The 288,358-nt window shown below is 42.7% G+C and overlaps 3 protein-coding genes across 4 annotated transcripts in view; 1 reads left to right on the top strand and 2 right to left on the bottom strand.

Annotated features, from left to right (window-relative positions):
* The window catches only part of AP3B1 (adaptor related protein complex 3 subunit beta 1), a 276,090-nt gene extending 208,392 nt beyond the window's left edge, over positions 1-67,698 (bottom strand). For both annotated transcript variants that reach the window (XM_065406916.1, XM_065406915.1), the window contains exons 1-5: positions 67,464-67,698; positions 30,661-30,736; positions 24,822-24,896; positions 12,349-12,444; positions 6,949-7,109 (exon numbers count right to left, since the gene is read on the bottom strand). In XM_065406916.1, the coding sequence (XP_065262988.1) occupies positions 6,949-7,109; positions 12,349-12,444; positions 24,822-24,896; positions 30,661-30,736; positions 67,464-67,594 (539 nt within the window). In that variant the 5' untranslated portion in view covers positions 67,595-67,698. The remainder of the gene's footprint in view (positions 1-6,948; positions 7,110-12,348; positions 12,445-24,821; positions 24,897-30,660; positions 30,737-67,463) is intronic.
* Positions 67,699-130,649: 62,951 nt separating this feature from the next.
* On the top strand, positions 130,650-205,411 carry SCAMP1 (secretory carrier membrane protein 1). Its single transcript, XM_065406004.1, has 9 exons — positions 130,650-130,810; positions 158,532-158,609; positions 165,869-165,973; positions 166,274-166,385; positions 178,562-178,690; positions 184,854-185,013; positions 191,886-191,987; positions 201,736-201,853; positions 203,923-205,411. Exons 1-9 carry the CDS (start codon positions 130,754-130,756, stop codon positions 204,085-204,087), a joined length of 1,026 nt encoding a protein of 341 aa, XP_065262076.1. The 5' UTR covers positions 130,650-130,753; the 3' UTR covers positions 204,088-205,411.
* Positions 205,412-218,875: 13,464 nt separating this feature from the next.
* LHFPL2 (LHFPL tetraspan subfamily member 2) lies at positions 218,876-252,708 on the bottom strand. The gene is made up of 2 exons (XM_065407064.1): positions 252,279-252,708; positions 218,876-219,132 (listed from the first exon to the last, which is right to left on the bottom strand). The coding sequence occupies exons 1-2, from the start codon at positions 252,706-252,708 to the stop codon at positions 218,876-218,878; spliced, it is 687 nt and encodes a 228-aa protein (XP_065263136.1).
* Positions 252,709-288,358: the final 35,650 nt, after the last annotated feature.

Raw genomic sequence — 288,358 nt, 5'->3', positions numbered from 1 at the left:
AGTTGCCCTCTTCTTTTTCTTTTCCTGGGGGACTTTTAACCCTTTACAGGTAAAGCAAGCAGAGAGCAGCTACCAAGAGGGATTTTACAGCTAACTGGCTGGTTGGGTGTCCATAAAAGAGCCTCCCCACCCCACCCCATTTATCACAGAGGGTTATTACTGAAGCAAGAGATCTTGATGTGCAGTTACTGAAAACTCTCAAGGGGAAAATGGAGGCAGGTGTGTCTGTCATGCCATGGCCTGTCACAGGAGGGCACCCCAGAAAGTCGTTGCCTTGTGACAATATCCAACAACTTATGCTCCTTCTCCTGAAGGACTTCTGGCAGTATATCAAGAATTTCCACAATTCTCCTTAATAGGTCTTTGAGCTTGTCATGTGAGGCCAAGATAGGTGGATTAACTGCCCAGAAGAGCATAGTCACATGGGTGCTCCTGGTGTAGGAAATGATGATCGTCCTCCCCACACCGTTGATTTCTTCACCCTCCAGTAGTTGAAGGTGAGTATGTTGAGAGCTGGAAACAGTTGATTTGCTTCAGCCAGTACCATGAAACGCTTTGGTCCCAGGATGTCCAATGCCACAATGTTACTCATAACTGTGAAGGTTGTGATCAGTACTAGGGGCGACGTGGTAAATGCTGAAAATGTCAGTGCTGAAGTCTGTACCGACAAGGACACTCCCAAGGTGGTGGTACCAGGGCAGTGCAGTCCTTGTGTTCTAAAGGAACCATTGTTGCCAATTTACCCTTCAGTAGTGGCATACCACAATGCTAGTCCAAACTGTGATCCTTAGAGGATGAGGCCTGAGGAGAGAAGTCTCTTACTCATCGTCAGTGAGCACGAACTTCACCTGGATCCTCCACTAGAGCCATGCTCTTTTCTTTCTCTCTCAAAAGTTATTGAGGCAGTAGAGGAATAGGTCTGTAGGAGGAGGCAGCTCGGGAGCAAGGATTCAAGCTATAGCTCACTGGGGTGGAGAATGTCCTGCTGCATGTTTCTCTGAAATAGCACAAGTGGAAGGCAGCAAGGATTTTTTGAGCAGAAACAGTTTGTCTCACCTCCCTGCTCTTAGAGTTCTTTTAAAAAATAAATGAGATTCAGACCAATGTTCTGTTATCTCGCCATTTGTAGAGCGGCATGTAAGACAGAGAGAACACAATGTTTAAGGGCATGACAGAGCTGCAGGACAGACAGTTCTTGAAGCTGGTGACTGTTTCTGCCATGTTAAGGGCTGTAACCCCGGGGAATTGGGGGGAGAAAGTGAGAGGACTAGGGGAAGAAAAGCTAATTATAAAGGTTGGCAACAGGCAAAGGAAAAACTAATTCTAGCTACAATAATACTGAAGGAGAACTAAGCTAAAACTTTGTCAAAGTGTAAGGACATGCACTCTACAGGTGTTCTGTCTCGCAACCATCATTAGTAAAAAGGAAGCAAGTGGCAGTTGGGCCACCTCACCCTTCATAGTCTCATCTACAGTGGGCATGAAATCATGTATGATGCAGGCACTATCCCAATGGACACATTCAAAACGAACACAATCTCACAAACATGGGGCTCATGAACATCTAGATGGAATCTGTGCAGACACATGCGTCTGACGAAGTGGGTATTCACTCATGAAAGCTTATGCTCCAATACTTCTGTTAGTCTTAAAGGTGCCACAGGACTCTCTGTTGCTCTGTGCAGACAGTCACCCAAAAAACAACCTCCATTACTTACTGCAAAACAGAACATATCAGACTATGAAGTTTTCAAAGCTTGTAAAGTCTGACTAGCTACAACCCAGTGTTGTCACTAATGGTCCTGCCTTCCCCACTTCCTTTCCCTCATCCACCTCAGGGTAAACAAGTACAACATTTCTAAAGTGGTCCAGTGGGTGGTGTCAAGCACAAGTAGCAATACCGTACCTATTTGCTCTGAGGAAGAGGAAGCAGGAGAGGTTGGGAGAACTACAGAGGATACCAGTCTTCCTCATTCCTTTTTATTGGACTGTTTAGCACCAGCAGGTTTTAGATGCACAGCAACAATTAGCATATGTTGATATGGTAGGCAGTCACAACCTGGTACAGGCAACCTCAGTAGCATGCAGCATAGCATTGAAAATTGACATATACTGGCATAGGCCACTGTGCCAGGGAATCAGCAGGTGCTTTCATGACATAGTAGCTATATTAGTGTAATGACACCTCTAATCAGGTCGCTTTCAAGTATTGAACCCAGCATCTCTGAATCTCAAAGCATGAGCCCTCTACTAATGGGAGCTAAAGGACCAAGTCCATCAGCTATGAGGCAATAACAGACTCAAACCTCTTTGGTATAACCATTGGAGGCACCCAAAGAGCCACTACTCAACAGTTTATTACACCGATTGGTTCTATCCCAGATACATACAGAAGCAAGATCCTTACATAATGCCATATTACCACAGTAGCTGGGTGGTTGGGAAGCTGCCTCATCCTACTGCCTGCTGACTAGGCAAATACTTTGGTGAGCACTGCCAGGCCTGAGGACTGCTTCAGAACATTCATAGCCCTTGTTTAGTTTAAAATGTTTATACTTTTATTTATGTCTCTCCCTCATTTCAGTGTAGAATCCAGAGATGGAAGTGTTCTGTGACAGAAGGCAATGCAACTCTGGGGAGTGGATGGGTTGTTTTAAACCAGTCTTTTTTGCCACTCCTGCCCCTTTCATGTGGTAGCAGATCCTGAGGAGGCTGAGAGTTCTAGGGATTTATTTGGGAGGAAAGGGGCTGAGAAACAGTGTTGTCTGGAGCACCATGGAAAGTTAAATAGCAGTTTTTACTCAATCATTCAAAAGAGAGGGAGAACTGGCCATAGTGAGCCATTGCTTAGCACTAACATTCTGTCTGGCACTGTATAGTATACTAAAAGATTGTAAACTTTTCAGAGCAGTCTAAATGCATCTGTTTATATGTCTTTAATGTAACTTTAGAAAATGTATTCTCTTGTTTTGTTTTTCATAACTCCAGTATCTGGGAAATTATCCTGAGGCAACAATCTTAGGCCTTTCTACAGTGCTTAGCACTGCAGTACGTAAGTGTTACTGTGATGGGGTGAACTCACCCTGTATTGGACAGGAAAGGGTTAACCCCTCCTTGTGGGCTGCGGAAGACCTGTCCCCACAGCCCTACTGGGCATGCCCCAAGTGCAGTACCAGTATAAGAGTGAGCAACTCAGCTTAGTCTGGGCAGACCACCGGAGAGAAAAGACATCCGTTGCAGCTCCAGCCTCAGAGCCACAGCAGACCCCAAATGCGGAAGCCGGAGGCACCGATACACCGGCAGATTCCCCGGTACGTGTAGACACTCCAGGGACTTCGGAGCCACCGGGAATAGCCCAGGCAGAGGAAACCAGGAACCCCGAAGCTGCCCAGACCATGAACGCAGGAGTCATGATAGGAAGTAGCCATAGGGAGGGACTAACCATAGTTCCAACCATAGTCTGCGTGTTGCGGCTGGATCCCCACTCAGTGGTGAGTGCCCGGGTCCCCCTGCCTTGACTGCCACCCGCCTCCAAGTGACGGCCCGCCACCCACTTCCAGGTGGCAACCTGCCACCCTATTGACTCTGGCCATTAGGCCTTACTGCCCTGCAGACCAGGGTAACCCTATCAACTCTAGTCCTTAGGTCTCACTGCCTTGAGGTAAAGGACAGCTTGAGGGATGGTGTGAACTCACCCCACACTGGATGGGGAACCCCACCCCATCACAGTTACTACCAGGTCACTGAAAACTCTGAGCTATACTAATTTAAGTACAACAGTCTGTTGGTCTTAGCTTAACGTTGAATGTTTACTAGTGGTAAAGTGATTCACCACTATTTTTTTTTCCCCAGCAGCAGAAGCAAGCAACTTAACTTTATTAAATGGTATTAACTATGTTTGTACAGCATCCAGCAAAATGGGTCCCAGAATGTGGTTGGAGCCTCTAGATGCTACAGTCAGACGCACAATTTTTCGTCAGAACTCCCTACAGCCATTTCCCACAGCCCTTTTTAAAAATGTACTCCAAAGTTCTGGTAGATCTGAATTTCAAGTGAGGAATTTATCATTTTCTGTGAGACCTCTTTTGGGAATTTAAAATATGCTCAGTTTCTCTTGGCTAAATCAAGATGCTCCATTTATTAATTTGAACACCTTTAGCATAAAAGATAAATGTAACAGTAGATAATTTTAAAAAATGGAAGGCAGATAAATCTAATGTTTGCCAAGTGGGCGAGGCCCCAATTCCTGAGGGACAGTATTTTATTTTTAAGCTGTTATGGATACACTGACAAATAGGGAGCAATGATAAGGGGAGATTACTTACTGTAATGGGAGGTTCTTCAAGATGTGTTGTCCCTATGTGTATTCCACACATGGGTATGCATGCACGCCATGTGCTCAAGTCGAATTCTTTAAAACAAACAGTGTCCATTCACCGATACATGCGCAATAGCTCTTCTTGTGCTCCCAACCAAGGGCGTAAGGGGCAGGTTGACACTTCTCCAGTTCCCTCTCATCACAAGATAACAGGATCCAAAGCAGAGGGGAAGGAGGGCAGGTAGTGGAATACAGATAGGGACCACACACCTCAAAAACCTACAGTTACAATAAGTAGCCTCCCTTTCTTCTTCAAGTCCTGGTCCCTGTGTGTATTCTACATATGGGTGACTAGCAAGCAGTGCTCAGAGTAGAGAAGGGTGCAAGGATGTTTGTAGCAGAGATGCCTGTACTACTGCTGTTCATATGGCCACATCCACAGCTGTGGCTTGAATGTGTAGTGCAAGGCAAATGTGTGGACAGAGCTCCAAGGTGCTGTTCTGCAGATGACTGCAGCAGAAGGTCCAATAAGGAGGCTGTGGAGGCTGCTTGTGCTCACGTGGAATGAGTAGTAATATTTCCCAAAAGGGGGAGGGGGAAGTTTAGCTAGTACCCCTCTAGTATAAATCCCAAAACACACTTAGAAATCCTCTGTGAGGCCTGTTCATGTGACCTTTCTACTATGGTGACAAAGGGTCTCCAAGTTTTTCTAATGGGTTTAGTTCTCTGTAGGTAGAATGCCAGGACTCACCTGATGTCAATGGAGTGAAGTCTCTTGTCTCAGAAAGAAACGTGGTTTTGGAAGAAATACAGGTAAGTGGATCGATTAGTTAACATGGAACTCAACCAATCATGGGGAGGAATTTGGGGTATAACCTAAGGGAAACATTCTCTTTGTAGTATACTCTGTACAGGTGGTCTGCCATCATGGCTCCGAGCTCACTGACCTGCATAGCCAAAGTGACTGCCACTAAGAAAACCACCTTCAGAGAGAGGTAGGTCACAGCAATGTTGCCGTAGGTTCGAAGGACAAACCTGTGAATATCGACAGGACACGGTTAAGGTCCCATTGAGGCATAGGTTTAATAACCAGTGGGAAGGTCCTGATAAGCCTTTCATAAATTGCACGGTAGTCAGGTGTATAAAGACAGAATGTCTCTCCACCAGAGGGAGGAAGGCACTGATAGCTGCTAGGTGTATCCTAACAAGGACTGAAGTCTAAGCAGAGGAGGTAGTCTAGGATGATCAGAATGTCCACAGTATCAGGCATATGGTGGTGGTGATGTATCCAGGCCGGAAAAAACTGCGTTTCAGTCCAGTAGCAGGCTCTAGTAGAATCCATTCTACTTTGGCTAAGGATTTCCTGGACAGAGAGAGAGCATGAGTGTTCTATTTCCAATGCCCACCCAAAATTCAGGCTGTGAGGTAGAGTGAGCCCAGGTTGTGGTGCTTGATTTCCCCCACATGAGCAGATTCGGATAGGTGGGCGCATGAACATCATTAGAAGTTCTGAGAACCAGAACTGTCTGTGCCAGTAGGGTGCCAGGAGGATGATGGTGGCCCTTTTGTGACACATCTTCAGTAGAAATTGTGGTAGCAGGAGGAAGGGAAGAAAGGCATATTTGAGGCCATCTGTCCAGGGGAATAGGAGAACAACACCCTGGGAATCATGGCCTATAGTTCTCCTGGAGTAATACATGCGGAGCTTCCTGTTCATCTGAGATGCAAAGAAGTCCCATACAGGAGTACCCCACTGTACAAATATGTTGGTTAGAACTGTGTCGTATATCTCCCATTCATGTCTGTGGAGAAACTTCTGCTTAGCTTGTCTGCCAAGGAGTTGTGAATGCCCAGAAGGTAGGCAGCCTGTATCGTAATGTGGTTTCCAAAACACCAGTTTTAAAAGTCTGACAGGACAGGGGGGTAAAGAAGATGATGAGGGAATTTATCCTACACCAACGATAACCTTAGGCAAACTAAAACTACAAAACTAGATATCAAAACTATTTAGAACGAGTTTACTTTGCAGGTTACACACTGAAGGTGGACGCAATTTCAACTCAGACCACGCAGCAGTAAAAAGGACCTGCACCACCCCTTATACCCTTGGTCAGGAGCATGAGCGGTCAACGGACACTGCTTTGAAGAATTTCCACGGGGCTCCTGATGCAGAGGGGGTGGTAGAGGGATCCCTGTACAGGGAGCTGCTTCCCTTGTCCGCCCAACTCCTGTGTATCCACCCACCCCCTCCCCCCGAACTTCGTGTAGCCAGGGGAAGTTTCTGGGACTTGATCTGACCCAGGCCCAGCTGCTCCATGCAGGAAAGGAGGAGGGGGAGGAAGAACTCAGTTACAACTGGGTGGGGGAGTGGGGGGAGGATGGAGACTAACGTCCTGTGCAGCTGGGGCATTCCCAGACCTCCCCTCCCCCCAGTGAGTTACCTCGCCCCCCAGCTGCCCAAACAGATGTGTCTGTGCTGCCAAGCAGGGGTGATGAGTATGGGTGCAGCTTCTCTTTGCTTCCGCACAGAAACCATTTTCTTCAAGGAAGCGGAATTTTTACGTTGCACCACAGTGGCGCAGAATTTCCCTAGGATAGCTTTTCAATGTTTATGGTAAAAGACTACTTACCTATACAGTTTTTGGATTGCATGGGCTGCATTTTTTCTAACATAAGGAGATAAATCAGCAGAAGCTTCTTTAATAGCAAGCATCATAATAGGAACAATAATTGGCACACGAATACTAGATAAAACTCTCAAAGCACTTGCACGGATTAACTGATTAGGATCCTAAAAAGAATGGAAACAAAACAATATAAGTAATACTGCAGAAATTTATCATTATTAAAACATGCAGTGAATACTGCAATGACGGAGGACATATTAAGCCACGTGAATGCCATTTTTTTCTTTTACTGTTATTAGTCTGGCTTTAATTTCAAGTTCACATTGCTATCGTGCAAATTTATGTGAAACTTGCCACAAGAAAAAGTTTCAACAATCTGAAGAATACTGCATATATTATGAGGAGCTGCGAGACATAACACCACATTAACAAGTTTTATTTATGCTAATGAAAACAGGAAAAATGAAGGCAAAGGAAGATGAGGGAGAGAGAATTGTTACAAAATATAATACATTTTTCTATTTATAATTGTAAAGTCTTTCACAAATTCAGGCATTTTTTAAGTTGTACAACCCAGATCAATCTTAATATTACGTACAGCTTCCCCATACGTTAAGATTGTCAAATAGAAAAAATAAATTAAACATGAATGCTGCAACAAAAAAGATGCCTTTTCTAACATCTTTGCCTTTTCAGCAATAAATCCTTTTTAATCATTCTATTTAAAAAAAAAATGAAATGCCCTTCTCCTACAGTCAGCGGGGATGGATCTTGAACAGACTACAGGGGATGTACGTAGTACCCTGGTGCAGAGTGGGAAGAGATGGACGTGAAAGCATATGCATAGCAGGAGGGGTTGCTGCTGTTGCTCCAGACCTTCCCACTGGCTGGCGATAGGGGAACAGGCTAGCCAGATGGCTATTGCCCCCTCTCGCATATTTAAATTCACCTTGGAATTTCAAAAGTCTCTTGTTCCACTAGTTACTGCTCCAGCAAGCATCACCCGTCAAGGCATACCAGGTGCTACTACACACAGGCAGTACCAGGAGAGGATGGGAATGACAGATGCACAGGAAAAGCAAGTAGCAGTGGAGCAGGAGAGGCATTTACATACTGGGACCCCATCATTCCCACCTCCCACTTCCCTGGGAGGCTCTCAAGTATCAGGACCCCATCCTCCTTGGGAGCTGCACAGGAGTCAGGATGCTGCAGTGGGGACTACATCCTGTTTCTCCCCACTCCTGCCCATGTGGCCCCCCTGCCAGTGGCAAGCTCTGGGAGCCATGCTGGAGGCACCATGGGGCAGTGGAGGCTGCTGTTGCTCCACCTGAAGCTGCCAGGTACAAATGAACGACTGGGAAGTGTGGGAAACATTGCTCACTCAATTTAACAGGGTATCTGGGGGATCCAATTGGACACTGGGAACAAAGATTCAGCTACAGTCCGATGCAAAAAACTCCATTGCCTCCAGACCTTTCAGGGTTTAAGAGGCCAGTTTAGTGGAATTTGCAGAATTTAGAGTTAAGAAAAGATTCCAGCATGTTCAGCCCATCCTTGAGTACCAAATGATAAGATATGCAGTATATCTCTGGTACACCCTGGATTGGCTTCATCCACAATCCCAGGGCACCTCACGTGCCTGACTTTATGTTGCAGGCTAACTGGACTTGCTGACCCCTGTATGAGGTTCTTATTAAGGAAGCTCTTGGAGGGTTGGTTCAGACACAAACACAACAGATGTAGGGGAGACAGGCACACTATAACTGTACTGGGTTTACTGATCACATATTTCAGAATATGCAGTTCTGGGGGGTGGGCAGGCAGCTTTATGCAAAACAGCATTTGTTGTGCCTTTTCTGGCTTTCAGAATTAGCAAGCTGGTGCCACAGGCAGCAAAGAACTGCTCTAGGTGTGCACTGAATGTACAATTTAAGAAAGGATCAATGTCTTTAAAATGCAGGAATTCAAAAAGTGAATAAGTAGGAAAAGGGATTATGGCTGAATTAAGGGAATTCACAGATTAACAATTATGTCTTGAGAAGGCAGTCAAATGATTTTGGAGCCAGGCCCACTATTCTTGCATAGGAATGGCAGCTGCCTCACCCAGTATAAATTCACAGCAGTCATGAGAAAGCTGTCATAGGTCTCAATCCTAAAAATTTTGGTACATGTTCCTTTAGGATTGGGGTAGTGTTGTCCGCAGCTCCAGATTTGACTTTCAGCAGGTCCAGGCAATTGGGCACTGGAAATCAGAACGCTACAGGGCCTATGTTCATCGTAATGTTCGGTTGCTGGGACATGCTGGGGTACCACACTAACCCTGTCAGCCATTTGTGGTTGCAGGAGACAATATCTGGATCTGTGGGCACACTATCATGCATTAGACCAACAAGAAGGCTGCCAGATTAGCAGCTGATTTTCCAAGGCTGAAGCCATATGGCTTCAATGGTATGGCGAAAGGGGCATGTTATGGGATCAGATCATGCCCTTTCTGCACTCACTGATGCCTGAGCTGCAGCCATCAAATGTCATGATTACTCACCTTGGTGTAGCCCATAGAGCTAGCTTAGCATTTTAATTTTACTTAGCAGTAACGTAAGGAATCTAAAGACCTGTATTCTCTGAGACATTGGTTTAAGCATAAGTGAAGCATAGGTCTATGACCCTTAGCATAGACAAAATGGCCCGACAGTTAACTTAGATTTTGGGGAACTGGTAATAGCTTCCTTGAGAGGGGATTTGGTACATAACCGTAGGAATACTGAATTGATACTAGGCTTTCAAGAAAGTCATTGATAGATGTTTAACCAAAAATTTGCTTTTGCAATAGCTGACATATATGATAACGAGCTAAGAGGCATTCATATGTTAACCTATAGGATACAGGCACCAAATATTAGGGTGAGGAAGTTAGATATGGACATGGGAGGCTGGGCATCTGAATTATTATTCATGACAGTCCCCAAGGCCCTCTAATAGGTCAGGCCACCAGGTAGGAGAGGGCAAGCTTTTCATCAGTGACCCTTAAGCTCTTCACTGTCATTATCCTTCACTGACCTTCGGGCTTTGGGGTCTGGACCATCAGACTCATTTGGCATGCAAGGGAAAGGGCTGGTCCTTTGTCTCTTACCACCAGATCCCCAAGGAAAGGTGAGAGTATAAGTGTATATGAGCATATGCAAGGAATGACACCGAAAATAACCCTAATATTATATTACTGCTATTTGTTTGGGTGGTTTGACGTTTGCTTGTCTTTACAGATTAAGTTAACAAAATTGGCTAAGGCTTTGCTTTGCCCTCAGTATAAGTGTCTTTGCTATACACAAAGGGGTTCCCCACGAGACACTGAACTTCTCCAATTTAATTCTGTTGTATCCGATTCTGGTACTAGAACCTCCCCCCCCCCCCCTTATTAAATTAGTATTAATTGGAAGCCAATGCAATTATTAACCATTGAAAAAATCAAGCCATATAAGAGAAAATTACTTCTGGGCTTGTAACAAATTGAATTTAAATATTCAGATCCAGAGGGATGTGGAGTTGATTAGGCAGTTGTGGCCACACACATTATCGTTTGGTCAGAGATGCTCACAAGGCAAGTTTGGCAGGGAGCCATTGAGCCAGCCCACGTCACCAGGGCCCCCAAAAAATTTGAACATGAGGTGACCAGGGTAATTTTTGGGGTTAGTGGTTCAGTAATCACACAGAGGGACAGCCAATTCACTAGGCCCAACATCTTTTTTTAGGGACAACTGAATCCATCTGTTGGATGCAGGGCCCAAACATTTGGCTCTATGACCTTAGGGAATGGATCAGGCAGGAAATAGCTACAGGGCAGCATGGGGGGGCGGGGGTGCAAATATACTAAATGTGGCATCCCCAGTGGCCACTGTACAGTGTGGGTAAGACTAAACAGTGACCAGCTCCCAGAGGTAAATGAGACCTGGGATTTCGCTGGAAGTCCTTTTGCCTAAGGGAAAAAGAAGAGACCTGAAATCCTTCCTTAGTGGCCTCTACCCCTACATGCCCACACACAGTGGGAGGTGGAGGGATTCATGAGTGAGCTGAGTCCAAGGAGTCAACCCTGAGTAATTTGCTGCATGGTGGGAATTCTGAACACTGCACTGGACCCAGTTAAATGCCAATTAAATACAGGGAACATAATACCCCTCCCAGCATTAAGGTTGCAACCTGCTGTTTAAAATCCATCCTCAATGTTTGTTGATCAGTTGCCTGAGTCCCCTGATCAATGGGATTTGATAAGAATGTACGTGAAGTTTTAGAACTAATTTTTTTGAGATTGGTTTTGTTTTGCTTGGGGGCGGGGGGGGGGGCGCTGTACTGGGGGAGGGAGGCTAGCTTGATTGTCCAGCAGTAGCATGGACTATTTGCATTTGGGAGCACCAATATTAATTTGTTCCTTCACTCCGGATTTCGGAACATTGGGAAAGCAATGTTTAGCCCTGATGAATGACACTTTGCCTGTAATAAACCTTCTAACAACAATAATATAGACTGGATCCATAAGGAGTCATATGCTGCCCTTCTTGGCCAGATGCACAGGTAAGCAAAATGTCAAATCTGTCAGTGAGTGAGCAAAAAAATCATCAGGCCCCCAAAATAGGCTTCTGTGAAGGAAGAAAAGTAATTCTCTCTAACATGTACGCCACATGCCAAGGCCTCTGCACTAAAGTATCTTTTTAAATCTTTGCCACCACAATTCAGAGGTGGTGCTTAGTTTTGGTTATTTGATCCCATTTTCCTATTTCCCCCCCACACCCATGATTTTGAATTAGAGTTGAGCAAGTATAACAATACTAGTCCCACTGGCTCTTACTACTAGGACTAATGTGGGTGACAGCCCAGAATTTTCTTTAGGGGATTTACTTTATTTAATCTACTTTAGGGTTTTATGCTGCTACCCCTCAAAGCAATCCGAACGCCTTCCACGTAAAACCAGTTAGCAGAAGTTTACTTAAGGGAGACTCTGGCTCTCCTCATTTTTCAGGGTATCAGGTGTCAGTACAGACCCTGTGACACTGCTGGAAGATAGGAGGAGCAGGCAAGGGTATGTATTTTAGGTATGTAGGTTTGAAAAAAACGTTAACATTTTTAAGTGAAGTATTTTTCTTCATGTTTCTATCCACTTCTTTAAAAAATTTTAAATCTTGTTTTTGCTACTTCCCACCTTGCAATTTAGTTGCTAGTTACTGTATTTAACACCTTTAAAAAAAAAAACACACATAAAAGTCTGGTGGAAGTCGCATGGAATCAATCTAAACTCAGATATTTATGAAGTGCAGCATACAGTGTTTTCTATAACTGGAGAACAATTGAAAATACCTATATTTTTGACGGCACATCAGCTCTTTACATACATGGCAATTAACTATATTTACTCACCTTCAGAGCTCGCTGAAAAGTGCTGATGGACAACAATGCCAGGTCCTGCTGCTCCTCTGCATAGCGCATCAGATAAACATATACTAGTTTTTTTATCTAAAAAAACAGAATATAGCATCAGAGAATTTAAGAATTCTACAAGACCACGTAGAAATCTAAACTACATTTCAGAGTGGTAGCCGTGTTAGTCTGTATCAGCAAAAACGAGGAGTCCTTGTGGCACCTTAGAGACTAACACATTTATTTGGGCATAAGCTTTCGTGGACTAAAACCCCCTTCATCAGATGCATGAAGTGAAAAATACAGTAAGCAGAATATATATTATAGCACATGAAAACAAGGGAGTTGCCTTACCAAGTGGGGGGTCAGTGCTAACGAGCCAATTCAATTAAGGCGGAAGTGGCCTATTCTCAACAGTTGACAAGAAGGGATGAATACCAAGGGAGGGGAAATTACTTTTGTAGTGCTAACAAGGCCAATGCAATCAAGGTGGACGTCGCCCATTTCCAACAGTTGACAAGAAAGTGTGAGTATCGGCAGAGGGAAGGATGGGGGCAGACAGATCCCATTACTGGTAAGGAATGACACAAAATAAAAAGTTTGGGGACCACACTGCCTTAGAATTAATAATTTCCTTAGTACTCAATTTAATTCAGACCGACAATTGTCCCACTTTCAGTTTGAAGAAGTTACATTACAACATACCCCAAGGCAAAGCCTCTGTATGTCTTGTAAGCACAAAATACATTTTTTTATGTTTGAGTTATAAAATGACTATAGGGGTTTATAATGGAAACTCTGAAAGACCCTTTACTACAGCTGTGCTATAATTACTGTCACTATCAGAAAAAAGATTTGTGTCAGTTCTGGCAAAAAGCATAATATTAAATCACAGAAGGTACAAAACACTAAGTTATTTGTTGTTTTGCTACAGACAAGCAGCAATCAACATTGACCACAAGAGGCCTATGCAACGAATGCCTGCAGGTGTGCAGAGAAAACCTCCTTTCTTTGAAACCACTCTGTGACTAGAAATGGGAGTTCTTAGTGCTTCGTGTCTACACTATTCTTTCATCATTTACCTTCATTCAATGTTACAACACTCCTTTCTGTAAAACTAATAACAGGGCCACATTAGGCTTGAGGAACACAGACAGATCTGTTTAATTAGTTTATCCATACAAGTACAGCAAACTCCATGAGTTATTGACTAAGCCTTTGATTATTTTTGTTCTATACCACCAGTTAGGTCACTTTTTGTATCTTTTGACATCTAATGCCATGACGCATGTAACAGGGCAGCATGTACTTGTAAAAATGAAATTTACAAGACACTTTTGTAACAAAGTGCCCTTCAATTCTCTTAAGAGAAATAAACATGCTCTAATGCTTTTACCTCATATTAGAGTGTGAAGTATGGATCAAAAATTTAGGAGCATGTTTAGACAGGAAAGACATCTATGAAATAAGAAAACATTTTATAAAACCAACTAAAACATTTATGGTTTCATGACCAGTACAGCTACATATATTTTTTCCCCCTGTATAAAATGCTTACAGATTAACAAAATTTGGTTATTGCTTTATGGAATCAAACAAAATCAATATGCTAAAAGTTCCTATTTCAAATAGATACCAACAGAGTCAAAAATAATTTTGAGAATTCAGTTAATATAAAGATAGAAGACAACCAAAAGAGAGGGTTATTCACCTTGTGCAGTAACTGAGGTTCTTTGAGATGTGTCCCCCTGTGGCTGCTCCACTTTACATGTTTGAGCGCCCCGTGCTTGTAATTGGAGATTTGTGGTAGCAGTACATTTAGATGCTTCCAATAAGGGAATCTTAAACCAATGTCAGGAGGATAAACTAAATGATATCAGTTATGGGTCAAGAACACTAACTGCAGCTGAGAAAAATTACCTTCACTCAGGAAAACTGGAATTTCTGATCTTGAAATGGACTGTAACTAACAAACCATGACTACCTGTACTATGCACAATCCTTCACGGTTTGCAGAGATAGTAACCAGTTAACTTACATATTCACCTTTACCAGGCTGAATATCACAGCACACCGGTAGATTGCAGAATTAGCTGACTAACTTCAAAGTTAGCGATCATCCATGGAAATCTAATGTGGAGGCAGATGCTCTATCCAGAATGCCTCCTGATATGGGAAAAAAAAATATTTGCCAAAATGTTCAGAAGATGCAAATAAAGATGATGTTTAGGCTGTCCTTGTATATCCAAAGAGACAGCAAGGTATCTTGGTTAGCAGCTGTTACTACCAATTCTTTGGCAGTAGAAGACTTCGCCATGGGTGTTATATCACCCATAAAGTCTATTCCATGAGAAGACATTTTGGCAACTCAGAAGGAAGATTTAGCAGTTGCTAAAATTCTTCATTATAAGTCCTTGGGACACAAACCGAATAACCAAGAAGACACAAGAAGATGTGGTGAGGTCCCCTCCCTGATGCATGAACGGTATTGGTTGCATTTGGATACAAATGGAATACTTTATTAGAAAACCAAGTTATGAAATCAACTGGTATTACCTGAAAAATACAAATGGCACATTTATCAAGGACTACAGGAAGAGATGGAACTCTTAGCAGCAAAGTGAGTAATCAGTCGTGCAAGAGGTATTGGTTTTATTGGCCAGAGATGGAGGAGGACACTGAACATTACGCAACTAGAGTCTGCACATGTGTCAAGCAAAACAAATCTCACCAGCCTACCAGAGCTCCATTTAACTGAACATAATGATAATACAGTCAATAGATTTTGTGCACAGAGACAGAAGGAGGATATAAATACATCTTAGTCATAGTGGATCACTTCAATAGGTTTGTCCAACCCTCCGTACCACCAAGTCAGAAAAGACTGTGGCAGACAAGATCTTCAATTACTGTACTTAGTTTTACAATTTGGTTTCCTCAAAAGGATTCATCATGATCAAAGGGCAGAGTTTGAAAATAATCTATTCAGAAGGTTACAGCACTACTGTAAAACTGTGCCATCTCACACAATCAGGGCAATTGGCAAGTAAAAAATTCTAAACCAAATTCTGCTGGCTATGCTGACAACCTTGCCAGAAGAACAAATGTAAACTAAAAGGACTCCCTCAGAAAGGTAATTTATGCCTACAACTGTACTTAGATTGAGGCACCAGGGATCTCACCCTTCTATTTATTATATTAAGGATCAGCACATATGCCCGTTGACATTGCATGTGGCCTACCTATAAACTCTGAATCTCCACCTGGGAACCATAAAGATTACATTGAGAATGGAATCAGCAGATGAAAGAAGCTTATGTTCTCAAAAAATAAGCCGCCCACGGAAAGAATCATTATGATCAGAGTGCACAATGCTGGTGACAGAGTGACACGTGACAGAGTACCCATCTGGAATCTTTCAGAGAGAAAGGGACTAGGCAAATTAAGATCCTATTGGGAAGACAGAATTCATGTAGTAATTCAAAGGAAAGGAGAATAGTCCTATCTATGAAATAAAAGCAGAAGATGGAAAAGGAGGTGACTGGAGTTCAGTGCAATCTTCTAGTTCCCTGTGACTTCTTACCTTTGGATATACCACTGCCCTCCAAACCACCATAGCAGAATACATGAGAACAAGGCAAACTAGCATAACAGGAAATCAAAATGAGGCCAGGAATTCAGACTCCAGCGATACTGATAGTGAAAACGAACCTCATTACGTGATGGGACATGGAACAGAGACTCTGAATCATTTGATCCACAACTGGGAAATACAGAGGATGTGAACTGGGAACAGCTCAGACTGATGTGATATTCACACCAGCCACTGAAAGACATGACTATCAAACCAAGATCATGGCTCCTGAAACCAGTACTGCACAACAGGAGAGATCACCAGAATAACCCATTGACATGCAAGGTTATCCAGCTAGAGAGAAGAGTCCCACAGACAATGATGTATGAACAGTCAGGGGCACCAGAGACTTATCAGTGTCTAAATCCAGCTACTGAACTGGTGAATGCACCACAGAGTTATTCATGAGACAAATATAAGCCATACCCAGTACTTACTCTTGTACCTTATCCTGCATTCTATCCAAAACTGATATTAGTGATATTGAATTAAAGTATGGATGTTGATCTACATCAAGTGTTTTATAGTTCTGGATAATTTGTTATGTTCATTTAGTACAGGAGTTCTCAAACTGGGGGTTGTGACCCCTCAGTGGGTTGCAAGGTTATTACATGGGGTGTCGCGAGCTGTCAGCCTCCACCCCCAAACCCTGCTTTGCCTCCAGCATTTATAATAGTGTTAAATATTTTTAAAGTGTTTTTAATTTATGGGGGGGGGGGGGTGTCACACTCATAGGTTTGCTGTGTGAAAGGGGTCACCAGGGCCAGCGGTCGCCTAGGGCGCTACAATTTGGGGGGCGGCGCGGCGACCGCGGCGGCGGGACCTTCCGCCACCTCTGTGGGGGGTGGTATTTCGGGGCGGGACCTTCCGCCGCCTAGGGCAGAAGAAAAGCTGGCGGCGCTCCTGGGGGTCACCAATACAAAAGTTTGAGAACCACTGATTTAGTAGGTATTTTGTCATGCCACATGACAGTTACATTGTTAAACCTTTGGTCATATGGGGAAACATGTATTTCATAACTATGAGCATCTTTGGGAATTTAAATAATCAGAAATGGCTATTTTGTTGGATACTAGAACTACACTTGCCACACAATCGGTGTTAGGCAACAACTTTATGAGTATGTGGAACTCACAGGATATTACTAATAAATCAAATTGATGGACTGAACATTATATATATTGTTAATAGAAATGTCAGAACAACATTACATTTATGAGGGGGAAATATAGAACACTAAAGGGGAGGGATAGCTCAGTGGTTTGAGCATTGGCCTGCTAAACCCAGGGTTGTGAGTTCAATACTTGAAGGGGCCATTTAGGGAACTGGGGTAAAAAAATCTGTCTGGGGATTGGTCCTGCCTTGAGCAGGAGGTTGGACTAGATGACCTCCTGAGGTCTCTTCCAACCCTGATATTCTATGAACACATAAGGGAATGGCAGGGGTTAATTGTCCTGTGCCTTTAAGGGTTATAGCACTGCTGAAGAGGAAAAAGGGAACACAGTAGGGAAGAAAAATGTCAGCCCAGGAGGTTGGTGGTGGTTGTGCTCAGTGAGACCGAGTTGTTGTGGGGCTTATGCAGGATGCATTTAACTTTTTTTATATAAAGTTTTATAAAATCTTAGTTTTAAAACTATCCCTGGACTGTGTGTGTAATAAGTAGCAGGAGTGTAACAGTTAACAGAACTCAAAATTATCAACTTTATAGCCATTCTTATCAGTAACACTTCCCAATAGACAGCTGGGTCTCAGTTTGAAGCCAGATTTACAATGCATTCTCATCACACTGGTTGAGAAAAATACACATAGAAAGGTTTAACACTAGCCAAATCACTCAACCTGAATATATAGTTGTATAGTTCATCTCTTAGATTTTATGTTTTTGATATCTCTAACCACATTGTGCTTTGATGATCTGGAAGACAAGGTAAAACACTCTAAATATTTAATTAATTATATTTTAAAATCTCAACGCAATTCACACTTTTTTTACACAAAGAGATCCAGGTTAATGCGACTATTCACATATTTAAGATTTTGGCATGCAAGTAAATATCTTGCCTAAATCGTTCTATAATTAGGTCAGCAAAGCTGATTTATTTGGTAAATAATGTGCTGGCTGCAGGCAAACAAGTAAAAAATATCTCAGCTTTTCACCATAATTCCTGGCTCACACAGACACATAACTTTTCTTCACCACCACCAGCTGAGATTGACAGTTTTGAATTTGCCTCTAATCATACATCTGCTCTCAGTTGTTTTGAACTGGCAGCCCTGCCTGTTGCTAGAAGAGAGTTCTCCTTCACCTGCCCTGAGTGACCACAACAGCACAGCTGCAACTGCTATCACAGCCATCAAATACTCTTCATCTGGAGGGGGCAGGGAAAGTAAGAGACATGCCTAGTCAAGATGACAGCGGATGAGGGAGTGTAGTGTTGAAAAGTCACCCCCCTTCATGCCAACTACTGTCATTTCCCTTTATACTTCAACTCCTAGCCACGTGAAAACATCTGCTCCCTAAAAATGTGAAAAATCTAGCCAGCAGTCAAACCTGTAGCATTCATTATTACATTGATGCCTGACAATTAAATTCCCCAATTTTACAGCATTCCTTCCAAATTTGCCCTTCCACTGGACAAATGGGAGTGGCTGGCGCTCCCCTCTTCACAACCACGCTGTTACTTTCATGAGGAGAGACTAAGGTCTCAGAGACTGCACAGTGTAGAAGTTTCAAACAAGGTTCAAAGTCCCCTCACTCACGAAATAAACACTCATTATTGCTCCTCAATTCAAAGCAGCTTAACCAGAAGAGAGAAAATAATCCCACATAAGAAAGAGGCAGGGAGGGAGTATTCCATATACCTATTTAATATGAGATCCTTCATACCGAGGTCTGAGTAATCCTTTTTTGTACTGTATGGGACTTTTCCCTGTTCTGATTTGTCCTTCTATGCTTTTTTACTTTTAATCTTTGGCAGATAAGCTTAATTTGTAGTGTTTCTAGTGTTTTAATTCACACTATCCACAGAAGTTCCTTTCGGGTACGGGAAAGAGTCCTAATAGTTCATTTATGCCTTATGTGGACAATACTTAAGTGTTTTGCTCACATGACTAGCTGGTGAGACATGCAGAGATGTTGATAGTCAGAGTCTCTACAACCCTTTAATGCCATGGACAAGGCTGATGAGACACACTATATCTCTAGAGGGAGGAGCAACAGTTGGAGGTGTGGAAATCAGAGCTGGATGTCTGTACTGGAGGAAGCCTTGGCACTGGTAACTTGGCAGAAATAGATAAAAGGAGATTCTGGCTTCTGTGATATCACCACGTATCCTAGATATCAATTTGCCATGGAAAAACATGGAATTTGCATTTTCACAGAGTATGTAGCTGCATAGGGGTTCGTGGTTTAAGGCATCTCAGATTTCACTTCAGCCTCCAGACAAGAGTAATTAAAGTTATGAAAAAATGCCGAAAACTTTAAAAATCACCTCTAAAGACCATGTCACAGTTTGGCAAGGACAAATTTAACATTTATGGTAATGTGCTGTTCTGTACCGTATGCACCATGGGTGCAGATTACATTTGAAGGCAGACAATTGTAGAACACGTGGAAAACCCTAAACTGCATCAAAAGAAACTAAAACAAGAGGCTGAAACAGCAGGGCCATCAACAACAATAAAGGAACAATGCACCATGACTGGATCATTCTATTAATTTTATTATAATGATTAATGGCACTGGTAGGCTTTGAACTTGCTTAAAAATGGTAAATATATCAATAAAACATTGTGTTCAACTGATACCTATATATCAGAAAAACACCGATTTTTATGTTTATCAGAGAATTTGGGTTTGGGTTTTTTTTTAAAATCACAGAAAACTAGGAACCCTGGATATCACTAAGTACACCAGTAATGTGAACCTCAAGGGTGTCAATTAGTGCAGTAGCATGGCTAGTCCCAATGGTGGTGGGTCTTCTCTTGCTGGAGCTGACGTAGCCAGGAGAGTTAAGAACCTTAGAGAGCGTGGTACCACAAGCTATGGTGCCAGGAATCTCTAGGATGCCAGTGCAGGAGTGAGGAGCGCCAGCGGAAATCAGCCATTTTTGGTCCCATGCTCTTAAAAGGAGATGCCAACCTAAATATTCCTGGTATCCAGCACTTCAGTGCCAGCATGAAACTGAACATCAGTGGGAACCACTCAGGGTCACAAAGCCTCAGAGGACAATCAGTGTCAAGTGGAATACTTACACCTAGGGGAGACCTTGGTGGGGAGCTCTCTATTGGGTTTCTCGCTCCCTCAGCTTTTCTACAGAGTGTTTTTGCAGTTTTTGTCTAAGCCAGTGACTGGACTAATGATGATGAGGCCCTGTGGGTTAGTGCCCCATGCTCACTCTCTAGTTCCAAGGGACCACAAATGGTGGCGAGATAGGTGAGAGAAGTCCTACAGATCCTGAGCCAAACTGGTCTCACAGCCTTGCTCATGAGGAATATTTGTTTCCCTGTCCTTCCTGGTTTTTAAACTGAAAGATTTGAAGACAGCATATTTTCCAGAAACATGCAATTCCCCGAAGCAATAAAGACACCTTAGTATCCATCTTTCACAGGCATTGCTCCCTGACGTGAGAGGCAATATTTAATTCCAGGAGATTTAGACACCATCCCCTTGACCAGGGCCTAATTCAGAAAAAATAAGAAATTAAGAAGTAAAGGAGTGTCACTGAGCAATAAAAACTAACTAATTTCCTTATAAAAGTATCTCATCTTTAATCTAGTGCAGTTTAAGGATTAGAAGGGGGTTGCCAGCAGTCAGTCAACAAGGACGGTGAGCTGCTCATCTCAAAGCAAAGAGACTGGCTTTGAGAACCGAACGGCAGTTGGTGCACTCTGCCCTTATATATATATTAGTGAAATGTAAATATGGACAATTACTTGAAGGAGAACTTGAAATTGCAGGTAAAACTTGAGTACTCAAGTTCATAGAGAGAGTGTCCCACTTTCTTTTTTGGAAAAGGAAAGCAACAGGAACGGAATCCTCTTGCCTTGTTTTGCTGACAAAACATTTACTGCCTCAAGCCATAAAAGACTTCACCCCCTAGTAGTTCCATGTGAGATGGATCCCTGAGAAGGGTATATTTTTGTGGCACAGAGTGAATTTATATCTAGAATCCACTTATGAGAGGAGCTTCCAATTCATGCCACTAAAGAGGAAGAACGAAGGAATATCTCCAAAAAGGGGTGGGGATGATGATGATGGTTTGGGGAGTCAACTAATAAATTCTGGTTAACAAGTTACTTTGCAAATGGCTGTATTATGAATGAAGCCCTTTGTTTCCATTTTATATTTTTAACTTCCCAGGAATTTATCAATGTTTATTTCAAAAGTTTTAAAAATAGGTGAAAAAAAATCAGTACACAAAAGAAACTTCCCAGTTTTTTGGGTAAATGTCAGGATTAATATTGGGGGATGGGAGGACAGGAAAAACAAACAGAAAATAATGTATTGTTTATGAAACTTATCTCTAATCCCCATTATAAAAACAAAATTTTTTAAAACAAAAAACAATTTACTGTTAGTGACTTATGTAGTTACACTTGATAGAATCCACACTGAAGCCCCTTTAAGTCCTGCAGTTTTGGACATGTCCCCATAGAGGGGATACTATGGGGTGGAAGCGGGGGAAGAGAGATGGTACCTGATGGGGATATGGGGTGCCCAATACTCTCAGATCCCAAAATTATCTTTCCCATCAGAGGTGGGACAGAGATCTCGGACCCAGGAAAGAGCAGATCCTAGTTACCTTGACACAGATCCTCCAGCAGCAGGGAGCTGCCACTACCCTCCTCCCTGCACCATGTGCTCCTTAACTCATCTTCCCAGAGCCAAAAGGGGATTGGAGCGACCTGTTCCTGGACCGGGGCAAGAGGGGATTCTGTCTGGCTGGTGAAGCGGATAGGGCTCTGTGCCCTGGGGCTCCTCTCCTGGCAGTGACATGTCACTACTCACAGGGGTTATCACTGGGGGAGGGGGAAGGAAGAAGGCAGGGGCAGGGGTTGCCCAGCACTCATGGGGAGAGGGGGCCAGTCCTCACGGGGTACAGGCGTCCAGTCCCCCAGCCAGTCACTGCGGCAACTGGCAGTTTCAGCAGGTTCCCTGCACATCCTGCTCCCCATACTACACAGCTGCAGCAGCCACCAACTCCCCAGCGCATGTGGTACCTGGCCCGCAAATATCACAGGTATAATCCATGAATCCTTGGCAGAGTCCATGAGGCCTTCTTTAGTAACCACTGCCACCGAGCTCGGATGTAGCTTCAAGAAGTCAAACAGCCTCAGAAACGTCCTCTGGACAATAGAGAGCTCAAGATGCAGTACATCCAATTTTGGAGAAGTGATTTTGAAAGGATTTGAAAGTTTTCCAGAAAGTCATCTCTGGTGTAAGTCATGACATCCTTTGGCAAAGATGAGAAATTATTTAGATACACTTATGTTGATATGCCTCCTTTTCCATAGGGAAATTTTCCTCCTCAATCATGGACTCTGATTTATCTGTAGGAGAAGTAGATGGTACTAGCAGTTTGATGATCCAGATCACAGACTTTACAGGTGTCAGAATCATACAGTGCTGAGAAACTATAGCAAGTAATTCAGCTCCACTTGTCTCCTGTATGGCAAAAATCTACAGCTGAAATGCCCGAAATAGCCATGGGACTCACAGACAGTTTCCATAAGCATCAGGTGGAACTAGTTATCCCCAGGAACAGACCTAGGACAAATACACCTCTACCTCGATATAACGCTGTCCTCGGGAGCCAAAAAATCTTACCGCGTTGTAGGTGAAACCGCGTTATATCGAACTTGCTTTGATCCACCGGAGTGCGCAGCCCCGCCCCCCTGGAGCACTTTACTGCGTTGTATCAGAATTTGTGTTATATTGGGTCGCGTTATATCAGGGTAGAGGTGTATAACTGAAAATCCAGAGAGGGTGGCTACACAGTACTCAGCATTGACTGTGGAACCAATGAAGCCTGGAAGACAAATGACACCAAGGCTGACTATACAGCTCCCTGGATCTAAATATTTGGCTCCAGAGGAATCCTATGCCCCAACACAGATGTTGGGGTGACTGGCAAGAGATTTCTTCCTTGCTGAATTGAGAAAGGTACCCATGGATAGGAAAGAGTGTACTAATTTCTGCCTTTCAATTTGATCAATATTGGGCACAGAACACTATACAAGATCAGTGGTAGCACTGAAGTGTTGGTCTCAGTACCCAGGAACAAGCACCAGAGCCAGGAGCTTAATCTTTGGCACCAAGAATATGGATTTTCCCCTCTACACTGAAGAGTCCTGGAGCATAAAGTACTTGCTCTCGCACAAAGGTTTGGCACTGGTTCCTTACTAGAGTCAGTGCTTCTAAAAATTCATCCAAGGAAATTATTGTGTTGTCTTCTCTTTTTCTTCTCACAGTCTTTTAATCCCAGGAAGTAATAGTGCAGAACAAAGTCAGAGCTCCTTTTACACCTAGACCATACAGACCTTCTCAGCACCAAACATACATTCTGAGGCTGGTACTTCAAAGGAACCTGAAAATGCTTCCAACTCACAGTATTGACCAGACCTGAGACTTTGGATCACTGCAGGCCAACAAATACATTTAAAATAGATATGGTACAAACAGGTTAACTGACCTTCACCCAAGTATCATTATGAGGACCAGAGATTAAAACTTGGATGATGCAAGACAGGCATTCTTTAAACCGAGTCTTTTTTGCCTAACCTGCCATCCTCGGAAGGACGCCAGTTCTTGGCATCAGAACTTTTAAATATAAATAGAGCTCTCCTGAAATAAATTTTACAATTTTTAACTATGTACAATTGTATGAACTGTAGCTAGAAGAGATAAAGAAACAGCAGATAAAAGTTGGTCGCCTAGTGGAAGTTCTTATTTACTTTTCAGATATTAAAAGGAAGAGAGGGTTACCTAGGAGGAACCATGACTAGAACATTTGTTGCCTCAAGGAGACACCTATGTGGCCCCACAACAATTATACCTTTCCAAGGGATTCCTGGCCAGGCGTAGACTACAAACGTACATGCCCAAGTATGGGAATCTGCACTGATGCTCAAAGAAGAAGGATTAATTCTAGCTTTTTAATAATTAACAACAAACTTTTTGCAGACCAAAAATTGTTAGTGTAACAATGCATTTCAACACCAAATTTGGATTGGTCAGCAATTTCGGAGAGACTTATTTAATGACGTTAAAAATAGTTTTTGTGAAGTAAATGTAAAGGTTATTGAAGATACTATTTTGATAACCCTGCACACTGAAGCTCTCTATTTACAGAACATATTTAGTACGCCACTGGCAAAGGGCAAGTTTCTCTCCCATGTCTCACCCCTGCTCTACAAGAACCACTTTTTGTGTGAGAAAGTAGATCAGTCTATGTTCACTCTATCCTGGGCCTTTTTGCAGAGACTGTTACCAAAGGCTAGTTATGTCATTTACGAAGCACTCTTAGGAACATATACCACAAACTACAAAACTTCTTGAATTTGCTCTCTTAAGGACTATTTTCACAGTTACAAAAATTCACTCCCCCACCAAATCACTACAAGAAAACTAGGCTCAATGCTGTACATTTCCTTATCTCAGATATCAGATTATACTATTTCTACAAGGCTCTCACTAAGATTAAGCCTTGGTGAATTCTAGTAAAATACAATTTAAAGGTACTTTGTGATTTAAACTAAAGTGAAAACTGAAGTGGTACTTTTATAACAAAAATATCCTCCATAATAGTACATTTTTGTGTGTTCTTTTTAAGAGTACCTCAATATTTTTACTGGCCACATTCTTCACAACAGCTGGAAACAACTCGGATGCATTCTTCCCCTTAGCAATCATCTGAAAGAGAAGTACAATATTGTTAATAGTTAAAAAAATATTTTGGCCCAATATTTCCAACCTGTCTTAATAAGTCTCCTTTAATTGATTGCCAGCCAGTTGCTTTGCGCCAGTAAAGGGAACACCATCATCTGGAGCAGGGCAGGAATTTCAGCCCCTTGCCCTGTGTTAAGAAATACAAAAACTGGATTTTGAAATTCAAAAGTTGCCATTTTTTTTAATTCACTTAAGCATTGACAGCTTTGTCAGGCTCGCAATTTCAAGGTCTATTTCCCCCCCCCAAAAAAAGAAGCCAAAACTAAACCAGAGTATATTATGAACAAGTTTTGAAAAGGTTTCCCATAAGAGTTAGATTTTAGTGCACAAATGAGTAAAAATGCTGTGACGTAGATGTCACATTCAGAGTTTACACAAGAATAAATAAGATTGTCTGGCACAATGCACCTAAATGAAAAAATCCTCAAGAAAGGGTTTGCACAGAAGGAAAATGAACAAAGGAAAAAAGTATGACTTATGAGTAGTGAAGTACATTAATACCAAACAAATGGTTGTATTATTTTGTTGGGTAAGAGCATATAGGTTTTGATGCACAGCACCACTGCCAATGTGTGAAGGGGGAGTGCGAACATCTCATGAAACTCAAATATCTTTCCAGTAAAGAATTAACAATGATTCAAATTTACTTTCTATATTTATTTTAGTTGCCTTCTCACTTGATATTGTAATTACAGATTAATCGTGACACTGAAGTACAGTTTAGTTTCATCCCTCACTTCCGTTACTCTTTTTTTTAAGGAGCTATTTATGAAGCTAAATATTTTCACATGGAAATAAGTTGTAAAATTTCCATCTCTACTGGATCAGCAAATTCCAGGAGAATCATTCTTAACATTGTGATATATAGGTATTAAACTCCAGTAATTCATAGTCAAGTAGAAATAATGTGAAAGTTAAAAACATTTGAGCTCTGTTTTTACGTTCAGATGCAAGGTAGACAGGGAAATGGACCAAGGTTAAATACCTTCAGCCAGGGACAAGAGACAATTAAACCAGGATCCAGTCACCCTGACCCCTCAGATTGACTAAAGGTGGACAAAATATCAAATGGACACTCAAAAATGTCAGATTCTGGAGACAGGAAATCCAAAGTTATACAGTGGAATATTGGCAGAAGACAGACAATAGCTATCATATACCCCCTCCTCACCCTGACTATAGACAAAAAAAAATCAAGAGGTCTGTAAAATCATGAATGGTGTGTGGGGGGGGGAAGTGTTATTTATCCCTTCACATAACACAAGAACTACAGGTCACCCAATGAATTTAATAGGAAGCAGGTTTAAAACAAATATAAGGAAGTACTTCTTCACACAATGTACAGTCAACCTGTGGAACTCATTGCTAAGGAATGTTGTGAAGGCCAAAAATATAATTGGGTTAAAAAAAAGAATTAGATAAATTCATGGAGGATAGATCTACCAATGACTATTAGCCAAGATAGTCAGGGATGCAACCCAATACTCTGGGAGTCCCCAAGCCTCTGACTGCCAGATGCTGGGACTGGACAACAGGACAGATCACTTGATAATTGCCCTGTTCTGCTCATTCCCGCTGAAGCATGTGGCACTGGCCACCGTTAGAAGACAGGATACTGGGCTAGATGGGCCATTGGTCTGACCCAGTATGGCCATTCTTATGTTCTTATCTGATCAAACATTACACATTGTTGAAATGTTGATGTAACTTAGACCCACATGCTTTATAAGATGACTAGAATGCCTAAAAAAAAAAGGGGGGGGAGGAGTGTCAGACTGTAAAGGGAGGAGGACAAGAGCTATGTCTCAAATATGCAGCATATTACAAAGGGGTCAGGGGAAAAAGAACAAGCTGGAGAGGAAAGGATAATGTTAGAGAATTTAAGATATAGCTAGGGCCCTACCAAATTCATGGTCCATTTTGGTCAATTTCACAGTCATAGTATTTTAAAAATCATAAAGTTCATGATTTCAGCTATTTAAATCTGAAATTTCATGGTGTTGTAACTGTAGGGGTCCTGACCCAAAAAGGAGTTGGGGGGATGGGGGGAGGGGGAGTTTTGCGATACCATTACCCTTACTTCTGCGCTGCTGCTGGGGGCGGCTCTGCCTAGAGCTGGGCTTCTGGCCAGCAGCCTCTGCTCTCTGGCCACCCAGTTCTGAAGGCAGTGCTGCCACTTGCAGCAGCGCAGAAGTAAGGATGGCATGGTATGATATTGCCATCCTTACTTCTGCACTGCTGCCTGCAGAGCTGGGCCTTCAGTCAGCAGCCGCCTAGCTCTGAAGGCAGCAGTGCAGAAATAAGATGGTATGGTATGACATTGCCACCCTTACTTCTGCGCTGCTGCTGGCTGGGTGCTGCCTTCAGAGCTGGATGCCCAGCCAACAGCCGCCTCTCTCTAGCCACCCAGCTCGGAAGGCAGCACAGAAGTAAGGATGACAATACCACGATCCCCCCTAAAAGAACCTTGTGACTCCCGCTGCAACTCCCTTTTGGGTCGAGACCCCCAATTTGAGAAACTCTGGTCTCCTCCATAAAATTAGTATAGTATAAGGTAAAAGCACACAAAAGACCAGATTTCACGGGCAGAGATCGGATTTCACCATCTGTGATGTGTTTTTCATGGCTGTGAATTTGGTATAGCCCTAGATATAGCCAACTTTTGCAGAGTTGAACGCTAGATGCCAAGCATACCATTTTATTTTAATCCAATTCTCTCTCGTCTTAAATTTTATTTTACTACAACCCTGTTGTTTAAGACTAGGAATTTAAAACAGAACATCCCGGAGAGGTTAAATCATGTTCAGTTGCTAAGAGACAGTGAAGGGTGGGTTTCTGGAACCTCCTTTGTCCTGTTTCTTAGCTAGAAGAGCCCATGTAAAGGGGTCCTCCTCACAAGGTGAGTAGGCTGTCAGGGCTGTGGTTCTAATGACAAATGACCAGACAAGAAATAAATTCTGTTCCCATCTGGTCATTAAAGAGGCAAGATCTACTGATGAAAAGCACTATACAAGAGCTAAGTATTAGTACTACTATGACATCAAACAACTTGCTATGACAGGAGTTTTCAAAAGATGGTTGATTATCTAGTTTTGAATGGTTACCACATAGTTACAGCCTATCAAGAAAATATATATGTAACTTGCATTATTTAACTGACCAGCCATAGTAGCTCCAGTGTACCATGTAGATATGCATTTAGTCTCTTTTAAAAGAATGTATTTTGACTCATTAAATCATAATGATGAGTGTAAATCCTCTTTAGTTCATGGATCATTAGCTCAAAAGAATATAATAGGGCTTTCCAGGACTAAAGTCTAATCACACCAATTTAGCTGCTATGCATAGCCATTAGGAGCTCAAATCCTGTATGCCTTGTATATCCAAAGCTCCTACTGAAGGCACCAGGAGTTGAATATGTTGCAAGGAATGCAGGCTGGAGCTCCATGCCTGTATGTTGTCCTGTGCAAGTTTCTGCTCAAGACAAATGCTGTACATGTGATGCAGCAGGTTTGGGGATTTTTTTTTTTTTTTTAATTTTCTGTTTAAAATGGTAGTAAGGGGGCAGGTAGTAGAAGTTTCTCCAAGAGGGGTACTAGGCACTTGAACTTGTTTGCTAGCTCCAAATCTTTCCAACTCTAGGCTCAGGCCACTTTCAGGACACTGCAAGCTTCAACTGTTCTCCAAAAGTTTTTCCTTGGGTTGACAAATATAAGGATAGCAGGAAGATTATGATTGAAGCTGCAAGGGAGTTACATTGATTGTCATGGGGTTCAGACAGATTTTTAAAAGAAATATTAAGATGTGTTTTTACAGAACGCATTTATAGATATTAGTTGCCATATACATCTAAATTTTCCTAAATAGCAATTCTTTGTAATCTTGTAAACCTCTATGATTCTCAAAGTTATTTTTACTGCATTAATGTTTATTAGGAAGATAAAAAACCATCACTTGTGATATGAACACCCTATTTAATCAAATTTCTATTTTCTTTTTTTTTTCTTTTTTTTTTTTTTAACTAATTGAAAGTAAACTTAGTTTTACTACTCTCTTTCTGAAGTGCCAACAAAGTCAGAACAAGACTGTTCCTGGGTTCAGAGTGCCTTTGACAACATAATTTTAACATCCACTGTCACCTACACCTCCGCCAACTCTTGCCTCCAGTTTAGACCTTAAAGCTTATGTTCACCTATCTAAAGCTCTTTGCAACTTCCCTTAATGGAAAAGGGCGGATATTCCGAGCCTCTGAGGCCTGGTCTACACTGGGGGGGACGGGTGGAAATCGATCTAAGTTACGCAACTTCAACTACGTGACTAATGTAGCTGAAGTCGACGTACTTAGATCTACTCACCACGGTGTCTTCACTGCGGTGAGTCGACTGCTGACGCTCCCCCGCTGACTCCGCCTGCGCCTCTTGCTCCAGTGGAGTACCGGAGTCGACGGGAGAGTGCTCGGCGGTCGATTTATCTAGATGCGATAAAATCTAGATGCAATAAATCGACCCCCGCTGGATCGATCGCTGCCTGCCGATCCGGCGGGTAGTACAGACCAGCCCTGAGGGCTGAGGCTTCAGAAACTCTAGCACCTTTAATCACCATTTTTGGGGGGAGTAGAGATTCACTCTTTTGAGGTGGATTGCAGGAAGTTACTGATTGAAACAGTAGTTCTCTTTTAAAAAGAGCAAGTGGTAGTAAAACAAAAGAAACTAGCAGTTTTGTATAATATACTGCATCTGAATATTTGTGAAGCCTAGCAAGATAGACTTCCTTTGGCTCAGATACAGATAAAAAGAAAAAACTTTACATCCTAGAAATTGGTCTCTTCTCTAACTACTCCCTAGGCAGCTTGACAACCACCTTAGCTGTTCCAAGATTTTTTTTTTTGTTTGGACTCCCAGAGATCTCTGCCAGAGCTGGTTATCTAGTTCCATGATTCAGATCAGATGTTATAGTTCATCACCTTATCAAGGTGAGGGTACATCTGCATTTTCACAATACAGTGTTTGATCAAACGCTCCATCAGGAGGAAATGCAGAAGTCCGGGCCCTTGTCTAGACTAGGAACAAGTGATTCCCCCCTCTCCTCCAATTGAGCAATCTTACCCTCAACTGTAAATACCAATGCAGACCTTTAGAAAGCATTGTAAAAGGTCTAACCTCTTTACACTCAGCGGTTTTGGGAATCTTATGTACAGGTTTTCTCATGTACAGACGAGTTTTTAAACTTTTGTAATTCAGGTTTAACACTCAAAAAATTCAAATGTCAATTTAAAAAAGTATTTATATTTTAAGAAAAAATTACATCATGGATTGATAATCATTTACAAAAATAAAGTTAAAAACATTTCAAATATTTCTCAGTTTACTCCAAGTAAGAAACACCTACAGCTTTTCAGACTGCTGGTCTGAGAAAAATAACTGGAGTGTTTCTTTGACATAAATAGGAGTTGTGCGACATTAACACAGTAGGGAGAATACAGTCAATACCTGCATTTTTATATCATAGCTCTACAAATTTATAGAAACATTACACACATCTGTCATTGAAATATTTGTGTACTTGTATCCATTTTAAATTTTCCATCTTGATATTTAAAGAAAATAGTACTTCACCCTAGCTTTTCAAACTATTTACATATTAAAATACTGTAGTGAAGGAGTCACACAGAGAAACCAGCATCAACATGTATTGGCCACACACACAAAAAATTTTGAATTTCACATACCCCAACAATCCTTTTCATAGCATCCAACTTAGCAGAATCTTTATTACTTTCCAACATTTGCTTTAGGTCTTCATTCCTACAGTGGAAGGGAAGAAACAAAAAGGATTAGAAAATTCAATACTGTAAATCAAAAGCATCGTTTTATGTTCTTATAAAACTGGTTTGCAGGAAGAAATAGTTAAGTCAGTACATGGGACAAATCTGTTGCTCAAACTATTAATTCTGAGATGAGCTGCCACTTATACAAAGCAAAAGATGATGCTAGAAGTAACAATCAAAATCAAGATCCGAAAGAAGATTAGTATGTTACCATCACATCCAATTTTGGAAAGAGTTGTTAGTTACATGTTATTACTGCATTTTAGTAATACGGGATGCAAAGTGTTCCCCAGCCCTTTTAAATTGTACCAGCCATTACTCTGAAAGATGACAGATTCATTCTTCATAGCTATCAAACCTTCTTTAGCCAAAGTATTTGTTGAACTCTAGCAAAAGCACAGGATTCCTCATCACTAATCGGCCAGCGGGCCTCACCCTTGACTAATAGGCCCAACTCAAGATGATAGGATAGCTCAAATTAGTCACCAGCCTCTTTGCAAAAATTGCCAGTGAGGATGTTAATTAGCACCACATCTGATTGTCTGATGTTGATACCTCCTCTTCTAGGATCTATAATGACCACCTAATTTAAAATACTGTAGAAACGCCAGACTAATTTTCCCTCTAGTCTGAATTTCAACTGGAGACCAGCTCCCTACTCCATTACCAAGTATTCGCCACCCTTCCAGACTCCATTGATTTGCAGTCTCCCTCCATCACCACACACGCCCATTTTCCCTTCAGAAAATATGACAAACATGAGAAGTTTTTATGAAAATGTGTGACTCAATTAACTCCTTGATATCAAGTAAGTAACATCGAGTGAGTAAACCTCTTTCCAGAGAAACTCCTTGTACTAAGGAGACACACAGAGGTGCCCAAGCGTCAACTTCTGAATGAATGGGCCACTCAAATACCCCTAGAGAATCAGCTTCAATACAGAAACAAAATGCCCTTTGACCACACACACTCTTAGTTGTCACCTAGCACCCCATAACAGAACCCATACAGGGCATCAAACAACTACAACCCATACTTGATAGGGTCCATATCCTGAAAGAAATCTTTCCTAAACACCCACTTCTGGCCTTCAAACAGGCTCCCCACAGACCAGGATACACCAACTCAAAGTGGCACCACACCCTGCCAGAACAGGTGCAAAACATGCAGACATATCTCCACTGCTACAATGATCGACATCCCCCACAAAACCCCTTTCAAGATCCATGTATCCTACACAAGCCTATCACAACATGTGGTACACCTCATCCAGTGCATTAAATGCCACCAACAACAACTATGGGATGAAACCAGACAACCACTATGCTCTTGAATGAAATCCCACAGGAAAATGATGAAACACAAAAACATCCTATCATGTGTAGGTGAACACTTTTCACAAAGGAAACCTGCACAAAGCTTTCAAAAGACGAGCCTGGGCGCTTAAATTCATTACTCTGCTAGACACCAAAAATCATGGACTGAACAGAGATGCTGGATTTCTGACTTATTACAACAATCTGTAACCCACTGACCCCCATTTCTGTCCTGACTGCAGAGGTGTTAACAGGCCACTCTACCTTGAATGGTCCCTAATGGTGCTAACTATTTATGCTAATCTATCTGTTCCAGCATGCATTTTGTTGTGAGGCAGGGAGTACTTCTCTCCTTGAAGAAGAGCTCCCTGTGGCTCAAAAGCTGGTCTCTCTCACCAACAGAAATTGGTCTAATAAAAAAAAAAATATTACCTCACCCATCTTGTCTCGTTAATATCCTGGCACCAACATGGCTACAACTACACTGCATGTCTCTGAATGAGACCGTTACTAAGGATTATCAAGAAGTGAATACGTCAGGCCCTGGCAGAACAAAGGCGTAGCTACAACCGAGGTGAAAGCAGCTCTCTCCTTTCTCTTCTAGAGACGTGGAGTAGAAAATTCACAAAAGAGGAACAAAGAAACAGAAGTATAAGTACAGCCCTTTAAAACCACATAAACTGAGAGGTTCGACAAAGGGGAACACAAAGTGGCACGTTTCAGAAGGAGAGGGAGCTTTCTGATTGTTGGCTGAAGAAAGGTAGCTGCAGGGATCAGGGAGGAGACTCCACGATTTGAAGGAGCAGCCATAACTGGTGGATTGCAGACCAGAAAAGGGGACTTGGAGCCCTGAAAAGACATTGACCCAAATCCCAAAAAACACTGAAGAGCGATTAGGAAACTGAGGCAGGGAATTATGCGCAGGTGTTTCTTATTTTGCACACATCTATCTTTTGTGCAGTCTCAAGTAAACTGATTGTTTCAGAAATCTTTCTACAGAGTCTGTATTTGTTTCAACTATCATGCTTCCCCCTGCAGGGATAAATTATAAACCAGAGTGCCCACAAAGATGGAGCTCTGGGAAAGGGTGTTCTTAGATTACTGAGGCTCAGCACTTGTCTTGTGTAGTTGAACCGTGGGGTTCCACTTCAGAGAAGGGCATAGACCAGGGGTCTCAAGCCCGAGGGCCGCACTACTGACACCTCCCCCTCCCCCCGCTGCCCTAGGCCCCGCCCCCACTGCACCCCTTCCATGCGGCCCCGCCCCTGCCCTGCCCCCATTCCAACCCCTTCCCTGAAATCCCCACCCCAACTCCGCCCCCTCCCTGCCCCCAGGCGGTGCAGGAGGGCTGTGGGGTGTGGCGGGGGCTCAGGGCAGGGAGTTTGGGTGTGGGGTGCAGGAGAGGTGAGGGGTGCGGCAGGGGGGCAGGGGGCAGGGGGTCGGGGTGCAGGAAGGGTGCGGCGTGCAGCAGGGAGGTATGTCCTGGCCTGCATCAAGACCAGCTCCACCCTTATAAATTCTATCCATTGAACCGGGGACACTGAACCGGGGACAGCATTGATTTCCCCACGTTCAGGAAAAGGTTCAGTTAACCAAAAATCGTTCTTATGAAGTCGACTTGTTCTTCCACTTGAGCCCTGGAGCAGCCCTTGATCAGCCAGTCGTCAAGATACAGAAACACCTGTGCCTGCCACCTGTGCAGAAAGGCGGTCATGACTGCCATATGCTTGGTAAACACACGCGGCACTGCTGAGAGGCCAAACAGGAGGACTATGAACTGGTAATGGCTGTGGCTGATCACAAGCCTGAGGTACCTTCTGTGGGACTGTGATTGCTATATGAAAGTATGCGGCCTTCAAGTCGAGGGAGGTGTACCAGTCCCCTGGATCCAAGGAAGGGATGATGGAGCCCAAAGAGACCAGACGGAACTTGAGTTTCTTCATGAAGTTGTCGAGCTTTCGCAGGTCTAGGATGGGCCTGAGCACACCTTTGGCTTTCAGTATTAGGAAATACCGGGAATAAAAGCCCTTGCCTTTCTGCTCCTGAGGAACCTCTTCCACTGCCCCAGCGATAGGAGTGAGTGTACCTCCTGTATAAGGAGTTGCTTGTGAAAAGGGTCCCTGAAGAGGGACGAAGAAGGGGGGTGGTAGGGCGGGAGGGCAGAGAATTGGAGTGAATATCCCCTCTCTACCGTGCAGAGCACCCAACAGTCCGATGTGATATGGGCCCATGCAGAATAGAAAGGGGATAGATGGGACGAAAAGGTAAGGTGGGACGGATCCAGTCTTTGCACTGGTGCGCCATCCTCATGTGCACCTTCAAAAGGCCGGTTTTTGGCCTGAGGATGGTTTAGACTGGCCAGAGACCAGGCCAAAGGAAGGATGAGGTCTCTTTCTAGCGTCTCCTGCATGAACTCTCCTGCCTATTCCGAGGCTGGTAACTCCTTGGCGGGGGCTGTGGTCTAAAATGCCTCCGCTGGTTGACAGGGGTATGAAGGCCAAGGGACTTTAGAGTGGCCCTAGAGTCCTTGAGGCTGTGGAGACAAGAGTCAGTCTTTTCTGAAAATAAAGTCTGACCCTCAAAGAGGAGGTCCTGGATGGTCTGCTGGACCTCATATGGGAGGGCCAAAGACTTGCAGTCAGGAACTCCCCCTCATGGCCACCCCAGTCACCATGGTGCAGGAAGCCGCATCTGCTGTGTCAAAGCTGCTTGCAGACACACACAGGAAATTAGTTTACCCTCCTCTACTAGCACGGAAAATTCTGTGCGAGAGTCCAGGGGCAGGAGTTCAGTAAGCTTTGCCAAGGCCCCACATGTATACCGAGTTGCAACCCCCCTGTCGAGTAAACCTTTCTCGCAAAAAGGTCCAACTTTTTGGCCTCTCGACTTTTCAGGAAGAACCCCTGGGGCTCACGCTGGTTGGCCACATCCACTACCAGGGAGTCCAGCAGGGGGCGCATATATAGGTGTTCATACCCCCTTGAGGGGGACAAAGTATCTCCACTCAGATAAGATAAGAGATTGCCTTCATGTTGAGAAAAATGATGCAAGTCTCTCATTGGGGTGAATGTATTAGTCACCAAAACCGGGCATTTTTTCCAACAAAAGTCACATCACAGTGTACACACACACGCAGTTTGGTCAACAAAAGGCAGTTTTTGGCGACAAAACTTGGTAGTGTAGACAAGGCCTTAGATATCGTTTTACCCACTTCTGGCAAGGGAGATTCACTTTAACGCTTTAACTCAACAACAGTAGTTACTATGACCCATTTAGTCAGAGAAATGCCTTTTGCAAGTTTGTTCTTAAAACCAAAAACAGTACACTAGTGAGAAAAACTCCACAGAAATAAGAGCCTGGTTCTTTAAGGAGCCAGGAGACAAAAACAGTACTAGCAGGAGATTAATTTTTGTCAGCTTCCACATGAAGTCATTACTTTTCAGAGAATTTAAGTCAGGGGTTCTCAAACTGGGGGTTGCAAAGTTATTACATGGGGGGGTCGCGAGCGGTCAGCCTCCAACCCAGACTCCAGCATTTACAATAGTGTTAAATATTTTTTAAAAGTGTTTTTAAATTATAAGGGGGGGGTCGCATTCAGAGACTTGCTGTGTGAAAGGGGTCACCAATACAAAAGTTTGAGAACCCCTGATTTAAGTGTTTCATGAAAAATGATTTACTATGAAAAATCAACAAGCCTAATACAGATTTAACCACTCACCACAACTTTGAACAAACTGGAGTCTCTCGCATTTACCAACATGCTTATTCTAATGAAAAAGAAAACATACTGTAAAAAAAGTTTTTCTGCTATTTAGCTGTATTTTCCAGTTGTCTGACTCACTGCAGCACCATTAAATGTACCCCAAAATTAAGTGGCTATATTCATACTTGTGCATTTGATGCACCAATAACAAGCCCCAGAATTCTTTTTAGGATGCATCAAAATTATTACGCAACAAGCAAAGAAAGTGGGACTGCAAGTTCTGGGGACACAAATGTGAGATTTGGGCTTGGAGAGTCCAGATATAGTAGACAGGAATGGCTCGGTCAAACCTAGGGATGATAGCATGAACAGTATTTGTAGGGGGGCTACATCATTCACAATTTAGCTCATCAGAGTCTGGTAGTATTCTCATGCACTGCTGCCTCCACTGCAAACTTCTGTATTGCTGTGTAACATAACAGTATCCTCTAGAAGTAGAAGTGCTCTGGACACACACCAAAATGAAAATATTCTAGCATGCAAACAGAAAGAAGATGCAAGCCAATTCATAAATTCCATAGAAACTAAAGATGAAGACTTCCTACTCCCCAAGTTTCTTTTTTCAATGTGGTGCTGCTTCATTCTTCAGAAACTTCAAAACATACATGGTATTTGATTAGTTTATCTGGAAATGGTGTTTCTCTATTAACTGTTAAAATTAAGAAAAAACAAGTAAGCCAATGTAAGTTTGAAACTGCTTATCTAGTTAGACTGCATTTTACGTTTGCATTGAAATTGAGAGTGGAAGGAAAAGATTAGCAAGCATTAGATACTTACACAGTGAGATTTTGCTCATATTGATCAGCAGCTGCCTTGGCAAGCTCTCTTTCCTCTACACTAGGCTCTGGTTTCAGAGTAACTTGGAGGCTCCCTGCCATTTCAAGAACAGATCTAATATTGCAGGAAGCCTCACTAATTTTAGCCAGTAATGAGCCTTGCTCCATTCTCTCAAGTTTAGAAAAGAAATCAGCACTCAGCTAACTTAGCCTACATACACCAACCAATAATGAAGTCTAATTAAAAAAAAATTCTTGTGATGTAACAAGATACCCACGCCCTTCACTGTTTTAATTTTTAAAAGATTCTATATAAATCTCAAAGGTCATTTCTCTCCAAGAATGTGTCTTATCAGCTGACTTCAACAAACAATGATACATGGCAATTACTTTACAGCCTTCCATTTTATCAGTTGGTGTGCAATGCAGTGGTATTTGCACCACCTCAGAAATTAGAAAATTCAGATACTTCAGTTCCTTAATCAAACCCCCTAAAAAAGCCTAACACAAGTTCATTAATTATTTTGAAGCAATGCTTTCTTCAGTTCATGAAGTTTGACAAATAACATTCATATGATTCATGTCCACTTCCCAGTATCAAAGGAACATACAGATGACTGCACAGCTGTGTCAACTCAAGGTAACTTTTAGCCTAGTACCCCAAAAAGTTAGAGACACACATTCCTCATTACTGGAAACTAAGCTGCATTAGTAACTCCCTGTGCACCACACTTAAACTTTACCTCAGTCAACTTGCTGTTATACCGGTGCTACCCCATTGGAGACCCCAAACGGGAATATCCCCCCCCCCCCAACACACACCCCTACCTCTTACTAATAATTAATAGGGGGCCCTCTGGAGCTGCTCGGGGCCCTAAGCAATTGCTTAGTCTGCTTATGCCTAGTGCCGGCTTTCTGTTACACCACAAGTAGGAAGAATATGGAACACAAACTGATTTGACTTTTGTCTAAGAAAAGAGAAATTCAAAAGTTTTAAAATCCACATAAGAAACTACACACAAAAATATTCTAGAACTACAGTATAACTTTTTTGACACTGCTTTAATTCAATACACGAGTATACCTTAGCATTTCCAGTGATTTCTAACTATGTACCAGAAGGGCTAAGTTACCTTTAAAACTCTAAATACTATTTTCATTTTTGACCAAGTCTCAGTCCTTTCCCTACCCCCTCATCCCTTTTATGCTTTTTGGTTCTTGGCATTCCTAGCATAATAGGATGCAGAGGCTGATTGGGGCAACTAGATGTTACCAGAATTATTATTATTTTTTAAATCAAAAGTAGAAAGTCCCTTCTCTGAAGGATATAGCCCAGGGGTAGGCAACCTATGGCACGTGTGCCGAAGGCGGCATGCGAGCTGATTTTCAGTGGCACTCACACTGCCCAGGTCCTGGCCACCAGTCCAGGGGCTCTGCCTTTTAATTTAATTTTAAATGAAGCTTCTTAAAGATTTTAAAAACCCTTATTTACTTTACATACAATAGTTTAGTTATATATTATAGACTGATAGAAAGAGACCTTCTAAAAACGTTAAAATGTATTACTGGCACGCGAAACCTTAAATTAGAGTGAATAAATGAAGACTCGGCACACAACTTCTGAAAGGTTGCCGACCCCTGATATAGCCTTTCTATGTTGATCCCAAAGCATGCCCTCCTCCCCACTGCACAGACTATGCTGACTTATGGTAATCAATCTGTAAATATATTTCAGAAAAATCTAAACCCTGTTCCTGATACATCTGCCCCTCACATTTGCCCATGTTCTTTCCTCAACATTGTCTAGTCGCTGAAAGTTTAGTACCCGGAATTCCAGACTATTCTGCAGTTATCCAGGGGAAGTTGGTCTCCAGTCGGTTCAGTTCAACTAGGCTTTAAAGATGGTCAGACCTGCTAGTTTCATGGATGAAAAGGATTAACCTAAGCAAGATAGTAGCAGTCCTAAATTTACATTAGATTGACAGTCTCCTGTCCCTATCACTACAAAATTGTTTTTTGACTTACACTGAATGATTTTTGGTATGTTTGTATAGATAGACCATAACTCAGAATATGGACCCTTCCCTCTGGTGTTGCTGTGTCTCCTATCAAAATGGCATTTAAGTGCTAAACTAAGCATTAACTTTATATCATCATAATATGGAAAATAGGGCCCTAAGACCTTCCCAAATCTTTATTGCTTATGGGCTTAGAGGTTTGGTTTTATAGCTAGGTGGTTAAAAGAGGAGTAAGGGTGGCTTAGGTTAAATTGAAAGAAACCAGTTCACCCTGAGGTGCCTCTGTTTTCACTCCCTTTCATGACACACTTATCTCTTCAGTAGAAATGTGTTTCGGCACACCCTCTTTTAGCATACTTACAGGTAAGGCAGCATGTCTTTCACAGAGGTCACGGATTCCGTAATTTTCCGTGACTTCTGCAGCAGCCGGTGTGGGTGGCTCCGGGGTTGCCCGAGCAAATCAGGCAGCCCCTGGTCCAGTTGCACCAGCCACTGCTGGGGCAGTCTCAGGCCATCGCACCCCCACACCCTAGCAGCAGTTTGAGTGGGGGGGCTCAGGGCGGAGGCAGGGGTGCCGGGCGGTGCTTACCTCGGGGGGCTCCCCAAAAGCAGCCAGCATATCCCTGCAGCTCCTAGGCAGAGGGGCAAGGGGGCTCTGCGCGCTACCCCTGCCTGCAGGCACCACCCCCACAGCTCCCATTGGCTGTGGTTCCTGGCCAATGGGGACTGCAAAGCCAGAGCTTGTGGCGGGGGCCCCCGACCTTCCTTCCCCCTAGGAGCTGCAGGGACATGCCGGCTGCTTCCGGGGCACTGCGCAGAGCCAGGTAGGGAGCCTGCCAGCCCCGCCAACCCTCCCCAGCACCAGCGGGGGTACTGGGCCCCACGCTGCCCCCCACCCCGCCCCCCAGCACCAGCGGAGATCCTGGGCTGCGCCCCACACACACACCAGCGGGGGTCCCGGGCCACCCTGCCCCAGCACCTGTGGCACTCCCCCAGAGCACCAGCAGCCCCCCGGCCCAAGTTTTTGTTACGGGTATACAATATAGTAAAAGTCATGGACAGGTCACAGGCCATGAATTTTTGTTTACTGCCCGTGACCTGTCCATGACTTTTACTAAAAATACCCATGACTAAAACGTAGTCATAGGACATTTGATCTGAAGTTCAAAAATTTCTCAAAGTGGAGGGGCCGCGATTCCTCCTCACTTTCTTGTACAATTGTCTATCTTTGTGAGCTGCAGCTTTTAAGCACATGCTTTTTAAGATTTGTCTCCTTCAGAAACAGACTTATGTGTTTGTATGACGTATGATACAATGAGGCCAAGACCCCAACTGGTCCTCTGGGTGCTATTGTAATATAAACAAGAATAAGAACAACCATCTAGACGTTTCCAGGACCCTGTTCATGAAGGCAATCTCTTATCTTATTCCCCATCAGTGCTTAACAGAAATGGAACCTACAGCTTGATGCCGAAATGAGGAGTGAGACTGATCTAGAATCAGTCTTGATAATCACAAATCGATTGTTTTCCTTCTGAAAGACTTCTAGATACTGTATATTTCAAAAGAAATGCAATCGAAGTTACCAAGGATTTATGCAGAGGCCACCTGAAATCAAATTCCAAGGATAACTAAATACCTAACATGGCCTTTTAGTTATGCTCAAGAAGTTTGACTTTCGGTGCGGCGTCCCAAAACAGAACTAAGCAGAACTCAGTATTAACACATTGCCAGACAAAACTACTGCTCTGTCTGAAATTTTAAGCCAGAAGATAACAGGTACATCAAGTGTTACTAGATACATCAAGTCATACAAAAGTTGACTGTCAAACTCCTAAAAGCCTAGTTACTCCTAATGCTTTCTTCCATACAGCCAGAATTAGAAGTTAACTTCTGTGAACCACATCAAAACTGCAATTTGAAAAAAATTATTGATAGCAAACATATGTAACTCAAGTGTTCTTTAATGACCGTTTTGTTGTTTTTTAGGGAATTATGTTGACACTTAGTGAATCATCACAACATTTAAGGGCAAAAACCCTTTGTTTTGAAGTGGAAATCTGCATTAGTACTGTGATTCAGTTATGTACTACGTATACACACTATTGAAGTCATAACTTGTTCCCAAAATAATTTGCTCATGTTTTAAAATGTATATTATTTCAGACTAATTTAGCCAGCTGTATATCTGAAAACAAGGTTTATTTTTATAATTTTAAAAGAAATTGTAAACTCATTTTAGTGTCATCTACTATGAAACATATGGTACAGTGTACATTAGGAATTTGTTCATTTTACTGTTAATTTGGGTTCTCATAAGAAATTACAAATTGTGTTTTGTCCACTTCATTTTATTACACAACTGTTTGAGTGACATCCTGTGGTGCTATTCAGTATTACTTTCCCCTTCCATTAGAGGTATACTTATATTTATATACATTATTGGTTTGCGGGGCTGAAAATTCAACTAAAATATCTTAAACAAACACATGCACTTAAAGCAGTGCACTTTGGGTGTGATCTAAACACTTCCTCCTACTTATTATCAGAGGAGAAAACAGCTGGTTGCTCTTTCAGCAAGACCCAAATTTCCATTCAGTTTGAAAAAACCATGATGTAGCATCCAAAAGCAAATATTTTCCAGACTGGGGAAAAGAAGTGAAGGGGGAAATATACTTTATCTATAGTATAAACAAAAGTGTAAAAAAAGATTCGTTTTCCAAAATAAGCAGGGATAGAGGGAGCGAAAATGGGGACAGATTATCTACTGATTACCAGGACAGTAGAAATCAAAATTCAATTTCACAGCAACTCTTCTCAAAGCATTCCTCATGTGGATTGTTGTTTCTCAGTTTCGAGTCAGATGAAAAATGAAATTTCATCCCGTTGACAAAGAAAAATACACATGGAAAGGATTTAAAGCTAGTCAAATCTTTCAGCCTGAACATGTAACTTTATAGTTTATTTGCTGAGAAACAGGGTAAGACATACTATTTCAAACTCCCACACCCTAATTCAATTCACACCACTTTTAAATAAAAGATTTAAACTCAAAGGGATTACTCGTATGTTTAAATGTTGGCACATACCTTGCTGACTAGGGGCCCAAATCATTCTGTAAAGTATATTTTGGTATTTGTGATCAGGTATCCAGGTGACCAGTTGGATACTGTTCCTGGAAGGAAGAAGCTGTGGCAGGGAAGTCTTCAGAAGGAAGACTCCTATTGATTAAGATATAAATACTAGATTTTTTTATAATGCAATTGAAAAAATTATCTTAAATTTTGATCTGCATGCCGAGATGCTTCAACTTGGCATTTCCATTAAGACAACATGAATAATTTTTGATCCATTTACATTTTTTCCCCCGGGGAGCAATATTTTTTACTGTGTGATAAAAGCAGCTATGGTCAATTACAGTACTATATGCTAGTAAATACAAAAATTAAGTTATTTATGTATTGCTTTATAAAAATGAGATAAAGCAAAGGTGGTGTATAGCTACCTCAGACATTTCCCAACACAATCTTTTAAAAAGCCACATACTGAAGTTTTAGTTTTTTCCCTGCCCAAGAAAATACAAAAAGCACACAAAGTGAACAAGGTATTTAAATTAATACACCAATCGTTATTTCTCACTTCATGTATGCAAACATGAAAGCATAAAGCAGTAAAATTGTATCTTTGGACCCTGAATGACTGGAGACTCAGTTTTTTTAATCTTTTCAACTATCTACCACTAACTGCATCTGATTACCTCCTAGTTTATTACCATCTTTGAATTGGATTAATGTACAATTTACTTCCTCTAGATATCTTTAGTACGTGGTACTGTCCTAAAAGTGACATTTGTGGAGCCCCAGCTGAGACTTCCAATCTGATGTTATCCCTATTCCCACTTACCCAGGCTATTCCTGTTTATTTCAGTTTGTAGACCCAATAGTCCGATGTGCATCCACACTACAGAATTCTACGCAAACACTGTGTCCTGCTCTCAAATTCTCATGAGATTCCATATCAAAAACACTATTAAAATACAGATGCAGTCTCACCTCTGCATTATGTTTTTTCCTGTCAGCATGTAATTCTATTAAGGAAACTATCTTGGTTATCAAGCAAATTTTTCTTAGGCCTTGGCTACACTTGCGAGTTACAGCACTGCAAAGGCTCCCCCAGTGCTGTCACTCACTCCCCGTCCACTGGCAAGGCATTTGCAGCGCTGCATCTCGGTGGTTGCAGCGCTGCAAGTAATCCACCTCTCCGAGAGGAACAGCAAGTGCAGCGCTGCCGCGCCAGTGTGGCCGCCCAATGCGCTGTGAATGGCCTCCAGAATTATTCAGCAGTATCCCACAATGCCTGTTCTAGCCACTCTGGTCATCAGTTCAAACTCTACTGCCCTGGCCTCAGGTAACCAACCATGTGACCCACCCTTTACATTCCCCGGGAATTTTAAAAATCCCCTTCCTGTTTGCTCAGCCTGGCGTGGCGTGGAGTGCTATCAGCGAATCTTTCCAGGTGACCATGCCTCCACGCGCCAAGCGAGCCGCAGCATGGAGCAATGGCGAGTTGCTGGACCTCATCAGTGTTTGGGAGGAGGAAGCTGTACAGTCCCAGCTGCGCTCCAGCCGTAGGAATTACGATACCTTCGGGAAGGTATCAAAGGACATGATGGAAAGGGGCCATGACCGGGACGCCCTGCAGTGCAGGATTAAAGTAAAGGAGCTGCGGAGTGCCTACCGCAAAGCCCGCGAGGCAAACGGCCGCTCGGGTGCTCCCCCCGCGACCTGCCAATTCTACAAAGAGCTGGATGCAATACTTGGGGTTAACCCCACTTCCACTCCGAGCACCACCATGGACACTTCAGAGCCGGGGGGGGGGAGGAGGAGGAGGAGGAGGAGGAGGAGGAAAACGGGAGTGATGGTGGTGGGCCAGATGGAGACACCCCGGAATCCCTGGAGCCATGCAGCCAGGAGCTCTTCTCGAGCCAGGAGGAAGGTAGCCAGTCGCAGTGGCCAGTACTTGGTGGAGGACAAACAGAAGAGCACGTTCCCGGTAAGCGGTTTTTTTTTTCGGGAAGGAATTTTTTCGGTGCGGGCTCTTTGGGAGAGGAGGGTTAGGCATGCATGCCTAGATGCGGAATAGTGCATTGAGGTGGTTTATCACATCGCGGTATAATCGGCCTCGGTAATCTCCTCGAATGTCTCATCCAGAACGTGTGCAATGCGCTTGCGCAGGTTTATCAGGAGAGCCACCATGGTCCTTGTCCCAGCCAGGCTAACGTGTCCACGCCACTGTGCCGCTAGGGGCGGGGGGACCATTGCTGCACACAGGCAAGCTGCATATGGGCCAGGGCGGAAGCCGCATTGCAGTAGAAGACCCTCCCTTGCTTCCCAGGTCACCCTCAGCAGCGAGATATCGTCCAGGATGAACTCCTGTGGAAAATGTTGGGACAGTGTTCAGTGTAGGTGCCCCCTGAAGCTGTTGGCTCTCCCCAAGGCACAGAAACCCAGAGGACAGTGCAGCCCTGAAACAATCAGTCCCCCTTACTCACCATTTTGAGGCTCCCGTGGGATGTGTGTGCTCTGTTTCGGACGGGAAAATTATGCTATTGTGTAGACCCTGTGTGTTTTCTACTCCTTAAGTGCGGGGGGAATCATTACTCTGTCTGGTATAAACAATGCTGCCTCTGTTAAATGTTGCGTTTTGCCTATACAGCTGCATCAACCTTGAAACCTCAGCCGTCCCTCTTATCACCTGCTCAGAGACTGCAAAGACTCAGGAAGAGACTGCGAAAAAGCAAAGATGACATGCTGCAAGAAGTGATGCGGCAATCTATTAAAGAGAATGAGAAAGCACAGGACTGGAGGGAGAGAGAAAGCAGGATCCGCCAGGAAAACGCAGTGCACCGGCGGCAAAGCACCACGCACCGGCAGCAAAGCACTGATAGGCTCATAGGCATCCTGGAGCACCAAGCAGACGCTATCCAGGAGCTGGTAGCCATGCAGAAAGAGGAGCAGTACCGCAAACGCAAACGCCACCCCCCCACACACAGCCCTTGTCCCAAAACTCTTTCCGTTGTGCCCCACTGTCACCTCCAACCCACTTTCCCCAACATCCGTGTTCTTCACGCCACCCGCTGCCTCCAACACCAGTATCTTCACCACCCAGCCCTGAAAACTACGACCCTTACCCTCTGCACTCAACCCCCATCACCATGCAGTATAGCTGTCCTGAAGTGCAGCACTCACTGCACAGCACACCAGACAGGACATACGCGAATCTGTGATTTTACTGTTCCCCACTCCACCCCCTTGTTTCTTTTCAATAAATGGATTCTCTGGCTTTGAAAACATTCTTTATTATTGCATAAAGTAAAAGACTCCTTAGCCCAGGAAATAAACAGGCACTGCAAGTCTGCTTGTCTGCTTAGCAAACACTGATTCCTAAAGATTGGAACTACTGCACTTCACTCCCGTGCAGGGCACCAGATATCACTGCTGGTTTTCAGCCTCAAATTGCTCCCTCAAGGCATCCCTAATCCTTGCAGCCCCGCGCTGGGCCCCTGTAATAGCCCCGCTCTCTGGCTGTGCAAATTCAGCCTCCAGGTGTTGAACCTCGGAGGTCCACGCTTAAATGAAGCTTTCACCCTTCCCTTCACAAATATTATGGAGGGCACAGCACGTGGATATAACCGCGGGGGTGCTGTTTTCGGCCAAGTCCAGCTTCCCATACAGAGATCGCCAGCGGCCCTTTAAACGGCCAAAGGCACACTCCACAGTCATTCGGCACCGGCTCAGCCTGTAGTTGAACCGTTCCTTGCTGCTGTCAAGGCTCCCTGTGTAGGGTTTCATGAGCCACGGCATTAACGGGTAAGCGGGATCTCCAAGGATCCCAGTGGGCATTTCAACTTCCCCTACCGTGATCTTCCGCTCTGGGAAAAAAGTCCCGGCCTGCATCTTCCTGAACAGCCAAGTGTTCCGAAAGATGGGTGCGTCATGCACCTTTCCGGGCCAGCCTGTGTTAATGTCAATGAAATGCCCACGGTGATCCACAAGCGCCTGGAGAACCATAGAGAAATACCCCTTCCAATTAACGTACTCTGATCCTAGGTGGGGTGGTGCCAGAATAGGAATGTGCGTCCCATCTATCGCCCCTCCACAGTTAGGGAACCCATTTGTGCAAAGCCATCCACTATTTCTTGCACGTTACCAAGAGTCACGGTTCTTCTGAGTAGGATGCGATTAATGGCCTTGCAAACTTGCATCAACACGATTCCAACGGTCGACTTTCCCACTCCAAACTGGTTTGCGACCGACCGGTAGCTGTCTGGAGTTGCCAGCTTCCAGATTGCAATAGCCACCCGTTTCTCCACTGGCAGGGCAGCTCTCAATCTCGTGTCCTTGCGCCGCAGGGTGGGGGCAAGCTCCTCACACAGTCCCATGAAAGTGGCTTTTCTCATCCGAAAGTTCTGCAGCCACTGCTCGTCATCCCAGACTTCCATGACGATGTGATCCCACCACTCGGTGCTTGTTTCCCGAGCCCAAAAGCGGCGTTCCACGGTGCTGAGCATGTCCGTGAATGCCACAAGCAATTTCGTGTCGAACGCGTTACACGGCTCGATAGCATCGTCGGACTCCTCACCCTCACTCTCACTGTCACTTTGGATCTTAAGGAATAGTTCGACAGCCAAACGTGACGTGCTGGCGAGACTCATCAGCATACGCCTCAGCAGTTTGGACTCCATTTCCCGCAGACAGATCGCGCTGCACAGAAACCGTTGAAAGATGGCGCCAAAGGTGGACGGAAACAAAGGGATTTCTGGGATGCGAAGCGATGCATCACGGGGCATTGGGACAGGACCCAGAATCCCCTGCACCCACGCCCCCTTCCCACAACCCACGGCGCCAGAATGGGAAAAGGTGCTCTGTGGGATAGCTGCCCATAATGCACTGCTCTCAATAGCGCTGCAATTGCCGCAAATGTGGCCACGACAGTGCGCTGGGCAGCTGTCAGTGTGGACAGGCTGCAGCGCTTTCCCTACTCAGCTGCACGAAGTCAGGTTTAACTCACAGCGCTGTACATCTGCAAGTGTAGCCAAGGCCTTAGTGAATCTATGGTGACTACAGCTCATCCATTTGTCTTGCAAGTGTCCATTATATGTATCCTCTTAGTCATATTTTAAACTATATTGAGATTCATTAGTTCAGGGATAGGAACCTTTAAGGAAACTAGGAAAAGCTCATCAAATCTGATGCAAGGATGCATATTGAGCTGTGATCTTCTAGGTCAGTGGTTTTCAAACTGCGGGTTGCGACCCAGTACTGGGTCGCGGCAGCTCAAGTCAGCATGTCAACCGGGCCGTTAAAAGTCCTGCTGTCAGTGCTGCCCAGCTAAGGCAGGCTAGTTCCTACCTGTTCTGACACCACGCTGCGCCCCGAAGCGGCCAGCAACCAGTCTGGCTCCTGGGGGGTGGGGAAAAGGGAGGGTGGGGCTCCGCACGCTGCTCCCACCCCATGCACTAGCTCCGCACTCCCATTGGAGCTTGGGTGGCGGTATCTGCGGACGAGAACCACGCGCCTCCGCCTAGGAGCCAGACCTGCTGCTGGCCGCTTCTGGGGCGCAGTGCGGTCCATGGTGCCAGGACAGCCAGGAAGCCTGCCTTAGCACGCTCGCTGCGCTGCCTGTGGTAAGTGCGTGCACCAACCCTGTGCCCCAATTCCATGCCCTGAGCACCCCAATCCAGAGCCCCTTCCTGCACCCCAAACCCCTCATCCCTGGCCCCACCCCAGAGCCTGCATCCCCAGCCCAGAGCCCTGACCCCCTCCCGCAACCCAACCCCCCTCCACAGCCCAGAGCCCCCTCCCAAACCCTGAACCCCTCATTCCCGGCACCACCCCACAGCCCTCACCCCCGCATACCAATCCTCTGCCCCAGCCCCGAGCCTCTCCCACACCCCAAACCCCTCATCCCCAGCTCCGTTGGGTCATGGGCATCAACAATTTTCTTCAACTGGGTCGCCAGAAAAAAAGTTTGAAAACCACTGTTCTATGTTAACTGCATCTCCCCCAACTTCACAAAATATCAACACCATGGTTCCACCATACAAATGCTCTCTAGATATACTTAGTTGTTGCTGGCCCTCTTTAGCCACCATATGAACTCTGCCAAGAGGCAGCATCTCAATCTCTGCTCCCATTGACAGTTTGTTTCTTGAAACTGCCTCTCCTTAATCCCCCCCTCTTTGCCTACTCTTCCATCAGTTTGTCACCACAGTATTGCATTTGTTGCTCCTACCACATTACACATCCTGCCCCCACTGCCTTGACCTGCACATAGCACATTTAAGTGCTACAGGAAGGAGAATCAGTTTTAGCTGTAGTTTTTATTTCTTATAATCCATTGGTCTGAACATCTCTACTGGGTCAGACCTGCCCATTCTACAACAGACCGCTCAGGCTCTCTCCCACCACTACCTTTCAGTTCAGATTTCTGTGCCAGAGCACCACACCATCACACTGACTTCAAATGACTTTCAAAGCTAAAAAAAAAAGCTTTGCAGAAATATTTTAAAATATTAGTTTAGACTAATTATGTCTTTCAGTGTGAGAATACATCAAAGGCCAAGTGTTCACACAGTAAAACTCATACAAAATTCTATGCTTCTCAGCCCAGGACATGTAAGAGACCATTGCATAATGTGTTTTGAAGATCCTAAGAAAGGTTGTTTTATAAATTACTTTCTGCGCTTGTATGTATCCAGTTTGATCCGTGAAGATACAAGGACTGTCTAGTTATGATGAAGCTGATCAGCTGCATTAAAATACTACCCTTTTTCCTTTGAAGGGTACATTTTACCAGTTGGGTAAATGTGGGCATTTGGAGGTTTTCAAACACATTCGTCTGTTAGCAGGTGATTGATGCTGGTATTGTACAGTCTCTTCATCACTGAATGAGAAATATCCTAACAGTCCGCATTTCTCACTTTTGCCAAGCAGATATCTAGCTTTAGTGGATTATATAGTTCCTATGTACACTTGCATACAGCGTAGGAACTATACAGTTAGATGGCATGTGGATAAACCATCATTAATGGGACTCTCTTCGTTCCCATGTTTCTTATTCTGATTTCAGTGTAACATGGCCACGGAGGTTCTACATCCTTTTTCCAACTTTCCTTCAGAGGAATGGCTCCCCTGACAGTGTATTCCTCAGGTGCTTTTGAAAATGCTGCTCATGCCATTATTTTACTAGTATAACACACTGGGAAGAATGCCAGCCTGCTTATACCTTGGTAATGTGAACTCATTTCTTGTATTGTGTGAACACTGAAGGATTCCCATTTGTTCAACTACTGTCTAGCACCTTTGCTTGAGAGGATCTGTCCCTCCCATCATCAAATATCTATTTTTAAATTCCTAGAAATATGACACTAGGTGATGGGAGTATTTGAAGCCTTCCTCAAATCCACTGGGAGGTTAATCATTCCAGAAACTTATGATAAATCAGGTGAACTTCCCCTTTCCTAGCTCACTCAACACTTAAGACTTCTTGTGGGGCCCACCTGCCCAAACAACAGTTGTCATTACAAGCCATCCCATTCTGCTTATGAATATACTGGGCGTGTAAATTGATCATATGCACCCATCACAGTATTCAGTTACATAGCAAGACCCTGGGGCCTATCCTTAACTGGTTAGAGCTGTAGACTTGTCATGGCAGCATCTCTAGGGCCACATTGAAACCTTGGAGAGAATCTTTCTTCCCAAATGGAACATGCTGTCTGCTACGGTGCTGCTATATGCCTAACAAGCTGAAACATGTCAATTAAATGGTCCTCTACTGCAGCCAAAAAAGGTTCACAATAGTGTCTAAACAGACCCTCCGCACAGCTCTGAAGTTTTAAAGTTAACATAGCTACCCCTGTGTAAGTCCTCAGGGCATTCTGCCCATTAGGTATCAAAAGACTCAAGATCTTGATTCCAGTTTTTGCATAGCAAGGTTTTCCATCTTAAGAGGAACAGACACCACCAGTACCAATAAAGAGTCCAGATGCACTTACTTAGTACCAAGTATCAGAGGGGTAGCCGTGTTAGTCTGGATCTGTAAAAAGCAACAGAGTCCTGTGGCACCTTATAGACTAACAGATGTATTGGAGCATAAGTGGGTGAATACCCACTTCTTCAGACGCATGTGGTACATGTTTGACAGTCACTGATGTATTAAGTAATGGAACTGAATTTAAATCCACATTCATCCACTTTAGAATTTATCCTGTGTGAGGAAGTCCATCCTCTGAACCAGTCTGACGATGAGGTTTTTGAAGTCCATAAAGCTAGCCCTTTTCCAAGTTACCTTGCATCTACCTGGTTCAAACACTTGAATTTGTGCCAATGCAAAGAATTACGTTTTTTCTGTGTATCTGCCTTTCAGATAAAATATTATGATTGCTGTATATTAAGTTCCTCAAGTTAAGGACAACATATGGCCCTACCCCTGAATATTTGCCACCTGTTCAATACTTCCCTTAGCTTTCCCCATCTCCTGTTTTGGATGGAAATCTCCATATTTTTCTAGGTTTACAAAAAAAAAGAAAAAAAAAACCCTTGCCTTGTATAGTTTCTCTGTTCCTCTACAATCCAATCTGAGTCTGCAGACACTACCCTTGAGCTGTTAGCCTCCAAAAGTAAACATCCACTCAATTCTTTCTTTTCTAAAGATACATTAAGTAAATAGTTTCCTCTTGAAGATAACATATGACTGGATTCTTACCCATCCACTCACCTCCCCCGAGAACTGGATTTAGAGAAGTTAGCATTTTAAAGTTAGGACTTGTCCAAACATTATCTGTATATCTATTATTACTATTACACTTCAAATTTGGGGAGATCTCCATTTCTGGCTTACCCAGGCAACAAAGTGGCATGTTCTAGAGCACTGAGGTACTGGCAGTTCATTTCAGAATGGAGATGAATTACTGGTGCCTCAAAGAGCCAAAAATCTTTGAATGCCAAGGGAGTTCTGCCATGTCTCACACTAAAGAGATGAGACCCTAAAACAGTAATACATTCAAAGGATATCTTCAGAGAAGCAGAATTACAAGTACTTATTCCTTCACCTCTGCAAACTTTGTTGCAATAGCATGTTATGGAAAGACATTTTAGTGCCTCCCAAATGTCCATAAGACTGAGTTCTCACTGACAACTGTAGTAAAAAGAGCCTGAGATATGAGGCCTGGTACAAGGGGCCTGGTATTAGGCCTCAGGCCTGAACTAAAAAGGCCTTGCTGATATAAAGCAAAGTTAGCAAAAGTAAGGCTATAAGCAAAAGTCAGGCCCTGTTAAAAAGCAGATGCTTGCCAGCAAGTTTACTGTCCAGTATATGAACTCTGAACTAGTATTGCTAGCATTGCTAAAACACACTGAATATGTAAACACATTCCAGCAGACTAGCACAAGAACACCCCAAGCTAGCACAAAATAAGATGGTTTGATTGAAGAGATGAATAGTGATATTTTGTCTGAAACATGAGGAGAAAGGTGCAAGGGGAGGTAACAAACATCATGAAACATGTAAGGTGATACGCAAGTTGTTTATCTCAAATTCTTTGTCTCAATCTATAAATGTTGGGATGCCTCGTCTAAACCCTTTGTCGGGCTGGGGGGAAGGGAGGAGGGGAGGGGAGGGCGGGGACGAAGTCCCAACATTCACTGGGTTGGTCCATTGTAATGGGCATACATGTCTTAGTATCCCTAGAGAGTCTATGGGGTGCTATTACCATGCTTTGTTGACAATAAACCTGGCCGAGCGCCTTTGCTGGTGAACTGAATCTGTGGTCTTCTTGGGCAGTTCAATCCAGGTCCACGGCGTCAGTTACCTGCACAGAGCTGGTACAACATACACGCAGCCAATTGACAACAGGTAATAATAATAAACAGCCAGAAATATATTGTAAACTAAACAAAGGACCTTTTTGGAGAAACTACTAAAAGGGTTGCATTAGAGAGGATCACATCAATAGATGATGGCCTTCACACTGACACATGAAAGTTAAGAAAGAAAAGAAAGATGATGCATCCACTGTACCTTTCTTGATATCAAGTTATTATTTTCAGTTGTGATAGATCAAACCTTGCAACAATTGCCACTCATTTTTGTATGTTACTTTTAGTTAATATTGAGGTACCTAGTATGTGGTTCACAGTACAGACTGTGTACCAGTGGTCACCAACCGGTCGATCACGATTGACTGATCGATCCTGGAGACTTTCCCAGTTGATCATGATCTCTGGTGGTGTAGTGGGGGCTGCCTGCCTGTCTGGGCCCCACGCCACTCATGGAAATGGCCAACACGCCCCCGTGGCCCGAGGGGAGGGGCAGGAGTCTCCGCGCGCTGCTCCTGCCTACAAGCACCACCCCCGTAGTTCCCATTGGCCTGGAATGGGGAACTGTGGCCAAAGGGAGCTGCGGGGGCGATGCCTGCAGAGAGGGGCAGCGCACGGAGCCATGTGCCCCCTCCACGGGCTGCAGGGGTACGATGGCCCCTTCCGGAAGCGGTGTTGGGCCGGAGCAAGCAGGAAGCCTGCCTTAGCTCTGCTGAGCCACCGACAGGGAGCCGCCCAAGGTAAGCGCCCACGGGAGCCCATGCCCCAATCCCCCTCCCTCCCGAAGCCAGTACCCCATACCCCCTCGTGCACCCTGAACCTCTACCCCAGCTCTGAGCCCCTCCCAGAGCCAGCACCCCATGCCCCCGCCTGTACCCCAACACTCTGCCCATCCCAGTCCATACCCCATCACTCTGCCCCAGCCCGGAGCCCCCTCCTGCACCCAAACTCTCTCCCAGAGCTTGCACCCCTCACCCTCTCCTGAATCCCAACTCCCTGTCCCAAGCTCAGCCCAGAGCCCCCACCCACACTGCGAACCCCTCAGTCCCAGCCCAGAGCCTGCATCCCCTCCCAAACACCAAACCCCTGCCCCTGAAAGTGAGTGAGGGTGGGGGAGAGCAAGCGATTGAGAGAGGGGGTGATGGAATGAGCAGGGCGGGGCTTCGGGGAAGGGTAGATCCTGGATTGCCCTTAAATTCAAAAAGTGATCTTGGGCATAAAAAGTTTGGAGACCACTGCTGTAGACTCAGCTTAGGATTCAGTACCTATATTATAGGATACATTCCAGCCAAACCATTTATCTTTGCTGGCTCACAGACCCAATAGAAACTGGCATACCACCATATTAGTGGGCATCGTGCCACTCTAACAGATGGGCATGAATCTAGATTTGCTAGTGAACCAGTATATGCATCAAGTTTGAATATTAGGGGTGTACTCCCCCTTAAAGAATTCCATAAATGGCAGTCTCTACAAGCTTTCCATGACTGGTTAAAAGATGTCAAACCAAAACTCAAATAATTTAAAAACTCCAAAAACACCTTTGGCAGCTGTTGAAAGCAAGTTTTTAGATTTGATGAATTTGGATTAATCTTCTGCATAGAGAAATAAGAATCTTAATGAAATCCCCATGTTAGATCAGCCCTCTGCACAAGGCTATGGCAAATTTCAGGGGGGGAGGGGGAGGAGAAAACAGTTTTGCAGTCCAGCCAACTTTCCTTATGAATAGCTCAGCAGCATACATAAGCCAGAACCGCAGGAAAAGGACCCTAATAAATTACAAGTGCATTTTGTCTGGCAATTCTAGTTTAAAGATGCAAATCACTAAAGTTGAAAATGCTTGTTATAAATTTTGCCATCTGTTGAAATGCTTAAATACTGTACCTATCTATCAGTAAATACTTATGTTCTTCATGTGGTTCGCCTGTAAAATTTGACATTTGGTTAAATATTTCAGTACAAGTTTTACTGCTACAAACATGCAGTTTCCAGGAACCAAATCATATTAAATTTTATAGTATTTATTGCATACATGCAAAATATGTATTTTAGCAATGTGATGAGAACAGATTTGTTGATAGTGAAGTTTCATCTGTTGGGCTGCAAATAGCTTCATGAGGCAGGACCTGTATTTTAGGACATGCATACATGTTCATTCTACAGCGCTATATTGGCAATATTTCTTCCCGATGCTAAAGGAGAAAACAAGGATTGGTTCAGCTCTTTTGCCCTCACCATAGAAGTATAGTACTGAAGCATAGCATACTACAGGCTCATTATGGTTAGTTATGAATTTTTTTGCTAAGTTTGCAGCAAAATAGCATATCACTATACTGCAGAAATTATTTCCATGTCTTTTCCAATAAGACATTTTATTTAACTGACCTAATCAAGCCAAAGCTTTCTAGGCCAACTCACTTTGGTCATTAGGATCTCTATCACTACTACTCACATATTAAGCCAATTTTCCATTCTAAAGGAATCAGAGCCATTTCTTTCTGATCCTGTTGTTTCTACCCTAAGATGAACAAGCCCTGCCATTCACCTCTGTGTTCTTGATATGGTTGGGTTGATTCAAGTAATCAGAAGATTTGTTAGAAGCAATGCATACTGAATACATTGATTATATTTCTCTCCTCTTTGGTTTGGGTTCAATCAATACAGAAGAAAGGTGAAAAAGGGGCACTGTACATTCCAATTTTAGTCAGAATGATCTCTCCCATTCTAAGACTTTCCCTTCGCCTCTCTAATCACAAACATTTGCTGCAAAAGCTATGGCTCAGAATTATCTTTAGCCGAGGCAAACATGTATAAAATAACTGCTTTCCTAAAATAACTAATACACACAACTTTAATCATTAATAAGAGCAATGTTAAATCTCACTCCTTTCTTATATTTTGTGCTGAATATTCATGCAAGTATATGGATCTTTGATACAGAACTTTTTGATTCTCCCTACCAAACTCCACCACTTAAGAGGCAAGCACGGCAGTCTTACGACATGAACACCACATCACTAAAATAGGAACCAGAAATCCAAACTCTCACAAACTCTTGAAGTGAAAGGGCTGGCAATATTGTTGATGTGACATGTTCACCCATGAAGGCAATGCATATCACTCTGCTCTCCTCTGATCCCTACTGGCCATCTCTGAAGTATTTTCAACCTCTGCAGGCAGAAACACTAAAAGATGAGAACTGAGGAATCCCCCCTTCTAATCTTAGCCTGAAGCCATCCCTTCCCCAGGAATTTGGGGAGGGAAGGCAACCTTCATTTGGCCCTTTTGTGAGTATGCACCATGATAGTCTTTGATTACATGATCACATACTTTTTTCCCCACAGGACCCCTGCATCATTCAGTGCACAGGATGGAGCATGTTCTGGGGATGAATCAGGATTGTGTAGTGGAAGCTGTTTTCTATAGGACCCCTGCCTCATTTGTTGCCAATGTTGAAAGGTGTGTAGTGAATAAGGCTGGGAACTGGAAGAGAAAGGATTGTTAAGGCTGCTCTCAATGCTGCCCTGGAGAACGAGGTTCTCTCCCCATCTCTGCCATAGCGTTCCTTTGTGATGCTAGGCACTTAAGCCAAGTTTTTCAAAGCTGTTCACTAATTGTGTTTTCTGCGTGCCCAACTTGCAAAGGGGATGAGTACTCGCAGCTGCAACTGAAATCAGTGCCGGATGTGTATTGCACTTAGAAATGCTTTATAATACTAAGTACTCTGAAAGCCAAGTCTTGGGCATCTCAAATTGGGCACTCAGAATTAGTGGATACTTCCGACCTTAATCTCTCTCCCTGCCTCAAATCCCAATCTGTAAAAAAAAGGATAAGATCCCCACGTCTCAGTGTGTTGTGAAAATGAATTTTAGTGTTTGTAAACCACTCAGATACTATGCTGATGAATGCCACAGAAAAACCATTGAAGAAATTAATAATTCTATATTCAGAGCAGGGTTTGAAAACGGTATAGTAAATAAGGCATGAGGACACTGAACAACAAGGAGAAAACAAAATATTGAATAGCTTGTCATTTGGTAAGTACCATCACTCTTGTCCACTGAATGAAGCTGGTGTCCTGTGAAAAATAAAATAATATGCAATAATGTAATTAAAAGACTATTACAACATACATTGGAGAGCCGAACTAAGATAACAAAGGCAACATAAATACTGGCATTTCCTACCTTTTGAATGCTTAACTTTACAACCTTAAATTTTTAATGTAATTTTGTGTATAATATTATTGGTTACAACTGTACTGCTTGTACATGATGAATATACTCAGCTTGTCATCTCTTGTACCAAGATAACTAATTTTTAGTTCAGTGATTAATATATCTGTCAGAAAGAGATCTGAAATAGAATTACCCTGAATTGGGTGTAAGACTGAGAGTTAAAAATGTATAGATCTTCTAAGAACCCCAACAATCTTTTACTACTAGAAGAATGAGATCTCTAGCATATACCTCCCAAAAAGAAGTCCTTTGTGATAACTGCATACAGCTGCTTAAGAAGCCACTCATCCTGCCCTCTATGCATCGTAAAAATTACACTAATAAACCACCCCCAATATTCTATTATAAACATCATCAGTTAGAACTTAGTTTAAAATTTGATGTATTAGTCTCTCCATTCACACCACATTGCCAAATTCTAATATGCCAAGTACTAGGAATAAGGAGAGTATTTTTTCCAGTTCACAGCTAATAAGCCATACTAATTAATATGCTAATATTTATACTTATGGAAGCCAATATCATTACCTGTGAGACCACACATTGTTTGTAGCAGATTTCTGTACTGATAATTTATAAGTCCATCATTAAAAAGTTGCCAGAAGGAAAACTGGAAGTTTGAAGAAATGGGCCAAGAACATCTGGGACTTTTGGCACCCAGGGATATTTGAGAGGCAGTTTATAGGATAAGCACATTAGCTGGATGTTTCTGCTAAAATGATCAGTAGCAAAACCGTTAATTAAGAAATTGATGTTTAAACAGCCAGCTTTAGGCTTCAGAGTTAACAATCCATTGAGATGACGGAGGACAAGTAATGCCTATCTGTGAGGTTGTTTCAGGCTGTCTCTGTAGTCCAAGAAGAAAGTCTCCAAGTTTACGCCACGATAATCTAAACAGACAAAGACTGAAGATAGTGCTGTGCGCTCTTGAAAATCCTGTCTTAACTACACTTCCACTGAAGTCTGGTGGAGCTTTACAAACAGGAGCAGTTAGGACAAAGGACAACACTAAGCACTTCTGGAAATCCCACCCTTAATCTCAGCGTTAAGTACAAATGTCCAACTGTAACTATGGAGTTATTATAGCATCTTAAAAAGTCAAGGGAAGATCTGCAGATTGTATCCCAAGAACAAATGAGAGTCACTTTGTAGTCTCCAGTAAAAAATTCTCCGTATTTTAAAAAAACAAGCAGAAGACCTAAGCTAATGACCATACCTACAGTGTTTTTATAAAAATAAAAAATAAAAAAAAGTATGCCATCCTCCACCTGGATTACAAATAGGGCTCCACAGAGAGGAATCAGGGCAGATAAATAGATATATATATATATATATATATATATATATATATATAAAAAAAAATCAAGATTTTATTTAAATTAAATACAGATTTATTTAAAAAAACATTTAAAATTAAATTTGAAAGTATGACTACCTATGTTAAGGCCTAAATTACTATAATCCACTAAAATAATTTAAATTAAAACAATAATATTAAGAAATACGTTTGCTGCCGAAGTTTTAGAGAAAGTCAAGCCACCTTTTGATAGCAGTGGCCTCTACTGCAAATACAGAGAATATTTTCTTCATTTCAGTTTATTCAACTGGTTGAGTTCAATGACTAGTTCATTCAAAGATAAAAAACCAACTAGGAGTTAAACCAGGAAAGTTTGTTTTCCTTTTCCAACCTATGAATAAAAATGTTGTAGGAGGATGAAATCTACTAGTTCTAAAATCTTGAAAGACATAGCGCTGGTCTACATTGAAAGCATACATTGGCGTAGTGAAAAATCTACACCCAAGAGACATAGCTATGCCAACCTAACCCTCTGCGTTGACAGTGCGAGGTCAACAAAAGAATTCTTCTGTTGACCTAGCTACCGCCTTTCAGGGAGGTGGATTAACTATACTGACGGGAGAACTCCTCCCATCACTGCAGTGAGTGTCTACACTGAAGCACTACAGGGGTACAGCTGTAGCTTTTTAAGTGTAGACATACCTGTAGCAACCAGGAATAATAATTTCTATTCACTAAATACAGATACAATAGAACCCCATTTATACAGTCTAATTGGGACTAAGACTAGATCAGATAATCAAAACTCCAGACACCCTAGAAAATGGGGAAAATGTGATGCTGCAGTGCCATCTACCGGCCACAGGAGAGATCACCCGCTTCAGACCCTGGAGTCCTGGGTGTTCTGTAAATATGGAGAGCCGAGTGCCAGTTAAGGGAGAGTCGGATAAAATGGTGGTCTACTGTACTTCCTTTAATACATCAACCTTTTAAATGCAAAACATGTTTTGATAAACTTTTTTCCCATCTATATCTATCTATCTCCAGCAAATTAAAGGTAGCTTTGTTTAATACAAATTTAAATGCTAGTTTTTGTGCATTTTGAATTTGAATTTCCATCCATGTCAAGCTTGATACAAGTCAAAGAAAAATAAATAAATCTAGTAAATAAGAAATGCATCATTCACCATTTTCTAACATAATAAAAAATTAAGAATCTGAGAGTGTAAATTAAGCTATATAATTGCTTGAACAAATGTCTATGGATTTAGTTCCTGGTTAATAAAAAGAAACATCAAACTGAGTGAAAAGGCTATATTTTAGTGGGTATCAAAATGGTTTAGTGGGTTGCCCATGAGAATCAACCTTTTTTTTTCCTAAATACAAAAATACCTAGAAACTACAAATGCAAACCCAGATTGAAGTTAGCGATTTAAATCAATCCTCCCTGAGAGGAATTCCAATTCAATTCTCAATACAAAGCCCTTGTGCAACCACCAGAGTTGAATACCAAGGGCGCACATATTACTTCCGTCCATTCACTGCAACGAGAATCAACTTGGACCTGGGAATTATCTACAACAACATCTCTACCAAAACAAGTATCAGGGGACAGCCGTGTTAGTCTGTAGCCACAAAAACAACAAGGAGTCCGGTGTCACCTTAAAGACTAAGATTTATTTGGGCATAAGCTTTTACCCACAAAAGCTTATGCCCAAATAAATCTGTCAGTCTTTAAGATGCCACCGGACTCCTTGTTGTTTTTCTAACAAAACAGTTTCAAATGGTTTGACCAGGCAATGTGTACAGAATTAAATTCAAACACCAGACTCTCTTCCCAACTATTCTTACTGGAGCTCTGCATAAGGGGTGGATGAGACAGCCACCCTCCCTCTCCAAAACTGGGGGCAAATAAGAAAAAGCTTCTGGTATCACCCTTTTGAATGATTTGCCAAGGGATGCATGAAAACATCCTACAACTGACCTATTAAGCACCACCACCAAAATTGTTCTTGACAATTAAATACTCATGTCATTTAACCATACTCAAGGAAGTAGTTTTGGCTTTTTGTTTGTTTTTTAATTTACTAAAGTCCGAAATCCATGGGTCCTCAGTGGCAAGTCAGCTGTAGATCACCAGCTCAGATGTACCTGCTGTCCCCCCCCCCCACCATTTCCCCCAGGTACTTCCCCACATCACCAGTACTGGAACTCCTCACGCTAGCCACTAATGGCTTGTCTAAACATGGAGTTATCCCTTATTGTGTCCACACATGGAGTTACTTATTCAGGAGAATTTCATACATAAACTAGCCCTAAGTTTGCTGATTGCAAATACTGCTCTAAAAAAAAGGAAGAGGTTGCTTGCTCTTCAAGCCCTTCAGTTACCACATCTTCCTCTCCCTCTGTGACGTTTAGAGATTTCAGAGGGAATCTAAGCGGTAAGATCAGACACACACACACTCCAGGAGCTCTTCAATTATCCTAACTTTTCCATGTTTATTTATAATTACACACACCACATATGTATACAGGACTCAGCAAGCCTGGTTTCTTTTCCTGGCTCTGCCACTAGCCTACCGCATGAACTTGGGCAAGTTATTTCACTGTCTGTTTCCCCACCTGCAGAATGAGAATTCAGAGATTCAGTTTTTTAGACTTGGAAGTACCACTGTGATTATCTTGTCTGACCCCCAGTATAATATAGACCATAGGACTTCTTAGAATTAATTCTTGTATGCACTCAGACTTTAAGGCCAGAAGGGCCCATCATGATCATCTAAGGGCTGGTCCACACTGGGGCGGGGGATCGATATAGGAAACGCAACTTCAGCTACGAGAATAGCGTAGCTGAAGTCGACGTTTCCTATATCGAACTAAAAGTACTTACTTCGGGTCCACGCGGCGCAGGCAGGCTCCCCCGTCGACAGCGCTTCCTCCTCTCGGCGAGCAGGAGTTCCGCAGTCGACGGGGGAGCGCTTCTGGGATCGATCTATCGCGTCCAGATGAGACGCGATAAATCGATCCCAGAAGATCGATCTCTACCCGCCGAATTAGGCGGGTAGTGTGGACCAGCCCTGAGTCTGACCTCCTGCACATTGCAACCCATAGAACCTCACCCACCCACTCCTGTAATACACCCATAACCTTTAGCTGAGTTACTGAAGTCCTCAAATCAAAATTTAAAGACTTCAAGTTACAGAGAATCCACCATTTACATTAGTTTAAACCTGCAAGTGACCCATGCCCCATGCTGCAGAGGAAGGCAAAAACAAACAAAAAAACACAACAACAACAACAAAAAACAACAGGGTCTCTGCCAATCTGACCGAGGGGAAAACTGGAAGGCTGTTCCAGAACTTCACTCCTCTGATAGTTAGAAACCTTCAACTAATTTCAAGCCTAAAAACTGGTTGATGGCCAGTAATTACTTAAACATATCTTTTAGGGGGGGAAATTGATACTTACTTCCTTTGTAAAGTGCTTTTGAGAGCTACAGATAAAAATCACTGTAGAAGAGTTAGCTATTATTATTACAGCCCCAGCCACTGATCCACCTGTGGCACACCAGCTGAGGAGTTACAGAACCAGAGCTAAGAGAATTTGTGGTGGGGAAGTTGGGTAAAGGTGCAGTTAATGTGTGTGTACGGAGAGAGGTCAGTTCAGCAGGAATCATGGCTAAAAGAAATGATGGGGGGAGAAATGACAGGGGAACAGAAAAATGACTCATTTGGCAAACTAAGAAGGTCTTCTAGCTAAGGAAATTATCACAAAGATAACAATTCTCAAAAATGATAGAAACCCCAAATGAATTGTTGTATAGTTGATATCAGTTTAGGTTTGGTAGCATGGGTGCACTCATTACTTGTGCAAAACAATCAACTGAAGCACACACAAATAACTGAATTTTCTAGAAACAAGGTGGTGAGGTAGTATCGTTCATTAGACAAACTTCAGTTGGCGAAAGAGACAAGCTCCTGAGCTCCACAGAGCTCTTCTTCAGATCTGAAATTTCTAGTCTAAAGAAGACCATAATTTACATTAATTTCCATTGGTTTTGATATGATTGGATTTCCATTTTCCTGACTGATACCCTTTTAGCTTGAATAGCTTGTTGAAGAGCTCTGTATGGTTCAAAAGCTTGCCTCTCTCACCAACAGTACCCCTGGGGGAATTCTGAGCCACAGCAAAAGCACAGAATCAGGGTGGATTTGATTTAAATCATGATTTAAATCACTAGTCAGGAAGACTCGATTTAACCATGGATTTCTACATAAAAGTGCATTCTTGTTGGTTGTTATAACACATGTTCATCACAACTCAGAGATAGATGTAGGTTTCATTTTTAGAAGGTACACACTATACATTTTTTAAGTGATTTATTTTGAAAACTTTTCAGATTAGTTTTACAGCTGTATCAGAAAATGAATGACTGTTTGGTTATTTCATTTACCAAAGGTAATTGAAGCAGATATTTATGAAGTCATTGGGAGGTGAACTATCTCCAATTCAACAGGTTACTCATTACTATTTGGAGGATTTTCTTGCCATGCTGTATTAGGAGGAGATCACCACCAGAAAGACATTTAAATTGTTTTATTTAACTAAAACAACAATGTTATGTGTTCTGGATTTTTTTCTTCAATAGCAAGCATATAATATTTTAACAAAACAAGCATATGCATTTTTAATTTAGTTAAACACTGACGTTTTTTAAAATCAGGTTTGTTTTTGTTAAAATTGTTTTTAACTAAAATAGTTAAATGAAATATTTTTAAAAAAATTAAATCGACTATGTCAGCCAGGTCAACATGAGAAACTTAAAATATTGGTTTCTGCAGCTAACTCAGTCATCTTCACCTTCATTTTCCTGTTCATTCATAATCTGGAAAAGAAAAACAAGCTTTCCTGCTTTTTCTTTCTACATCAGCAGAAACTACTGCTGTTAAAAGTGAGATTATCACTTCAACAGTCTCTGAATCCAAGTGCTTAAGTGACTTCCACCAGTTCACTGGTGTGACTTTCTTTAAAACATCATCAGCAAATACATATTTCTTGAATGGTTCACCCTTAACTCTGAAGTTTATTATAGTTGGGATGATTGCTGGATGTCCATGTCATAGCCAACTCCTCTTCTTCAGTAGTTTAGGTTTGATCCTGGTACCGAGTATTGAGAATATTTGCAAGAAAATGAGCTGGAGATATTGCTTGTCCCATTCGTTTTTTTTAGTGCTTGTAATTTAACTCTGTCATTACATATTTCTCTCTTTAAGATCTCACTCAGTTCCTTCCAAATTTCAACAGCGTCAGGAATAAAACAGCTATTTCCCTGCATTTTGTTCAAGGCTACAGAAATAGGCTTCAGGATACTCAGCATGTGTTCAATATTTCTCTTAAGCTTGAAAACTTTGGCTGTGACAGTGCCATCTATTTTTTCACAATTTTGTTCACAAACTGTCATCAGATTAGGCCAGTACTTGATATAGTGCTCAAAACAGTCCACTACTGAGTTCCATCGCACGTCTTGTAGGAGAGTTAGCTTGGTTCCTCCCACTTTTTTTCAGAGCAGCTGCTGCAAAGTGGTTGTTACGGAAGTATTTTGCAATTTCAACAACATTAGCCTTTATTTCTGGAACAATGAAGTCTTTGGCTAAGAGGTGTATCAAATGAGCACTGCAACCGTATGTTATTAGCCTGGGACTCTCTTCACTCTCTTCTAAATAATTTCTTCTCATCTTGGATACATTTGCAGCATTGTATGTGACCAAGCTGCATACGAGATATTTGAATTTTTTTTCCACAGATTGTTATAAATTTTTACTGCTACTTCTTGTAAGTATTCTGCCGTGTATTTCCTGATGTATCAAGTGTTTCTGTAAGGATGACATTCCCTTCTTCTGTTGTCACACAAGCATATACAACAGGATCTTGACCACCCATCAAGACTCAGGTTAACAATTTAATCCTAGACCTTTTGCACACTGATCAATTTCTCTTTCATACGTTTTACCCAGCAATTTGGCCTGCGACATCTGCTCTGGTGGGTGGACTGTATCCTGGTCTTAATGACTGAACCATGTTAATGAAGTGTGGGTTCTCAATCATGCAGAAAGGAGAGTTAGTTGCATAAACAAACCGGGCAATTTTTTATCAATTACCTCTTTTTGTAATCTGCTGGTTCTTATCACAAACTTATCTATGGTTGTTTCTGGATGATGGGGATTTTTTTTTTCTTTTTGCTACAGGTGATATACTGTGGCTATGTGACATACATGATGTGACTGAAACACTAGCATTGGCAGATAACTCTGAAACTATAGAAAATGATGGTGATCTTGAAGGTGGATAGTCTTCAGAATCCTGTATGTTGAGGATGGATTCTCCTAAACAAACTAAGTCAATGCAGTTATTTAATTATTACCATACTGCTCATTTAGTATCTCATACTACTCATTGCATTCACTGACACTCAGTACTACTTTAAAGGTGAAATTGTAAAAGGAAGATCTGCCTATTTCAGCTATTTATTTTTTATCACAACTGCATCTAAAATGATAGTACCATAGAGTAACAACTATATTTTCTGCTCAAACATGAGAATTCAAGAAAAGTCCAGAAGGAAGACAGGCAGTCCTTAAGAAAGAAGTATGAAATAAAAAAGTTTACCAACCTGAAGATCCTACATGTTCAGACATGTTCCTTTCATCATCTTCAATGCAGCTTCCTCCTGAGAAGGAACACTTCTCATGATGTTGTTTCATTCGGGCAACCAGGCCTTGCATTTCTTTGTTGCACTGTTTGCATTTTGCACACATGCCTGTCTTACCCACAGGTAGAAGAACTTCATTAAAATAATCCCAAACTGGGTCTCTTTTACGGCCTGCTGCCATTATAGGTTTTCCCTTCTAGTGAGAGAATGGTATGGTAGATCTCAAATCAATGAAGGCTACACTCAGAAAGACCTCAAGACTTCTGGACAAGGAGAAGAAGTCTGGAGATAAATGTGAGAAGCATATTCCAGATCTATTTCGCCCCCAACAATCTTCTATTCATTTAACTTTTTGAAACTTTGCACTTTTAGAGAGAGGTAAGGGACTGACTGTGTACACAAATTTGCAGAGGGACAATAGGGTTGAGGTCTGTTGTTTCTCACCTCTATATATTATTTAAAAACACTTTTGCTGTTATCAAGCATGTTATCTCTGGAGACACAAATCCACAGTTTGAGAACTGCAAAACTAAGCATCTCTGATGGTATCTTCTAGATTGAGCACTGAGTCCCATTTGGTAGATAGAAAGATCAACCTAAATAATCTATACAGAAGCCCCTGGAACCCCATAAGATTGGGTCCCTAATCCATGAACTATTAGAACTCATTTACAAAACTTTTCTTAAACATTACATGAATATATTGTCTCATAGTATAGAACTAGAATTTATAATCCCTATTCCATGGTGAGAGATCTTTGACCTATAATGTACCTTAATTCAAACTATCTTTAGATAAAATGCTTTTTGAGAAAACAACCTATCAAAAAAACCTGATTTAAATAAAAAAATCCAAATTAAATAAAAAAAAAAATCTGATTTTCTGAGGGGGAAGCAAAGGGAAGCCTCAAGAGCGGTCATGGACCCCTCCCCAGCAGGGTGGGTGCATCGTTTCCGGTACCCAGAGCAACCATCGGAGGGGATCCCCCCCCTTTGCCCAACCCCCATGCATCCAGACCCCCATACCCAGACCCCGCCTGTCAAGCCCCACCTCCTCTGCATCTGGACCCCCACCAAACATCTCCCCCCTGCATCCAGACCCCCTGCCAAGACTCACACTCCTACAACCAGAACCCCCTGCACTGAGGCCACCACACCCGAACCCCCACCCTGCCAAGCCTCCCCCCTGCATTCAGAGCCCACGGCATCCAGACCCCCGCACCAAGCCCCATCCCCCCGCACCCAGCCCTCTCCAGCCCCAACCCAGCTAATGGCTCCTACCCTGCGCCGGGCTCAGCTGCCAGTCCCGGCTGGGCTGGGCAAGGAGTACACTTCCCCTGCACAGAGCAGCCAGGGCCAGGTCAGACGCAACCCCAGAAACCTCCCCAAGCTCCGCAGCCCCCCACTTCCTGCGCCCATCACTCCTCAGCCACAGGGGAGGGGTCACTGTATGGGGAGCTAATCCCCCATCTGCCCAACCCCCTTGCATCCGGACCCCCATACCCAGACCCCGCCTGTAAAGCCCCACCTCCTCTGCATCTGGACCCCCACCAAACAGCTCCCCCCTGCATCCAGACCCCCACCCCTACACCCAGACCAGCCCCCGCTGAGCTCCCTGCACTTGAACCCCCATGCGGATGAGCCCCACCCCCTATGTGCCTAAACCATCCCATGAGCCCCCCCGCATCTGGACCACTACCCCACTGAGCCCCAACCAGCTGCACCTGGATCCCCACATCTCCAAGCCCCACTCCCAGCACCCGGACTCCTCCACTGAGCCACAACCACCTTCCCATGGACCCCCATGCAGAGTCCCATTGCTCCTGCACCCAGAATCCTCCCGCAACTAGCCCCTGTGCCTACAAATCCCCCCTGCATCCGGATCCCCCACTAAGCTGCCCGCACCCAGATTGCCCCACACAGAACCCATTCACCCCACACCTAGATACCCCCACACTAACCCCCTTCACACTTGAATCCTGCCAGGCTGAGCCTGCCTGCCCACACTTGGTGCACCTGGTACGGGGCTGCTAACCCTGGTGAGTTGCTTTACCTACTACTCCTGAGGGAATTCAGCACCAAAAGATTAAAAATTCTATGCACAATATTTTAAAATTCTGCAAGTTTTATTTGTGAATAAATAAATGTGGCGGCTCCAGGGTGGCAGTGGGGAGCACTGGCCACTGGCTGCACAGAGGTGGGAGGTCACCCAGGACATGGACCTCTGGGGCATGCCTGACCCTTGCATTGTGTCAGGGTCAGGTGCAGCCTCACCGCCAAGCCTGTGTCCTGGAGGGGTTGCAGGATGATATCCCACCTCCATGCCGCAGACTCTGTGGGTGCTCCGGGGCTGGAGAACCCACAGGGAAAAATTAGTGAGTGCTCTGCACCCACTGGCAACCAAGCTCACCTCCTCCTCCCGCCCTCAGCGCACCACGTCCCCACTCTTCCATCTACCTTCCAGCACTTCCCACCCGGCCGCCACCAAACAGGTGTTTGGCAGCGTTAGCACACTCCGGGCTCGGGGGGGGGGGGGGGAAGAGAGCAGGAACATGGTGCACTCAGGGGAGGAGGCGGGGCGGGGATTTGGAATAGGAGCAGGGAGGAGGTGGAGACTTTGGGCAAGGGGTTGGAATGGGGTGGGGGTCGAACCCAGGAAAAAGAGGGGAAGTTGGTGCCTATGCATGCAGCCAGTCGTCTGTGCTACCCATTGTCATGCTGGACCTCCACATTTATTTATTGACAAATAAATTTTGCAGAATTCCATAATATTGTGGAATATCCCTCAGGAGTACAACAGAGGTTGACTCAATAAACGATATTACCTGGCCCACCTAGTCTTTCTTGAACTCTGCTATTTAATACTAGATGTGTTTCTTGTCTTTCAGATTTGTTTGTTTAAGAGGATGCAGACACTCTGTGCCAGTATGTTTACACACAGTCTCCATGCTAAATCCAAGGATATTCTATTTCCTCAGTTTTGTCCTGAGACTGCTGTGCAAAACTAAACAACATCTTCCACATTATGTTTAACACCAACCCATAGAGATGTCTAATTTAAACATCATAGCTACAAGTGTCCCCGTAAGAATACTGGCACCTTTTGGAGCGCTTATTTACCTGTAAAAAGAAACTGATCTTTCACTAGCTTTTAAGCATCAAAACTGCTGATGAACTACAACCTAAAACAGATTAAAACTAAAACAATTTTAAAGTGTATTTTTGTTCTGTTATCTATTAACAAAAGACACCAACTGTTTAAACAGAGGCAGTAACTAAATGTTTTATACAGCAATCAGAAAAATGGTAGTCACCGATTTGCTACAAGAGCCCTCTTGGATAGTACCTATCACACTCAGAACTTGCATAGAAATGCCTGTACCATCAGGTACCAACTGGTTCTAAAAACAGTACCTGCCACCGGGGTACATTAATTTTGCATCGTTTTGTTTTCCTGGGGCTGTTAGTTCATGCAAACAGCTCTCCAAGGAAGTTGTTTTAGAAGTTGTGTACTAAGTACGTGGGTCTGTGGCGATCAACCAGCGGAGTCTCATTCAACATACGCAGCTGGGCATAGGAGCGCGGTAACGGTCAGTGTATGCCCCACACCCGGACTGTCTACCTTGCCCACTCCACCCCAACGCCGGACTCTCGCACGCCCTCCTGCAGCGCCCTCCCCAGCCGCCACGCTCCCCTCTTCCCTTACTTCTTGGTGTCGCTGCTGAAGAGCCCGAAGGCCGCAGGGACGGAGGGGGCTGTGGTGGGCGTCGCCTCCTGCCCCTGTTCCGTCGCCGCCTCCCCGCCCTGCTCATTGTAGCCAAGGCTGTTCGCGGACATGCTGCTGCTGCGGCTATTCACCTGCCGGTTGCCCTGTTGCCGAACGGAACGTACGCGCGCGCGCCCACGTACAGCGGACCGGACTCTTCCCGGAAGCTAACGGCAGCGGCTGGGGCCGGAGGGGGTGGGGTGTCACATGATGGGGCGGGGCTGCAGAAGCGGAACTTTCCCAGTCTCAGAGTTCTAACGTTACTATGGCAACCCATTTGCCGTCGGCCCGGAAGGAAAGAGAGGCGGCGCGTGAGGCTCCGCCCAAGCTGTTGGCGTGACCCGGCGGCGTGTGAGCGTGTGGTGTGACTCCCTCAGCCTCCTCCCTCTCCCCCGAGGGGAGAATCGGAATCCCCGTGATGGGGGACAAGGGAGGAATCGCCTTCTTGAGGCAACGTCCGGCCCCGAGCGGAAGGGAACAGTCTGGGCCAAGTGAAGATTTATGCTTAAATGTATTATTTTTGGCCAGCCGCACCGTCCACATGGCCTCCCCGGGCTACCGTACGGATTGGGGCTCCGGGGATCACTGCCCCCATCTGCACGCCCCCTCCTGCCGCGCCCCTTTACCGTGTGCCTGCAGCGGCTTTCAAGGGACCCAGTCAGGTCAAAAATAATATATTTAAAGCAGAAATCGTCACGTGGGTGCCAGTACTAGCCCAGGGTGTTCCCAGAATCTGCGTTCCTCCTGTGTGCTCTTTGGTTACCTTCTGTATTTCACTTAGGCCTTGATCCACCAGTGAGCCCCGTATGAACAACGGTTTCGTAGTAAAAACCCACGGGCCTTGCAATTTAATCTCATTCACTGCATCCTGGAAGCCTCTATTACAAATGAACCAGCCTTCCAAAGCCCCAGTCTTGCAATGAGTGAGCTGTGCATTCCTGCGTTGCAGGTTTCCAGACAGTGATGGCTGCTTGCTCCTCCAGTGCTTCTCTCATTCTGTAAAAAGCAACTAAGAGTCCTGTGGCACCTTATAGACTAACAGATGTATCGGAGCATAAGCTTTTGTGGGTGAATACAATGTTGTGGTTAGGTCCTATGATGGTGTCCCTTGAATAGATATGTGGACAGAGCCAGAAGGGTACCCAGAAGTCACCTACTACAAGACAGGCCCAACAAAGAAAATAGAATGCCACTAGCCGTCACCTACAGCCCCCAACTAAAACCTCTCCAGCACATCATCAAGGATCTACAACCTATCCTGAAGGACGATCCCTCACTCTCACAGACCTTGGGAGACAGGCCAGTCCTCGCTTACAGACAGACCCCCAACCTGAAGCAAATACTCACCAGCAACTACACACCACACAACAAAAACACCAACCCAGGAACCAAACCCTGCAACAAACCCCGGTGCCAGCTCTGTCCACATATCTATTCAAGGGACACCATCATAGGACCTAACCACAACAGCCACACCATCAGGGGCTCTTTCACCTGTACATCTACCAATGTGATATGTGCCAGCAATACCTCTCTGCCATGTACATTGGCCAAACCGGACTGTCTCTACGCAAAAGAATAAATGGACACAAATCTGACATCAGGAATTATAACATTAAAAAACCAGTAGGAGAACACTTCAGTCTCCCTGGTCACTCAATAACAGACCTAATTGTGGCAATTCTTCAACAACAAAAATTCAAAAACAGACTCCAACGTAAAACTGCAGAACTGGAATTAATTTGCAAACGACACCATCAAATTAGGCTTGAATAAAGACTGGGAGTGGTTGGGTCATTACAAAACCTAAACCTAATTTCCCCCTACTGTTACTCACACCTTCTTGTCAACTGTTTGAAATGGGCCACTCTCATTACCACTACAAAAGTGATTTTTCCTCCCTTGGTATCCTACTCTTAATTGAATTGTCTCATTAGACTGACCTCTCACTTGGTAAGACAACTCCCATCCTTTCATGTGCTGTGTATTTATACCTGCTACTGTATTTTCCACTCCATGCATCTGATGAAGTGGGTTCTAGCCCACGAAAGCTTATGCCCAAATAAATTTGTTAGTCTCTAAGGTGCCACAAGTACTCCTCATGGTCTTTCCTCAGCAGCCTGTCTTTGAAGAAATCATCATGTCCCCCATTGTTGCAGTTCTTTGTCTGTAAATGTCTGAGGATTGTGCGCTAGGTATTTGCAACATTCATGAGAACAGTGCAGAGCTCGGTTCTGTCAGAGAGAGTGGACAGCAAAAAGTGCTGTGTGGGTTTGTGGGATTTATTTTAAAAAGCATGAACAATATAGAATATGGATGGCATTATGGGATGGAGAAAGTTGCATGATGGGAACTTGATCCCTAGCTCCCAGAGATTGCTGTACAACTCATTTCTACCCTAAAACATTACAAAAATTTCCCCAAAGGCATTGTGTCTAACAGTGAGGGGTGGCACACTAGATACCTACTTGTGGTGCACTGCACTTTGCATTGACCCAAGCACTCCCAGTGAGTACACACAGCCCTGACTCAAGCAGTCAAGTATTCATGCACACAATATGCTAACTTTGGTGGCTGTATGCTGATGTAATTTGCATTGACCAAACTTTATAGTGTAAACATGGAATGAGTTTCAGTGGAGTCCCAGTGAAGGCCAGGATTGTGTGTATAGTTCACTGCAGGATTGTGACCTAAGAAAACTATTATCAGCTAATGCATTCAGCCTTCTACCTTATGCAGTAATCTTAGCATGAAAAAACAAGTGCACCTGCCTCCTTCTATTAATCCAGTGCTCCCACACAAGTCTCTGGGACCCTGATGTTTATCTTTGACTAGTGTGTAGAGGGCATGACAAATGTAGGAGGATAGGAATTCCCAGATCAGCTCAGACCAGTGGTTCTTCTAATCCAGTATCCTGTTTCTGCCAGTGACCAGTAATAGATATTTTCAAAGGGAGGAGGAAGAAACAGGGGTGGCGAGCTATATGGGCTCATGGTGCCCATGCTCCAGGAATATTCAGAGCCCGGGAGCCTGACTCCACCAATGTTCAGGGCCAGGTCTCTCTCCCGACCCCACCTGCCACCCCCACTACCCTCCCCCGGAGTGTCCCCGGAGGCCACCACCACCACCGGCAGTGCACGGGGGCTCAGGCAGCTTCCTGCCCAGCCTCGCTCCGCACCACTCCCGGCATGTCCCTGCAGCCCCGGGGTGCAGCTCCGGGGGGGGGGGCGAGGGAGGTGAGGGTGTCTCCGCACACTGCCCCCACCCCAAGCGCCGACTCCGCAGTGCCAATGGGGGCTGCGGGGGCGGCGGCTGCAGGCAGCAGTGCACGAAGATTCCCTGGCCCCCTCACCTAAAAGCCGCTGCCAGAGGGGTGTGCGGGTCGCTTTTGGGAGCCACCCAAGGTAAGCGCTGCACCCCTCTCCTGCACCCCAACCCCTTGCCACAACCCAGAGCCTGCACCCTCTCCTGCACCCCAACCCGCTGCCCCAGCCCAGAGCCTGCACCCCCCACCCAAACTCCCTCCCAGAGCCTGCACCCCTCCCACACCCAAACTCCCTCCCAGAGCCATAGGCAGGTGGAGAAGGGGGAGGCGGGACTTGGACCTGTTCTGGGCACCACCAAAAATTATACAAACCTGCCACCCTGGGAAGAAATGCTGAAGTGGGTAATGAGGACCGGATTAATCTTTTGTGGGCCCTGGTGCCCAGACCATGGCCCTGGCCCCCGCTCCGCCCCGAGGCCTATACCTGCTCGGCCTCTTCCCCCGCACCGAAGCCCCACACATGCTATACCCTGAGATCCTGCCCCTGCTTGGCCTCTTCCTCCTGAGGGCTTGCCCCTGCTCAGCCTCTTCCTCCCAAGACCCCACCTGTGATCCACCCCGAGGCCCCGCCGCTGCTTGGCCTCTTCCCCCCAAGGCCCCAATCGCCACTTGCATGGGGGGGAGAGGGAGGAGGTGGAGAGGGGCGAGCAGTGGGGAGGGGGGGCAGAGAGAAGCAAGCAGCAGGTGGGACTTCAGGGGGAAGAGGCCAGGTGAGGCCTTGGGGCAGAGCAGGGGGCAGGGCCAAGCCACAGTCCACGCACCAGGATCCCATCTGAGTGTGGGCATGGCACCATTGGTGCCATTATAAACCTAGTACTGTGGGCAATTATGGAATAAACTACCTGAAAAAGAACTCTGTGTAGCTCAAAAGCTTCTTTCACAAACAGAAGTTGGTCCAATGAAAGCTATTATCTCATCCATCTTGTACCTTTAGGGAAGGACTTTTCTAGCTCCTTCAGAGACTGGCTTATGCCCCGATGTCTAAGGGTTTATATCCCTTCCAATATTTTTAAATACTTAAACTGTGTGCATTTATTTTAGTCATTAATAAGAAATATCTCAACTATACCAAATTACCCATCATTTTATTGTTTATTGTAGGAGACATGGAAGAAGGAGGTCTTGAGGGCAATTGCCTTGCATGTTATTAGGCAGTGTGGAAGAAAACATATGGATGTGGAAAAAGCAGACGTTGTCAAGGCTAGCATCGTTGTCAGAGTATATGAGCGTGACGCAAAAAGACACACAAGCAGATAAGTTCAGAGAAGCGGAGCTGGGAAGGGCCTTGAAAGTGAAGATACAAAACTTTATGTGAAACATCTGTAAAAATACTTTTAAAACAGTCATGTTAGGAGACTGAGTTACTACATTCAGTTCTCTCTATCAAGGTTTAGACTGGGATATGGCACAGAAGTGCTAGTGATTGACCATAGACAATGTATCTTAATTTTTCTGGCTCTCTCTTCACTGATGATGATGCACCTTGGTAATTTGCACCTTTGCAAAGTGAATGCAAAAATTTATAATTAGTTATATTATCACATACAAAATACCACCCAATCAGAATTCTCTACTTATATTAATTGTTGGTGGCATTTTATACACACTTCCCACTCACTACACAGTGACTAGACAAGGAATGGTTAGACAAGGCTGAAGGCAGTAAAGAATCAGATCCGCTGCCTCTGAGTTTCCCACACACTCAAGTTTTTCCCTGAAATAAGCCATTTTATCTCATGGAAATTTCATTTCTATTTTACTGTCTCCACAACTGCTACTTGTATGATATATTGTAACTTACACAGTTTCCTAACCTTTGTATGCATAGGCCGTAAACAACTATGTAATGAACATTGTACCCTAAAATTAATTTTAATTATACTGTATCTCCCTAGATTCTGTGGAATGGGGGCTTGTTAACAGCATTTAAGAGCTATAACATCTGAATTTTATTTATTACAAGTTAATGTCTTGTTATCTAATAAAGCTAAAATAACTTTGTGCAATCTGCAGAAGGGTATTTTTTTCATGTTTTGACATTAAATTAATTCATGTGCATTTTGTATTTCTAACTAAACTAATCTGCGCATCCTTGTATGGTGCCCTCTTGTGGATCAGATTATGAATATATTATTGTTGTAATGAGAAATTATGGAAAAAATGTTCTGCGGTTATCTTCAATAGTGTTAACATAAATTGATTATTTAAAAAATTTAAGGAACTCAATCCCTGTTTAACAGAGGAAATTTAAGTTATTAAATGCTGCACAGCTGATCATTTCTGATTGACCCATCCTACTATTGAAGATCACTTACAGGTATTTACGGATCCAATCCTTTGTGTTTTTAATTCTTTCTTTCATCCACATTTCAGTGAGGAAGGGTGAGCAACTATATGACACGAAGGCCTGAGTGTTAAAGATTTTAATTCTGTGATGATTAAAAATAGGATGTACAGTCTGTTAATGTGCAAGTCTGATTTGAGAACTATTGTCCTACACACTGGATTTTGTCTAAAGCAGTGTTTCCTAATCTGGAGTATGGGCTCAGTTGTGGGAGCCCCAGATTAGTCCAGGGGAATTGCTGGGCAGATGAGAATAGTGAACTGGTGAAAGTTGCATGACCTTCAATCAGCCTCTCCCTAATGAAATGTACATTTGTGATTGTGGGTAAAGTAGTGCACTGCTCTTTGAACACCACCTGCTTTCCATCCCTGCTTAAATAGGAAGCAATACACAGGTGCAGCTCACCGGTACAGTGCTACAGCCTACAGGCCAAAGCTTCTCTGCTTTGCTTCCATGGCACTCAGCTAAGCCACAAAAGCATACATGTCTGATCTTATGGCACCACCCCCATACTTCCACCTCATGCAGCATGGTGTCTTTGGCTAAGTGGGGAATAGGAAGAGGAGTTTAAAAAAAAAATAGAATGCAAAAAAAGTCAAAAAGAAAAAAATTAGCAAAGACGGGGGGAAACAGGAAACAGAAAATAATTAAGACCCATAATTAAAGAAAGTGATCTTCAAATTATACATTGCTTAGTGTTCACGGAAGTAATGCCTCTGTCCAAGGATAAACTAGAACATGTAAAACAAGTATTACTGAAAATGAACAGAATGATAATGCCCCCATGTCTACATGAAACAAAGACCTAGAAAATGCTAAATAGAAATGTCTAGGAACTGAGAAATTTAAAGGATAGACTCAAAACTATTTACTGGCTCAATACTAAAATATTAAACAAGTACTAAGTGCAGGTTTTAAATATTATTGAAATCAAAAGAGCCAATGGTATTATTTACTATGCAGCACTTGCAGGGTGCTAATGGTATTTGGAATAAAGCCTGCAAATCTGCTGGGCTCTGATTCATTTCACTGTAATAGAAAGGACTATGTGTTCATTATTGATTATTATTTCATCTTTCCAGATATTGAAAATCCTATCAAGCACCATATCAAATAGGAAATCTATATTCACTAGTAACATAATCCCAGCAACAGTTGTCATAGATAATGGCTCAGGTACTGTATAATGATTTTTAAATGTTTGAATCAACTTTCAAACCTGCTGTATGAGGTCTAGTGTACTTTATCCTCAAGCAAATGACAAGGTACAAAAGGGATAAATATTAAGCATCAGATAGTAACAGAAATTCATAACTGGCTTTGTTTATCATGCAGTGCCATTGGAATATGAATTGTCTCTTGTGGAACTGTTCCCGGGATAAAAATTTTGTACAAGATTTCCTTGAATCAGTAAAGCATAGCCTAATTCATTTACATAAAAAGACCACTAAAACGGAAAAAAGAAATGCTTTGACAGAACAGCAAACAATCTTGTTATGTCCAAGGCTTTTGTCTAGAAGTTGAGGCTTAGGGCTAACATATATTAACGAACCATGACTTTTTCCCTATTGTTGAGGCAGGTTAACCAGCACAATCAAGGTGAAAAGTGGTAAAGTCAGCCCTAAGATCCTTAGCTTTCCCTTGAAGGTTGACCTCGACCAGCTACATTGAAGTAAAATGTATTAACCTGTGTCTACAATACAGGAAATGGTTGTGGTTATATCGAGGCCTGGTTTAGCTAATATGAGTTAGAGGTTAAATTGGAGATAGCTATTTCTTGTCCTAATCTAGACAAACATACAAAAAAGAATCATGATAATAGTATTGGTGCATTACTATATGGAAATGGTAGAATTATCAATAATACAGAAAAGGCAGAAGTGTTTAATAAATATTTCTGCTCCCTATTTGGGGAAAGAACACATGATATAGTCTCATCATATGATAACACTCTTTCCATTCCACTATTATCTCTAGAAGATGTTAAACAAAAGCTACTAAAATTAGACATTTTTAAATCAGCAGGTCCAGATAACTTGCATTCCAGAGTTGTAAAAGAGCTGGCTGAGGAGCTCGCTGGACCTTTAATATTGATTTTCAATAAGTCTTGGAGCACTGGGGAAGTTTTGAAAGACTGGAAGAAAGCTAATGTTGTGCCAATTTTTAAAAAGGGTGAATGGGATGACTCAGGTAATTATAGGTTTGACAACAATTCTGGGCAAATTAATGGTGCTGCTGATATGGGACTCAATAAAGAATTAAAGGAGTGTGATGTAATTAATGCAAATTAACATGGGATTATGGAAAATAGATCCTGTCAAACTAATTTGATATATTTTTTGATGAGATTACAAGTTTGGTTGATAAAGGTAATAGTGTTGACGTAATATACTTAGACTTGGTACCACAAGACATTTTGATTAAAAAATTATAATGGTATAAAGTTAACATGGCATACATTAAATGGATTAAAAACTGACAAGTCTCACACTGCAATTGTAAACAGGGAGTTGTCATAGAGTGGATGTGTTTCCAGTGGCTTCCTACAGAGATCGACTCTTGGCCCTACACTATTTAACATTTTTATCATCACTGATAAAGTTTGTAGATGTCACAAAAATTGGGGGAGTGGTAAATAATGAAGAGGACAATCTGATTCAGAGCAAAATTGATTCAGAGCAATCTGAATGGTTTGTTAAACTGGGCTTGGTGCAAGCAAACAATGTATGTTTTAATACAGCTAAATGTACACATATACATCTAGGAAAAAAGAATGTAGGCCATAATTACAGGATAGGGGACTCTATCCTGTGAAGCAGTGACTCTGAAAAAGATTTGGGTGTCATGGTGGATAATGAGCTGAACATGAGCTCCCAGTGTGATGCTGTGGCCAAAACAGCTAATGCAATCCTGAGGTTTGTAAACAAAGGAATCTCGAATCAGAGTAGAGAGGTTATTTTACGTCTATATTTGGCAGTGGTACAACTGCTGCTAGAATATTGTGTCCAATTCTGGTGTTCACAATTCAAGAAGGATGATAAATTGGAGATGGTTCAGAGGAAAGCCACAAGAATGATTAAAGGATTAGAAAAAATGTCTTATAGTAATAGACTCAAAGAACTCAATTTATTTAGCTTAACAAAGAGAAGGTTAAGGAGTGACTTGATTACAACCTATAAGTATCTACATGGGGAACAAATATTTAATAATGGGCTCTTCAACCTAGCAGAGAAAGATATAACACAATTCAATGGCTGGAAGTTGAAGCTAGAGAAATTCAGACTGGAAATAAGGGCTACATTTTTAACAGTGAGGGCAATTAAGCATTGAAACAATTTACCAGGGGTCATGGCGGATTTTCCGTCACTGACCATTTTTAAATCAAGATTGGATTTTTTTAAAAAAAATATGGTCTAGGTATTATTTTGGGGAAGGTCTATGGCCTGTGTTATACAGGTCAGACTAAATGATCATAATGGTCCAATTCTAGCTTTGAAATCTATGAACCCATTAATAGAATCTGTATAGATTCGGATAAAGGTGTTTTTTCCAAAAATGTGTTAACACATTTTAACTAACACTTATTAAAATACTAGGGTAGACAAGGCAAATTGTATTATAACATGTTTAGGTGGACAAGATTATCTGCTTGAGGCGAACCCAAGGCTCCTCTCTAAGGTTCACCTCAACTAATACATTATAGTATAAATGTGCCCTGTTTACAGTAATGTTTTAAAATGTATTAGTTTAAATGTGTTAGCTAACATTTTTTAAAAACACCTTTTATCCTAATTTAGAAAGACCCATTATGGCCAATGAGGGTTTCAGGTGCATGGTTGCTTATCTGCCTATCTTCTTTGTGTTGCTCCCCAAGCCATAGCTCCATAAGGTCCAGTGATTTGGCCTCCCTCTGCATCACACATCTAGAGGAGCATTAGAAGGAAAGCATCAGTCTTGAATTTCTGAAACAAAATCACTCTCCACTTATGACTTCAGCCTTTGCATTCTCTGAACCTTATGTACAAACATCTCTCAATGAGTTCCTTATTTAGCCAAACACCAGTAGTGGTGTTACTTTCAGACTGCTGCACTAAAACAATTAACCCTCTGCATTACAGTCTTGAAGTTTCATCTGCACTACCTCTCTGTGTTTACTTTCCATGAATATTTGCAAATATTTGTCTGATAGGAATATTCATAGACTCATTAGAAAATTGTCATAAAAAAGAATTTCAAATTTATAATAATGAGAACTACTCACACTGGAAACCTTATTATATGAATGACCTGAAGAAGAGCTCTGTGTAAGTTTGAAAGTTTGTCTCTCTCACCAACATAAGTTGGTTCAATAAAAGATATTACCTCACCCACCTTGTCTCGCTAATATCCTGGGATCAACAGAGCCACAAGAATACTCCATTTAAGAGTTATACTCATTCAAGAAAGGAACATAAACATACCATGTGACCTGTAAGTCCAGTCAAAAGAACTTTAATTTTGAATATAGAAAACTCAGAGTCAACTGCTTGTAAAGAAGCTTAAGCAGCAATAATTAGAGAAATTATTCACTGAATAATTTTGAATAATTGGTGTAGCTGTAGGAAGGGGACTGCAAGGAAGTAAGTTTCACCTTTGTTATCTTGGGGTCAGTTCTACACCAGACCTAGTACAGACTAGTACAATTTAGGGACTGCTCTTATATACACTGACTGGATATAGTGCTAAAGGGCTTTCCACCTCTGTGGATTACTGGAGCGCATTGTCTTCCAGATACACCAACTTCTTTCCCACCCCTGAACTCAACATATTCCTTGTTCCATGAAGTCCCAGTGGGTGGCATATCACAAAGCTCTTCTCACTGGAGACTCCCTTGTGCCAGGAGAATCTCCAGCTGAGGAGAGCCACCTGCTTTTCAGCCCCTTTGCACAATTTGAGGGATGCAAAGGGCCCAGATTGTAGGAGAGGATCTACCCCCAAAGTTAAAATGGAACATGAAAGCTGCTGGAGATTGAAATTAAGAGGAATAGGCAAGGGAGAAAGTTATGTTTAGAGAAAAGCTTTGAAAAGAGATGGAGAATTAATGAGGCCCAGAAATATAGAATAGCTCCTTCAGAGAGCAATAGCTGCAGAAGAGAAGACTCCATACCAACTCTATTGTGCTTTTGAGGAGAAACACTGAGGAGGCTATTGCTGGATGAGTAATGGAATGGGAAAAGGAGTGCAGACAGCCAGGGAACAGTTACTCCTGACATTTTCCTAAGGGTGAAACACTTCAATTATTTGCCCTACCAGAAAATCTTCTCTAATATTTGATAATTTATAAATGGTTTCTGGGAGGAATGTAACAAATTGGCTGAGAATCAGGTCTGTAAGCAGTTGCTACACTCAAGTGCACTTGTATATGAATGGGGTGAAAAGGCCAATAAATTATTTTCTTGGCAGATCAAGAATGAGGAAGTTGAAAGATTTATCTTGGAAACAACACTGGATACACAGATGGTAATTTCAGACTAGCAGAAATTTAATCAAGCTTTTTGTCACAGACTCCACTTGCAGCCATCTCAGTGCAATGTCTGTTCAAGACTCGAGCATGTGATGTAGCCTGAAACTGAAAGGAACATTCAAAATTCTGCCACTGTGGTACAGTCTGTCTGGTTTGTCTTGGAATAAGACAATGATTTTTCTATGCTTTGGGGGCTGTGATTCAAAGGCCGTTCCATTTGCCCAGTTAATTCAATCAGAACAATTTTGCTAGTAATGCACCAATTATCTCTAGGGCAATGGTTCTCAAACTTTTTCTTTCGCGGACTGCTTGAAAATTGCTGAGGGTCTCGGTGGACCACTTAATGAGCTTTCCAAATGTTGTTTGTACCGTTAGCTAACTATTGTAAAGCGCTTTGGCTGAAAGCGCTATATAAAAAAAAATTAACTTTTTTTGTTCTACAGATAAAAGCACACAACTTATATTTTAATATCAGTAGTCTTACCTTTTTAATGCGATGGATGTGCCCTCTTTCCCCTACTGCGGCAGCTCTCGAGCTGGGGCTGGGAAGGGGGGTGTCTCTCTGTCTCTCCCCCGCTGTAGCAGCCCCTGAGCTGGGGCTGGGAAGAAGGGGGGTCTCTCCCCCGCTACAGCAGCCACAGAGCTGAGGCGGGGAAGGAGGGCCATCTCTCCCCAGCAGCTGCAGCCCTGAAGCTGGGGAAAGTCGCCTCTTTCTCTGGCCACCGCAGTCCTGCACATCCCAAACTCCCCCCAACCCCTCTTCTCACCCCACTGTCCCCTCCCACCTGCCCTCTATTCCCCCCAAGGCCACCACCTCACCTTACATGTGCGTCTTCTCCAGGGTCCAGGCACCTAATTAGTGGAGCCACGCGGCTCCACTAATTAGGTGGGTGGCCCTTCATTCTCTCATGTGCGACCGCCCAGGCACACACCTTAGAGGGAATTATCCGCGGACCACCTGAATGGAGCTCGCAGACCACTGATGGTCCGCGGACCACAGTTTGAGAACCTCTGCTAGGATGACTATATGTGTACTGTTTCTTTAAATCTGCTTCAGGAAACCAGGCAGGGGAAGGTTTTAAGCATGAGCTCTACAGTGAAAGAGAGAGAGAGAAAAAAAAGCTTTAACAATAACACTGTTTTCCTTATTTAATTAAGCTCCTTGTTCAGTATCAGAAGAAAGTGACTCTGATATCACATTATCCATGATACTGGTTAACAAGCCTCTTAAAAATGATACAAAGGACATTGTAATTCTAATATTTACTAACATTGTGTACAAGACTGTACAGCAAAGGAAATTGAAATAAAAATGCAACATGTGGAAATCACATTACTAAAAATTAACTTGCACAGACATTCCCAATCTTCTTCATAGTGTGGACCACATTTTAATACAGAGATTGGTGGATCACCTTCCGTTCACAATCCCTATGGCAACTATAGCAAGGACATGAAAAAGTAGCATTAGAAAATTATTTAATGTAATTTTAGATGTCTTTTAATGCAATTTAGCATTTGAAAAGAAGGAGGAGTCAGCACCATGTGATAAGCCAGCTCTCCACAGACACCCACCAGTAGTTGTCCATGGATCACAACTGGGAACCTCAGATCTAATATTTGTCCCTGCTATTGGAAAGTTTTGCTATGGAGAAAGCACAAATACTTTAACTTGCACAAATCACTCTTAGATGTTATGAACTGACTTCTACCAAGGCAGTATAGTCCAGTGGGCTTGGAGTCAGAAGACCTGGGCCTATTTTTGGCTGTGCTACCAACAAGCTGTGTGGCTCTGAGCAAGTCATTCCACCTCTGTTTGTCAGTTTCTGCACCTGTAAAATGGGAATAATGATACTTATCTGTCTCTGGAAAAAGTTTTGAGATCTCTAGAGGGAGAATATTGTATAAAAGCCAAGTACTATGATTATTGAGCCTGGGCTTCTCGCTGTGCTTTCCACAAGTTGGAATGTGTGTACGGCTTCCTGTAAATATCTGAGAAGAAATGAATGACCCTTAGCATTCTCAGCCTTATTTATCTTATCAGATCCCATTCTCAATTCCCTCTCTAAAGGAATGAAAGGAAATCTCTTAAACCAGGCCATTCCAATGAATTCTTTTAAAAATATTACAATACTGTTATAACTGATTTTTAAAAAGTACTTGGGAAGTTATAGCCATAACTGCCCTTCTACTCTGTGTTCAGAGAGGCGAAAGTGCCAGCTTACTGGGGAGTCCAGTCCTTTAATTTCCATAGTTCTGTGCTGCACAGTTCTCACATTCAGTGCTCCACAATGGAGTTTAACTCTACTACTCAGTACTTCAGTCCAAACAGTTCCTATGAGTCATACAGAAATCCTTTTCTCTCGTAGGGTATGTATATACTACAGCAGCACAGCTACAGTGTGCAGCTGTGCTGTGGTAGCACAGCAGAGTAGACACTTTCTTCATTGATGAAAAGGGGGTTTTCCATTGATATAGTTAATCCACTTCTCCGAGGGGCAGTAGCTAGGTCAACAGAAGAATTCTTCTGTCAACCTAACTACTTCTACACTGCAGGTTAGGTCGACCTAACCACATCACTCAGGGTGTGACATTTTTCACAGCCTTGAGCAAAGAAGCTAGGTCAATCTAATTTTTAAGTGTAGATTATACCTGAGTCAGTTAACTAAAAATTAAACTTTTCATTCTTAGACTCCAGGTAATTTCAATGATTTGTTCTCATATGAAAGAAATATAGATAAGAGAAAACTGGAGAGAAAAATATCACTTCATACTTTTATAGAGTTCTATTTCATAACCTGTGCTAGTCTGAACTCTGTCTTGCCCAACAGATCAGATAAGTTTTCTTACAGAAGCTCTCTAGGAAAAAGCTTTCTGCTATAGGTATAACTATTACCAAAAAGGAGATCAATCCAGCAGCTGGTAACCAAGCTGAAAGTGGCAATGGATTTCCTTTCAAACTTTGATAAAACGTTTCCCTGACAACTCATGAAAACCTCTGAAAAACATACTCTTTAGAAACAATTTTGCTTATGTGATCTATAATGTCCATGCTTCTCTTTCTCTCTTTTTATCAGCAATGACTGTTAAATAAAATCAGGGAGCTTGATTCACCCCTGCTGGGCGAACAGGCTGTATTTATACTACCTCCTTCTCCTGGGGTATCCTCAGGGAAGAACACCCTTCTAAGCCAAGCAGTTAGCCAGCATTCACAGCTTTCCAAGGTTGTTTCCATTAGGAAGCAAAATTGATGGTACAAGTCAGGTATTTCTTTAGTGCAATCCTGTTTATTTACAAAGAATTACACAAAGTCCTATTTCCCTTGTGGGAGTGGTGCACAGCTTTCTCTCCCTCCCCACCCCCCGGATTGGCAGGCTGGAGAAGAGGGCAACACTCCCTGGATTTCTCACTATAATATCAACTCCTATTATAGGGGTGGGAATTGCTTTAAATACCTGGGATGGCTGCAAGTGATTGACTATGAAATGCCTGGTTCCTATTGGAGCAGATAGGCATCACTCCAGAAGAGAACCTGACGATTGGTCATGGGAGGACTGAGTCCCACTGGCAGGTGAGAGTATCACTCCAAAACAAAGACAAGGTATTGGTTGTGACCCACTATGTGGACACTGAACAGAGGAGCAGATGCTGGGGAGTGGGAGGATTTTCAGTTGGACCAGTACTTGCTCCAGCAGGACAGAGAGGACAGACATGGGGACTCAGCACCCACAGCAGCCTGAATCAGCCCTGATCTATACAGAAAAACCTAGGAACAGCACCTGAGTTCACAGCACACTCTGGCTTCAGAACTCACCACAGGGACCACAGGCACTGATTTTTGGTTTTGCTGGTGGGTGCTCCATGTCCACTCTGCCCTGAGGCCCCGCTCCCACTCAGTCTCTTCCCCTGAGGCCCCTCTGCCAGAATGCATCCCACCCACCTCTCGCTCCTTTCTGTCCCTCTTGCCTTAAGGGTGAGTGACCGGGGGAGGGCTGGAGAGGAGCAAGCACTGGGGGCCTTGGAGGAGAGCTGGGGCAGGAAGAGGTGCAGCATGGGCAGGGCTATGGGGGAAGAGGTTGAGTGGTGGCAGGGCAATGGTCCGTGAGTGCTGAACACCCCCTATTTTTTTTTCTCTGGATGCTTGAGCCCCTGCATCTATTAGCATCTATGCCTGGGGCACAGAGTGGGGTGGAAGGTGGACTGCTGACAAGTTAGTTCAGGGTAGAGAGCAATCTGTCTAGGCATGGAATACTTGGTGCATTGTATTATTGGGGTCTGCCGCTAGTATTGACTGGTGTTTGCTGTAACTCACATTACGTGGGGTGGTACTGGTGATTACTCTGGTAGTGACTGGGGCTTGCTTCCTTCAGATAAAGTATTACCCTACTGCTAAGTGTGGTGTCTGGCCCTAGAGTTAACACTTGCCTTCCCAAAAGAGGGGTTGGTGTGCAGTCAGATACTGGGGACCTGGAATATTCCTCTGCAGCCTCTGTGGGATCCCCTCCTGACATCCTGAACACACTAGACACAAACAACAGCAGAAAGTTTCCTTGCTTACAATTTCCAAGCCTGCCTTTCTCGTGAGTCCTGTGCCCTAAGGAGCGCTTTCTCTCTCTGCCTTCTTTCAGGGCCACACTGACAACTGCTTCTCTCGCTATCTATGGGCTCTGGACTCATTGCTTTATTCTATGGGCTGTGTGCTTCCTACACACACAGAGCTTGCCAAACAATCCCTAGGCCCATGCATTTGCAATCTGTCCCTGTGAAACTGTTGCCATGTGGCCAGTGCCTTGGGTGGTGACTTCTATTGTATCAGCTATCATTGCATAAAAGGGGCCCAACTGTTTAGCCTGAATGAAGGGTGGTTACTAGCACACCCATCATCTTTAAACAGGTCTGTGATTGATGGGAGCCATTAATAGCTTCCAGCCAATACAGCTGTAAAATATGGGTTAAAGAAGCTCCTGGGAGACATGCTAAGTCAATACATTTCATGGATGCCCTGGCCAGGCCTCAGATCCTTTCTCTGAGCAGCACCAGGAATTTCGGACTTGATCTTGTCACTACTTTGCACTGCTGTGACCAGTTCTCTAGACAGATTTTCACTACTGGGGGCCAGCTGCCTATGAGCAAATCAATCTCAATGTTTTTGTTGCATGAGCTAATCTATTCCTACAACCTGTTCTTCACTTGAAATCTCAATCATTTGGTTGTGACATCAAATTACTTTCTGGGCAAATAATTTTATGTCACAAATGAATATTATGCTTAGGGTGACCAGATAGCAAGTGTAAAAAATTGGGAAAAGGAAGGGGGGGTAATAGGAGCTTATATAAGACAAAGCCCCAAATATTGGGACTGTCCCTATAAAATCAGGACATCTGGTCACTCTAATTATGCTTCCTTCAAGAAATAGCAGCAGAAGCAGTTGAATTCTCAGGGAACAAAGATCTTGAACACGTTTCAAACTTGAGCGCCTAAAGATTAGGACTGGAATTTTCAAAGGAGGATAAAGGGAATTAGGTGCCCATTTCAGTTGGGAGTTGGGTGTCAAACTATCATACGCCCCCTTTGAAAATCCCATGCTAGGTGCCTTTATGACCTGATTTTCAAAGAAGCTTAGGACTTACAATACCTGTTTAAATTACAGAAATTAATACCTGTAAAAACCAGACCACTTTTATTTAAGTACCTAAATATGGCTTTAGGTGCCTAACTTCTGGCACTCGGGTTTAGAAATTTTGGGAAGAAAAACTCTCAACATATGCTAGTGTAGCAACAAACTTATCTGTAAATAGAACATTTTCTCAAAGTCTTCTGGGAAGTAACAGTGGTTCTTTAAACATGAAGCAAGGCATGAATTCCATGCTAAAGCTCCCCTATTTGAAGCATATCTTTCAAGCTTCATCTAACGTTCTACAGGACAACCCTTTACACTGTTTACCTGCATTTCCCTTCCCCCTACTGTCATTCGTCACTAGTTTCCTTCTACACATCATTAGGTCATTTCTACTCATTCAGAATGGCATTTGACTCCCCATATTAGAGGCAGCGAGAGAAGTAGTACTGATCACAAAGAAAGAAACTGATCCAATGACACGGGAGTAACATGAGCACTATTCATAAAGTGCCTAGTTCTGGTCTAGGAGTCAGCAAGCAGAATTTATTGTCTACAGTCAACCTACCATGCTATGTTTGTATTTATGAATACACAGATCAAAACTTGATGTCCCAAGGCTTATGTTCTCCTGATATGTGCAGAGATACCATTAAGGTGTGTATCAGAAGGGGAATATGTACCTTGGGGTATGTCAACACTACAGGATTAATCCGAATTTATATAATTCGAATTTAGGAAACCGATTTTATAAATTCGAATGTATTCGGCCACACTAGGCACCATTAATTCGGTGGTGTGCGTCCAAGCTACCATAGTAGCATCGATTTCCAGAGCGTTGCATTGTGGGTAGCTTTTACATAGCTATCCCATAGTTCCCGCAGTCTCCACCCCCCTTGGAATTCTGGGTTGAGACCCCAGTGCATGATGGGGCAAAAAATATTGTCGCAGGTAGTTCTGGGTACAGCCTCCCCCTCCCTCCCTGAAAGCAACGGCAGACAACCATTTCGCGCCTTTTTTCCTGAGTGAACTCTGCAGACTCCATTCTGCATCAAGCATGGATCCCGTTGTGCTCCAGAACGCAGTCTTGAACATTATAAACACCTCGCGCTTTCTCGTGGAGTTTATGCTTACACAGGACCAGAAAAAAGAGGCGAGGAGGAGGAGGCGGCGATTGCAGCGCAGCGACCAGCGTGATGAGGACATGGACACGGACACAGAATTCTCTGAGACCGCGGGCCCCGGTGCTTTGGAGATTATGATGTTAATGGGCCAGGTTATAGGCTTGGAACGCCGATTCTGGGCCCGGGAAACAAGCACAGACTGGTGGGACCGCATAGTGTTGCAGGTGTGGGACGATTCCCAGTGGCTGAGAAACTTTCGCATGCGTAAGGGCACTTTCATGGAACTTTGTGACTTGCTTTCCCCTGCCCTGAAGCGCCAGAATACCAAGATGAGAGCAGCCCTCACAGTTGAGAAGCGAGTGGCGATAGCCCTGTGGAAGCTTGCAACGCCAGACAGCTACCGGTCAGTCGGGAATCAATTTGGAGTGGGCAAATCTACTGTGGGGGCTGCTGTGATGCAAGTAGCCAAAGCAATCACGGAGGTGCTGCTACGAAAGGTAGTGACTCTGGGAAATGTGCAGGTCATAGTGGATGGCTTTGCTGCAATGGGATTCCCTAACTGTGGTGGGGCAATAGATGGAACCCATATTCCTATCTTGGCACCGGAGCACCAGGGTACCCAGTACATAAACCGCAAGGGGTACTTCTCAATGGTGCTGCAAGCACTTGTGGATCACAAGGGACGTTTCACCAACATCAATGTGGGCTGGCCGGGAAGGGTTCATGACGCTCGCGTCTTCAGGAACACCAATCTGTTTAAACGGCTGCAGCAAGGGACTTACTTTCCGGACCAGAAAATAACCGTGGGGGATGTTGAAATGCCAATTGTTATTCTTGGGGACCCAGCCTACCCCTTAATGCCATGGCTCATGAAGCCATACACAGGCAGCCTGGACAGGAGTCAGGAGTTGTTCAACTACAGGCTGAGCAAGTGCAGAATGGTGGTAGAATGTGCATTTGGCCGTTTAAAAGGTCGCTGGCGATCCTTATTGACTCGCTCAGACCTCAGCCAAACCAATATCCCCATTGTTATTACTGCTTGCTGTGTGCTTCACAATCTCTGTGAGAGCAAGGGGGAGACCTTTATGGCAGGGTGGGAGGCTGAGGCAAATCGCCTGGCTGCTGATTACTCGCAGCCAGACACCAGGGCGATTAGAAGAGCACACGATGAAGCGCTGCGCATTAGGGAAGCTTTGAAAACCAGTTTCATGACTGGCCAGGCTACAGTGTGAAATTTATGTTTGTTTATCCTTCCTGAAAACCCGCCCCCTTTATTGACTCATTCTCTGTAAGGAACCCACCCTCCCCCTTCCCCCAGCTTGCTTTCAAAGGAAATAAAGTCACCATTGTTTAAAAATCATTTATTCTTTATTAATTGATTATAAAAAGAGGGAGAGAACCTGAGTGGGGTTTGGGAGGAGGATCAGCGGGAAGGAAAAGCCCAGTAAAAAAAGGTTAAGAAAATGGCAGCCTTTTGCTTGGGCTGTCCACTGGGGTGGAATGGGAGGGTGTACGGAGCCTCCCCCCCCCCGTGTTCTTAAACGTCTGGGTGAGGAGGCTATGGAACATGGTGAGGAGGTAGGGGGGTTATACAGGGGCTGTAGCGGCACAGAACCTGAGTGGGGTTTGGGAGGAGGATCTGCGGGAAGGAAAAGCCCAGTAAAAAAAGGTTTAAAAAATGGCAGCCTTTTGCTTGGGCTGTCCACTGGGGTGGAATGGGAGGGTGTACGGAGCCTCCCCCCCCGTGTTCTTACACGTCTGGGTGAGGAGGCTATGGAACATGGTGAGGAGGTAGGGGGGTTATACAGGGGCTGTAGCGGCACTCTGTTCTCCAGCAGCCGTTCCTGAAGCTCCACCAGACGCCGGAGCATGTCTGTTTGCTCACGCAGCAGCCCCAGCGTTGCTTCCCGACTCCTCTGATCTTCCTGCCGCCACCTCTCATCTCGAGCGTCTCTCCTCTCCTCACGTTGGTCCCTTCTGTCCTCACGTTGGTCCCTCATGTCCTCACGTTGGTCCCTCCTGTCCTCACGGTCACTGGCTTCTTTCCTATACTTGCAAACCGTCTCCTTCCACTCATTCAGATGAGCTCTTTCATTCCTGGTGGATTGCATGATTTTGGAAAACATCTCTTCTCTCGTCTTTTTTTTACGACGCCTTATCTGGGATAGCCTTCGGGAAGGAGGAGGGAGGCTTGAAACATTTGCACCTGCTGGAGGGAGTGAAAAAAGGAGAGAATTTTTTTAAAAGATACATTTTTCAGAACAATGCTTATACTCTTTCACGGTGTATACTATTCACATTACATAGCACATGTGATTTCTGTGCAAGGTCGCATTTTGCCTCTTAATATTGAGTGCCTGTGGCTTTGCTGCTAGAGATCACAGACGCAGGTCCGGGCAACAGAATTCACCTTGCATGCTGCCATGGTAAGCCACTGTCTTTAGGCTTCTGCGCCCTGCTTTCCCACATACCAAGCAAAGCCCGTTGTGCTGCAGTTTTCCTGTTAGCTTGTTTTCTGCTGCTGAAGGTTAACACCCCCCCCCATCCAATTCTCTGGGATGAGTGCTTTCTCCCTCCCCCCACCGCGTGGCTGGTATCAGGGAAGATCCCTGCAGGAACCAAACTAACAACACCCCCCCCCACCCGCCATGAATTCTCTGGGATGAGTGCTTTCTCCCTCCCCCCACCGCGTGGCTGGTATCAGGGAAGATCCCTGCAGGAACCAAACTAACACCCCCCCCCGCACCCGCCATGAATTCTCTGGGATGAGTGCTTTCTCCCTCCCCCCACCGCGTGGCTGGTATCAGGGAAGATCCCTGCAGGAACCAAACTAACACCCCCCCCCACCCGCCATGAATTCTCTGGGATGAGTGCTTTCTCCCTCCCCCCACCGCGTGGCTGGTATCAGGGAAGATCCCTGCTAGCAAAACGCGAAAAGCTCTGGGCCAATCCTCCCCCCCCCTTTGCACTTGGCTAAATGCAGGGAAGGATTTCTTTTCAGCCACAGGCAAACAGCCCAGTAGGAACGGCCACCTCTGTCCCCTTAATTAAATTCCCGTATTTCAACCAGGTTACCCTAAGCGATATCACTCTCCTGAGGATTACACAGCAAGATAAAGAACGGATGTTGCTTGAATGCCAGCAAACACCGGGACCATACGCTGCCAGGCTCTGTCAGGCAATGATACCAGATTACTTGCTACTAGCATGGCGTGGTCAAGTGTCCTACCATGGAGGACGGAATAAGGCTGCACTGCCCAGAAACCTTGTGGCAAGGCTTTTGGAGTACCTCCAGGAGAGCTTCATGGAGATGTCCCTGGAGGATTTCCGCTCCATCCCCAGACATGTTAACAGACTTTTCCAGTAGCTGTACTGGCTGCGAATGCATCCCAAGTGCTCAGGGCAAATTAATCATTAAAAATGCTTGCTTTTAAACTATGTTTTATATTTTAAAAGGTAAACTCACCTGAGGTCCCTTCCATGGGGTCATGGTCTTGGGTGCTGGCTTGGGAGGCTTGGGAGGGTACTTCAGTCAGGGTGAGAAACAGATCCTGGCTGTTGGGGAGAACGGAGAGCTGGGTGCTCTCTGCCAGCTCGTCCTCCTCCTCCTCCTCCTCCTCTTCCCCTTCCACGGAATCATCAGGTGTACCTGATGAGATTATCCCCAGCTCGGAATCCACAGTCAGAGGTGGGGTAGTGGTGGCGGCCCCCCCTAGAAATGCATTTAGCTCAGCGTAGAAGCGGCATGTCCGCGGCTCTGACCCGGAGCGACCGTTTGCCTCCTTTGCTTTTTGATAGGCTTGTCTGAGCTCCTTGACTTTCACGCGGCACTGATCTGTGTCCCTATTGTGGCCTCTCTCCATCATGCCCTTGGAAATTTTTTCATAAGTTTTGGCATTTCGTCTTTTCGAACGCAGTTCTGCTAGCACTGAATCCTCTCCCCATATAGAGATCAAATCCAGTACCTCCTGTACGGTCCATGCTGGTGCTCTTTTTCGATTATCAGCCTGCATGGTTACCTGTGCTGATGAGCTCTCTGTGGTCACCTGTGCTCTCCACGCTGTGCAAACAGGAAATGAAATTCAAATGTTCCCGGGGCTTTTCCTGTCCACCTGGCCAGTGCATGCGAGTTCAGATTGCTGGCCAGAGCGGTCACAATGGTGCACTGTGGGATAGCTCCTGGAGGCCAATAACATCGAATTGCGGCCACACTAACCTTAATTCGGATTAACAATACCGATTTTGACGCTACTCCTCTCGTCGAGGAGGAGTACAGAAATCGAATTAAAGGGCCCTTTAATTCGAATTAACTGGCTTCGTTGTGTGGACGGGTCAAGCGTTAATTCGAATTAAGGCAGCTAAATCCGAATTAAAGTCGTAGTGTAGACCAATAGGGTTTTTTCTGGAATGGTCAATGAAATAGTTGACATCTTTTTTCAGTGGTAATTCCAACTTTGAGCACCAGAGGTAGATGTTTTCACAGAAAACAGCCAACAAATATTCTCTTTTTTGATCATCACTCTCCATTACACTGCACTGAAATCTCTAGAGATATTAATCACCAATAGGATTATTCAGCAGCTGCCTCTCACTACCTTGAAGTAAGGTAACTAACTAGCAATTAGCGTTATCTGCTTACCAACACCAGCACTAAAAACAAGGTGGTGTATACAGAAATGTACATTTGGAAAGCAATTATGTAGTCATTTTGTTAGATAAATTCCAGTGTGTTCCTGTTTAAGCAGCAGTGTAATGTCCAGGAAAATGACTTTGCAGAAAGGGACAACAGTCACAATAGTTCCTTACTAAGCACTTACCCTGCTGCAAGAACAGAACTACCATGACAGAAGCTTCTTTGCTGCAATCACTGCCTGAGTTGCTACTAGAAAATGGTTACTAGTGACTAAAGCTCCAGAAGTTGGATTAGGGCTGGGTGGCAGTATTTAGATGGCCCTGATATGGGAGTTAATTCCAGCTTTAATTTTTTTTTTAATTTAGCTGAGAGAAAGGGGTCTTTGTCCCTTGTCCTTTTCTGCACCATCATGCAGGAGGTTACAGGTGAGTGTGAGGGCTAGGAGCTGCAGAAGTAGGGAAGAAGACAGGTCATGGGTGGGAAGTGTCCCCCCTCTACAAGAAGCATCCATCAAACCTGACACTAGGTGGGGGTTGGAGTGGGAGTGTGCCTTTTGCCTCAGCAATTGGAGCTGCAGCTCATGTAAGAATATCTGCAGTCCCACCTTAGGTTTAATCCAGGGCCAGCCCACAACATTTTGGCACCCGAGGCGGGGAGCTCTAATGATGCCCCCATGCCCCCTTGCTTGGGCCAAAACTTTGAAAGGTCTCAATTCTGCCGTCTTCCTGTTCTAGTCCTCTCATGGTACTGCTCTGCTACCTACCCCAATAAAGGAGAACTAACAACTTAAAATGCCTTGTTCAAAAATTTTAAGTAACACTTAACTTTCAAACACCTGAACAGCAAATGTAACTTTTCTTGTCTGCATAGTAAACACTGGCATTTTTATCTGTTTGAATAATCAAAGTGGTGCTTTCCGTGCTTTTTTGGTTGCAAAGATTTGAACTGCTTCCTGAAGGTCCACAGTCTGGGCCAGTTCATGCTCTATTGAGATGGTTGCAAGGCCGACCAGCCTCTCCTGTGTCATTGTGGAGCGTAGATGTGTTTTTATTAACTTCAGCTTGGAAAAGCTGCGTTCTCCACTGGCAACTGTTACAGGAAGTGTTAGAAGTATGCGCAGAGCAACAAAAGCATTTGGAAAGAGGGTGGTCATCTTATTTGTGCACATATATTCCAGAACAGCCTTTGGAGTTGATCCTGCTGAAATGTATCTTGAAAGGGCTTTCAGTTCATCACCTAAATCACTTGCATCAATATCGTGTATGTCATCATGTGTCACTGTCTCTAGTGCCCTGCATTGCTGGTGTAGGTCTTCAGGTATAGTGAGGAGTTTTGGAATATCATACAACATCCCAAATATACTGCTATGTTCCTTGAGCTGCATGAAACGTTCTTCAACTGACTGTATTGCACAATCTAGCACCTGGTTAAAGAATTCAATTTTGAATTGTTGTTTGGGGTCTCTTATGGGATTATCCTGTGCCTCGTAATCAAAATGTCTTCTTTGGTGACTCTTGTATTCTTGAATGGGTAGGAAAATAGCTTCAGTGTGAAGTTCCTCTGCCAACTTCTGTGCACTCTTCAGAACATTTTGAAATCCCTCATCTGACCGGTAAGACTGTAGGTATGACTTTGCTTTGTCCAGTTGTTCCCTTGCTCCAGATATATCAAGGTCAACACCTCGGAGTCTCTTGCTTACAACATTTCAAACCGTATGTCATGCCACAACACTAAGCCAAGTTATGTATGTTTCTGGTGATTCCATTTCCCTCTGCCACTGTTCTCCCACGAACAGTTCCAGTCATAGCATTATCCTCCCTAATGGCAACTATGGCATCATCTATCTTCCCAATTTGGTGTTTGATAGGCTTAATCACCTCCACTCGACTTTCCCATCGTGTGTCACTTTGTGGTTTCACTGTCAGAGAGGATGTTCCCAGATATTGCTTCAAAATTTGCCATCGATGAGTTGATGCAGAGAAAAATACATAGGCCTGGTCTACATTACGAGTTTATCTCAAATTTAGCAGTGTTAAACCGAATTAACCCTGCATCCGTCCACACAACGAAGCCCTTTATTTTGATATAAAGGGCTCTTAATATCGATATCTGTACTCCTCCCCGACGAGGGGAGTAGCGCTGAAATCGGTATTGCCATTTCGAATTAGGTTTAGTGTGGCCACAATTCGACGGTATTGGCCTCCGGGACCTATCCCACAGTGCACTGGCCAGGTAGATAGGAAAAGCCCCGCGAACTTTTGAATTTCATTTCCTGTTTGCCCAGCGTGGAGAGCTGATCAGCACAGGTGACCATGCAGAGCTCATCAGCGCAGGTAACCATAACCATGCAGTCCGAGAATCGAAAAAGAGCACCAGCATGGACCGTACGGGAGGTACTGGATCTGATTGCTATATGGGGAGAGGATTCCGTGCTAGCAGAACTACGTTCCAAAAGACGAAATGCCAAAATATTTGAAAAGATCTCCAAGGGCATGATGGAGAGAGGCCACAATAGGGACTCACTACAGTGCCGCGTGAAAGTTAAGGAGCTCAGACAAGCCTATCAAAAAACAAAGGAGGCAAACGGTCACTCTGGGTCAGAGCCGCAGACATGCCGCTTCTACGCTGAGCTGCATGCAATTCTAGGGGGGGCCGCCACCACCACCCCACCTCTGACCGTGGATTCCGAGGTGGGGGTAATCTCAGCCATGCCTGAGGATTCTGCGGACAGGGAAGATGAGGAGGAGGATGACGACGACGAGCTTGCGGAGAGCACACAGCACTCCGTTCTCCCCAACAGCCAGGATCTTTTTCTCAGCCTGACTGAAGTACCCTCCCAACTCTCTCAAGGCAGTATCCCAGACCATGAAGCCATGGAAGGGAAATCTGGTGAGTGTACCTTTGTAAATATAAAACATGGTTTAAAAGCAAGCATTTTTAATGATTAATTTGCCCTGAGGACTTGGGATGCATTCGCGGCCAGTACAGCTACTGGAAAAGTCTGTTAACGTGTCTGGGGATGGAGCGGAAATCCTCCAGGGACATCTCCATGAAGCTCTCCTGGAGGTACTCCAAAAGCCTTTGCAGAAGGTTTCTGGGCAGAGCAGCCTTATTCCGTCCTCCATGGTAGGACACTTGACCATGCCATGCTAGTAGCAAGTAATCTGGTATCATTGTATGACAAAGCCTGGCAGCGTATGGTTCCGGTGTTTGCTGGCATTCAAGCAACATCCGTTCTTTATCTCGCTGTGTAATCCTCAGGAGAGTGATATCGTTCATGGTACCCTGGTTGAAATACGGGAATTTAATTAAGGGGACAGAGGTGGCCGTTCCTACTGGGCTGTTTGCCTTTGGCTGAAAAGATATCCTTCCCTGCAGTTAGCCAAGCCGGGGGGGGTGGGGGGGGGGCTGGTATCATTGGCGCTGAGCTTTTCACGTTTGGCTAGCAGGGATCTTCCCTGATACCAGCCATGCGGTGGGGGGAGGGGTAAAGCGATCATCCCAGAGAATTGGAGGGAGGGGTTAGTTTGGTTTCTGCTGCTGCACGTTAACAGGAAAACCGCAGCACTCAACGGACTTTGCTTGGTATGTGGGAAAGGAGGGCACTGGATATATGAAGGCTGCAGAAGCCTAAAGACAATGGCTTACCATGGCCACATGCAAGCCGAATTCTGTTGCCTGGACCTGCGTCTGTGATCTCTAACACCAAAGCCACAGACACTCAATATTAAGATGCAAAATGTGACTTTGTACCATAATCACATGTGCTATGTAATGTGAATAGTGTTGTTCACCGTGAAAGAGTATAACCATTCTTCTGTAAAATGTATCTTTTTAAATACTTCTCTCCCTTTTTTCCCTCCCTCCCGCAGCTTTTTCAAGCCTCCCTCCTCCGTCCCGAAGGCTATCTCAGATAAGGCGGTGAAAAAAAAGGACGCGAGTGTGACGGGTTAGATCACAGAATGCTCCCTTTTACAGGCTAATCTCCTTTCAGCCTGGGTCTAGCCATCACTCACACCCCCTGTAGTTACTGTCGTTTGTCCTAGTTTCCTTTAAGTATCCTGGGGGGATGGAGAGGCTCCTTCTTTAGCCAGCTGAAGACCCCTCTGGAGGGGTTTCCCACGGGTTCAAATAGACTCTCTCTTGTGGGTGGAGACTCCCCTCCTCCCTCCTATGCAAAGTCCACCTCCAAGATGGAGTTCTGGAGTCACCTGGGCAAGTCACATGCCCCTGCATGACTCAGTCTTTACAGGCCGAAGCCATTGTCCACATGGTATCTTGCATGTCTCCAGGAAGACTTCTTATGTGGATTGGAGCATTCCAAGATGCATTGTTCCCCAAGTGTTTCCTGATCAGGTACTTAACCTGGCAAATTCCTTCCTAAAGAAGCTGACCGAATGTCTCTTAGAATGTTACTTAGAAACCAAGCAAGCATACAGCCCATATTCTTAACCTCAAGTGGAAAATGATATATATGTACAAATAGGATGAATAGATATAGTAGACCCTACCCTTTACGGAGATATGTTACATGGCACAGGCAGCACAAAACATATTCCAGTTATATCACACATACATTTATAAACACCCCCCCATAAAGCCTTATGGGGTACACTGTCACAGCGAGACGAAATGTTCTCGGAAATCATGGAATCAACCCGCAATGAAAGAGCTCATCTGAATGAGTGGAAGGTCACCCTATCCCAGTACAGGAAAGCTGCCAGTGAACATGAGGCCATGAGGGACGAACGTGAGGAGAGGAGAGACGCTCGAGATGAGAGGTGGCGGGATGCAACGCTGGGGCTGCTGCGTGATCAAACTGACATGCTCCGGCGTCTGGTGGAGCTTCAGGAACGGCAGCAGGATCACAGAGAGCCACTACAGCCCCTGTATAACCACCCTCCCTCCTCACCATGTTCCATAGCCTCCTCACCCAGATGTGTAAGAACGCGGGGGGGGGGGGTACCCTCCCACTCCACCCCAGTGGACAGCCCAAGCAAAAGGCTGTCATTACTTTGAACTTTTTTAGTGGCCTTTTCCTTCCCTCCTATCCTCCTCCCAAACCCCACCCGGACTACTTTGTCACTTCTCTCCCTCTTTTTATAATCAATTAATAAAGAATAAATGATTTTTAAACTATAGTGACTTTATTTCCTTGGAAAGCAAGCTGTGATCGAAGGGGGAGGGTGGGTTGCTTACAGGGAATGAGTCAATCAAGGGAGCGGGTTTTCATCAAGGAGAAACAAACAGAACTTTCACACTGTAGCCTGGCCAGTCATTAAACTGGTTTTCAAAGCTTCTCTGATGCGCAGCACTTCCTGGTGTGCTCTTCTAATTGCCCTGGTGTCTGGCTGTGCGTAATCAGCGGCCAGGCGATTTGCCTCAGCCTCCCACCCCGCCATAAAGGTCTCCCCCTTACTCTCATAGAGATTGTGGAGCACACAGCAAGCAGCAATAACAATGGGTATATTGGTTTGGCTGAGGTCTGAGTGAGTCAGTAACGTGCGCCAGCGTCCCTTTAAATGTCCAAATGCACATTCTCCCACCATTCTGCACTTGCTCAGCCTGTAGTTGAACAGCTCCTGACTACTCCAGGCTGCCTGTGTATGGCTTCATGAGCCATGGCATTAAGGGGTAGACTGGGTCCCCAAGGATAACTATAGTCATTTCAACATCCCCAACTGTTATTTTCTGATCTGGGAAGTAAATCCCTTGCTGCAGCCGTTTAAACAGAGTAGTGTTCCTGAAGACGCGAGCATCATGAACCCTTCCAGGCCATCCCACGTTGATGTTGGTGAAACGTCCCTTGTGATTCACCAGTGCTTGCAGCATCATTGAAAAGTACCCCTTGCGGTTTACGTACTGGCTGCCCTGGTGCTCCGGTGCCAAGATAGGGATATGGGTTTCGTCTATTGCCCCACCACAGTTAGGGAATCCCATTGCAGCAAAGCCATCCACTATGACCTGCACATTTCCCAGAGTCACTACCTTTGGTAGCAGCAGCTCAGTGATTGCTTTGGCTACTTGGATCACAGCAGCCCCCACAGTAGATTTGCCCACTCCAAATTGATTCCCGACTGACCAGTAGCTGTCTGGCGTTGCAAGCTTCCACAGGGCTATCGCCACTCGCTTGTGAACTGTGAGGGCTGCTCTCATCTTGGTATTCTGGCACGTCAGGGCAGGGGAAAGCAAGTCACAAAGTTCCATGAAAGTGCCCTTACGCATGCGAAAGTTTTGCAACCACTGGGAATCATCCCACACCTGCAACACTATGCGGTCCCACCAGTCTGTGCTTGTTTCCCTTGCCCAAAATCGGCGTTCCATGGCTAGAACCTGCCCCATTAACAGCATGATCTCCAAAGCGCCGGGGCCCGTGGTTTGAGAGAATTCTTTGTCCATGTCCTCATCGCTCTCGTCGCTGCGCTGCCGTAGCCGCCTCCTCCTCGCCTGGTTTTCCAGGTCCTGGTTCAGCATAAACTGCATGATAATGCGTGAGGTGTTTACAATGTTCTTGACTGCTGTCTTGAGCTGAGTGGGCTCCATGCTTGCCGTGGTGTGGTGTCTGCACAGTTCACCCAGGAAAAAAAGGCGCGAAACGGTTGTCTGCCATTGCTTTCACGGAGGGAGGGGGAGGATGTACCCAGAACCACCAGCGACAATGTTTTTTGCCCCATCAGACACTGGGATCTCAACCCAGAATTCCAATGGGCGGGGGAGACTGTGGGAACTATGGGATAGCTATGGGATAGCTACCCACAGTGCAACGCTCCGGAAATCGACGCTAGCCTTGGTACATGGACGCACACCACCGAATTAATGTGCTTAGTGTGGCCGCGTGCACTCGACTTTATACAATCTGTTTCCCAAAACCGGTTTCTGTAAAATCGAAATAATCCCGTAGTGTAGACATACCCATAGATGCTTTGAATTACATTAAAAATATTCAGCAGCCTCACTAGAAGCTGATGCTGCATCACTGACCACCAAGTTCAATGAATGAGAACTGCATGGGACAAAAAAAGCTCGAGGGTTTAATACTTATGCTAAACAATCTGTTCCACCTTGCATTTTACTGTCATGCTGGAATTACCTTTCCCAGACCTGAAGAAGAGCTCTGTGTAGCTCAAGAGCTTGTCTCTCTCATCAACAGAAGTAGGTCCAATAAAAGATATTACCTCATCCACCTTGTCTTTTGAATTTCCATCAAGTTGTCCCCGATACAGGACCAGTCTCCAGAACAAGCAGTCCATGCCTCTTCCTAGGGTTGAATGACTATGAGGCAGAACAAACAAGCCCAGTAAAATAAACAATCTGGGTTCTCTTGCCCTCTTCTCCCTACATATCCCTCTACCCCAGTGGTTCCCAAACAGGGGTTCGCAGAACGTTACAGGGGGTTCGCCAGAAAAATTTCACTAATGGCAGCCAGAGGACCCTGGGCATTGGAGGCAGCAGGTGGGACCCGGTTGCAGTGCTGGCAGCCCGAGCCCCAGGAAGAACAGGGCCGGGCAGTTGGGGCTGGCAGCCCGAGCCCTGCCCCCGTCAGCGAGGGAGCCGACAATGGTTCCGGACTTCCAAGAGCTATGCAGAGCAAAGCAAGCGCATCCATCACACTGAGGACATTTAAACTTAAATCCCTAGAAATATTCATTTTTAGGAGGGGGTTCACGAGATTTCACAATTTAGTGAAAGGGGTTCACAGGCTGTTAAAGTTTGGGAACCACTGTTCTACCCTGCCCTTCAACAACTTCTGCCATCCTATCCTCTGCTCCTTCCTAGCTGTAGCTCTTTCCTTCTCTCATTTCTCCATACCCTCACTTCTTCCTTTCCCTGACACCACTGTCCAATTCCATTCCCTACCCATTGGAGTCCCCTGTCCTTGTAAATCCCACTGCCAGTATCAGTTCCCGCTTAATGCCAGCACAGAGCAGCTATTTAGGACTCACCTCAACTCTACCTGGTCTGAGACAGTGCATGTATCACTGACTCTGGAGAACTGTTAGATCAGTGCCATTTATGCTGTCATCTGAGGGGGAAATAATCCCTTCAGAAGCAGCTACCTCCCTGGGCTGGGTAAGGGGTTGTGTGGAGAAAATCCCTCGTAGGAGACAAGGAGAAAAATAATCTCTTGGACATTTAAAAGATTCCAAATGTCTCTGCCTCCAAACATTCCCAAGATTGTTTTCCTTGTCCCTGCTCCACTGGGTTTGGGATGGGCAGGAGAGATGAGTCATAGCTCTAGGGCTCAGAGGAGAAAGAGGATGTGAGTATTAGGGTATTGAGTCTTTGTGGGTGACAGAGACATAATGTGATTTGTGTGTGTGCATGGGAAGAAGTGAGTGTGACTGATGGATTTTTTTGATGGAGAAAACAAGGTCTAAATTGAGGGAATGGGGAAAAGATTGGGGGTATGGAAGAGAGAGGAAGAAGGGATATATGAGGAGACTGAAAGGGAAGGGCTTAAAGCAGAGTCAAAACAACATGGGTGAAGATAGGAAGCTAGCACTAAGACAAAAAGAGAGGAAGGGGAAGGAATGGGATGGGATGAAACAAGAGGTAAGGAAAGAAGGAACGATTAGTGTATGTGACTAATCATAAGAAAATGTCCTCTCCTGTGTACACAGTAACATATCCTTAACTGTAGACTCTGTGGAGTTTGCCATTGATGTAGTAAACTTCTCTTTATGGATTGTGTTGCTAAAGCAATATATTTCTTGGTTGGGTGAGACTGATTCATTATATCTGTAAAATCATGTAACATTACAAAGCTGTCAGATCTAGGGTTTGTTCTACCCATTACCATGTCAATTACTTGTCATGCCTGCTTTGATAGTGCTGCATACAAGGGCACAATTATAGATATTCCTTGTATTATTGAAATTAGATTCTACACAGTTGCATAAAGGACAACACCACCTGCTAAACAAACTAGTACTTCCTTCACTTGCAAAAATCTTTGTATTTTATTCCTAAAAATAGATATACTGGGCCATAAAAGGAATATACTCTGGCAGTGCAAATGGGCTAAAAAGCTGCTCTAAATAGAGCAAAATACAGACTCTTCATTAAAAATATCATTTTGTTGTATATTATCAATGTACTAATTTATGCTTGTTTGTAATGGTCCCCTGTGGCGGGGCAACGACTCACCAGCACAGCACCTCCTGCTGGTCATCTAGGGAATTAGCTCTTCCCAGCCCAGAGCGCCCTCTGCCGGCTGATGCCTCGCCTGCCGCTGCCCCCCGTGTACCTCCCAGATCCCGGTGCCCTTTGCCCAGGGGTTCTGCCCACTGCAGTACTCCCTCACTCTGGGTTTCCCCTCCCAGGGGAACCCCCAATCCCCACCTTGCATCAGTGGCTACTGCCAGTCTTCATCTAGCCCCGGCTCCCTGGGGCAGACTGCAGTCTATAAACCACCCATCAGCAGCAAGGGGGGTTGGACCAGCTGCCTCTGCCTATATCTGGACTGCCCCTCTGCAGCCCTATTACCCTTTTGTGGGCCCTTAGCTTGGCCTGTAGCCTGGGGCTTTGCTAGGCTGGAGCTCCCCAGCTCCCTCTGCCCTTCCCCAGCACTGCTCCACCCTAGATACTCTTCTCAGCATCCCAAGCAGCCAGGTCCTTCTCCCTCAGAAGTTAGAGAGAGAGTCTCTTTCTGGCCCACCACCCTCTTATAAGGGCCAGCTGGGCCCTGATTGCACTGGCAATAGCTGTGGCTGCTTTCCCAGTCAGCCTAGATTCTCCGCCACAGCCCTCCCCAGGGCTGCTTTAACCCCTTCAGGGCCGGAGCGGGATGAGCATCCCGCTACATCCTCTAACAGCTATTATGCCCTCCAGGGATTGCTTGATCACAGCATGTTCTGGCCAATACCCCCTTATATGCCCTCTGTGACGTTGTGCAGTCTATATGGTTTTATAAAAACTTGATAATAAGTCAATATAATGTAACTGGGATAGTTTTAGAGAAAATATGGTAATAAGTGAATATAACGTAACTGGGATATGCTTCATGCAAAAGGTCTCTTGTAAGGTATCATTACAAAGCTTATAATCTACTGAGTATGATCATCTGATTTGTATAAATGTACCACTCTTGTATCTAAAACTAGAAATATAAAATGTAACTCTGAGGGCCTATTGTAATTATGTAAAGTGTGGGCCATTAATGATGGTTTGGAATCTTGATGACTCCCATTAACCAGGACCATTGTCTGCAGATGGTTGTGTTTACCTGTTAGTCTTCCTGTATATGTGTGTGCTGGCAAGTGGGCAATGAAGTCTTGCAGTGACATGTGATCATGTCACCTGAACTGGAATCCATCTTTAACCTGGTGCTTTTCCAGTGAGGGGGGGTGGAAACCCAGAGGGACAAAGGGTTCCCACCTTATGCAAAAGATATATAAAGGGGTGGAACAGAACAAAGGGGAGAGAGGAGCCATCATGAAGAATCCCCTAGCTATCACCTGAGCTGGAACAAGAGCTGTACCAGGGGAAAGAATTGTGCCCAGGCCTGGAAGGTGTCCAGTCTGAGAAAAACTTACTGAAGCATCTCTGAGGGTGAGATTATCTGTATTTAGTTTGATTAGACATAGATTTGCGCATTTTATTTTATTTTGCTTGGTGACTTACTTTGTTCTGTCTGTTACTACTTTGAACCACTTAAATCCTACTGTCTGTATTTAATAAAATCACTTTTTATTTAGTAATTTACTCAGAGTATGTATTAATACCCGAGGGAGCAAACAACTGTGCATATCTCTCTATCAGTGTTATAGAGGGCGAACAATTTATGAGTTTGCCCTGCATAAGCTTTATGCAGGGTAAAACGGATTTATCTGGGTTTAGACCCCATTGGGAGTTGGGCATCTGAGTGCTAAAGACAAGCACACTACTGTGAGCTGTTTTCAGGTAAACTTGCAACTTTGGGACAAGTGATTCAGACCCTGGGTCTGTGTTGGAGCCAGACGGGAGTGGCTGGCTCAGCAAGACAGGGTGCTGGAGTCCTGAGCTGGCAGGGAAAACAGGAGCAGAGGTAGTCTTTGCACATTAGGTGGCAGCTCCCAAGGGGGTTTCTGTGATCCAACCCGTCACACTCCGCCACAGCCCTCCCCAGGGCTGCTTTAACCCCTTCAGGGCCGGAGCGGGGTGAGCATCCCGCTACATCCTCTAACAGCTATTATGCCCTCCAGGGATTGCTTGATCACAGCATGTTCTGGCCAATACCCCCTTATATGCCCTCTACACAAACCAACAGGCAGGGCAGATGCATTCCATCCAGAGGGCATCCAAAATATATTACTTTGCACTGACCTCTGGCTAAGGTTTGGTTAATGGTGCATTTTAATGTTGAGTTCAAACATGGCCATGGGAGGTCCTTTTGTTACACTCTTGGGGAACAATACACATGTTTATGCCAAATATGCATTTTACATGCATGAATGGCCTTTAATCAAACAGCACCCTGATCTAGTCTGTTTTTACCCTAAAATGTAAGCAGGTAAGAATAAAGGTTTACCTATAATTGCATTGGTGCTTCCTCATTCCCCCAATTTGAACCTCAAATGAATTTATCCTTTCAACCCCCATCCTGATCCAGTGTGAAGTTATTCTAATAAGTGATGGCTTCAACTGGCAGTCAAATTTTAGATAAAAGTTTCTAAAGAAAAATAAGTGATAAAATTAAATGTTTATCCATTAAATCCTAGGTTTAAAAAAAACACACACCCATCAAATGACCCTGTCTCTAAATTACTGGTTTGCACTCCGTATTGCATAATCTATGCTGGATCCTTGTCTATTCATTTTTTTTCTACTATGTTAGTGGCTCACATAACTCTCAGTTCCTGGCAATCAAATAGATGCCTTCATACACTGTCCCCTATCCCCCGTCCAGGGCTTAGAAGAAGGCTCAAGAAAAAATGACTCAAGGCTTTGAGGTTAATTATATAAGCTATCACACTGACCCCATTTTCAAGTATCCACAGAAATTATTGATTTCTATCATTCACAGCTCTATAAATCCCATTGGAGAATGGTATTGAATTTCTATACCAATCATGCCCATATTAAATGATCTTGGCCTGATTGTACTCTCATTTACAACAATGAGAATCAGGAGTAACTCTGTTGAATCAGACCCTATATGTCCATGCTGCTGCCATACAGTACACCCGTATTTCCAAGACTAAAGTGCATTATGGAACTAATTACAAATAAAATTACAAAGCACTATGGAATGATGTTCTTAGCTTTCTAAATAGAGAGTGCCAAGCTGATACCCAGTGTCCATATCACGAGTGTTGAAATCCCTACAGGTAATTTTTCTCCTTTCTCTCTATATATTAGCAGACTGAGGAAGACTTCTACCTGCTTGATTAGTTTACACTTTCTTTGAATACGTTTTTTTTTCATGTGATAAGCCAACCTGGTTAACTATTCTCCTGTGTCTATTCTTCCTTCTACAGGTAAATTTATTGAAAGACAATTCCCACAGTATGTAGATGAAATGCAGTGCAATCTTTTCTTGACCCTGCCAATTTGTGCCATTGACCTGAATAGACCATTTTTAGGGTAACTCATTTTCCATGTTAATAATAAACCCAGTCTTGCTCTCATTTGAGTCAATTGCAAAACTCCTCTTGACTTCAGAAAGAGCAGGATAGGGTCTATAATCCATAGTTCGTCTGTTGAGATTGTCAAATAGATGTTAAATTGGTGGTTTCTGTGTTGTGGAAGCTAACTGGCTACTTCATATAGGCCACTGAACAGCCACCTTAGGATCAAAACAATGATAAGTAGGTACAGATTAGAACCAATGGCCTGGAAGTGAAAGTTCCATATTCCAGTCTTTATCAAACCTCCAAGCTATCCAAGACTATGAAATTGCAGAAAATCTTGGCGGGACTACTGTAATAGTATGTACCTGGGTCAGTCATGAAAGCCATTCAGAAGCTTTGACTATTCCAGAATAGAGCTACCCTCTTTTGAACAAGATGAACCTCTGCTTTCTGCACTGGCTACCAGTTGACTAAACATTTTTAAATCAGTAAGTCCAGATAACTTGCATGCAAGAGTCCTAAAAGAGTTGTATGAGGAGATCTCTGGCCCAATGATGTTCATGTTTAATAAATCTTGTAATATTGGGGAAATTCCAGAAGACTGGAAGATTGCTAATATTGTGCCAATATTCAAATAAGGTAAACAGTATGACCTGGGAAATTATAAATTAGTTAGCCTAACATCAATCCTAGGCAAAATAATGGAAAAATTGATTATGAGATTCAATCAATAAAAATTAAAGTATGAGAATATAATTAATGACAGTCATGAAGGTTTTGTGGAAAATAGATCTTGTCGAACAAACCTGATTATATTTTGATGAGATTACAAGTTTGGTTGATAATGGTAACTGCATAGATATAATACACTTACCATTTAGTAGGCCATTTGACTAAGTACTACATAACATTCTGATTAAAAAATTAGCACTATACATTATCAGCAAAGCACACATTAAATGGATTCAGAACTGGCTAACTGACATCTCAGAAAGTGGTTGTGAATGGGTATTTATCACTGAACAGGGATGTTTCTAGTAGGGTTCCACAGGTACTAGGCCTATTCAAAATTTTCTTCAATAAACTGGAATATAAAATCATTGCTGAAAAAATTTGTGGATGACACAAAGGTTGGCTGAGTGGTAGATAATAATGAGGACCAGGTAGTCATACAAAGCGATCTCGTTCACTTGGTAACCTGGGCCCGTTCAAACAAAATGCATTTTAACATAGCCAAATACAAAAGTAATACATCTAGGAACGAGGAATGCAGGCCATACGTACAGAATGGGGGACTGTGTCCTGAAAGTACTGACTCTGAAAAGGATTTTAGGAGTCATAGTGGACAAGCAACTGAACACGAGCTCCCCATGTGATACTGTGGCAAAAAAGGATTAATGTGATCCTTGGATATGTAAACAGGGGAGTAGTGAATAGGAGTAGGGTTGTGATTTTATCTCTGTATATAGCATTGCTGAGATTGTTATTCCAATACCAATACCAATCACAGTATTGGAATACAGTGTCCCTTTCTGATGTCCACAAGTATGTTGAAAAATTGGAGAGGGTACAGAAAAGAGCCACAAAAATTATGCAAGGAGAAAATTACATACTGTGTGTGAAATAAAGTGTTCAAACCGCTTAGTTTATCAAAAAGAAGACTGAGAGGTAACTTGATTATAGTGTATAAATTCCTTCACTGAGAGAATATATGGAGTAAGAAAGGGCTTTTTATTCTAGCAAAGAAAAGCTTAACAATGACTAATGGCTTGAAGTTAAAGCCAGACAAATTGAAACTAGAAATAAGGCACAAATTGTTAACAGTGCAGGTAACACTGGTCTACAATTTTTGAGAAGTCGTCTGCTTCAGAGATAAAATGTGCTATTTATTATGTATTTTGATGTGCTGAATTCAAATATGACAATTAAAACAACTGATTGGCTACTGTTTCTAAGATATTTAAGTTTTTACATTTTATGTCTATGTATATTGTGTAGATAGTAGAGTTTTAATCATAAATTGTAAACCTAGGTCTTTTCATGTGTTTATGGTTGCTTTACATGATAATATTTCACCTGTCCTGTTTATGGAACACTTTAAAAATCAGCAAAAGGGTTATATAAATAAAATTTATTATGAAACAAAAGGCAAAAAACTATTCTGTACATAGTTTAGTCCTATTCAGTGTCTACTCGGCGCTTCTTGGCTTGTCTCTTGTATTCATTAAATGGAGCATCTCTTGTCACTGTCCAGCAATAGTCTGCAAGCATTGATGGGCTCCATTTGCCCTGATAGTGTTTCTCCATTGTTGCAATGTCCTGGTGAAATCGCTCGCCGTGCTCGTCGCTCACTGCTCCGCAGTTCGGTGGAAAAAAATCTAGATGAGAGTGCAAAAAATGTATCTTTAGTGACATGTTGCAACCAAGGCTTTTGTATGCCTTGAGGAGGTTTTCCACCAACAACCTGTAGTTGTCTGCCTTGTTGTTTCCGAGAAAATTTATTGCCACTAACTGGAAGGCTTTCCATGCCGTCTTTTCCTTGCCACGCAGTGCATGGTCAAATGCATCATCTCGAAGAAGTTCACGAATCTGAGGACCAACAAAGACACCTTCCTTTATCTTAGCTTCACTTAACCTTGGAAATTTTCCACGGAGGTACTTGAAAGCTGCTTGTGTTTTGTCAATGGCCTTGACAAAGTTCTTCATCAGACCCAGCTTAATGTGTAAGGGTGGTAACAAAATCTTCCTTGATTCAACAAGTGGTGGATGCTGAACACTTTTCCTCCCAGGCTCCAATGACTGTCGGAGTGGCCAATCTTTCTTGATGTAGTGGGAATCTCTTGCACGACTATCCCATTCGCAGAGAAAACAGCAGTACTTTGTGTATCCAGTCTGCAGACCAAGCAAGAGAGCAACAACCTTCAAATCGCCACAAAGCTGCCACTGATGTTGGTCATAGTTTATGCACCTCAAAAGTTGTTTCATGTTGTCATAGGTTTCCTTCATATGGACTGCATGACCATGGAATTGATGGCAAAACATTGCCATTATGCAGTAAAACAGCTTTAAGACTCATCTTCGATGAATCAATGAACAGTCTCCACTCATCCGGATCGTGAACAATGTTGAGGGCTGCCATCACACCATCGATGTTGTTGCAGGCTACAAGATCACCTTCCATGAAGAAGAATGGGACAAGATCCTTTTGACGGTCACGGAACATGGAAACCCTAACATCACCTGCCAGGAGATTCCACTGCTGTAGTCTGGAGCCCAACAGCTCTGCCTTACTCTTGGGTAGTTCCAAATCCCTGACAAGGTCATTCAGTTCACCTTGTGTTATGAGGTGTGGTTCAGAGGAGGAGGATGGGAGAAAATGTGGGTCCTGTGACATTGATGGTTCAGGACCAGAAGTTTCATCCTCTTCCTCATCTGACTCAAGTGAGAATGATTGTGGTGCATCAGGAACCGGCAGTCCTTCTCCCAGGGGTAGTGGGCGTATAGCTGATGGAATGTTTGGATAATGCACAGTCCACTTTTTCTTCTTTGACACACCTTTCCCAACTGGAGGCACCATGCAGAAGTAACAATTGCTGGTATGATCTGTTGGCTCTCTCCAAATCATTGGCACTGCAAAAGGCATAGATTTCCTTTTCCTGTTCAACCACTGGCGAAGATTTGTTGCACAAGTGTTGCAGCATATGTGTGGGGCCCACCTCTTGTCCTGATCTCCAATTTTGCAGCCAAAATAAAGGTGATAGGCTTTCTTAACCATAGTGGTTATACTGCGCTTTTGTGATGCAAAAGTCACTTCACCACAAACATAGCAGAAGTTATCTGCACTGTTCACACAAGTACGAGGCATCTCTGCTCACTTTGGCTAAACAGAAATGTGTGCCTTTGCAAAATCAAACACTGACAAATAAGAGAGCATGACACTGTATGATTTCTAGAGCTGATATAGGGCAATTTGTTCAGCAGAGTGATGTAAGCTTCGTTATGATTGCATCATCCATGACTTCTAGGAATAACATGATGCAATTCATATCATGTATGACGCAATACCAGCTTCAGATTGCATCATTCATTGTTTTGCCTAAAAAGCAAGTACTGTCCAAACCCAGTCATAGATTTATTCATAGATCCAGTCAAAGATGTATTTTAGTCATTTCTGGTTTAAATTGAGATCCCTTCCCTTTATAACTCACTTATCCTCCGCCATTCCCAAGTCAAGGGTTGTATATACTGACTCAATAGCATATCTAGAAAACCAGAGCCAATCAACAATTTTAAGCATCATTTTCGTTCTCAGTGACCCAGAATTAGTAAAGTTTGACTACATTTATTTCAGAAGCATTTTAGCTGTAGAGCAGTGTAATTAACCGTTGAAACAAACTTCCAAAAGAGGTGGTGGATTCTCTATCTCCTATTGTTTTCAGATCAAGACTGGTTGCCTTTCTGGAAAATATACTTTAGTTAAACAAACTTTATTGGGCTCAATACAGGGGTAACTGCGTGAAATTCTATCGCTTGTGTAATACAGGAGATCAGATTAGTTGATCTAATGGTCCTTTCTGACCTTGAAGACTATGTCTCATTTTTTTGAAAACCCATACTTGATGTAAATGGCAGAGTAATGGCATTAGATGGGAAACATATATACTTTTTCTCCACGATTTTTACATGCATTTGTCAATTTTATTTTCCTTTATGTCTTTATTAGATCTATGAAAAAAGGCAACAAAAACTGATTAAAATTTTAAAACGTAATCTTATTTAAAATACGGTATACAACACCTACACAATATATAGGGTCAGCTCTTCCATTGGCCTAGCTTGTTTTAGCCATATTGAAATCAATGGAGCTACGCAGTTTACACCAGCTGAGATTTGACCCACGATTTTTAAACCTGGCAGTGCTCCTTCAAAATATTTAAAGAAACACATCAGCTTAGGGTTCCAATGTAATTATCTGTCCTCCCTCCCAAAATGAAGATTGCAAAATATTATGAATCTGCTCTGCACTCCTACTGAAATCTGAATGAAACCCAGGGAGTCTACATTCCAGACCAGTGATTAATTCAAGATACTAGGGAGATTTTACAGAATCTTATAAACTTTTAATCTTCCCCTGCATTTTAACATGTATTTCTTTGTTAAGCAAATCTTTTTATACAACTGTGATGGGGCAGTCACCCCCCACAAGCTCTGGAGGGGTTAATCTAGGCAAGAGAGGCCAATTAGCCATAGACTGCACCTGAAGGGGAGCTAGGATGCAATGAGGCTTAATTGAGGATGAAGCTCACCTGGGCAGAAACAGGCAGGGCTTCTATAAAGGCAGGCAGCTGGCAACAGAAGGCTGCAGTAAGAAAGCCTGTAGTCACATACTCTGGTACAAGGTGGGAGAATAGGAGACTGAAATTGGAGTGTGGGAAGTAGTCCATGAAAAGAGCAGTGAAGGCTGGGAGCATGCAGAATTGAACTGCTGGCTTAGGTTGGACTGGAACCTGTTATAGGGGGTGGCCCCAGGGCCGGTGCTACCATTAAGGCAAACTAGGCGATTGCCTAGGGTGCCAAGATTTAGGGGCACCAAAAAGCAGTACCCCCAATTTTTTTTTACAGCGTTCCTACCCCCCTCCCCAAGCACGCAGTCGCCGCTCCACTTCTCCCGCCTCCCAGGCTTGCAGCGCCAAGCCCGGGTGGGTGGGGAGCTGCCGCGGGGATGCCTCAGGGCGGGGGGGGGGAGCTGCCGCAGGGCTCCCCAGCTCACCTCCGCTACACCCCCTCCCCGAGCACGCCGTCGCTGCTCCACTTCTCCTGCCTCCCAGGCTTGCAGTGCCAATCAGCTGTTTGGCGCCGCAAGCCTGGGAGGGGAGGAGAATTAGAGCGGGGGCGGCGTGCTCGGGGAGGAGGCGGAGCAGAGGTGAGCTGGGGTGGGGAGCTGCCGCACGGCTCCCCCGGGGGGGAGCTGCCGTGGGGGGGGGCCTCAGGGCAGAGGGGGGGAAGCTGCCGTGGGGAGGGGGCGCCTCAGGGTGGAGGGAGGGGGGCGAGGAGTTGCTGCAGGGCTGGGGGAGGGGGGGCGCAAGGTGGAAGTTTCGCCTAGGGCGCAAAACTTCCTTGCACCGGCCCTGGGTGGCCCAGGTTCCCCTGCAAGCCACTGTGGGAGTGGTGCAGTCAGCACAGTAGATGTGGAAACTGCCTGAGACTTTGTGGAGAGAGACTCTAAGACAAGACCCTCAGGAAGGGGAGGATGATTCTGACTTGTCTGGAGAGCTAAGCCACAAAGGAGAGACAATGCAGCTCTTGACCAGCAAGAGAAGAGGGGGCTGTAGAGAGAATGACTGAGCAATTGGAGTATGGGGTGTGGACAGTGGGGAGCTAATTCCCCAGATGAGCCATAAGGAGGCACTGCTGAGTGGTGAGTAGCACACTCTGTTACAATGACTCATATGTTTAATATCTTTTATTTGGTTCCAAGATCAGATATGTAGCTATCTCTAATAACACCAGCAATAACCCATCTGGGCTGCTTTGAGAATAAGTACTTATTTTTTTCCCCCCCTCTTGACCAAAATCATCATCTACTTTACATGATGCACACAGCTGAAACCCTGGAAAGGAGTCATTGTACAACTTGCCTGAGCAATTAATGTGGGTGGCTAATATGTGATGATGATATTGAAAGACAATTTAGAAAGCTGAAGAATGTGAAGGACAGCTATTTAATTGCTTAGGAGAAAGCTAATTCTCTAGATGAAGTGTCATTATTTAAATAATGCCTAGGTGTTTAACAATATCTACATTATATAGATACCTGTTGAAGGAAAATTACGGCAAAGCCATGAGACATCTCCAGTCAATTAAGACAGGCAAGTGAATGTGAGTGATGAGGTATTTTTTTTTTTAATTTTCAATTTAGCCATGTACTGTAGTTATGACACTGTCATATCTTTCATTGCTTCATTTGTCACTTTATTTTTGGAGGCATGTGAGTTGTGCTTTGTTGCTCTTTTAAGAAGACATGAACAATATAAAGTAACAACATATTGAAAAACATTAAAACAGAAATCTAGTTACATCAGTGACATAATGGTTAAGAGTGTAGCTATATGAAATCTGAAGCATCAGAATTTGGGATTTAATGTGGACCAAAACAGAATAGGCATCAGCTGAGGTTTTATCATGATATTGTGATAATTAAGGCTTTTCTTAAAGCTCAGCCCCTGGAGGGTTGTGATTAAGTGAGATTGTCAGCTTCCATTTAAAAAAAAAAAAGTAATTTTCTATCTCTCATGGTTGCAGAAAAAAAGCTTGAAAACCTGACGCAATTGTAACTTTAAAGCTCAAAATCTAGAAGGCAGATTAAAAGATCCCCAGTTGTTGCTTAAATAATTTTTAAGACCGTGTTGTGACTTTCGGGTGTTACTGTCAGGTGCTGCCTCTCCAGTCTCCCCTGTGGTTGGAGTGGAGGGGGAAGCTAGACATGGGATTACAACTGGGCCACGGACTGCACTAGTGCTGTCTGTAGCGTGGGTTAGGTCAGTTTAACTGCATCACTTGGGTGTGGATTTTCATACCCCATAGCAACATAGTTATACTGACCTAATTTCCTCATGTAGACTAGGCCTTTGTCAAAAGTGGTGATGGTGGAAATGACCCTCTCTGGAAAAGGTTTGGAATGTTCGGGACATTCTGCTCTTTGGCAGCAGTGCAATGCTCATTGATTTTAATGTGAGTCGTACCCGTTACTGAGAATAGTTTTGTCTTTAGCTGTGGTTCAACTCAAATGGTTGGCATTGCCTTGAACTGCTTAGTCATCCTAGCCTTGGATTGAATACCTATGTCAATGTAGACAGTTTAACATTTCTCATGTAGTTACTAAGCAGTTGAAGTGCTTATTAACACTTCTCAAGCTGTCTTTCCCACATACATGTTTAAGTTTTTGTCTAAAAATATGAATTTGATAAAAGCATTTTCCAAGCATTTCTACAATGCTTTAGTAAATGTCCCCTTTAAAAAAAAGTCTAAACAGTTCTTGATCAACTACTAAACATTTCTCAAATGCTGTGTGTACTTCACAGGCAGGGACATTGGAGTGGAATTTCAGGGAGCTGCAGAAAGTGCATGGCTGCTTTATTCTTTTCTTTATTTAGTTTGCAGATAGGATAAAAGTTTTTAAGATCCAATTATACTTTGGAAAGAGACAATGTAGTAATGGCACCTTCTGACTCAATACATTTGCTGTGTACTAACTTTCGAACTGCAGAATACCTACTGTTGTGTGCCACAAAAACAAAACTTTCAGGTTAACTTTTTCCTTGCGAACAGAGCAGGCTGAATTTGGAAGTCAGAAGTAATAAATATGGAATCCCATAATGCTATTTGTACAAAGTCACTTTTTGGAGTAGACACACACACTTTAAAATACCCCTATGAGGAGTTTCAAATCTATGGGGTGTGTGTGTATACATGGTTTTTGTTTGTTTGTTTGTTTTTTAATGGGATGTGTGGCAGGGGAATTTGGAAAAGAGGTGGGTGCAGTCTGTGAGAGATGGGTTGGAACAGACTCCCAGAGTACAGAATGGTTTGGCAGAAGTGTAGAAGTAAATGTTTGGGGCAAAAACTGAACTAAGTTCCTGAGCAGTGGCAGGATTGTGTCACACTGCTTATTAAGTAGCTCCTTCTTTAAATAACACCACTTATGCAAAAGCTGTCTGACCCACCAAAGGCTTTCTTTCTCAGGAAGAGGGAGCTAACCCTCTCCTGATTAGGTAAAGAAGCTAATCTATCCCGCTTAATGAAGGTTCAGCAAATAAGTCAGTTGCGTTTCCTAAAAAGCTAAAATAGTAATGCTTGTCTTCCTATTTTTTAGGAATACTTTTCAGATGTCTGATGGATCCAAGCAGGATCTGAGGTTTGGATAGCTAGTTTTTAATCCCATAGCTTTCCCTGACAGAAGCAATGGATATGTTTATCCAACTCTGGCCTACATCTGTTCTCCTGTTGCATTTTGGTAATTATTCACGGCATGAAAACTGGAGCAATGATTGTCTTGTTGAACAGATGTGCTTGTTGGGGGACTTCAAAGAAGCTTGGCATATAAGCATGAGGTTTCAGTTGCTGAAATCATGTGAAATCAAAATGACAAACTTGCCTGCTTTCAGGCTTTATTGCTAAAAACTTGGGACAAAGTCGCAAGCTTAAGTTGATCTATGGTTTTGAATGGAAACCATGTGACTGTTTCAGAGAACTTCAGCTGGAAACCAGGAAAAACTGTGGTTAAGTTGGAATTTCTGGACTCTTGTGAGTTTAAATTCACAACAGCAATTTGTTTTTCCCCCATGGAATTTCCATGTTTTTAAAATGTATAGTAAAACTTGATTTAACTAGTTGACACATTCCTTCTAGTTCTCATGAGACAGGCTTCTTTTTAAAACAACTAGTCATTTAGGAAGTTTTATCAAGTTTACAAATCATTCCCATGTAAATATCTGAAAGAAAATAGTTAGTGATTTTTTTCTTTAGAGAAACTATGTAGTGATATAACATCTATTTAACAGGTTGTTGACATATTACAGGGAGCCTCTTTACACTATCCAGGATGTGTTGCTTCTGGTGGCTTTTTTTTTAAATTTATTAAATTGAGTGAAACTGACTATTCATTTATCAAACCTAGTGTGTATCAAATGTTGGCATTAAAAAAAAAATCAGACAGGTGTGCCGGCTTTTCACAGGTGAATATAACTCATCTGAGTATTGAATATTGAAGTACCTCTTTTGTCCCTGTCTGTTTTGCTGCTACAAAATTTGTTTACCTGCCCCCATAATAACCTCCCATTTCTATTTTTAATCATTCCTCTAGTGTTGGACAATTTTTTTTCCATGTGAGGCTATCCAGCAGATGAGATTAATTCTTTTCTTTGAGTGTGACTGTTTCTGCTAGGAATCCTTAGGAAGATTACCAAAAGATAATTTGATAATAAATCCAGTGATTTGTAATATTTGGTTATGGATTGCATCCCAAGTCATTTTAATGACTGGACATGTTTACTCTGTATGCATAAAATCTCCTTTCATAATAATTTCTCCAACATTTATCCTCGTTCAGTTTTCTAGAAAAAGAACAACCTGAGTGGTGAGGTAAAATTTAAGTTTCTTCATGTTACCTCATGTAACAGAATGAGGTTGCAAGTCTTCTTCTCCAGATCAAACCCCATTCTTCTGGGTTAACTTTGTCTAGTCAAAACCTTTTCCATCTCGTCACGTATGGACATTTCTTTATTAGGGCAAAGATTGATTATAAATTAGTTTAACTTTGTTTCCTAATCAACCAGAAGCCATTGCTTCTGTTAAAGTAAGCTTTCTGTATAAAAACTCTTTAGAAATGCTAATAAAATGTAGGCCCAGATTTTTAAAAGTATTAAGCATTGCAATGTTGAGCAGAGCAATATCTAATTTGGGCCTGGTCTACACTAGGAGCTTATATCGAATTTAGCGCCGTTACATCGAATTAACCCTGCACCCGTCCACACCAGGAAGCTACTTAGTTCGAAATAGAGCTCTTTTAAATTCGACTTCTGTAATCCTCGAAAACGAGAGGAGTAGCGCTAAATTCGAAATGGCAATATCGAATTAGGCTAGGTGTGGATGGAAATCGACGGTAATAGCTCCGGGAGCTATCCCACAGTGCACCACTCTGTTGACGCTCTGGACAGCACTTCGAGCTCGGATGCTCTGACCAGCCACACAGGAAAAGCCCCGGGAAAATTTGAATTCCTTTTCCTGTCTGGCCAGTTTGAATCTCATTTTCTGTTTGGACAGCGTGGAGAGCTCAGCAGCACTGGCAACGATGCAGAGCTCTCCAGCAGAGTTGGCCGTGCAATCTAATAGAAAGAGGGCCCCAGCATGGACTGATCGGGAAGTCTTGGATCTCATCGCTGTGTGGGGCGATGAGTCCGTGCTTTCCGAGCTGCGCTCCAAAAGAAGGAATGCAAAGATCTACGAGAAGATCTCTAAAGCCATGGCAGAGAGAGGATACAGCCGGGATGCAACGCAGTGCCGCGTGAAAATCAAGGAGCTGAGACAAGGCTACCAAAGAGGCAAACCGACGCTCCGGATCCCAGCCCCACACATCACGTTTCTACGAGGCACTGCATTCCATCCTAGGTGCGGCCGCCACCACTACCCCACCACTGACCGTGGACTCCGAGGATGGGATATTGTCCACGGCCGGTTCCTCCTCGGAAATGTTAGGTGACGGGGAAGATGAGGAAGGAGATGAGGAGGACGAGGCAGTCGACAGCGCTTGCACCGCTGATTTCAACGACAGCCAGGAGCTCTTCATCACCCTTACTGAGATCCCCTACCAACCGTCCACAGCCCTTACCCCGGACACCGAATCAGGGGAAGGATCAAGCAGTGAGTGCTTTAAACATCTAAACATTTCATTTTAACATAAGTGGAATATTTATATTGTTAAGAATGGGCTTTTCAGTCACTCATTTAAACATAGAAACTTTTATTTATAACAAAACAGGAATATTAACTATATTAGTAATTTGTTGTTCATGATTTAGTTGGCTTAGTGAACTATTTACTCCTAACTATGTATAGAAAATCAAGTACTGTCCGGATATTCATGATTAGTCCACCACAGGACGCTCCACTCTGTAGTCCGTAATGCTGAACTTAAATGAAAAGGCGGTCAATGTGCCCGGGAATGGACAGACAGTCCTCCTGGGATAGCTCGGCATAGCTCTCCTGCAGGTACCGCTCCAGCATGCGCACGAGGTTCAACGGCAGGGCGATCTTGTTTGGTCCCCCGTGGTAACACACGTTCCCACGCCATGAGTCCATCAGGTAGTCGGGGATCAGTGCGCGGCACAGCATGGCGGCATACGGCCCAGGCCTCTGCATGCTTTCACGCAGCATCCTTCCCCTCTCGGTCTCCGAGATCCTCATGAGTGTTATGTCACACATGACGCCCTGCTTTAAATTAGGGAGGGGAATGTTAGTATTGGGACTGCTTTACAGCCACGCTGTGGAGGCGGCAGAGGGGCAGCATACAGGGATCTTTCCCGGGGACAGCCGCGAGGTGGTGGGACAGGGGTAGAGCTCATGCTTCCCTGATTGCTGCCAGCAGAGAGTGGCCTTGCATTCAGTGCGAAAGGAGCCCAGTGCTACTATTACATGTTTAAGCTGCCACAAGTCTACGGCTTACCATGTTTTCCTGCAGCAGAAGTAGAGGTGTCCTGCAACGCTTCTCTGATCGCAACTGCAGGACTCCAGACACATAAGGCGAGGGCCGAAAATTCGACCTTGTCCTGAGTGCGCATGTGAAAGGTGCAGTGCATGGTGTTGTTCACAGAGAAAGACTATGCTCTTTGTTAGCAACTTCATTTATCTGTCTCAGGAATTTACTCCCTTTTTCCCATTCCCACAGACACATCTGCGACTGTCTCCCAACCCAGCCTGGCATCACACTCCCAGAGGCTAGCGCAGATTAGAAGAAGGAAGAGAAAAACTCGTGAAGACATGTTTTATGAACTTATGGAGTGCTCACGAGAGCAGGCAGCCCAGACGACACAGTGGAGGGAGAACTTGTCACAAATGCACAGAGCAGTCATGGAACGGGAGGAGAGGTGGCGCCAGGAGGACCAGCAGGCTACTCAAACCCTGCTTGGACTAATGAGGGAGCAAACGGAGACGCTCCGGCGCCTAGTGGATGTTCTGCAAGACCGGAGGCAGGAGGACAGAGCACTGCTGCTGTCTATCTCTAACCGCCCTCCCCCGCCACCAAGTCCCACACCCCCCTCACCAAAAGTACAAAGAAGGAGGGGCGGCAAGGGCCGTTAAAACTGTCAGTCGGCCACTGCACACTGCTGCAGCAATGGAAGGCTCTCGTTCCAAAGTTTGAAAAGTCCTTTCCTACCCATCTCACACTAGCCCATGTCCAAGTTTCCTTCCCCCCCCCCCCCCTTTTCATGTGCGGTTCATAATAAAACATCTGTTTCTGTTAAGTACTGTTTCCGAGAGTGTCTTTTGGAGGGGATTCTGTCTGAAGGGGGGGAAGGGGTTTGTTACTTGGACAGGACAGTCACCTGTAGCAGGCTACAGAGGCGGGGGCAGGTCCAGCATCAGGACACATACACAGCACAGTCACCAGTTACCCTGGTCAGTCTGGGAGGCGGTTTTCTTGTTCTGGGGTGCGAGGGGGTTGATCTGTGACTTTGTGTCGGGGGAGGGCAGTTAGAGATCCTATGCCGCGGTCCTTATCCTGGATCACAGAGCCACGCAGCAGGGGATCTGTTACCCTCCGCCCCCTGCCAGAAAGTCACTTGGCCGACACATACATCCAGTCCCGCCCAGGACTGCTGGCAGGCTGCGTTGAAACAACCAATCCAGCACTGCGGAGCCTGTCATTCCCGGACTTTAGAAGCATCATTTGCATCAAAACACTAAGCCCGCCCCCCGCCACAGTCTGCGTCCCCGGTTTAAAACATTCCCGCGAAAACAGTAAAAAAGAGAACCTTGTTCATTAACAGAACAGAACAGATTTTATTTGTTGGGAAGGTGGGGAAGGGGGTATGTAACTTGGAAGGATAGTCAACAGTAACTGGGTAAAGAAACGGGGGCAGGTTCAGCATCTGTGTCCACAAAGTAAAAAGTCACTGGAGACCCTGTTCAGTCAGGAACCTGGCTTTCAAAGCCTCCCTGATGCACAGCGCGTCCCGCTGTGATCTTCTAATCGCCCTGCTGTCTGGCTGGACGTAATCAGAAGCCAGGCTATTTGCCTCAAGCTCCCACCCCGCCATAAAGGTCTCCCCCTTGCTCTCACACAAATTGTGGAGCACACAGCAAGCAGCTATCACAATCGGGATATTGGTCTCGCTGAGATCACAGCGAGTGAGTAGGCTTCTCCATCTCCCCTTGAGACGGCCAAAAGCACACTCCACCACCATTCTGCACTTGCTGAGCCGGTAGTTGAATAGTTCTTTCCCTGAGTCCAGTGCGCCAGTGTAGGGCTTCATGAGCCAGGGCATTAGCGGGTATGCAGGGTCCCCGAGGATGACTGTTGGCATCTCCACATCCCCAACAGTTACTTTGTGGTCCGGGAAGTAAAGACCTTCCTGCAGCCGTCTACACAGACCAGAGTTCCTGAACACCCTAGCGTCATGAACCTTGCCAGGCCATCCAACGTAGATATTGGTAAAACGTCCCCGATGGTCCACCAGTGCTTGCAGCACCATGGAAAAGTAGCCCTTCCGGTTGATGTACTGGCTAGCCTGGTGGTCCGGTGCCAGGATAGGGATGTGAGTCCCATCTATAGCCCCACCGCAGTTTGGGAATCCCATCTCGGCAAAGCCATCTCTGATGAGCTCCACGTTTCCCAGGGTCACTACCTTAGATAGCAGTAGCTTGACGATTGCCCTGGCTACTTGCATAACAGCAACCCCCACGGTAGACTTGCCCACGCCAAACTGGTTAGCGACGGACCGGTAGCTGTCTGGCGTTGCGAGCTTCCAGAGGGCTATGGCCACTCGCTTCTGGACAGTCAGGGCTGCCCGCATCCGGGTGTCCTTTCGCTTCAGGGAAGGGGACAGCAACTCACACAGTTCGAGGAAAGTCCCCTTCCGCATGCGAAAGTTGCGCAGCCACTGGGATTCATCCCAGACCTGCAGCACTATGCGGTCCCACCATTCCGTGCTGGTTTCACGGGCCCAGAATCGCCGTTCAACAGTATCAACAAAACCCAGTGACAGCGAGATGTCCTGGGCGCTGGGTCTCATGTTCTCAGAGAGGTCGGAGCTAGTGTCCGACTTCATGCCGTCACGGTAGTGCCGTAGCCTCCTCTCATGATTGATCTGCAGCTGCCTCTGGTACAGGTGGAGGAGAAGCTGCGAGGCGTTGAGAACTGCCACAACTGCAGCGATGGTCGCAGCGGGATCCATGCTCGCACTGCTGTGGCGTCCGCGCTGTCAGTAATCAGAAAAGCGCGCGAACTGATTTCCCGCCGGCGCTTTCAGGGAGGGAGGGAGGGAGGGCTTGAGTGACGGACGGATGACGACAGGCGCCCAAAAGCACCCTCGACACATTTTTTTACCCAGAAGGCATTTGGGGCTCGACCCAGAATTCCAATGGGCAGGGGGGACTGCGGGAACTGTGGGATAGCTGCCCACAGTGCACCGCTTCCAATGTCGACGCTTGCCCCGTTAGTGTGGACTCACAAAGTCTCACAAAGTCGAATTACTGTCCTTAGTGTGGACACACACGTTCGACTTAGTAATATCGATTCCACATAGTCGAATTAACTAAAATCGAAGTACTCTCGTAGTGTAGACAAGGCCTTGGAAGCCTAAATTTCATTTTCAAAAGGGATATAGGCACTTAGAGAATTCTCAAGTGCCAAAATGCCTATTTGACAGCACTGGCACCAAAAGAGAGTGGGCCAGTTAAGGTTAGTTTTAATTGCTAATTTAGCTAGTGGTGTGGGGATTTTCTATGGACAGCTGGCTAGCCATATGTATTCCGGGACTCTCACAATCTTTAAAACTTTCTGGTTTATGATTTAGGTTAAAACCTGGATTATTTGCAATGGGTGTCACTGGCGAGGCAAAATGTATCTATCCCAAACCTGTGGAGCAGCCTTTGCTAAAGGATGTGTATACATTTCTGGGTTTTTTATTAATCAATGGTAACCTAGCAATAATTATATCACTACAGTCTGTGTGTTTATTTAAAAAAAAAAAAAAAAAGCCCAGTGTCTGGCTGGATTAGAGCAGCCCCAATCCACTATTGCTATCAAGGCAGCTGGCTCAAAGTATTGTATAATATTTGGAATAGCTTGTCCCCTCTTTTTAAATGGGTCTGTACAAAGTATCTGCACCCACTCATGGTCTTCTTCTTCCATATAAAGTCTAACGTTCTCTGTATTTCTGCAATAATTTAATCTGGGATGATTACAGGATGACTCTGAAACAAGAAAGGCCTCGCTGGCGAAAATAGTCATTTTGACTGTGGTTCTTCCCAGCTGAGAATTGCATGTTTTCCCCCCAGCACTCCAAATCACTTTTCATTTGCTGAAGTAGTGGTTTGACATTTTAAATCTACAGCCCTTCTATCTTATTTTGGGATTTGAATTTCTAGGAATTTTACAGAATTTATTGCTCCCTTTTACTAGGGTGACCAGATGGCAAGTGTGAAAAATTAGAACACTTTTTTCAGGGGTGCAGTGGGGGCGGGGAGGGGTTAGTTGCATATAAGTCCCTAATATCAGGATGTCCCCAATAATATCAAGATGTCTGGTCACTCTAACTTTTACTCAAATGTATTCTGGAGGGATGACTTCTCAGACTCTAAAGTAAACAATAAATGTACTAAGGTCAGATGCTTTTTGAAGTTCTAGATTTCCTTAGGTGGTATTTCTAGGGAAACGTTTGGATTAGATAAAAATGTCATCAGCATATAAAGTTATTCTGATATGTTCCTGCAGTTTTATTCCTGTGATAAAGAATAATTAAATTTATTTTCTGTGCAAGAGGTCCCATGGCCATTGTGGACAAAAAGACTGGACAATCCTGCCTAGTCCCCCAGCATAATTTGAACAGTTGAGACCACCCCAATGATTTATGCAGCTGCTTTGGGGCTGGTATAAAGATCAGTTATCCATTTAAGCACCAACATCCATAGAGGACAGGACTTTCAACAAAGTTCCACTCCATTCTTTCAGAAGTTTTCTTTGCATCAAGTGATTCCAAAAGAAATAGACTCTCCCATCACTATGAATGACTCCAAGAACTCTACAAATATGACTATCCGTAATTAATCCAGTTCGATCTGGGTTTATATAAACTGAGTGCATGGACTACAGTTGGTTAGCTGGTGTTCTTGCTAAAAACTGATATAAAGTTTATATACATGATTATATAGTGACATGGGCCAGTAAGAACAGTCTCTTCCAGCTTTAGTGAGCACAAAAGTTCTTTTTTTCCATAGGGGAGGGTCTCCCATGAACTAACAGAATGGCGTATGATTAGAGGTATCCCTCAAGGGCCCTACTGATATATGCTTAAATAGCTCAAAGTTCAGCTGGAAAGTCAACACTCTTCATACTTGTTACTGTCTCAAAGATTTTCTTCTTCTATTAATATAGTTGATTTCATGTATCTTTAGTAAGCCTGCTATTCTGATATTTTTGAATAGCATCAGATCTTGGAGTATCTGAAGTACAGAGACTTTTTTATAATAAGTACTGGTAGTTAAACACCATAATGCTATATGTGATCTTGCTGATTTTTAATTGGTGGAATATGCTGCTTTTGAATCCCTTTGAGCCAGTAACTTATCACTTATTTCCTTTTTCATAAAATATCTGCTTTGTATACTTAAGGGCTTTTTCAGTTGTATCTGTCAAACATTCCATTTCCCCCCTAATATTGGTGGTTATAAACAGGTTCAAAAAAGTATGAATCTAAACTTATTTCCTTTTCTAGTTTCAATGTGAGCTCTTTATATTCTTAAATTAAATTTCTGCTTATTAATTGACCCCTAAATACTGCTTTAGGTCTTCTATCAGAAGCAGCTATCTTTATTTTGTCTTTAAGTATTTAACAATTCCTTGTTAACTTGCTATAACTCAGGCTAGGTCTACACTGCACACCTTACCACACCGCAGCTGTGCTGCTACAGCCATGCTGTTGTAAAGTACACTATATGGCCGCTCTTTCCCAGTGACAAAATGAAACCACCTCCGAGGGGCAGTAACTTTATCACTGGGAGCGCAGCTCACATCAGCACTTTTTGTCGCTAAAACTTGTCATTCAAGGGGTGTTTTTTCACACCCCTGAGTGACAGAAGTTTTAGCGACGAAAGTGCCAGTGTAGACCTAGCCCGATCATTATCCTGGAAAAGCAAACAATTCTTCTTTCAAAAAAGTGACCTTTAGGACCCATCTCAGTACCAAATATTACTTCCAATGGAGCACAATGTGACTATGGGTACATCCAGACTACCCGCCGGATCGGCGGGTAGCAATCGATCTATTGGGGATCGATATATCGCGTCTAGACGAGACGCGATATATCGATCCCCAAACGCACTCCTGTCGACTCCAGAACTCCACCAGGGATAGCGGCGGAAGCGGAGTCAACGGGGGAGCCGCGGCCGTCGATCCCGCGCCATGAGGATGGGAGATAAGTCGATATAAGATACATCGACTTCAGCTACACTATTCCCGTAGCTCAAGTTGCGTATCTTACATCGACACCCTCCCCCCCCACCCAGTGTAGACCAGGCCTATGTAATGGGGCCAATTTCTGTAGATCTTCCCTACTTTGTTAAGGCTTTAAAAACTAACATTGAATATCTTGTAACATATAAATGAGTGTGAATACACTGTATACACTTGTTCCCCTGGATGCAATTTTCTCTAGCAATCTAGACTGAATTGCTGGTATAGAAAGGTTAATGCTGCACCTGTTTCCTTATAAATCTTGTCTATCAAATCTTTCTCCGGGGTGGGAGGGAGGCGTGTACAATCAGTTGCCTTCAAGTATAAATATTTCCCTTCCCCATGATGTTGCAATATTTAAAAAAATCGTTGTGTTTTGCTTTTGGGAGCATACACTAAGTCTGGTATTATTAAACTTAGCAACTGTTCCCTTTAAACTGTATCTTTATCCTTAAATTGATCTTTAATGTGAAAAGGTACATGTTTAGCAAATGTATGCCAACTCCTCTTTAGCTGAAGCAAATTGACTGCTGGAACCAATTCCAATTCATGCCCACAATTTGCCCCTCTTGATTGTAAAATAGGAATGGGTTATCTAGTTCTGCCAGGGCTTTTCTTTTAATGACATTTAACCCCTTGAGGTTCAAAAATGTTACTTTACAGGGAAGCGCTATTGAAAACTATTTACTTTAGCCTATTGAAAGACTTGAAAGTAATGTGGTTCTTTGGCTGTTTGGCATGAACCCTTGTGTGGCAAATGCCTCACTTCTAATTCTGTTGTATCCACACTTGTGTGCCTGAATATGTCCTGATTTTGTTTGTAAACTTTCATAGTTATTTCCCATATCAATTCCCTAGATCCTCCCGTCTCCTGCATATCCCTTCATTTAAATAGCATGTAAATCAGTCCCCCAAATAACTCTGCTTTGCTGAACCTTAAACCCTTATAATTCTTCTATGAACACTTAGATTCCAAGAGAAGCAGTTATTCAAGGGACGTACAGTCTCCATCTATAGGACCTCACCCTTGGGAATAGATGACCATCTGATCATTTGAGTTACATGGGATTTACATAGAATCCCTAAAAGCCCCTCTTTTTTCTAATTTTCTTTAGCAAAAACAAAAAAACCCACAGCTATCGCAGAGTTACACCCATCCCAATTAAACCAAACTTCATACCGTTTTCTTTACAACACTAATCTAGTGACTAGTCAACTGATCATTCCTGATGACTCCCAAGAAGTCTGGTTAATCTTCAGGTTACTTCTCAGATATCAGACTCCTGTTGTTCAGCTTCACTTCTGCCACTGCCAGTTGCTTCTCTAGTCTACAGTTTCAGGGTAACTGCACCTGTATTCCCCCTCCTCCCCCATGGTCCACTCCAGGAGTTCCCAGTCAGGTCTCTGGGCAGGGACAACTGGAGACCTGAGACAGGTGACCTTTGTCCTACTCCCTTCTGACCAGAGGATTTTAAGGCTGCTCAGATCCCTGCCTTGCATTGTGATTTTCCCATCAAGCCAGTCTGCCTAAGGCCAGTGCCTGTCCTTTGGTTTCAACAGTGTATTGGCTGCAATTACAAGTTACCACACAGCTCTTTCTAAGCAAGCACCTTTATTCTTAAGGTAAAAGCATTATTAGCAGGTATATAGAAACTTTTATATTTTTAATTTAAAAGCTTACTAGGACACACATCAGTCTTATGAGATCCCAATAGGCCAAAGTCTTTCCAACCCTTCTGTAAGGGTTGCCCCCCACTCCCCACCCATGGACAGAAGGTCCTGTCCATTTGCTGGATCATAAAGAAAGCCTTGAGTCAGTTTAAATCCAGCCTTTTTATATCAAATGCCCTTTCTTCCCCTGTTTGGGTTTCTGGAAAACCCAGCATATGCAAGTCTCCCCAGGAAGTGGTATCTCTGGAGGTGTTTAGGACCTGAGTGATTTGTTTTAATCATTCCCTTGCTGTTCTTGGTTCCTGGAGGAGCTGTGATAACCCTTCCCCTGGAATTGCATACAATCCCTGGCCCACAGTGATACATAAACTTAATACAATATGGTCCTCAAAGATATTGCATGCAGTTGCAATATCTGTCATATCATCCTTTACTTGGTTTCATTATCCACCATGACTCTCATCAACTTATTTTTACCTCAGAAACATTATCTTGTATGTCTGAAACTTGTATTTCTATTTCAAGCGACTGGAGTGTATCTTTCTGTTTAAAGTCTTACTGTATAATAATTCTGGTACCTGAATGAAAATTTAAATGGAAATCCCATCTGTTCTCTGCTGCTCTGAGTGCTGCTTTCCACACCACTCCCAGGTTTGTCTGTCTTCTCAGATTAACAATTCTGCATATAAAGTTTTTTTTTAATATACCACATTAGGCTTCCCCCATTAGCATTTTTCAGCAAATTCTTAATTCTACCATTTTTCCTTGCTCTATTTTCTATACCATCTAATTAAGCTGCATCTTTCTCTCTGCTCCAGCAGCAGTCCTAAGTGGCTCTGCAGCTCTTTCATTTGTTTCTCCTAGGTCAATTTCTAGTGCAGTGACTCAATCTTCCAAGTAAGTTACATCCTTTACTGCTAGAATCTTGGACATCAGATCACTTCTCGTGGCATTAAACTCCAATCAATTCCCAGATGTCTGCCTTGTTGGGCAGTTGGTGGGTTTTTTTTTTTTGTCAGCCCAGTCATTCCTGCCCATTTTGGCTGCCATGTCTTCACTTGGAGTCAGAAGCCTCTCCCTGTTGTGAGCTTGAAACTCTTCTTAGTGAGTTTCTTTTTTGTGTGTGTGTGTGGGATCTGGGAGGATGAATCCTCTGCATCCCTGTGCTCCCCTTTCCTTGGGAGGGGGAGGGGCATAATGGAGGCAGCTTGCTTTTGCTGTCCACCTCAGAGCTCAAATTTCAGATAGTCATTTTAGTCCAGCCCCATGCTGGCCCCTTCTCTTTCCGCCTCCTCCCCCCAAACCAGACAGCATTTCATGTCACTAAACACTCCTCCCTGACACACACAACTGACATCCTTTTTGGACATCTTATTGGGGAGCCCAATGGGCATGTAAAAGGAACTGTTTGCATCTAGATATGGTCCTTCCCAAGTGACAGCTGAGGCACACTGTTGGGCCAATATTTGGGGACAGGGGGAACTTTACACTACCACTGTACCTGACTTTACACTCCAAGACTAGTGGTTTGGTATTTTCTAACACCCTGATAACACTTACATATGTGCTTAACTTTACTACTGTGAGTAGTCCCAGTAAAGTTAAAACCATATGCATAAGTGTTTGCAGGATTGGAGCCTAAGAATTAGGGCTGTTGATTAATTGCAGTTAACTCACGTGACAATCTCAAAATTATTCCTGATTGATCAGTTTTAATCGCGCTGTTAAACAATAGAATACCAATTGAAATTTGTTAAAACATTTTTGGGTGTTTTCTGTATTTTCAAATATATTTATTTCAGTTACAACACAGAATACAAAGTGTACAGTGCTCACTCTATTTTTTTATTACAAATATTTTCACTGTAAAAATGATATACTATTTTTTGTTTATTTCATTTCACCTCATACAAGTACTTTATTGCAATCACTTTTATCGTGAAAGTGCAACTTACAAATGTAGATTTTTATTTTTGGTTACATAGCGGCACTCAAAAACAAAACAATATAAAACTTTAGAGCCTACAAGTCCACTCAGTCCTACTTCTTGTTTAGCCAATAGCTCAGACAAACAAGCATTCGGTGTTGGGGGAGGACAGGGGAGGAGCAAGCAATAACTTGTGCAAGAGGAGGGTGAGGAAGGTGTCTTGCTGCTCCTTCTGGAAGGGTGATTTCTGGTACTGGGCTCACCAGGCTTGCCTCCTTTTATGGAGCTAGTTGGGCTTCCTTCAGTTTAGTAAGCCCTTGTTTGCAAGGGAGGGTCCTTTCAGCTCCTGGCTTCACTGGCTTTTATAGGGCCAGCTGCAGTCTGATTGGGGTGTGGCCTAGCTGCAGCTGCTTCCCCAATCAGCGAGCCTTTAGCTCACAGCCCCTCCCAGGGCTGGCTTCAAGCCCTTTCAGGGCAGGAGTGGGCTAGAACCCACTTCATCAGATGTAAACCCAGAAAGCTTATGCCCAAATAAATTTGTTAGTCTTTAAGGTGCCACAAGGAGATATATATATATATATATATATATTTTTTTTTTTTTTTGCTGATACAGACTAACACAGCTACTGCTGAAACCTGTCACCAGTAGGTGAATATGCATCTGGATAAGCAGAAGAAGTGGTGTTTCTTTTTATTATTCTCATAATGTAAAGCACCATAAAGTCACATCACAATGAACAGTAAACACAACACATGGGAGACATTGGTCAGCAGTTTCCTCTACAGTTCAGTCTTCACACAGCCTTGACAAGTGCACCATACTACATCCTGTCCAGTCAGCCCCATCATTGAACAACGTTTGATGCAGGTCCCTCTATCTCAGTACCAGTCCCAGTAAAACTTGCATCTGCAATTTTCTTCTGCTTATCCAACCCTCAAGAAGAAAACTTAAGTTTGTAGGACATCTGATTGTTTTGATAACAGGAAGCACTCTGCTTATACTGTAAATTGGGGTGATGACCTTTTTACTAGTTGTGTGTAAGGTATAGCTAACACACACCAATCACACTTCAATTCAAAGCCTCTTAATGTCCTGTTTCCTTAGCATCTGTCAAGGCTACTTCCCCACTCTGAACTTTAGGGTACAGATGTGGGGGCCTGCATGAAAACTTCTAAGCTTAACTACCAGCTTAGATCTGGTCTGCTGCCACCACTCCCAATGTGCTAATTCCCTCCCTGGGTAGCCTTGAGAGACTCTTCACCAATTCCCTGGTGAATACAGATCCAAACCCCTTGGATCTTAAAACAAGGAGAAATTAACCATCCCCCCTCCTTTAAATATAAATTAATGGAGATATCCCATCTCCTAGAACTGGAAGGGACCTTGAAAGGTCATTTGAGTCCAGCCCCCTGCCTTCTCTAGCAGGACCAAGTACTGATTTTGCCCCAGATACCTAAGTGGCCCCCTCAAGGATTGAACTCACAACCCTGGGTTTAGCAGGCCAATGCTCAAACCACTGAGCTATCCCTCCCCCAGTTAGTTTCTCCCACCAACTCCTGGTGGATCAGGATCCAACCCCCTTGGATCTAAAAAACAAGGAAAAATCAATCAGGTTCTTAAAAAGAAGGCTTTTAATTAAAGAAAAAGGTAAAAATCGTCTCTGTAAAATCAGGATGGGAAATAACTTTACAGGGTAATCAAACTTAAAGAGCCCAGAGGAATCCCCTCTAGCCTTAGGTTCAAAGTTACAGCAAACAGAGGTAAACACTCTAGCAAAAAGTACATTTACAAGTTGAGAAAACAAAGATAAACTAACACGCCTTGCCTAGCTGTTTACTTACAAGTTTGAAATAGGAGAGACTTGTTCAGAAAGATTTGGAGAGCCTGGATTGATGTCTGGTCCCTCTTAGTCCCAAGAGCGAACTCCCACCAAAACAAAGAGCACAAACAAAAGCCTCCCCCCGCACCAAGATTTGAAAGTATCTTGTCCCCTTATTGGTCCTTTGGGTCAGATGTCAGCCAGGTTACCTGAGCTTCTTAACCCTTTACAGGTAAAAGGATTTTGGAGTCTCTGGCCAGGAGAGATTTTATAGTATTGTACACAGGAGGGCTGTTACCCTTCCCTTTATAGTTATGACAGCATCCATAACTTATGTTCATATAGCAAGATGCAGATGATGAGATCACACAATTTCATCTTACACTTCATAGTAATACCTTTGCGGCTCCAAATGTGTCTGAGTGGTGGTAGAGCAGCAACTGTAAATCCAAGTTCTAAATTGGATCTTGTGACTGAGTCCCCAAGGTGCAACCTGAACTGAAGGATTGCTGAGCCCTCTGTTCCATCACCCTGGAGCTCTCTCTCTCATATTGTGATGCTGTGTTAAGCCATAAACCTCTGACAGGTACTACACTTAGACATCCACAGGCAGGGACACACCCAACTGAGTTACATCAATGATCTCCCAGCCACTCATGAACCAGCAGTAGAGAGGCTCCAGCCAGATCCCTCCCCAGCCTGTACCATCTTGAACTGGTCAGAAGTCTGGCCAGTGAAGTTCATTATTCAGTATGCCCCTCCCTTGACATGGGGAGGACACAAGCTAGCCTTTGTAAACTGAGCTGAGATTTCCAAAGCACGTTAATGAAAACCTGCTGTTTTAGGTAAAATATAAAACAGATATATTAACTATAGATTTTTGTAAGCGATTATAAACAGCAAGTGTAAAGATTAAAGTTGGTTACCTAAGAAATAAAAAATCTGCAGTCTGAGTTCTACAAAGTAAACAGGATTTAAATCAAGCAATGTCTCACCCTGACACATGGTACAAATGGATCATAGATATATAGGCTGCAATGCTTTAGACCACCTACCTCAGTTCAAAGTATTTGTTCTCCCAATGTTCCTCCAGGTGTTGAGTTGGAGGGGGAGAGAGGCCAAGTGATGTCACATCCCCTCTTTTATACTTTCTTCCAGTTTGCTGGAAAGATATTTGCTGTGAGGTGGTTAATCTGCCCCCATACCTCCTCCAAGAAATCTCTAGGATGGTGGATTCTTTTCTTGATAGGTGTTGATGAGCCATTAATGCTGTCTGGCTACTCCATTGTTATACCTGAAAGGCTGGTTGTGGGTGTTTCCAGCCTCCCAAAATATTTCAGTGACACACACATAGTAAAACTTCATAACTTCACAAACAATGATAGTACATACAATCCAACAGGATATTATTGTTCAACAGATAAAGACTTTTAAAATGATACCTCACAAGGCAAGCTTTGTACAAAACATATAATTATATGACAGTGGTGAATATGGGGGTTTGAGGGTGCTGCTTTGAGGTACATGTCAGATCTCGAAGTGATGTTTACTGTCCTTTGTAGTCATACTACCCAAATATTTGGAGAGCTCATCATACTGCCTCCAGATTTGGGTAGGATTATCTTTGCTTTATCACCAGCCTTGTATGTCACAATTGTCTTCTATATGGAGATATCCTATCTCCTAGAACTGGAAGGGACCTTGAAAGGTGATTGAGTCCAGCCCCCTGCCTTCACTAGCAGGACCAAGTGCTGATTTTGCCCCAGATCCCTAAGTGGCCCCCTCAATATCATCAGCAAAGCACAGATCACTAATTTTTCATCCATTGCTAGTTTCATCCTGCTGTAGGTTTTTATTAGTAGCTCTTCTTAAAATTTATTCAAGATAACAATTGAAGTTAGTGATAGCATGCAGCGCTGCATGCTATCTAGCCTTAAGTCAAATCAATTACTCTATTTACACCTCACAAACACTGAAGCAGTCAATCATTGACTCTGTAGAGATTTTGTATCTGCCTTATTACATTTTCACCAACTTCAATCAGCCACAGGATTGCCCAAAGTAGTGTTTGACAGCATATAGCACACACCTTAGCAAAATCCTTGAAGAGATGGACCACCTTCCCTTCATTCTCCACCACTTTCTGATATTGCACATGCAGACTGAATATTTGCTCCACTCACTGTACCTCTTTTGGGTCTAAACCCAGCCTATTTGTCAGCCAGAAAGTTCTCTACCTTGGGCTCAATTCTCTTCAGGATGATCCATAGTAGTATTTTGCTAGGAGCTGACAGTGAAATTGTGAGGTAACTTCCACAAACAGCTAGGTTCCGCTTTTTATAAAAAGGAACAATCAGGGCATGTATAAAATGAACAAAACAAATTGAGAGTTGGAAGTGAAAGAGGCAAAGGACATCTATGCAAGAAGCTCAACTTATCCTGATGAATCTCCTTGCATGGTCAAATAAGTTGATGGAGGGTTGCAGACATTGAAAAGCCCCTGGAGTGGACACCATAAAAGTAGAACTCAGGAAAAGAGGGGAGAGGTATTCAGCTGAGCCTACCCTAAGCATGTCAGTGGGATGTGGGAATCTAGATGATAGCCTAAGACTTGGACAGATGTTACTTACATGTATAATAACTGGAATTCTTTGAGAGATGTTGTCAATATGCATAGTCTACCATTTGCCTTATCAGCCCTCAACCTTGGACTCCTCGCTTGGATTCCACATTCAGAGGAAACTGTTACCCATTCTTGGAACCAGCCAAGAACTAACCACAAAGAAAGGTCGAATTAAAGCAGTACTGAGGACTGATTTATTGCTTGCTTCCCTTATTTGCACAATTATACTTACACGCACATTCCATTCATACTGGTGACAGGCTGCAGATGCGGGTGTTGCTTTCGATCTTAGGTGACTGAGACTGGCCAGGTTCCAGCTTCCCAGAGATCGAACTGCTACTGCCGTAGGTTTATATACAGTCCCATATACACTTTGATTATCCTTACACGGTAATATTTCAGTTCAAGCCTTGCAATTGGTTTCTTACAATCATACTATCTCACTCATTCCTTACATATTGATTGCATATTCATAAGTATGAATACAATTGGTAATATAGCTTTAAGCTAGCCCCTCACATCAGTGAGGACTTCCTTTGCTGTTTGTGGTTCAGACAGGAACCTCTGCACATCGCACTTTAAGAGCAAGGTGAAGCTGGCATAACAGGAAGTCTACACAGACAGACACACTCTAAAGAGCAGATGCCAGAGGGCCATGGGCTGCCCCTCGTCCCCATGGAGCAGGAGCTGCTCCTGCCTGGCAGAGGCCAAGCCATGGACGGGGCCGCGTCTGATTACAGAAACTGATGGCAGTAGTGTGCCCTACCCATATGTCCTTGTTGATGAGGAGTGTCAGGGTGCAGGTAAAGTTTTGGGGCACGTGCCTGCTAACATTAGAATGTGCATAAGGACAACCCATTTTGAAGAACTCCTGTTACTGTACAGATAACTAACAGCTTATTTTACTCCTTGGACCAGACATGCTACTCTTACCCTATTCTAAGGTTACCAACTTTGATTGGATGAATTCCAGGAGGTTTCATCACATGACATCTTTAATTAAAGCTTAATCTTTCATTCCTGGAGACTCCAGGACAATCTTGGAGGATTGGCAATTAATTACTTTTACTTTTGGGGAAGGGGATTAAAAGTGGAAAACGTTCAGGGGAAGATCCTTATACAGTGCTGCCAATTTTGGCGATTTCAGGGCCAGTCGTGTGGTGTTTGGTGTTTTTCTGAAAGGTCCCACTCCTGAAACAGCCCAGGATATACTTAACACAGCAGCTCAGTTTTCTCTTTCAGTAACAAAGCAAAGTTCTAGCCCTCAGACTTCCAGAAAAAAGCCTGAAAACGTGACCTACGTGGACTCTACAGCCTCAAAGCCAAAGAGAAGAGTATGTGTGAGAGAGAAATCCCATGACTCTTAAACCACGCAATTACTGGGAGTCTGACTCATTACTTTTCTTATTCTTCCCCGCCCCCCAACCACACCCACCCTTTCTGAGCCGGCAATGGGGGGTGGGCGGGAATAGAACAGGCCAACCCCCCACTCCCAAGCGGATGAGAAGCGGAAGCCAGACCCTCGTGGTTCAGGCAACAGGGTCAGAGTCCCCTTCTAACTGGGTGGCGGCGAGGTTTCAAGACGGGCATTTTGAGGCGGGACAAGATTATCCTGGGTTGGGTTCCATGAGACGGTACCATTCCTCCCCCAGTGTAGTGTCCCCTTTCCAGGCGTAAAGATGGTATTGCCTCGCCTAATACCTCACTTCCGGAGCAGCCATTTTGGATCTCGCTGGCTGGCTGCTCGGGCAAGGGGCGGGATCTAGGCCGGATCTGCTTGTGACATCGGTTCGGGGGTAGATTGTGGGGCGCTGGAGTGGAGCCGCCGCCGCCCGGTGATCACAGCGCCCGTCCGCCCCCGCCATGTCAGACTTCGACAGTAACCCCTTCGCGGACCCGGACCTCAACAACCCCTTCAAGGTGAGGGCGAGGCCGGCTCTCTGGGGCTTCGGGCGACTCCCGGGGCGGAACATTCCTTCCCCTTCTAGCTTGGGGCCGGTGCGTCTTCTATTCGCCGAGGGCGACCGCACCCCGCGGGGGGCTGCCTGCACGTCCGTCCTTCCGCGGCAGGCCCCGGGAGTCTGCCTTTGTGCCCAGGAAAACAGGGCAGAGACGCCTTCAGGTCCGCACCTCCAGGCCTGCCCGACACCCCCGCGCTATGAGGCTCCCGCAGGCCCAGCCTCCCTTCCACTCCCCTTCTCCAGGCTGGGTAGGGGCCCGGACACCTGAGAGGGGCTTTGCCCTGTTACACTGTAGCGTCTCCCTTCGCCCGGCAGCGGCGCCCCGCTGCGGCTATTGGGAGGAGGCTATGGAGACCGCTGGAGGCGGCTGTAGCTCTGCGTCCGGGAGAAGGGCCGATGATCGCTGTAGTAACTCTGCGGGCTTGTCCCATAGGCACCAGGCAGTAGATGTTACGCAGCGGATCTGTGTGTACAAGTGATCGCACCCCTTCCAAGCAATAAGTGCTAGACGATCGGGCTGATGTGTAATAACAAAAAGGCAAAGGCAACATGACGATCTAAAACAAATCCTAGACCTGGTGTTAGTCTTCTAAAAAAAACACATTTCACAGTCACCACCCATAAAAACTTCCACATCAAAGGAAATACATTTTTTAAAAAACTTAAGGTTGGTTCCTTCATTTTCAGTCTTCCCCCCCTTCTGTTAGCAAAGATTCCATTTTTCTGGTCTCAGGTATTTTGTTATAATGCAAGGATTTCTAACTGGTGCAATAACTGCAGATCATGGTTATCTTGGACTGGAGTTAAAGTTCAAAAATTAAACAAGCCACTAGATCCTTCCTTTAGTTTTCCTACCTTCCCCAAACATTCAAGTCTTGTTATTTCTCCTCTTAAGTTTCGCCAACCTTGCTATTTCTAAAGCTCATGTTGTAATGGTATTTGGGTAGCAACGGGAGGCAAACCTTTGCTCTCTTTTTATGAAATTAAGATACATAATATAAGGGTCTTTGAAGATTTTCACTTCTTGGCCTGCTGTTTGTAATATTCAGGGTTGAGAATTCCTCCTTCACTATCAGTAGAGCTTCAGCCCTCAAGACTTTGCTCAATCTCCTTTTTGATTACCCCTCCCTTTCCTCTTCATTAGCTGTTTTTATGGCTCAAGTGTTCAGTGTCACAATACAGGGCAACTGCACCTGTATTCCTCCTCTGGGCTAGCAAGAGCACCCACTCTAGCCTCCTGGCTGCAGACTGCACAGCTCCCTGCTTATACTGTGAATTCTCCAGCAGTCAGCCTGCTTTGCTTTGCTTTTCTCCTCAAAGATAGTAAACAATGTTATTGTCACAGTTAAGTTACCCTCAGCTCTTTTTAATCAAGTATAGTTATTCTTAAGGTACAGTAACTCCTCACTTAATGTTGTAGTTATGTTCCTGAAAAATGCAACTTTAAGTGAAACGATGTTAAACAAATCCAATTTCCCCATAAGATTCAATGTAAATGCGGGGGGTTAGGTTCCAAGGAAATTTTTTTGGGGCAGACAAAAGGCATTATGGACTGTACAGTACTGTACTGTGCTGTGGTGGGGAGGTGCCCCTGGCTTACCCCACACAGGCACAGCCCGCTGCAGACAATGAGGCAGGCAAGGACGCTAAGAAGCACCTTGTGCAGCAGCAGCTTCCTCCCTAGAAAAACAGGTGCTGACTTTGTCGGGGGATGCTCCAGGCCTGCCTCTTCCCAGCCCCACTCCACCTCCTCCTCGGAGCACGCTGTGTCCCCGCTCCTCCCACTTCCTCCCAGCGCTTCCCTGCCGCCAAACAGCTGTTTAGCAGGGCTTAGGACTTTCTGCGAGGGAGGGGGAGGAGTGGAGACGCAGCGCTTCTCTGCTCCTCCCCCTCCCACCAGTGGTGGATTTAGAGTTAGTGGGGCCCTATGCTCAGCTTCATTTTTGGGGCCCCCCGTGGGGGGAGCATTCTCTCTCATCTCCCCCTTCCCCCTGTTTTTAATTCTTTTTTCTCCATTCTCCTCCTGGGGCTCAGGGCTGGGGGTGCAGTGTCTGGGAGGGTGTTAGGGTGTGGGAGGGAGTTAGGGTGCGGGAGGGCGCTCAGGGCTGGGGCAGGCAGGAGGTGCAGAGCACTTACCTGGGGCAGCTCCTGTTTGGTGCAGGGAGTGTGCAGGTGGCTCTGTGCAGCGTGGCATCACCCCCATGGCCGTGATTCTGGGAGCCGCGATTCTGGGTGCTACCCCTCCTCCCCCCGGCAGGCAGGGCCACCCGGTATGCAGGGGCTTTAGGGGCTGCAGGGTCCTAGGCTAAGGGGGGCCGGGGCCCTGGTCTGCAGCTCTAAAGCCCCTTTCAGAATGCGGCTCTGCGAGCACGGGCCGGAGGACTCAGGAGGAGCAGGGGCAGCCGCGCAGCCAGCGGCTGGAGAGAAGCGGCGCTTTCCCCTTCAAAGGAAGGGGAAAGCGCCTCTGGCTGGCTTTGAAGGGGAAAGCGCTGCTTCTCTCTGGCCGCTGGCTGCGCGGCTGCCCCTGCTCCTCCTGAGTCCTCCAGCCCATGCTCGCAGGGCCGCATTCCAAAAGGGGCTTTAGAGCTGCAGGCCAGGGCCCCGGCCCCCCTTAGCCTAGGGCCCTGCAGCCCCTAAAGCCTCTCCGTTCCGGGTGGCCTTGCCTGCCGGGGAGGGAGCAGCTTCCCCGCTCGTTCGCTCCCTCCCTCCCTCCCTCCCAGAAAGTCCTAAGCTCCGCCAAACAGCTGTTTGACGGCGGGTGAAGCGCTGGGAGGGAGGGAGGGGTGGGGAGGAGGCGGAGAAGAGGAACTTGTGCAATGCTTCCTTGTAAAGTCAGCCAGATGTTGTTATAAGGGAGAATTGCACAACTTTAAATGAGCATGTTCCCTAATGGAGCAGCAACGTAACTTCGAAACAACGTTAAGTGGGAGGATGTTAAGTGAGGAGTTACTGTATAAGCATTACAAGAAAAACATATTAAAAATAATAAAAGAACCTACCCATATGCTAGTAAGCTTACCAGAGATCACTCCCTCACTCCAGCAAGGGCTCTGGTTGGTGATTAGTCCTTTGAACCCCACAGAAGAATTTTCCCTGTGGTTACAAGTTCATCACAGCTTCAGTTCAGAACAAGCACATAAAGGGCACGTCTTCACTACCCGCTGAATCGGCGGGTAGCAATCGATCTATTGGGGATCGACTTATCGCGTCTAGTGAAGACGCGATAAAATCGATCCCCGATGGCTCTTCCGTCGACTCCGGAAATCCACCGCGGCAAGAGGCGGAAGCGGAGTCGACGGCGGTGCGGCAGCGGTCGACTCGCCGCCATCTTCACAGCCAGGTAAGTCGACCTAAAATATGCCACTTCAGCTACGCTATTCACGTAGCTGAAGTTGCGTATCTTAGGTTGACACCACCCCCCCCCACCCCCGTAGTGTAGACCTAGCCAAAGTCATGAATAGGTGAGTCCCTCCTTTATCCAGCTTTGGTCTTTGAAGAGACTGTGAATAGGTAATGCATTTCCTTCTCAGAGTGAAGCTTCAAAAGGCTGAGTTCCTGCATATCCCAAGTAGGTGTATTTGCATATCCTGTAAAAAGTTACATACAATCCCACAACACTGACAGCTTAAATCACAATTTTTGTGTTCTGAACACAATTTTTGTGTTCTGAACACAATTTTTGTGTTCTGAACACAATTTTATCTACTATTTTACCTGCTATTGGTAAAGTGCTTTGAGATCTATGGATGAAAAATAAGAGCTAGTTGTTAGTAGTAGTAATGCTGAAGGTTATAGATTAAAGTGATGATGATGATTCCCCCCCCCCTCAGTTTTATTGTGTACATTTTATAACTTTATGTACAATATATTTAACAATATAGCCTTTTTCACCTGTTTTGTATGTCTTTCACATCTTGGTGGTGGTGGTGGTGGGGTTTAAGTGTAACCACAAACTAATGAGGGGAGACTGCTTGGTCAGGTGTGTCTTGTGGCAGAGTTTCTACTGAGCAGGTGGATAAAGATTGTTGATTATTTATTTAAGATAAAAAAACCTCAATTTTTAATCAGATTTTTTTTAAATTAAATACATTTTTTCTTTTTTGACAATAAACATGAATATTTAATTTGAAATTTACAATCAATGTTATGGCCTACAGTTATAAGCTATTAAAATTTAAATTAAATACAAAAAAGTTAAGCAATACCTGTTGGTTGCCAGTTTTTCAAAAAAGTCAACCCACTGAACTGCCCATTCTCAGAGTGCTTTGAACGTGGCTGAACTGCGCCATGTTCAAACCAATGTCAGGCTGCATGGAGGAGAAATGCTTGCGATCTCTCAGTCCTCATAGTGATGACTGTAAACAGCACATCTATATTCATGCTATGATTTCAAAACCAGGGCACTAAGGCCACCTGCAAAAAGGAAGTTTGAAATTAAGCAGAGACTTCCCCTACATTTTTTCATGGAACCCTGCTTTTGGGCTCTGCTAACTAGTGCTGACTGGTGGAATAAAATAGTGTTATTAATCTGGGATGATGAGCAGTGGCTGCAGAACTTCAGGATGTGAAAATCCACTTTCCTAGAAATCTGTGCAGAACTCAAACTGGTTCAATGGAACACCTACATGAAAGCTGCCCTCAATATTGAGAAGCATGTGGCCATAGCTATGTGAGAGCTCGCCCTCCTCACTCCACCCCCCCGATTGCTACTGGTCATTAGCTAACCCATCAGAGATGGTAGTTCAACAATTAGGACTGTCATGAAGGTGTGCGCTGCTGTCTAGAGCAGAGGTTCTCAAACTGTGGTCCATGGACACAGCTCCATTCATGTGATCCGTGGATAGTTCCCTCTAAGGTGCGCGCCTGGGCGGCTGCGTACGAGAGAATGAAGGGCTGCCCACCTAATTAGAGGAGCTGTGCAGGTGTGGCTCCACTAATTAGGTGCCTGGATCCTGGAGAAGAGGCACATGTAAGGTGAGTTGGTGGCCTTGGAGGGAATAGGGGGTAGGGAGTAGTGGGGAGAGGTGGGGGAGATAGGAGGTAGGTGGTGGGGGCAGTGGGGTGAGAAGAGGCGGTGGGAGGAATTTTTGGGACCTGCAGGGCTGCTGTGGCCAGAGAAAGAGGCGACTTTCCCCAGCTCCAGGGCTGCAGCTGCCGGGGAAGAGACCTCCTCCCCCCCCCAGCTCCAACTCTGGGGCTGCCGCAGCGGGTAAGAGAGGGAGAGAGACCCCCTCCTCTTTCCCAGCCCCAGCTCGGTAGCTGCTGCTGAGGGGACAAGACTGCTCTCCCAAAACTACAGTAACTCCTTGCTTAACATTGTAGTTATGTTCCTGAAAAATGCAACTTTAAGCGAAACGATGTTAAGCGAATCCAATTTTCCCCATAAGAATTAATGTAAATGGGAGGGTTAGGTTCCAGGGAAATTTTTTTCACCAGACAAAAAACTATATATTATATAGACACACACACACAGTATATGTTTTAAACAAACAGTTTAATACAGTTCACAGCTATGATAATTGTGAAGCTTGGTTGAGGTGGTGAAGTTAGAGGGTGGAAGAGGGAGGGATATTTCCCACGGAATGCCTTGCTGCTAAATGAGGAACTCAGCTGAGCCCTCAAGGCTTAACACATTGTTGTTAATGTAGCCTCTCACACAAGGCAGCACGAACAGGAGGGAGGGGAGACAGCATAGCAGACAGAGACAGACCCACACCTTGTGTGTGGGAGAGCGAGATGCACACTGCCTCTTAAGTGCATTGTCTTTTTAAGTGGATCAAGAATTTGAGACAGCAGCTGCTGCCCCAAGCTCTCTGTCTCTCTCCATCCATGTCCCCTCCCTGCTCTATATGGAGAAGGGGTAAGCGGGGTGCAGGAGTGGGGGCAGGGGGACACCCTGACATTAGCCGCCTCCTTCCCACCCTGCACAGCAAGCAGGAGTCTCTGGGAGCAGCTCCAAGGCAGAGGGCATGAGCAGCACATGGCAGTGGGGGGGGGGGGGACGGGACAGGACAACGACAGCTGAACTGCCTTGATAGTCTGCTGGGCAGCTGCAGCACAGGGAACTTAAGGGAGGGGGGAGCTAATGGGGGGCTGCCGGTCCACCCTGGTTACAAGCCCCTACCAGCTAGCTGCAACCGGCTTCTCTTCCTGCAAGCAGTGGACAAAGGAGGCGGCTGCCAAACGACATTAGAAGGAGCATTGCACAACTTTAAACGAGCATGTTCCCTAATTGATCAGCAACTAAACAACTTAACCAGGAGGACTTTAAGTGAGGAGTTACATGAGTTACTGTACTGTTAAAACTTAATGGAAATCACTTGTGCAGACAAGTGATTTCCCTTACGTTTGGGGAGAGGCATGGAAACCATTAAGGCTAGATCTTTATCTGTTATAGTTCTGGCTCTTCAGAGTACTCCCATTGACTCTTAAGTAGCAAGCAGCACTAGGTTTGGTGTGGGTGCTGCTAGGTGTTTTGTAGGATAAAGACCTTATTTGCAAGCTCTTTGAAGCAGGGATCTGTCTGCAAACTCCAAGGGTATGTCTACACTACAGGATTAATTCGAATTTATATAATTCGAATTTAGGAAACCGATTTTATAAATTCGAATGTATTCGGCCACACTAGGCACCATTAATTCGGTGGTTTGCGTCCAAGCTACCATAGTAGCATCGATTTCCAGAGCGTTGCATTGTGGGTAGCTTTTACATAGCTATCCCATAGTTCCCGCAGTCTCCACCCCCCTTGGAATTCTGGGTTGAGACCCCAGTGCATGATGGGGCAAAAAACATTGTCGCAGGTAGTTCTGGGTACAGCCTCCCCCTCCCTCCCTGAAAGCAACGGCAGACAACCATTTCGCGCCTTTTTTCCTGAGTGAACTCTGCAGACTCCATTCTGCATCAAGCATGGATCCCGTTGTGCTCCAGAACGCAGTCTTGAACATTATAAACACCTCGCGCTTTCTCGTGGAGTTTATGCTTACACAGGACCAGAAAAAAGAGGCGAGGAGGAGGAGGCGGCGATTGCAGCGCAGCGACCAGCGTGATGAGGACATGGACACGGACACAGAATTCTCTGAGACCGCGGGCCCAGGTGCTTTGGAGATTATGATGTTAATGGGCCAGGTTATAGGCTTGGAACGCCGATTCTGGGCCCGGGAAACAAGCACAGACTGGTGGGACCGCATAGTGTTGCAGGTGTGGGACGATTCCCAGTGGCTGAGAAACTTTCGCATGCGTAAGGGCACTTTCATGGAACTTTGTGACTTGCTTTCCCCTGCCCTGAAGCGCCAGAATACCAAGATGAGAGCAGCCCTCACAGTTGAGAAGTGAGTGGCGATAGCCCTGTGGAAGCTTGCAACGCCAGACAGCTACCGGTCAGTCGGGAATCAATTTGGAGTGGGCAAATCTACTGTGGGGGCTGCTGTGATGCAAGTAGCCAAAGCAATCACGGAGGTGCTGCTACGAAAGGTAGTGACTCTGGGAAATGTGCAGGTCATAGTGGATGGCTTTGCTGCAATGGGATTCCCTAACTGTGGTGGGGCAATAGATGGAACCCATATTCCTATCTTGGCACCGGAGCACCAGGGTACCCAGTACATAAACCGCAAGGGGTACTTCTCAATGGTGCTGCAAGCACTTGTGGATCACAAGGGACGTTTCACCAACATCCATGTGGGCTGGCCGGGAAGGGTTCATGACGCTCGCGTCTTCAGGAACACCAATCTGTTTAAACGGCTGCAGCAAGGGACTTACTTTCCGGACCAGAAAATAACCGTGGGGGATGTTGAAATGCCAATTGTTATTCTTGGGGACCCAGCCTACCCCTTAATGCCATGGCTCATGAAGCCATACACAGGCAGCCTGGACAGGAGTCAGGAGTTGTTCAACTACAGGCTGAGCAAGTGCAGAATGGTGGTAGAATGTGCATTTGGCCGTTTAAAAGGTCGCTGGCGATCCTTATTGACTCGCTCAGACCTCAGCCAAACCAATATCCCCATTGTTATTACTGCTTGCTGTGTGCTTCACAATCTCTGTGAGAGCAAGGGGGAGACCTTTATGGCAGGGTGGGAGGCTGAGGCAAATCGCCTGGCTGCTGATTACTCGCAGCCAGACACCAGGGCGATTAGAAGAGCACACGATGAAGCGCTGCGCATTAGGGAAGCTTTGAAAACCAGTTTCATGACTGGCCAGGCTACAGTGTGAAATTTATGTTTGTTTATCCTTCCTGAAAACCCGCCCCCTTTATTGACTCATTCTCTGTAAGGAACCCACCCTCCCCCTTCCCCCAGCTTGCTTTCAAAGGAAATAAAGTCACCATTGTTTAAAAATCATTTATTCTTTATTAATTGATTATAAAAAGAGGGAGAGAACCTGAGTGGGGTTTGGGAGGAGGATCAGCGGGAAGGAAAAGCCCAGTAAAAAAAGGTTAAGAAAATGGCAGCCTTTTGCTTGGGCTGTCCACTGGGGTGGAATGGGAGGGTGTACGGAGCCTCCCCCCCCGTGTTCTTACACGTCTGGGTGTGGAGGCTATGGAACATGGTGAGGAGGTAGGGGGGTTATACAGGGGCTGTAGCGGCACAGAACCTGAGTGGGGTTTGGGAGGAGGATCTGCGGGAAGGAAAAGCCCAGTAAAAAAAGGTTAAAAAAATGGCAGCCTTTTGCTTGGGCTGTCCACTGGGGTGGAATGGGAGGGTGTACGGAGCCTCCCCCCCCGTGTTCTTACACGTCTGGGTGTGGAGGCTATGGAACATGGTGAGGAGGTAGGGGGGTTATACAGGGGCTGTAGCGGCACTCTGTTCTCCAGCAGCCGTTCCTGAAGCTCCACCAGACGCCGGAGCATGTCTGTTTGCTCACGCAGCAGCCCCAGCGTTGCTTCCCGACTCCTCTGATCTTCCTGCCGCCACCTCTCATCTCGAGCGTCTCTCCTCTCCTCACGTTGGTCCCTTCTGTCCTCACGGTCACTGGCTTCTTTCCTATACTTGCAAACCGTCTCCTTCCACTCATTCAGATGAGCTCTTTCATTCCTGGTGGATTGCATGATTTCGGAAAACATCTCTTCTCTCGTCTTTTTTTTACGACGCCTTATCTGGGATAGCCTTCGGGAAGGAGGAGGGAGGCTTGAAACATTTGCACCTGCTGGAGGGAGTGAAAAAAGGAGAGAATTTTTTTAAAAGATACATTTTTCAGAACAATGCTTATACTCTTTCACGGTGTATACTATTCACATTACATAGCACATGTGATTTCTGTGCAAGGTCGCATTTTGCCTCTTAATATTGAGTGCCTGTGGCTTTGCTGCTAGAGATCACAGACGCAGGTCGGGGCAACAGAATTCACCTTGCATGCTGCCATGGTAAGCCACTGTCTTTAGGCTTCTGCGCCCTGCTTTCCCACATACCAAGCAAAGCCCGTTGTGCTGCAGTTTTCCTGTTAGCTTGTTTTCTGCTGCTGAAGGTTAACCCCCCCCCCCATCCAATTCTCTGGGATGAGTGCTTTCTCCCTCCCCCCACCGCGTGGCTGGTATCAGGGAAGATCCCTGCAGGAACCAAACTAACACCCCCCCCCCACCCGCCATGAATTCTCTGGGATGAGTGCTTTCTCCCTCCCCCCACCGCGTGGCTGGTATCAGGGAAGATCCCTGCAGGAACCAAACTAACACCCCCCCCCCACCCGCCATGAATTCTCTGGGATGAGTGCTTTCTCCCTCCCCCCACCGCGTGGCTGGTATCAGGGAAGATCCCTGCAGGAACCAAACTAACACCCCCCCCCCCCACCCGCCATGAATTCTCTGGGATGAGTGCTTTCTCCCTCCCCCCACCGCCTGGCTGGTATCAGGGAAGATCCCTGCTAGCAAAACGCGAAAAGCTCTGGGCCAATCCTCCCCCCCCCCCCCCTTTGCACTTGGCTAAATGCAGGGAAGGATTTCTTTTCAGCCACAGGCAAACAGCCCAGTAGGAACGGCCACCTCAGTCCCCTTAATTAAATTCCCTTATTTCAACCAGGTTACCCTAAGCGATATCACTCTCCTGAGGATTACACAGCAAGATAAAGAACGGATGTTGCTTGAATGCCAGCAAACACCGGGACCATACGCTGCCAGGCTCTGTCAGGCAATGATACCAGATTACTTGCTACTAGCATGGCGTGGTCAAGTGTCCTACCATGGAGGACGGAATAAGGCTGCACTGCCCAGAAACCTTGTGGCAAGGCTTTTGGAGTACCTCCAGGAGAGCTTCATGGAGATGTCCCTGGAGGATTTCCGCTCCATCCCCAGACATGTTAACAGACTTTTCCAGTAGCTGTACTGGCTGCGAATGCATCCCAAGTGCTCAGGGCAAATTAATCATTAAAAATGCTTGCTTTTAAACCATGTTTTATATTTTAAAAGGTAAACTCACCTGAGGTCCCTTCCATGGGGTCATGGTCTTGGGTGCTGGCTTGGGAGGCTTGGGAGGGTACTTCAGTCAGGGTGAGAAACAGTTCCTGGCTGTTGGGGAGAACGGAGAGCTGGGTGCTCTCTGCCAGCTCGTCCTCCTCCTCCTCCTCTTCCCCTTCCACGGAATCATCAGGTGTACCTGATGAGACTATCCCCAGCTCGGAATCCACAGTCAGAGGTGGGGTAGTGGTGGCGGCCCCCCCTAGAAATGCATTTAGCTCAGCGTAGAAGCGGCATGTCCGCGGCTCTGACCCGGAGCGACCGTTTGCCTCCTTTGCTTTTTGATAGGCTTGTCTGAGCTCCTTGACTTTCACGCGGCACTGATCTGTGTCCCTATTGTGGCCTCTCTCCATCATGCCCTTGGAAATTTTTTCATAAGTTTTGGCATTTCGTCTTTTCGAACGCAGTTCAGCTAGCACTGAATCCTCTCCCCATATAGAGATCAAATCCAGTACCTCCTGTACGGTCCATGCTGGTGCTCTTTTTCGATTATCAGCCTGCATGGTTACCTGTGCTGATGAGCTCTCTGTGGTCACCTGTGCTCTCCACGCTGTGCAAACAGGAAATGAAATTCAAATGTTCCCGGGGCTTTTCCTGTCCACCTGGCCAGTGCATGCGAGTTCAGATTGCTGGCCAGAGCGGTCACAATGGTGCACTGTGGGATAGCTCCTGGAGGCCAATAACATCGAATTGCGGCCACACTAACGCTAATTCGAATTGACAAATTCGATTTTGGCGCTACTCCGCTCGTCGGGGTGGAGTACAGAAATCGAATTAAAGGGCCCTTTAATTCGAATTAAATGGCTTCGTTGTGTGGACGGGTCAAGCGTTAATTCGAATTAAGGCAGCTAAATCCGAATTAAAGTCGTAGTGTAGACCAGGCCGAAGCCATGTGTTAATGTGCTCCAAGGCTTATAAAAACTCAATGAGTCCACTGTGAGTTTTTGAGTTGGTGACCCACACAATGTGAAACCAGGAGAACTTTGCCTGTTTCTGCAGGGCTCTGTTGCATTTTCACAGCATGGATCCTAAACACTAATTTAAAATACCCATAACCAACCACTTGATGTTTTACTTCCCTTCGTATTTTCAGTGTTGTCGTTTGTTTGTGGTTTTGTGGCTTTATTACTTATTTTTACTGTTGTGTGTGAAATATTAATCAAATTTAGAGTGGACATCTCAGAGAAGTTGCATAAGCCTGAGTGAATGCCTTTTACTCTCCTTTCCAGTATCAGAAAATATTGTATTAATATTGCAATGAGAGCATGACTGTTTCTAGTTGACTCATAGATTTGTATAGCATCTTAAAGCTGAGCTATGTGTGCAGATAATATGCATGCAAGAGGGATAGTTTTGTGAACTGCAAAAGTCTGTAGCATCTTAGTATTTTGGCAGATGTTTCATTTTTTGAGAGCAGCTTTCCCTGAAGATTTAGTGGTCTATGGTAAAAGTAGGTTATTTAATTGGGCCTTTGATGTTTTATTTTTATTCACATTTAATCCAGAAGCGAAACGTGTTTCTTTAAATTGGTACCCTACTACACTACATGCTTAGTTTTGGTCACATTTTTCAGATGTGTATGCGTGGTTTTCATTGGATGCAATTCAGCTAACCTACCTATATTGTATTTATTGGTCATCATTGTCCCGTGGAAAGATATACTGACTGTACCAGACCCTAGTGCTTTTTCAAAAAATTTAATAGTTGTCAGTCCAGTAAGTAGGATAGTAGTCAACCCCCAGAAATGGATTTGTGGTTGAAAACGGGTTATTTTCAAAAGAAAACAACAAATAATCAAACCAGTGACGGTGAGATCAGTGAAAAGTTCAAAATCGAACATGAGAGTACAGCAACCGAACATACATCTGCAAAGGAAATTTTGAGTGCAGAGTGCAGACCCGGGTTTACCAGGAACCAGTATGAGTACCAATAATGAAAATACACTGAAACGCCAATAAACGGTAAGACAATACCACTCAAGCTATATTAATTTAGACTTTATAGGGACTGGTGAACAAGATGAACCAAGGCCACAATGTGTGTTATGCTACGGAGTGCTGGCTAATGAAAGCTTGAAGCCTGCAAACCTCCTGCACTATTTGACAACAAATCATGCTTTCAAAGATAAACCTCCTAAATTTTTTCAGCGCTAACTGAATGAGTTGAAACAAGGGAAAGTAACAATGTTTGCTCATGCAACAGTAAATGTAAAGGCTCTGGAAGCTTCATATCGTGCAAGCCTTCGAATCCCCAAAGCGGGGAAGCCTCACACTATTGGGGAAGAACTTATTCTGCCTGCAGCTAAAGAACTTGCATTAGTAATGTGTGGAGAGAAGACAGCAAAGCAGTTAGATTGTGTGCCTCTTTCAAATGACACTGTGTCACACAGAATTCAAGATCATAGCATCATAGAATATCAGGGTTGGAAGGGACCTCAGGAGGTCATCTAGTCCAACCCCCTGCTCAAAGCAGGACCAATCCCCAGACAGATTTTTACCCCAGTTCCTTAAATGGCCCCCTCAAGAATTGAACTTACATTCCTGGATTTAGCAAGCCAATGCTCAAACCACTGATGTTAAAGACATTCTTGTGAAACGTGTGAACAACGTAGGTATTTTGCATTGCAATTGGATGAGACAACTGATATCACTGACATTGCAAATCTTGCATACATCAGGTATTAGTGGGAAGGGAAAGTACTGGAAGATGTTTTATTTTGTCATTCAATGCCAAGAAGAACAACCGCCGAACAACTTTTCCAGTTACTAGATGAGTTTGTGAAGGAACGCAGTATTGATTGGAAACGTTGTGTTGGAGTATGTACTGACAGTGCACGAGCAATGATGGGAAGACACAATGGGATAATGGTTCATATCTGCGCAGTGGCACCTAATGCTGCATGGGTACACTATAGTATTCATTGAGAGGCACTAGTTGCCAAGAAAATGCCAGGGGAAATGAAGGGTGTTTTGGAAACTGTTAATTTAATAAAAGCTAGATCTATAAATTCTCAAATTTTAGTGTACTGTGCAATGAAATGGGTAGTGCTTATGTACAACTTCTTCATACAGAAGTACGGTGGTTGTCAAGAGGCAAAGTACTTGTTTGTTTGCGCTACATTCAGAAGTACAGCTATTTCTAGCAGACCATCCATTTCAATTCACAAGTTGTTTTGAAGATTCATCCTGGCTCTTGTGATTGGCTTACCTCTCCGATGTATTTACATGCCTAAATGAGTTGAACGCTGGGCTGCAGGGAGTTTCAGTGATTATATTGGATGTGCGAGACTAAATCAATGCAATGATCAAGATACTTGACTTATTTGCTAGTCACGTAAAAAAGGATGATTTCAGCGCATTTCCAACATTGGAAGGTTTTCTGTCTGAAAATGAACTGGTGCTTGACCAAAAAAAAAAATGAAATTGAAGAACAACTTGTTGCCTTGAAGCAACAGTTTGAAGATTATTTTCCAGTAGAAGCTGAACCAAACAACTGGATATGTAATCCTTTTTTGGAATTGAAATCAGTGAGCTGCCTTCTGGTTTGTCCGATAAGGCACAAGAGTGCTTGTTGAAGCTTTCTTGCAATGAAACATTACAGTCAGAATTTAAGACATTCTGTAATTAAGTTCAGTTCTTTGAATCCAAAAGACTACCCAGAACTTGCAGACAAAGCAGTGCGTTTTCTGATGCCATTTGCTACTACGTACCTGTGTGAGACAGGATTTTCATCACTTATTGCCCTCCAGTCCAAATACAGAAGCAGGAGGAATGCTGAACCTGACCTAAGGCTAAAGCTGACAAACATTACACCCGACTTCCCTGAACTTTGCTCACAAAAACAGACACATCCATCTCATTAGAAAGGAAAGACTACTGATATTAAAATGAGTTGTGTGCTTTTATTTGTAGAACAAAAAAAGTTTTGTTAAGGGTTTTTTTAATCCAAAGCTCTTTACAATAGTTAGCTAATGGTACAAACAACATTTGGAAAGATCGTTAAGTGGTCCGCTGAGACCCTCAGCAATTTTCAAGTGGTCTGTGGAAAAAAAAAAAGTTTGAGAACCACCGGAGAGACTTCTGTCCCCCTGGGTCAAAAGGTTGGGAAATGTGCAGGAAATTATTAACAGGTTTTCACAGTTGGGTTTCCCAACTTGTATTAGGGTCAGTGATGGGACCCATGTTATTCTTTGCCTTCTGCACCTGGCCTTGAAGTTCATAAATGGAAAAGGGTACTTCTCCGTGGTAGTGCAAGGCCTGGCTGATAACCACGGAAAGTTCCACAGTATATGTGTGGGGTATTCAGGAAGGGCTATGCCACCAGAAAGTCTGGACTTTTTGCAGTGACGAGTGGAACTTTTGCATCAATGGTTCTGTCATTCCATCACTCATTCTGGGTGAAGCCTTTTACTGAACACTTTGCTAGAAGAAAGGAACTATGTATCTATACACTGAATCGTTGCAAAAATGGCTGTAGAATGCACATTTGGAAGATGGAAAATAGATGGAAGATCCTGAGGCTGATGAGAAACATCTTTCTGTTATGATAGCTGCTTGCTGTGTTTTGCACAACTTTTATGAGAAGAAGGGAGAGAGTTTTGCAAATGGATGGGAGCAAGTGCTGGGCACACTGGGTGAAGATTTTGAAAAGCCAAATGGAGACATTTACCAAATGATGCATCTACTCAGGGGCACTGAGGAAGGGATGCATGGAGCTCATACTTTGAGTCCAGGTGCCATTGTAAAGTGTGAATGTGGTTTTTGTGTAAGCCATTTATTAGCATGTTTTTTTTCTGTGAGTGTCTTGATACACTTCTCAACTATAATTAAATTGTATTTCCTTTTGTTGTTTTTAAGGCACTCAATGTGAATATAGTGTTTATATTATGCCTGCGTCACTGTTGTGACACTATCTGCACACTTCAGTTAATGGTGCAGGACTCAAAACTGTGACTGTAAACACTTCCAGTACTTCAGTACCAATAAATACCAGTTTGAATGTTGTGAACAGTAAAAACTCATTTCAGAATTCATAAAGCTGTGCAAAGATAGAAAGTTTCAAGGTCATATGATCCAAGAGGATTGTTTGTCTCTCCATCCCTAGCTGTTTTCTGTGATGGGCTAGTCATTTCTCTTGTCCTTTCTCTCTCCTTTTCTCGATGGTGGTGCTATAGGGAAAAAGTGTGTGTGTGTGGGTTGGGGGACCCAAGCTGTTGAAATTGTAGCCTGTATGCTAACACTGATGTTGCTTTTCCCTCCTCACTTTGAGATTTCCTTTTCCATAGGCTCTTCCCAGTCTTGGGTGAGATTAGAGATAAGATGTTTATTCAATCTTTTTCCTCTGTGTAGGAGCCCCCAGGTCTGAGAGGTGGGTGGGAGGAGAAGGGGGGGATTTTCTGCCAGTGTGGGATAGGGGAACTAAATTTCAGATGGGTTGTGAGTGATAGGGTGGCAAGTTAAAGAGGCTGCATCAGTGAGACCTAGTAAATGCATGTGTAGTTCTGCAGACTGTCCTTATGTTGGAGGATGTTATCCTGTGTTGTGTCCCCAAAAGACAGAATCCTCCTGTCCAGAAAGGCATGGCTGCCCCAGATCTGGTGCAGGAGTGAAAGGGAACCGCAAGCAATACGGGCAGTGCCAAGAGAGCTGCATTGCCATTCAATCTTTGTGCCAATTAGAGCACTATTTGTGCTTTTAAGTTTTCATATTTAAGACCCGCAGATCAACATAAGGTGTACTTCAGAATTAATAAAATTCTGCAGTACATCAAAGGGTATGTGTGTGAATGGTTAAGCGTCTTAAAATCTTTCTTTTTGCAAATGTCTAGCATAATTTTGGCAATTTGATTAATAACTCATGTTAGTGCAAATCTTTGATCATTAATGAAACCCTGAGTTAGAAACATGATTTTTGTGTGTGTGCATTTTCTTTTCTGTATTTGCTGCTAAAATAAGTGTCTTTTTAGAACAGTCTCCGGTGGGGGGTGGGGAAGTCAACTGGGTGGGTGAGAGACCAGTAAATGCTGCTGTGGGACTGTGTGTGGTGGTACACGGCAAGCTTAAGTGGTGTTTGTGTGTTGACATATTTATAGAAATAAAGGCATGAAGAGTTCGTACAGTCTCCAGCACATCCGTCATTTTCAGTAGTGCAGTGGTTAGGTGTGGTGTTTAAAAGCTCAGGAAGCAGAGTGAAGGTAAACTTTATGGTGCCTGAACTAAGTTGTTCAAACCCAGCTGGCAATTTTATTGTAATATCATTGCATACTTACTGGAATTGATCCTCTCCACAGTTTGGGTCTTTTGCTTGTAGTTCAGGTTGGTCCTTTTTTGATGGAGGGTGCCCCATGATATCTGAAGCTGTTTGGCCCCAGGTTCACCAAGTCAACAAGATCCTGGTTTGGAGGATCTGTCGGGGAATCCACAATATGCTGTTGTTGCTGGAGATCATCCCACTCAAACATATGGTCCAGCTTCTCATAGTACCAGCAGACGTTGGTAGGTCTCTTAGTGGTCCCATAGTACTTACTAGTCCTGTGTGACAGCTGGAGCTCCGTTGCCTTACTGCGGCTCTGGGGTGTCCCAGCTGTGCTTCCTGTCCTGCATTTGTTGTTATAGTTGCTTGTACAGCTGATAAGCGACTGCCATTCAGATGCGACTAACCGAGCTTCTCTCCTCAGAAGGCAATGAAGTCCTGGATCTCAGCACAAGACCACAGTGAAGCATTAGTCATGATGATCAATAATTAGGCTTGTGAATGTCACACAAGCTGGAATAGCAAAAGACAAAATCTTGCCACACTCCAGGATTTGAATGGGGAGTTGACCTCCAGTCAGGATGATCCCAAAGTACTAGAGAACGCACAGGTAAACAGGATCCTAGATAGCTAGCAAAGTAGTGTGGGATAATAGTAGGAGGACACGGCAGATGTGCAACAGTTTTTTCACACCTACTATGCTGTGGGTAACCTCATCCTGCATATCCGTAAACCCACTTGCAAAGTGGCTTTAATGTGCATTAAAACACCACATGACTGGCAACAACAAAAAATGTTTTTGGATGGAAGACATTTTAATGTGAAATAACTGAAGATAACACACAAGATATTTGAAGTATACACAAGCCTTAAACTATGCCTTTCTATGTGGCATCTGCTGGAATTAAAGGAACTTATTTTATAGTATAACACTTGTTAGTTTTCAAGTTATATTCTCTTTGTGGTATTATATTTTTGGCACATGTAAACAATACTGCACAGAATGGTGTTAATTGTGGGATTGCTAAAATACCTCTATGTGGCATACCTGAAAATGCTTTTGAATTTTTTAAAAAATTGATAAGCTTTCAGATTGATAGTATCCCTCTTTAAAACAGGAGTCTATAACCCAAGCTCAAATGTTTCGAGGGTCAAGAAAAAATGAAAGAAAAAAACAGGTAATAGTTATAGGAATAGTTAAAGGAAACAGATTTTTCAAAACTTTTCAGGAGATTGATTTTACAGTGAAAACTGTACTTGAAAAAAATCTATCCAATGTACTATTTCAGTGAAGTAGGAATTATACATGATATTTTTATAGTGCTGATACACCTCTACCCCGATATAACGCTGTCCTCGGGAGCCAAAAAATCTTACCGCGTTATAGGTGAAACTGCGTTATATCGAACTTGTTTTGATCCGCCGGAGTGCGCAGCCCCCTCCCCCCCCCCCCCGGAGCGCTGCTTTACCGCATTCTATCCAAATTCGCGTTATATGGGGTAGAGGTGTACTATCACAGACTATTTTAAATTACTCATATTTTTTTTCATTTGTTTTATTCTTCAGTGAACTTTATACAGTAAACTTGTCTATCCTTGAATGGATTTGGTCAATGTGGAATATATCTTGATTTATTTTTTTTTATAAAACATGGCAATAAAACCATTAATTTCTTTCTGAAATGAATTTCAAACCTCTTGACCTTCAGTGTCCTGCCTTTTCCCTCCCTAGGTTTCTTTATACAGTATTGGAAATATAGAGTGGAAATAAACACTGCTGTAGTCGCCAATAAATCAACAGTTTACTAACCTCAGAAATGCTTCAGATAATTTCATAAAGTTCCAAAGACTATGAGGCTACAGTAACACTCAGGCCAGTGTCAATTTTGTTTACTCTTATATATAATTCTGGAGTAATCCCATGTAGAAGAGTGGATTTACTTCTGGCACACCCCCTTGTGGCTGAGCGTGGCATGGCAGCTCTCTCCTGTCTAGCGCCCTTTGCTGATGGTCACTTGAGTCTCATGGTGGTATGCCTCTTCCGGAGACTCAGCATGCCAGCCAGGTCATGGTTTAATTTCTCACCGTGCCAGAGTAACTAAATTCAAATAACATGCAGTGTCCTTACAAGAAGGTCTTTAGCTCTAAATCTGGTCCTTGTGGTCCTAGTGCCCTTCTCTCAGGGCTCTCCGTCGTCCTTGTCCCCTCCTCAGGGTCTCATGCTATTTTACCAGTTGCTAGTAGGGGAACCTGGGCCCTCCTACTACACCGGTTCCTGTCCAGAGACCCTATAGCCAGCAGCCAAGTTCTGCTTTTTTCATCTTCTTTCTGCTACCTCTCTAGACTCCTTCCTGCTGTAGCCTTTTCCAGGCTTTCTCCCCATAACCTCCCTAGGCCCACCATATTTTTAGAGTCAGGACTCTAAGGGCCCTCTGCTGGAATCCCCCAACAAAATCCCAAACCAGCAAATATAAACTTAAACCCACTTCTGCCCTCATTGGGTTTGACCTTTCGTCTCTCTAGTTTCAGGTGCCCTATTCCTTGTTTAACTGCCTTGTAGCGCTCTCTGCTGGGAAGTTCAGTTCCTGCTGTTCTTTTAGGACATGCCACCTGTCTCTCTTCTGGTCTCTTGCCTTCTCTACTCAGACAAGGATCCCAGAGGTTGCTCTCCTGGTCTCTCTCCCTGACTCTTCTGATCTTCCTACTCTATAATCCCAGAGAGTAACTGCAAAATTCCTTTCTTTCTTTCTGCAGCTCTTTCTTCTCTAAACTTTCTCTGTTTATAGTCCTCTACCAGTGCTTCTCCCTCCCCCTCCTCCCGTCACCAAAATCTAGGCTTCATCAAGTCAGCCTGGCCCATTGTCCAGGTGCAGGTTGCTACTCAATTGGCCTCAGGCCCACACTAGCCCGATCTCCACCTCTGTGGAGTACACACCCCTCACAATAAATATATATTGACATTATTTCAGTGAATGGCAATAATTACTGAGATAGGAAACTTCCTTTCAGTAGCTGCATACTCCAGTTGCTATCAGAAGGTTTTGCTTCTACAGCGACTGCAGGATTGGGCTCTATATCCTGGAACTTTCACTGATCCCTCACAAGGTCTGTGAGTTCAGAGCTCTGTGAGATTGGAGCATAAGGTAGGCTTAATTCAGAAGTGTGAAAGTTAATGCTCTTACAGTAAAGTCATACTGCTAAATAATGGGTGTGGTAAGAGAACATGAATAGAATACAATTATATCTTGCTAAATTATAACATGGGCCCTGATCCTGCAAATACTTCAGCACATGCTTAACTGGATGGATTGAACTCAGTGGGATTACTTATGTGAGTAGAACCAAGCACGTGTCTAAGGACTTGTATTCACTGCAGTGTTAGCTCAAGGTAAACTCAAGTGTTTACTTTTCACGTGACTCCCCTGCACACACAAATCTCTAGCTCCAGTTACCTGAGGCTTTAAACTAGAGCGCTGATGGTGCTGGAGCGAGTAATACAGTGAGACTCAGCTACTCTGTGCTGCTGATATAGATGTGTGCAGATTGAGTGTTTCACATTATTACTCTTGCACAAGCTAAGCTAACTCAGGATTAACTTGAGTGTACATTACTTGAGCTAACACTGTGGTGAAGACAAGCCCTGCCTGTTTGCCATAGTTTGTTAAAATGTTTCCATATGGCATTTCGATAGCCTTTTTTAAATCCCAGAATTATCTCTGCTGCCTTATTTAAAGGGCCGGAGCCCTGGGCCCTTTAAAAAGCTCCTGGAGCCCCGGGGCTCCTGGCCGCTGCTACTCTGGCGCTTCGCTGGCAATTTAAAGGGCCTGGGGCTCCAGCTGCGGTAGCGGCGGCCAGGAGCCCTGGGCCCTTTAAATCACCGCCAGAGCCCCATGGTAGTGATAGTGGCAGCTGGAAACCCCAGGGCTCTGGCGGCGATTTAAAGGGCCAGGGATTCCAGTGCTGCTGGGAGCTCCAGGCCCTTTTAAATTGCTGGGCCTCAGGGAAGCTGCTCCTTTTGGCCCCCCTCATCAGCCCTGCCAGTACGGTTGCTGTGTACTGGTTGTTACCAGTATGCCATACCGTACTGGCTTACTTTCACCAGAGTATTTAAAAATAAACGATACAGAAAATTTGAAGCGTCAGTTGTTGGTCATTGGGGGTAACATACAGAGTATGGGGGGATGCTAGTATTTTGGGGTTGGGCACACATAATACATAATACATACAGACTGCAATGTCCCCAATGGGGGGGGGGTAGACGATGGGCGGGATCAAGATACAGTTGACAAGCGGTGAGGGTCAATCTCATACAGGGAGTACAGACGGTCGTGGGCATAAGTAAGTGGACTGGGTAATGGGGATGGGGCAACCCTCACATGGTGGGATTCAGTTATGCATCCTGTACTAGTAATACTGAGACATGTTTGATAGATTCTCAACATTGGAAGAGGGGGAAGGTATATACAGAGCAAAAGAAGGTGTTGAACTAGATTATTTTACCAATATGTTACTATATAGAATGTGTTCTGTTGACTGTGTTTATTGAGGATAAAGAAGAAAAACACTAGTTCAGTAAATGAGCTGTTGAACTTAAACTAAATAGAAAGGGACTGGAGTATCCCACATGTTAATATAAGCTGTTTCTCAGCATATTTCTCTATTGTAAGATTTTCTCATGTTAATGGAAAAATAAAATTTTAATGGTGTGAAGTACTTTTACATGTTTAATGTGGATTAAATGTTTAACTCAGCTCATCTGTTGGGCATGTGATTTTCATGAGGGATTCTTGACAAGCAGTGACTCAGTTAGTCACATGTTTAGTATATACTGCTGTAGAAGGAAGACACTAAAACTTTCTTTATACTACTATTAATGTGGCAAAAACTTTGGTGTAGGTTTCAGTCAAGTGTGCTTTGTTATGAAAAGTCATTCAGATTGTTTCATCAGCATCTTCCTTCTGAGACCTAAAATGATGGGAGAATTCAAGCATGGAAAAGTCTTCGCAGTATGTTGCCTAGTACAGTTATTTGACTTCTTTAAAACAGTAGATTCCCCCCCCCACCCCCCCGTTGGCATCTTTAAACTCCTTGTAACCAACAATAGTCGAGTATATGGATTTTGCTGAAAATTGTACCCAAGATTTGTTTACTTAAACAATATACACCTGGCAATTGTTCTTGCTCTCTTAGTATGGGAAGAAACAAACCTCCTTGATCTTCACAATGCAATATTCATCTGTTTGTGTCAATCTTTTTCAGTCAATAGCATCCTTTTGGCTTGTGAATTCTCGATTTCACCAGTGGTGGAGCACAGAATTCAGGATGTTGTGGAGGCACAAATCTTTTTATTTGTCACCTAAATACTGTGGTGATTGGTGTATTAAGTAGAATCTTGTGTGTGTATATAGCTAGTCAGTCCTGATGAAATTTCAAGTGTAGGATTAATATTGAAAAAACTAAGATGTTGCTGTAGAATTATTGCAGTCCAATTATACTGATTCCTTCCCTCCTTCCTTTTTTTGTTTTGGTTTGTTTTTTGTATGTATGTATGTGTCTCTGTCTCTCTATGGGGTATGCTTTACTCTGTGTGGGGGTACCAAATGAAAGATTACAGTCTTGTTCTTTGAATCACTGGAAGCTATGCATCAGAGGCAAAGATTTTAGCATTCTACTTGTCACTAGGAACAGAGAAAACATGCATTAAAATGGGGAATCCCCAGTGAACTGGGTAGGCAGAGTGCCCTTTAAAACTGTTCTAAGCAGTTCTCCAGTGTCATACTTAGGGACTTGGCATTAATAGAAGTTGTATTCACATAATCCATGTGTAGTAGGTAAAGCTAAGTGAATTGCAGGTTATTGCAGAAGATATATAGAACAACTTAATTGCAAGTTAGAATGTAAAAAGGAAAGGGGTCCAGTGAACAGTTTATAATTGAAATGGAGAAGAGCTGTTTGTGTAAGTAGTGTTGGTCAGTTGACCAGTCAAATAATGTAAAAATGGTGAAACATTTAAAACATTTTAAAGTTATTAAAACAGTAGCAAAAGTGAGACTTTATGGTCTCTAGTAGACTTAGCCTTAGATTAATATTTATGCCTAATTATAAAAAAGTTACTTAACTGAGTTATTTTTACTCAGAAAAATGCAAAACACAATGAAATTCTGCAAAATGAAAGGATAATTATTTTAGCAAAGGTTAGCATTTAAACATTTTTCTTTATCAGCTTCAGCTGTTTCAGATAGATCTCTGTTGTCATCATTAAATTGATCAATAGTCCTCTTCCCTCAAAAACTTATGCATCTTTTCCATGCTGTTCCTTATGCAGGGAGCAAAAACTCCCTGGAAAAAAATCTGTACAGCCACTACCGTATCCTTCAAATCCATCCTTAATACTCACCTCTACTGTTAGACCTAGAAAACTCTGCCTGCAGACTGTGGTTAGGGTTGGTGATGAACATTAATATCCCCTTTCCTGCCATTCTCCATCATACACCCCTCACTTGAAAATATACAACAAAAGATGTAACTAGCATTCTACATCTCTACAAACTGTAAAATGACCACTGTCTCTTTCTGTTACTGTAATACATGATTAATGTATGGTGTATAGACATGGATAAGAGTAGGAAGTCAGACATGTCATTTTATAATGGCAGTGAAACAATTGTTACTTTCTTGAGATAATTACATGTCTGCAGTGATTGAAGATACCTGGCTTTTGTTCTTGTCTCTCACAGTACACCAGAAAGCATATAATTCTTCCCAGAAATGGATTCACTAAATGTAAGTGTTGTTCACAACTCTGTCTGAGGTCCAACACACAGGCGCTGTCTTCCTCCTTGCCCTGGGGGTGCTGAACCCTGGCTTTGCCCTGGCCCCACCCCTTCCCCCAAACCTCCACCTCGCCTCTTCCCACCTCTAATCCGTCCCACCCCGTCTATTCCACACCTCTTCCCACCCAGTTCCACCCCCTCCCTAAGCATGCTCCGTGCCCTCTCCTCCTCCTCCCAGCACCTCCTGCATGCCACAGAATAGCTGATCTGTGGTGGGAGGGAGACACTGGGAGGAAGGGGGAGAGTTGATTGGGGGGGGGCTGTCGGTGGGCAGGAGGTGCTGGGAGGGAGGGGAGCTTGGCTGCTGGTGGGTGTGATGCACCCCCTAATTTTTTCCTGTGGGTCCTCCAGCCCTGGATCACCCACGGAGTTGGTGCCTATGGTCCAACACATCAAAATCTTTAGTATAGAACTATAACATCAGGGAAGAAAATAGTACACTTCAATATCTTAATCTTCCTGCTTGGAAGACTTTTTGGTCATGTCTACACTAAAGAACTCAATTGTTTGTGCTTCAAATAGTGCAAAACAGTTGACTGAAATACAAACAATTGAATGCATCCACAGCTAGCTAACCTCAGTCAGTGTAAGGCTTGATCTTCGCTTAAAAGTTATACCTGCATATCTACATCCATCAAGGATGGGCAGAAAAACACATCCTTGACAGACATAGCTATGTTGCCAAAACCCTGACTGTAGATGCTGAGTGCATCTTTCGATGTAGCTAATGTTCAGGGAAGTGGTGTTCCTCCACCAGTAGAAAAACGCCTTCTTCTGTTGGTGTCGGCAGCGTCTACACTAGGGGGCGATGCCAGCATAGGCTCCACAGTGTAGAGAGAGCCACAGGCTTGCCCTTGTGCCCACACTAGTGCTTTCTTACACCTATTTAGGCAGGGTGATTCTTGTTTGACAGCTCCCTCAGCTGGTGAACATGTTTAGTTCACTAGTTGGAAGTTCCCTTTTTGCCATACCTTCTATTGGTTTTTTCCCCCCCGCTGTGGCTCTGCAGGCTGTCAGAAATCCCACTGTGGATAATACAGTGAATATTACACTCTCGCCCTCTGCCTACTGTATTTAAAAATTTCCTTTATTCCCGCTTTCCCCTCACGTAACTCCAGTAATTCCTCCAGCTCTACAGCTCTTTGGCTGGCAAACTATTATTGGAAGTTTTGCTCTTCACTACATCAGCTGGCAAGACACAGATAGCTCTCTGAGCCTGTAGCAGGAGATGAATAGCCTAGTAACTTAACTCCTAATAGCCCTTCAGGTCTCGGCTTTCTTCAGGCCCTATTAGATTGGGAGAGACCAGGGGAGGGGAGAAGTTGGTAACTGAGGGACTGAGTGCTTACTGTCAGTTCTGTTCCTTCTGTTTGCAGCCCCGGCTGGTGGTGATGTTACTTTGGCAAACTACTCACAGTTGTTGAAACATGAGTGGTTTGCAGATTGAGAAGTTGCAGAACAAGTGATCAGAAAATTACTAGAGTGTGTGTGAATACTGTTGGACAGAGGGTATGTGACGGAGGGCATTTTTTAGCTGGTGATCCAAAATTGGGTCACTGGATGAGGACTGCCCGAGAAGGCGGGATTCGGGAATAATGTAGGCGGTGCATGCGTGGCCTATGTATATGTGTGAGAAAATGTAGCTGTGGACATCTGAGGGATGGATAATAGGGTGCATGAGGAGGGTACAGCGGGAACTTTTAGTGACCTAAAATTGACACTGCACATAAATTGACACTTACACCAGCACATAATTGAGATTTGGGGCTTACCCCTAAAACAGGGGTTCTCAAACGGGGTCGGGACTTCTGAGGGGGTCGCGAGGTTATTACATGGGGGCTCGCGAGCTGTCAGCCTCCACCCCAAACCAGGCTTTGCCTCCAGCATTTATAATGGTGTTAAATATATAAAAAAGTGTTTTTAATATATAAGGGGGGGGGGGTCGCAGAGGCTTGCTATGTGAAAGGGGTCACCAGTACAAAAGTTTGAGAACCACTGCCCTAAAACTTCAGGGATCAATTGTATCAGTTGTTTCTCTTCCTACTCTTCCCAGCAATCTGTACATGCACTTACGTATTGCAAGTTTCTTTTAATTGATTGGTGTACATTTCTCCATTTTAGATAAGGTTCTATTACACAACCATTTTCCCAATCTGAAAGGCTTCTAAGAAATATTCAATATTTTGTAATGCTGTTGAATTATAAAAGTTTCATATTTTGTTAAAAATTATTCTGTATCCTCTTTTCAAAGTCTAGTGCATAAGTCAATATTTACTTCATTTACTGCATTTTTAATTCCTCATTGTGGTGTTTCTCTGAATTCAGAGAGCTAGCATGAAGCCTGCTTTTGTATGATCTCCAGTTGAAATTTGAGAAATGTAACTTTTTTTCCTGCTGTTGTGCTAAAGCACAATGTTTTAACTTGAGCAGCAATCACTGCAATCCTGAGAAGTGGAGAGACTATAAGAGGTTACTTTAGCCATTTATTTAGGGACTGGTGAAGTTTCACTTGGAACACTACATTCAAGTCTGGTTCCATAATTAAAATATATTATGGAGATAACATGGTAGAGGTTCCTCTTTACAGGACCCTCTTTACAGAGAGATTAAAAAAACTAGATTCTTGTAAAAACTAGATTTCCCCCCCCCCCTTTTGTTTAAAAAAAACAAAAACAAAACAAAACTGAATTTGAGAAAGAGGCGATCTCAGGTGGAATATAAACAATTTTTCATCATGCTGCGGTCCACAGATCTATTACAAGGGTTACTTCAGCCTGCTTGCAGCTTGGGGGCAGAACTGAACCTGTTGGTCACTGACAGCAGGGGAATGTCCTGCCCCTGAAGCAGCCTCCACAGCCAGTGGTGGAACCAGACCTTCCTGCTGCAGAGCTTTGCTGTGGAAAACTTCAACCTTTTATTTCAAATTTCTGACGGGTAGTTAGGCTGAGCATTTATCCATGTAAGTCCCAGCCATGTCCTAGGACCGCATTTGCCTTTTGGGGAAAAGGTCTCCTTCTCTCTGCTTCCTTTCTTAGCAGGCTTCAGGGAGAAAGCTAGGCTGAGAAAAGCCTAGAGGCAAAATGAAAGGTCTCTTCTCCCTCCCCCCCCCCCACCTCCTTTTGAATGTCTTGTTGAGGAGTTCAGATGGCTCTGTGGATAGGATGCAGTTTTCCCTCTCACCACAGGCTTTCGACAGCTTTTCTCTAAAGGGCTTTCCTATTATAAATCAGCTACCTGATAGAGCAGCTTTTAGCTCATGTCAGTCGAGTGTTATAAGAAGATCAGGATGGAATGATGTGGTTTAGATTTAGGAATAGCAGATATATTTAGGGCTTTTCTTGGTTTTTACAAAAATGAAAACCAGCTTTACTGTGGAACTATCAGAGACTATATTTTTGCAAAGGAAGCTTCATGTACTTTCTGTGCACTAGTGATCATTGTCCTGTCCTGAGTCTTTTTTTAGAGACATTGACTTAAATCATATCAGTAAAGAATTTTTTACCTGTTACTAATACATGAACATGTTAGAAATACAAATTCACTTTTCATGTTTACTTTATTCATTTCTCTCAGATTGAGCAATGAACTAAAAAAAGTGTAGAAACACCTCTGTTGGTTAAAATTTATAAAGTATATAGTTACAAAATTGTAAATTTCAGGCTAAATTTACACTGTGTGTGTCCATTCCGTTAGCCCTTACCTAATGCACCAATGCTGTTGTCTTATCCTGGATATGGTATGCGTAGGTTTTGTTACCTATATACAAATGGATATTTATCTAGAGAAGAAATACATCAGTATCCTTTTGTGGTATTCTGTAAGTCTAATTAACTTTCTACTGAAATGAATGGAACACTTGGCCCGTAAGATATATGTTTGGGAAAGATCCTAAGTAAAACCGGACTAACAGTCAGGCTCTCCTTTATCTTTTTTTTTCTAAGTAATTTCTTTAATATTGTCAGCTCATGAAATGTATAGCAGAACAGTTTATATGAAAGCTGATGTGAGAGCATGGTTGTGGCTCAAAAAGTATATGATCGGGAAAGCAGTTGTATACCGCTAACAAAATTTAACATGATGAAAGTCTCGACTCTTTGTATAGGCATTGTTACTAGTTTTAGTATGTATGCACACCTTTTACATAACTTTTCTTTTCTAGGATCCTTCGGTTACACAAGTGACAAGAAATGTTCCACCGGGATTAGATGAGTACAATCCTTTCTCAGATTCCAGAACAGTAAGCACATTAGTTTATTTCTTTAATATGCTCTTATTATTTTTTTGAGCGTTCTTTGGAAAACTATTTTACAGAAAGTTTGGAAGTTGCACTCTTAGGAATGTGAAGGACTAATGAGGGAAAACAGAAGATATATAAATAAAGGTAGGCCCTTAATGACATGTGGTGGATTTGTCAGGTGGGTGGACTTCAGTGGGACTTAAGCACGTGACTTGTTGCTAGTTTGTCTTATCATGGCTATTCAAAAATTACCTGGAAAGAACGTCGGTGTGGCTGCACAAAACTGCTCGATATTGCTGACATGTAAAAGCAATATTATACAACTTGTCATAACAAAAAATGGCAAGTTTAAAATACTATTTAAAGGAAATTCTGTGGTATAATGACTTTGTGCACTAATCTTTCAGTCCTAGGTTAAAATCTGACTTTATTTTATTTACAATTTAATTTAACATCTTATTCTCCGGTTGATATGCATCTATCTTGTATTACTGTCAGACAGTTTTGGTGGTCTGTGTTTGAGAAGCCAAGAATTGGCATAGCAGTCTTGCTGCAGGTCCACATAGATTAGTACAGTAACTCCTCACTTAACATTGTAGTTATGTTCCTGAAAAATGCAACTTTAAGTGAAACTATGTTAAGCGAATCCAATTTCCCCATAAGAATTAATGTAAATAGGGGGGGTTAGGTTCCAGGGCAGCTTCCCCTACTCTGCAAGTACCAAGGGTGGGGGGGCTCAACCCTCAGTCCGCCCACTCCACCCCTTCCCCCAAGCCCCCACCCTTGACCCGCCTCTTCTCCCCCCCCACCTCCTCCCCCTTTACGTCACATGGTGCGTCCTGGCTCCTCCCCCCTCCCTCCCCTCCCTTCTAAACACCACAAGCCAGCTGATTGCTGCATCGGGAGGCAGGGGGGAGGCGCGCCGAGTCCTCGCTCCTCCCTCCTGCCCGGGGCAATCAGCTGGCTTACTGCGTTTGGGAGGCTGCGCGCTGAGTCCTCGCTTCTCCCCCCTCCCTCCTGCCCGGGGCAATCAGCTGGCTTGCGGCATTTAGGAGGTAGGAGGGAAGGGGGAGGAGTGAGGACTTGGCGCAGGCTCCCCCTCTCTCCCCCCGCCTCCTCCCTGGGGCAATCAGCTGGCTTGCGGCGTTCAGGAGGCAGGGGAGGGAGGGGGAGCCTGCGTGCTGAGTCCTCGCTCCTCCCCCCTCCCCCTTCCCTCCTGCCTCCAAAACGCCGCAAGCCAGCTGATTGCCGCAGGCAGGAGGCAGGGGGAGGAGAGGGAAGGCGCTGATCTGTGGGGTCTGCCGGCGGGCGGGAGGCGCTGGGGGGGGGAGGGCGTGGCGTAGGGAGGCTGCCAGCTGTGGAGAAAGCAGGCAGCCAAACAACGTAAGAGTGGAGCATTGCACAACTTTAAATGAGTATGTTCCCTAATTGATCAGCAATGTAACAACAAAACAACGTTAAGCGGGACGACTTTGAGGAGTTACTGTACAGGAAAATATGCAAAATTAATCTAGCTATCTGTAGTTTTCTCATATGCTTCCTCTTTGAGAATTCCAGAGCTATAGCTATGCAGTTGTTGTAAACTTGTATGATTATAAAATGCACTTTAATTTCTGAATCTGTTCTATCGAAGGGAGGAGCTAAAATAGCCCTTAATTGGGCATATGAGAGCTTATATGCAAAGAATCCAGATGGGCCTCATCCTAGATGCCAGTCGTATAACAAAATTAGAGTAGTGTCCTTCTTTTGTTGGGGGGGGGGGAGGGGAGGATGCTAAGGGAGAGGGAAAGTTTGAGTTTAGTGACAGATGTTAGCCCAGTTGTTCATTTTAGGATCTGTGAGATGTCGATGTTTATGAATACTTTATTTAAAACTAATTCTTATACAGATGTTATACCTGAAGTGCAACAGCAGCAGCATTTATTTGAAGGGACTTTTTCCTTGACAGGCTTTCTTGCTAAAGGCAAGTAACAAACATGCTCAGCTTCATTATAGTAGGAAGCTATGAAGAAATGTATCTTGTATAGTGTCGGAGAAAAACACAGTTCTCACTCTTTTGGTTGGGTACAGCAAAGTCAGATACTTTATTTTCTCTTGCAATTGCGTAGAGGGAGAGAGTGCACTAGGACAGGGTCTCCCCCTCCTAGGCAGGTCTCTCTACAGATAAACAATTACAGCAAGCATTTATACCTTTTGTTACAGACAATAATAAGCAACAGCTGCATTTTGTTTATACATAGGTCATCCTGATATCTTATTTTTCTCACTTATTTAAGACTCTAGTCTACATTCCATATTATCTACACATTATCTACACAAGGTCGTAACAACTTCTCACACAGTTCTTTCCCACTCGCCTCACACAATCCTCGCTTCTACAAATCTCGCGTTATTAGGGTTACAGTTAGCCTGACTCTTGCTAACAAACTGTCATGCATTGCAATCCCCTTCCTGTCAGTTCTTTCTCTGCTTCCACAATAGCTATCATGACAGTGTATAACCACAGATGTCCTTACTAAATCAAGTCCTAGGAAATTTCAGTTAGAAATCTGTTTTTCTATTTAGAAAGATTTCTTAATTTCTGGTTAGTGGTGAAAGATGCCACAGTGGCACTCTCAGTTGGGATATGCTGATTTGACTTAATTAGGATCAGGATTTCACTTTAGATTTAAGAAAAGAGGAGGATTAAAAGAGCCAGTTTACATTCAGGAGGAGTCTTCTCTTCCTCTGTTCCTCAGCCTGCCACTACTTTTCCAGGAAGCCTCTTTGCTATGTCCTGGGCTCTGGTTTTCCCTCAAGCCCTACATCAATTAAACCAGTTTAGATTGTAGAGATTTTTGGAAAAATAAATGGTACATATCTGGCAGAAACTTTCTAGTTTCAGCATTTTTTTAAACAAACAAAAATAAGCTTGGGAGTTCTTAAACAAAAAACTTTCTCATGAAAACTTTCATTTAGGAAAAAAGGGCCACTTCTTTTTTGTTAATTAAAAGTTCAATTAGCTCTATTAAATTACTTTGATATGCTTGGCATAAAAGAATAAAACAGGCATTTTTTCAGCCCCACCCTTTTCAGTCTATGTGATGCCTAACAAGCAAGGTTAAATCTTTCCCAGCTTCAGGACTTCTACTAAACACCTGTAAAATAAAATGCTTAATAGATGCCTGTGATAAAAATGTGATATATGGGTGTTTTGGTAAGACACTTGGCCCTGTTTTTGGCCCTGTCATATGACGTTAATCAAGGTTATAAGAGGTTACATGGTAGTCAGTGAATCTAGAAGGTGCTAGTAAATTTCTTTTTTAAAAACTCCAATCCAAATAAAATATAATATAAATGAAAACTCGTTTAACAAAACTAATAGCTGTCTTGGATGGAGGTCCGGTTACACAGCCTGACAGATAGGGAATACTCTGCCACTTACTCAGTGTCTGTGAACCTGAATGGTTTTGTGTTCATATGCCCACTTTTTGTTTTCAAAACTGATGCCTTTGCTGTTGCCGGAGTTTGCCATCTGGAGCCTGTGTGTTGCTCCTGTGGGTTTTCATATTTTGATTGAGTGGTTGTGTGTCTTACTGTCTTTGGACAAATGCTGTTGGAGCAGATGCTCTTGGGGAAAAAAGCCAATTTTTCTAGGTTTTGTTTAGTTATGAACTGTTTCTCTTAACTGGTATGAAAACCCAAGAGACAATAAATGCACAGTTCTGCAAACAAATATTTTGCGCGCACACACACACTTCAGCAACAATGACTCTGGAACAGATCTAGCTCTTCCTTATCCTTTCCCTCTAAGTTGTTTCCCTTCCCTAACAAGTAAAGATTATCATTTTTTTCTGCAAATGATGTTAAATAGCTCACGTTGACAATAATGTCCAGTAGAGCAGATATCCTCTTCCTAAACTGAACAATGATCAAGATAGTAGATGTTTGAACACCAAATATGCAAGATAAGAAGAACAAATTAAAATCCCATGAGGTGAGTCCCTTGTAATGTTCAGTTATCAGATTGGGCAAGTCCTTATTTGACTGTTGTTTAGTTTATTATTTGTAATATTTTACTACACATAATTTCAAACTTTATATAGTAAAAGAGTGAACTCAGTGGGAGAGATCAGAGAAATATCTGAGTTTTTTTTCTAGTTCTCTTGGCTACTGTACTCAGATACGATCCATAGAAGGTTCATAGATACCAAGGCCATTGTGATCATCTGGTCTATGGCCTGTGTTATACCAGAGGTCAGAACTTCCCCAGAATAATTCCTAGACCATATCTTTCAGAAAAACAGTCAATCTTGATTTAGGAATTGTCATGGATGGAGAATTCCCCACGACCCTTGGTAAATTGTTCCACTGGTTAAGTATGCTCCCTGACAAAAATGTACACTTTATTTCCTCTCTGAATTTGTCTAGCTTCAACTTCCAGCATTGGATTGCATTATACCTTTTTCTGCTGGATTGAATAACCCATTATTAAATATTTGTTCCCCATGTAGATTCTTACAGACTGTAATCAAGTCACCCGTAGCCTTCTCTATGTTAAGCTAAAAGGATTGAGCTCTCTATCACTAGAAGACATGTTTTCTAATCTTTTAATCATTTTCATGGTTCTTCTCTGAACCCTCTCCAATTTATTAACAACCTTCTTGAATTTTGGGCACCAGAACGGATATGAGTTGGGAATCAGAATTATGGTTTGGACTCAAAAGGGCACTATTGTGGAGTCTGAGGAAAGGCAGTTTGGTCTAGTGCATAGAGCATGGACTGGGATGTGGGAGACCTGGGTTCTAATCCCATCTCTTCTGTTAGCCCACTGGGTGATCTTGGGCAAGTCATTTCACTTTTTTGTGCCTCAGCTTCCCCATGTGTAAAATGGGGATAATAATACTGATCTCCCTTTCTATAGTTCTTTGAGATACTGATGAAAAGAGTTGGGTATTAGCTTTTTCTGAAGGTTAACAGTTTAGTAGTGTTGATAAATGCAAAGTAATGTACATTGGAAACCATAATCCCAACAATACCTACAAATGATGGGGTCTAAATTAGCTGTTAGCACTCAAGAAACAGATGTTGGGGTCATTGTGGCTAGTTCTTTGAAAACATATGCTCAATGTGTGGCAGCAGTCAAAAAAGCTAACAATATGAGGAACCACTAGGAAAGGGATAGATTAAACAGAAAATATCCTAATGCCACTATATAAAATCATGATATGACCATATCTTGAATACTGCATGCAGTTCTGGTTGCCTCATCTCAAAAAAGAGATATTAAAATTGAAAAAGGTAGAGAGAAGGTCAGCAAAAATGATTAGGGGTATGGAACAGCTTCCATATGAGAATAGATTAACAAGACTGGGACTGTTCATCTTGGGAAAAAGGTGCTTAAGGGGGGAGGAGGCTATGTTAGAGGTCTGTAAGATCATGAATGGTGTGGAGAAAGTAAATAACACTTCCATATTCACCCCTTCAGATAACACAAAAAACAGATAACCCAATGAAATTAATACGCAGAAGGTATAAAACAAACATAAAGAAGTAGGACTTCTTCACACAACAGTCAGTCAATTTGTGAAACTCATTGCCAGGGGATGTTGTGAAGGCCAAAAGTATAAACTGTGTTCAAAAAAGGATTAAATAAATTCATGGAGGATAGGTTAATCAATAGCTGTTATCCAGGGTGGTCAGGGATGCAACCCCATGTTTTCGGTGTCCCTAAGCCTTTGACTGCCAGATGCTGGGACTGGAGGACAGGGGATGGAACACTTGATAATTGCCCTATTCTATTCATTCCCTCTGAATAATCTGGTGTTGGCCACTGTCGGACAGGATACTGGGCTGGATGAACCATTGGTCTGACCCAGTATGGCTGTTCTTATATTTCTTAACGCTATTTTTCCCAGATCAGTGTCATGGTTTGATCCCCGATCTTGGGACAGGAGGCTCACTTGCTTGAGGGATACCCCCGGAGAGTACACGGTACCCACTAGCTCTTTGGGGGAGCAAAAATGAAAATGGTATTCAAGATAATTTGTATCTCTAGGTAGGCTCAAGCCTAATGTTCCTAAGGCTCATGAACTACAGTAGAACCTCAGAGTTACGAACACCTCGGGAAAGGAGGTTTGTAACTCTGAACAAAGCATTATGATTGTTCTTTCAAAAGTTTACAACTGAACATTGACTTAATACAGCTTTGAAATTTTACTATGTAGAAGAAAAATACTGCTTTCTCAATTTTTTTAGTAGTTTACGTTTAACACAGTACTGTACTGTATTTGCTTTTTCTTTTTGTCTCTGCTACTGCCTGATTATGTACTTCCAGTTCCAAATAATGTGTATGGTTGACTGGTCAATTTGTAATTCTGGTGTTCAACTCAGAGGTTCTGTTGTAAAAGGATTACACTGCACATATGCAGAAAAAGGAGCCAAAAGGTTTCCAGCATTAAAATTTTCACTGCTGTTGGATAGCTCCAGAGAATAAACTGTAGTCCTTTGACCTTAACCTATCCAGCTCGTGTCAGTTCAAGTCCCATCTTTGTCAGAAATCTGGGAGAATATGAAGGCATTCTTTCTGTGGTGCATAGAGGATAAAGAGGAAGAGGGAGGGATATTGAAATTAGTGGGAGAGGAATAGCACAACTAAAAAAGCTTATTTTGTAACCATTAGAAGCAAACTGTAACCAGTCCTTCATGCAGATAATTGAAAAGTGCTTATAATGCCTGAAATTCATAAGTTGTAAAAGCAAATATTAAAGGAGATATTAATCAATAGACTATGAACACTGAACAATTATCTTCAGATTTGAAAAATTGAATAGGAGGGTATATTACCTTACTAATTATTCAGTAGGTGACATAAGTCTGTGCTAGGAAAAGTCCTAGAGATCACTGTTAAATAGTCCTTGTCCTATTTATTTATTATATAAATAGGTCACTTCTAATTCCTGGGCTTCCCATAACTGATAATTACACTCACCCCAGTTCATATCTGAATCAATTTAAACTCCTGTGTTGGGCGTACAATTATTTATAAAATGCTGTGTTGCATCTCTGGCAAGTAATGTATTGTATAAATAATATTTTATCATAGAAGAAGGAATTATTTTTTCCTAAAGATCAGCGTTACTGCAGGCAGCTTACCACAGAATTTTTGGTTATCTATTATGTCCTTTAAGATTATCTACTGTATTTTTTTTTAGTCTTCCATAGTATAAAGTATCTGTTTGTGAAAGTGTGTCCTTATAATTTTCACTTTCTTTTCTTAGCCTCCACCAGGAAATGTGAAAATACCTAATACACCTGCACCCAGTACACAACCAGCTATAATGAAACCAACAGAGGAACCTCCTGCTTACACACAAATAGCAAAGGTTTGTGTATAACATTTTGGGAACGAGCTAATTGCAAAAGAAATTCTAATTGCATATATAAAAGTACTCTTTTAGGCCAATGTTAATTTTATAAAGCAGCATTACTTTCAATAACCAGTGCTATGCTTTACAGAAACACGTGCTGTAATTAGGTACAAGTTGTTGCATTAATTAATTAAAATAGCAGGTCTATCTTGATTCATGACTGAGAATGCAACATAATTGAAGAACATATACGAAAGAACAAAAATTCCAAGTTTGTGCATTTGTTGCTATCTAATGGTGCTTGTTTTTCCTCAGGAGCATGCATTGGCCCAGGCTGAGCTGCTTAAGCGCCAAGAAGAATTAGAAAGAAAAGCAGCAGAACTAGATCGGAGAGAAAGGGAAATGCAGAATCTCAATCGACAGGGTGGTATGCATCACAATCTTAATTCTTTTTATTAGAGATTTAAGTTTTAAAACTCTGAAATTCTGAGTTTCTCTGAGAAACTAGTTCAGTTTTCTGCTTGCCTGTTTAAAACAGAGGTCTGAAGTATTTATTTTTAGGATCTCATTCAGGAAAAGAAATCTGCCTTTCAGAAGACTGCATAAAAAAATCACACACTTAGTTTTTGAGGTAAACTTCTGTAGTGCAAATGTGTAACGTAATCTTTTGTTGAATCAGTATATATGCCTAATGCACCTGCACCCAGTACGCAACCAGCTATAATGAAACCAACTCAGGAACTGTATTAACTATTGGTTTTTATTCTTGGTTTAAATTAAAGTAACATTAACTACTTGAAACCATTCAAATTTTTAAAAATTTAATTAAAAGTAGTCTTGTATACTACACCTGCCTGATTCCTTTTCTGCCAATATTTGTCATTGTACAATAATTTTCCTATCTTTCATATTTTTCCTGTCCTATTTTGCTGGGTGGGAGATTCCCACAAATAATTGAAATGTTCTGATAATTATCCATTACTGGTAGTGTCCAGAGTCCCAGATGAGGATCTCATTATGCTAGTCACTATACAAACATGGAGGTAGTTGTGTTTCCTTCATTGAAGAGCTGACAAAGTAAAACTGATGATATGTTATCCATGTGAAGAGTATGCAAACTGGAAAAAAAAAAAAAGTGAAAATAACTTTTTTTTTCTGAATTTTTTTTTATTTATAATTATCTTGAGTGTTAATTGTAAAAATAATGGATTAAAAAAAGTTCAGACAAAAGCGTCATCTATTTTTTTTTTTTTGCAAGGTGACAATGTCCTGCTATATACCTCATTGCTAAATTTCACTATCCGTGCACTTGTCTTTAGTTTTTGCTTTTTAGTAAGTGTGATGCGCAGCAAAATTAGTGTTTCTAGTGCAAATTTTTAATTGCAGAAACCTGCTACTGGGGAGCATGGTATAAAAATGGCAAGTTGTAACCTGGACATTGTGCTGGAAAGTTTGGATGTGGGGATGGTCTGCTTTAAAAGAAAAAGTTCAGGCTGAAACAAGAAAAAAACAACAAATACACAATGTTGAATTTGTGTGACTTTATTTTTTTTGCATAAGATAGGATTCTTGCACCTGGTCTGGGCCCTTAGCGTTTGGCTGGCAGGATTTTCCAAGTGCTCAGAAAATAAACTGTCATTTGGAAGCACAACAGGCCACTGTAAAAACTCAGTTGGCTCAGCCGGCTTAATGACTTGAGAATTCAAATATTTGGGGAATTTCCTGTCCGTCACTTGTTGGAATCAAGGACCCAGGAGTTGGGGATCTATTTTTTTAATAAAGAAAAATAATTGCAGATAAATTTTCCTTCTATAATCACCTTTACTTTTTTGATAATCTAGGTTTTTTTCTGCTGCTAGTCGTCGTCTATCTTCCCTCCTCCCCCCCCCCCCGATTGTTTTCTTTATTCATTAGTTTGTATGCAGTCTTTTCAAAATTTCCCCTCCACCTATTGCCCTTCATCCTCTTCACAGCTAAATTTTACTGATGGTCTGATATGCCTTATTCCCTCAGCTTGTCTTTTCTAGTCCTTAGGAACAGTCTTATTCCTTTCTACTGCATCTTAAGGAACAGGGAATTTTGAGATCCCAGACATGCTTCAGGATGCCTGGAACCTGTTGTTTCTTATTATGCCTCTCTTATGTTGCAGCAGTGAGCACCAAGGGTTCTGAGAAATTTGAGGAATCTGAAGGCTTCTTTTGGATCACTGGAAAGAGAAAAGATTAGTCCCTAAGGATCAAAAGGGGAAAGGTTAGGTTTTATCATTTGGGTATGAGAGGCATGGCAGATTGGGAATTATGTGACACAAGTGAAGGAGAAAATTTCCTTACTTGTTAATTTTCTTTACTAATCTCTTCTGTACTAGTCCAGATGCTTGGAGTATATTTTGATGAGTATATTGGATGTGTGTTTGTCAGTGTGTAAAGCTCACTGGATTTAGCTTAACGATATTGAAAAGCGCAATTAAGATGCAGGTGAACACATTTGAAGCTTTGTTAGCTGGCCTTATTTTAGCCTTGGGGAAGCTAACATGTATTAGCTAAGAGAACTTAATTGAAAAATGCAACCTTGCCCGTCAAGACTGGATCTTGGATTGTAGGTCTTTCCAACCAGTAGTTGGAGACAGAAACCTCTTGTGGGATGTCAGACCCTCTTGTATGCCCTCTAGTCATCTCGCAGTCCTCAGCTGAATATTTTGAAAGCTGTACCAAATAAAAAAAATTCAGACATTATTATTTAATAGTCATTAACAATTTGAGTAATTATGAAAAATCTGAACATGTCAGTGAATCTGCATTAAAACTCTCAGTAATAAGAGAGGCAGGCATCTAAATTTTACAGAATAAGGGTCTGAATCGGTATAGATTATTTCAAAGTAAGAAAATTAATTAGAAAATATTATTTCCCCCATTCTTGGGTCTTTTGTACTGATACTTGGGACTTTCAAAAGCAGTTTATTTTTTTTTACTATGGGTGGGATTATAATTTGCATCACGTTCTGCAAAAGATCACAATAGCAATCCTATGCTGTAATGCTTGACAAAAGTGTCGGCAGAAGCCTATTAGCTAGTCTTGTAAATCTGTGTTCAAAACAGGAAAGGTGAGATTTAAAAGATTCTGTTGATTAGAGATTTATGTTGCAACAGGAAATTAATCCGTTCTCTAATCCACCTAGAGACAGGGCTCTGTGTACTTCTAGATAATGTAGCCTTCTCTGTCAGAGTGTTGGAGTTGGGACCAAATGTGGGTAGGATGATTTCTAGGTTCAGGTGAAAGGCAGTCGGTGTCTCGGGCCAGTATTCTGGCAGAGCCCAAGCCTACAGTGTGATCTTATAATAGTGAAAAGTTATACAGTAGTGAGTTTCCAGGAAAACTTTGCAACTCTCCTCTTCTCACTAAATCAGGGGTGGGCAAACATTTTGGGCCAAGGGCCACATCTGGGTGGGGAAATTGTATGCAGGGCTAGGGCGGGGGTTTGGGTGGGGGAGGGGTGCAGACTGTGGGAGGGGGGCTCAGGGCAGGGGGTTGGGGTGCAAGGTTCAGCAGGGAGCTCAGGACAGGGGGTTGGGGTGCAGGAGGGCACCGCTTACCTCAAGCGGCTCCGGGGTGGCAGCGGCGCGTACCGGGGCCAGGCCAGGCTCCCAGCACGCCTGCCCTGGCCCCACGCCGCACCCGCGCTGCTCCAGGAAGCGCTGCGGCCCCTGGGGGAGGGGGGCGGAGGACTCTGTGTGTGCTGCCCTTGCTGCGCCGCCAGGTATCGCCCCCGAAGCTCCCATTGGCCACGGTTCCCCGTTCCCAGCCAATGGGAGCTGTGGGGGGCAGTGCCTGCACGCAGGAGCAACGCATGGAGCCCTCTGCCCCCCCGCCCGGGGGCCGCAGGGACGTGGTGCCAGCGGCGCTGCGGGCCGGATCCAAAGCCCTGAGGGGCCAGATCCGACCCGCGGGCCAAAGTTTGCCCACCCCCGCACTAAATATACTGCTTGTAAAGACAGAATTTAAGGATAGAAATCCCAGGTAAAGCCTTGGAGTTAAAAAGGAGGAGGAGCCGTTTAACTCCCTTAACCCCATTTGCACTTCCAACTAACACCCCATCTCCCTGCTTGCTTTCGTTTCTAAGCATGTTAAATGCATTCTCTACAATCACTGCCTGGAGTTTCTCTTCTCCAATTCCATTCTAGACCCTTTCCAATCCAGCCTCTGTCCCTTGCATTGCACTGAAACCACTCTCACCAAAGTCTCTAATGACCTCCTCTTAGCTAACGTTCAGAACCAGTACTCATCTCCATCCTCTTTGACCTGTCAGTTGCTTTCAACACAGTCAATCATGCTCTTCTTGAAATCTTGTCCTCCCTTGGTTTCTGTGATTCTTTCCTTTCTTGGTTCTTTTCCTTACCTCTCTAATTGTCCTTCGGAGGATTCTCCTCATCTGCCCACCAACTTTCTGTGAGGGTTCCTTCCATAGGACTCTGTCCTTGGTCCCCTTCTCTTTTTCCTCTGTGCCTGATCTCTGGGCAGCCTCAGAAAGTGCACAAACCCAAATTTAACTATGATCTGTGTGCTAACTACTCTCAGGTCTAGCTCTCTTTCTATCCAAACTAAAGTCTCGGTCTGTCTCTCTGACGTCTCCTTGGGGATGTCTAGTTGACAGCTCAAGCTAAACTTGGCTAAAACAGAGTTCCTAATCTTCTCCCATACACCAAGCCCTCACTACTATCTCTTTTTTTGATCACTGTGGACAACGCTACCATTCTACCTGTCACTCTGGCCTGCAATCTCTGCGTCATCTTTGACTTGGATGTCTCTTTCGGTCCTCGCATTTAGGCTATATCAAAATCTTGCTGATTCTTTCTGCATAATATCTCTAAGATACAGCTTTTCTTATGAATGCACACAGGTAAAACTATCATCTAAGCTCTCATCGTCTTGCACCTCAGTTACTATAATCCTTTGTGGCCTTGACAAATGCATTTTTCCCCACACATATCAGTTCAGAATGTTGACGCAAAGATCCATTTTCCTAACCTGTAGCTTTGATTTATCTCATCTCTCTTTGAATAGCTCCCCATTCCTAGTGTATCAAACATAAGCTGTTTGGATTCACTTTCAAGGCTCTACCTACATGGGTGTGATGGGTTCCCGGGGTGCAGCCTGGATTGTGGGACTGCAGAACCCTTCTTACCCACCAACCTGGGTTGCCTCTTACAGTGTGATGCTGTTGCTAAGCCACAAACCTTTGGCAGATACTGTACTTACACAGACCTCCACACCCTACTTCTGGGGGAATTCTGTGCCAAAAAATCCAAAATTCTGCAAAATGTTGCATATTTTATTTGTCAAAATAATGCAATATAATCACACCAGTTTCACTTATTTGGTAATTTATTTAAACTACCATACAGAAAAGAAACCACAATAACTGTTCAGCATTTCCTAAATACATGAAAGTTAAGTTACAAATACTTGGTAACCAAAACCCTGCATTCCAGTCATAATCCTGGATTTTCATTTAAATTACATTACTTTTATTTTGGTGTTTGGTGTTCTCTAAAGTAGACTGTCACTTTAAATTGCTCAGACTTTCACACATGAAAGTCATACAGTTTTGCTAATCATTGTCCTGCATTTTTTTTTTTAAATGGATAAGAAAAATAGATCCTGAGCTGTAATCTAACCGCATTGTGACTCTCTGACACAGGAAAAAAAAAGCGAGAAACCACATTGACCTTCCTATCTGAGGATTCTGTTACTGTCACTTACAATAAGGCTCCTTTACACCATTCTGGCAAGGTAAAAGAGCCTCAATTAACTAACAATGGGAACATTAGCCGCTTGCCTGTTCAGTTGTTACATTTCTGCTCTGCCTCAGGGACAGAGCCTGCTTCACACAGCTCTACGCCTCTGAACCCAGGATGCAGCAACAGCTAGGAGAGGGACAGAAGGAGTCTCTCACTCATTTTCACACAGGCAGGCCCCCAGCCCCACCACCCCCTTAACATCTCTCCACTGACCAACGCACACCGAGCCTCCCCCTGCATGGTGATCTGCTCTCTGCTGCCAGCTGCTCCCAGCAGATGCGTCCGGGCTGCTGCGGAAGGGGCATGTGTTCCCCACAGATTTCTTTGCTCCCCCATTTTTCTGTGGGGGACCCAAGAAATCTGCGGACAGAATGAATTCTGTGCCCCCCCCCCCCCCAAGGGCGCAGAATTCCTTCAGGAGTAACACCCAACTGATTACATAAATGCTTTGCCAGCCACTCATGGACCAACAATAGAGAGGCTCCAGCCAATTCCCCCCCAGCTACCCAGCCTTGCACCCCAGAACTGTACTGTCTTGCCCTGATCAGAAGCCTGACCAGTGTAAGTTCATTATCCAGTCCGTGCGTCCCTTGATGTAGAGGGGTCACACACTAGCCTTTGTAAACTGAGGTTTCCCAAGCACTTCCACCAAAACACACAGTTTTAAGTAAAATATAAAACACATTTATTAACTACAGAAATAAATTTTAAGTGATTTATAAGTAGCAGGCATAGAGATCAAAGCTGGTTACCTAAGAAATAAAACAAATTCGCAGTCTAAATTCTATAAACAGAACAGGATTTGAATCAAGCAAGATTTGAATCTGTCTCATCCTGACAGATGGTATAGTTCCTCAATACACAGGCTTGGACTCTCTTCCAACCCAGGACCACTCTCTTCAGTTCAAAGTCTTTGTCCTCCAGACCTTCTTCCTGGTGCTGAGTTGTGGGGGGATTGAGGCCAAGTCATGATGTCACTTCCCCTCTTTATAATTTCTTCCAGCTTTCTGGAAAGATGTCTTGCTTGTGACATGGGAGTCCAACCCCATTGATCAAGCAGTCTCCATTGTCTATGTGCTCTCTCTTTGAGAATTCTTCTGGGATGGCTGCTGGGCAAGTGGATTCCCCTTTAATGGGCCATGCATGTCTGGCTAATCCCTGCTGGTTTGGGGTGTTCCCAAACTCACAACATATTTCAGTAATATGCACATAGCAAAACTTGATAACTGCACATATGATGATAGCACAGACAATCCAACAGGATATTAATGTTCAACAGATCAAGACTTTAAAATGATACCTCACAAGGCATACTTTGTATAAAACATACCATAATTGTATGACAGTGGTGAATATGGGGGTTTTAGGGTGCTGCTTTGAGGAACAGAGTGCACACATGGTCAGTCTCCACTCTGCCTATCATCTCTAATTTGTACTGAGGGGTCGACGCATACCAGGAGGCAAGACTCCATTGCCCACTTATTACTTTTTAAAACAAGCACCTTTTTGTTTTTTCTCTTGCTTCCTCATGTACTTAGGAGGCAGTCCCTGAGCTACCTCATTATCGTCCTTCATATCGCTCCTCAAAACTCTCCTTTTGCTGTGACGCCTACAAAAAACTTGAAAATGGTTAGGCTGTTGGCGTGCCTGTTATGCTTACCACTACAGTCTCATTGTATCCTTGTACTCCATCTATTTGTCTGTATCAATCTGTTTTTCTTTTTTCGCATACATAAATTGTAAGCTTCTTGGGGTAGGGACTGTCTTCCCCCCCCCCCCCCCCCCATTTCGTACTGCACCAAGCACAGTTGGGTCCTGGTCCATGACTAGGCCTCCTAGATGCCATAGTAATACAAATGATAACTAATGATAACGTTTCAAGTCCCTGTGGAAATCGGGTAACTATGGAAATCTGGTAACTATTTGCCAGTCTCAGCTTATCTATAGCCTTCAGGAATCTAGGGTCATAGGCGCTGATTCTGCGGGTGCTCCGGGGCTGGAGCATGCAATGGGGGGGGGGAGGGAGAAGGGGGGGTGCTGAGCACCCGTCAGCAGCCCCATGCTCGATTCGCTCCTCCCCATCCCCCCAGCACTTGCCACCCGCTGGCGGCCTCACTGATGAGCCCCTACCCCCCAGTGCCTCCTGTCTGCCACGATCAGCTTTTCTGCGCCCTGGGGGGGGGAAGGGAAGGGAGGAGCAAGAGTAGGGCATGCTCGGGGGCGGAGGCAGGAAGAGGCAGGGTAGGGCCTTAGGGGAAGGGCTGGAGTGGGGGCAAGCCATGGGAAGCACCCCCTGGCACATTAGAAAGTTGGCGCCTCTGGTTAGGGTAACATACTATTGAAACTGTTTGTTTGTTGAACCTCTGAGCACAGGAGCTGCTACAGCCTGAACTCTAATAGAACTGAGACTCTAGCCCTGGGGTGTTCTCAACAAATTTTTTTGGTGGCCTCAATATGTGGCCACCAGCTCTTGCTGGCACTGCTGCTCTGACAATTTTTCCTAAAATACTTAATTACTTTAGGAAAAACACATAAATATGCACATATACTCATGCAAAGCATTATAATCTATAGGGCTGTCAAGCGATTAAACAATAATAGAATACCATTTATTTAAATATTTTTGGATGTTTTGTACATTTTTCAAATATATTGATTTCAATTACAACACAATACGAAGTGTACAGTGCTCACTTTATATTTATTTTGATGACAAGTATTTGCATTGTAAAAAACAAAATAAATAGTATTTTTCAGTTCACCTAATACAAGTACTGTAGTGCAATCTCTTTATCATGAAAGTTGAACTTAGAAATGTAGAATAATGTAAAAAAAACCAACAAACTGCATTCGAAAATAAAACTATGTAAAATTTCAGATCCTGTACGTCCACTCAGTCCTACTTCAGCCAATCGCTCAGACAAACAAGTTTGGTTACAATTTGCAGGAGATAATGCTGCTCACTTCTTGTTTACCATGTCACCTGAAAGTGAGAACAGGCGTTCACATGGCACTATTGTAGCCAATGCCGCAAGATATTTACATGCCAGATGCGCTAAAGATTCATTTGTCCCTTCATGGTTCAACCACCATTCCAGAATACATGCATCCATGCTGATGACGGGTTCTGCTCGATAATGATCCAAAGCAGAGCAGACCGACACATGTTCATTTTCATCATTTGAGTCAGATGCCACCAGCAGAAGGTTGATTTTCTTTTTTGGTGGTTTGAGTTCTGTAGTTTCTGTTTGAGTGTTGCTCCTTTAAGTCGTCTGAAAGCATGCTCCACACCTCATCCCTCTCAGATTTTGGAAGGCACTTCAAATTCTTAAACCTTAAGTCGAGTGCTGTAGCTATTTTTAGAAATCTCACATTGGTACCTTTTTTGCGTTTTGTCAAATCTGCTGTGAAAGTGTTCTTAAAACAAACATTTGCTTGGTCATCATCTGAGACTGCTATGACATGAAATATATTGCAGAATGCAGGTAAAACAGAACAGGAAACATACAGTTCTCCCTCAAGGAGTTCAGTCACAAATGTAATTAATGCATTATTTTTTTAACGAGCATCATCAGCATGGAAGCATGTCCTCTGGAATGGTGGCCAAAGAATGAAGGGGCATAAGAATGTTTAGCATATCTGACACACAAATACCTTGCAACGCTGGCTACAAAGGTGCCATGCGAATACCTATTCTCACTTTCAGGTGACATTGTAAACAAGATGTGAGCAGCATTATCTTCTGCAAATTTTAACCAAACTTGTTTGGCTGAGCGATTGGCTGAAGTAGGGTTGAGTGGACTTTGTTTTATTTTTGAATACAGTTATTTTTTTGTACATAATTCTACATTTGTAAGTTCAACTTTCTTTATAAAGAGATTGCACTACAGTACTTGTATTAGGTGAATTGAAAAATACTATTTCTTTTGTTTTTTACAGTGTAAATATTTGTAATCAAAAATAAATACAAAGTGAGCACTGTACACGTTGTATTCTGTGTTGTAATTGAAATCAATATATTTGAAAATGTAGAAAACATCCAAAAATATTTAATGAATTTCAATTGGTATTCTATTGTTTAACAGTGCGATTAATTGCGATACATTTTTTGAGTTAATCATGTGAGTTAACTGCGATTAATTGACAGCCGTAGTAATTTATTTATGTAGGGTTTTTTTGCAAGACTCAATAATAAAAATAATGTACAGTTGTCTCAATTCTTTACGGGACCCAAACACAACAGTAACACAAATAAGGTGCTTTGCATGTTATCTTTTTTGTTGTTGTTTCTTTTGTTTTTTGGTAAAAGGTGGATATATGTACAACAATTCTACCCTGACTTTGCTCCTATTCTTGCGCTAGGAGCATGTCATGGAGCAGGAGTCCCTCACCCTGCTGTGGAGCTGCCAAGCCCTGCAGCAGCCGGAAGCCATTGAGCTGCTCCAGTAGCTACAGCAACTGTAAACAGCGAGTGCGGCCCCAGGAGGGGGAAGCGCCGACCCCTTTCTCTGTCCCTGCCTCCCATGGCCCTTCAGCAAGAGCCCACCCGGGAGAAGGTGGGTCGGGCACTCAGCTGCCACCTGCAGAGTCCCAGGCTCCCTGTACCCTGACTGGGAGGGTGGAGGGGAACTGCCAGGGGAGCACCCAAGCAGCCAAACACCACAGCCACCTCCAGTGATAAGAGCTGTCTCCGGCACTGCGCACACCGGCCTCATGTCTCCAGAGGTGCTGCCTGGAGCCCCCGAGGAGGCGCTGTGATGCAGGGTGCCCATCCCTGCTGCCAGTGCCAGCACAAACACCGGGGTGGTGCATCTCACTGCCCTTGGTAACAGCTCTTCAGGAGCAACAGCTGGGAGCTACAGGGAGGGGCTACAGCTTCTCCTCCCCGCCCCCACATCTCCACTCATGCTTGGGAGGCTGTCAAGGCCACAAAAAAATCCATTGGTGGCCACATGCGAGAAATGCTGCTCTAGCCCATGACTAGATCAGCTTGCAGGAAATCTAGGGTGACTGGTGAGCAATATCCTCATTTTGTCACACAAGTTCACAAAGGTTCTCCAAACCTTAGAGTGGTAGGCCTTTGATGTGTATTGCTTTCTTGACTGTACCACAGAAGAGATCACTTTACTTGATGAGCCCCTCTTCTTCAGGCTTGTGCACTTAGCGAGTGGATTAATTTGAATCATGATTTAAATCAGCTAACATGAATCTTAGATCTGAAGCATTGATTTTAATCTTGTTTTGCATTTTTTAGTTATTTCCCTAAAGAAAGATGGATTGCTATTGGTTGGTATAATCATTAAAATATGTTAATTTACAACGAACTGTAGCCTCTACACTAAATTTGGTGGTACTTTTTTCCTAACCAGGAAGATACACTATATCTATTCTAAACATATTTATTTAAGCAGTTACGTAGCTTAACATACTTATTCAGATTCTTAATTTTTACATTTTTATTGTGTTCGAAAACGGTGAATGATGCATTTCCTATTTACTACATGATTAATGTTTCACGTGTGATGTTTTTGTCAAGCTGCATTTGGACGGAAATTGGAATTTAATTAAAAATCCACAAAAACAGTATTTTAAAATACTTTTTAATGGTTAAATAAGACTACCTTAAATATTCTGTATACATAAGTAAAAAAGGAAGGATTGACTTGATTGTTTCTGGTCACCATGTCATTCGTTTTTAAAACTAGTAGATCTCATCCTCTCATACCTCATTTTTATTCATAGATTGAAAAGGGAAAACAAGCTTTCCTACTTTTCCAACTCCCAATTTTAATGAACTAGTCATTGGATGGAACTAGTTGAGTTTGCTGAAAAGAAGAAAATATTCTCTCTGAACCTACAGAAGGGATTGTTGCTGTCAAAAGCTGGTTTAGCACATAAACAGAAATTTGCTTCATGTACTTAGCCAATCAGTGACTTCTACCAGTTCAGTGGTTTTACTGTCTCTAAAACCTTGACAGCAAACATGTATTGCTTGAATATTATTTTTTATTTAATTTAAATGTTTTAATAGATTATAGTAAACTGGATAGGCTATCATAATTTCAAATTTAATTTAAAATAATTTTATTTTTAAAAAGAAAAATGTATATAATTGAAATAAAATGTTTTAAATTTAATAAGTCTTTTAAAATAAAAACAACAAATTATTGATTTTCATCCACCCTGCTTTATTCAGCAAAGTTAAGACTACAAACTGTGCTAGATCCACATGAAGTACTGGGCCTTTTGTTCACAGATCTAGAATTAATGGGAGTCTGAGAGAAAGAGACAGGGACTTGTTTACCAAATCAAGGTACAACAGCCATCTCAGTCGATCTGATGCTATGATGCTCTTCATTTGCCAACCTTCTACAGGACCCTGCTGAGTATGGACCACAGGAGGGGGCATGTACACTTAAGTTGTAGCTCCAGGGAATTTTGAGGGCTTCTGTTCTGCTTGCTCCTGCTTCTTTTACCTGAAGTAGTTGGGGAACTTTTCTGTTTTCTTGTTGTTTCATGAGACCCATCTGTCACCTGCACAGACCAGTGAAGACCCTGTTCTTTCCTTGGTCCAGCTGCATTCCATTATCAGCTCTGCTGTTTGTCATCTTCATAGAGTGGATTGTTAGACTCTGTTTTTTTAGTTCAAGTTATTAATAGGTCTGCAGGAATCCTATGTATAAGACAATTTGAGAACAAAGCAGTTCAAATTTAATAGGCAAATCTCTTTCTAATATTCAGAGAAGAAAATAATAAAATTGTATTAAACTGTATTTTTTTAATTTTTTTTTTTTTTTTTTACTTGCAGGCAGGAAAAATAATTGGCCTCCTCTGCCTGGGAATTTTCCAGTGGGTCCTTGTTTCTACCAGGATTTTTCTGTGGACATTCCTGTAGAATTCCAGAAGACAGTAAAGATTATGTACTACCTATGGATGTGTAAGTAAAAAATTACTGAACCCTAACAGTCTGTACATTTTGTTATTTTGACCTAATGCCAATGTAAAGTGAGATGTTGAAATAAAATAATCTTTTTTATGGCTAAGGATAGCTTCAGTATTAAGACTAATCAAACTAATCTCCAAATGTTGACTGCCTTAATTCTAATTGCGTTTTTATACATAAGTGGAAGTTAAAAAAAAAAAAAAAAAAAAGTTTTCCTAAAATTTCAAATTAAATATAGTAATAATACCTAGCTCTTTTGCTGTGATTTTCATCAATACCTCCTTTTATCTATTGGGATCTAAGTGTCATTATTCCCATTTTACAGATGGGGAAACAGAGGGTGGTGAAGTGGCTTGTCCCCAGTCAACCAGCAGGCCAGTTGCAGAGCCAGGAGTAGAACTCAGGCCTCCTGAGACCCAGTTTAGTGCTCTAGCCACTCAGCCACATTTAGAATTTATAGCCTTGTGATTGTTCACATTATACTTGTACAATAATTTGCCTACAATTAAATGTTGATTTAGTCTCTTTAAAAAGATAAATAGTATAGTGTAAATAAACAAAAGAATATAGTCCACATTAAACTATCCTGTCTACACCAGAGGTACTCAAAGCATAGTCCCTGCAGGCTTTGTGCTTAGTCTGCACCATTTCAAAATACACTGCTCTGTCTTGATCATAGCAGCTTGCCAGCAACCAGTGGGAAAATGTAATACAAGATCTTAATGTACGTTGTGCTGTGATCAGTGTTATCTTCTCCAGTTGCTTGTGGCTGCTTGGATACGGTATGTTTACACCACAACTGTAGTGTTCGTGTATTGGCATTTTCCTTGTTGGACACAGATGTGGGTTTCAGGCTCCTCTCACTTTTCCAATAGGATTACAGTTTGAGCAAATCTGGACACCATTACTTGGTAATCTTTTTTTAACTTGAACTCCATGTATGAATCAGAAGTAGTCAACTTTCAGTATTACCCATGAAAATTACTCTAGTTTGATGTCCACAACTTGTTATATTCATTATTGGATCACCACTCTTTAAAAAAAAAAAAAAAAAAATCACTGTAAAATGCAAAACTAGTCACTCGCTAATAAGTATGATATAGCTTTAAATCCATATCCAGTCTGAAAGCTTGGAATTCAGTATTTCAAATGGTATCAGCATTAGTTTCTAACTCCAGCCATTTATGGGGTTGATTTCTAAAAATGTCAAACATCAAGCTTAGGGAGGGTGGGGAAAACAAAATGGGAATTATAATAACACTGTATTTTTCTCTCTCTCTCCTCCCATCCTACAACAGTGGATTAAGGAACAGACAGCATTATAATGTCAACAACTGGAAGCAAAGAGACAGAGTTCTGAAGGCCTGCCCCTGATTATTTTAATTTCAACCACACCTCCTCTCTCTTCACCTTGGAAGATGGAAGCTTTAACTTGGCTTTCTTGTGTTTTCCTTAGTTTGGCCTCTCATTCCTTTTCTTTGTCTTTCAGGCACACTATGGAAGAAAGAGGGGATGAGAAAAAGAAAGAGAAAAGAGTAAGGCCAAAAGCTGGGAACCTGAGGAATCTGCTTAAGGACAGGGGAAATGGGTGGAAACCTGATCTCTCAGTGCTCCCCACCCCATGTGTGGGTCTCAGCTGAGGCTGGCCATTTGATTAGACTCTGTGACACATACTACTTAGGAGAATGCCTAGGTGGTTTGGTCTCCACGAGAGTGATGAGGCTCCCCCTCTGGGGATACTCATTGCCTTAGCAAGCTGCCTGCCTGCTTGTTTGGTATTTATCATCCTTCCTCAGCTTGCAATGCTTTTTCACAGCTTACCCAGCTCTTCAGAAACTTCTCTGCCTCCACAAGGTCCAGGGGCCCCTGGACATAATGGCAGCCAGTCCCAGTTCTGATAAGTTCAGCTCCATGGCAGCTTCTAAGGCCAGAATAGTTCTCCAGTCCGTTTTTAGGTGTCTGTTTCTGTTTGATAGATTTTCGAGACACACCTTTCCACGTCATTGTCTGCATGTTGCCCTGAGTAACACATGCTTTCAGTTTAACACCTTGACACTTGCTGTTTCCTCAGTGACGGGCTGTTTTCTGAAGATGTTAATTGACTTGGTTACCAACCTCCATCTTTATCTCTAACTCAATGGCATCTTCATTCAGGGACCCTCAGTCCTCCCAACTGCTAGTATGCAGGACAGGGTCCTCTGGTATCTCTCTCAATTTGGTTTCCTGATTAAACTGGACCTAGTCCTACTTTACTCCTTACAAGAAACTTCACTGTTTGGATGTGGCCCTGAATACCTGTTTGCAGATGCTTCGGTAGCTTCAGTGCCTATCTGTCAGTACAGAACCTCTGCCCCTTCCCTGAAAGGAGCAGTCCAAAGATACTAGTACACTTAACAGCCTGTGTGGATTTAGTTCCATGGGCATGAATGCATCTCTGGCCTTTGCAATCCTCCCTTTCCATTTAGCGGTCTCTGTTATGTTCATCTGTTGGGTTGTGCCTCGCTAAACTAGAGGGCTTTTCTTTCCCTGAACTCCCATGTTCTTATAAGTTAAAATAATAGAACAGTGGTGGCTTCTGTCAACCACCAGGGGAATTTTCTTAGCACTCCCCCATTTTTCAGAGGCCATGCTTCCTGAGAATTTGGGTGGAAGTCTATCTTGGCTTCCTGAGGGCCCGTATCTGGTGGGCCACAATAACATCCTTGCAGATTGGCTCAGTCACAAACTATGTTGGGAGAAGGGGAGCCTTGAGCTTTGTTTTCAAGGTTGTTTACCAGAGTCTGAGGCACGCTCTTTTGGGTTGATTATCTTGATGGTGTTTGCCAAGCTTCCATGTTTGTGTTCTTGGATGTTCAACTCCTGTATCCTCGTTTTATGATGCTTTATATAAAGTTGGAGTGGGGAATTGGGATGCTGTTTCCCTCTTCTGCCTAGGAGTTTGAGGAATGGCAGGTAGGACAAACCTTATTTTTGCTTGTTCCGTGATGGTCCCTGTGCTGTTGGTTTTCAAACCTGATGATCTTACTAATAAACCCTTCTGTCCTCCCCCCCATCTCTGTGGACACTTGCTGAGACCCAGCACCTACCGTCTCAAGGGCTTGTGCTCTTCCAACTACCTTAATCTGAGGCTGGCTGCATGTGAATTGAACAGCACTGTTTCTTCAAGCATGGTTTCTTTGCTGAAGTTACATGTGTCTGGAGAGCATTGTATGTTCTGGATGATTTTCATGGCCTGGTGTCGCATCAGGGGTGATGTTGCCCTGTCTTGCTGGCTCCAGGATGTTTCAAACTTCTTCCTGACAGGATTCAAGGAGACCAGCACTTCATCCTGTAGATTCAGATTCTGCCCTAAGAACAGCCTTCCGGTTTGCTCTCTTTATTAAGAGGGCCTTCCTTCTTGCAGTGGGCTCAGTCAGGAGAGTGGGTGAGCGTAAACATTTGTAATCTGCCATACCTGCACATCTTTGTGGAAAGATGGTTTTTCAGCATTTTCCAGGATTAATTTACAAGGTGAATACTGAATTCTACCTGAAGTAATCCATTCTTCTCTCAGAATGAATCCATTCTGCCCTATGACAAGAGGCTTCATCTATTGATGTTAAGTTTCTCAGTCTTGTTCTGAAGAGTTTCGAAGGCCAAAAGAAGTGGGGGCAACAGCTGAAGCCGCTATGTAAGTCCAAGGCTGTGTTCTCAGTGTGTGAACAGGCTTCCTTAGCTTTGGTCTAAGCTTCTCTATGGGCATTCATTTCCAGGGGGGCAACCCGGTAGGCTCTCTGCTTTTTCTACATATCACTATCAGCTGGGGTTATTTACTTCCCAATTTCCTGCTAGTGGCACAGTAAAGTAGCTTCTCCTCATGCGGGATATTGTTTGCTGAGTTCACTGTCTCTTCTTTAATCCACTGTTGTAGACTAGGAAAAGAGGACACCAAGACAAACAATTCCTGGAAAGAAATCTGCTCTCTAATATCTGAAAACTCCTTCCCCACGTTTTTCTTCTCCTCTGACAGCCCTCATGGGCCCTGCCACTTGCTGAATTAGGTAGCAGGCAGTCATTCCATCTTCACTTTCAAGGACGTTCTATGCCTCTGCCTTGAACTAGTAGGTTTTGGGTACTCTGTCAAGGTAAATTTAAATGCATTTAAAAAACAAAACAGATTAAGATTTTGGTATAAGTGAGGAGTCCTCATTTTAAAGAGTGATTTCAGGAGTGAGCGGCACTGAGCACTATTCTTTATGTACTACTAACAACAGATGTAGACTGTCCTATTGGGCTGAGGGAGAAAGGAAAATCGTATTCTTTGTATAGTGTGCTCTGGCAATGGCCCTTCTTTCTCCAGAATAATAATGGTAAATTTTAGACTGTTCAAGCAGAGGTTATTACAAAAACTGCTGTAGATGAATTTCTTTTAATCAAAGATATCAGATGGGTAGTTCTGCAAAATGAAACCATCTGTTTATCCACAAAGTAGGTGTAGCACAGGCAGCAGCAGTGCAAGTTTTCCTACCAACGGGCCTCAGTGTTTGAGAGAGAGCTCAGGGTTAACAAGGCTGTAAGATATTATTAATTACAATGGGGATGCATGTCTGCTAAGAACTAGACTAGGATCTGTAAGAGCATATTTACATGGAAAAGTTATACCAGTGTAAACTAAACTCTGAATTTTAACTGCAGTAGTTATACTGATATAACTCTCACTGTAGATGCTCTTACTTGGGAATAAGAGTGCCTTTTGGGGGGTGGGAGGGATAGATTATGTTGCTTTGGAAGGTGGTGGTGATCTTTCGGTAACTGCTTACCAGGTCTGGATTTTAAGGAGTAAATAGGGTGAAAGGTGCTTAAAACTGTTATCCAGAGCTTAAATTTACCAGTCACCCTAATTTAGCTGCCAGAGATAGATTGTGTGAGATGGGAGAAACGTCAGGCAGTCATAATTACTGCACTTTGCCCTGTGTCCCCAAGGCCAGTGTCTCCCTTGTGTTGGCAAAATTGTTCCTGATTTGGCCACCGGGGAGTGCTGAAAAGAGAAGCATGGACATGTCTTCATCTAGCCTCTGGAGGCTGATAACACGGACTGTAATGTTCTTATCCTCAGACAACCTGGAGAGTAAGAGTTCCAGTGTCTCTTGCTTCTGCTGTTTCTTCTCTGCCCTGAAAAATCTAAATGCATTTTCATTAATTCTTGGGTTATAATGTTGGTTTAAATTCTTTAACAAACCTTAGAAAAAAGCTAACCTCTAATAGCTGTTTTGATATCTCATACCTGATAGGCCATTGGCATGTACTAACTAAAATAGGAGGCTGAGAACTATAGTTCTGAGTATTAGTAAAGGTGACAGATATTTCTTCTTGTTGTTGTTATAAGAACTATTAGAACATACAATATGAATTTATGCTTTTATAGAATTAGTTCTCATAGTTTTGTTTCAGTGTGAAATACTTTCGTGTTAGGATACTAATTTTGCTGTATTTCATTTGAGAGAGAGCATAACATTTGCATTAAAAGGATTTATGATTTGTAATTCTTTTCTTTTCAAATGAGAATTTCACTTGCTAAATACAGACTACTTTGTATGCTTTAAGAAGCTTTTTAAAAAGTCATGAACAGTACAGGCCTTCTGTATATCTAATAATAGGCTAGCATCATGTTCTTGTACATATTTACTGGTCTGACTTTCAGAGAAAATAATTAAACAGTATATAAGAAGGTATTTGCAAAGATTTGTATCCAGTAATTACTGTAGCAGAAGTGTCAGCAGCTGCAGCTGAGAGAGCTTTTATTTATCTATTTAACTCTTTGATGCTGTAAATCAGTACTTGCTGGAAATCCTGATATACAGTGCCTCAGGTTAATATGTTTTATTTTCATGAAATCTTGAATCTCTCCCCCCCCCCTCCAAACTCTATACTAGATATTATTTTTTCTAAAAATCTTGAATTTACTTGCTCATTACTTAACTACACTGGGAGCTTCATCATTACTTCAGACAGGTGTATGAAACTAGCAGACTAGTCTATTACAGAGATAGGATGTTGATATAAGAGTGATGTGGATGTATTTTGTTTAAGCTTTTACATTTATTTAGGTAATACTTCAAGAATTGAAATATTTATTGCATAAACTCAGGTTAATACAAACTATTTTTTTGTTCTACAGTCCATGCAGTGACACTGTTTCTAAATATCTTTGGATGTTTGGCCTGGTTTTGTGTTGAACCTGCACGAGGGGTTGATTTTGGATTGAGTATCCTCTGGTTCTTGCTTTTTACTCCTTGTTCATTTGTCTGCTGGTACAGACCACTTTATGGAGCCTTCAGGTAACGCCAGTCTGGTTTTGAATGTTTTTAATGCACGTTATGCATTTTGAAATGTATTCATCTTTAAGTAGAACTTTACTCAACTTAGTTTGCCATATTAACCTGAATTATTATTATTTATTATTTGAAGAGGCAAGTCATATTAACCCACTTGCTGCATACAAAGCATAAACAGATAATGAAAGGCTAGCTTAGGAAGCTAATAATTAGGAATGGCATTTTAAAAAATGTATATAACTACTGATATAGAACTGATATTGGTAGGGAATGGATGTCATGGTATTGTGTTAGCTGGACTTCAAATATCAGGAAAATTCTCACCAAGCTTCTATCTTATCACCTCTAAAATCACCACCAGTTCTGAATAAGTATAATATTTAAAATTTAAAAATGTAAAGTGCTGACTAAATATGAAGTTTCTAAATGAGCTCCATAAAATAGATTTAAGTAATCATACCTGGCAAGTGAACTGCCATTCTACGTCTGCAGCAACGTGAGATGTTACTAAAAATATTAAGTACAACTTACTTTCTTTTTTTATTTTCATCCTAATATATTGATTGTAAAAAGCAGTTGAGCTATCTTCTCAGTAAGCACATTCAGTGAATATCATTTGATGGTATTAGAATTACACTGGTAACTCTTATTTGTTGTGGTTAATTGACAAAAAGAATGCCTCAGTCTGCAAATCCATATACATGATTGATGTACATTAATCAAATGAAATTGGGGAGTAAGATTTTATCTTTTATTTTAAGAAATCCAGAACTCTAATGTGATATAGCAAATTAATAATCAAACTGAGTCATGCCTTTCAAAAAATAGTGTCACAGTTAAATATTTTAGAGCTCTGTATACAGGGGCGGCTCCAGGCACCAGCGCAGCAAGTGCGTGCCTGGGGTGGCAAGCTGGGGTGGGGGCGGCCTGCCGGTCGCTGTGAGGGCGGCAGTCAGCCAGCCTTTGGCGGCATGCCTGCGGGAGGGCCGCCAGTCCCGTGACTTCTGCGGCAATTTGGTGGCGGGCATGCTGAAGACGCGGGACCGGCAGATCACCCGCAGACACGCCGCCGAAGCCGTTTGACCAGCGGATTGCCCACAGGCATGCCGCCGAAGGCTGCCTGACTGCCGTGCTTGGGGTGGCAAAAAACATAGAGCCGCCCTTGTCTGTATACATCTAAAGTGTGTGTGTGTGTGTGTGTGTGTGTGTGTGTGAAATAAACTTTTTTTGAGTTTTGATTACTCTTGAGAGCTTATCAATGGATTTAATTTGAACTTTGATCAATAGTGTGTTAAATCCTAATACAAAAAAGAAATGCTATTGCAAATATTGCGAATTGGGTAAAGGTTTTGATATCTTGGAGGCTCCAATGGTCTGTGGGATTTTATTTTCATTTTTCTACAAAACAGTGAAGTGGCCAAAGGAAAAATATAAAGTGTTAAATATCCTTCATAGCTCTTATACGTCGTCCTCCCCCCCCCCCCCCCCCCTCATGTACATGAATTAAGGAGCAGTTACTATCACAGTTGCATTCTAACTCTGAATGTTCATGATTAAATTTTTTTCAGTGGTCCCTTTCCAACAAGCACTAACTTAAGCCTTGTTCTCAGCAAATACACCTTGATTTAAGGCCTGGTCTGCACACAAACTTACATTGAAATAACTAAATTGGTTTTAATTCACAGTTTGTTTGGTGCAAGTATGTGAGTGGGCACTTATTCTGAAATTCTTTAGTGCTTACCCTATTCATATCATAATGAAGCATTATATTTTTACTGACTTAAACTTTAAAATTCTTTTCTTTCAGTCCTATATTTCAATAACTTAGGCAGCTGCCGTGTTCTGTATATTTTCCTTTTAACCAACAGCATAGCTTTTCATAGATGTTGTTCAGGGGATGATGTGGTTAACTAAAAAGCAAATTTAGCTGGAAACTTAGATTGATTAACAGTGAACCCATTATATGTATATAATCAGCTGTAGAGGATAGGGAGTGCTGGGAAGCCTACATACATAGGGTCAAAGTTCCCAAGGGCTTGAGACCACCTGGTGATTGGAAAATCAGTATGATTTGGCGCTGGGGCTGGAAATTCCTGCTTCTGAGCCGGCCTGCCCACGCTGTCCAGGATAAGGCTTATGGAGGTTGATCTGGGCTATACAGGAGGAGGATATGGAGAGAATGGTGGATGGTATCAGGCTTCCCACCTTCCTCCCAAATGTGTACACTACTCCGGGCTTCATAGCTACAGCTCTGCTTCCCACCCAGCAGAGCCAAGAACAAACTTCTTTTTTTTTTTAGGTTTTAAAATTCTTGGCTCTAGACAGGAGATCTCACTGTGAGCACCCAGTGATATGTTTCACATTCCTCTCCACTTTTTCCCCTACCTCAGCACAAAAAAAAGTTGAAATGTTTTTTGTTTTTTTTAAATGGTTTTTTTTTTTTTTTTTTTTTGCAGCTTGTATCTAGGCACCATTTATTACTTAGGGCTAGTCTATGTTACAGAGTTAGGTTGGCTTAACTACATTATTCAGGGCTGTGAAAAATGTCATGCCCGTGCGATGTAGTTAAATAAATAATAATAAATAGGATATCTCCACTAATTAATTTATCTCCTAGAACTGGAAGGGACCTTGAAAGGTCATTGAGTCCAGCCCCCTGCCTTCACAGATCCCTAAGTGGCCTCCTCAAGGATTGAACTCACAACCCTGGGTTTAACAGGCCAATGCTCAAACCACTGAGCTATCCCTCCCCCCAACCTAAGCCTAGTGCAGCGATGGAAGAACCCCTTCCGCCACTGTAGAGTCTACACTACAGCAACTCATCTGCAGCTATGCTATTGTAGAGTTTCTAGTATAGACATTAGTGCCTGTCTTTTTCCTGCTTAAGTAGGAGGACTGCATGCGGATCAAGAATAGACATTGGTGTTTGCCTCACCTCTGCAGTTTTGAGGAAAGGAAGTTACACTTCTGCTGCTGAGCATCCCCTGCTGATTCTTCTGCATTCAGTCTCCTTCCTTCTCTGCCTTGTACTCTATGCCAGTGAATGTTTTGTGTTATGCAGTGTGAAGAAGTCAGAAGAGGTTGCCAGGGTGGGCATGCATCTTTTCCTCTTTAACATACAAGGAAAGAAGTAGGAAAAGAAGAGGTAAATAAGATTAATTGGAGTGGTATTGACATATGGAGCACAAAAGAACTCGAAAGGAATTCATAAGGAGGCATTAGAAATGATCAGGAGGCTGAAGAAATTGACTTATGAGGAAAGATTAAAAGAGCTAAACATGTATACTGTTTGCCTAATGAAGGGCGTAAACACACCAAGGATGGAGAATTATTTATTATGGTACATAAGGGCATAACTAAGAAGTGGGAAGGAAGTTTCACAAGGGAAAACACTCCCAGACACGCATACTTGGCTGTGGAATAGTTTTTGCAGGGAGGCAGTGGAAAACTCATTGCTTGCACCTTTTAAAACTAGACTGGAGAAAATATATAGTGGTTAGCAATTATTTTTTGGTACGGAGAGGGAATATATGATTTTTTTTGTTTTTGTTTTCCCCATCTCTGTCTTGTGTGGCAATATAAATTCTTCCAACTTCCACAGCCTTTTGATAGTTCTGTCAGAAGAACATCACTTATGCAGTCTTTCAGAACCAGATCTGCTTCTTTTGGTCCTGTTTTTAGTCCTCCTTTCCAGTTAGTGAGTATATAAACTGGTAGTATGAGGTGTATGAGAATTTTTTTGCTGCTAAATGGTTCCAGTAGTGTGGTTGAAAATGTAACACTAGAAATGACATATTGTGGTTCTTTGTATATTATGTCTGTGTATATTATGTATCAGATGTTCTCAGCTTGCAAGTAAAAGGTGTGGATTTTTTCCCCTACCAGGCGTGCAAACTCCAATCTGAGAGTTAACCAGAGTTCTCTTTCTTATGCGTTATCCCCAAAATTATTCCCTCAGAGACACCTGTGCAGCCCCACTACATTCTGTGAATTTGTACAGGTGTAATTGAAAGGAACTTGGTATACCATTCTGTTGAAGATGCACAGGAAGGAATAGACTCTAGTTCCCTCTCTGAGCTTTGTTGGCTGTTCAATAACTATGGAGGCAAAACCAGCAAAGGCTTGTTTTTGTCACTGTAAGCAGATACAAAATTAATCTAAGGGTAGGTTTATACTTATATACTCTATATATGTAGAGTACAGACACTGCACACCCAGCTAGAATGGGTGTGTATATAGCAGTGTAGACGATGAGGCACGGCTTAGGCAAGTAGAATACAGACATGCCAGAAGCCTAGGGTATATACCATTCATGGCTCACTAGATGCCAAGCAGAGTTTCCTATGTCTACACTGCTATCTTTAGTAGTGTCATGTCCTGCTGCCTCCCTGTTGCTGGAACCTTTCTCCTCTGTCTCCCACCTGCCAGAGCCTTTCACTGCCATGTGTAGATAAACAACATAGTCTGGACGCAGCCTGCTTTTTACTGTGGCATGTAGTTACATGTACCCTACACACTGCCATAAGTGTATACAAGGCCTAAAGAATGAAGGCAATCTGAAGGTTGAAGGCAATTTGGGTGAAAATGATCATGAAAGGAAAGAGCGAGAGCAGCAGAACAAGGACAATGGATTTCAAAAAACCAGACTTTAACGAATGCAGAGAACTGGTAGGTATGGTCCTATGAGAAGAAGATCTAAGGGATACAGGAGTTCAGGAGAGCTGGCAGTTTCTAAAGTAGACAATATTAAAGGCATAATGACAAATTATCCCAGTACAAAGGAAAGACAGGAAGAATAGTAAGAGGCCACTATAACGCCATCAGGAGCTTTTCAATGACCTAAAAATCAAAAAGGGATCCTACAAAAAGTGGCAACATTAACAAGTTATCAGGGATGAGTACAAAAGCGTAGCACAAGCATATAGGCACAAAATCAGAAAAGCTAAGGCACAAAATGACTTATACCTAGAAAGGGACATAAAAGGTAATAAAAAAGGTTCTATAAATACTTTAGGTGGCCTGATACTCAACACAGTATTACCAACAAGGGGGAAGAAATGCAATCCAAAATAGGGAAAGAACAGTTAATGAACATTTAAATTTGATATATTCAAGTTGGCAGGGCCTGATGAAATTCATCCTAGGGTACTTTTGGAACTAGCTGAAGCAATCCCAGGACCATTAACTGTTATCTTTGAGAATTCATGGAGGATGCATGAGGTCCCAGAGGACTGGAGGGGGCAAACATAATACTAGTCTTTAAAAGGGGGAGCAAAGAAGAACTGTAGACTAGTCAGCCTGACTTCGATTCCTGGAAAGATACTGGAGCAAATTATTAAACAATCAATTTGAAAGCACCTAGAGGGTGATAGAGTTATAAGGAACAGCCAACATGGATTTGTCAAGAACAAATCATGCCAAATTAACCTGATTTTCTTCTTTGAGAGGGTTACTGACCTAGTGGATCGGGGGGAAACTCTGTAGGTGTGATATGTCTTGATTTTAATAAGGTCTTTGACACAGCCCCATATGACATTCTCCTAAGCAAACTATGGAAATGTGGTCTAGCTAGATGAAATTACTATAAGGTGGGTGCACAACTGGTTGAAAGACTTTACACAAAGAGTAGTTATCAGTGGTTCTCTATCAAACTGGGGGGATGTATTTAGTGGGGTCCAGGAGCAGTCTCTGACCTGGGTCTGGTACTATTCAATATTTTCATTAGTGACTTGGATAATGGAGTGGACAGTATGCTTGTAAAATTTGCTGATGACACCACGCTGGGAGAGGTTGCTAGCACTTTGGAGAATAAGATTAGAATAAAAAACAACCTTGTTAAATTGGAGAATTGGTCTGAAATCAGCAAGATGAAATTCAGTAAAGATAAGTGCAAAAAGTACTACTTTTAGGAAGGAAAAATCAAATGCACAACTACCAAATGGAGAATAATTGGCTAGGCGTTAATACTGCTAAAAAGGATCTGAGGGTTATAGAGGATCACATATTGAATGAGAGTCAAGAATGTGATGCAATTACGAAAAGACTCTTATTCTGATATGTATTAACGGGAGTGTTGTATGTAAGACACAGGCAGTAATTGTCCCGCTTTACTTAGCATTGGCGAGGTCTTAGCTGGAGTACTGTGTCCAGTTCTGGACTCCACACTTTAGGAAAGATGTGGACAAGCTGGAGAGGGTCAGGAGGAGAGCAACAAAAATGATAGGCTTAGAAAACCTGAACTATGAGAAAAGGTTTAAAAAAACCTGGCCATGTTTGGTTATAGAAAAGAAAACTGAGGTGGGGGGCCTGATAACAATCTTCAAATATGTTAACAACTGTTATAAAAGGATGGTGGTCAGTTGTTCTCCTTGTCCACTGAAGATAGGAGTAGAAGTAATCAGCTTAAACTGTAGCAAGGGAGATTTAGGGTAGATATTAGGGAAAACTAGCTATAAGGATAGTTAAGCACTGGAATAGGCTTCCAAGGGAGGTTGTGGAATCACCATCATTGGAAGTTTTTAAGAACAGATTAGACAAACACCTGTCAGGGATGGTCTAGAATTGCTTGGTCCTGCCTCAGTGCAGGGGGCTGGACTTGAGGACGACTTGAAGTCCCTTCCAGCCCTACCACTTCTATGATTCTAAATACAGAGAAGCAGAATTAAGAAGATTATGTAAAAATGTCATCACTTTTCAGAGTAGAAGCTCATGTAGATATAAAGAGCTACCATTTAGTATTTAAATATGGTCTAAATCAGTCTATAAAATCTGTTCTCCAGTAATTTGTATGGTTGGAAAAAGTTACTTGGGTAATGTAGTTGTGTATTTGAATATGATTTTAACTTCCTGACCAGCTTCTTTGTTTTCTCTTTCAGGAGTGACAGTTCTTTCAGATTCTTTGTGTTCTTCTTTGTATATATCTGTCAATTTGCTGTACATGTACTCCAGGCTGCGGGATTTCAAGGATGGGGTAACTGGTGAGTGATTAGCTTTATTCAATTTTGTGTTGCATATCAAAGAATAAAACTGGTGTTTTAAAAATCTCAGTGTAAAAGACAATAGGTGTATGCAGAGAAATAATTTAGTAGGTAATATTTTTCATTTGGCGTTTTGGTAATGAGGGGGCAAGATATCATTGTAGAGTGCTTTTTATTGTAGGAAAAATCTATCCCAAAGGTATCTGGAGAGGCAGGTATTCCTGATATTAGGGTGACCAGAATGTTATCTTTCACCCTAAGCCCCTAACTGTCCCAGTTTCATATCAACTCTGCTCAGACGTCACATTGACTGTGTTTATGTATGTGATTTGCCCTATATTTAGAATAAAACTAAGAAAAGAAATCTTAAAAATAACTTGGGTGGTAATAACATACAGAACGAGATTTAATGTATTCACTAATGTAATTTTCAGTTATGCTTCACTTGCAATAACTAACATTTCAATCAAGCAGACTTCTGTAACAACTTCAGTTTATATTAACATATTGGAATGTGAAAACAAAAATATTACGTTGGGGATACCTTGCTAACCAATGGCATGCATCCTGGCTGCTTACTTTTAAAGGATTTAGAAGCAAATGGGCATGATACAAGGAAGTTAAGTGTTCTGAATTGGTGAGAGTATGTGTGCTTATTCCAGCCTTGATTCACATTTGACAGTAAATTGAAGTACAGTAACTCCTCGCTTAACGTTGTAGTTATGTTCCTGAAAAATGCTACTTTAAGCAAAATGATGTTAAGCAAATCCAATTTCCCCATAAGAATTAATGTAAAGGGGGAGGAGGGTTAGGTTCCAGGGAAACTTTTTTTCGCCAGACAAAAGACTATAAAAGAGAACAGTATAAGTTTTAAACAAACAGTTTAATACTGTAGACAGCAATGATGATTGTGAAGCTTGGTTGAGGTGGTGAAGTCAGAGGGTGGACAGGGGTGGGATATTTCCCAGGGAATGCCTTATTGCTAAATGATGAACTAGCACTCAGCTGAGCCCTCAAGGGTTAACACGTTAATGTAGCCTCACACTCTACAAGGCAGCAGGAATGGAGGGAGGGGAGACAGTATGGCAGAGAGAGACAGAGACACACACCATGTGAGAGAGAGAGAGAGAGAGAGAGAGAGAGATGCGCATTGCCCCTTTAAGTACGCTGATCCCACTCTTAAGTACACTGCCTTTTTAAGTAGATCAGCAAGTTGAGGCAGCAGCTGCTGCCAGCAAGCTCCTCCATCCTGAACCCTGTAGTGTCCCATCCCCCCCTTCTTCTGTGGAGATGGGGTAAAGGAGTGTGGGGGAGGGGGACACCCTGACATTAGCACCCCATTTCCCCTCCCACCACACAACAAGCAGGAGGCTCCCAGGAGCAGCTCCAAGGTAGAGGGCAGGAGCAGCACAGGGCGTTGGGTGGAGGAACAGCTGAACTGCCCGGCAATTGATAGCTTGCTGGGTGGCTGCTGCGCAGGGAACTTAGCGGATCGGGGGGCTGCCAGTCCACCCTGGTTCCAAGCCCCCACCAGCTAGCTCCAATGGGCTGCTCTTTCTGCAAGCAGTGGACAAAGCAGGCGGCTGCCAAACAATGTTATAAGGGAGCATTGTGCAACTTTAAGTTCTCTAATTGATCAGCAACGAAACAGCGTTAACTGGGACAATTTTAAGTGAGGAGTTACTGTAGTTTTGCAGATGATCTGGAGGACGCTCAGAGCCCAAAACCTTTTCCTCTGCAGCAGTACCTGTTGGGGAAGCACATGTGCCCTGCGCCGCCTCATGGTCCCTCACAAGGCTATATAAAGGCACCGCCCTTCAGTTCCTTCTTATTGCCACTGGCCTATGTTAGTGCTCCCTGTGCAGTTCTCTCTTCACAGTTTATTTTCTGCATCATATCTACTTGCTGAATCCTTGTAGTGTAAATAGTTAGTACTTGTAATAGTGTTAGTTTTAGTGGGTTATGTAATGTTTTCTGGGTTTTAAGCGCTGCCTGTGGTGTGAGGTCTCCATTCCTAATAGTGACCTGCATACACGCTGCTTATTGTGTCTTGGTGAGGAGCACATTAAGAAAAGGCACAATATCTGTCCCCCTTCTTGAGGGGGAGCCCTTGCCAGACAATCAGCTTTTGCCTCGAAGAACCATTGGCCCTAGCTATTCTGTCTTAGTCCTCTCCAGACAATTCAACACTGCTGACTTCGGCTTCTCCAGTCCTGGAGGATTTTAAATCCTACCAAGACTTAGGAAAATGGCTACCGTCCTAGGTATTGAACCTGAACTGGTATAGGAAAATACCCACAAGTTACTGAATATCTTCCAAGAATCTATGCCAGGAAGGGTGTAGTCCTCCTGATTAATGATGCCCTTCTGCAACTGGTGAAAACCTGGCTCACACCACTCCAGTAGCCAAACATACTGATAAACAGTACCATGTCCCATCTCAGGGGTTTGTGGTTATTTTTACTTCCACCAAGCACCAAACTCCCTAATTGTCACAGCCGCTAATGAGAGATCTTGGCAGGGGAAATTCAAGTCTACCCCAAAAGAAAAAGTGGTTAGGAGACTGGATGCATTAAGGAGAAAGATTTATTCTACTACTTTGCTCCAGATGAGGACAGCAAGCCCTTCTTGGAAAATATGATTTTCTTAATGGGGCGGTGATGTCAAAATTGTCAGACAAATTGCTGGATGATACAAAGGAGTCATTCAGGGCCTTATTAACTGAGAAACAGGTGGTGGCACAGACTTAATTCGTCTGCTCTAGAAGCTGCATATGCTTTCTCGAGGACTATGGCCTACACCAGGGGTAGGCAACCTATGGCACACGTGCCGAAGGCGGCATGCGAGCTGATTTTCACTGGCACTCTCACTGCCCGGGCCAGGCCACCAGTCCGGGGGGCTCTGCATTTTAATTTAATTTTAAATGAAGCTTCTTAAACATTTTAAAAACCTTACATATAACAATAGTTTAATTTATATATTATACACTTAAAGAAAGAGACCTTCTGAAAAGGTTAAAATGTATTACTGGCACGCGAAACCTTAAATTAGAGTGAATAAATGAAGACTCGGCACACCACTTCTGAAAGGTTGCCAACCCCTGGCCTACACAGTTGTTATGAGAAGGGCATCCTGGTTATGTGATTTTGGGATAGCTCTGGACATTCAGCAGTCTATTGAGGACTTGCCTTTTGATGGTCAGTATCCATTTTCAGACAAGACTGGTGAGGTCTTGCTTTTGGGTCTTGTGCTTGCAACACAAGACAGGGTTGACCTCACCAATTGTAAACATTTTGGCTATCTGCAGTACTGGATGATAGCATGCGAGATTCTTCCCTTTTACTCGTCTGTGGTGCACCATCAGTTGCCATTGTTTAAAACTTCCAGTAGGTTCCTTTTGGAAAGCCGGCAGACAAGGGAATTGTATATGCTGTCTTTTATCAAGATAGTATCCTTTTCTGATATGTGACTTCCTTCCAGTTTGTTGATGCTTCAGGCTGCATGGTCCCAGAGCACTGAATGTTGTCAAGCCTTTGAATCATACTGTCTAATCTGCTGGTCTCTTAGGGTCAGTACCCCCTTTCTCACTGGTTTTGTTTTCTTTGGAAAGTTTTTGATTTATGCAGAATCATTGTCTTGGCGCATTTGTGTTGAGGCTCTGATATGTCAAGGCTTTGCCCATAGAACCAAGTGCTCATTGAATCATCTGTTAGTACTTGATACTTTGAGGCCCAAATCAAAGTTTTACATTGAGCAGCTTTTGGATGAATTCTTTTTGGAGTTTTGGTTAATCAGTACTCAGCTTGTGAGCCATCAGCACTTTTAAGAGTGCATCAGCATATTTTGAGCACTCAGCACAGGTTTTAGTTTTATCTATTTTGGTATGATGTCCTCCTCACCTGCAAAGGAGGAAGGCAGGCAGCTCAGTGGCTTCAAGAAATGTGACTGTACCAGGAAGGTTTCTCTCATAGAAGATCAAGGTAGATGGATTTTAAATCTTGGAGTCAAATATGACAAGCATGATTTACAAGGCTTGTTTGGAGAGGATCACCCAGATAACCATCAGGTTTAGTGGGAATTACCTGAAATCTCTGCCCCCACAGAAGCATCCTGAGACTCCCAGAAATTTGACTGAGGTCATCTTCATAGAGGAATAGGATTATTTTTGTGTATTGATTTATGGGCTGGCTTCAGCACCACATGTTTTCATGAAATGTTTGACTATAGTAAGGACTATATGTACAGGAATGGGATTACATATTTTCTCCTGTTGGAATGTTTGCCAAGGGCACCACTGAAGAAGTTGTCTAAGAATCACTACATGTCCCCACCAAAGCACTGGAGTGATTAGGAGTCATGATAAACTACACAAAGCAACCCCTTGCTTGTCTCCCATAAACAGTTGGAATACATAGGAACTTTGCTAGACAGAGCTCAACTTGAGATCTTCCTGCCTCGGCAGGATCGAGGACATTAAAGTCTGACACAGCAAATGTTGGAACTAGTGTGTGTCAACCTGGACCAGGCTACAAATGCTGGCAGGCAGGGCTTCGGCTGTATTCATAATAGTCATGGCAAGTCTTCATGTAAATCAACTTCAGTGGACCCTGATATCCCCAGTGGAGGCAAACATCACAAGAACCGTCACTTTACATCAGTGTAACAGAACCATAGAGCTTTGCTAGCATGGAGGTAGTCCAGAGGCAAGCTCCAATTAGTAGGATCCCCAAAAGTATCCAAAGTACATATCGAAAAGTGGAAAAGATTTTAGGCGAGTGGCAGACATGACCAATTTAGTAGACCTAATGAACCCTCTCTAAGCGCACACATAATTTGAAAGCTTTTTATGTTTACTTTAAGATGAGGTATGATGTGGAGCTGTCAAGTGGTGCTGTTACCATAGAAACCGGGATTAGCAATGGCACCATCAACATGTTCAAATGATCACTTTGAAATATTTGCATTCATTTGTTGGTTTAGTGACTTTATGTATTATTTCAAGACCTAAAATTGGATTTCACAACAACAATCTAAAGGGTAAAACAAAATCTAATTCTAAACTTGTACAGGTATTATTGAAATGTAATAGGGCTGGTGATGTTTCTAGTCGTCATCATCATCTTGTTTGTTATTATGATCTCTGAGAGTGTGTGGGTTACAACACTGTTCATTGCCTTGGTATATATGCAGTTCTGTGCAAGGAAGATTGTTCTGACTAAAACCACAGTTGATTGAGTAGCAACCCCTATTGGTACAAGCACAAATAAGGACTTGTAGAAGCTCAGGTACCATTGGGCCCTTGAGGAGTACAGGAACCAGTTCATCATCTACATTTTTTTTTTGGGAGGGAGGGGAGGATGTCTGAGCTGGGGGGGCACAGCTGGGTTCTGGAAGAAAGGGAGGGGGCTGGGCTGGGTGGGGCCCATGGCTGGGTTCTGGGAGAGAGGGAGGGGGGCTGGGCTGGGGGGGCATGGCTGGATTCTCGGAGGGAGGGAGGGAGGCTGGGGGGGCACAGCTGGGTTCTGGGAGGGAGGGGAGCTGGTGTCTTTGTCCCCACCCCCCCACCCCACCCCACCCCACCCCCCGGCTGGGCTCTGGGGGAGTGAGGGGGCAGAGAATCAGGAAGAGGGTTTTCTTTAACTCTCTACTCCTGGGGGAATTTTTGTGAGTCTGTATTGTTACAGACATACTTGCTGACAAGTAATTTGATATAAATTACCAAAATAATTGAAACTGCCATGATTATGTAGTATTATTTTGACAAAATTTGCAGAATTTTAAAATATCGTGTGCAGAATTTTTGTTTTTGTTTTTTGGTGCAGAATTCCCCCAGGAGTAATGTTCATAATATGTTGTCATCTCTAATGTTAATACCTACCTATGTGTAAGTCTCGCTGAATTAAAAAGCTAGTTTCTAGAGTATTTCAAAGGGTAGTGTATGGATAGAGAATTACAAATTAAAATGTTCTACTAGGCATATGAGACTGTGCATTGTACGTTCAAAGCTTACAAATGGAGAAGCATTAGGTTAGGGATTCACATGAATTTATATCTACTCATGATGCATTACAAACTATGGGCACTCAATCTACTCCTGCACAACCTTCAGTGTGAGATGTGATTGATCTGCTCAGCAAATTTCAATTGAAAGTATAGAAAATTAACACTTTGACAATTATATATGCGATGTGAAAATATTTTATGTTAGTATATTGCAAAATGTTGATTTTTGTCACATGCTAAACAGCTTAATCATTTCTAGAAAAAATAATTGCCCATGCAAAACCAATAAAAATACATTGTCGTTTGGTAGCTTTGATCAATAAATGCCACATTAAGGTGTTGAAATTAACTTAAACAGTAAAAACTAGTCATTATCATGTTGTGTTTCTGGAACTGTGCAAAAAAATGACACTCTTTTTAGTACCGTTGTTTCACCTTGTCTGCTGGCTTACGGCACCACTTGGCAGCTCCCCATCATACCTCATCTAAATGTACATAAAAAAAGCTTGCAATGATGTATAATGTGGGTGTGTGTAGGATGGGTACATTAAACTCCATAAAGATGTCCCTTTTTGGAGAATTGCCATGTCTATTTGTGATTTGGTGCAATCAGGTCTACATGGATCCTTTAAATGCCTCCCTTAAACTACTTGACTGTCCTACCTTTTGAATCAGGATCAAAGATCAAGTCCATTTATGTTTATCGTGTGTTTTAATTCACAATGAGCTAGCTGAATGTAGACCAGGGACCTCTGCAGCCACCTGTTGTCATGTTTATGGGGAGCATGATACTTTTGAGACCTCTAGTTAAAAATTCACCCTCTGGCATGGGATAGTTATGTGGTTCTGACAAAGCCAATAAAAGCTCCTTTTGAGCCATCTGTAAGCTTAGCTTTCTTTAATGGAAAGCTATTTTCCTCGTGGCCCTGACTTCATTTGCAACGTGTGTAGGTTTTGTTGTTTCTGAGCTTCAGGTTCTAGTAATTGATTCACCTTTAGACAAGTTTTTACAAGGGTTAGGTGGTTTTCTGGAATTAGCATTGATTCCTTTGCACAGATGCTAAAACATTTTGACCTATTTGCATTTACTGTCATATTAATATTTTTCCTATTCCTGCATACCTCCACAAACTCTACATTAAAAGGGCATTAAATTGCTTATTTAATTGTAAACTAAGTACAAATGTTCAATTCTTTTGACACTGCATTTATGAAAAGGGCCATATTTAAATGGCTGTCTGATTGCATTTCTTATAGCTATGATCTGGCAGATCTTCAGTTAGTTCACATCACTGCTCCTACTTATTCAAGCAAAGCAGTTTCTGGTGCAAATCTCAAGGCAGACAAAACACTATTTGCTTAAATTTAGATTATAGGGAGAAATCCTTATTCATTCTTTGTGCTACAGAATCTGAGGTTTGTTTTCTTTTAAGATATCTCTTGAGAGTTTTGTTTGTTTTGAGGAAACATTCTTGAGGTTCTGTTGGTTGATGTAGTTTTTTCCTTATCTTTTTCTGTGGATGTATATTATACCTCTTACCTTTCCCTCCCTTCTCCACCCCTCCCCACTTAATTTAACCCTCCACTTTCACCTTTCTGTGTTCTGGGCATTGTCTACTTTTGTACAGTGTTGCAGTGTTTTATCATTGTTATTCTGAGAGATTCCTAAGCCACTTATTTTCCAAGAGTGAGATTCCTGTAAATATAGGATAGTTAGAGAAGGGGAAATAAAGTTTGGGTGGTACTGTATTTAGCTGGCATGCTGTATTGTGGGAAATTTTCATTTTTGTTAAAAAACAAACAAACAAAAAAAACATTTTTTAAAATCATTGACTATACATTACCCAAAACATGCTGGGCACTGTAAATATACATTGTATCAATTTAAAAACTACTCTGAAAGAATGGTAACGTTTCAAAGTCGACCACTTCAGAGTTCGGAAATGCTGAAATTAAGATTGAAGATAGTTTGCTGAAGTTTCCAAAAAATAGTGTCAGTACCTGCACCACTTTTAATATAGATCAGGGGTAGGCAACCTATGGCACGCGTGCCAAAGGCGGCACGCGAGCTGATTTTCAGCGGCACTCACGCTGCCCAGGTCCTGGCCACCGGTCCGGGGGGCTCTGCATTTTAATTTAATTTTAAATGAAGCTTCTTAAACATTTTAAAAACCTTAATTTACTTTACATACAACAATAGTTTAGTTATATATTATACACTTATAGAAAGAGACCTTCTGAAAAGGTTAAAATGTATTACTGGCACGCGAAACCTTACATCAGAGTGAATAAATGAAGACTCGGCACACCACTTCTGAAAGGTTGCCGACCCCTGATATAGATCAAAATCAACTTTGTGAAAACCAGTTAAGAGACAATAATGCCAAACTCAGCACTGCAAAAAAGACAAAGACACATACCTACATACACATATGTCCACAGACACTCTCAAATGCATGTTTTTCTAGCAGATCAGCGCTACTCAAGGTTGTTTGTGTGACAATGGTTAATTCTTCTCTGTTTGCCATTGTTCGTGTGAGATTAATCCATTTCCTACTGTTCGTATATTTGAGGCTGGGTTTTTTTCCCCTTTGGAAGTGTAAGCATTTATAACAACTTGTGTATATATAGTATGTTACTTTTTTGTTTGCCATTGAGGTTCTTTTAGCAGCATGTCTCTGACAGAATGGATTTGGTCATCTCATATACACCTCTACCGCGATATAACGCAACCCGATATAACACGACTTCAAATATAATGTGGTAAAGCAGTGCTCTGGGGAGGCGGGGCTGCGCACTCTGGTGGATCAAAGCAAGTTCGATATAACGCGGTAAGATTTTTTGGCTCCCGAGGACAGCGTTATATTGGGGTAAAGGTGTATATATTTTCTTAACCAGGAAACCTGCAAGTTTTTTTTACAGTGTTGCCAGTGAGTGCCCATTTCTCAGGCCCAGAAGTGGCGCTCCACCGTTTGCATCTGTTCTGTGAATGCCACTAACAATATTGAATTGGTTTGCTCTATGTCCCACAGCAGTCTGTCTTCCAGAAAATCGTCATGTTCCCCACAGCTCCTCTTGCGGCTCTGTAAATACCAGAGGATCGTGCATCCTGTAGTTGTAGTGCTCGTGACAGTAGTGTAGAGCTATGCAGGCTCCATGCTATTGTAGGTGGTGGCGGACAGTGACAAGTTCCACGTGGGTTTGTGGGATTTTCAAAGTAGGCATGAAAATTATGGGATAGAAATGGCATTATGGGGTGGAGAAAGGTGCATGATGGGAACTTGATCCCACTGTCCCAGTCAGTCCTGCATGACTCTCTTCTGTCCCCCCCATGCATTGCCAAAACTTCCCAAAAGACATTGTGCTGGACAGTGGTGAGTTGCACACTGGGATACCTACCCGTGCTGCTCCACACTGGGTATCGACACAAGCACTCCTGGTGAGTGTGCGCGGTGCTGATGCAAGGAGCCAAGTATGCATGCACACAAGCGATATACTAACTGTGGCAGCTTTATGCAGACGTAACTTACATTGGCAAAAGTTTGTAGTGTAGACGTGCCCTAACTTTAAGACTACATAATTTAGGAACTGAACTTCTAAAAGTACTTTATAAAACTGACTGTTTACATTTTATAATTTTCATTACTTTTCTCAAGTCAGAACAGAACCAGAAGGTTACAAAGATTTCTTTAAAAGGAAATATGTAGTGCACCACTGTAATAAAGTTTGTCATTTTTTTCTTTAGTGGATGGATTTCATCTCTGACTGGGCTTAACGAGAGTATTCCTGTTGGCATTATGATGATAATCATAACAGCACTTTTCACAGCATCTGCTGTCATCTCACTAGTTATGTTTAAAAAGGTAAGTTGCTTTGTTTCTACTATTTCAGACTTCCACTTACTCCAGTGTCCCCTGATCTAATTTTCTGCTTTAGGGAAGTCCTCTCCTGCATCTTCACAATGGATAGGGTTAATTGATATTCCTATAGGTCCTCTTCCTGCTTTGCTTTACCTGTACTGACTGCATTTCTGTAATACCTTTTTGCTTGTGTTTCCAAAGAGACAGAAGACACTGCCATTTTGTGTGTGTGTTGTGTAAAACAAAGATACTATTTAGTCTGTGCAAACTGAAATTGTCAGTGGAGGATTTGAGTGTGGGGATAGTAAAGACAGTAAGTGGTGGGGAGAGAGAGAGAATGTGACAAAACCTGCCCCAGTGGAAGGACAGGACACATTGCACTGAGGTGCCAGGCACTCTGGTTGTAATTTTGCAACATGGGGGACTAATCAGGCTATTAAATAAGTGGCCTGATTTTCAGAGGTGCTGAGTAATTTTCATCTGTTCTTGGAGCCATCTCCCTTTGGAAGTCAGTAGGAGCTGCCGGTGCTCTGCACCCTTGAAAATCAGGCCACTTTTATTTAGCGTCCCAGCTTTAGGCATCCACATTTGAAAAATTGCATTCTCAGATACTCTAGTGATAAGTACTATAAAAATCCCTAAGAAAGATGTCCTGGACTTGACAGCACTGTAGTAATATTTCCTAGATCAGGATATAGTACGTAGAACCCAGTTCCTTCTTGTTTGCTTTCTATCCAGAAGGCATAAACTTAGACACACAAAATACCCAAATAAGATGTGTGTTGTTCAAATGCATACAGGGGTGGCCTCTCTGTTGTTATTCTAGTTTTCCTACCTTATCTTTAAGGGACTGTCATCTTTTGGGGATTTCAACCATCCCTAAAGGATTCTGTCCTGCTGGTATTTGGGAAGAAGTTCAGAGGTGGCATGGTGGAGAGAGAGATCCAGTGGTTATCTTCTTTCCCTCCAAGAGCATAACCCGTTCCTGTGCTATAACTTTTTAAAATGAGTTTCCCTTTCTCCTACCCTGCTGTTCCTCATGGCATTGATCTGTCACACTCAGTTGCCTCCCACACACAGTTGGGTTCCTCAGGAATACATGATTATCTGGACATGAGCTATTTACGTCTTTATTGATATGGAATAACATTTATGAGACAAGCCAAATAAGATGGAACTTAAACCTTCATAAGCTTCACTGAAGGAAAGATGATGTTCCCTCTGTCTTCATATCTAAGAAACTATCCTAGGGAAGCAACAGGAGGAGGGATGGTGTTACTGGAGGAGTACTTAACTGATTTAGGGTGAGCAGCTGCAAATGTGGATTGGAGGGAAGGTGTTGACAAGGTCAGAGCATGGATGAGACTGATTCCGTAAGCAACTCCAGGCTAGAGACATGGGCTAGAGCCAGGTCCTTTTTTTATAGATAGCTGGTTTCTGAGCAGTAGGAAAAAGCATTTTGCGACTACTACCTGGGGCAGCTCAGGGGATAAATTTTTCCCCATTGCTCTCACTGCATCTCTTGGGAAGCATTCCTCTGACCTGTCAAAAGCTCCTTTCCTTCAAACAGTCAGTATGAAGTCATCTTAACCCAACTAAGCAATTTGCCTCACCCTGCCAAATGTGCTACCACAGCAGATTAAACTAGACCTTCTATAAAGAGCGTTGTTTCTTCTTCTTTTTTTTACGTTTTAATGCATTAAGAACTGTTTAATTTTGAGTGTCTCTTAATGTCAAATACGTTGCACTAGGTGGTTTTCTGTACTTGCTATATTTCCATTTTTTAATTGTTTAGGATTTTACCATTTTAATGCCAATTAAAAGGCACATAGGTCTAAAACATCAACAAATATTTGCTGTTGATACTGGGGACTAAAGTTCACCTGTTTGATTATCCTCCATACAGCTGCAAGCAGGCAACAGAATCAGATTTCCCCATCACTCTATTCATTTAATTTGTCTGACTTTTGGTGTAGCATCTACAAATATAGATAAAATGGAATGATCATAACACTTTTTAACTCTTGTTTCTCTCCTCTCCCTTCCCCTTTCACCCTCCCTTTCTGTCTTAGGTGCACGGCCTATACCGCACAACCGGTGCTAGTTTTGAGAAAGCCCAGCAAGAGTTTGCAACTGGTGTGATGGCCAACAAAACTGTACAAACAGCTGCAGCAAATGCAGCATCTACAGCAGCAACTAGTGCAGCTCAAAATGCTTTCAAGGGTAACCAAATTTAGTGAAATACGAAAATCACTACAGTTCTTTGACTGTACTTTATTTTCCATCTTATTAATTCTATTCCTAAAGACTTGCATTCAAAATACACACAGCATGTATGTCTCTCCTTCAGCTGTGCATGGGCTAAAACAGGAAAAAAATTCTTGTTTTATTCCTTTATACATTTATTTATCAAAACAAAAAAACCCACAGCCAACCTTCTTTGCCCTCTTTAAAACATTATATACATTCTAGATATATAATTCTCCATATTTTCTGGAGGAGCAATATTTTGGTGGAAACTTCAGCAATGGCTCTGAAATTGATATGGTACTTTCTGTGATCAGTTAAATGTATTTAGAGGGGTTTTTTTAGTATTTCACTCTGGAATCTTTTGTTTTAACTTAAGGAAAGCACTTTGGAGCAGTTATTTTTGTTCCTGAGAGCCTGTTTCCCTATTTCTACTGTAAGAAGTAGACTGACAGTTTGAGACTCTAGATTTGGCTGCTGCTGTGGCAGTTTCAGCAGCTGATGGACAGATATAAGTATGGTAGATCATGTAAATTTTTTTGGGGGGGGCAGTAGGTTTTTTAATATAAATCTACAAGTTTGCATGAATATTGTTGAGATATTTGGCCATGCTGAATTAGTGTTTTGGTCCAGGATTTATCTGTACCACTTATGATTATAGTGTTGGTTTGTATCCATTTTCATGGCATACTTTTTTCTAAATCAGAAATGGCTATTGCATAGACATTCTTGCTGCCAGAATGTGTAATGCGATGTACAGTTAAGAGAAGTTAACTGATGGTTTTGATCAAAGAGCTAAATGATTATATTTGCTATTTTTAATTTCAGTTTTCATGTCTTAGGAAAACACATTCTGTTATAGGAAAAATTACCAACCTTTAGAACACTTCCATAACCAGTTGTTTGCCCCCTTTTAAATGCAGTGAAATTTTTGTGGTGTGTGTGTGGGAGGGGGTGTTTTTTTCAGTGTCAATTTGTGTTTACCAGTGGTACTAAATCTATAGCTTGGTCAGTCACTCTATTTACTGCTTGTCCAAAAATCTGAATATACAGTATTTAATTTTTTTACAGGAATATTTTCTGTAATCAAACTTTTTAAACTGTGGCATTTAACACATACTTGAATTCCTTTTAACGCACCTCAGCCTTCATGTGTGATTTGATTCAAGCTGAATAATGAAGATTCTTAACTATTTTGAGTTGGAAAAGTGAAATATTTTTTATCTCCATTAAGAGAGAATAAAATTAAATACATTCACATTGTTGAAATGGATATCTGTCTAATAGATTAAACTGATGCTGTGATGCACCGTGATTCATGCTGGTACAAATCCTAATCAGCTCTTGCTTCAAAATCATATCGCTGTCTATTTAAGGCCATTTGAGATTCCTAGGTAGGTTGGTTTATTGGATGATAATATATGTAGTACTTTGGACTAAGTTTAAAATCGTAAAATGCCAGTTTCAGAAAGTGAGATCATTAAGGACTTGATCCCCAAATATTACATAAATGCTTGCGCTGAAATCAGTATGACTGCTCATATGAATAAGGGTTTGCAGGTTTAAACCTTAACATTATAAAGGCCTGGTGTATACTAGGACATCCCTGAGTGATGCAGTGAAATGGACCTAATTTCCTAGTATAGACAGTGCTAGGTCAATGGGCGAATTCTCCTGTCAACCTAACTCCTGCCGCTTGGAGAGATGGAATGCCTGTGCTGACAGGAGACAGGAGAACCTCTCCTGTCAGCGTAGGTAGTGTGTCTCCTGAAACAGTGCCGCTGCAGCATTTTAAGTGCTTTTAGACCAGCCCAGAGAGGCCCCATGTCCTGAATGTAGATTGGAGGAATAATCTTCTCACTTCAATTTACACATATTGTAAAATAAGACCATTTTAAAAAACAACAGCTTAATACCTGGAGCAGCGTAGCACTTGCATACATAAATCCCTGTATAAATTACAAGTACAACTTAAATTCGTAATTTAACTTCTCGAAATCCAATTTTAGTAGTAAAGATAAATATGGTAAGAAAGCATTATAATATGATCTATACGGAAGTTGTTGTTCATAATTGTATTGTCTCCAGATAGAATTCTCTTCACTATGAATTAAACAATGCAATTGAAATAACAGTAACAGGGACTCTCTCTAAAGCTTTTCCCCAGCACTTTTTTGAAGTCCATAGAGGAGGTTTTAGTTCTCTTTCAAATTTGTTTAATCTTTAATGTTCCATCTGAATTTTTATTTTACAGTTTGTGTTGTGATCTGCTAGCACCTTTCAGGCCTCTCTAGATCCAAGTCCTACTTTTGAGAGTCATCTTAACCAAGTATGAAAATTGTACTGAGGACTTCCTTTAAGGGTGGAGCTTAAGCCTGAATCAAGCATTTTTCTTTTTCTCATGGGGTATGAGGGACACCATCCTCACAGTTAGATTTATTGTCATACTGTAGAATAGTAGATTACCAGCATGTGATATTATTAAAAAGCAACTTGAAACTGACAGGCACATGTCTACTTACAGTCCTGCTTTAAGCAGGGGGTTGGACTAGATGATCGCCTGAGGTCCCTTCCAACCCTGATATTCTATGATTCTATGTTTATGATTCTATGATTCTTGCATGTTTACCTCTGCACTCAAAAATACACGACGGTACAAAATTAATATATATGAATATTTGTGATCCAAAGGAAAAATATTCTCATTTTAGATTTGAGAACTGAAGGCTGATGTTTGTTAAAATATTATTACTTTACTAACAGAGGTATTGGTCTCCTATCAGTTAACACAATATGCACCCACTTACATTGTCATTTTGTTGTATTGTGGCAAATTTGGTTGAAAGTATGAAGTTTAAACACTGGAATGTCAGTAGTCAGTGATCTGTAATTTAGGATTTGGATTTATTTATCCGAGGGATGTTTGTATATTTTGTAAATTACTAACAATACTCTGCCATCCTAGTGAATGTCATGGTTCTGTAGAAACACACTCATTCTGTCCCTCTGATGTTGCATGTCTGAGTAGTTCACAAGTTTTGTATATTTATTGTATTAACACAAGGTCATAGAATAAAAATACTGTTTCCTGGATGTTTGCTCAGAATAGTTTTAAACAAGATAGGGATTTTTTTAAAGGTCAGGTAAACATGCAGGAAGGCTGCTCTGTATAAAAATATCATTTGGTTTTTACAATCTGTATATAAATTGTGTAATCTGCTGAAATGGGAAAGTAAGATGTCCACTACCAGAATAACAAATTAGTATGACTAGGATTGCATTACTCCAATAGTATGAAGGAAAACTTCAGCAGCGCTTGCACCACTTTGTACTTGTGCTATAAATTGAAAGTTTAAAATCAAAACCAAATCTCTCTCTCTCAAAAAAAATGTGAGTATTAAACCTTACCTAGGATTTTACTGGAAGTAAAATGAAACTGCTGAAAACAATATTGGTTTTGCTACTGTTTATTTTTCTGTTTTCTGAAATGACACTTCTGTATCAATATTTTGTTCTGTTTCTGTTCAAGTGTAATGGAATAACATTGCTGTCTACTGCTGTTTCATATAATTAATATGTAGAGTATGTTACTGGATTTATTATCTTATATTAAGGGTTTGTAAACAGCTAACTTGACAGTTGATGTAGACCATTGTACTGTAATAGTGTTTTGCAGATGCACAGTACAGTGATACTCTTGTTCTGATATGTAGCCAGTATTTTCTCTAGGCAGTTATCCAATCAGAAGTGAGTTGTTCAAGACAGTTGCACACCTAACAGTAGTGAAATTATCTATAACCAATTTTCCCTGTTTTCCTCCTCCCTTGTTACTTTGTATTTAGACGTTTTTGCAGCAGATTAACTTCTTTAAAGGGGCACATTCAACTCTAAAAAGTTTGGGTATACTATACAGCAAGTAATATTTAAAATGGCTACAATAAAAAGCAAAAAAACCCCACTCTTGTGTATAGTCAGTTATGATATAGTTGCACTTCCTTGCTCATGATTAGAATGATTACATAACTCTCATGCATTGCTCCTGAGGAGGCTTACCAGAAAAAAATGGCAGCAGGAAGTAGGGTGACCAGATGTCCCGATTTTTGGGTCTTTTTCTTATATAGGTTCGTATTACCCCCCCACCTCCACCCAGTCCCGATTTTTCACACTTGCTCTCTGGTCACCCTAGCAGGAAGGCATGTGCACAGAGAATAGGGGAGGGGAAAGAAAGGTGGGGCTGAGCATGCTGGGTGCTCTCTAAGACCCTTAGAAACAAATAGTGGGGAGTCAGAAAACACTTACAAAAACTTTACATGGTTTCAAGCATCAGAGGGGTAACCATGTTAGTCTGTATCCACAAAAACGAGGAGTCCGGTGGCACCTTAAAGACTAACAGATTTATTTGGGCATAAGCTTTTGTGGGTAAAAAACCCATTTCTTCAGCTGCATGGTTTACATGGTTTGACTTTTAAAAAATTGTAAGGGACGTTTTGTCAGGAAACATGGAGTTTCAGAAATAAATACAGATTGACAGTTTCCCTTTAAAGCTATTTCCTTCTTGGGAAAGAATTTTATGCTATATTCACTGTAGTCTTTTCCTAGAAAAGCACCACCAACCCTTTTTTCTCTCTCTCTCACACACACACTCACTCTGTCTGTCTGTCAGTAAAGAGGCATCAGCTGTAACATTTTTTCTGGAGAGCTGCAGAAACCATATTTTTAACTACAATTATCTGTGTGTAGGTTAGATTTGCAAATGGCGCTGTATTTGCCTCCATTTTTATTTTTTGTTTGAAAATTTTCTTAGTACATCTGTCAGCTCAGTGATTGCTGTGGTTGAACATTACGGTGGTGAAATAAAACATGGTTTCAGTTATTAGGTTTGTTTTCCTATTGTTAGATCTAATTCTCTCTAGGATTTTGCTCATCTTTGTGGTAGTTAAAGGGCGATTTTTAAAAAAAGTTGAGTTATGCCTTTATTCAGTTTTCATTATTATAAATGCTGTTGAGGAAGAATATGGTCAAAATAGTTCCATACTACTATTTGTTTATTGCTGGCAACCATGTGGACATGTATTCTTAATAAGAAACGTTTAAATGTCTGTTTAAAAAAAAGTTGTCAATTCTCAAGACATTTATTGGGGTGGGGAGGTGTCTGTCTTATGGGAACCTAATATGTGTTTTACTCTTCAGTGTCCCAGTCCTAGCTGGCTTGGTAAGGTGAATGCAGTTTGACTCTAAATAAATGAGCCTGAACAGAAAACATTCCACTCACAAATCAAGCACAGGGCAGAATGGAACAGAGATAATTGAGAGACATGTCTGTTTAATGTTTCCCTCCAACAAGTAAAGAAGAAAATTAAATTTCAATAATAAATAAAACATGTATTAGCTTTTGTGAGGGTTTCTGTCTGAGACACTTCTGACCCTGCACATAGGTGAGCGTCTTTGCTCTGGAGAAAAATGAGATGAATTTACAAAGGAAACAGTGCATATCTTTTACTTCAATAGTGGGATAATAGCTTAGGTATGGATTGGTACTGAAATGGAAATCACGACACGTTTGAGAAATATTTGAAGTCTATGGAAGCACAGCTCTGCAAGCATTCAATTTTGTTCCAGAACAAAACTGTTCCCAATGCCAATTCTTAACAGAAGCATAGGCAGTTACTAGCTAAAACTTTTTCATATTTTCTTACTTTTGTGTTAGTCATATAGTATATGTCCTGTTTCATAATACCCGTCCCCAGGTAATGACTGGTTATGGTAAAGTGTTACAGTAACATGGTTCATTGTACTACTTTGTTATAACACCACCTATTAAAGCAAAAGCAAGGAATTCATGTACATGACATTGGCAAGAGCAGTCTCTGTATGTTTGTGCTGGCTTCTGCCTATGGGCTGTTTATGCATAATATTGCTGTTTTCAGTTAGTTAAGGAAACTTTCACATCCTGAATAGGGAAATGGGATGCAAATTTTTGATATTGAAGTTGGATATTATGCTGGAGTGACTGACCATCGAGCCCACAGCTAGAACAGAGTTGGAATACAGCTTCTGTACTGTCTTGTACCCTTAATCTATTGGTGTCTGTCCCTGGGCTGCAGGGAGCACTTCTCTGGATTAGAGGGTTTTACTGCCAGAGCTAGGTGGATAGAGATGCATCAGTTATGGTGATCAGCTGGCTCAGAACACTTTAGGCATCTGCAAATTTGCCACTGTTGCTCTTGGAATCCTCAGCTAAGCTGAGTCTGGCAATTTCAAAGTGTTAATTTTTAGCCTTGCTGCAGAAGCTGCTAAGAGGGTACATAAATAAAATTGACACCAGCCTAGTGAAATGAGTATTAATTACCTGTGCATTGGCATTCTTGGCCCACACTTTACTTGCGGTTGTCTTTCTTGGCCCATGCCTTGGGTGCTGGCAGTGCAATTGGGAACTTTCGATAGTATTGGTGAAGAGCTGTTGTCTCCATGGCATGTCTTTTTGATGTTTCTCAGGGAAGAATGAGACAGTGAGGGTATGCATGATTCTTTGCTCAAAATAGAAGGAAGAGGTGTTACATCTTTTCATTTTAATGACATGTTCTGGAATTGGCTGGATTGACATGGCTTTTTCTCTTTTTTGCTACCCTTCCCAGCCAGGCCAACTGAATTTACATCTCATTACTGTCTCTGAGTATTGCTAAAGGTGGCTAATGGCCATGCATTTATAGCATGGATTTTGTCACTTTTCTGTTAGGTGAAGTTCACTCTGGGACCATTGCTCTGAAGGCACAAGTATTCAAGGAAAAGCTTCCATAGGCAATATGAAAGGGTTTTTTTAATGTAATTACTTTGCCACGTAAATACCAACATCTTCAAAACCCTTCTCCCCCTGTCAATTCTCAGGCAGGTTTTTAATATTTTTAAAAGGAAGGGGTTTACAGTTGCTCAAAGGTTTGGAATGCCATCTTAGGTGCAGATAGATGAACAGGCAGAACATAATGAGCCTATTTAAAGGTATATAATAAAGTTCAGCTTGTCCAAGAGGTGGAATGAGACAGACACCAACATGTGTTACGGCAGCACCAGTCTATGGCTCCACAGGCAAGAGAGTTAATTTTGCACTCAAATATATAATGAAATCTTATGTTAGTACCAACCTTTTGAGGGAGTTTTGGGCTCTGAATTGCAAATTTCCCCCTCCACTAACCTTAGGTTAAAGTTATATACCACCTCTTTTGAAAAATGTATTCGTTTTATTTACAGACATCAAGCCAGTGTACAGTCAGCAGATGAAATATTTTGGGGACAGAGGTTGTTTTGTTTCTCAAATTAACATAAAAAGGAAGCAGACATATCTATGGTTATCTATATCCCTTAACATCTCTACAGGGATAATGTAATATCTAATAGGGGATTCGGCTGAGTTGGGAGCTACCTTGCTATCAATTCTGGATTCATCATTTCTAAGAGCTGTGGAAATAGCATCAGGTTCTAAGGAGCTAAACCCCAGGCTTGAGAGTCCTGTCACGTTGCAGAATTAGAAATGTTTACCTTTTCAGCCAGGTCTGGCTTTTCAAGTAAAATAAATGGACCCAACTGGTTTAAAATAGGTGATAGCACAAGGTAGTGCAATTAAAAGCCTTAACAGTTTTCTAACACCAAACATTTAGTGTAAGAAAACTGTTAACAGACGGCCATTGTGTTCAGCAGCACTATACTGGGAGTGATTAAGCCTGGGTTCTGTTGCCAGTTCTAATGATTTCGCAACTTACCCTCCTTTTATAAAGTGCTTTGAAGTCTATGGATGAGAAAAAATAAGTGCTTTAGTATCATAGTATGTAAAAGCCATTACACACACAATTGGTCAGTTTTTCACATGCCTTAAAACCTACTTTTCTTACTCTTCCTACCACTAAACAGAAACCATGCTGGTTTTACCATGCAGATACATTAGTTGTTAGAGCTATATTTAATTATAAAATCACTTTTAAATTGTAACAGTCTTTTATACAAGTTGCATTAAGATCAGCTGCTTAGTGATCAATACGTAAGTGGCAATATAGTGTCACAATCACTGCAAAATCTCTCTCAATGTAAATTTTCTAAGTATAAATCCCTTAATGTATGCACCTTGATCAGCCTTAAAATAACCAACCATGTTCAAACTAAGATAGTCCAGATCTGTGTTAATAAGAATTTAGTTTACAAACTCCATTATAAGTCAGCTTTAGATAATAAAAACAGACATTACTGGGTACCTAGTCAGTGCTGAAAAACATTACACAAAGCACTGGTCACTCAACAGCAGTAGCACAAACAAATGATGGATAGGTGATTAGCCACAGCCTACATTCCTATTCAGGTTTTTGTATCATATACAGTTACAGCCCCGCATTACTGCCCTGTTGGTTGGTGGGGCACTGCCTTCACTACAGAGCCAATGATGACTCCTGCTGTAGTAGGCTTCCCCCACCATTAGCTTCAAAGAAAATGTGACTTCTTCATTTAAAACTGGGAAACTCTGACGTTGAATACTAATACAAAATGTAAATGATTTATTTGAAATTCCCCAGACCGAGAGGTGCTTGTGTTCGTTAGGCAAAAAGATGGTACTAGAACCAGACTGTAGCTAATAGCTTAGTAGCAATGTTGATTCAGTGCCTAGTAGTCTATAGAGCACATTGAGGGACATTATCAAGCACTGCTGAACTTTTCAACTCCTAGGGCTGGTCTACACTGGGGGGGGATTGATCCAAGATACGCAACTTCAGCTATGTGAATAGAGTAGCTGAAGTCAAAGTATCTTGGATCGAATTACCTGGGGTCCACACGGCGCAGGATCGACGGCCGCGACTCCCCCATTGACTGTGCTACCGCCGCTTGCTCTGGTGGAGTTCCGGAGTTGACGGTGAGCGCGTTCGGGGATCGATATATCGCGTCTTAACGAGACGCAATATATTGATCCCGGATAACTCGATTGCTACCCGTCGCTACGGCGGGTAGTGAAGACGTACCCCTAGTTGTTAGATTATGGTGCAGGTGTGCAACTTCACAGTTGAAATTAAGGCTATAAATAAATCAGGCCTGGATTACCCAGATCTGAGTATTTCAAATGAATTGAGAAAAGAGATTTTAGATAAACCTTTAAACTACAATCAATGTTATCCTATTTCCTCTACAGATTCTATAGCATTACTCCAAAGTAGCAATACATTGGTCCAAAAACAAAACTCCAGCCACGCTTCACTTGGCAGTCCCTTTTTAAAGCACATCACATTAATAAAAAAAACCAAAAAAAACTTGTTATTGCACATCTCACATAAATTTGTGTATATATATTTAAATATGCTATACTCCAAAAAGAACTATGGCACTTTACAGAATATATGCTTACAAAGGTGATCAAACCACAGATGTTTAAAGAACATTTCTATCTTTAAAAAAATTTACAAAGTTAGTATGTTACAATTTTGAGTGAGCTAGACCGTTTTTTTAAAAATGCCACATCAAACATTCCTTGCATCTAAGCAGTACATGTACATTAAGAAGCAGTTATGCTATATGGCCCATCATTAAACTAATTAAACATGCCTGAAGCTGACAAAAGAAAAATGATTTTCATAGAATGTCTTGGGAAGGTCACTGTTCTGGTGGAACTGAAATTCAGGAACAGCAGCCATCAAACTTAATGAGTGGGTCACATTTTAAAACTCCATTAAGAAAATCTGTATGTAATAATAAAGCCATTTTATCACTTGTTAGAAAAACAGAACCCTGAGCAAGCAAAGAGTCTTGGTTTGTTTCTTCCTACCATATCGTCCATCTATGCCAGTCACTGAGTATGACCTGTTGAGTTGATTAGATCATAGAATCATAGAATATCAGGGTTGGAAGGGACCTCAGGAGGTCATCTAGTCCAACCCCCTGCTCAAAGCAGGACCAATTCCCAACTAAATCATCCCAGCCAGGGCTTTGTCAAGCTGGGCCTTAAAAACCTCCAAGGAAGGAGATTCCACCACCTCCCTAGGTAAAGCATTCCAGTGCTTCACCACCCTCCTAGTGAAATAGTGTTTCCTAATATCCAACCTAGACCTCCCCCACTGCAACTTGAGACCATTGCTCCTTGTTCTGTCATCTGCCACCACTGAGAACAGCCGAGCTCCATCCTCTTTGGAACCCCCCCTCAGGTAGTTGAAAGCAGCTATCAAATCCCCCCCTCATTCTTCTCTTCTGGAGACTAAACAATCCCAGTTCCCTCAGCCTCTCCTCATAAGTCATGTGCTCCAGACCCCTAATCATTTTTGTTGCCCTCCGCTGGACTCTTTCCAATATTTCCACATCCTTCTTGTAGTGTGGGGCCCAAAACTGGACACAGTACTCCAGATGAGGCCTCACCAATGTCGAATAAAGGGGAACGATCACGTTCCTCGATCTGCTGGCAATGCCCCTACTTATACAGCCCAAAATGCCATTAGCCTTCTTGGCAACAAGAGCACACTATTGACTCATACCCAGCTTCTCGTCCACTGTGACCCCTAGGTGCTTTTCTGCAGAACTGCTACCTAGGCATTCGGTCCCTAGTCTGTAGCAGTGCATAGGATTCTTCCGTCCTAAGTGCAGGACTCTGCACTTGTCCTTGTTGAACCTCATCAGGGTTTTTTTGGCCCAATCCTCTAATTTGTCTAGGTCCCTCTGTATCTGATCCCACGCCTCCCAGTTTAGTGTCATCTGCAAACTTGCTGAGAGTGCAGTCCACACCATCCTCCAGATCATTAATAAAGATATTAAACAAAACTGGCCCCAGGACCGACCCTTGGGGCACTCACTCCGCTTGAAACCGGCTGCCAACTAGACATGGAGCCGTTGAGCCCGACGATCTAGTCAGCTTTCTATCCACCTTACAGTCCATTCATCTAGCCCATACTTCTTTAACTTGGCGGCAAGAATACTGTGGGAGACCGTATCAAAAGCTTTGCTAAAGTCAAGGAATAACACATCCACTGCTTTCCCCTCATCCACAGAGCCAGTTATCTCATCATAGAAGGCAATTAGGTTAGTCAGGCACGACTTCCCCTGGGTGAATCCATGCTGACTGTTCCTGATCACTTTCCTCTCCTCTAAGTGTTTCATAATTGATTCCTTGAGGACCTGCTCCATGATTTTTCCAGGGACTGAGGTGAGGCTGACTGGCCTGTAGTTCCCCGGATCCTCCTTCTTCCCTTTTTTAAAGATGGGCACTACATTAGCCTTTTTCCAGTCATCCGGGACCTCCCCCAATCGCCATGAGTTTTCAAAGATGATGGCCAATGGCTCCGCAATCACATCCGCCAACTCCTTTAGCACCCTCAGATGCAGCGCATCCGGCCCCATGGATTTGTGCTCATCCAGTTTTTCTAAATAGTCCCGAACCACTTCTTTCTCCACGGAGGGCTGGTCACCTCCTCCCCATACTGTGCTGCCCAGTCCAGCAGTCTGGGAGCTGACCTTGTTTGTGAAGACAGAGGCAAAAAAAGTTTGATGTTGTATTAGTACAGTAATAGAAGCTGGTCCACTTCCCTTACAAATTCAGAAAAACACATGCAAAACAAATATCTTTTATGCACAGTACTATAAAACCCAACATTTAATATTTTCAGCACTGTAAAGACTTAACATAAAGACTCCTAATAATACATTGTTCACTGGGGGGGTTTTTTAAGTCACACAATACATGGAGCATACACGGTCCAAACCAGTTCAGTTAAGCATTGCACACCACCTTTGAAAACAGTAATCTGTCATTGATTAATGTAGTACTTGGATTTTTAACATACTTGTGACACTATATTAAGAGAGTGTCATGATTTGGTGGCAGTGATTTTTTTTTTTTTTAACATTGGCACACTATCTTCCAAAAAAAACAGAATATAATTTATCTTCACCCAATTCCATGTGTTGTTCACAGCACTTAAGACCCCCTTCTAGTTAAAGTTCTATATCACAGTTGTTCTAGTGCCCCAGCTTGTATTGTTCCAATGGGGGGAGGCCTCTGAAGTAGTAGCAGTTGTAGAACAAGCAATAACTTTGCATCTGTATTCTAAAGTGGAGGGTTCTTACAGGGGTTTTTATAGGATTCAGCCACATACAAATAATATGGTTGAAAATTTGGAGCGTGTGCTTTGTAAGGTATACTTTGTATATACAAGGAAACATATTTCAAAGGTGCACAGTTTCAAATAAGACACATTATGATGCTGTGGCTACAGTTTTGCCCTAACTCACCAATTTTTGCAAGTGGTTATAATTTGTTTAAAAAGAAAACTTGCTTTGTGCAGACACTTGACATAAATGGTTCCAGCCCATAGCTTCATTTTATGTTAAATATTTAAAAGAAAAAGTGAGTTACCCGTTTTAAAATCTTGTATAAGAGTGCAATGGGATTGGGAGGGGGAAAACACAGGTTCCTCAAGTGTGAATTCTGCGTTAACAAGAGGAAAGGCTCGGTTCTCACAATGCAGTGGTGAAAAATAAAATTATAAATATTACTAAGGGGGAAGTTTTGCCCTGTGGCTAGCATAAGACCCTCCACATCATTCTGCCCTGACATTGGGAATGTGCACAAGAGAACAGAGGTGTCAGCAGCACGGCTGTGTAGGGGGCTTGGATTTGTATTTACAGAGAAAAACAGGGACTCTGACACTTCACAAATGGCACTCCAGGGGCTGGGGCTGCTACTCCAGCACATTGATTCTGGAGCACTACTACAACCTATCAATTTAATGGGTCCAAAGTAACAGGTCTGGTTTATCAGGATCAGACCAGAACAAAATTATTCCACTTTAAAAAGAAAATTAATTGATTTAACTTATTAGAGAGGCAGCATTATTACCAACTGGAGTTTACAAACTACCCATTTATTAAAAAGATAGCGACATTGTCTTTTTAAACCTTTAGAGTGGAAGCCTGGGCCCTCGCTAGAATCTCTCACACAGATCAATAATTTCTAAAGAAGTGTTCCTGGGAAAGAGACTTCCACAGGAGCAGATAAAGAATTCAAAAAGCGTAGGGACCATATGTGCTCCAAAGAAACCTTTTACATTTAATGGTATAATATTAGTAAGACTGTGCATAGTTAATGCAAGCTGCATTTCCCTCAGCTCTAGGTCATGCTAGAGGGATACAGCAAAAATAAGAACACAAAACCTTCACACATTTCTTACTAATTTGCTGTTTTCTACACTAAATCACTCATGTAATCCAGAGGCTTATCATATTCTCTGTCTGCAGAAGTTATTTGATTATTAACAGTACAGAAAAATGGATAAACTTGCAGACACCTCTAGTGGTTTTGTGTAGCTTTCTAACAATAGGCTCAGCCTTCAGTGCCTGCTAGTATTTCACCACAACCATGAAATAAACGGTTATAAAATTAAAATTTCCAATCAAATATCAAGTGAATAGTTATCTATTAAACCCTTGATTGTGCTCATGCATCCCCAAGGCAGTACAGTATTCTTTCTTCTGATATCCTTTTAATCTGCTCTCAAGGATAATTCCAGTAACTGGAGAAACAACACAATATGACTGAACTGAACGCGTTTTGGAAAGGAATGTCACTCGTGGCAAGTCATATTTCTGCTTCTGCTGATGTGCTGGAAATGGGTCCATACCAAATCTGGTTAAAAAGAGTGGGAAAAGGTTTTCCCACAAACATTTAGAATTTGGCATTGCCTCCTGCAGGGTGAACGTCTATTACAGATTAAACTGGCTCTGAGACACAAGACACTGGGAATGAGGTTTCTTTTGGCAAACAGAGAAATATTGTAACTGTAAACCCAACATACAGTTCATATTTTTACTGAAGAGTGAGGCACTGTCAATACTTGTTGGCATTCACAAAATAACCCTGTCAGTTGTGCTGCAGAGAGACTATAATGTTTTTCCTAAATATTGAGGATTCCTGGGATTTTCTAGTAAAGACACCATTTTTGTATCCAAAGTTCAGTGTTTCACACATTTAGATACTAAAGCATTACTTCTACCATTTTTATTTTATATAGGTAAACTCCAGCGTAACAACAGTTCCCCTGGCTCTGCTATGAAACAAAAATAATTTAACTTCAAATCTAGCTGCTAAAATATAATGTATCTACCACTTGTTACTGATATTTCATGCCAGAACAAACTAAATAATATGAGCCCCTGCCTCACTTTCTTTACAGTTTATACCACTTTTAGCAAGGTCTTAATGTCAACCCTGTTCTCTTTGTCATGCATTTAATTATCTAAAAAACCCACACCCAACAGTTGTGCTTTAAGTAATTTTAAAACTCATCAACAAGCACCACAATATTAACTATAGTACCAAACCAGATGGCAATAAAATGTTCACAAGTGATTGAAGCCCTTGAAAACAAAACCTGATTAAATAGGCTAGTCCTGTACATAGTAGAAATGTGCTGGCTTTTATTATTTTAATGCAGATCCTTCAAAGTGACCAACGTGGAGAATGCGATCTGATCAAATCAGAAATTGTCAGGTATATTACAACGTTTGTTCACTATATACACTCCCCCGCCTCACTCTCAAGTTGTATATTCTGCTGAGTCCTGACAACGTAGTCACACCAAAAATTCCCACGTATCTACACTCTCTTCGCTTGAGATCCTCCTTTCTCTGGTCCTCATCGCCCAGCAAGGGATAGAATGTTGCTTCAGTAGTTCAAGGCTAGACTGCATAAGGCTAAATCACACAATGTGGATCCTTTTATCAAGTCATTTAAAAGCAAAATAGACACTGATCTTTTTTCCATTGTATTTAAAGGAGGCAGATAAGGTTTTTCCCCTCTTCAATTTCTTCTTGCACTTTGTCACTAGATGTGGCAATTTCTGCTTGCGCTGAGAAGATGGCACAGATGAATGTCAGACCAGTGCCACCGATAGCTGTGTAGAAGGCCCAGCCCAATGAGCAGTCTCCTAGTTTATAAGCAGAAGCATAATGTCCACAATAGCTTATTGCCTTCTGGCAGCCCCAGCCTGCAGGGTACAGCATCAAGCCTAAGATAAGGAAGAGGCCTTTAAAAGAAAAAAAGAGAGAAAATTTAACAACCTCTGTGTGTTAGACCAAATATAACATTTTGCAATTATTGTAATGTACAATGTTCGGTCACACCTGCTCCCCTACAAATAATAGAAATGAGAGATGGAAAAACCCTGTTGGCCCATCTCGTCTATCTCCTACTAATAAGAATTGTTCCCTACGGTACACTGCGTAGTGCTTTGTCTAAATTTCTAGTCCTTCCACCACTTTGCTTGAGAGAGGCTATTTCACAGTCTAATAGATCTCGCTGGCAGTTTTTCTCCTCTTATTGAGTCTTGATTTTTTAAAATTTCAAACACGTTACCCCTAATTACACACTGTTGTAAAACCCTAAAGTATTTGTCTTTGTTTACACCCTTCAAATACTTGTGAACAGTTATCGTATTCTGCTCAGAGTCCTCACTTAGCCAACCCACATTTAATCTTTCTTCATAAACCAATTTCTCTAGTACTTAAACAGTTTTGTTGTTTTTCTCCAAATTCTCCCCAGATTGATCCTTGAACTTAATAAGCGTGGCCATTCTCAATCCAACCAGTGGTCCATCTATCCTAGTATCCTGTCTCTGACAGTGGCTAGTGCTAGATGCTTCAGAGGGAATGAACAGAACAGGGCAATTTCAAGTGATCCATCCTCTTGTCCGGTCTCCGTTCCTGGCAGTTGGAGGTTTAAGGACACTCGGAACATGGGGTTGCTTACCTGACCAGTTTAGTTAATAGCCTTTGATGGACCTAACCTCCAAGAGCTTATCTAATTCTTTTTGAACCCAGTTACATTTTTTGGCCTTCACAACATTCCCTGGCAATGAATTCCACAGGTCAACAGTGTGTTGTGTGAAGAAGTATTTCCTTAGGTTGGTTTTAAACCTGCTGAGTAATAATTTCACCTAGTACTTGTGGTATGTGATGGGCTAAACAATGCGTCATTAGTCACTTTCTCCACACCATTCATGATTTTATAGACCTCTATCATGTCCGCCCTTAGTCATCTGTTAATCTCTCCTGTTATGGAAGCTGTGCTATACTCCTAATCATTTTTGTTGCCCTTATCTGTACCTTTTCCAATTCTAGTATCTTCTTTTGAAATAGGGCAACCAGAACTGCACACAGTATCCAAGATGGCATTACCAGATTTTCTGTTTTATTATCTCTCTCTTTCCTAATTGTTTCTAACATCGTTAGCTTTTTTGACTGCTGCTGCACATTGAGCGGATGTTTTCAGAGAACTATGACTCCAAGATCTTTCTTTTTGTACGTATTGTTGGGATTTTGTTTTCCAGTGTGCTCTTATCAACAGTGAATTTCATCTGCCTCTTTGTCACCCAGTTTTGTGAGATCTCTTTGTAATTCTTTGCAGTCAGCGTTGGACTTAACTATCCTGAGTAATTTTGTATTGTCTACAAATTTTGCCACTATTCACCCCTTTTTTTCAGGTCATTTATGAAAATGTTTCTCTCACTTCATTGTGAAAACTGGCATTTATTCCTACTCGTTCTTATCTTTTTTACTAATTACTGATCTATGAGAGGACCTTCTCTCTTACCGCATGACTGCTTAGTTTTGCTTTGGTGAGGGACCTTGTCAAAAGCTTTCTGAAAGTCCAAATAGACTATATCAATGGTTGTTGACTCCCTTAAAGTATTTTAATAGATTGGTGAGGAATGATTGATTTCCCTTTACAAAAGCATGTTGGCTCCTCCCCAACAATTTGTGTTCATCTATGTGTCTGATAATTCTGTTTCTGCCAATTTTCCTAGTACTGAAATTTGGCTTACCAGCTTGTAATTACCAGGTAACCTCTGGAACCTTTTTTTTTTTTTTTTTTTAAATCAGTGTTACATTACCTACTCTCCTGGTACAGTCTGATTTCATTAAGCAGTAGGTTACATGTCAGTTAGTAGTTCTGCAGTTTCATATTTGAGTTCCTTCTGAACTCTTGGGTGAATACCGTCTGGTCCTAGTGACTTATTACTGTTTAATTTATCGGTTTGTTCCAAAACCTCCTCTATTGACACCTCTATCTGGAATAGTTCCTCAGATTTGTCACCTAATAAGAAAGACTCAGGCGTGGGGATCTCCCCCATATTCAAGAAGGATGCAAAGAATTCATTTAGCTTCTCCAACACAGTCTTGTCTTCCTGGAGTGTTCCTTTAGCACCTCAATCATCCAGTGGCCCCACTTACTGGCAGACTTCCTGCTTCTGCTGTCCTTAAAGAAATTAGTTTGTGTGTCCTTAGTCAGTTGCTCTTCAAATTCTTTCCTGGCCTGCCTTATATTTCCTATACCTAACTTGCCAGAGTTTATGCTCCTTTCTGTTTTCCTCACAAGGATTTGACTTTCCAATTTTTTGCCTCTAATTTCCTCTTTTATGCTGCGGTTTAGCAATGGTGGCATTGTTGTGGTTCTCTTACTGTTTTTGTTTTTGTTTTAATTTGGAGTATACATTGAGTTTCAGCCTCTATTATGGTGTTTTTAATGTTCATGCAGTTTGAAGGCATTTCACTCTTGTGACTGTTCCTTTTAATTTCCATTTAACTAGCTTCCTCATTTTCGTATAGTTCCACTTTTTGAAGTTAAATACTGTTGTGGTGGGTTTCTTTTTGCATTTTTTCCCCTATGAGAATGTTAAATTTAATTACATTATGGTTGCTATTACGGAGTGGTTCAGCTATATGCACCTTTTGGACCAGATCCTGTGCTCCACTTAGGACTAAATCAGAAATTGCCTCTCCTCTGGTGGGTTCCAGGACTAACTGCTCCAAGAAGCAGTCATTTATCTAGTAATGTCTAGAAGTTTTACCTCTGCATCCCATCCTGAGGTGACATGTACCCATAGATGTTGGAACTGGGGGTGCTACTGCTGCACCCTCTGACTTGAAGTGGTTTCCATCATATATAGGGTTTACAGTTTGATTCAATGGCTCTCACTATACAAATTGTTCCAGCACCCCTGCATGTACCCAGTCAATGTGGAGATAGTTGAACCCCCCTGTTATTACTGTGTTTTCTGCCTTTGTAGCCTCTCTAATCTCCCTAAGCATTTCACCATCACCATACTGGTCAAGTGGTTGGTAGTAAATTGCTATTGCTATCCTCTTATTGTTCAAGCATGAAATTTCTGTCTGTAGAAATTCTGTGGTACAGTTTGATTCATTTAAGATTTTTACTTTATTTGACGCTATGCTTTCTTTCACATATAGTGAAAGTGTGACATACTCTGTCATTCCTATATATTTTGTATGATGGTATTACTGTGTCCTATTGATTATCCTCATTCCACAAAGTTTCGGTGATGCATATTATTATATCAATATCCTCCTTTAATGCAAGTTCCTCTAAATAGTAAGATGGGTGAACTAGACTTCCAGCATTTGTGTACAAGCATGTGTACATTGTGTCAATATTCAGTTTGCTGGCCTTCCTATGTTATATTTAAATAGGATTCTTACATTTCACTGCTCCTACCTGTACTTTACCAATTTCTCTCCTATCTACTCCACTAGGATAGAGGTCCCCCTTTAATAAACTCATCCCTAAGTGATGTTTCTGCCTGAAGCTTGTGCTCTGCTGCACCTATCAGCTTTCCCTCAGCTTGTAGTTTAAAAAGATTGTAAGGGATTTTCTTTTTAATGTTACATGGTAACAGTCGGGTTCCATTTTGGTTTAGAGGGAGCCCATGCTTCTTATATAAGCTCCTCCTTTCCCAAAAGGTTCCCCAGTTCCTAGTAAACCTAGAACCCTCCTTCGTACACCATTATCTGATCCACACATTGAGACCCTCCAGTTCTGTATCTTCCTGGTACTGAGTGTAGAACTGGAACCATTTCAGAGACTGTTACCATAGAGATCCTGGACTTTACTCTTACCTCGCAGCCTAAATTTGGCTTCCAAGACCTCTCTCCTACCTTTCCCTATGTCACTGGTACCTTCATGTACCACAACCACCAGCTCCTCCCCAGCACTGCACGTAAGTCTGTCTAGATGGCTTGTGAGATCTGCAAACTTTGCACCTGGCAGGCAATTTACCATGGGTTTGTGATGACTGGGAGAATCACAACTATTTATATTTCTAATAATTGAATCTCCCATTACTAGTATCTGGCTCTTCCTAGTAACTAGGGTTCCCTCCTCAGGAAAGGTATCCTCAGTGCAAGAGGATACCAAGACATCAGTTGGTAGGAAGGTCCCAGCTACGGGATTGTTGCCTTCTGTTCCAGCTTGATGCTCTCCTTCCCTGAGACTTTCATTCTCCTTAACAGCACAGAGGCTATCAGAGTGGGGGTGGGACTGCTCTCTACTGTGTCCATGAAAGTCTTCTCTATGTAGGAGGAGCTGTCTCACTTAGCTTCTCCAGGTCGTCCACTCTGGTCTCAAGAGCCTGTACTGTGTCTGAGGACCGTGAGCTGCTTGCATTGCATGCACGCATACATATCACACACTACATTCAGTGCAATGAACTGGATAACGCACACTCTGCTGCTGGACTTCAGCCTGCATTATTTTTACTCTTGAAGGATTTGATGGTTTTTGGGGGTGGGTGGGTTATTGGCCTAAGTTTAGAGTATGTTTGTTAAGTGAATCTACCTCTCATACTCCCTCTCTAAACTCCTCTGTTCGCTAGCTCTGGTCATTTAAGATTTTTAAACCCCTGCTGTCTCTGAATTAGCCTGCCCCGTTTTGAAGGGATCCAAAAGGGGCTAGAGATCAAAGGATAGCAGGCTAGAGCCTGGTTAGTCAGCTCTCAGCGTAGCCAACTGGCCAGTGGGCTCAGCACACAGTCCCCAAAACATACCACACTATAATCTTCAAGCAAGCACATAAATGCGGTGGGTTTGTTTTGTTAACAGCTTGGGTGAAATGGGCAAATCTGTTATAGCCAGCACACAGTAGATGATCAGCAGGAAGTTTGGTATTTATATTATAATGAAGGGGCTTTTAAAGCTTGTCATATCTTGGCACTCATTGACATAAGCCATCCTGGCTGATAGCTATTTCCCTAAGAAATAGGTCTGTCAAGCGATTTAAAACAATAATTATGCTTAATCGCACTGTTAAACAATAGCATACCATTTATTTGAATGTTTTCTACATTTTCAAATATATTGATTTCAGTTACAACACAGAATACAAAGTGTACAGTGTTCACTTTATATGTTTGATTACAAATATTTGCACTGTAAAAACAAAAGATAGTATTTTTTAGTTCACCTAATACAAGTACTGTAGTACAATCTTATCATGAAAGTTGAACTTACAAATGTAGAATGATGTACAAAAAATGGCATTCAAAAATAAAACAAGGTAAAACTGTAGAGTACAGGTCAACTCAGTCCTATTTCTTGTTCAGCCAATCACTCAGACAAACAAGTTTGTTGACATTTGCAGGAGATCATGCTGCCTGCTTCTTGTTCACGTCACCTGAAAGTGAGAACGGGTGCTTCTCATGGCACTGTTGGAGCCAGTTTCGCAAGATATTTACAGTGCAGCTGTGCTAAAGATTCATATGTCCCTTCATGCTTCAACCACCATTCCAAAGGACATGCTGATGACAGGCTCTGCTCGATAACAATCCAAAGCAGTGCAGACCGACGCATGTTATTTTCATAATCTGAGTCAGATGCCACCAGCAGAAGATTGATTTTCTTTTTTGGTGGTTCAGGTTCTGTAGTTTCTGCATTGGACTGTTGCTCTTTTAAGACTTCTAAAAGTATGGTCCACACTTCATCCCTCTCAGATTTTGGAAGGAACTTCACATTCTTAAACCTTGGGTCGAGTGCTGTAGCTATCTTTAGAAATCTCACATTGATACCTTCTTTGTGTTTTGTCAGAGCTGCAGTGAAAGTGTTCTTAAAATGAACAACACGTTCTGAGTCATCAGCCAAGACTGCTATAACAGGAAATATATGGCAGAATGTGGGTAAAACAGCTGGAGACATACAGCCCCCAGGGAGCTAAGTTACAAATTTAATTAACACTTTTTTTTTAAATGAGCATCATCAGCATATCCTCTGGAATGGTGGCCAACGCATGAAGGGGCATATGAATGTTTAGCATATCTGGCATGTAAATACCTTGCAGTACCAGCTACAAAATCCCATGCGAATGCCTGTTCTCACTTTCTGGTGATATTGTAAATAAGACGTGGACAACATTATCTCCTGTAAATGTAAACAAATTTGTTTGTCTTAGTGATTGCTGAACAAGAAGTAGGAGTGAGTGGACTTGTAGGCTCTAAAGTTTGGCACTTTTTTGTTTTTGAGTGCAATTATGTAACAAAAATAATGCTACATTTGTAAGTTGCATTTTCACAATAAAGAGATTGCACTACAGTACTTGTATGAGGTGAACTGAAAAATACTATCTTTTGTTTATCATTTTTACAGTGCAAATATTTGTAATCAATAATATAAATATGAGCAGGTTACACTTTGTATTGTGTTGTAATTGAAATCAATATATTTGAAAATGTAGAAAAACATCCAAAATATTTAATAAATGTCAATTGGTATTCTATTGTTTAACAGTGCAATTAAAACTGCCATTAATCACTTTTTTTTTGAGTTAATTGCATGAGTTAACTGTGATTAATCGACAGCCCTACTACGAGAGTTTATTTTCTTTCAAATTACTTTTTGAATTTTGCTTGGCATGGCAATATGAACATGCAGGATGTTTTTGTTCAATTATGTGTAGCAAATTTATTAAGAAACTGCACATATCAATAAGATTTTAAATATTACCTGATTATTTTTTTCTGTACCTCTAACACAATTCTTTTGGGGAAAGGCAAGTTGTAAACAGTGCTATCACTGTCTAAAAGTGAATCCAGAGAAAGTTTAGATTTCCACCTACCTCCAGCATTAATTCATTCCTATATTTCTTCCAACCCTGAAATTTCCACTAAGTTATAAATCACAGCCAGTCTTTGTTTATTCCTCAGTAAATCTTCAGTGCAAGAACAGATGTAAGGACTAGTCCCTGTCTCATTCAATTTAATTAATATTTTACATGCTCTAGTACATTAGATTTTCTTAATTATTGTTGAAAGAAATTCAACCAGCTGTGAAAATTCTCCCTCAGTGAAAATAAACTACAGTTCCCAGGTTTTTAAACCATTGAATACATGACTATAAAATGTCTATAAATGTCAGTTGTATTGCAAAAGAAAGTCCTTCACAAAGCATTTCTTAAATAATGATGGGACAGCTATTGCATGAATGAACTGTAAGCTCCATTATTCCTCGGGGTAGTGAAATCTCTGTGAATGATGGCCATTCTTAGTGAAGGGATTTCTTCCCCATTGTATACACAATAAGAAACAATGACAAATTTTATGTAGTGCTTCCTGTCTGGTGCCTATGGTACATTGAGTATAAAGTATTGCTTAATCTTAGGCAGATCTGGGTAAGCTGTGCTTTCATCGTGCTGAGCCCACCAACCATTTCAGACTAACCACCAACAATTCCCCTCCTTTAGTCATCTGCACTTTCCTGTTCCATGTGTAACCAGATGACTAAACAGTATTTCTTCTTCGTGTACAACTAATGTGTCACAGTTGCTATTTCTTTTAGTGATCAACAGCAAAAGGTTCACTAATCATGATTTTCATCAAAAAAATCCTTGAATTTTAAATAGTGTCTAAGCAGCCAGCACCATGTGAGTTTCTAAAACTGCATCAAGAAAATACTTTGTTTATATGCCCTAGCAAGAGCTTTTAACTACAAATTTGATGTCTAGACCATTCTATACCAATATTTAATTTACATCTATCTTCATCTATGGGAAGAAGAGCCCCTGAAAATGATAACATTGTTTCTTGGCATACATTTCTCAAATCTGAAGAATTCCTACCCAAAGCTCATGCTGCTGAAGCTGTTGTACTGTTCTTGTGTATACTCTGCCTGGATTTTATGGAAAACCAAATATCAATTTGGTCTGTTCCTCTGAGGTTTTAGCCTTAATGTCTCTGCCACTTTGAACATCTCGCTCAAAATCAGGTTTAATACACAATGCTACAATACTTTGCTTTAGTTGATCTCAAATAAATGGCCTAATCCTGAAAGGTGCTGAGCGCTCAACTCCCATAGCTCTAAGATAAAGTTGACTATAACATACAATTAACTGAACTGGGACTGTCTTGGAAAAAATTAGGAAGGTCCAGAATATAAACTGTGAAGGGTCAGTTTTCTCTGCTTGCTAAAAACAGGTAAACTGTCATGTCCTAGATTGGTTTTACCAACACTAGAGAAAGTAAAAATTCTTAAGGCGTTTTCCCCTACCAAATCACCTTTCATTCAACTTCAGTAAACATGCAACATATTCTAATAGACATTGCCTCAAGAGTTCCACCACTTCCTTATTATTAGACATATCAATGTTTACCATCATTAACAACTTTAATATTAAACACCTGTTTCCCAATTGTAGGAAAACTTAGTAAATGTTTATTTATTTTAAATGTATAGCTAAGACAAAACAGAGCTCTTTAATATCACTCAGAGGCACTTCATGCCATATATTACAGCATAAAAAGCTACTGGCCAGCCAAATGGCCTAATAGTTGAACAATGTGGATCAAAGATCCATCTCTGATCTGTCCCAGGTAAGAAGGCTGTAGGGGTAGCAGGTTCAGGTGGGTAGAGAGTCAGAAGAGTCTCTCATGTTGTTTCCTTTTGGTTGTCTGAAGGAGTAGTGGTTAACGATTCTACAGACCTACTGCCTTGACTGCTCCTGCTGGTTAAGAATCCAAGAAAATTGTGACAAAAATACAAAAGAACCAGTATAAGAAACATAGATGAACCAGGAAGAGCCAATATCCCACTTATTCCTTACTAGACAGGGTGGCTTAGTAGTCTAGCATCAGGTTTGAAATATTTGGTGTCTCCAGAAATAAAATCCTGACAGGGTCAACAGAGCACCTTGTCCTTCCACGTTAAGTTGAATGGCATGCAATTCAATGCACAGGGTATTTCAGATAAACTTTCACACTAGAAGTCCTGATCCATGTATTGTACCTTATCACTGTAATCAAGTATTACAAAACCAGATGAGAACATGCACAAAAGCAGCCTCATCATTACCAAAATACGTGTATGGCCATGCTTGTTAGGATATAGATATTCAGGCCTGTCTGCAAAGGCCTATACTTTAAGAATTTAGGTGTATTCTTATCACTTAGCTAGTTATAGAGGTATAAAAGAAAGAATCAAAATCACTCTCTGTATGTGTAAGGGACAGTCTGAGGCCTGGTTAGGCTAAGGCCTTCGGCTAAGCAGCAGAGGCAGCCATAAACTGGGAAGTGTATGGTCACATCCTTACATTCCAAACTAATCACATTGAAATAAGGTGCTATTGGGCTGTTAGGAATACAATCCTGTCCTGATATTCCTATCACCTCCAGAGAAAGGGAAGCGCCTAGAAGATGTGAAAGGAAATTTAGTTTGATAGTTTTCTGTCTGGTAAGAACTCACTTATCAATAGACACAGCTGGAAAACCTTTAAGTCTGTATAGATGTAGTTGTGAAATCCTCGCTTCTGTATTGTTTTGTATGTTTATTTGCATGGTCTCTGTCTGGTTCTGTAATTGTTTTTGTCTGCTGTATGATTAATTTTGTTGGGTAAACCAATTAAGGTGGTGGAATATAATTGGTTAAATAACCGTGTTACAATGTGTCAGGATTGGTTAGTTAAATTTCAGTAAAATAATTGGTTAAGGTATAGTTAAGCAGAACTCAAGTTTTACTATATAGTCTGCAGTCAATCAGGAAGTAAAGGGGTGGGGAATGGGAACAGGGACTGGGGGTGAGGGAATTGGGATCATGTTTTGCTAAGGGGGGGGAATGGGAACAGGGAATGGGAGTAGGGACGGCTCTGTGGTGTCAGAGCTGGGAAGGGGGACACTGAGGAAGGAAACTGGAATCATGCTTGCTGGAAGTTCACCCCAATAAACATCCAGTTGTTTGCACCTTTGGACTTCAGGTATTGTTGCTCTCAGTTCATGCGAGAAGGACCAGGGAAGTGAGAGGGTGAAGGAATAAGCCCCCTAACAATGCTGACAAAAGCAAAAATACATATTAACCTCTCCCCCTCCTCCCAGAAATGAACATAGGGTCAGTGCAGGATCAGTTCAGATGCTCATCCAACCCTTCTGATGCCAAAACCAAACCCTACAACCAACAGGCCCTGGCTCCTCTCTACCTGTGTTCTGCTACAAGAAATGGGGGTGGCCAAAGCCTACTACCCTGCAGCATCTGCAAAGGCAAATGGCAGGCCCACTTCCTCCCCTCTAGTGTCCATATGGGGTCGCTTAACCCTCTACTACTCTACCCATCATCCGAGATCATGTTTTCCCCCTCCTCAACATGTTTTCTTCATCCCTCATAACAGTCCAGACTCCACTAGGGGTGGAGAAGAAGGATTGCTGATGGCTCCAAAACAACTGATTTTGTTCTCTTGCATGGTTGGCTGCTCAATGTGCTGTCTGCTCAGTTTGCTTCCTGCATTTTCTCCTTCCTGCTCAATGACCAAGGGAACCAGGGTGTGCATCTGGAGAAGCCAGTCATTCAAAGCACAGTGCCTTCACTGGCTGCCAGGGAGAGAAGCACTCAGCTGCCCACTCCAGATAGATGCAGCCAGGACAGCAGCTTCTAGCAACCGAGAGGGAAAAAGCAGCTGCCTGTTAATTATGTTAAGCCTGACAGCGTCCATGCCTGGGTATGCCCTGTCTGCTAGTTAATTTAAATATGTTTCTACATTTGGGGGAGGAGAAAAACGGCCTTTTCTTTGGTTATCTCCTATTGCCACTCAACTCTGCAGTGTAGTTGCGCAGCTTGCAACTCCCACACAACTGCATTTGCTCTACTCCCTCAGAGCTGCATTCTGAGGGATAGGCCCTGGGACACACACCGTGCTCCTGCACGGTGGGCAGCAAGGATGTGGGAGAAAGAGGAAGTACGATGGGGCAGAGAAGGGGGGAGTTCAATGGAGGGAGACAGGAGCAACAACACGTGGGGAGCGTTAATAATGTTCTATACTGGATGGCTGAGAGGTAGGAGCCATCTTATCACAGCATTGCCAGAGGTTTGTGTACTTCCCCTCATTTGACACAATGTACTGCTACTCGTGCAGCAGAGCACACTACTGGCCTCTGTATCATGTACAATAATTCAGTGGTTTCCATGGTTAAATTTGTGGTCTTGGTCTATTGATCTGTATCACAGACAGAGACAGTCACATGTGAATAAAAAGCAACTGCAGACTAATCTGTTGCCAGATTGTCAACCAGAAAAATTACTCAGAAAATGGTAAATTCTGATTAAACATTAATTTCCCACACCAGCCTCCACGCTGCAGCATAAGTGCCCTGATGTTTCTTCATAAGATCCGTTTGATGGTGAAGATTCTTTTTCATGCTAATGCTGAACATCCATTTACTGCAATTAGTTTGAAAACAACCATTAAAATATTATCCAATGGCATGATGCTGAGAAGGGATAAAGCTCAATGGGAGCTGTGGGTGCCCAGCAGCCCCCAGATCAGGCCTTATGCCCCCACTAGTCTTGCATTCAGCAGAGTCAATTATTTTCATACCATTTGATTTTCTATTTTCTTTACTTTCCTGCAGTGCTGCCCAGCCCACGTGACTGCTGCCTGTTGCCATCTCTTATTATTTATTATTTATACTATGGTAGCACCTAGGAGCCCTAGTCATGGACCAGAACCCCACTGTGCTAGGTTCTGTACAACACAAAACAAAAAGAAGGTCCCTGCCTCAAGAGCTTACAATCTAAGTGTAAGACAAGAAAAAAACAGATGGATACAGTTAGGGAAGTACAAGGAAACAATGAGACAGTATTGGTCAACATGACAGGCAGTGGTATCAGCATGCCAGTTTTTTTTATAGACATGATGCAAAAGAAGAATTTTAAGGAGGGATTTGCAGGAGGATAATGAGATAGATGTGTGGAGGTTTATGAGGAGCTCCTCTCAAGTGTGAGGGGCAGCATGGGAGAAAGCCATAGGCGTGCGCAGGTGGTGTGCCAGGTGTGCCTGGGCACACTCTAATGCAGGGCAGGCACAGCTGTGGGGGGGGGGGTGGGGCTATGTGCTCCCGCAGGGCAGCGTGTATGGCGCCGCGCTGAGCCAGACGCTGCTAGGAGCCTCCCTCATGGTTGGGGGGGGGGGTTGGAAGTGGTGGCGGGGCAGTCGGGGGATAGGGAGCACGGTGGGTTGGGCCAGGGGGTGGGGCGCTCTCACCTCGGAGGCAGCTCCCCCCTCCAAAGCGACCCTGCGTGCAGGGGAGAGTCTCGGCAGAGGCAGGGCAACTCTGTATGCTGCCTCCCTCCCCCCTCCCAGCGCTGACCTGGTTCCCAGCCCATTGGCCAGGAACCCCGGCCAATGGGAGCTGTGGGGGGGGCGGTGCCAGAGCTGCCTGACCGCGCCTCCCCTGCAGGGAGAGGGAGGGAGCTGCAGGCAGAGAGAGCCTCAGGATATTCTTCAGGGGGACAAGGAGTCCAGGGCAGCCTGGGGGGTTAGCGGGGGGGTCTGGCGCTGGTAGCAGCAAGTGACCTGGCCCCAGCCCGCTCTGCTCCACCCCACCGGCTCCCAGCGTTGTTCAGTGGTGGGGGTTTGGGGGAAGGGGTGGGGCATGCTGGGGCCGGGTTGCTCGCTGGTGCCAGGCTCCCCGCTAAGCCCCCAGGCTGCCCTGGACCCTGTGTCCCCCTGAAGCACAAGGCCCCCCAAAGCACGGGGTCCAGGGCGGTTGCCCCGATCCGTCCTATGGTTGGGACAGCTCTGCTTGGGCACCACCAAAAATCATACAAACCTGCCGCCCCTGATTGGATAGGGGGTGGGATTATGGGGTGGTGGTTAGGGGTGAGGGGTCTCTAGAGAGGGCGGTCAGGGAGCAGAGGGGGTTGGATGGGGGATGGGAGTCCCGGGGTCTGTCAGGAGGCAGCGGGTGGATAGGGGTCAGGGCAGTCAGGGGACAGGGAGCAAAAAGGGTCGTGGGGGGGGGGTCTTTGGAGGCGGTGGTCAGGGGACAAGGAGCTGGGGGGGTTGTATGGGTCGGGAGTTCTGGGCGTCCTGTCAGGGGGTGGGGAGCAGTTGGATAGGCGTGGGAGTTCCGGGGGTCTGTCTGGGGGCGGGGGTGTGGATAAGGGTCGGCGCAGTCAGGGGACAAGTAGAGTCCTGGGGGGGCAGTCAGGGGACAAGGAGCAGAGGCTTAGGTAGGGGGTGGGGTCCTGGGGGGCAGTTAGGGGCAAGGGTCCAGGAGGGGGTAGTCAGGGGACAAGGAGCAGAGGGGGTTGGGGTTCTGAGGGGTGAAGTCAGGGGGCGGGAAGTAGGAGGGAGTGGGTGGGGGCGGGGCTAGGGCGGGGCTCCCTGGGTGCACACCCTAATGAAATGGGCTACGCACGCCTATGAGAGCACAATGATGTCTGAAAATTTAACAAGTGGGCATGAAGGCTGCTATCATGGGCTGATCAGAGGCAGGAGTTGACATTGATAGTGAGATGGTAGGTAGAGCGGGGACAGGCTGTGATGGCCCTTGAAATCGAACATAAATAGCTTATATAAGTAGCCACTGGAGGGATGCAAAGAGAAGGATGAGATTGTCAAAGTGACGGGTTAGGAAAATGATGTTTGCAGCAGAATTCTGAATGGATATGAATAAGGAAAGATTGCATTTGTTAAGGCCAGAGAAAAGGACGTTGCAGTGACTGAGACGGGTACTTTGTTGAGAGTTTTAGCTGTGTGAATGGATAGGAAAAGCTGTATATAAGATGTTACGCAGAAAGAATCGGCAAGATTTAGATATAGTACGAATGTGAGGACCTAGAAAGAGGTCTGAGTCAAAGATGATGCCCAGAAAATTGTAGGATGGGAAGGGAAGGCGAGCTCAGGGGAGAGGGAAGGTCACATAATATTTTGTGAGTTTTCTCTTGGAAGAAATTGGCAAGATCTTGTGTGGAGAAAGAAATGAAGATAGGAGCATGGCCGAGTCTGAGGAGTGAGTCACAGATCGTGAAAACGTGGCTGAGATTGAAGACATGGGATTTAATAAAGTTGGAGATGGAGAGTGGCTTAGCTAAGGAGATGGCAAAACTGAAGGAGGAAAGAATAAATTTGTACTGGAGGAAGTCAGTCTGGTCAGAGGATCTCCACCAAAGATACTCCACAATGTGAGAGCAGATGCAGCCAGAGTTCCAAGCTTACTAAGCCTGGCTTAGGTCACAAGTCAAACCTGTGCCTTCCTCAGTACCTGTGCCAAAATCTATCTGTTGTTGCCATGACTCCACCCAAGAGCACTGCCAGCCAGAAAATGTAGCTATTTCTATGTAAAGTCATAAATAAAACCCTTCTTTCCTCCCCAAGCTCAGCATATCACCCTGAGAATGCTCTCCAGCTCTATACATCTCTCTAAGGAGCCTAGCACCATAGTACCTAGGCACAGGATTTCAGTCCACGACTCCTGGTTGTTAGTATCTAATACTACTTTCAAAGTGCACAGTGCTGTTTCCAAACCACAGATTCATAAGCACACAAGTTGCACTTAAAACATATCTATCAGCTGGAAAGTTTTTAGCAGCTTGAGATACATAATAGGGAGTATCAGTAAAAACAGCATTAACTTTCAAACTAGCAGAGCCCTTTTATCTAAACCCTCTAACAGCAGCCCTGTTTTAAAAAACTATATGAGTGAAACTTTTTTAGTAAAGTATTTAAACTGAATTTTAAAGCAATTTTTTAAAAAAGGTGTTCTAAAGGTGAGTCTAGCATACATTTACAGCCAGAGAGAATAGCAACAAAAGAGGGCGTCCTAGCACAGGCTTTTGGTTTGTTGTCTAAATCTGCCCTCTCTGGATAGACTAAACTGTTCTAACCCTGAAATTTTGGAATTTGGCTTCAATTAAATTTTAAGTCTGCGTATACAGATTTATGAGCAAACTCAATAAATAAGATTAAAGCATTTAAATATTTGTTAGTCATAGAAGAACAAAGCTCATATTTGAGTTGTATAATTTTATGGCAGCATAATCAAATCAAGCAACAATGATCTCCACTCCTTCACACCAAGACTGACCTGGCTACAAGATTGAGTAAATATTAACGATGATTTAAAAAATCAGCTACTTACCCTTATCCTAGTGTATTTGTATAGCCGCCAGTCTCTAAGATACAGAGCACAGCATGTAATTCTGGAAAGTAAAAACTTATTCCCATTCTGAAGCTGAGTTTCCCCTGAAAAAGCCTTTTGTGTTCTTGTGATAATTTACAGCTTCAAGTTAACATCCAAATTGCCTCTGCTCATGTAGGTTTGCAAGAAAAAATGTGTCTGTCTCAGTTACTATTTCATACCATATTTTTAATCCCCTTCTTTAAAAAACTGTATACAAATTTTCTTTCCTCAAATTTCTTTTTTGTTATTATTTGCCAACTTTGTGTCACCCTCCCGTTGGGATGTCATAAACCAGCAAGATGACTACAAACAAAACTAGAAAGCTCAAAGCTACAATACTCTCTCGCACCATGGCCAGGAAACCTGTGCATATACAATGAGAGCTCTGATTTAAGACTCTAAGTTTATTTCAACGAAGAATACTGCCTTATACTTAATTGGGGAATATTACCAACTCTGCCTGCATAACACTTGCTTATCAAACTCAAAATCTCTGGCTTCCAAAAGAAGCCTTAAAAAGTGGAAAAGGCCACTTCATTATTTAGATTGCTTCTACTCAGAAAATATACTGTAGTCTAACATCATGTAAACATCAACCCTTCTATATTTGGATGATGTAAAAGCAAACACTCTACCCCACCTCAGAACTCAAAAACAAAAACCCCTAGGTTGCTGCATAAAATTACCAGTACCCACAGAGCAAAATTTATTTTTGTGAAAATGAATCTCTTGAAAAAGACATAGCAATGCTTTGCAGATTAGTATTGCAGTCTTCCCCCTCCCCCGCTTCTCCTCTGATTAAGAATTTTTTTTGTCCTGAAGACACACAAACTGTGATAAACTTGTTACACAGGGTTTTGATACAGTTCAGTAGGGTGATGCAGGCTACCATTGTGGAAAAACAGCAATTTGATTAACAAACTTCAGCATTAATTTGTCAGTGTGTGTGCTAGTCAGCATTTGGGGTAAGATCTGAGCTGCAGCAGAACAGCCGCTTTTTTTTTTGGTGACGTAAAGCAGATCCCCTGGCCTGACCTTGGAAAACAACCCCTTAGGAATGTAGTTACCCTGCTGTTTATTTGGATAAGTGGAGGCGCACTATTTAGTTCTGACAGAGTCTCCCATGCAGCTGCTGTTGTGCTATATTAAACACAGTGTATATTAACAAAGCCAATTTCCATTGCAAATCCTGAAACTATCTTCTCATTCCCTAAAGAAATTGTGAAAAATCTCTGAACTTGAGGAAACAGGAAATTAACCAGATGTGATCAATGAGGTGGCAATGTAGCAAGTTCCCAAGGAACAGAGATACACTACTGCATTATTTAAAAAGAGGAGGAGGAAAAAAAGAGTAAGAATGTGTGAGGGGATCATTCTCCCATAAAAGCATGGGGGAATTTATGCAGGTAGGTTCCATCAGCACTAATGGTATTGACTGCATTCATCCCCTGCATACCGATGGGAGATTAGACCTCTAGCCCCAAAGGCATTTAACCAACTAGAAAAAGTAAACTTGCCTCCATTACTCAATGTCACACTTCCATTCTGTCAAAACATAAATGGCAAACATCTGGATGTTTTTCTATCTAGAATACATGCACAAAGCAGCAATCTCAATTTAGCCCGAAGAGACCAGGCATCGGGACTTCTTTTTCACAAACACATTGGGTTTTCTGACACAAACAATGTCTGTGAAGGATTCCACCAACCTGCAATTAACAAGGTCTTCTACTCCTGCTAATCACTCAGGTACTGAGCAGTCAACTGACAAGGAATTTGCAGTATAGCCTCCTTCTCAGCAGCTCTGGCTCTAGACAATACTTCCTCAATTATAATTTATAAATGATCCACTTATATTTTAAGCTGATTATATCAAACTGTGTGGGCTCTGAGACTGGTGAACTCAGTCACAGAAATCCAAATCTGAGAGGAAAAAGGTGGGGAATTACTGGACAAAGCCTTACAGTATTCCAAGCCCTGAATAAAGATTCTTAACGAGAAGAAACATAAGCTAAATTACCTGGAACACTGTGAAATAACCAGTCCCTCAGACTTTTGTGCACAGCAGATCTCTCTGAATCTAGAGAGAAAACTAGGCTGTAAGAAGGATCCTGCTATTGTTTGTATTTTAATTCTGTTCCAAATCCAGACTAAGGCCTTGGCTACACTTGCAGCTGTACAGCGCTGTGAGGTAAACCTGTCTTCGTGCAGCTGAGTAGGGAAAAGCGCTGCAGTCTGTCCACACTGCCAGCTGCCAGCGCAGTGGTGTGGCCACACTTGCAACATTTGCAGCTGTGTTGGGAGCGGTGCATTATGGGCAGCTATCCCAGCATTCATGTGGCTGCAACGTGCTTTTCAAAACGGGGGGGTGGGGTGGATTGTGACAGGGAGTGTGGGGGGAGAGAGAGTGCTTTTTGGAGCATGTCAGCTCTCTATTTTGCAAGTTCCGAACTCCCGGCCCCCTGCTCATTCATTTACTCACTCAAAGCAAGCTGCAAACTGTTTGCTTTTCTCTGTGGTATGAGCTTTGAAACCGGCACTTCCGCATTCCTGCAGCCGGTCACAACAGTGGAGAGGATTGGCCACTTGACAAGGTGATTAGTAAAGCGCTGCAAGCGTTTACACTCACACCCATGAGTCGTAGCCACTCCGCTGCAGCTGTTATTCCTCTCGGAGATGTGGAGTACCTGCAGCGGTGTACCCAGGGAGATACAGCGCTGTAAGTGCCCTGCCAGTGTGGACGGGGAGTGAGTTACAGCGCTGGGGGAGGCTTTACAGCGCTGTAACTTGCAAGTGTAGCCAAGGCCTAAGACTTTTGTGTAAACAGACCATTGCAGCATTTTCCCTGAAGGGTTCCACCACGTTCCATCAGCAAATTAAAGGGACTTGGGAAATGGTGTTTCTTTCTGAAAATGTTGTAACTGTTACCCACAGCCCCTACATTTATTGTAACTGACAGAGATTAGAGGGGAGAAATTATTCCCACTCCCACCCCGCAATCATAGGCGCTGACTCCGTGGGTGCTCCAGGGCTGGAGCACCCAGGGGGAAAAATTGGTGGGTGGTCTGCACCCACCGGCAGCCAAGCTCCCCTCCCCACCCCGCCTCCTCTCCTGAGCACGCCGCCCCGCTTCTCTTCCTATCTCCCAGTGCTTGCCGCTGCAAAACAGCTGTTTTGTGGTGTAACAAGCTCTGGGAGGGAGGGAATGCGGTGCACTCAGGGGAGGAGGCGGGGATTTGGGGAAGGGGTTGGAATAGGGGCAGGGAGGGGGCAGAGTTGGGGCGGGGACAGGGTTGGAATGGGGGCGGGCCGGGGCAGGGGTGGAGGGGGGTCAAGCACCCACTGGCGCCAGCAGAAGTCGGTGCTTATGCCCCAAATGCATTTGTGTAATTGACACCACTTTGCATATAGTCAGTGTCACTATTTTGTTCCTGGTGCATACATTCTCCAGGTCTGCAGGAAGGTGTTCACTGGTAACAGCAGCAGCAGAATTGAAACAAAGTGGACAGATAGCAGCAAGAAGCAGGCAGGTGTGAGGACACTGGACAATGAGAAAGGGGAGAGTATGAGGAGCCCCGGGCCTGAACACCTTTGGTGATGTTAATCATCAAAAGATCCTTCTAAACATAAAATAGGGAAATAAAAAACCCATAACAATTTCAAAGACTCAGTCAATGTAAAAAAAAACCACATTGACAGTGTCCATTTAAATCATAAAACTGAACTCAGGCTTACAAAGGCAGAGTGGAGACAGGAGACTTAGGAAACAGAACTGTTGAAGTGGAAGCCGCTATGCAAAATGCTACTCAGCAGATTGCTCAGCCTACTTGAGTGATAGGAAGGAGAGACCCACTAATTAATTCCAGACTAGTGGAGCCACATGCAGATACAAATACATCTGGAACAGCTTCCACCTGAGACAAGAGATTGAAATGTTTAAAATGGTAGCCAGGCAAATTCTCAAAACTGCTTAGACTGTGTTTCCAAAATACCTTTAAAAAGGGGTCTATGTGACTATCAGAAGAAAAAGAAATTCCTTCACAGTTCCCTCTTCAAAACAGACTGACCAAGAGAATAAACTCTCTTAACTTTCAGTCCTAACTAAGCTAATCCTTTTGTTCATGAAGGCTACCCCTTTATTGTGAACATGGCAAGTTTTTCTTTATTTAGAACCAAATCTGTGTAAGCTCTCTAAGGGTACGTCTTCACTACCTGCCGTATCGGCGGGTAGCAATCGATTTATCCGGGATTGATATATCGTGTCTCGTTAAGATGCAATATATCGATCCCCGAACGCGCTCACCGTCGACTCCGGAACTCCACCAGAGCGAGCGGCGGTAGCGCAGTCGACGGGGGAGCCACAGCCGTCGATCCCGCGCCGTCTGGACCCCAGGTAATTCGATCCAAGATACTTCGACTTCAGCTATGCTATTCGCGTAGCTGAAGTTGCGTATCTTGGATCGATCCCCCCCCCCCCCTAGTGTAGACCAGCCCTAATCATTCAAAACAGAAATAGGATGGTAGGAGGGTGACAGATGCGGAAATGGTGTTGGGACTGGTGTGTCTGTGAGAGATGGAAGAGAAGGCGAATAACCAGGATACTATGTGCTACTATGGGAGTGAAATATGCACTGCCACTACTAAATGAAACTAAAGTAAATCAGAGTGCTCGTAACCCTCCATGTGGGTTCTTTTGACAGAATGACAGCAAGGCAGGTGCTGCCTGCATAGCTTTGGCTACTGGTACAATGTAACACTCTTCTCTGTCACACTTGTTTGGTGGCCTGCAACCCTTCTTTTAACAATAAAGGTGTGCATAAGCACCCACTCTCTATCACCTTTTAACACTGTGGTTAGACTCCCTGTTAACTGAGGGGAAGAAAATTGGAAGCAAACGGATGATAAAAAAAAGACCCAACCCCTCTCACGGGTTGCAGAAGTAATTGGATGTGTGGACCAGCCTTGCTGCGCTTCAGAATGGTTCAGTGAGAGTGGTAGCCCTGCTGGTAGAGTCAAGATTAAACATCACATCCATGAAAACTGAAGAGTTTATAAGATTTCAGCAATACAAAAAAATGTATTAAGTGCTATGTATGACTTGGACGCTGTATAAATAATAATTAAATACTCCTACCACTACTACTAATTTCCCCTCATTCATTCCAACCCTTCTCATGGGAGTGGAACCCTAAGGATTTAAACTTTCTCTTGCTTCACAAGTTCCTCTTGAGATCCTGACAACATAGGTACCTTACCCTCCTTCCTATGGAGAACCTGCTGGGATGTCTTTGAAGCTATCAACTCAGTTCCTTAATTAGTAGGAGTTGTTGCTACTGAACAATTCAAAGCATTCCAGCTTTTCTCTTCATAAGCTGAATATGCTCCCTCTTCCCCCCAATCTTGCCAGCCCATGGCAACACAGGAAGGAATACAAGGAGAGGATTGTGACCCACATCTCCTGCACAACAGTGTAGACACAAACACTAATCTAGCCACCAGTCTCCATTTTAGGTCAGTTTTCACTCTGACCTACTGGGGCAAAATGGAGCATTCAACATTTTTAAAGATTAAGAAGCCTTGAGAATAAGTAGAGTGCTGTCTGCTGCCATTAAGTACTATTTTGCCATACAAATCTGTGATAAATTAGAAACTAAACATTCAGTTTGTACTGCGGATGATAGATTCAGGATGTTCTTTAGTTATGAGTGGAAATACAGGCTCTCTGACCACAAGTCAACCTGAATTATTCTACAACCTATCCTGGAAAACGATCCCTCACACAGACCTTGGGAGACAGGCCAGTCCTCGCTTACAGACAGCCCCACAACCTGAAGCAAATACTCACCAGCAACTATACACCACGCCACAGAAACACTAACCCAGGAACCAATCCCTGTAGCAAACCTCGTTGTCTACTCTGTCCCCATATCTACTCTAGCGACACCATCAGAGGACCCAATCACATCAGCCACACCATCTCATTCACCTGCACGTCTACTAATGTTATATATGCCATCATGTGCCAGCAATGCCCCTCTGCCATGTACATTGGCCAAACCGGACAGTCCCTATGCAAAAGAATAAATGGACACAAATTGGACATCAGGAATGGCAACATACAAAAGCCAGTAGGAGAACACTTCAATCTTCCTGGACATTCTAGAACAGATTTAAAAGTAGCCATACTTGAACAAAAAAACTTCAAAGAGAAACAGCAGAACTAAAATTCATTTACAAATTTAACACCATTGATTTGGGCTTGAATAGGGACTGGGAGTGGCTGGCTCATTACAAAAGCAGCTTTGCCTCTCCTGGAATTGACACCTCCTCATCTATTATTGGGAGTGGACTAAATCCACCCTGATCGAATTGGCCCTGTGAACACTGGTTCTACACTTGTGAGGTAACTCCCTTCTCTTCAAGTGTCATTATATAATGCCTGCATCTGTAATTTTCACTCCAGGCATCTGAAGAAGTGGCTTTTTATCCATGAAAGCTTATGCCCAAATAAATCTGTTAATCTTTAAGGTGCCACTGGACTCCTTGTTGTTTTCCTGAATTATTCTGTCCATAGAAGACGCAAAGGAAAGCAACAACAGCCGTTTCACAACACTAGATATAACCCTTCCCACCACTGCAACACTGGTGCATGCCAGCCCCCTGACTAGCATATACAAGTTGTATCCTGCCCATTTGAAAAGTGAAAAGCACATGCCTGTCATGCTACTTAGGGATTGCTAAGTCAACATTTTGGTTTTCTTAAAAAATTTAGAAGGCCTATGGGTTGGTTCTCTATTGTGAAATGGCCCTGTGACACAGCACTAGTAGTGTAAAGTGCCGGGGTAGGCAACCTATGGCACGCGTGCCAAAGGCGGCACGCGAGCTGATTTTCAGCGGCACTCACGCTGCCCAGGTCCTGGCCACCGGTCCGGGGGGCTCTGCATTTTAATTTAATTTTAAATGAAGCTTCTTAAACATTTTAAAAACCTTAATTTACTTTACATACAACAATAGTTTAGTTATATATTATAGACTTATAGAAAGAGACCTTCTAAAAACGTTAAAATGTATTACTGGCATGCGAAACCTTACATCAGAGTGAATAAATGAAGACTCGGCACACCACTTCTGAAAGGTTGCCGACCCCTGGTAAAGTGGGTCCAAACAGAACCCCAGGAGTATTCTGTTCCTCCTCTATAAGGAAGTTCCTTCACTGGTACACAACTCCTGGAGTAGCTCTTCTTCAGCCCACCTTCCAGCCACAGAGTGGGGTGGGAGGAGAGACAGACAGAAGGAGGGAGTATGGATAGGGGAAGCAGAGTGTAAGCTGTACCAGCTGAGGCTGCTTTACCAGACATCAAGGAGTGAGGGCCCAGACTATGAGAAGAATAAAGGTGGCTCAAAGCCCCATTGTTTCCTCCCACTGCCACTTGCCATTCCTATACCAAGAGCAAGAACAGAGCAACTAAATGACAGTCAGGCCCTCAGAGCTAACAGAGATGCTCTAAACTATTTCTTGTTTTTAATTTCGATGAAAAATCTTCAGTGGTTATAAACTAAATTTATAGTTTAAATAGTCCCCTGCAGTGTTTGCACCCTACATGTTACAACAGGTTAGACTACGGCTACATCCACACAGCAATTAAATACCCGCGGTTGGCCCGGGTCAGCTGATTCAGGCTTGCAGGACTCGGTCTCCGGTGCTGTAAAATTGCTGTGTAGACACTTGGGCTCAGGCTGGAGACTGAATGTCTACATGGCAATGTTAGCCCTACATCCCAATTCCCATGAGCCTGAATCAGCTGACCTGGGCCAACCACGGCCGTGCCATGGATCTTTTATTCCAGCGTAGACGTAACCCTCTGAGATCTGGAAGTGAAACTCACTATTCTATTATGCTTGTCCTAATGTTTAAAAGGGGGCAGTCTGAACTGTATTACCTAAAATCTTAGAAGAAAAAAACAAGGGTTTTAAAAAGTGCCCCACTACCCCTTTAGCCTGGCTACTGGAGACTTTCAGCACAGATAATGGAATCTGGTATTCATGCGCGGCAAGATAAAATGTTATTCAATGGAAAAAAACACTCCATGCAATCCTATTAAAGAGCCTACAAGCTACATTTCCTAGGAGTGAAAACAAAATAATGTCACTGCCAAACCTAATTAGTGAAGATTGAAAGTGTATAATCTGCTGGGCCTCCAGTGACACACCAAGAGTTACTATGACCTCAATAAAGAATCAGTGTGTTCATACAGGCATATCTTGGCAACATCGGAAATGAACAGACCGTGAAATCTAGCCTAATAGAAGTGATGTCTTTGAAATAAAAACTCATGAGCTGTAATAGCACCAGTTCTAGTAGGTCTAGGAATGTCCTGGTATCCTGGTTGGTTTTACTGTTTCTTTTATCCAAGTTATTTTGAACCCCTCCAGATTCTGGTCAGCTGAAGGACCTGTCAGCCAGCTGAGTTTGTGACCATGGAGGTCACAACAGGTACTTCAGCCTTTCACGTGTTGCCACATTTCCTCCTGCACTCCAGAATACACCTCAGCGTTGGCCCCATCACATGAGACATCAAGCCAGCCCTCTCCCACATTCAGATCCATGTGCCATTAGAGCTTGCTCTGACTACATGCTATGCTGTGATGAAAACAAGCATTCAAGCAGCTCAGCCACATGGAAAGCCAAGTGGCTACTGGCCCAGCAGCAAGGCTTCTCACCTCCCTGAAGAATACCAGATTGTGGCTGGGTACAGATGGACTAAAGAGCCTTTTGTTCCTGACTATGGGGGGTGGGAGAAAGGAAGCAGACTCAGAAAGAACTGCTACAGCATATGGAGTGGGGAGTGAATGTGTGGCAAAGAGAGTGGTGGGGAGGCAGATGGGGAGAGCCAGGGAGAAAAGAGAAGAGGAGAGGATGAGTGTCATAAGAAAGAGAAGAAATAAGAAAAGGAGCAGACAGGAGTGATAAAGGAAGAGACAAGAGCCAGTACTTTGAGCAGGGGGTTTACATATTATATATATATATAATACACAATTTTTTTAAATAATTTTTATTTTTTTTAATTAATGGAGATATCCTATCTCCTAGAACTGGAAGGGACCTTGAAAGGTCATTGAGTCCAGCCCCCTGCCTTCACTAGCAGGACCAAGTACTGATTTTGCCCTAGATCCCTAAGTGGCCCCCTCAAGGATTGAACTCACAACCCTGAGTTTAGCAGGCCAATGCTCAAACCACTGAGCTATCCCTCCCCCCCATCATAAATAAAGATGATGGGGCTGCAGATAGAGAGTAAAAATACTGTAAAAAGGCTATGACAGAGAAAAAGCCAGAAGGAGGCAGAACAATATGTATATTTTCCCCTCTCACTCAGCCCTGTACTGCACCATGTCCTAGTTTTATTCTTAAAAAGGAAGCGAGGGGAGTGTTGGACACCCTTTTCTTTCTCTCTCCTCCTGCCCCGCAAATTCAGTTGTCAACACCCGCCTCCCCTCTACACCCACATGTGCCATTTGCCCAAACTTATATTTTGTTTTGGATACCTAAACACATTAACCTCCCTGTTATTTCAATTTGTCATCATTTATCACTGAAATGGAAAGAGGCACAATGACCAAAAAAATCTACTTTTGTAAAAATTTGAATAGTTATAAAAATAATAAAAGAACAACCAACACACACACATCCCTAATATGAGAAAATCTTCATTTTATCACACCAGACCATGTACAACATGGTCCAAACAAACTCTGCACAACTGTTTCTTATAGGGATATATTTATACAATGTTTCTTTTAAAGTCAGTCATACTGTACCTTTTACTTCACTGGCTGTTTAGCATGTTATATACTTAGCGTTAGCACAGCTTTCCTTCTTTGGCATATTCCCCCTCTCCTTCCTCCACACAGTGGTCCCCTGAGTCTGAACTTTCAGCAGCCAAGTATGTATTAGCTGTCACACTGGCATTTGGCCATGTAAGTTAGAGGAGGCCTTATACCACACTATTCAGAATGCTATAGAAGTTAAGGCTCTGTCAGGATTTCCACTATATCACCTCCCCACCACACACACATTTTGTTTGTTTGTTTTTTGAAGAATTTAGAACACTGGCATTAGACAAAACATTGTAGGTTGAATATTAGAAGGAAACACTTGTTTTCAAAATAAAATAATAAAAGTTTGGGCTGTGTTTCCACACTTTCGTAAAAACAAATAGAGGTTTACTGGGTTTGGTTACCTTACTGCATCCACTTAACTGAATTGCTGCTTCTGTTTCAACACACTGCATCTTTTTCTCCACCCCATTTGTCTAACATCTGCTTCCATTAGTCCACAAGCAGCAAGAATCCAGGCAAATCCATGCCATATCTTACCTCCCTGCTCCCTAGCATGTCCCTATTTCCCCCAGCAGAGTCTGCCTCCTTATTTTCCACCTCCACTTACAACTTCTGATCACTCTAGGCTACCCAGCGCTATAATTCCAAAATCCTCCTTCCCTTAGATTCTCTCTAGCAGCTCCCATCATGCATTTCACAGCTCCACAGCAAGTTCTAATAGCCCCACTCCATTACAAGACCCTATTTCCTCCAGTTTACCTCCCAACCCCAGAGGAAACTCCAGTACATTTCCACCCCCTCTGTTTATCCTCCTGTCTCAGCAGCAAGTTCTGACTGACCCCCTGCTTCCTTCTCAACTTTCTCAGCAATTCCCAATTCCCACCCTGTATCCCAGTAGTTCTCAATCACACCTCTCCGCCACACCACAATTCCCAGAGAACTAGCCATTTCTACTCCTCCCCTGCACACATCCAGTCCTGACTACATCTGGATTCCACCATTCACTACATGCAATTCCAGATCCATCCTTAGCTCCCAGCCACAAATAGTTCACATCTCACACACACAAATGCATGAAGTTCAGCTTGCCTTCCTCTTCCCCTGGGAACAATCTCCCAAATGGAACTAGGGCAGAAGTTGTAGGGCTTAAGTCCCACTTCAAGTCAGTCACCCAAACATGCTCTCACAAACTCCTCCAGCACTGTGGGGTTTTAGTTGCTCATGCAAGTCGTGGGTGGGTTTGCCACATTAAAGAGTGCTAGAAAATGACAGGCTACGCCTCGAAAAATAACAGGGTGGGGAAATTTTTTGAAGAGTGGCTACATTTAGGTGCCTATAAAATTTCTGTCCATGTAAATGGAGAAATAATTAAGCTCTTTGTTACAGGAAACGCCAATGTTAATTATCCATAAGGCATCATACACATTTACGGCACTGTATAAACAATAAAAATAGCTTGGATATCAAAGATAAAAGAGGGTACTTTGGTGCCCATAAACTGTTCAATGTGGACTGAGGTGGTTAGGGGAGTGTCACAGCATTTTATGCATTCATACGAAATATTGATTGTCCATGGCCAGATTATTTTAGGTTTCAGTATAATAAATTGCATTAACAGCTTATCTCAGTAGACTTCTAATCTGTTTAATTCTGAACTTTGATCTCCTCTCTTTATTCTGACTGCACCTTCCTTTCTCCTTCCCAACCTGTTTTCTGTCATCAGCACATTTCATCAATTGGCTGCACATTTATTCCTCCAAATCACTGATCTGTCATGAGAATGTAATAGTGTGTGTGTGTGTGTGTGTGTGTGTGTGTGTGTGTGTGTGTCTGCCACACATAATATGAATTTAGTGTGTCTGGCACTAAAATTCAAGCACATTTAGTACTTAAGTTTTTTTGAAATGTTTACTATCTTTTATTTAATAAGCCAGTTTAACAAGAATTTAAATTAACTTCAATATTTATATTATATTAAATATATTGAAAGAGGGAACATATTTAAGTCTGAAACTTTCCTGAGGCAACAAGGAGAGATGCTAAAAGATTGTCTCTTTCTCTATAGGAGATACACAAAACAAAAATAAATTATGTCTATAAGCTTTCAACAAAAAACAACATATTACATCACCTACACTAAGGGTATGTCTACACTACAGGATTAATCCGAATTTATATAATTCGAATTTAGGAAACCGATTTTATAAATTCGAATGTATTCGGCCACACTAGGCACCATTAATTCGGTGGTGTGCGTCCAAGCTACCGTAGTAGCATCGATTTCCAGAGCGTTGCATTGTGGGTAGCCAATAACATCGAATTGCCAATAACATCGAATTGCGGCCACACTAACCTTAATTCGGATTAACAATACCGATTTTGACGCTACTCCTCTCGTCGAGGAGGAGTACAGAAATCGAATTAAAGGGCACTTTAATTCGAATTAAATGGCTTCGTTGTGTGGACGGGTCAAGCGTTAATTCGAATTAAAGCAGCTAAATCCGAATTAAAGTCGTAGTGTAGACCAGGCCTTAGAGTTATTCTAGCACTATCATTTTCGGCAGCAGTGATTATGCTGTTATGCACAGCTGGATTCAAATGTAGGTTAGAGAGTTTTGAAGTTATTTGATTGCTCTTAATTGCCTGTCACTAGGTTACTGGATTTTCTTGTTCTATAGTTTAAAAACTGAGTAACATGTTGGACTTGGCAGATGTACACCTGCATTCTTGAAGTCCACAGCAGCAATTTTTGAGACATAATTTGTATAGCTACAACGAACAACTAGTTTACATCCTGACTACATCAGCTAAAAACAGCCATGCTTTGGAAAAAATGGAGCCTGGACAGACGCTTGCTAAGGAAACTGGAACTGATATAGCAAAGCTTGTGGGTGGAGGGCACCCAACTGTGCTGTCATGACATATTAAAATGGATGATAGAGAGCTGTTACTAAAATAATCAGAAATGGGATTATTGTATCAAGATGCAGCAAATATAAACAATTGAAAAAACAGAGTTTTTCCTCTTAAGAGAAATCCAGAGAGGCACAAATTCACCCTAAATCACTGTTATTAACAAAAGATTAGATCAGAAGTTCCCAAACTGTGCTCTGGAGAGCCCTTAAATCGTGGTCTGTGGAGGGAATAGGAGAAGCACCATGGAGAAACATGACTGATGGAGAAGAGGATAGGATTAGAGGGAGGGAACACTGAAGGGGACAAGGGGGGTGGAGCATGGTGGGGACTTGTGATGGGGGAGTGGGATCCTGGAAAGTGCTTCAGGTGGGAGGAGGCCAGGTCACCTGACGGACAATTGTTTGAAGCAAATTGAGATTCAGCTGGGGGGAATGGATTTGATTCCAAGTGTGCACTGAATATCACTGGGGAAAACTGATGTTCATTGTGGAGGGGAAATTAATCCTCTGGGAGTGGAGTTTTTTTTTTATTTGTTCTGGGGTAAGGGAAACTGTGAGGAGGGTGAGGAACTGATGGTAAACTGCAAACCTGATAACGGCTTGGTAAGTGGAGAACTGTGATCACTACTACTGACAGGCTGAGAATTTGCACATCCTCTTATATTTATGTTACCCCATCTGCCCCTTGCCACCCGGGCCTGCTTGTTTAGTTCAGCACCTGTTATGTCTTGTCTTCTAGAGGCAGGGACTACCATTTATTATATGTCTGTACAATGCCAAACACAATGGGAGTCCCCACCTGATTGTGGGCCTTAGCTGCTAATGCAATGTAAATGTTAAATAATAATATGGGGTGGAATTGGCTTTGAATGTAATGGTGTGGAGAACAGATTTTGAAGAATGGGGGTCCCAGTTTGGCAGCAGGGGAAGAGGACAAGAAAAGGTAGTCCCCAAGATGGCTCCCTAAAAAAATACAGTCCACACTATGAAAAGGTTTTAGGACCTGTGGGCTACATCATCCATTTAATAAGCCTGGCTGGTAATATATTCTTGTTTCAGCAAAGAAAGGCAGTTATAATTCAAATGGAAGTAACAAATTAAACTGCCTTTCCAATATATTAAGAAACGTCATTTTATTTATTTGTAAAGCTCTGTCAGAGTGACATTGTGCTGTTCCCCGTACGGAAACAGACTTGGCCTGTTGATATCTCAGAGTTCAGATAATGTCAAGTTATTCACGCTGCTAATCTGATCCCATTGTTCTGACATGTGGATAGGGTGTCACTGAAGGTCTCTAAGTCCCAGCCCACACATTCATAAACCAGTCTGAAATCACTAGAGCAGATGCCTGTTCAGCCAAATTCATATCAATGTAGGACAGTATCTGCCTAGCATTCAGACTCAGTGCTGCCTATTTACTATCTATTTAGAGCATAAGGTTCACTTTTTTTTTTTAATACCTATAAGGTTGATTTTAAAAAAAAGTTTATAATGACCAACCTCATAATGGAACTAAATTATACCAGAGATTGAAGTCTGATGTCACTGTAGGAAGCTCTGCTTTTTTAAACAATTTACAGTGTCAATCAGGACACAAGAATAAGGAGTAAACATGAATGCCAGGATTGGAAGGTGATTTATTAATACAATCTACTTAGATTGTAAACTTTTTCAGCAGGGATTAGGTTTTCTTTAAGGGTGTATACACTGCTTAACACACTGGGGTCCCAAGTCCTGATTGGGGCCTCTAAGCACTACCGTAATACAAATAAATAAATGATGATAATATGCACATATGACTCATGGACTGTTGATAATTAACTACCTACAGCTTGATAGTGACTATGACAATCTACCTGGAATTATTTGCTTATCTATTAATATATGCATTTTAGAACAGTGCATCATTTACCCCTAGCATTCCAAGTGATTCAGTTGCCTTAAAAACAGATTGCATGCTTCACAAAGACATTCAAATGAATGCTTGTCCAGTCTCCTAGATGCTAGGCGATAATTATTTATCTAATGATATGGTTCCACTCTTTGGAGCAGATGACAGATTCGTTTCTTGATGGCACGATATGTTTACAAAATTAAGACTGCCAGTTAATATTTCTGCACTTCCACAATAAAAGGAATTAGTCTTAAAAGTGAGTGCTGAAAGACTTACTCCACTACAAAGGAATTCCAAGATTTTGAAAGGGCCTTTTTAAAGAAGCAGATTTTTTCTATTAAGCTTTATACTTCTGATTGTCTACAACAAACAAAAACTCTCTATCAACTAGATATGTGTGTGGCTCCCACTGACCTAAACAGGAGCTCCAGACATGTGTCCAAGGGCGGAAGTTGAACCAATGCCATAACAGAAGAGATGCATTTTTGTAATCTACAATTTCACCTCAGACAACTCCCAGGTCACAACCTAAGATGTTAGACAGAAATGATACATCCGGTGTCCATTATTGTTTTTTTTTCATGATGAATTCCAGGAATAGATTAACTTGCAGAAGGTTTTAATTACATTAAGTCCTTGTAGCAAAGATATAGAGATTTTAAATGTGATTACGTCTGCTAGATCCTTAGTTCCTGTAAATGCTTGTGCTGTGGTTGGAGCCTGAAGTAAGAGCATCACATCTTTGAAGAAAAGATGTACTACATAACTGCAAATTTCTCTCTCTCTCTCTCTCTCTCTCACACACACACACACACACACACACACGCACACACAGAGAGAGAGAGAAAAAAGCAAAGCTACTTCAGGAACGTTATTCCCCCTGCTTATTTACAGAATCACATTTGAAAGATCAGAAAACTTAAGACAAGGAGCCATGCATGGCTGTCCGTTACGAGCTTTGATAGCTGCAGCATTACTCTAGATGTGGGAATATTGTTATAATTCTGTCACTTAAAAGTTCAACCATGCTGACAGCTGTCCTTCTTGAACCATTTGGTTAAATGTTTTCCAAAATCAGGAATTGAGAAAATTAAACCTCACAGCTGTGACAAGTCATCAGCAAAACATTTTCAGCCATCCAGATACAGCAATACTATCGGCACAAAGCAGCAATGCATTCAGTAAAATTAATCTTGAGAGAACAAATCACTAGTCACAAGATGGCTGGCTGCAAATAATTATATGGGCCTTTACCATAGCAACAGTTTAAATAATGTGACCTTTCAATTACCCTGGTTCATGCTATGTGGATTTATCTACACTATACGAAGGAAGTGCTTCCATTCATAGCACTTCTCAAAAAGAGGGACTGACATCTTCCCTAACACATGAGAAATGCTTTACCCATCAGATAACTCAATTCTTGAGACCATAGTTCTTCCTAAAGGCACAGCTGGTTCAATTATAAAACATACAATTCTTTTTCTCATATTCCCTTTTCAGAGGCAAAGAACTGGTCTCCAGTCCAGAACAGTCTTTCAAGATTCAGGAATCTGCCTCCTACTAGTTTTGAAATTAGAATCTTTATAAATATTCACCTCATTTTAAAACGAAGGGAATATCAGCCCAGCAAAATTACAGTTGACCTGCTAATTTCTGAAATAAGTGGCAATTAAAAAAGGTAAAAAGCTAAAACGTACAATGAGATGCTACAGCTCTGACATTCAGACCTGTATATTTTTTGCATTTGTGATGATGAATTTCCAAAACGGAGTGGTCAGACCAAAGAGGTGCCGTTTTTATTGTAAAAAAAATCCCTTTGCTAGTTGTATGCTAGGTGAATTGAGAGCCAATTTAGGGCTCTATTGTGCCTTGAGGGCGCAGCCTTACACTGGGGGTAGTGTGAAGCAAGCATGATGCCTTTATTCTGGATCTCCAGGGAGTGCAGGGGAAGCTACTACACCACCCCACTTCGAGGTGCAATGCGTGCTGCACTTGTACTCAGACAGCTCTGCTGGCTGCTGCCAGGCCTGACCTTCTCCTCACCCCATTTTGGGGAGTCATGAGTCCTAGCTAGGTTTACAGAGTCTTGGCGCTCATTTGCATGCAGCCAGGGGAAGGCTCTTCACTCACTCCTCCCAACACTCCCATGTACCCTGCTACTAGGCATAAACTAGCCTGCAACTGAGCACAAAATATAATTAGCTTTAGAAAGAATTAAACTTGCACTCTTGCATCTCCTCTTACCATGCAGCCAACAGGACACTGTTTGGCTACATAGGCATTTACTACATTCAGGCAAACTGGTCTGCCTAAAATGAGAATCAATTTGAAATGCCAACCTTCTTTTGAACAAAACCCTTTTCTATGGTTTGAACATATCTGGTTGAGAGCACAGCCCAGAGGGCGAAGAAAAGACCTCTGTACATATCCTATTTTCTGCTGCCACCCTGGTGACTCCCAAGTAGATACATGAAGGTCTTTATGGTTATATCTGAAGATAGCCTCTGTCCTGAAATGATCAGAGCAGAGTATATAATACAAAAACTTTCACATGATAGTGGTTTTTACACTGCTTATTAATGAAAGCTCCCAGAACTACTAGCTAGCATCCATTGGAAAAGGCAGAATTTAGCATTCATTTTTTTATCTCACTGCACAGAATTTTTGTTACGCTCCAGGAAATATGCAATAAAACTGAATAATATCTGACCAAATTTCTCAGGAAACTTAGAAATGACAAGTCACCAGAAGCCAATTCATTTGTTCAGTTCAAATGACCATCACTTAGGCAGTGAAAAGGTAAAATCACCTCTTCAAAAGCAACTGAACTCCCTGATGAGTGAAGAAGGGTCTTATTTCCAGAAAGCACCATGGGTCAAACTATGTTCTTGGATAAGCCTGTGCATGCAAATATAGCCCTATGCCTGGGATTTACTCTCACCACGACCCCGAAGTGAGAGAGACATGGATACAGAGAACTGCCTTCAGAACTAATGGAAAAACCATTAAAGGAGTGAGAGGCAGACACACTATTGTTGGTGCCAGCGTTTGCTAACACCACAGAGCAAAGCTAAGGAGATAAGTCCTTGTTACTGAAACACACTTTTTAGACAGAAGAAAGACATGAACAGCAATATAGGAAACTTTGGTCTGTTCACCTTGGCACAGTGCAATCCTTAATCCACCTACACAATGATTAGCTATTCAAACAAGACAAATTCCTAAACATTGGCATATGGAAGAGTTATGTATAAAATAGTTGGGGAAGTTTTCAGTTGCTGTCACATCACACTTACCTGCAATCCCTTGTAGCAGCCCACAGACATTAAAAATACTTTTCTTCATTACACTCTGCACACACATAGTAAAGACAGAGACAAATGCCACAGCACAGAGAATCATGATCCCCACAGCTAGGAAAATAGCAGTAGCTTGCCAGAACCCACTGGCAATCTCATTGAAGTTCTCTGCATAGGGCCCACAAAGCGTGTCTCGTCTGGAAACCTGCATGTGGGAGATTCTGGTGCAACGCCCATAGATGCCCAAAGTTGGATGGTAAGGCTCCTGTGAGCCTCCTGTCCTGTTGTCCAGATCTTCGGAGCTCACAGGCTTGGCTTTGCCAATTAGCCAATCTGCACTCATGAAAGCTATGAGCTCGGCAAAAGCCACGACAATACTCAGGAGTGTCCACAGCATTGAGCGACAAGTTACAATGACATGACACATATTGCTGTCCAGTGCTTACGGTCAGTGCAGTTTGAGAGTCTGAAACCCAAAACAAAGGGGAAAAATTAAATTAAAAAAAGAAAAAATATCCACAAAAAATGCTGCTTCAGTTCTGCTCTTCCAGCTGTTTCACAATAACAGGGAAGGAGAAGAAGAAGTTAGCTGCCCAAAGTTTTGCAAGCAGTCCAGTCATTTGTTCTCAGTGTTTAGCTTCTCCTTTGGTTGCTGAGTACTGAAGTATGTGTTTCTGCGTTAATATTCATACTGGCACATGACGTTACAATAGCGTGGGGGAGGGCCCGAGGACTGCCCACTGCTTTTACATCACACACCTAGAGGAGAGAAAGAAGATGAAAATGTTAGCAGAGAGAGAGAAAAAAAAAGCTCGACTCTACCCCCGCAGTTCCAGAGAACAATCCAATGTTTTGCAAAGATCATTCTAAATCAACATATGAAAGTTCTAACAAGGGCCTGTCAAATACAGCCTGCTGGAAACTTCCCAGCTTAGACTCAATGGAGTGATTAATCTCCTGCTGCACTGCTGTACTTACAGTATCTGTTTTGTCCCATCCTACTTGCAGCTGTTTGTCAAAAACTTTGTAAGCAAGGTCCCAGCAACTCCAAACATACCCAGCCACCCACAACCCACCTGTTGAAACTACTAGCTTTTGGGAGTTATCCAGTAAAATGCTCACACTTGTTTAGGTAGTTTTTCATAAGTGCATTGTTAGAGTGCTGCCCTGTATTTAGTGCTGGGACTCAAACGAGCAGAATGACATTGAGTACCTCTGGGAAGGAGACAGGATACAAGCTCTTTCACATCAGGATCATATGTGACAGTTGTACAATGAATGAACCCAATCTCATACTATTTCACTGAAACAGCTTCCTAGCTAGATTGCTGCCTACTGTTGCTGTTCCAGTTTACGTCTCAATGAAGAGCAAAACAGAAGTGAAACTGGGAATAACCCACCCACTGGAACACATCAGAGCTATCGAAACATACCAAAGTTCAAAGATTTTGAAACAGTTCTGCTGAACTGATATTGCACAGTATTCTTAATCTTTGCTTAGCTTTAAGTGAGAAACACAAAACAAGTTATAATATCCAACACACAAGTACATGGCATCTCATCCTGGTTAATTGGTTAATGCTGAAAGTGGCAGCCTTAGGTAATCCATGTTGCTGCAGAAGTTCTTACACATTCAGGAGCCCTGCTCATTGCCAAACAGCTTATGGATCCAAAAATAGAGCTGTCAATGGACTGCACACTCTCTCAGCACCCTCTAACTCAGGGGTGGGCAAACTACGGCCCGTGGGCCGCATCCGGCCCATCAGGCCTTTTAATCAGGCCCTCGAGCTCACGCCGGGGACCAGGGTCAGGGGATCGCCCCGCTCCCGTGCTCCAGCCACAGAGCGGGGTGTCAGAGGCTTGCCGCGCGGCTCCTGGAAGCAGTGGCATGTCCCCCCTCCAGCTCCTATGCGTAGGGGCAGCCAGGGGGCTCTTCGCATGCTGCCCCCACCCCAAGCACCGCCCCCCGCAGCTCCTATTGGCTGGGAACCATGGTCAATTTGAGCTGCAGGGGCAGCGCCTGCAGACGGGGCAGCGTGCAGAGGCACATGGCCGGCGCCGCACCCCGTGCAGGAGCCGTAGGCGGGCACGTCACTGCTTCTGGGAGCTGCGGGGGTGGCACCTGCAGACGGGGCAGTGCGCAGAACTGCCTGGCCGCGCCTTTGTGTAGGAGCCAGAGGAGGGACATGCCGCTGTTTCTGGGAGCTGCTTGAGGGTAAGCGCTGCCCGGAGCCTGCACCCCTGAGCCCCCTCCCATCCTCCAAACCTCTCAGTCCCAGCCCGGAGCACCCTCCTGCATCCCAAACCCCTCATCCCCAGCCCCACCCAAAAGCTCGCACCCCCAGTGAAAGCCCTCACATCCCCCTGCACCCCAACTCCCTGCCTCAGCCCAGAGCCCCCTCCCACCCTCCAAACTCCTTGGTCCCAACCCAGAGTACCCTCCTGCACCCCAAACGCCTCATCCCCACCCCTACCTCAGAGCATGCACCTGCAGCTGGAGCCCTTCCCCTCCCCACACCCCAGCCCCCTCCCGCACCCTGAACTCCTCATTTCTGGCCCCACCCCAGAGCCCGCACCCCCAACCGGAGGCCTCACCCCCCCAACCCCCAATTTCGTGAGCATTCATGGTCCGCCATACAATTTCCATACCCAGATGTGGCCCTCGGGCCAAAAACTTTGCCCACCCCTGCTCTAACTCCTCACTGCTCAATCTATCTATTCTTTCCATCTCCCTCTGCAGTCTGGGACTGCACCACAGATATGCCCTACCTCCCCTGTCTATTTGTGCTCCTTCCATGTCAGATCGCCATCTACTCTTGTAGCTTTTCTACTCTCTATATATCTGAGGTGGGATGAGTGTTGTTTTTATAGGAGTTCGGTAGACCAAATGCAGGTGGGAGGCAGTTTAGATTGGACCCTGAAGATCTTATATTGTGTAAGGTGCATCAGAAATCTCAGTCCAAATCTGAACTTTGATGGTGAAAGAGGCCATGGAAAGCCCCCTTCTAGTCTTTGGTAACTCAGTCATTTGAAATGCAGTACACTGTTACACTGCTCTATTTACAGACATCAATAGCTCATAAGTTCTGGTTTGTTCATCTGAGAAAAATCTGTAGTGTTCAGCATCAGGGCTTGCATTTGGACTAAGAAGCTGTTGTGCAACTATTACAGTAAGGGCTTGTCTTCATGAGGAAGCGACTGAGAAATAAGCTAGGGTGGGGAATTAAAACACACTAATCACTCTGCACTAGCTCCTCATGTGGACACTTTTGTTCTGCATTAAGAATGCCTTTATGCGATTTATCTTAATCCTCTGGTCCGCTTAATGCCCTTAAGGTAAAGTGCACAAAGGCACTCTTATGCAGAATAAGACTGGTGTCCACCTGGGGAGCTACTGTGGAATAGCTATGGCAAACTTTTTGCTTGTGACAAGCCCTAAATCCACTTTGATAGTGTGTCCAAAAGCTATACTGAAAAAAAATTAGTAGCTAATGCAAATTCCAGAATTATACTGATCTTAATACCGACAAAATAATCACCTAGAGGTGACAACTGAGATTGCTGGTATCCCCAATTTATATTCAAATTGCTTCCTTAAAATTAGAAATGGAGCATAACATATGCCTTTTACCTGCCCTGAATGATGTCATATGGAAGGTGGGGGAGGGAAGATTAGCAGGAAATGCACTGAAGTTAGCTATTCAGAGATGAGAATATAGGATTTTTTAAAGTGTACTTAAAAATTAAATACTAATGGCCAACTGTTCTTGAAGGAAAAAGAATCTAGAACCCAACTGAATTCCTATCTGCCATTCATTAAAAGCAGAAAGCCACTGAATATTACTACTAATACCCAATATATGAAGATTAGAGGGTGCCACAAAGAAATTCCTATTTCCTTTGCCTCAAAACTTTCAAACCCCATGATGCATCAGTAAAGTGAAATGGGGCCTTTATTTAATTTGAGTCCTTTGAGACCAGTGGTGAAATCCTGGCTCTTCTGAAGTCTATGGGAAACTCCACTCACTTCAGTGGGTCCAGGATTTTACCCCAAGAATTTGGATTTCTCCTCTCCCCATATAAGTGGGTATCTCACAGCACTCTGTTCTTGGTGAGCTCCTCTTCTAGATCTACAATTGTAGATGTACCCAAATAACCTCATACACATACTTTGTTTCAACTAGCATTGTCATGTGATGAGACTCAAATCAATATCTCACTCAGTCCAGGCCCACAACTCAGCCTGTTTCTCTGTTTCTCAGACTGTTGCTGACATCATTTCCTGGATGTTTTCCCAACAATTTACATTAACATAGCTAAAACTAAACTTTGTATTTTTTCCACCCAAATCCTCTCCATTACAGCTGAAACTGCAAAAAAGGCATCTGCTCCTCTGATAATTAGGCAATTCATATACATTGCTGTATGAGGTAAATTATTAAAATGCAACTTGATACATTTTCTTATTAAAACTTGGCAATTACAAAATCTTTCACTGTAACTACAAAGTATCATTATAACAATAGTTCAGTTCACTACCTGACTCTCAAAAGGGAGGGGAAAAAAAAACAGAGTGAAGTTTTCAGGCAGGCTGATGTGCTTTTAACTCAAATACACCCTTTGTAATAACATATACTGAGAGATGATACACTAGTCTGCCAAAAAAAGTATTTCTATTTTAAATAATAATTGGAATGCAGGGAAAGTCCACTGTAACAATACATTTTTTCTGATGTCGCCTGTGCTCTTAAGTAAGAGTTTAATGGAGAAATTCTCTTCTTAACATGACTGACTAATGCAATAAAAAAATGTTTACAAAAAGATAGAAGAGAACGAGGTTCACATTTACTTTACTAGGTGGAGATTTCATGTGAATGTTGGAAGGAAAAGCCATTAAAAATGTATGATTTGTCACATGTAGCACACAGATAACAGAATTTGCCTGTGACAGTAAAGTCAGAAGCAGTTTCCCAGTTTTCAAACAAACAAAAAACATAAAAGACAACAGTTTGATAACGATTCTGAGACTCAGTTTTCCCAGACATGTCATGGTGTTAGCAAAAGTGGCTCCCTCATAGGTGAGATCATGGGTTTTCAGTTCTTAGGATTATTCATCAAAATTTCTGCATCTCTAAAGTAAATTAGCAATATTTCATATGTAATTTATGACAAGTTAATAAAAGCTCTCCAGGAGCTATGATTTAAGAAAGCAGACTAACCTCTAAATTATTCCTTCACAATTCAAATCTTCCCCAAATAAATAATGTTCTGTTCTCCTATTATATGTATTACTAAAACAAGCATCATGGTTGTACATGAGTACTTTTACATAAATTAATTCTTGTATAAGGGATGCCCCCAAATGGGAGCATAGCTTTCCTACATCTCCTTTAAATGAGAACAGGGGAAAAAACCCACATGTTAAAACATTGGTTTTTTTCATAAAGATGTAATAATAAAGCATAATAGAGGTATAGAAATTGCCATATCAGATAAGCCAGGCCATCCAGAGGGTATGGGTGGAAAAGGGGCAGTTTGCCCCTGGGTCCTTGTTTGAGAAGGCCCCCAAACAGAGTGGCACTGTGACTTGGTATATGGGGTTGCAGCAACACTCAGGTCTGTCCCAGTGGCTCATCCATCACAAAGGAGGGGTGGTCAAGCCAAATCTGAGTGAGTGTCATTGCAACTGGTGCATAGGGCCACAGCGCCATTTGGGTTTGGCCTGGCTACCTGCCCCTCCATAATGAGAAGAGCCAGGCCTAGCCTCCCAGGAGCTGCAGGGTGAGTGTGGGGAGGGCTCGCTCTCCAACCCCTTCCCACCCCCTGGCTTCCTCTCAGTGGTCTTTTTTTTTTTTTTTTTTTGAAAGGGGGAGAGGCTCATTTTCAGATTTTGCCCCAAAAACTCAAAAACCGCCATTCAGCCCTGTAGATTAGACCCCTGGTCCATGTGATCCACAATCCTGTTTCTAACATTGGCCTGTTCTGGATGCTTGAGAGGAAGGTGCAAGAAACATTGCAGTAGACCAGTGGTTCCCAAACTTGTTCCGCCGCTTGTGCAGGGAAAGCCCCTGGCGGGCCGGGCCGGTTTGTGTAACCTGCCGCGTCCGCAGGTTCGGCCGATCGCGGCTCCCAGTGGCCGCGGTTCGCTGCTCCAGGCCAATGGGAGTGCTGGAAGCGGCGGCTCGGCCCGCACCGCTTCCAGCAGCTCCCATTGGCCTGGAGCAGCGAACCGCGGCCACTGGGAGCCGCGATCAGCCGAACCTGCGGACGCGGCAGGTTACACAAACCGGCCCGGCCCGCCAGGGGCTTGCCCTGCACAAGCGGCGGAACAAGTTTGGGAACCACCGCAGTAGACAATAATGGAATAACCCGCTCACCGGGAACGTTTCTTCCTTACTCTTATTATTTAGTAGTTGGCTTGTGCCCTGAAGCATGTGAGTTTATATCCCTTATAAACAAAAATCCTATCTAGTGAAACTGTGGATGTTTTCTTTATGATATAAATGTTTAAGCATTTTTAATCCTACTAAACACTTAGCTTTAATGATAAATTGGGATGAGTGTTGCAAACAAATGATACACTGTGTAAAATATATATATTTCCCTTTATCAGTTGTAAATTTGTTACCTGTCATTTTCATTGAATGTTCTTATATTAGAAGAAAAAGTGAATAGAACTACCAAGTTTACCTTCTCCATGCCATTCATTATTTGTATACCTCTATCATGTTCCCTCCTATTTGCATCCTCTGTAAAATAAGCACTCCTACGCTTAAATTTCCCTTCATGGAGAAGTTTTTTCCATGACAAATCATTTTCATGCCGGTCTCTGAACTCCCTCTATATCTGCTATATCCTTTTTTGAGATAGGGTGAACAGAACGCCCTGTTCAGCAAGCATTAGCACAACTCGTACAGAAAGTAGGTTTAATTTGGTTTGGAAAATGAAAACCTTTTGTTCAGGTTACTTAGCCATATGGACAATCCAAATCCAATTTAAGCGAAGTCTACTGCACATGTTCTGTAATCTCTCATCCCTGAGATCCATACAGAGTTCAGAAATGGCAGTAACTATACAATGTACAGGGCTAACAACCGTTTGGTTACTATTTTATCAGACATAAAATGAATTACCCCAAATTATCACTCATACTCACTTCTTTTTAAGACGTTCCACCTTTTAAAGCCAGACACTATGCACAGGGCTTGTCTATGTGTGTGTGTGTGTATGTGTAACATACACTACAGGGGTGTGATTTCTAAAGTGCACTAACATGTTGCATATTAATTGGTCCCTGTAGACCGGGGTGGGCAAACTTTTTGGCCTGAGGGCCACATCTGAGTATGGAAATTGTATGGCGAGCCATGAATGCTCACAAAATTGGGGGTTGGGTTGGGGGAGAGGATGAGGGCTCTGGCTGGGGGTGAGGGCTCTGGGGTGAGGCTGGGAGCTGCGGAGGAGGCACTTGGGGCGGGAACAGCGTGTGGAGCCCCCTGGCTGCCCCTACGCACAGGAGCTGGAGGAGGGACATACCGCTGCTTCCAGGAGCCGCGCGGAGCAGGGCAAGCCCCGGACCCTGCTCCCCGGCGGAAGCTTGAGGGCCAGACTAAAACATCTGGAGGGCCAGATGCGGCCCCCGGGCCATAGTTTGCCCACCCCTGCTGTAGACCCTGCTGGTGAGCACCAAAGATTCCCTAGAGTACTATAATGTAGTAGAGCACTACATTAAAGCACATTAGGGAACCTTTAGTGCATCAGCAGAGTCTACACAGACTAATTAATGTGCAACACATTAGAAATCACCCCCCCCGTAGTGCATATTAGCCCACTGTGTAGGCAAGCCTGAAGTTACACTAACACAGCAAAGTGAGATCCAATGTCTAAGTAGGGGAACCAGCTACTTCCCCTTTTTTGTTTTTAATCAGAAAAAAAAACCATTAATTTTTAAAGTGAATTCTTAATGCATAATGTTCTTAAATGCAAAGCAGATAAATAAAACTAAATGCTCTTTCCGCTTATCTGTATTAGAGAACTGTACTCTCCTCCATTTTGCATATCTGTGCAAAAATAAATTACAGTTGGGGATAGATCCAAATTATAACATTTGAAGCCAGGGCTTGATCTTAAGTTCAGAAGTGTTCCATTGCAGGTTTTTGGTTTGGCCCATCATGGAGAGGAGAAGAAGAGTTGCAAAGTTCAGATCTGAATCAGCTGCATACTGTTGTTGCTTATTTAACAACAACAACAAAAAAAGCCCTGAAAGCAAGACATTAGAATAACAAGGTGAGAGCCCTGCAACTACGTTCTAGAATGATTTTATGGCCAGATCTACATTATCTCCTTGTACTTTAGAATCCTATTAACTGAAGATGGAAGGCTCCCACCAAATTGTAGAACTGAGCTTCCCCCCATACCCATTCTGTCAGCTTGAATGTGAGAATAAATCATCCTTAGAAAAGTGGCTTTTGGCTCAGTTTAAACAAACAGCTGAATGGAAGGCCACACAGAAAGCTGAAACAGTCCCAATGTATGAGACAACTGCAGGCACAATTAGATCTTTTCTTCTCATGTTTGGTACAGTCCAAAACAAAGCTATGCAGAGGAGTTCCTATACCTTTTGTTTACAAAATGTAAATTCGAGAATCATACAATCTAAAATGAGCAGATCCTTTAAGGGTCTTGGTTCTAGTTTTCCTGAAATGTTATTCATTAACGGCATTGCAACTTTCAGTGAAACCTTTGAACTATGAAAATTAAAGTAGCTTCTATTTATTTTGGTGTTTTCAAACACACTATTTAAACAAACAAACAAACAAAATCTAAGACTGAGTGACTTTGCACAGAGCCCCACCCTGGTCTTTGTGAGATCACAATTTACACATCTTCAATATAATAGGGTCTACTGGACAAGTGAGTTGATCACTGTGCTATTTATGTTTGCTGGGCTTAGCCAGAGTAAATGGGCCATTGATCAAAGGAGAGCTCCCTGCTGTCTGAGGCAGAAGGGGGAGCACTCACAGGAAGAGTGATGTAAGAGGAAGATAGAGAATTTTGTTTCAGGTGGGGTTCAGAAGAAAGGGACCCCACCATCCCAGGAACTAAGAATGAGAAAGGGAGAAATCTCTCTCCAAGCAGCCACAAAGTGAGAGGCATGAGGAAGGAGAAAATGGGATATTTTCCTTCAAAGTAAGCCAGATAATCTTCCAAAAAGACCTGCAAAGTATTCTTTCAAAAAGACCTGCAAGGTCATCTCATGCACCTTATATGTCAGGCAACATGCTGCATAGAGTATCAGGCACACCATCACTGAAGTGATAGCCATGGATACCAACTCATTATGTTAAAAGTGTGTCCCTATTTTTCTCTGCAGCTATGTATATAGCTTTGTACTGTTGGAACGGATGCATACACCACATTCTGCTGCAACAGGAAAGCTGAAATGAGGGCCAATATCAAAGTTAAGTAAACATCCAACAGTGAGCTTTCAGAAAAACGTTAATGCCACCAGTTCTTACTAAAGCTCATGTAGGGTTATCCTTGCAGTTACAGATCCATAATAGGACGTGCATTCTTAACAGCAAAATGAAGCTTACTCAGGAAGAGTAAAAAGGAAGGCCAGTTTCACATCTGCAATTTTTAGACAGCATCCTTCATGCAGGCATCACAAAATACTTGACAGAGTCATAATATAATGAAAAGAGGAAGATTTTAAGCTGAGTTGTAGTAAGTTGGTTGTAGAAAGAGCTCCAGACAGACAGGACAGCAAAAAAGGAGTGATCCCAGTAGGCTTTATTCCCATTATTCCCCTCTAAAATAATATTGCATATGAGCAATATCACTTGTTACTTAAAGACAAGAAAGCAATAAAACGTAAATTGGATTTCATGTGTTCAGTTAAAAATCCCTTGTATTAGCTATATATTTATTATTTCTGCAAACTTGCAAAGATTCCCTAAAATATGCATCATTGTGATATGCTGTTAAACAGTTGCATATTCTACCCAAGCAGCTGCATCTCAGTGGTAAGGGAGGCAATGCCAAAATACAATATGTAATGTCTATAAAGTGTTTTGGCATGAAAAACATGATATAAAGCTAAGATATGAAATATTACTAATACAAAATTTGCAAAATTGTTAAAACCCAGCTGAATTTCCTTAACCGATTTCACATTTCCTTTTGTTCCATTTTTATCTCACCCTATTTATTTCAGCTTTTTTCCTGTAAAAAATACAGCTTGAAGATGTGAGACCTTAAAGTGCATGCCATTTGTGTGCCCAAATTACATGAGTGCCAAGGGGCAAGAGAGTTGACAGAAAATATTGTGCTGAGGTTATTCCATACGGCTACTGATGGAACCCCAGTTCACTCCATCTTGCAAATTCACATTTCCTGGTACTCTGATAAAGATGTCCAAAGTACATGTGGACTTGCTTCCAAGATAGCACAAATTATAATAAATGCACAGAAAACTGATGTCCATTTCAACTGCTCTGTTATTCCACACATAAAAGGTGAATCCTGACCCCATTAAAATCAATGGGAATTTTGCCATTGACTTAAATGGGGCCAGGATTTCACCCAAAATCCCTAAAAGTGCAAAACACTCAGGATTCTCAAACTGTAGCAGGTTTAAAAAAAATAGGGATTAATTTCCCTCTTTTCTCACTTAAGACAAATGTTGCATATTCTTGTGCTTTAGTAAAGCTAACTAGGATTTTCAACATCTCCAAATCAGGGTTGCAAATTTTCAATCAGGAGATTTGTTCCATTACTCCTTATTTATTGACTTTTGGAATTCCTTAACTCTACAGCCATTACATTATGTTTTGAAAACTTATTCAAGCTCTTCCGTAATTCCAACATTTATTAAAATGTATGAAGAAAGAAAAGCCAAGGTGTAATATTTCTATTGTTTGTATCTCAAGAGAAAATTACAAATCACATAAAAAGTCATCACTACAGGGAACAATCTTGGCCACAACTACTGAGATAGCCTAACTGTTCAGGAATTTACCAACTGGGAGTGGAAGCATAAGCTTTCTTTCTTTCATTCTGTATGAAGTCACTAAAGTCTCAAGATTCCCAACTGAAGCCCAGTCGCTGGTTGTCTACACACCGCGTCATCTGTCAAGACAGATCCAAATACTCATTCTTTGTAATTAGCATGAACTTCTTGTAATGCCTTTCGACTCTAATTAAGGCTTCTACAGCAAAAATGTATTGGGGAGGAAGTACAGTTTGAAACACTAACATTTGTTAGCAAACATTAACCTGCTGTTTCCTGATTGAAGATTTCACCTTAAAGAAAAGAAGGCTAGGGGTCTGACTGAGTACATTTGAAATCATGAATTATACCTAAATGCTTGCAGAATCAGTCTGGCAAATACTTAATTGTCCTTTTTGTTATAAAAAGCAATTTACTCTCATATGATCAGAGTGACAGATTCGGAGCTGCTCTGTAATAATTAGTGAATACAGTATGTCAACCTGGTTATTGGGATGTTTACTGCATAAACATACTGGCTTTGTTTAATAAGGGGGTTTCGGGAAAAACAAGCAAGAAGAGAAACAATAGATCAAGATAGGCCACTTCTCAGCAAACACTTGAGAGCTGTTAAGATACAGTGCCAGGACTGGAAAAGGTCCACAAATTGAGAAGATCAAAAGGAACACACATTGTTCAGGGGAACCAGGTTGAGATACACCTACCCACTGTGGTATCTGTAGAAGTTAGGCCTATCTAGATTATTATCAGGGATTGGTAAACCCTTACATAAGGTACACATGCATGTAGATTGTTTTAAAATCCTCTCTCTCTAAATGCTTCAGTTCATATTGTTAAACGATATTTTGATTTTAAGATGGCTGTCTGGTCACTGTATACCATTGGACACAGACTCCCACAGAGAAGAGCCACAGATGCCAGAACTCAGTCACACCTGCTGGGTAAAACGTGGTTGTTACACAGGGTACTGTAGCCCCAGGCTCAAACTAAGAGTGGGAGAATTATGGAATTCTACCCCTCATAGGTGTAAACGCATGAACCTTAGACCTGAAGAGTTGCAGTCTGAGAGACCAGAAAGGGGCAGCCTTGTAATCATGACAATCATATTTTCACCAAACATTATTCATTGTATACATTTGTACACAAATAACTTATTATCTCTCATTCCTTCCACTAGCTATCAAGTCATACTACATGTGCCTGCTAATATTTTTTCTTCCATTCAGCATGCTTAACATTACTTCAAACATTTTCTTTAATAATCTATAGAACACTGACAAGGAAGCACTTTCTCTTTACTTGAATCAGAACAAAAAACGACAGTACAGTAAACTAGCCTACTAAGGGATCACTAAAACACTCTGAGCCTGGGAGATGAAGAAACTGATGAAGTTTCTAAACATTTGTATACTGCTTCAGTCATTGAACTACCATACTGTTTAAAACAGACATTTTGGAATCTGTTTACTTAAAAAAGAAAGGTAGTTGAATGAAAATGAAAAATCCCCTTAAAAAAAATGTCAAGCCAGACAAACAACTCAGCACAATACCACGTAGAAGCTGTTTGTATGATGGGAACATCTTTCCTAAGCACCTGCTGACTATCATTTTATTGTGTCTGCATGTAGGGAGAAACAGCAGACTCGGAGGTCGACTTAGTGGTCGTAGTGGACAACCATCTGAAAATGATCCCCAAGTGCAAATGTGGTGGCTAAGAAAGCAAAACAGGAACCTTGCATATATAAGCAGGGAAATACAGAGTAGAAATAGGAACATGTTACTGCTATTGTATAAAGCATCAGTCACATAACTACTGAAACACTGTGTCCAGTTCTGGTATCACACACTTTAGAATGGATGTTGACAAACTGGACAGGGTTGAGAAAAGAGCTAGAAGAAATTGAGGTCTTGAAAACCTGCTTTACAGCGAAAGTCTAAAGTAGCTCAATCTATTCAGTTTATCAAAAAGACACTAACAAGGTGACTTGATCACAAAGTATTTATGTAAGGAAAAGATTTCTAACTGTAGAAGGCTCTTTAATCTAGCAGACAACTGCATAACAAGACCCAATAAAGCTGAAGTTAGACCAACTCAGACAAGCAATAAGAGGTGGGTTTGTTTTTAAACAGTGAAAGTAATTAACTATTGGAGCAACTTACCTAGGAATACAGTGGATGCTCCATCACTTGAAATCTTTAAATTATGCTCTAGCTCAAACAGAAGTTATGGGGTTGACGCAGGCATCCCTGGTAAAATTCTATGGCCTGTGTTATGATTTTGGTATATTCTACCAGATGATCACAATGGTCATTTCTGGCCTTAAAATCTGTACATCTATTAATACATTTATATGGGTAAGAATTTGAAGAGGGGGAGGCTGAGAAGGGCTGGTGAAAAGTCCTAGCCTCTTAATTTAAAGGAGAGCATGTGCTTAATTGCTTTGTTGAGCAGGGATGGATTAAAATGCTTTGCTGAATTAGGGCCTCACATCCTGAAGGGAACGTATACGAACAGAGAAACTTTTTAGATTTTGTTGCATTTGAAACTGTTTATGAGTATAACATTTGAGTTCAAATATAAGATAAGATGCAATGCGGTTTCAGTATATAAGAACAGAATATGAAAGAGAGACTGCTGAAACTGAAGTTTAATTGCTGCTTAACAGCCAACCAACCATACAACTTTTTACTTCAGAACAATTTCTCCCAAAATGTGGATAAATGTAAAGTAATGCACATTGGAAAAAATAACCCCAACTATACATACAACATGATGGGGGCTAATTTAGCTACAACGAGTCAGGAAAAAGATCTTGGCGTCATCGTGGATAGTTCTCTAAAGATGTCCACACAGTGTGCAGAGGCGGTCAAAAAAGCAAACAGGATGTTAGGAATCATTAAAAAGGGGATAGAGAATAAGACTGAGAATATATTATTGCCCTTATATAAATCCATGGTACGCCCACATCTCGAATACTGTGTACAGATGTGGTCTCCTCAACTCAAAAAAGATATTCTAGCACTAGAAAAGGTTCAGAAAAGAGCAACTAAAATGATTAAGGGTTTAGAGAGGGTCCCATATGAGGAAAGATTAAAGAGGCTAGGACTCTTCAGTTTGGAAAAGAGAAGACTAAGGGGGGACATGATAGAGGTATATAAAATCATGAGTGAGGTTGAGAAAGTGGATAAGGAAAAGTTATTTACTTATTCCCATAATACAAGAACTAGGGCCCACCAAATGAAATTAATAGGCAGCAGGTTTAAAACAAATAAAAGGAAGTTCTTCTTCACACAGCGCACAGTCAACTTGTGGAACTCCTTACCTGAGGAGGTTGTGAAGGCTAGGACTATAACAATGTTTAAAAGGGGACTGGATAAATTCATGGTGGCTAAGTCCATAAATGGCTATTAGCCAGGATGGGTAAGAATGGTGTCCCTAGCCTCTGTTCATCAGAGGATGGAGATGGATGGCAGGAGAGAGATCACTTGATCATTGCCTGTTAGGTTCACTCCCTCTGGGGCACCTGGCATTGGCCACTGTCGGTAGACAGATACTGGGCTAGATGGACCTTTGGTCTGACCCAGTACGGCCTTTCTTATGTTTCTTATGTTTCTTATGTAAAATACAGTGCATATGGTAAGTCTAAAGTGGCAGATACTAGCACCAGTTGGCATTTTAAATGAAACACATTAATGTTACAATTTATTACCAATTATGATGCCTACTATCGGTCTTCTGTTTCATCATAAAATGTCTGTTTCTAGAAAGCTAACTGGTTTCATTAAAAAAGGAGCCTTTAACAAAGGAGGGAAAAAATACAAACATACGACTCAAACATTTATGTAAGCCTTTATCAGTGATGCCAAAAACATCAGTTCTAGAGTCTCATCTCAGTAAACCACAAAAGACTTTATGCTGAGGCAGAAGTTGTAGCTTGTACAACTTTGGACATTTAGACTGTACATTAAAACATAAGAATGGCCATAATGGGTCAGACCACTGGTCCATCTAGCCCAGCATCCTATCTTTCAACAGTAGCCGGTGCCAGACACTTCAGAGGGAATGAACACAACAACAGGATAATTGTCGAGTGATCCATTTCCTGTCGTCCAGTCCCAGCTTCTGGCAGTCAGAGGTTTGGCTAATAGCCATTGATGAACCTATCCTCCATGAATTTATCTAATTCTTTTTTGAACCCAGCTATGCTTTTGGGTTTCACAGCATCCCCTGGCAACAAGTTCCACAGGTTGGCTGTGTGTTGTGTGAAGTACTTTCTTTTGTTTGTTTTAAACCTCCTGCCTATTAATTTCATTGGGTGATCCCTAGTTCTTGTGTAATGTGAAAGTGTAAATAACACTCCCTTATTCACTTTCTCCACTCCAGTCATGATTTTATAGACCTCTATCATACTCCCCTTTAGTTGCCTCTTTTCCAAGTTAAACAGTCTCAGTCCTGTTAATCTCTCCTCAGATGGAAGTTGTTCCATACCCCTAATAATTTTTTTTTGCCCTTCTGTACTTTTTCCAATTCTTATACAACTTTTTGAGATGGGGAGACCAGAACTGCATGCAGTATTCAAGATGTGGGCGTACCATGGTTTATATAGTGGCATTATGATATTTTCTGTCTTATCTATCCCTTTCCTAATGGTTTCTAATATTCTGTTAAGCTTTGTTATCTGCAACTGCACATTGAGCAAATGTTTTCAGAGAACTATCTACAATGACTCCAAGACTTTTCTTGAGTGGTAACAGCTCATTTAGACCCCATCATTTTGTATGTATAGTTGGGATTATGTTTTCCAATGTGCATAAATGCATTTATCAAGACTGAATTTCATCTGCCATTTTGTTGCCCATTCACCAGTTTTGTGAGATCCCTTTGTAACTCTTTGCAGTCACTTTGGACTTAACTTGATTAATATCTTGATTGAATAGCTTATCTGGATTAATTTTGTATTGTCTGCAAATTTTGCCACCTGACTGTTCACCGCTTTTTCCAGATCAAATATGAATCTGTTTAACAGCACAGATCTTAAGACTTCACTTCACTGTGAAAACTGACCATTTATTCCTATCCTTTGTTTCCTACCTTTTAACCATTTGCTGATCCATAGGAGGATCAGCAAATCCCTTTTATCCCATGACAGCTTCCTTTGCTTAAGAGCCTCTGGTGTGGTACCTTGTACAGTATATCAACTAGATCACCCTTGTCCACATCCTTGTTGACACCCTCAAAGAATTCTAAGATTGGTGAGGCATGATTTCCCTTATAAAAGCTGTGTTGACTTCACCAACATATCGTATTCATCTATATGTCTCATAGTCCTGTTCATTCTGTACATTTTCCTGCTCATAGCTTTCCCCCACACCATAAACTCTGTCATTTTATGTTATAAACTAGATGTTTTTAATGACAAATATAAGTAACTATAAAAGAGTTCCCCAAAATTCTCAGTGCAAGTTTTTCAAAAATAGTTGCCTAGAGTTAGGCTATTAAATCCTTACTAAATAAGTGATATGATTAAATCACTTACTAAATAAGTGATATGATTTTAAAAATTGCTCAGCACCCTCATCTCCTCAGTAGCTTTAAGCACTCAGTTTTGAAATCTTGGCCTCGAAGTCTGCTATAGTAATATCTCATGACATCACTGTAAGTTGGCTACTTGACTATGACAAGAACCCACAGCAGATGACTTTGATAAAGTGATCACAATTCAATACCAAGTCCCAGGAGATATATGTGGGCTTTTCCTTCACAGAACAATAATTCATAAGGACAGAGTTAACTGTAAAGAATCTAAAAAAAATCACTGCTTTTCAAAGAATTGCAGATGTGGTAACTAATACCCACTTCAACAGGGCTATCAAGTCATCTCAGACCTTCGTATGGTCCTTTTGTCAGTTTACATGACCTTGCATAGGATAACTGATCCCAACCAGATCACCAGTCTGAAGTGTCTTGTGTCAATTTTCAAACTTGGGTGCCTAAAATTAGGCACTTAAACAACCATCCTGATTTTCAGGGGACAGAACCTCTACAACTCTCATTGGCTTGCTGTGTGTTGCATAAATCACATGAGGTCCCATATCTCTTGAAATTGTATGTCTTAGAAATACATGGCCAGATAGCACCTCTTTGGACTTTCACTTGCTTGGATGCAAGAGAAAACTTACTGAATTAGGTTAGATAGTGTTCTCACTGCCTTCCTTCCATCTGTAAAAAGCAACAGAGGGTCCTGTGGCACCTTTAAGACTAACAGAAGTATTGGAGCATAAGCTTTCGTGGGTGAATGCCCACTTCATCAGACGCAAGTAATGGAAATTTCCAGAGGCCTTCCTTCCATCTGTTTTTTTTGTCACGGGAGGGTAGTTTTAGACTGAGGTCTAGGTTCCAGAGAAAGCTTGCTGTGGGAGGCTGGTTCAATGCATCTTTTGGTCTTGCCCCCTCCCAGCCAATTTTTGGGAGGCACAGACACTTTCTTATCCTTCCCAGCACTCCACTGCCCCTACCAGTAGAGGGGAAGTTGCTGCAATCTCTGTGGCTTTACCCCAACAGAACTTCTATCTCAAGAAGTGTGTGTGTGTGTGTGTGTGTGTGTGTGTGAGAGAGAGAGAGAGAGAGAGAGAGAGAGAGAGAGAGAGAGAGAGAGAAGGATTTCACCAAGGCATATACCAGCACAATACCTGGGAGAATTTGAGTACTGTGTTGCGTTTTGTGACACGAACGGATGCCAACTAAGGACTAGAATGAGACCACTTACTTCTGACCCATGAAAAGATTTTAACTCCTAGCCCAAAGTAAAAAGTTTAGCCCACTGGGCTAACTCCACCTCTCCCCTTCGGTCCGAAATCTAGTAGACAAAAGCATGGTGTTTAAATTTTTACCAAAGACTCCTACCTAACCCTTTGTTAATAAATCCACCAGTGTTAATATCTGATTCCGAAGAGTCTGAGAGCTCAGATGGAGTCATTCCACAGCGGAAAGTGGGCAGTCTATGGATTAGGAAAGGCACTTTTAAAAATTTTTGCTGCAAAATACATTTTTTGGAAAGTCCCAGTGCCAAGACTGTTGTAAGAGCCAGATTAGTTGGTTTTTTTATTCTAGTATTTAGTTTTCCATCGTGCTTAAAAATACCATATTTGAATAATGTAAAACTTACAAATATTGGGCCAGATCCTCAGCTGGCAAAAATCAGCATAACTTTACTGAAATACATGGAAGTACACCAATCTATGCCAGCAGAGGATCTGCCCCATTGTGCATTAGAAAACTAGTTCAATAAGGAATAATGAAATGTACTTATAGCATTAAGATTTGTATGAAGTTGGTTTTGGTGAGGTTTTTCCTTTTACACGATCAAAAGTAACTCTCTTTTTGTTTTGCTTTCCCTATGACCAATGTTTGCACTGACAGATATTTGTCGCTCATAAAATTAAAGAAGTGAATCAACTGAGCACAACTATTATTGTCTAAGTGAATCATGTTTTTGTTTGGCTCCCACCTGTCACAGATATTAATTTTGTTCAAATAGAATGACAAAAAAAGTTCCTAAAGTGGAAGGGACAGTGCTATTCAGGTAAAGAATAAAAAATCTAGCCGATCATATACAGAGCCAATTTCCTTTGCTGCTAGTTCAAATTTACCCACAAAAATTAGAGGCAAACACAAATTAGTAAATAAGTGCTTTTGTAAGGGAGAATACACAAAATTTGCTATGTTAGCTATGCAAGAAAGTTTAACACTAGGTATAGCTCTCTGCTGAAAAATAGTTCACATAGCAGTTAAATTAAATCATTGCACAACTTATTGAAACATTTCCCATGATTGCTGTTCATCCCTTCTTTAAGATCCAGAAGTTATATAACAGAGAAAATTGAACTACTACAGAGGAGTGACCTATGATTTCCACCTTTTAATTTTTTATTTTATTTTATTTGGTTTTTAAATGACTACCATTATGGAAAGAAAGGGAACATTTTGCTTCTGGACAAAATTTCCTCTCATCCTTCAAGAAGCTGGATCAATGGTTGACTTATTTATTGATTTTTAATTAGAGCTGAGAAGAGATTGGGACACTGTCAAAGTATTTAATTTTATTATTAATTTATTAGAGTTAAACTATAAAAAATGTTCACATAAAAAGCGAAGTTTCCCATCAGTACAATAACTTAATGGTAACCACCTTGCAACATTAAATATCCTTCTACAAGTAACAAATTAACTCAGCCAGCCAATAAATCAAAGCATCAGGAAAGCTACTTTCACATACACCCAGGAACACACCCTTAACTTTCCCCCCAAACCTTGTCTAATAAATAGCTTTAGCAACACACCTGGGAGATCATCAGTTTGGGCTATTTCTGAACAAAATTTTATAACAAGGAGAATCCAGCTTGACGACAGAGTAGAGAAAACATCCTTATCTGTGTTAAAAACAATTTAAGCTATTAAAGGAAAGTATTCTAATTCACTTTTTCACAATAAGTGCTAACTGTTTACTTTTGCCAAATTGTTGCTCATTCTTGGAAGGTGCAGAACCAGTGAGGTTACACCTGGCCCACAGCATGACAGCATCCTGGCAGAGAGGTGCTAACCAAGCACTTTCTTGCTTGTTTATCCAGTGCACTTTGAACAGCCAGATGGTCCTGAGCTCCAGGATGTTAATATATAGCATAGTCCTGGGAGCAGATAACTTGCCTCTGCAGGTGGTTCAGGTGGGCACCCCATTTTATGCCCAAGATGCATGATGAGCATCATCGTGGGGGAGCAGGCCAAGAAGGGCCTCCTTTCATATATTCTCCAGGTCCACCCATCAAGCGAGTTCTCATAGGACCAGGGCAGAATGGTGACTCTCTTGTTCATGTGCTGTCTAGAGAGGAAGTACATCACCTCAGCCAAAGTTGTAAGGGTGACATCTGGCAGGCAGCAACACGACATAAGTGCTGACATATTGCCTAGTAGCCCCAGACATGTATGAACCATTGCTGACCGATTTGATTTTAGGTCCTTTGCAGCTGACTGGAGAGACCTATGGTAGGTAAGCTCTCACTGATCAAGAGTTAATCATGGCTCCTATGAACTCTATCACCTGCAATGGTGTAAGAGACTGTTCCTCATACTTCACAATGAGTCCTATTTGGTAGAACAGGGAAAGGACACACCCCAGGGCTTCCGCGATCTCCTCCTGGGACCTGATCAGCCAGTTATCCAAGTATGAGTAGATGTGAATTCCCTTTCTCCCTTAAATGCCATTTCCAGGCATTTGGTGAACATTTTTAGTGCCATGGAGACTCCAAAGGAGAGTACCCTGTATTGGTAATGTTTGGGTCTCACTGTGAATCTTAGGTTCTTCCTGTGAACCAGACAGATTGCTATATGGAAAGAAGCATCCTGCAAGTCAAGAGCCATCAATCAAGTCTTGAGCTTGAAGAAATAGAACGATGTAGGCAAGCATTAACACCTTGAACCTGAGATGACTGTTGAGTCTTCACAGGTCTAGGATAGGAGGAAGGCCCCCTTTCTTTTTCAGGAAATACTGGGAATAGAAGTCTCTTCCCCTGAATTCCATTTGTACCTGTTCTGTGGCTCCTAGACAAAGCCAGGAGGCCACTTCTGCCTATAACAGATTCTCTTGAGAAGGGTCCCTGGTGAGGGACAGGGAAGATGGGTTGGCATGGGGTGAAGAGTGCAACCAGATAGGGAGCCATGGATGATGATCTCTAGCACCTATCTGTCTAATGTTATGGTCTATACAATGGAATGGGGCGAGGTGGCTTCTGGTCTGGATCTGATGTGGCTCCCAACAGTCCCATTAAACTTGCCGACCTGCTGTAGGAGCAGGGTGCATTGCCACTGGCAGTTGTGGAGAAGCAGAGAAGTAAGATTTTTTTTCTCCAGATCCTTGTCCTTAGGTATACTCTTGTTTGATTTGATTTTTCCTGAATGGCTAAAACAACTGAAGAGCCTGGGTTGGGAGGGACACAGAAGTACTTAAAAAAACAAATTCTACCATTAAAAAAATAAATAAAACGGGACAAAGAAAGATGAACAAGCATATTTACAAGTTTGAAATTTTATACAGAAATGTTGGTCTTGATTATATCTAATAAAAAAGTTTTTCTTATTTTCAAACTTTTTTTTGTTAAATTAATTATTAAAGAGTCTTTCACAGGAAGCCATAAAAAGAAACAATGAGCAAAAAGCAATTAAACCACTAGTGAGTGCAAGGAAAAGATAAGGGAGAATACTAAAAATAAATCTGATGTAGTTGTGAGGGTGGTAAGGAAGGAAAGATCAGTAAAATGTCCATGTCTTTATACAAAAGTAGATATAAAAAATTTCACAAGAAAGGGAGATAGGAATGACCTGCTGTTAGGCAGACATTATGGAACAAAGGACACAATTGGATTGCTAACACAGAAGGTTATAAGAACCTGTAAAAAGCAGGAGATATGAGAAAAGATCAGCTGCTGCCTAATGTTATTTAAACAAAGTTTAAGGAGGGTGGAAAGAACCAGCAGAAATGAAAGGGCTTGATACACTCCAGAAGGTGCAGGGGGGTGCAATTTGTATCCATGCACTTGCTGTGCCAACTGTATATGAGTGGAGATGGATTCATCCTCTGGAGTAATCAGGTGATAGCACTTCCACCACTGTCCATCACAGGAGTGCAGCATTAAACTCCAGACAGGACTCCTAGCGAGCCTTGCTGATGGAGACTGGCCACAACAAATTACCCCATCTCACCGGTGCCTATGATTGCTCTGTAAACTTTGCCGCACTCCACCTCCATTCTATGTGGGCTTTCCCACACACAGAGCTCACAATCAGTGGAATCCAGGTACTGAATCTGGACAATGCTTTTTATCTGACTATACAAGAAGCAAGGAATAGAAGTGGGGAAATCATATATGTACTCTGTGCCACTGAATCAAGATATAAGAGAAAAATTACTCCTGAGCAAATATCAAAAAATGTCAAAACTACAGGCACTAATAATTATAGAGGGGTTTTACCCCCAGAAATATTTGTTAAGAGAAGTAGCCCAGAAAAGCACTTAAAAAAAAAGCTGATGTAGGAGAAGCAAACGCTATTTTAGAACTGGTATACATACATCAATAGGGAGGAAATGGTTGACAACTTTTAAATTACAAGTGATTGCAAATGATTGTGAACTGATTAGAATTCTCTAAATTGTGGATGAGCTCATAGGGACAGCAATGCATGGACATTTCATTTCAGTATTGGAAGCTTTGGGAATGAAGTTAGTTGTTTCAGTCTCCTGTGTAGTGGTGATATGGGGCTAGGAAGCACATCATGTCTAGAAGGTCATACAGTAAAATGTGATAAAAGCACAGCAGACATAGGTCCCTCTATAAAAGAAATTCAGGAGAGGTGAAAAAGGGAAGGTTACAGAAATCACAGGCTAGTCAGTCAGTCTAATCTCAATACAGGACCAAATTATAAGGCAACCTAAAAGTTTCTTTAAAAGCAGTTAAAAGCAACAACAAAAAAACACCACCACCACAGTGGAAAGCAAGAGACTCTAGAAATCAAACCTGAATTTCATCCTGTGTTGCTCTAGAATGACAGAATAAGCCCCAGCTTTGCAACTATTTTTTTAAATATAAAAAAACAGCCACAATAACTATCTCTTGGGGGTAAAAGGACAGTTTATCCTCTATGCTCTTTCAATTGCTGTTTTAAGTCTGACTGCCAGTAAGATAAAGTGCCTATCAGTGGCAACAGGAGGTTGGTGGTTTATGTGATGTAGACGCTTACTTAAAAGGAACTATTTTGAGGTATAACTTATTTCATACAGCCTCTGAGCAGTCCTTAGACCAGGGGTCGGTAACCTGTGGCACCAGGAGTGCCGCCAGCTTTTCTGCCGCCCTAGGCGGCGGAAGGTCCCGCCCCGAAATGCCGCCCCCCACAGAGGTGGCGGAAGGCCCCGCCGCCGAAATACCGCCGCGGTCACCGCCCCCCAAATTGTGGCGCCCTAGGCGGTTGCGCTGGCCCTGTGCGGCACGCGTGCCAAAGCTGATTTGGCATGCAAGCTGATTTTTAGTGGCACTCTGCTGCCAGCCGGGGTCCCGACCACCGGCCCCGCTCAGCCCGCTGCCTGCCTGGATGGACGGAACCACAGGCCGGCAGCAGGCTGAGTGGGGCCGACGGACGGAACCCCAGATCGGCAGCAGGGTTGTATTAAAACTTGCAGCTTGGTGGTGAAAATTTCTATATCCCATTATCAGTCATCTGAATTATCCAGTTTCTTAAGAGTATTGTATTTCAAGTTATAGACTATATAATCTCACATACACACAGAGAGTAGAATTTAAGGTCCAACATACTCATTTTATAATTATTACAGAGTTTATGTACTCATTCTATGATTCACACAGCATTTATGTAATGCTACAAAGTCACAGCTTGATGAAAAGTATGAACGTAAACTGTTATTTATTATTTAAAAGTTAAGAGCATCCCAAGTTTGGTTTTGAAACAGCTAAAAAGTAATTACATACTGTAGTAGCAGGATATTGCAAAACATGATGAATTTTTTCAGATCCTCTCTTTCTCTCACTTTGAGTCAGCAAAGAAAAAAGTCAAATAGTAAACTGGATTCATAGGTATTCTACTGCACTTAACTTGTAATAAATCACTGAATAGAACAACCATCTTTGTAAGACAAATAAGGGACGGAAACAATTAGTAAAGAAACACAAGGAAGGGTTTTCCCTCTGAAGACTTAAGTCATATATTTGCATTAGGACTGGAACACAAGGAATCTTATAATGCTCAAACAACTATTGTACTATTCCCTAAGAAGTTTCTATGCTAATTTAAAAATGTACCATGTACTTATTTCATTGTATAAACTAACATGCACTGAAACATTTATTTACAAACAACTATTTATGTTTTACTTAGGAAAATAAACCTTTACCATACACCAACCTTAAATGGCAGACAATGCAGCTACACATGCATTTAATTTAATCCCGTTAGGACAAAGTCATACTCATACACAGTGCACCTGTGGAAACTAGTGATATTCTGATTCTGATAAGCTGTTATGCATGCGGTCACAAAAATGCACGAAAGAACAAGAGAGAGAGAAAATAAAGAAGAAATCCTTTATTATTTCAGAAAGAAAAACATCAAATCCAAGCAACAATCGCTTTTTTTTAAAAAGCACTGTTATGGTCTATTGTAACTTCCACTGGACAGTTAAACAATTTAACTCACAGTAAGACTCTTGCAAAATAAAATTGAGTTTTAAGCTGCAAAACTACTACAAACTTTGACCATGATCTTTCAACTTGATCTACATGTATCCTGTACCAACATGGCTCTAATTACAGGACCAAGGCCTAAATTCCTATGACTAGTTCTCTCATAAGAAATTAACTTGGAAACTTAGAAATCTGGTATTTTTAACTATAAATCTTTTAACTGTGTAGTTTTTTTTCTTGAACAGAAAGATTTCATAGTAGTTTTAGAAATGCCTGGTACAATTTTTAAAAACAATTCTAACCTCAAAGCCAAAATTTTGTCAAGTCATCATTCCCATAAGGATTACCTCATTATTTGATCTGAGTAAATCATTCCTTTCGCAGGAATACAGGCTTCTTCTGAGGATTAATATGCATCTACAAATGTGTCTTGGAAACGAAACAACAAACTGACTCAGTTACTATGTTTTCACTCAGTTTGTCTGGTATTCAGGAAGCTAGACTCTGATTAGCAATCATCTGAAAAAACTCTTAAAATGATGAGTGGCCTTTTAAAAATTCATACATTACAAGTGCACATATGTATAATGAAAATGCTGGGAAACAGCTTCTTTTCATAACAATATGGGAAAAAAAGCAGATAATGTTGAAACACAATTTCTAACAAATTGACTGACTTTTTATGCAGTACAACGTACCTCGTGTGAGGGGTGGGTCTCAAAAAGCTCAGAGACTAAAACATTCTAAAAATTTGGATGATTGTTTTTGCCTTTTTAGTCTCAAATTATTCAAGACAGGCTCCCACAAGATTTCTGATTTTCCCAGACCTGTGCACAGAGGCTACGAGGTTAGCAGATGAGACGTCTGGGTACCTTGAACTGAGACAATGATTTCCCTAAATGTGACAGATTACCTTTTGGCTTTGTCCTAGTGGAGCAATGTCAATTAGTGTGCTGTGCCCTTTAAATATCCCCTCTCTGAAATCTGGTATCTAAAGTATATACCTTTAAAAATGATGCAGTCAAAGATTTTTTTAGAGTTCTCTTTACAACTATCTCCAAGATACGACTCAACAGACAATATTAAAGAAATAGACTAAGACAAAATAAAGGATAGTTCAGCAGATTCCCTCAAGATGGAAACAATTATAAATGGAAGAGTTATGAACAGTTAGAAGAATAATATACTATATTGTAATAGTCCCTCAAGCCCCATATCCACTAGGAAATTGACTCATTGTTGACAAAGGTTGTCTTTAACTAACATGGTAGATTCCTTTAAATGGCAAAGATTGCAGCAAAGGAGCACATAAGAGCTTCGTAGGAAAGTGGACTCAATTTTAAGTCTCAATGAGATCGACAAAATAAGTTGTGGCTGTGCTGGACTGAAAATCAGGAGGGGCTTCACGATTATTTAAAGAGCTTTTTCTCTGGTGGAATCAACATAACAAACCAGTCAAGTTTCTAGCCACATTCCTTTCATGTAGTCTAACATTCTCTAAACTACAAAACAAATAATAAAGAACAAACCAAACTAAAATAATATGAACAGGGCAGCTTGTGTGTCTGCAGAGAGTGCCCTCTCATGGCTTCAGTGGTAACTGGTTACCTCAAGGCAAACAAGAAGCCTTGGGCTTTTCCCAGTTACCCTCAACTCAGGAAGTCATTCCCAGAATGGTCCAGAAGTACTGTTTCAGGGTTTTAGTTATCTTGGCACAGAATTTCTAATGTCAGTGCACCTTTTCACTCTCCAATAACAAACAATGCAATACATAAATTAACAAAAAAAATCAACTTTGTGCTATGACCAAGTTACGACCTGTCATCACCATATGAATTTGTTTGAGAAAATTATGAGTTTGGAAGGAGAGAGAATGGAAGCTGGAATTCAGCCTTCAGCTGCAGCATGTACTGCCTTGCGTCCACCTCAAAGTATACTGCATTATAGATGGGGCTGGTAGCAATGCCTATTATTGATGTATCCTGAAACTTCCCATGTCAGACCATATTTTCAGTTGCTAACTAACCACCTTGGGCTGAAATTTTCCATGCCAAGTGTCTGCCTCAGACTTTTTTATTTCAGCCAAAACAGCTGAACTATTTCCGAGAACAAGGCTAAAGGAAAATATATTGTTTTGCAATGTTAAAAGAAATCTTTTTTCAGAAAAGCTCTAACACACCCATACTTTGGAGCAAGCACTTGAAATTTGATGGGAGGGTGGTCTTTGTGTCAGGGATTTGACTTTTGATGTTCCTATAAAAATCTGCCCAAATTTGCCCATGTTATAAGACTCTAGAAAAAAATCGTAGAATTTAGCAGCTAAAATCTCTGACAATTCCATCCTCACTGAACATGCAACAACACATCTCAGCTCATAATACTGAACAGACAACACATGTGCTATCCCAACAGAGCAAGTGATCATGTGCCAGCCTAGGAGGGATATGGAGCAAAGCAAACTTTTCCTGTAATTGCTGCTCCTGCTGCTTTAGGGGTGGGGCTGGGGACTGGAACTTATAGCAGGGAGCCAGTCTCTCCTGTGCTCTCCCTCTACCTTCCTTCCCTCAACCTCAGGCAGTGTGGAAGAGGAAGATGTGTGATTCAAATGCAGAGGGGACAAAAGCCAGTCCAGTGGGGAAGGGAGGGAAAGAAAGGAGTAGATAGGAATGAGGAGCCTGGTGACACTGCAATTAGAGGAGGAGGAAGGGAGAAACTATGACTGGGTTGCAAAGTCAAGCACTCAAAAGACAAGAAATGCCAGAATTAAGGTTGTCCGAGCAACCTTAATTCAATTCCCCTTATGAGTATGCATTATGATACAGTCTTTAATTACATGATGATCATATAACTATTTGACATCTGCCTCATTCAGTACACAGGATGCACCTGCTCTCCAGAAGCTGTTGTCTGATGTACTCCTGTCTCATTTGTTGCAGAAATTGGAAGGTGTGTAGTGAATAAGGCAGGGATTCCGGAAGAGATAGGATAGTCTCATGGATAAGACAGCTGAATGCTGCCCTGGAGAACTGAATTCTAGCCCTGTTTCTGGCACAGAGTTCCTACATAATACTAAGCAAATCTTATAAGCCAAACTTTTCACATGTGATTAGTGATTGTGTGCTCCTCATTTTCTGGGTGCCCAACTTGAGACCACAGGATCTGATTTGCACAAGTGCTCAGCATTCACAGATGCAACCAAAGTCAATGGAGCAGTGCTTGAATATATAAAGTGTTATGTAATGCTAAATATTCTGAAAAATCAGATCCTAGGAGTTTCAAACTGGGCACCCCAAATTAGTGGACATTTTTTACCTTAATCTCTGTGCCTCAGCTTTCCACCTGTAAAATGGGGATAATATCACCCCCTCAGTTCACAGTGATGTTGTGAAAATTAATTAATGTGCGAGAAGCATTCGGATTCTATTGTGATAAGCACCATAGAAAAGCCCATGAGGAAATTAAGAATACTGTATTCAGAACAAGGTTTCAATAGTTTGCAATAAATAAGGCCTAGGACCACACATTGTTCAATGACGATAAAACAAAATTCTGAATAGCTGCTTACTAATTGAGTACCATCTATCCCATGCAATAAATGAGGATGGGGTAGAGTAGAAAAAATAGTATCTGGTCATGTGATTAAAGACTGCATCATAATGCATATGCAGAAGTGGGCCGAATTAAATTTGCACAGGCATCCTTAATTCTTCCTCTTTTCATCTCAAAGCATATTTCCAGACTCGAGGAGCAGTACAGCGTTGCCACTCTTTCTTGTCCACAGCTTGTGCCTTCATTAAACTGAGCCTGGTCATGTCCCTGTGTACAATGTCTCACCATCCAGTCAGTCATCAGCCTCTAGGCTGGACTGAGTTTGGACATGCTTGTGTTATTTGTTTTGGCACCTTATCATCTGTTTGTCCGCTACAGTGTCCACACCACCGTAATTTTAATTGCAGCCAATCCCATACGCTGATTTCATATCCATGTTTTTTAACGCCTTCATTTGTGTTAAAATCATTCCACTTTACACCTGCCATCTTTCGAACAACTCTCATCTTTACTGCCTCCAGTTATCTGATATCTGTCTGATTTAAGGCACTGCTTCCACACTACAGAGAAATACTGTTAGTACACTGGTTTGATACATTTTCATTTTGTACAAACAATGTTTTATCAGTCCATAATTTCATCAATTTCGATCCAGCACTTGTGGCTAAGGCACATCTCCTGTTAACCTCATCCTTGATGGAACTGTCAGCACTGATCAAGCTTCCGACGTACACATAAGATTCTACTTGTCTTCAACTTTACCACTGCTACATTTAAACACTTTATCTATTGTCCCTTTTCCACTTCATCATCTTGGCATTTATTGTAAGTGCAAGTCAACTACACAAATTTTCTAAGGTAGTGAAGAATATTATAATTAATTCAAATTTGTCTGCCAGTTGCACAATGTCACCTGCATAATCTAAGGACCTTATCCCTGATCATCCAATGTCACACTCTCCAATACATTCAACATTCTTAATGTATAGTTTAAGAACATGATGAAAAACAAAGGTGAATCCATGCACCATTAATCCTTAATTCTGGCACTTCCTAATTTTTGAGTGCTTGATTTTGCAATCTTAATTTTTTTGTGCATGATATGTATATAAAATAGACAAGCACATTATACACTTGTGTGTGTGGTACATATGCACATACAATATTTAGATGCTTAGTGTGAGATAACTGTCTTAGCACCATGAGTTGGAGGATATTTATTATACACTTATGTCAAGTCAAAACCTTAGAAATGAAAATTTTTGGCTTATCTAAAGCTAATCTAGTATCTCTATACAAAAGTAGTATTTAACCCAAATCCCTTTAACTTTATCACAGGGTCAGCTGGTTCTAACCCCTGGAAATAAGGATTTATACTGAAGACTGACAGGGCTACTGAAAAGTGAAATATCACTCACAGGATTAGGAACTCAAGTGTCATTTAAATCATTTAACTTTTCACTTGAATAGCACTAAAATGACTGAAATGCCCCTTAATAATGTAGACTTGTGTGCAAAATTTTCCCTACAAAGGACTGCAGCCTATTGTGTATATTATACCCATTTTGTATTTGTCTTAAATGAAGTAAAGTTTCACTTAGTCTTCACAATTATTTTTGTTGCCCTGGTTTTGCAGCCCTGTCACATTAACTCTTACTAATGTGACATCCACTTTATATACATATATGAAAATGAAAAAAAAATCCAATATCTGTACAAGTGTCTCTCTCCAATACTTATTACAATTTTATCTGTATTCACAACACTGGAGAGTACCACAAACAGTTCAGAAGAACATTTACTGTTATTTTCCTACATTTATTTTCCCCCTTCAATTTCTGTGTTATAAAGAATGCCTCAAAATAAAATAAAAGCATTCAAAAAGTAAGGGAATATTCCCCAAAAGCTGCACTAAGTTCAAAATGTCTCCGAGGTTTTTATTTTATTTAACCACAAATATGCTACAGCATCAGACTTACCTTGTGTTGAGGTGCTGCTATTTTAAGTGACAGGATGCAGTCTTGGCCAAGGTTAGCTGGCCAGAGAGACAGCAGTCTAGTGTCTAGAGCAGTGGTTCTCAACCAATGGTACATGTACACCTGGGGGTACACAGAAGTCTTCCAGGGGGTACATCAATGATCTATATATTTGCTTAGTTTTACAACAGGCTACATAAAAAGCACTAGCAAAGTCAGTACAAACTGAAATTTCATACAGACAAAATGAGAATGTAAGCAATATTTCAGTAATAGTGTGCTGTGATACTTTTGTATTTTTAGGTCTGACTTTGTAAGCAAGTAGTTTTAAAGTGAGGTGAAACCTGGGGGTACGCAAAACAAATCAGACTCCTGAAAGGGGGTACAGTAGTCTGGAAAGGTTGAGAACCACTGGTCTAGAGCAGCAGTGTGGCATTCAATCCCCACTATGACACTGACTCACTATGGGCTTGATCTACAGCCCACTGAAGTCAATGGAAGTCTTTCCACTGACTTCAGTGGGGCTTTGGATCAGGTCCTGTGTTACCTTGGTCAACTTGCTTACCCCCTATGCCTGAATGTGTTCATTTATTATTTGTATAATACATTGCTAGCCATCTCAAATGGGGTGTATATTAGTTGTTCATAACGTGCTCTGAGATCACAAATGTTGTTTAAGTGCAAGGTATGACTATATAGGGGCCTGGAACTATTGACCACCTAGGAAAGCATGAGTGAAAAACTCTTGGGTCAACCGGTCTTTTCTCATACAGACTCAGAGCCTTTTTGGCTGTAACTCTTCCTATCTTAATCCGCCATGACTCCATCATCCATTAAATCCTTTCTCAAAACTCACTTCTTCAATGGGACTTGAGGATTATAAATTATAGTAACACATGCAACATTTTAAAAAAAATCTCATAACCTTTGAAAGACAGCATGCATTAAACACTCCCTCCCCCATAGTCATAGTTTTTATTTAAACCCTCAACTGCCAACCCCCAACAACTCACTTTGCCTCATCCTGTTTTTCTCATCCTACCAAAGAGCCTGATCATGCAAGCAGCTTCCCATGGATGGAGTTCTTTCCCCATCATGACCACAGACCCCAGTCCTGAAAAGGGATCTGTCTAAGTCAGGGGTAGGCAACCTACGGCACGCGTGCCAAAGGCGGCACGCAAGCTGATTTTCAGTGGCACTCACACTGTCCGGGTCCTGGCCACCAGTCTGGGGGGCTCTGCATTTTAATTTAATTTTAAATGAAGCTTCTTAAACATTTTTAAAAACTTATTTACTTTACATACAACAATAGTTGAGTTATATATTATAGACTTATAGAAAGAGACCTTCTAAAAACGTTAAAATGTATTACTGGCACGCAAAACCTTAAATCAGAGTGAATAAATGAAGACTCGGCACACCACTTTTGAAAGGTTGCCGACCCCTGGTCTAAATGGACCTTACTGAAATTTTTTTTTACTCCATGATGGCAAGAGGGTCTGCTTGGATATCTTTACAGGATTCAATAGATCAGGGCAGAGACTCCATCTTCTTCTGGTTTGTAAAATGCCATGCACATCTATAGTATTATATAATAGAAACAGTGCCTTTATCACAGCCAGTTGAATTCAGTATGTCAATCCTTGGCTATAATACATGACACATTATAGTTTAAAAAACAAAGCAAAATACATATTTAGAAGTCAGCAATTTAGAATTTCATTGTAATTTTTACTATTTAATAAAAGTGCTTCAAGTTTACATCATATGAAAAGATGAGCTATTTTCCTTTTTCTACTAACCGCTGCTTCCTTAAAGATATGTAGTCTAAATTTACAGTAAATAGAATAGTAGGAAGATTAGGAAATTGGTATTTAAAAATAGCCTCTTCTCTAGGCTGATGCTGATTAAAGTATTTTGGATGAGCTGATTCTGATTAAAGTATTTTGGTTATCAGATAACAGACCTGGAAGATACCACTCAAAAGAGACAGATGAAAGGATTTAGGTAACAGTTAAATATGACTAAAATGCCCAAATGTTTGCAACACTGACAGTTCCCAGAAAAAAAGGATTAATTTTACACTAATCACTAATCTCTATAACTAAACATTTCTTTTCGCCTCTGTATGTGAGTCTTAAAATTAAATAATTTATAACATCCATTTAAATTGTTTCTCATTAAACTCTAGGTAAATTCTCCAAAATCAATTTTGCAATTACTTTTCAACCTTAACTCATTCTAAATCTTTTCTTTATTATGGAATAAATACAACATCTGGACAATAATGTCTTAAAGTCAGAAACAAAGAGGCAAATTTATTTAAATCCAAGAGTGCTAAACGTATCTAACACTGCCTAGCTGGCTAAAATACATATTCCACCTCCTGTTGGTTCTTCCAGCCTACAATAGCTGCAAGAGCCATGAGAATGATTAAAAGAAAATATGCCTTATAGGAGCTCAATCTATTTAGCTTAACTAAGAGAAGATTAAGGGGGGACTCGAGTACAGTCTGTAAGTACCTACATGGGGAACAAATATTTAATAGTGGGCTCTTCAATCTAGCAAAGAATGGTATAACACGATCCAACTGCTGGAAGTTTAAGGTAGACAAATTCAGATGGGAAATAAGGCAGACATTTTTAACAATGAGAGTAATTAACCATTGGAACAATTTACCAAGGATCATGGTGGATTCTCTATCACTGACAATTTTTAAATCAAGATATGCTCTAGGAATTATTTTGATGGAGTTCTATGGCCTGTGCTATACAGGAAGTCAGAGTAGATGATCACAATTGTCCCTTTTGGCCTTAGAATCTATGACTCTGGTCTAGAGGCAGACAGACACCAGCTCTCTTCCTGGAGTTTAGTAAAAGGAGCTCCCCACTGTCTCCCTTCCCCATGGACTCTGATAGTTCTCTTGGGACTTCTATTGTCAACTCTAAGCCCTCATTGACCCACAGAGACCCATTCCATCTCCTGTTGGTTCTTCTAGCTGCAGAGCTTCTTTAGAGAGAGTCTCCCCACTCCCCTGGGTAACTTCCTCTTTATACTGTTCTAGCCGTCTCTAACTTAGCTGCTCCACTTCTAATTAGCTAAAGGGGCACCACTTGGAGTACAGTACCTGATTGCTCCCAGGTATTCCCCACGGGGTCATCATGGAACAGAAAGGCTCTGATCCTTTCTGAAAGGTCACTGGCCCTATGACATCACCCCACATAGGAAAGAGGGACACAGATAGTTGCCTCCTTGTCAGATATGGTGACAAGTAATGTCTGTAAAGCGGTATATGGGCTAGTGTGTTGAGTGTTAGGGCAACAGTGGAAGAAGTGGGAACATAATTTAGGATCTTCTGCTTAAAAGCCCTCTCCTCATTCTTCTAGACCACTGGTGCCCAACTTTTCCTGTTGCACCCCCACACCCTTGCCAGTAATGGAATCTGTCCGTGCCCCCTCCATTACTGCACAGCCAAGGCTTCCTCAGCAGAGGAGCTTGAACTGAAGGTGGAGCTGGAACTGAGGATGAGGGAGGAGCTGGGGCTAGAGGCAGAGCTGGTCTGGGGGTGGAGAGGTAAGGAGAGCAGAGCTGGTCTGGGGGCGTAGCAGGGGGCACAGTGGAGTGGCAACTGAGGCCAGAGCTGGGCTGTGGTTGGGGCCGGAGCTGGTCTAGGGGTGGAGCGGAGCTGTAGCTGGGGCCGGAGCTGGTCTGGGGGCCGAGGAGGGGGAAGAGTGGAGCTGAGTGTGGAGCTGGTCTGTGGGAAAAGCGGGGATGGATGACGCTCTCATGGGGCTGGCCTAGGCCCTGCGTGCATCCCCCTGAATGCCCACACTTTGGGTACCATTGCTATAGGCAATGAGGCCTTTTGGGGATGACAGCAGGAGAAAAGGGATCTTGTTACTGGACTTCCTAAAAGTGTTTGTAGAGTTTGCCTTTCTTGCTAAGTCCTTGCAAGTTAAGCTTCACTGCTTCCAAACTTTCTGCATTTTGAACAGCAGACCAATTATAAAGTTGGAATTGGACTCATTCTCCGTCTGCAACATTATAAGTTTCGCATTGTGAAATGTAACCAAAAGCTAACTGTACAGCACAGATGTGGAAAAAACAGAATGCTGCTATCTCAAAAACTACTGGTCCACATATCAAACAAAGCTTGTACCCAATATCTCAATGCAATCTCCAAAACAAACCATGTTTCATCCTCGCTCATCCAGGAATTCTTGAGTTATTTGTTTACAACATTTCTGATTATGTGAACATAAGAACGGCCATACTGGGTCAGACCAAAGGTCCATCCAGCCCAGTATCCTGTCTTCCGATAGTGGTCAATGCCAGGTGCCCCAGAGGGAATGAACAGAACAGGTAATCATCAAGTGATCCATCCCCTGGTTGCTCATTCCCAGCTTCTGGCAAACAGAGGCTAGGAACACCATCCCTGCCCAATAACCATTGATAGACCTATCCTCCATGAAATTATCTAGTTCTTTTTTGAACCCTGATATAGTCTTGGCCTTCACAGCATCCTCTGGCAAGGAGTTCCACAGGTTGACAGTGTGTTGTGTGAAAAAATACTTCCTTTTGTTTGTTTTAAACCTTTTGCCTATTAATTTCATTTGGTGGCCCCTAGTTTGTGTGTTATAAGGAGGAGTAAATAACACTTCCTTATTTACTTTCTCCACACCAAAAATTCTCATGATTTTATAGACCTCAATCATATCTCCCCTTAGTCATCTCTTTTCCAAGCTGAAAAGTCCCAGTCTTATTAATCTCTCCTCATATGGCAGGCGTTCCATACCCCTAATAATTTTTGTTGCCCTTTTCCGAGCCTTTTCCAAGTCCAATATATCTTTTTTGAGATGGGGCGACCACATCTGCACATGTATCAGAGGGGTAGCCGTGTTAGTCTGAATCTGTAAAAAGCAACAGAGGGTCCTGTGGCACCTTTAAGACTAACAGAAGTATTGGGAGCATAAGCTTTCGTGGGTAAGAACCTCACTTCTTCAGATGCACATAGTATTCAAGGTGTGGGCGTACCATGGATTTATATAGAGGCAATATGATATTTTCTGTCTTATTATCTATCCCTTTCTTAATGATTCCCAACATTTGGTTTGCTTTTTTGACTGCCGCTGCACATTGAGTGGATGTTTTCAGAATGGTAACAGCTAATTTAGTTTAGACCCCATCATTTTATATGTATAGTTGGGATTATGTTTTCCAATATGCATTACTTTGCATTTATCAACATTGATTTTCATCTGCCATTTTGTTGCCCAGTCACCCAGTTTTGAGAGATCCTTTTGTAGCTCTTCGCAGTCTGCCTGGGACTTAACTATCTTGAGTAGTTTTGTATCATCTGCAAATTTTGCCACCTCACTGTTTACTCCTTTTTCCAGATCATTTATGAATATGTTGAATAGGACTGGTCCCAGTACAGATCCTTGGGGGACACCACTATTTACCTCTCTCCATTCTGAAAACTGACCATTCATTCCTACCCCTTGTTTCCTATCTTTTAACCAGTTACCAATCCATGAGAGAACCTTCCCTCTTATCCCATGATTGCTTACTTTGCTTAAGAGCCTTTAGGGCCTTGTCTCATAGACTCATAGACTTTAAGGTCAGAAGGGACCATTATGATCATCTAGTCTGACCTCCCGCATGATGCAGGCCACAAAAGCTGACCCACCCACTCCTGGAATAATCCTCTCCCTTGACTCAGCTGTTGAAGTCCCCAAATCATGATTTAAAGACTTCAAGTCGCAGAGAATCCTCCAGCAAGCGACCCCTGCCCCATGCTGCGGAGGAAGGCGAAAAACCTCCAGGGCCTCTGCCAATCTACTCTGGAGGAAAATTCCTTCCCGACCCCAAATATGGCGATCAGCTGAACCCCGAGCATGCGGGCAAGATTCTCCAGCCAGACCCTCCGGAAAAAAGTTCTCTGTAGTAACTTTTAATATCCCATCATTGACCATTGTTACTAATTACCAGCGATGGCACGTTATTGACCTATTGACTAAAATCACGTTATCCCATCAAACCATCCCCTCCATAAACTTATCAAGCTTAATCTTAAAGCCAGAGAGGTCTTTCGCCCCCACTGTTTCCCTTGGAAGGCTTTCTGAAAATCTAAATACACTATATCCACTGGATTCCCCTTGTCCACATGCTTGTTGATCCCCTCAAAGAATTCTAGTAGATTGATGGGGCATGATTTCCCTTTACAAAAACCATGTTGACTCTTTCCCCAACAAATTATGTTCATCTATGTGTCTGACAATTTTGTTCTTTACTATAGTTTA

Source organism: Emys orbicularis, chromosome 6 (genome assembly GCF_028017835.1).
Source record: "Emys orbicularis isolate rEmyOrb1 chromosome 6, rEmyOrb1.hap1, whole genome shotgun sequence".
Classification (NCBI taxonomy): Eukaryota; Metazoa; Chordata; order Testudines; family Emydidae; genus Emys; species Emys orbicularis.
Note: the sequence above shows the minus strand (reverse complement) of the source record. Positions and strands in the feature narration are given on the sequence as shown.

What these genes read in the sequence shown, in the direction of transcription:
- LHFPL2 (XM_065407064.1), bottom strand. Translation starts at nt 252,708, where the DNA reads ATGTGTCATGTCATTGTAACTTGTCGCTCAATGCTGTGGACACTCCTG. An exon ending in GCTGCTACAAGGGATTGCAG is followed by an intron (nt 219,133 to 252,278) that starts GTAAGTGTGATG and finishes TTTCTTTTAAAG; the next exon opens with GCCTCTTCCTTATCTTAGGC.
- SCAMP1 (XM_065406004.1), top strand. Translation starts at nt 130,754, where the DNA reads ATGTCAGACTTCGACAGTAACCCCTTCGCGGACCCGGACCTCAACAAC. An exon ending in ACCTCAACAACCCCTTCAAG is followed by an intron (nt 130,811 to 158,531) that starts GTGAGGGCGAGG and finishes TTTCTTTTCTAG; the next exon opens with GATCCTTCGGTTACACAAGT. An exon ending in CTTTCTCAGATTCCAGAACA is followed by an intron (nt 158,610 to 165,868) that starts GTAAGCACATTA and finishes TTCTTTTCTTAG; the next exon opens with CCTCCACCAGGAAATGTGAA.